General features: G+C 39.6%; 13 protein-coding genes across 16 annotated transcripts; 10 read left to right on the top strand and 3 right to left on the bottom strand.

The window, feature by feature from the left end:
- The first annotated feature begins 1099 nt into the window (after positions 1-1099).
- vill (villin-like) lies at positions 1100-17559 on the top strand. Its single transcript, XM_074693329.1, has 20 exons — positions 1100-1201; positions 6099-6182; positions 6272-6346; positions 6471-6670; positions 6984-7092; positions 7428-7538; positions 8946-9151; positions 9237-9315; positions 9402-9500; positions 9581-9734; positions 9998-10098; positions 10193-10330; positions 10836-10994; positions 12127-12306; positions 12421-12566; positions 12978-13122; positions 14988-15176; positions 15411-15479; positions 15603-15878; positions 17277-17559. Exons 1-20 carry the CDS (start codon positions 1148-1150, stop codon positions 17388-17390), a joined length of 2688 nt encoding a protein of 895 aa, XP_074549430.1. The 5' UTR covers positions 1100-1147; the 3' UTR covers positions 17391-17559.
- A 191-nt stretch (positions 17560-17750) lies between these two features.
- On the bottom strand, positions 17751-35499 carry plcd1a (phospholipase C, delta 1a). Of its 2 annotated transcripts, none has more exons than XM_074693292.1 (15): positions 35341-35499; positions 31328-31486; positions 25210-25438; positions 24756-24885; positions 24443-24671; positions 24141-24342; positions 23904-24048; positions 23662-23814; positions 22874-23020; positions 22633-22789; positions 22417-22533; positions 22133-22311; positions 18946-19081; positions 18708-18857; positions 17751-18580 (listed from the first exon to the last, which is right to left on the bottom strand). In XM_074693292.1, the coding sequence occupies exons 1-15, from the start codon at positions 35369-35371 to the stop codon at positions 18489-18491; spliced, it is 2256 nt and encodes a 751-aa protein (XP_074549393.1). In that variant the 5' UTR covers positions 35372-35499; the 3' UTR covers positions 17751-18488. The 2 variants fall into 2 exon arrangements, with proteins under 2 accessions (XP_074549393.1, XP_074549392.1); XM_074693291.1 differs by lacking the exon at positions 35341-35499 and adding an exon at positions 33755-33945.
- Positions 35500-37724: 2225 nt separating this feature from the next.
- Positions 37725-53270, top strand: dlec1 (DLEC1 cilia and flagella associated protein). Its single transcript, XM_074693032.1, has 39 exons — positions 37725-37798; positions 37902-38090; positions 38170-38310; positions 38392-38548; positions 38636-38749; positions 38840-39024; positions 39170-39384; positions 40726-40810; positions 40910-40997; positions 41250-41423; positions 41510-41646; positions 41753-41845; positions 42826-42916; positions 43015-43177; positions 43260-43452; positions 43550-43626; positions 43797-43959; positions 44043-44139; positions 44253-44383; positions 44466-44618; positions 44718-44848; positions 45005-45155; positions 47057-47173; positions 47275-47396; positions 47503-47688; positions 47767-47834; positions 47906-48057; positions 48182-48297; positions 48384-48454; positions 50256-50707; positions 50778-50876; positions 50974-51096; positions 51200-51294; positions 51457-51547; positions 51657-51854; positions 51931-52092; positions 52176-52326; positions 52794-52896; positions 52994-53270. The coding sequence occupies exons 2-39, from the start codon at positions 38007-38009 to the stop codon at positions 53118-53120; spliced, it is 5256 nt and encodes a 1751-aa protein (XP_074549133.1). The 5' UTR covers positions 37725-37798; positions 37902-38006; the 3' UTR covers positions 53121-53270.
- Positions 53271-57101: 3831 nt separating this feature from the next.
- Positions 57102-103361, top strand: map3k22 (mitogen-activated protein kinase kinase kinase 22). The gene is made up of 18 exons (XM_074693033.1): positions 57102-57479; positions 71484-71567; positions 72196-72240; positions 81775-81884; positions 83358-83395; positions 87296-87395; positions 87644-87760; positions 88177-88291; positions 90768-90895; positions 91258-91331; positions 93253-93314; positions 94494-94565; positions 95031-95195; positions 96884-97032; positions 97141-97272; positions 99641-99770; positions 100917-101094; positions 101368-103361. Exons 2-18 carry the CDS (start codon positions 71549-71551, stop codon positions 101594-101596), a joined length of 1863 nt encoding a protein of 620 aa, XP_074549134.1. The 5' UTR covers positions 57102-57479; positions 71484-71548; the 3' UTR covers positions 101597-103361.
- A 1003-nt stretch (positions 103362-104364) lies between these two features.
- cry-dash (cryptochrome DASH) lies at positions 104365-110407 on the top strand. Its single transcript, XM_074693036.1, has 14 exons — positions 104365-104603; positions 105353-105525; positions 105684-105777; positions 105877-106007; positions 106088-106236; positions 107684-107772; positions 107882-107955; positions 108059-108148; positions 108540-108619; positions 108699-108758; positions 108852-109009; positions 109108-109227; positions 109378-109554; positions 109890-110407. The coding sequence occupies exons 1-14, from the start codon at positions 104541-104543 to the stop codon at positions 109995-109997; spliced, it is 1566 nt and encodes a 521-aa protein (XP_074549137.1). The 5' UTR covers positions 104365-104540; the 3' UTR covers positions 109998-110407.
- A 595-nt stretch (positions 110408-111002) lies between these two features.
- myd88 (MYD88 innate immune signal transduction adaptor) lies at positions 111003-114449 on the top strand. 2 transcript variants are annotated; one of them, XM_074693039.1, is made up of 6 exons: positions 111003-111089; positions 111256-111462; positions 111941-112066; positions 112597-112774; positions 113199-113290; positions 113394-114449. In XM_074693039.1, exons 1-6 carry the CDS (start codon positions 111062-111064, stop codon positions 113546-113548), a joined length of 786 nt encoding a protein of 261 aa, XP_074549140.1. In that variant the 5' UTR covers positions 111003-111061; the 3' UTR covers positions 113549-114449. The 2 variants fall into 2 exon arrangements, with proteins under 2 accessions (XP_074549140.1, XP_074549139.1); XM_074693038.1 differs by having other exon boundaries at positions 111009-111462.
- A 415-nt stretch (positions 114450-114864) lies between these two features.
- On the top strand, positions 114865-172755 carry oxsr1b (oxidative stress responsive kinase 1b). 2 transcript variants are annotated; one of them, XM_074693034.1, is made up of 19 exons: positions 114865-115135; positions 128609-128721; positions 140397-140505; positions 149754-149895; positions 159404-159459; positions 159683-159792; positions 160871-160972; positions 162040-162173; positions 162452-162500; positions 164493-164558; positions 164632-164754; positions 164944-165021; positions 167208-167243; positions 167471-167650; positions 167746-167792; positions 168061-168113; positions 168272-168340; positions 168489-168553; positions 170064-172755. In XM_074693034.1, exons 1-19 carry the CDS (start codon positions 115066-115068, stop codon positions 170136-170138), a joined length of 1677 nt encoding a protein of 558 aa, XP_074549135.1. In that variant the 5' UTR covers positions 114865-115065; the 3' UTR covers positions 170139-172755. The 2 variants fall into 2 exon arrangements, with proteins under 2 accessions (XP_074549135.1, XP_074549136.1); XM_074693035.1 differs by lacking the exon at positions 164944-165021 and having other exon boundaries at positions 114869-115135.
- Positions 172756-177477: 4722 nt separating this feature from the next.
- LOC141807362 (solute carrier family 22 member 13-like) lies at positions 177478-183581 on the top strand. Its single transcript, XM_074693319.1, has 9 exons — positions 177478-177852; positions 178483-178586; positions 181089-181243; positions 181361-181532; positions 181644-181764; positions 181870-181964; positions 182054-182268; positions 183180-183288; positions 183383-183581. Exons 1-9 carry the CDS (start codon positions 177478-177480, stop codon positions 183579-183581), a joined length of 1545 nt encoding a protein of 514 aa, XP_074549420.1.
- Positions 183582-185252: 1671 nt separating this feature from the next.
- Positions 185253-195845, top strand: LOC141807843 (solute carrier family 22 member 13-like). The gene is made up of 9 exons (XM_074694060.1): positions 185253-185627; positions 192772-192875; positions 192949-193103; positions 193584-193755; positions 194672-194792; positions 194873-194967; positions 195045-195259; positions 195424-195532; positions 195647-195845. The coding sequence occupies exons 1-9, from the start codon at positions 185253-185255 to the stop codon at positions 195843-195845; spliced, it is 1545 nt and encodes a 514-aa protein (XP_074550161.1).
- Positions 195846-200434: 4589 nt separating this feature from the next.
- LOC141807363 (solute carrier family 22 member 13-like) lies at positions 200435-206706 on the top strand. Its single transcript, XM_074693321.1, has 9 exons — positions 200435-200809; positions 200916-201019; positions 202398-202552; positions 204013-204184; positions 204298-204418; positions 204491-204585; positions 204689-204903; positions 205016-205124; positions 206508-206706. The coding sequence occupies exons 1-9, from the start codon at positions 200435-200437 to the stop codon at positions 206704-206706; spliced, it is 1545 nt and encodes a 514-aa protein (XP_074549422.1).
- A 777-nt stretch (positions 206707-207483) lies between these two features.
- Positions 207484-210916, top strand: LOC141807364 (solute carrier family 22 member 13-like). The gene is made up of 9 exons (XM_074693322.1): positions 207484-207858; positions 207951-208054; positions 208780-208934; positions 209194-209365; positions 209458-209578; positions 209663-209757; positions 209938-210152; positions 210246-210354; positions 210718-210916. Exons 1-9 carry the CDS (start codon positions 207484-207486, stop codon positions 210914-210916), a joined length of 1545 nt encoding a protein of 514 aa, XP_074549423.1.
- Positions 210917-212785: 1869 nt separating this feature from the next.
- On the bottom strand, positions 212786-224987 carry LOC141807842 (uncharacterized). The gene is made up of 8 exons (XM_074694059.1): positions 224860-224987; positions 224690-224777; positions 224241-224594; positions 223525-223603; positions 220503-220633; positions 219996-220043; positions 214055-214185; positions 212786-212942 (listed from the first exon to the last, which is right to left on the bottom strand). Exons 1-8 carry the CDS (start codon positions 224985-224987, stop codon positions 212786-212788), a joined length of 1116 nt encoding a protein of 371 aa, XP_074550160.1.
- Positions 214500-219273, bottom strand: LOC141807803 (xin actin-binding repeat-containing protein 1-like). The gene is made up of 3 exons (XM_074694016.1): positions 219259-219273; positions 216779-219137; positions 214500-216667 (listed from the first exon to the last, which is right to left on the bottom strand). The coding sequence occupies exons 1-3, from the start codon at positions 219271-219273 to the stop codon at positions 214500-214502; spliced, it is 4542 nt and encodes a 1513-aa protein (XP_074550117.1).
- Positions 224988-234342: the final 9355 nt, after the last annotated feature.

Here is a 234342-nt window from a genome sequence, read left to right as displayed (position 1 = left end):
AAATTTTTGTAACTTGGTAGTTTAGACAATAATAAGATGATGAGTTTGCCCAATCAGAGGCACAGATCAGCCAATTGACAGGCTAGTTTCCTGCTCAAAGCCTGCCCCATTTCCAATATGACCCCTGCCAAAGATTTTCCTCCAAACTCTGTTTCATAAACAGACGAATGGCATCACAGACTACATCCATTTATCCAACAGACTATGGGACAAACTCACTGGAGCACACTGAGAGTTAACTGAGGTTGCAAATAACAGACTCTGTTTGCGCTTTCACTAAAAGGCACTGGCTGGCTGGGTGCTCAAATTACTTTTTCCTTCATCTCAAAAGTATGTCATACTTTTACCTAGGCTTAACCTCTACACTAACAGTGGGCTGCAAAACCATGACAAATCTGTAAATTTCACATTTCTGTGCCTTTCTGTGTTGTTTCCTTTTTTTTAAAGCAGCCTGTTGGTTCTTCACTGCAATGCCTCACACTCAAGTTACAATTTTGTAAATTTTGCAGTGTTACAAATACCTTACCAAAGAAACAGAAACAGGAAATCAAATGTTTAATTTTTTTTAAATAGCTGTATGCAAATGTGTTTATGTGGTGTGAGAGGGACCGTGAACTAGCGTGAACAGATAACCTTGGAGTGCTGAGTGCTTGATTTTTATGGCACTTATTTTTAGCGTTTTGCTCTTTATAAATTCCAAATTCAAATAATTACAAAGAAAGAAACTGGAATGACCTTGGTGTATGTCCAGATAAGAAAAGCTTATTAACAAAAGTGTCAGAAAGTGCATCCAAACAACTTAACCCTGCACTTTATGCAGCTTTATGCTGTATAAGTCATGTTTTGTGCCACTAAATATAGAGTTTGAATTGGAATACACTTTTTTTATCATACTTTCAAAAGAAGACACCACTGACTGATCCTTATGGATACTAACTGGTTAATGAGCAACCAAGAGGCGCTAAGCTTCATGTGATATCTTGATGTGAACTTTTAGCTTCCGCTTACGTAGCAGCCACCTTAACTGCTGCAGTGGATTAGGCATTACAGAGCCTATTGTTCAAGCCTGTTTTTCACCCCCCTTAATTTCCCACTTTTCCCTCAGAAATGCATGGACGAAAATTCTCCACATTGTTGAAATGAGCGTATGTTCATGATGGAGTACAGGACTGGTTGGAAACATGAAAAGCCGTGGGCAAAGGTAAGGAACACTTAAGCTTGATCACTTGGAGCTGTTGGTTAAAGAGAGAAAACCAGGTTGGTTACGTAAGAATGTCTTTCTCAGACTCCTGGCATTGGGATTGTGTGGAGTATGCGAGACAGACGTGTGTGATGGATGTTTGCCTAAACACGGAGGCTGGTGTATGATCCATGCTGTGGCTGCAACCTGAAGCAGCTGGATGTTACAGATTGTTGTTTGCACAGAAGTGTTTGGATTGAGAGAGCAGTGGGGTTTAGACCGGAGGGAACACTTGATCTTTGATCTGTCAGTTTAAAGGTTAATGTAAAAGAAACAATCATAACTGATGTCTCTTGTATCTCAACATCACATCCATCCAACACCCTGTCTGCACAAGCATGTTCTCCTTTTCAGGGATGATACACCACATTAATGCATCTTCACATCTGACAAACAAATGCAAATAAAGCTGCCAATGCCTCCTCTGTGGATAGCACAAAGCCCAGAGCGGCAAACCTTCAAAAATGTCAAGCATCTCTCTGAGAGTGTCTCAGTGAGGAGGCACACAAGGAGCCAGACAGCCTCTGATTCCTCTCCAATGTCACTCCATGCTCATTCAAGTCCAGCTTCTCAATCTGCTAGTTGTAACAGTCGTGAAATGAATAGCTGCCGTGAAGTGGCCCCTGTAATGCCCACTGTGCCGCTGACGGCTCAGTCAGATATAAACACAACACCAGCTGCTTTCTTGAAGCATAATCAGGACCAGGAGTGAGCCCTGAGTTCATCTAAGGTGAGGAATTGATGGTTTCCTCGAGCATCCTGACTCTGTGGGTCGTAACTCCCTTCATCCATCCCTAAAAATAAGCTCCTCAGCTATAACCGTGACAGGGGAACAATGTAAAAAGAGGCGTGTTTGAGGTTGATGCTTTGTAAATATCCAGGCAGGAAATTGCAGGTGTGTTCAAACCTGGGTGTGGAGACAAATACACTCAACCTCACTCTCCATAACGCACTCCAGCTTGCTCACGGGAGGGAAAGGCAGGGACACTTTATTAGGACCAAATCTTACTAATCTAAGACTTTTAAGATTTACACAGGCTTTCATTTAACCAGACGCAACACAAGGTAAGAGATTTTATTCCACGACAGATTATTTCTCTGATGTCTGCTCATCTTTTTCTTTTATTCTCAATAATCACAATTTACACTTTACATCTTCTGTTAACTTACACTTTTATGACCATACTGCAGGAAATAAAAGATTTATCGCAAGCTTCATGGTATATTTTTTCACCTGTACAAGCCCATTATTAAGGGTAGATGGCATTATTGGGATGTACACAAAGCCTAAACAAATCTCATTGTGTCTAAGTCAATGGACACCACAGCTAAATTGATGTGAAACCAGTCTTTCCTGTCACAGTAATGGACACGCTGCTGGTCCTCAATTCGATCTTTTCATGAACTGTTTGTTTAAGTTTTCCTCAAATATTCAGATGAGTATCAGGCGGCACGGCATATTGTTTTTTTTTTTTTCATGAGCAACAAGGAATTGTTTCCACCACATACGGCTTTAACACCTGAGTACGCAGTATGAATAACAGCGTGTTTTGCACAGAAAGTATCAAACTAGTTCGGCATTATTATTACTTATATTTTGTTATTAACTTAAAAATAGATCAGAGGTCATAAAAGATGTCACAAAATTTGTAACTCATTTTTTCTAATGAAGTATTTTCTGGATTGAAAGAATGCCTATTTACTTAAAACTTTACCAAAAAGTTGCCAAAGCCACCCATTGTGTCAAATGTAATACAAGAAATACATCTTTAGCTAAATGTAGCAATTTTTTTATATGTTGGTTTTAAAAAAGGGTTAATAAAAATCTCAGTTTTTGTTGCTCTTTAAACTTTTTTTGCAGGAACATGTGACATTTTGGACACACGATAATATATTCATGTATTTAATTATACCCCAATTAGCTGAAAGCCAAATACCAAATACTGTTTTTTGCTTTGTGACAAAACACATCATATTTTCATTCAAGGGTGGAACACACAATATACAATTTAACAAAGCTTATAGTAGCACATTTTTATTTGTCTACACAGTCCAGAGCAGATGCTTGAGTTTGCTAGCTTTAGCAATTTTTCCAGCGTGGCTAAATAAAGACTTTGTACTTTTTTGTTTCTTTTCTTCTTTTTTTTTCTTTTTTTTTAATAGCATAATTTCCTGTTGAAAATTAAAAATTGGAGAGATGAGTTCATACGATCCAAATCATCTGACCCTTACTGAATAAACTTAGTCCTTGTGCTGCTACGGCCTCACCTATTGTGGTCTGGATACAAGCTAATGATGGCTAACATTTGCTTAACTTAGCAAACTCAAGCTCGATATTGTTATGTTGTCCTATAACCTTGTCTGTTGGTTAATTTTATGACTCTTACGTAACTGTTATACAAAGTTACTACCATCCTACAATTGTTACTTTGGCCACTACGACCATGATTAGGTTGTTTATTGCTTTAAAGCTAATCATAGTGCTGCACCTTTTGATAGCATTAGATATCTTGAAGTTATTACAGCATGACTAAGCCTTTCATGTTGGCCTTCTCACTCCAAATCAAATTTGACTTTGTAACCTAAACCAAGCCCTTAAATATCATTGAAATCTCAACCCTTTTTTAATATTTGCTTTGTATGTGTCACTGCTTCATTATTAAGATGATTTCTACTTAAATACCAAATCCCTGGTAAGATTAGTATAAAGGGTGTGGTAAACACTCAGGAAGAGTACAGCAGACCTCACTGAGCTGACCTCATCTTACACCTCTCGCTCCATCAATCACTGCCTAGCACAACGTTTTTATACCTGTACCTTGGGCAGAGATTAGATTCTGAGGCGCTGTATGAGCTGTGAATTAAAGCTTGGTTATTTCTCTAGAGAGTAACCTCGGCTGCAGCTCCTCCAGCTATTTGACAATCGATTCATGAGCGCGTGGATCCTGTATTTGTATTCATGATATGTTGGCGGCAGCGTGACATCCCCCCTGAGCTAGTTTCCATATGGTGTGTCACCACTAAGCCTATATTCTTGGCTCGGCATTTGCTGCAGCATTTGCTTATCAGGGCTGTTGTTTCTGATATCTCAGTCAAGAGGCTGTTTAAGCGGCGCTGATTGCAGAACTTCAAGGCTGGTGTGACGCCAAGCTGACACTCATTAGGGGGATTAGAGGTATTTTACTGTCAGAGATGCAATCTTCTGAAAGGGTTCACTTGTCATGTCGGATACATCTGTTTCTAGTGAATTGATAGGAAACTCAAAAGGATGAGGGATGAGGAGGAGGAAGAGGCTTTGAAATAAATGTTTGTATACTGAAGTACTTTGGAGGACTTTGAATTTGATGTTTTTTATAAACTATTTGAAGATCTGAAACATAGGGGATACTTATTATAATTGGACCATGACTCACCGTATTCAGATCACCTTGAAATATTGAAATTCTGAACTCTACCCAGAGCTTTTCACACTTCAGGTTCATCAACTCTGTTTTGATTTTCCACAACCCAAATTGCAATTTTGATGCACTTCAGAAGTGTTGTTATCACATCAGCATTTCAGGGGAATAGAAAGACTAGAAACAAACCAAATACTACCATTTTCTCATTTAGTTACACTTAGTATAAAATTATGCAAACAGTCTGGTGGAAACCAAAAAAAAGCACAAAATGAGAGACTTTAGTTCTATGTAGCCTGAATCGGTTAAAAAAAAAAGAAAAAAAAGAACGAAAATTCTAATTTTTGGGAACTAAGATGTTTATTAAAAAATATATGACAATGACAAAATTAGCAAAAAAAAAATTACTATATCATTTTGTTTATGATATATTCTTTTGTACATCTTTGACACATTGGGCAGATTTAGTAACTATTTTTCATGACAACGATGATCTTTGGAACAATTAGTAGCCATTTGAAGATAGCATATAATTTATTAACTATTTCTATTTGGTTATCAAAATGAATTGTGTTTATATTTTTACAAGTATAGTTTACTGCATTACAAAAAATTTAAATGATGATTTAGGAAAAAAATAAAACATGTTATATACCTGGAGTATCAAACATTTTAACATGCTGCAATTAAAATACATTTTTAAAATGAATTACTCAGTAAATATTCATACTTTAAATGCCTATAATACTTTATTTGAAAAAAAAAAAAGAGTTACAATTTAGATGTTATTCTTACCCTACCTTCTTGAAAATTAGGAATATTTTTCCTGAAAAAAAACAAAAGTGTGTGAATAATTTCATGATAGCAGCCATTTTTAAAACGGCCTGTAGTGGAATGATAACTCTCAAGGGGTTAAAATACATGTAACAGGACATAAACTGTTTATCATGTTGACTAGATAGAGGTCTCTGAAACTTATGTAGCAAATATACATATGGTTATAAAGGGTTAGGCCGATTTAAATCAAGCAAACTTCTTATAAACTTAGAAGTTAATGGTTTCCACTGATATAAATTTGAACTCAAAGTTGAAAAAATCCTTATATTTTAGTATTTTGCTATGCTGCATTCTAATGGCCTTCTTTGTTATACTGGCAAAGGTGGGCGTATCTGAAGCAATATATCAACTTTAAAACCATCTTGAGCCATGTTGAAGTCAACAACTTCGCCAATATTAGCAAACTGATTTAATGTCAAACACATTTTCAAAAACTTTTTTTCTCAAATCCAAACTAACTTGGATGAAATCTACTTTTGGTCTTTCACTGCCTTATAATGAGCCTCAAGGATAAATTTACAGACCTCTTTATGTATGCCATACTACTGTATTACATAGTATGACACAAAATCTTGCCTTTTCATACCCTCTTGTGTCTTTTTTTGTGTGTGTGTTTTTTTCAGTTCAGCAGAACGATGAGTGATGACAGTCAAGACGCTTTCAGAAATGTCCACCAAAGGCCAGGCCTGCAGATATGGACAATCAATGTGAGTCAGCCCTGAGACGAGTAGTCAACTCTTGTTTTTGAGCCAGATTTGACTAAAATAAATGTGTCTGTTGCTGTTCTCTTGTTCAGAACTTGCAGATGGTGTCAGTTCCTGCCCAGGGCTTTGGTAACTTCTTTGAAGGGGACTGTTACATCGTTCTCTATGTGAGTTTAATGCTGCCTTCAGGAAGGTTAAACATAAATGAGTGAAGACATGTGATTAATGCATGATTTGTTCCTATGTTTGGAAGTGTGACTGTGTCTCCTTCTGTGTTTTTTTCCACACCAGATAAGTAAGAACAAGGGCTCAGGCAAGTCATCTGACATCCACTACTGGATTGGAAGAGCCTCCTCCCAGGACGAGCAGGGTGCCGCCGCCATCTTTGTCACCCAGCTGGATGAGTATTTGGGTGGGAGCCCAGTTCAGCACAGAGAGGTGCAGGGCAGCGAGTCGCCGAGGTTCAGGAGCTACTTCAGAAACGGCCTCATGTGAGTAAAAGGAAGAGGCTGTTTTGTCAGATGGAAGAGGGATTCTGTCTAAATGAAGAGAGGGAGTCACACTTGTGCTGTAATCTTCCAGGGACATGGCTTACAAGAATAATCCCCTTGCATGGAATCATTGTGACACAAGTAAAACTTGTTTTGTTGAGGCTTAGCAAAGGAAAACAGAGTATTTTCATGCCTGTTTCTTAAATTTGTTACCTTTCGTTATTTTTCCTCCAACGAAATGTGAAACAGAGGTGAATTTTTAAAAGTCTGCTCTTTTATTGCACCTGAACTTTAGTCTCTGATCTCTCAACAGCTACAAGAAAGGGGGAGTGGCTTCAGGCTTCAACCACGTTGACACAAACGCCTACAATGTGTTGAGATTGCTGCACGTCAAAGGGAGAAAGCATGTCACAGCATCCGAGGTATGCAGCCTGGAATAAGAAAGGGCTTTGATGGGGATTAATTCTCTGCTGGTCCTGCAGGGGTGTTCAAGGAGCTGTGACTGAAGGATTAACAGGGCTGGATGGATTGTTTGTAGCAGAAGGTTTTGGCCAAAATCTGCAATATCTGTTGTTGTTAGAAAGACAAACAAGTATGAGTTACACTAGATTAAAAAATGAAGTTAAAATTATTGTAATGTGACAATCAATTCAGTGCATTAAGCAAATTCAGGAACATGGTATCAAAATAATGAGTAAAATGAAATCAATAAATTTAAGTTAACACAAAGTTTTCTATTTGGTGTGTATGTGTGCAGGTGGAGGTGTCATGGAACAGCTTCAACAATGGAGACATATTCCTGCTGGATATAGGAAAAGCCATTGTGCAGTGGAATGGGCCACAAAGCAACAGGCGAGAGAAGCTCAAGGTGAGTCTTTACCCAGGAGTCACTGGAAAAGAGCAGTGTTACTTTGTGGCATGGAAAAGAAAAAAGGCATACAGTGTGCATTTTATCCACCCAAGTGGGAAGTTGTATTTCACCAACCAGGAAGGCACTTTAGCGTGTGTTTGGGCCCCAAAGAGAGCACCTTAGTGTGCCTTTTTCAACAAAAGGGTCATAAGGGATGGCGACTGCCTCCCCCCTCTATATATTTTTTGCCCTGGCTGGTAAAAGAAAGCTGTGTGTCATTGAATTTCTCCTGATTATTAGCAACCGGTGTTAGCTTAAAGCTAGGGTCTGCAGAAATTTCCATTACTTGTTCTTGAACACATCATTCACATTGGGCTTCTCCTCCAACTGACCACACTAAGTAGCCCAGCACCCACGTGCAGCATCACGTTTCTACTTGAGAAACATTCGAGAGCAGTGCAACTGACTTGGCATGTTAGCATAAGCTAATCTCGGGTATCTGACACATACCTGGTTAGTAGGGCTGAACAATTAAGTGATTTTAAACCGACATCACAATGTAATAGAATGCAATTTTCAAATCGCAAAGGCTGTAATTAGGAAAAATAAAGTTTCATGTACACAGACCTGGAGGGAATATAGTAACTTGTACTTGTTTTCCCTTAATACCAGCAAAAGTCAAAAAGGTGTTTTTTTTTCCTGGCAAAAACAACCCTGTGGGCTACAAAGATCCATCCTGTAGATCGTAGAGCCATACCCCTTGGTCACTTTTTTCTGTATGGTTGTTACTCTTACTGACAACTGGAGGTCAGTAAAATTTTACAGTGTTCCTTTTCCTTTTTAATTAAGAAATGCAAAAAAGACTGGTTTAAATGCTAACAGTATATTTTGTTGGTTAATTGTACTATAAAATGACTTAACACTTGTGTTAAGTGAACAATGCAGAAGATAAACCCCCCCCCCAAATTCCAGAAATTGAGTGCAAGTCGAACCAAGCTTCACCCTCGTTTAGAATAAGCTTTATCTGTTTGACGTTTTGTTTCACTTTGGTTGTGTTTGTCTCCCTCTGTGTTACATCCACTATCTTAGCCAATTGGGATAGCTTCTTTAAATCGTTATCGAAAGGCAATGTCACTTGCCCACTGTGATTGGCTGATGTGACCATGCTTGCTCTCTGCCCAGAAACGTCCCAATACAATCAAAACATCAACATACAGGCAGAGGAGGGGATTGAGGCAGACACAGACACTGTATACACAGTAGTGAATATTGAGCAAGATTATTCTTGTATAAGTTGAAATTTTATTTTTTAGTAAAATCCTTGCAGACCCCACCTTTAAAAGCTAAGGGAGATATGATAATGAGAATAGCTCTATAAGTAAGGCATCTCATTTTGCTCTTCTCTTCAACCATCCTTGTTCCCAGGCAGTGTTACTGGCTCAGGACATCCGGGACCGAGAGAGAGGAGGTCGCGCTCAGATTGGAGTTGTGGAGGGAGCAAATGAGCACGACTCCCCGGAGCTCATGAAGGTGATGACAGCGGTGCTAGGTCAGAGAAGTGGGCCGCTGAGGGGCGCAACTCCTGATGATCAACCTGACAGTGTGCAGAAGAACATGGTCAGACTCTACCAGTGAGTACTTTTGATTCATCTGTGCAGCAACACATCTGAAATATTTGGTTGATTTAAAGCAATACTGTTCTGTTTCCTTTTTTAGTGTTTACGAAAGTAGTGGGAATCTCGTGGTTCAAGAAGTGGCCACACAACCTCTGACACAAGACCTGCTGCACTCTTCTGTAACTGTCCTTCGTCCTATACATAATATTTTGTCACAATAGTGGGTAGACCTAGTCTTATTGCTCTTCTTCTCACTTAAAATCAGGACTGTTACATTTTGGACCACAGAGGCTCCAGTGTGATGGTTTGGAAAGGCAGCCGGGCCTCCCAGGTTGAGCGTCGAGAAGCTCTCAACAGGGCAGTGGTGAGTTTCAAGCCAACAAAATTTCAAGTGAAACTGTAACAACTCGTCAGACTCATACAGATACTGTTCTTCTCTACCAGGGCTACATCAAAGCCAAGAACTACCCCTCCAGCACCAGCGTGGAGGTGATGACAGAGGGTGGAGAATCAGCAATGTTCAAGCACTTGTTCAAGTCCTGGAAAGATAAAGGGCAAACTCAGGGTCTTGGTACCACCCACAGCGTGGGAAAGATAGGTAACCTCTATATAACCTCAGATGAATACACACAGGGATCAGTTTGCTTTAAAAGCTTATGTTTAGATACATAAAAACTCTAAGGCTCTAAGTGCACAGTGCCTAATGAGTTCAAATAACAATGGCACCATAAATACACTGACTTTATGAAATAAAATGGGTCATGTAACCATAGAATTAAGGAGCTTTGTGGTGTCTAAGCACTGTTTCAGCACAATTTTCTTCTTTATTGCTAATATTACGCACTCTGGGTCTCTTAACAGCAAAGGTAGAGCAAGTCAAGTTCGACGTGATGCAGCTCCATGCTCGTCCTGAGTTTGCAGCGAAGCAGCGCATGGTGGATGATGGCTCTGGAGATGTTAAGGTGAAGACTGAAAGAAAGGATAGACTTTTAGTCTTCCTGTGTGTATCAAGAGGAAAAATGTTGAAAGTCTTTATTTTTATTTTTTATACATCAGGTGTGGCGTATCGAGAACTTGGAGCTGGCTGAAGTGAATCCGAGCACATACGGACAGTTTTACGGAGGAGACTGCTATCTGGTGCTGTATTCCTACCAAAGATCCCACCAGCAGCAGTACATACTCTACATGTGGCAGGTCAGTGTCAGGCTTTATGCTCTCATGCTGGTAAATATTTCATTCACAAGTTTGTGAATAAAAATTTCAAGAAGCCTCACTCACTGTCGCATTGTAATGACCTTTATACTTACTTTTTCTGAGCACTACTAGTTGTAAATATTTTATAAGATACTTAGACTGATTAAGAATGAACTGATAAGATTTTAATGGTTAAAGGCCAAGGTTACACAGCAATTTCAGTCGTTGAAACTCTCTGACTTTCATTTTATTGGAACATGAAAAATACCTGAAATCACAGAACGAAATGTGATGTAAAAAAAAAAAAAAAACATCTCAATCTTATTCAGCTTTACATAAATTAAGTTATTTATCCTTTTTTGTTGATATTGTCAATGTTAAACCTGGCTGTACTAGCAAACCTGCTAACCTGCTACCTATTGTAATCTGTGAGTTCAGGTTCCTTTAATTCCTCTGAAAATAAATCAGCTCTGTGTTAATCACTCTCTGCCTTGTTTTAAACCAGGGTCGTCACGCCACCAAAGACGAGATCACAGCTTGCGCCTACCAGGCTGTAAACATTGATAACCAGTACAATGGAGCCCCAGTCCAGGTCAGGGTGGTCATGGGAAAGGAGCCTCGCCACTTCATGGCTATTTTCAAAAGCAAACTCATCATCTTTGAGGTGAGCTACTTTGCAAAGAAGATTATGTTTCTGGTTTACTAAATGCTTTAATTCAAAGGTGAAATTTTACAACACTGCTCCCCTCATAAGCATTTATTGATGTTTAGTTAATCCTTAGATAAACATGAGTGTGACTCATTCATGCAGTAACCTGTTATTGAACATTCTAAATAATACTTAACTTAATGTGAATCCACTGATTTCTTAAATTCAGCAATTTGGTTTTGATTAATGCTTTGAATTTGTGTGTTTATTATCACAATCGACTGCTTCTAAACTATCTAATGAGCCAATGTTGACACAGCACAAAGTGAGCACACAACACGATATCTTTTTCAAATTTAGTCAATGATTAATTAAGACAGGTGCTGATTATTTCATGTAAACACAACAGCAGCCGCAATAACAGTTAAGTAAATACAGTCAGCATGTCTATTGATGAATAGCTAGATAACTGTCATTAGCTAGTTTGTAAAAACAAAAAAGAACCTCAAACTATTTATTCAACAACAAACCCACTCCTACCAAAGCAGAAAAGTGATCAGAGACCCAACCAAGTTTCATATTGTTTCTCTCTTAAATAAAAAAATATATTGTTAAAAAAAAATCTATAAAGTAAACACAATTTGTCACAATAGCAAAGATAAACAGTCAAAGTTACTCCAGCAAAATAGTGTAGCGTATTGCTAAAAACAAATAAGCTAGCTCAACTGCTATACCCATAAAACTAAACAGCGGTCATGCTAGCTCGGTGCTAACTCATACAGTGTTTTACCTTTTTCAGGCTAATGGAATGAGCATTGAGGTCGCAGTGACTAAGTAAAAAAAAAAAAAAACCGTCCTATTCCGATATAAGATATTCAACTAGTAGCATCATAGACACACACATACATCAATCAAATTATTGCTAACTTGTGATTTGGTGGTTATAATGAGTCATATATTCAAGTGAAATTAGCTTAACATTAATAACTTGTCATGAGCTCATCAGAATTATAAAGTGTTAGCAGTGTGCATAATGTCTGAGCTGATAATTCATATTTTCAGTGTAAAAGAAGATTTGTGTAGGTATCACTGATTAAAGAAAACAAATGCTTTATTTTATGTTTGCGTGCTCTGTGTACACCTTCAGGGTGGCACAGGTCGACCAGGTGTGGTCAACCCTTCCCGAGGTGCCAGGTTGTTCCAGGTGAGAGGGACTGATGAGCTGAACACAAAGGCCACTGAAGTACCAGCCAGAGCCTCATCTCTTAACACCGGTGATGTTTTCCTGCTGAAGACTGACCGCGTATGCTATCTGTGGTATGGAAAGGTAAAAAAAAAAGAAAAAAAGGTCTCACACGAAATGAATTTTAGAGGATGCAAATTTTATTTTGCATCATCACACAGTTGCGTGTGTGTTTCATGTCTGATTCTGTGTCTGCAGGGCTGCAGCGGGGACGAGAGGGAGATGGGGAGAGCTATGTCTGATGTGCTGTCCAGGCAGGACAAGCAGGTGGTGATGGAAGGCCAGGAGCCAGCTGAATTCTGGATAGCTCTGGGAGGGAAAGCCCCTTATGCCAGTGACAAGAGGTAAACACAGCTGGCAGCAACATCACACCTTTAAATCTGACAATGTTAGGATGTCACTCTGATCTCAAGAGATGTTTCACTTCAGTTTGGATTATCGTTTGCTCAGTGAGTCTTCAGCAGCCAACACTAACCTCTCATGTCAAGATTTGTCATTTTCAGTCTGTATCATAGTAAATGAAGCAACACGTCATATTAAGAATAACCTTTAAACAAGGATTAGTCTAAAAACTGGTCCAAAAATCCTTTTAATCATATTTTGAGACATTAATAAGCTTAATTTTAAATCTGCATGGATTATTTTTACACCAAGGTCAGTTAAGCGTGCCTAATGTCAGAGTCGCCCTGACACACAAACACATAAACAGAGCAGATTACACAGCTGTGATGACAGCAAGCTCTGTGTTGTTTCAGACTACAGAGAGACGAGCCTGCCTACTGCCCACGGCTGTTTGAATGCTCCAATCAGAGCGGCCAGTTTAGGATGACCGAGGTGGATGACTTCACGCAGAGCGACCTGGACGAGGAGGACGTCATGCTGCTGGACGCATGGGAGGAGGTGAGGGGTTACACTTGGTGTATGGCAAGCCCTTTTAACATTTAATAGCTACATTTGACTCTCTGGAATTAACATTATAGATATCAACAACATAATTGTGACTAGTCAAAATTCAATTTTGACTAGTCAAAAATACAGTTGGAGATATCTATAATTCAGTTTTGACTATCCAGAATTACCGTTAAGGATATCAGTTGACAGTTTTTTAGCAGAAGAAATGGCAATTGCGGTCATCGACAAGATATTTAGAAAATGCCATGAAAAAGAACAAATTTATAATAGGGGACTTTGTGGGGAACAAAAGCTACGTTCACTAGAGAGTTGTGCAAGAAATCTACGACGTATTGAACCTTTTTACAGATATCTGCAACATCAATTCGCCTAGTCGAAACTCTGTCTCAAGATATCTGTAATTACATTTTGACTAGTCAAAATAAAAGTTTAAGATATCTCGAATTCAAGATATCTCTAACCACAATTAATTTAAAGATATCTGTAACTTGATTTTAGATATCTGCTACTAAATTATGACTATCCATAAATCTAGTTGCAGATATCTACAATTTCATTCTGACTAGGCATAATCCCTGTTCAAGATATCTATAACGGCATTTTGATTAGTCAAAATGTAATTAAAGATATCTATAAATGCTATTATAGATATCTTTAATGGAAGGGGGTTGAAGATACCTTGATTTGGAATTGTGACTAGCCAGAATGAAATTGTAGATATCTGCAACTAGATTTATGGATAGTCATAATTTAGTTGCAGATATCCACATCTCACATTGTGGCTTTCCATAACTGAATTTAAGATATCTGTAATGAGAAACCCCACACACATGAATGGGGAAAGGGGCGTGATTTGTCCTAGGAGGAATTAAGTTGTTGATATCTGAAATTACAATTGTGGACAGGAATAATGTCATCTTGGATATCTGAAATGTTCAATTTGACTAGGAGGAATTGAATTGCGGATATCTGTATTACATATCCAGACTAGCTATTAAATGTTAAAAGGGCTTGCCATACTCTGTGGTTAATAGCAGAAAATCAGCCTCTAGTTGTATGAGTAATTTTCAGATCATGATCTTCAGGTATTAATTTCTTGATTCTCATATGAAAAACTGTGAAAAACAATATAAATCAATCAAGAAAATGTGCAAAAACTGTAACACCTCAGAATGTTTTAAGCTAATGCTGCTGCTAGTTTGCGCCACGTCAGCACAGACGTTCTTTCAGACATGCTGAAAGAACAGAAACTGTTTGCCAATTCAGCTCAGTCTTTGTAGCCTATGCAGACCACTCAGGCTACGGGCTACACTGAACTAAGATCTGCTTTACTGAAGACTTTCCCACCCTATCATACACCGACAAGTAGCTAGCAGGGTAACTAGCTAAGATAGCTAGCATCATGCCACATAACCACCAAATTAGTTTTAAAGGCATCTGTCTTTTTAACATTTGTATTGCACCCTATGCCACTGAGCTGAAAGAAATACTGATACTTACTAGTTGTTACTTGAGACATTTTTTTGAAGAAAGAACCACATGATGCAAAATGAGAAAAGTTTGGGAAAAAGCCAACCTGTCCCTTTCCAGCCTCTGGAAAAAGGAAACTTGTTGGGTTTTTTTTTTTTTTTTTGCTTTCTTTCAAGCAGGAAACAAACTTTAGGTGCACCTTAATCATCCCAATCCTAACCCTGGACACATAAACCTAACCCTAACCACCCTAACCCAACCCTTACCCTACAAAGTTTGATATTTCCAAATTTAATATCATAATTATAAGAAAAGAAAAAACATGAACCACTTAAAGATTAGGTTTTGTATTTCTTTTTATCCTCTTCTCAAAATTCCCTCAGATATTCCTGTGGGTTGGAATATCCGCCAACCAGTATGAGACCAAGGAGGCGTGGAACAGCGCGCAGGACTACCTGAGGACTCATCCAGCAGGCCGTGACCTTGACACACCCATCATTTTTATCAAACAGGGATACGAACCTCTGACCTTCACTGGCTGGTTCAACGCATGGGACCCACATAAGTGGAGCGTGAGTTTGTTAAACCTTTTTGATCACATGTAGAAGTAGTAGAGCATTGTAAACCAATAGTGTGATTTTATGACTGTGAATTGAGACAAATTTCACATGGGATCTCATTGTTTTACTGATCATTCAGACATGAGAGCATACATATAAATATGGATGAATATCACGAGTAAGTGTTGAAAACTATCCAGTATGGTGACTGATTTTCACTCCTGACTAACTTGATCTTTTGAACAGGGAGGAAACTCCTATGAGGAGATGAAAAAAAAACTGAGCACTGCAGAATCAATCTCACAGATAACTATAGTAAGTGATTAACTCGCACCAATCCTAACACTCAATGACTAGATCTACTAACATAACAAATGGCCCTGAAAATGTCTGAGACATTTCTCTATAAAAGTGTAACAATGTGTGATGTGTCTGCAGGATCTGAACAACACTAACCTTGATAAGAGTCCTTCTGGGATGAGTGGGGGTGGTTACAGGGCACCAGGGGGCCCAATGAGCTCCCCTCCAATGTACAGGTTCCATGGAGGAGATCTGTCCCCCAGACCCTCCACTCCCACCAGCCCATCAGCTTTCAGACCATTTGGCTCAGTGTCTCCCTCTACTGGAGGCTCTGGGATGTACTTTAAGCCTGAGCTCCTCATCAACAAGTCTCCCAGTGAGCTGCCGCAGGGAGTGGACCCCAGCCAGAAAGAGGTGGGTGCAATGTGATGGATCTGCTGCAAGTGACAACAAACACAGAAACTATTGTGTGCTTGGTGTTTATAAAGTGTGGATGCTGCAGGCAGAGATGGAAAAGTGATGACTGGCTTTTAATTGGAAGCTTATAGAGTTCAGATGAAAGTAGACAAGATCTTAATTTCAGCCAGTTTTATAAGGCCACTGTAAAATCTAACTTAGAATCATAACAGGACACACAGATAGACTTCTTTCCCACAAAATTGTCAAAAAGATCTGGAGTAATGAAACAGAATATTTCTGACTATATTGCTTGTTTTCTTGTTTATATCTCATATTTTTTTCTGTATTTTTATTGTTGTTGTTACAGGGAGCTTTAGACTGGAGTCACATCCTATCTATATCACAACAAACTAATAAAGGAAGTGCATGCTCAATTTTTTAACTTATAATGTCAGAATGATATTAAAACAGGCAAGAAATTACCAAGCTAAGACAAAAAAAAGCCTGCAAACAATTGCAAAATAAGAAAAAACAACCGCACACCAATAAAAATATGCCAAAGACATACAGACTTTACAAATAACTCCATCATTACTTCAGACAACTTCAAGACATACAAAGTGCCAGAGATACTCAGATCATCAAAAGGCGAACAACAAAAAACAACTTCAAAGAGAAACATCAGACACCATGTTTTTCATTCTCTTTCTAGTTGTAGTTGTAGAATTTGTGTTGTTTTTCTTTCTGTTTCTTGTATATTTGTTTTTCTCTATTTTGTGGTGTCTGATGTAGAGCATCTTTGGCAAACAGGGGTGGAATTGCTTTTTAATATTCCCGTGGGAATGCAAACAAACACAAAATAACTATAAAAAGATTTTAAAACACAAAGAGATGAAAAAATACAAATAGAAATCAATAAAAACGCACAAAAAGTTTAAAAGTTTAAAGCTTCTACTACTATACTTCAAAAAATGCAATGTACCAGAGATGCTCAGAACAATAGATATTGATACAGAGTTGATCTGACAACAAAGGAACACGAAGCATCAACAAATACAGGATAGATAAACATAACTACTTCAAAGGAAAGCATCAAACACCGTTTTTTGTTTCTTTGTTGTTGTTTTCATCTTTTTGTAGATGCTTTGGATCCTTTGACAGCTGTTTTTACAGTTGTTTTATTGATTTTTGTAGTGTTTTCTGTAGAGTGTCTTATGCAAAGAGGGGTGGAGTCCCTCTTGAAATGCCTGCTTGAGGGCCCCATTGTTGTATAATCTTTCCATGACTTCAAGAATGACTGATTCAGTGGGAGGTGCCAAACGTGTGGTAATAATTATGTTTGTGTAGTATCTCAGAGTGAACAGCAGAGGCCATCCTAACTGTTTTCTGCCACCCTCTGTGTGCTGATTGCAGGACTTCCTGTCTGATGTGGATTTTCAGAACCTGCTCGGTACGACTCACTCCGACTTCCACCGCCTGCCAAAGTGGCGGCAGAACGACTTGAAGAAAAAAGCTGGGTTATTCTGAGAAACACCGTCTGCTGGATTACACAGCCTTTGATAGACCTGACAGTAAAACATGCTGTTGTTCTTTATTTCTTCATTTTACTGGATCATTTTATCAGTTTCTTTTACTTTCTATCAACTTATTCACACAACAACCAAGTTCGAGTAATCAACCAAGTTAAGATGTTAAGACTATCTCATTACTATGATCATGTTTAGTTATACAAGCAAATTAAGTGCACTAGAAATAAATTATTCCAATAGTACTTTATATTTATCTGTTTTTAATTATTTATGTTGATCATAGCATGATTCTCAGCCTAATACTGTCATTTGCATGCTGAATAAAGTATAAACAAAGACAAAACCTTAAGCAGGACTGCTGGTTTTATTTGGGAGCAAGTGCAAATGTTGCAAAAATGACAAGACATACTGAGCTGAAAATAAAGACACTAAAGGTTTTGTTATGTAAAACTGCTGATGGTGATCAGATGACAAAAAGAAGAGAAGAAAATGAAGGTATGGTGAAAAATGAACAGTGTAGTTTGAGTTAAAAGTGTTTTGAAGAGTAACAAAACAGTTACAGATATTCTCTACATTTATCAGAAGACATATAAAAGAAGGTATCAAAGTTTGCTTGAAAAATGAAGAACTAACGTTGTAAATACAATTTATAAGACACCTGAGCTCATAAATGGGGCTTGTTATCGTTTCATACTATTGGATGTGTGCTTGTTGTGCAGCTCTGTTAGAGCAAGCTTTCTTTTTTACCTCAAAGAGAATCCTAAAACATCCAAATACTATTCAGATCTTCAACTAGAAGATAGATTACGCCACAACATTTATATTATTTTTCTCTCAATCACAGCTGTTTAACAACTCATTCACATTCTTTCCTCACTTTCTTAGCTTACACAACATTTACTCAAATTTTCCTTAAAAGAAGCTAAAATTATACAATGACAGGAAACTGTTTCACTGACAGGAGTGAGTCATTCACTGGAGTCTAGGACTTAAAAAAAAAAAACATTTGATCAGTTGTGTTATTTTGTTTAAAACTGGGATAAAAATCCTTTCAGGTCTTCAAAGTTCGGCACTGAGTGTTTCCCCAAACTGGCGTTTATGAAGCATCGATGAGCATGAGATGCACAAACAGTCCGGCTGAGCAGATGACGTCTCCTCTCTTGGTGAGCAGTGGAATGTGGCGATATCCTGGAAATAAGGGAAGTGAGTTTTAGCTTTGGAGACAAACCACTTTCAAAATACATTTAAGAACAGAGCGACTGGTTTTCATGTCCTGCTTTTAGTAATAGTCTTGCTATTTGATGGGCTTTCCTACCGGATTGTACACTGGTGAGCGGCAGACAGTACTGCCCAATGAGATCATTCTGTGATGTTGAGTCATAGTCTTCAACCACAAATCGCACCATGGCCAACTCTGGGACGTGGACGTCAAACTGGAATCTCTCATTCCACATGGGGTTGAAGCCTGCAGGGATCCACTGTTGTAAACTCACGCATGGAACAGCTTGTTTTGTGTCAATAAATGTTTTTTTATTTGTCTGTTTTCCACTCACCATTGTTTTCGATGTAGTGTGTCTCCTTGCTGGCGTTGTCTGCTGGGATGCCATAAATCTCCACTCTCACCAGAGGGTCGACAATGGATTTGTGTTTGTCCTTGTTGATTTTTGGTAGCTGCTGAGCTGAGATCACCTGTTGTGTTGGGTTGACAAAAAAGAGAAACAAATGCAATAGAAGTATGAGGAAAACTTTTACCAACCAATCACTGGTGAACATTAAAGTTTTGTAATTACAAACTAAAATACAAATAAGGCTGTAAAAATGTAGCTCTCCCTATTTTGTTTGTCTAATCCCTTATTTGGTTACATAAACACAACTAGTTCTGCAGCTAGATTGAAGCTGGATGGCTGCCAAACAACATTTCCATGCATTTCAGTGCAACCAGGGAAATTACCGCCTGAAGACAGTTACTTTGGTAGACTGAGAGTTTCGGAGGTACAAATTTGAATATTCCCAGTTTCCCTGCTGTGGGAAACACTAATAGAACGGTTCAAAAACAAACAAAACAAACAAAAATATGACCTGGGTTTATTAAAATTGCAGATCAGTAGAAAATAACACTACCTGTCTACATATTTCCTAAATTATTCTGCCGCCACTGTAGAAATGTACTGTACTGTTGTACTGTTTTATATAAAATTTAACCTCTATTTTGTTAATATTCTTACGATAATGGATGAAATATGCTTAGACCATCTGCTGTAATGCTTATTCACTGCATTTCCAGGTCCCAATGTTTAAGTACTCATGGAACACCCCATCTGGATTACTGTTTGGTTTGAAAGCATCTGTAATGCTAATCCATGCTTAAAGGTCCCATATTACGCAGAAAATCACTTTATTTAGTCTTTTAGTGAAATTAGTGGGTCTTTGGCTTTCCTCCCAGCCCACAAAATGTGATATTTAATGACAAAACCTGTACTTAGTAGTGTTAATGAATATAAAACCCTGACCTAAAACAAGCTGTTTGGATTTTGGGGATTTGCTGACGTCAGCGATTCCCTTTTTTTGACCAATCAGGAGCAAGTCTGACCTGACTGGTCCATTGGAGCAGATATCCCCAAACCCCCCACCCCGCCATTTGAAGAGCCAACACTGCTTTGTTTTTGGCTGTAAACAGCCACGTAGTTCCATGCACAAGCTTCCCATCTCAGAAGAAGACAAGTCTAAGTGGCTAGAGTTTTTATCAAGGAAATGTGCCAGCTACACTCAGTAAAACTCTGCATGTGTGTGCTAGTCACTTCCTGGTCAACTTTGGACAGTCCAACAGAGGGCTAGCGAATACTGGTCCTGAATCAAGGCGCATTACCAACCATCCACCAACAAACCTCGGACCCTGGAAATGTGAGTATTTTAAATGCTGTGTGCTGTGGAGCAGATGTAAGAGCTTTTCCTCAGTGTCCCCCCGGTCTCTGTGTTAGCTTCAGGATGCTAACTTTAGCTGCGGTTAGCCTGTTGTTTTAGCCTGTAATGTTACGGTAAATGAGCTTCGCTGTTTTGTAAACATTGTGCACTTGGAGCTTGTGGCGCCGCTCTCAGTGACGCGGTATCAGCGGTGGCTCATTTACATATGAAGGTCACGCCCACTAAATCAGACTGTTCTGAACAGAGGGGCTATGAGAGCCTGGAAACAATGCTGCTGTGCTTTATTTATTGGCTTTTTGGACCAAAACATGTTACTACCATTTCATGAAGACAACAATGATCCATATTAAACTGCAGACAAGGAGCATAGTATGTAGGGTGACCAAGCGTCCTCTTTTGCCCGGACATGTCCACTTTTTACGTCCTGTCCGGGGTGTCCGGGCGGGTTTAATAAATTCACGAAATTGTCCGGTGTTCACTGATTTTCATAGGACCATTACGCGCGTCCGTAAATTGACCGGCGCTTGCAAACAACACTATGATGGACATCACTTACCGAGAGGCTGCCTTGTGGGCAGGTCTGCTCTGCGCGTGCACACACACGCATAGAGAGTGAGAGGATCAGAGAGAAGGCGAGAGAGAGAGACATAGCCTAGACGGAAAGCGGAGCTGTATTGCACGGAAGATGCCTAAGCGTAAGTGCAGCTTCACAGATGAACTGCAATAAAAAAATTTCCGACATACCGTCCCGATCGGGACAAGTGGGAGGCGGAGTGAAACGTGTGCATAGCTGGCACATATGTCTCAGTGTCCAATAAAGGTGCTGGAGATCTCAAAGCTCACATGGACACCGAAAAACATGACATGACAGGGCATGTTTGGCATTTCATACTGTAAAACACCACAACAGCTACAGGTCCATGGATTGCACCAGTGCCTTGCTAAAAAAAGACATTTCCTGACTCTGACGTTGCTAAAAAGTTTAGTAGTGCTGGCACCAATGCTCGGTACCTGGCAATTGGTACCGGTACTCAACGGTACATATTTTCGGTACTTTTTTGTAGTTATGTGGTAAAAAATTTCAATTTCTTTAACAATATTATATATTTTTTTTTCTATTTAACATATATATCCTTCAGTATATACCCTTGCAATGCTGTGTTCATGTCCATCATGGAAAATCGACTATTCTTTCACTTCCTCACAGTCACAAGGATGTGTTCAGGTACCCAAACGTGGTACCTTTTGATTTTACATGAATCGGTACTCTGTACTTTTGACAGAATTCGGTCGGTACCTTTTGAAGTACCTGATTCGGTACCCATCTCTAGGTGTTATAGCCCCCCATTCTGTTGAAGTCATTCATGAAGCACTCAAAAAAATCCAGTACTGTGGTGTTTCCACAGACGGGAGTAACCACGGGGCAGTGAAAATATTAAGAATATAAGAAGCCTGTCTGAATTTGTGCCTCCAGGCCAGTGCCGTTGTCCTCTTTTTTGGAAATCAAAATATGGTCACCCTAATAGTATGGGACCTATTAAACTCAAAACTGGACCTATTCCTCATCCATGATGTCCTGGTGCCACTCTTTATGATGTGTTGTTGATGTAGCTACAATCTAGTGTCAACACAGTGTTTTATTCTGAAAGTCAACCAGATGTTTTAAATGTATTGTGGTGGAATAGAGACAGAGATCTGGTGGATTAGGGGTACACATTGCTGACTCTGCATGTGAGAATTTCAAAAACTTTTCTATTAAAGATGATTCCATTTGCCACTTTTGAGGTCTTCAACATTTAAACCTGTAAACACACTCACCATGACATGAAAGGTCTTCTTCTGTAACCATGGCCCGTTGGTAAGCGTGTTGGGGTCAAACTGAGAGGACAAACTCCTCTGAAACTCCGGCTTCAGGATGTATCCACAAAAACCATTTGGCAGGAAGCGGCCCTGGTTTATGTGCATTTCCTTGTAGGGGGTCTGGAAGTTTAATGCCACTAAAACCATCACAGAGAAAATGGAAAGAGGTCCTCAGTCTTAATATCAAAACAACACATTGAGTATCCAGGCTTTCTTTATACGCAGACGACAGTGTGATGTACCTATCTGGCAGCCAACATTCCACATGGGCACTGGGTTGTAGTTAGAGGAGTCCGTTCTGGATCCAGCAGGGTAGATCCTGCTCAGCTTGTCCATGTTGTGATGGATGTAGGCAGTAGCTACAAGAACACATCCCAAGATCAACCACTCGGCACATTTGAGCCGCACTTTCAAACTCTTCTTATGAACCATGTCTTCCAGGAGGACGTGAAGCTTACCTGAAGTCTCTGCCAGGTTGAAAGCTTTTCCCTCCTTAAAGGATGACATCTCATAGAACTCCTGCTGCTCCTTGGCGTGTTCGAAGCCGTTGAAATGAACACTTTTGCAGTAGATGACGATGTCTGAGAGTGCTTTGGCTAGTTTGATTTTTGACTTCTGAAAATATGAAATGAAAAATGTCTCAGGGTTTCTTGTACTCACTCATTGATATTTTTAATATTTTATTCAAATTTAACACACCTTTGGTTTTGCTTTTTGGCCATTCTCCTTACAGTCTGCAGCCTCGTCTTCCTCAGAGACAGTATCTTCCTCTATGTTGCTGTTATTGTTGCCAGCACTCAGTTTGTTAAGTCGCTTTCCTTTGATGAGGAACTTGCCTTTCAGCTCCTGCACAGGGACAGTGATTCACAAAATGTCTTGTTGTATTATTATTTTTTAAGGAGTAAGACTGTGATCTTTTGGTCCATCCCCCAAACCCAGCATCTGATGGCTGATGGGAAAATATGGTGAAATGCAATTTGCCTGCAGCCAAATGAGTTAGTTCAGATAATAGTTCAGATAGAGCCACTGCTGTCAAAAATGATAACATATTTGCATATGGTAAGTTATATCTGGCTCTGTTCTAGGAGCTCCCTGTCCTTCCATGTGTCTATGTGGAATCCCCAATCATGTCGTAACGAGTGCACACCTCTCCTCATGTGCATACATAAAAAAAGCCAAGACAAGGAGAGCAGCAGCAGAGACCCCAAAGGTACAAAATAGATTGAGCATCAGTTAAAATACATGCGACACTGATAAAATCAGACACAGCATGAAAAGAAGACTTGGGTCAGAGGTAGAGGTGAAAGTGGGTTTTTGATCAACCACTCAAGAGAAGCCAGTAAAATTACAAAATCAAGTTCTTCTGAAGCTACATTATCAACAGAGAGGAGTACATCACTCTCACTTTCCCCATGAGCCTCAGTAACATAAAGTAAAAGGGAAATGAAAACAATAGGAATAGTGAGCAGAGGTTTGAGGTCACACACCTCAGGCGAGGGGAAGTTTGAAGGCACCGTGTTGCCCAAGGGTTTTGTGACCAAAGCATCACTAAGAATGGAGATCAAGTGATGGGCCATGAGCTTCTGCTGCTCCACCGTGCAGTGGTTCTCCAGAGACAGGATCACAGGGTAGTCTGAAGTCTGTGGAAAACAAAGCGGTAATGAAGCTTAGTCTCCCTAGACTAACATGAACAGAGGATGCAATCATTCAAGAGTGAGATAGTGCATACTTTGAAAGCATAATCTTTGATGGCTTTGATGACGTCTCTGAAGAGCACTTTGGATGTGAGTGTGTAACCATGGTAAATCACAGGCTCACCATTTGGTCCATCCCAACAATCCAGCTCCACACAGCGACAGCTCTTCATCAGAGCTCTGTCAGGAGGGACAACAGTCATGAGGCGACTTCTTCAGGAGCTCTTTCTACATTCCAAACAAAGCTCTCTTTGACGCTATTCAAAACTCACTTTATGTAGGCCTCTGTGCTGCTTGGTCCTTTGAGCTGGTCCTCCATCAGGTAAGTGTTGTGTGAGGAGGAGATGTAATAATGATTGAGGGGCTGGCTCATGTCCTGATATACGTCTCTGTGTGCTGGGTTGAAGATGGAGCCATCCTCGTGGTGCAGGTACATCAGGAACCCATCTTTAGTCATTCGATTCTGCTGCTTCTCTGCAGGACAGAGGACAAACTTACTGAACATGATGCTAAATTTTGGATGTAACCTTCAAAATAAAACTGGAAGAAACTGTAAGAAAAAAAAAAACCCTACCTGTCTCATCCACCTCGTACTTCTCAATCAGCTTGAGCGCGTCCTCCATTGACGCCTGTTCCCGCTGCTCGTTCAACAGGAAGTTCAGCAGATCCCTTGCGCTCATCTGACCGTCTGTTTGAGCATAATTCCCGTAAATCACATCAACCTCCTCCCGTTGCGTCAGCAAGTCATAGAAGTGTTTGATTTCCGAGCCCTCCAAGGAGCCTGAGTTAGACGTGTCACATTTCTGTGACACAATGAGACAATCAATCAACCAAACATCTTTGATTAGGCATTATGCAATGGGCTTGTAATGAATTTGCGTACTAACTCTAAAAATCTCCTCTGCGTACGTGTCGTCCACTTCAACATTGATCTGTCGCAGGAAGTGCTTTAGCTCCTTTAGCGTCATCTGGTTGTCGTCATTCTTGTCTGCTTTCCTCATGCAGTTAATGATCCAGCTGACATCAGGATGTAAGGATTTGCTTCATCCTTATCATAGCCAATTACACAACCACCGACGACAGATTACTGATAGGCCAGGATAACCCCTCACTGGATGGCTCTCTGCCTGTTTTTGCTCTCCATACTTGAAGGCTATTTTTCCTGCACACATGAAGCTCTCTAAAACATGATCCACACTCCAGTTCTATTTGACATTACTTTTACTTCAAAAGTCAGCAATCAAGAAATCAACCCTTCCAAAACTCAAATGCAGACCTCACAGGTCAATAAAAAACTTCATTCATGCAAACACAGTCCCTTGTTAACTTCATCAAGGATACTGCTCACTCTTCTGCTGGCGGTTAAGGTTTCTCATGTTATTGATGATCTTCTCGATGGCATTGACCCACCGTTTGGCGTCGGCCTCGTTGGCTGCCATCAGGTCCAGGTTCTTTTGGCGGCCCTTGAAGATAATGGCGAAGCAGTAGTCTTCGAGACTTGGGTCTGTGTGTTTGCTGAGGCCCTCAGACTGGCGGCCCTTGCGCACTGAATCGATGTCATCAATGGAGACTGTTTGGAGAGAAGAGGTCCAATAAAACTCACAAAAAAGGGCTCTTTATGAAATTACTGAGTCACAAATTGGCTTGAATTGCAAACAGTATCTATGAGCCCATCCTTCTTCCTCAACCAAATGCAATATACTGTTGATAAACAAATAGCCTCAATTATGAAAAATAAGTCTAACATTACATTTATGGTTAAGTTTTTAAAAATACCTTTTGATATATTTTATTTTTTCAAATCATCCTATTTTTTCCTTTTCCTGAAGTTAGGTAGATTCTACGTCTATAGTCTGCTTTGTCATCAGCTGTGCTTATAATATTTCAACAGAATATTTTTGCACAGCCAGGAAGTATCTTGGCTGCCAACAGTGCATATCTTTTTTCAGCAGATCACCACAAACTGTGTCTATTCTCTATCTAGAGGAAAGCTTCTGTGTGGTAGCTTCAGTTCTGTGGCCTTCACTCATTAAAGAAAACAAAATAGACAAAACATGGAAAAAATTAGCCAGTGCAGCAACATTGGGTTATGCCTCAGCCTTTAGCTTCAAAAGGCTAAAAGTTAAAACTAAAACTAGCTAGGACAAGCTAACAAAAACAAATGAAAGCTAAGGCAACAGCAGAGGCAAATGCGAGCAACATTTTTCATGCTGCTTTTATTGATAAGCGTCACTTTACTAACATTAATAGGCAACTAACTAACATAATAATTACATAAATGTAATACTTCCTGTTGTAGTAAGGGATACTAAAAGGTTCAAAATTTGAAATTTCACTGAGCAATTTTATCTTAAATTATAGAGGCCAGTTTCTGACGGTAAAAAAGACACAAAAAAAAATAAAATAAAATAAAATGCCAAACCAAAAAAGTTGTTTTTGGCTTCCAAGTTGATACTTAGTTTTCATAAATTATGAAATACTGAGTCATGATTATCAGGTACTATCTTTTAGTGAGATATTAAGTCATAACTATGAGATACCCAGTGATAATAGAGATACTAAGTCATAGTAATCAGATGCTATCTCATTATTATGAGATACTACGTCATAATTATGACAATAGTGAAACAGTATCTTATTGTTGTGACTTTAAAATACTTTTTTTTTTAATATTTCCTATTTGTTTCAACTGGCAGAAATGAACGTCCATGTCAACTCAACACAGAACAACATAAATAGTTGTTAATGTTTTTCTACAGAAAGGCTTGTGCTGCTGCAGGGTATCTTGGCTTTGTGGCTTTTACACAAGGCAAAACAAAACACATAAAAACATAAAAAATAATTAGCCAGTACGGCTTCTTTAAGGATGTATCCAGGCCCTTGGCTTTAAATTGCACAGCTATTCTTACTTGTTCAGCTAGCTGCTAACTTTGTATTGTTTGCAGGCAGGCAGTAGGTATAAGTGCTACACCAAAAGAGCTTTAAAACCACAGTTCAAAAAAGTGAGAGATTATAAAATTAGCTAGGGCTAGCTGACAAAAACAAGCTAGCTCGAGTATCAGCAGAGACGAAGGTCATGGCTAGCAAAGCCTTCCATGTTACAAGAAGTGGGTATTGTTACTGTTATACCGTAAATACTGTACATACATAAACTAAAACACCTTTAAGGAAAATAAAGGTATTATGAAAATTAGCAACTGCACTGGGCAGTTTTAATGTTTGGTTAGATTCAACTATTTAGTTCATGAGAAATATGAAAGTTAAAACCACTAACCTAACAGCTGGCAATAGATCGTTTTCAAAAACTTGACAGGTAACATTTCAAATTTAGATACAAGTTTAATTTTTATATTTCTAGATATAAAATAGCGAGAACATTTGTTTATTTGGGTTACCAGAGGCTTTTAATGCCCTGTTAATAACACAAAGACGTTTCAGGCATTTTGTGTCAAGAAAATCTGATGTGACTCTTAGGCTACCATTGCTCACTAACTGCACTAAAATGCTCTATTGTGCAACAGATACTTAATAACACAGCCACTCAGACAGTAAGAAGGTCCCTGGTGCTGTTTTCCACCCAATCACTGAGGCCAGCTCTATTGTTGAGCAGCTTAATGTACAGAAAAGCGTCTATGGCCACGCATGATCTAATCACACTAAATGGCACCAACCACCCATGTAACAAAACCCCAAAGACCACAGGCTTAACTTGGAGGCCATATGTTTGACTTCGGTTACAATCACAGTGTTTCTGCCCTTTACATCCCGTCTGCAGAGTCACATAAAGAGCAAGCATTGTCCCTGTGTGAATCAGAGTCCATCGAGAGGCAGGATGGATCTAAAGGTCAGGCTACTTGAAGAGAATAACACACAACAGTGAGTGGGCGGCATGCTGAAAGCACACCCAAGGCTTGGTAGAGCAGCTGAGTAGAGTTCAGGTGAACAAAATACCCAGGAAGCACCAGAACAGGAGACGAGTGTTTGTTTAATCTGAAAATCCTCAGAAAAACACGCCACTGGGGAGGAATTCAGGGGTGTAAATTTGGATCACAGTCAAAGAATTTGATCTGAGGGGCCAAAAACTGCAAAGTCTAAATCATGTCATCCATGTCACGCCAGCATAACTTAAATGCCAGATGAAATTTAACACAATGAGGTTATTGTGCAAAGCTCGTGCTGCTGCTGCCGCTACTAAAACTCATTTCTTAGAGGGAAGGCAACATTTAGCAGTAAACAGGGTGTTCCTCAGTAAGCTGGTTAGCCATGTTAGTATTAAAATATCAGATTGACTTCATGGTTAATGCTTAGCCTAGGATCGAAGAGTAAAATTAGCATCAGATAATAAAAACATTTTTTTGAATGTGGCAAGATAGCAACCCACTAATCTTGATACGAGCACATGAATACAGTTTAGTCAAATTCTGATCTGATAAATGTTACTGCTGTGAGTTTAGATAACTCTAATACCAGTCCAGTTTATTTATGTAACAAACAGCTGAAAAGCAGTCATTTGAGGGAGGATCCCATGAGATCTTTGGGAAAGAATCCAGATTTCTGACCTCATCTCAACCTAATAGTGTATCACCAGCATGTTTAGCTTTGTTTGTGAATGCTTCAATACAGAGATAGCCACAGACTGTGGAGAGAAAAGAGATGATTAACAGAGGTATAGACTGTGGGGCTTTTTTCCTACTCAGACACAGGGTGGAGATGATTTACAGGCACTGAAAACTATTGGAGTATTGACCAGAATGTGAAGTATTAGTACTGTAAACATGAAAAAGTTAGCTTAAAAGTTTTTATCCGAAATCTTGGAGATTCAATCAGGAAACTTTGTTGATAGCCAAGTTTATGAAAATAAGGATCTCTACTCAGCAGTAAAGCATTGAGTATATAGTGACTGTTTTCTAAGACTACAGCCAAAACTAAATGTAAACACAACACCGAGAAATAACACCATCCTCAATCTTAACTTCATCTTATAAATTCAACCTGTTTATGGCAGTACATTGTACCAATTTAGCTCTTTTCAGCTTTTCTTATCTATATTGCGCAGATCAAAAGTCTCTCTACTAGCCAAATGCCCCATCACATTCACTGGTTTGTTCTATAGTTTCCCCAAATTTGGAAGAGAATATTTAGAGCTTGGCTGAGATAGTGAAGTCCAAAAGGGAGACATGTAAGCAGCAAGCATTAGAGAATTGTTAATAGGTTAGATGGATAGATGGATGGACAGATGGATGGGAAATGGAGGGATGATAGATTTAGGTCTTATTGATAATGGATTATTGACAGGTGAATAATGCGTAGATAAAATGAATGAATGGTGTTCAAGAAGGATTCTACAAAATTAAGGGAAAGTGAACAGTCACGTTATTATTATTATTATTATTATTGTTATTATTATTATTATCATTATTATTACGGTCATTATTATCATTATTATTATTATTATTATTATTAACAATGGAGAAGGAATGGAAACTAAGTTTAACTTCCTTTAAAAAAAAAAAAGCTTTATACGGTCTATGAAAAAAGTTCGATTGATGATTTAACAATTTGTTTTTCTTTACATCTTACTTTGATTTCAAATTTGTAAAGTTTCTATGTTCCAATTTCTGTTTGACAAGTTTTTTCTTGCTAACTATTTTCTTTTACATTTTTCTAAATAAAAATTTTAAATCAATCAAGTTTATCAGTAATGCATTACCATTATTATTATCATTATTATTATTATTATTATTGTTGTTTTTATTATCATTATTTAGTATGGTGCTATTGTCTCATACACATTTTTTTTCCATAGAATAATCCAATCAGATCATTGCTAATGTTTGTTGGAGGTTTAAAGGTTTCTTGGGTACTTAATGGAACAAAGGCCTGATTGATCTTTAACAGAGAGACCCTTATAATTTCAGGCAGATGCCAAGCAAACGTCACCTCTTTAGACATCTGATGAAAATAAGCAGCATTTCAAAGTGGTTTATTACATCCCCTGAATAAGCACTTATTTATCTGTTTTGTGTGAGTCTCAGTTTTTGTCGTAAACAGTAAGTTACAAAGAGGTTTCCCTATGGAGGAAGAATCAGTTATTTCTGAAACCATCTGGGAAATCAGGAAATCTTAATGCTTACTGACCCCTATGACCTCTGCGTGTCAAGCATACTTGTTTCTTAAGTTCAAAGGTTTGATCTTAAACACAGTGTTGGCTGAAGTACATGCGGGACTCGGTTTACAGTCACCAAAAAAGCAGTGAAAGGCCAAGGTACCATCACAATAATGGATTGCGCTCTATTAAATATATGTTAATACGTGTATATCTGCATAGACTGTTTTATAACTGCTCTTACTCATCTCTTGTGTATTACTTCTCACTTGTTATATTCTGCAACAAAATAATCCCCCCTCTGAGGATCAATAAAGTTGTATCTTACCTTACATTACTACACTATTTTCTATGCATACATACAGCCTGCTGGTATTGCCGTTTTAATTTCAACCAGACATTTTCAGGGTTTGTCTAGTGGGGTTTTGCTTTGCATCATTTGTGCCACTGGAGCAAATTTACTGTAAATGTAGCTGTTTTTTTTTTTTTTTTCATTTTTGCAGTGCTCTTCAGCAGGGCTTTTCTACTGTTGCATTTGCTTGGCCAGTTTTGCTGGAGTAATGACAGCTAGAATAAAGATCACCATACAGCACAGACACGCATGCAGTGAGTCCCACATTAGAATCATTATAGACGACAGCTTAATTAATTGATACCAAAACTAAACAAATACCAACTAGATTGAAACAATACATGCTCTCCTCCCTTTCATTATGCAAAAGTACTTCAGAGCTGACTGGTAATTGCTTATTGCTAAAGCCCACAGGAAAGTAATAACAGATAGGGCTTATTTCCGGAAACAAGGAAAGAAGGAAACGCCTGCAAACTGGAGGTTTGTCTCTGAGCCTCTGAGCCTCTGACACACGACTGTTCACACCACCGTATCTACTCTCTGTTTGACTATCTGCTGTCTGTATGGGGACTATGAGGCCACTGCTGTCTTCTAGTGTTTGTACAAAGCTGAGGCTGAGGGCAGAGGTTATCAGGCCTGGTAGCTTCAGCAGGATGGAAGAGAATAAAAGCCACCAGAGGCCCAGAGGATGGATTAATACTTTCACATCCAGACAGGGGTCACTGAGACAGAAAAGAGAAGGAAATACTGTCTCACAGGCGCAGAAAACACAAAGTTAAGATTCAAACTAATATTTTCCAGCATTTCTTCCACTGCAGTATTTCCACATGGCGTCTCTGTGTCTTTGTGTTTAGGCTCTATCACAAGAAGCTATCATTAAAATCTGAAGGGTCAGAAGGGAGTTGGATGAACAAGTTGGGATCATTTAAATACATTTTGCTCAGACTCCACTTGTAAAAATGTCCAATCACATGTGTATTCCAGTAGAAAACTGAACTCACAGGTGTGGTTTCTCCTGATTATTTTTTTCGACTCATGCCAAAATGTTTTGCAGTCCTCTTGGAGTTTGAAGTAGCGGGCTTTCTTCCAGGAGTTGGAGCGAACCTTCACCAGCTGCCCACCAACCAGAAGGAAGTGTAAATCTGGATCTCCCTCCAAACCTGCAGAAGCGGCAGCATCAGAGAGAGACAAATAAGTCAAAAACACATCTTATCAACTGTGAGTGAAATTCTGACTCTGCTTCTGGGAGAGGATTCCGAAATTTCTGATACACTTCTTTAAAGAGGGGGTATTGTGCATTTTATAGGCTTGGTATTGTTCGTCTGATATGATTTAATAAAATCAAATTTTTCTCTTATTAGTGTTTTAGAAAACCATATTTCAGCCTCGTCTGATTGACCAGGCCTGGCGGGGAGAGACCTTGGTATTTGAGGCCCGCCCCCTCCTCCGTGTAATGAACCAGCCAGTGCAATGACATTACCCTTTCAGTAAGTCTCATGAAGACATCATAAAGATCTTGTGCTTTTGTTTTAGCAGTTTACAGACAGATTAAGGGATTACAGCTACAAATGAAAATGTGGCAGTTTGAAATTTGTATCACATCGTTTTACAGGGAACGAGCAACAAAGTGGCATTACAAGGACATCTTTAGCCTGAATTGAACTGTATCAGATAGATTTTAGTTTGTACATATTATTTATATGCCCACAAAGGTTACTTATGGAGTTCCACAAGGTTCAGTGCCTGGACCACTTCTCTTCAAAATCTCAAATTGCCATTGCTATGAAGACAAACCAAAGTTATGGGACATGTTACAATTTTTAAACCCTTGATGCATCAAAAGCCATCTTGCCTGACTCTACCTGCTCCTTCTTTGCAACAAAGGCATACAGGTTGTTTTACCCAATCAAAATGCCACTTGGTGTCTTGATCTTTGAAGATTAAGATCCCAACACAAGGAACATTGATCCAACTTCCTCATCCTCTGGGTTTGCATTGACCTTTATACATAAAATCAATGGCATGCCCTTTAAAACACGTACTGTCCCTTTATAAGCAAGTCAGCTGATCAATGAGTGGGTTTGAATCTTTGTGCAGTAAATGTTTCACAACAGATGAGCAGTGCCAGGAGCTTATCATATAGGTGAAGAAATCTGCTGATCATGGATTTCTGGGAAGGGTGTGTGACATGATTCATATTGCGTAGACAACATTGTAGGACGCCGTGATAAGCACAAAGGGGAGTGTTTGCTCTATTTGTTTTCAATCTGTAAATCATAATATTAAATTGTTTCTAATATGCATTACAACTTGACACTAAAAATGACGATGATATATATCCTCCGAGGGTATTTGAGGATAACATTTATAACAACTCAGTGGGGATGTTGTGGGCAGGACCACAACATAACAGACATTTTTTCCTCCATCTCACCACAGACCTACAGAGGCTTCTCTCTGCAGGCAGGGAGGAGGACTCCGGAGTTTGAACACCTCCTCTGCTCAGTCAGGCTTTCAGCTTCTGCTTGTTTAGAATTGGCCTTTCCATGTAATCTACTTTACTGTGAAAGAAGCACCAGCTTTATGTGACTCATAAATGTATTTCAGCGTCATAACTGCTTTAACTATATACATGAATCATACTGTGTCACTGCATTTTGAGGATGTGGATTCCTTCTTTATGTTTTTTGCTAAGTTTTCAGTTTCAGATGCAAACCTTGACCAAGTGTTATCTCAAACTTTTTCTCTATCTGCCATACCATCAACGGTGAGGCAGGCTAGGGCAAGAAAAGTGTAAAAGTCAGGAAAATAACAGGGTGGGATACCCTCAGGGAAGTCGAAAAATATGAAGGCTCAAGCAGAACCTAAACAGGACTTTTTGTCCTTTATATGGGTACACAATGGGTTAGAACACTCCCTTTTGTTTTCATAACAGATGATTTATTGTGTTTCAGTGTCTTTAAATCAAGACCATGCTTTGGCACACTTTCAATCAGCTGATGTTTTTCTAGCTTCTCTCACAAAATGACTAATAAGTCATGAAACACTGCTGCTGCACTCTAAACAGGGGCTTCCCCTTACAAACATTAAGACAGTTCAATGTTCATGCTTTTTTGTTTAACCTCATGCTAAAGACAAATAACTCCGAGGTGTCATCATGGCAACCCAAAATATTCACTGCCTCAGGCAATGAGGAAACTCTATACAAACTGTTTCCTGCTCACCTTCAATACACTGCAAATATACCAACACATAGCAGCAAAGACAGGCGAGTTCTCCTGCAAAGTGTGACTGAATTAGAATACAGAGATTAAGATCTTTTAAAATCCGGGTTGTCAAAACATAACGCGCGCGCGCCTGCATGTGTTGGCACAATAATGAGCGCGAGCGTCACTCTGCTCAGGCACCTTAAAGGGGGGGGCACTTACCCAGGCGTTTTCCGTTCTCCAAAGCAACTTTTTTCAACTGCTCCTGGAAAACTAGCTCTTCGGATTCCGTCCTTTTAGGACATTTATGTAAACACGACATTGTGGAATAAGTTTGAGACGGTGGTTAATCTCAGCTCGGCATGGAAGAGGAGCAGGCACCACGTACACTAGCTCCCCTCTCGTGGGGCGGGTCTAAACTCATCTATGACTCTGTTATGACTGAGGCTGACTGTCCACAGCTGTGCACGCGCTGCTCAGGACATAAAACACTTGGGGGGTGGAAGGTCTCTACAGTTACCTCAGCTGTGGTCATAAAACCTCAGGTCGTTGTTAAAAGAATTTGGATTTTATTGATACATAAAGGACCAAAGATAATAGAGTGAAGAAATTATTCCCTCTCAATGAGATTTTTAACTTAACAAAACAAAGTGAAAGACTTATTATGAGCTTTAATGTTGCATTTTTTATATGTTGCAGTGGGCTTAAGTTTAACATGCTGCAAGTTTAGCATGCACAAGTTTGACATGCAGGATATCAAGCCTACTGTATCATTTCATATCAACCCTTCGATGTACGAAATATGGAAACTAGTGTCAAGATTTTTTTCATTCATTTTAGGGCATGAAAGGAGATGTTTTCGATATTTTTCAAACATTAATTTTTTTGGGAAAGTTAGTCATGTCTACTCCAGTGGACTTCATGTGCCTGGGCTTTCAACATAGAACATTATAGAGCTTAGTGGAAAAAAATAATGAAATTGAATTGTTTTATTATTATTATTATTATTATTATTATTATTATTATTATTATTATTATTATTACTGTTTTTTTAGGTTGATTCCAAATTCCAGTAGTTGTTTCTATACTTAAAAAATGAAACATATTAAATTTTAAATTTCTATATTTTACAGTTGATATTATATTTGAATTTTTTGTTTGTTTGTTTGTTTTTTCATGTTTTTTTATGCCCCCATGAAGAATAAAAACACTCATGGAAAAAAATGACTTTTAAATAGCTATCTACTGCAGTGATCACTATGCACCAGAGGGTTAAAGTTGATTCAAGTCTTGAACATCAGCCTGACATCATGAGATATGAAATAGCACCACCTTATGGAAGATTTGCATAAATATGAAAGATTGATGTGAAACTTATGTAGTTTCAGTCTATAAGACATTTAAACCTTCATTCATTGTTTTGCTACTCTAAAATTACAAGTCGTTTGAAACATATATCACTCATATTTAATCAAAACCTGATGCAAGTTTCTCATTTTAACAAACTACAAGCCGTCTGTGGTGAAAATGACACGTTTAAATTTTTCCTACTCTGTTTGGTGTGATTTCGTTATAGCAACAAGTCAAACCACAACCCCCACTTTGATTATTCAGACCACATATTTGTAAAGTAAAACAAGTCAGCCTGAGGTGTTGTGAAAACACCAACCATGACACGCATGTTGTTGTTTGTCCAATGCATTTACCTTCATCAGAATTTTATTTGGAAGACATTCAAATCATACCAAGGTTAAAAAAACATTCTTCAACAAATGAAACAAAGTGGACTCTGGATGAAACCGACTCACCATGGCTTCCAACTGTGCCGTTGCTCTCCATTGTGATTCCAGTCAAAATATATCACCATTCACTGAGATGAAATCCTCTGTTCAATGTGAACCACTTCAACCATTAAACTTGTTTCCTGGTCCCATGCAGGGAAAAATCCAATCTGTGTCCTCCCCTGAGCCAACTCGCTCAGTGCACAGTCACTGCCAGCCTGTGAGACTCTTATACACTCTGAGTCCACACCCACTGCAACACCGGTCTGACAAGTAAAACATCGTGTTTACTCATGACTTTTCTTTTTAGCTGCCGTAAAGTGGAAACTGCACCTTTTTCAGGATTTCTGCCAACAAAGGCTTAAATTGAACACTTGAACCATATCCAGAGCAAAGATAAGATTAGGTCAAATGTAGCCTCGACATTTTATGCACTAAATCAGTGTTGGAGAGCTTTCTGGCTTCTCAGTTTGTGCTTTGATTTCTTTTGGGTGTTGCCCTTGCCGGGTACAAACCTGCAATTTACAGTGTGTGAGGTGACTTCCTGCCTCACCCCTCTTTACCTTTTCCACTTTAAGGTTAATGTGAACATCATCATGTCATGATGATGTGATTTGGCTGTGCTGCAGCTGCTAAAGACATTTATCTTCAGCCCGTACATTTTTCTGTATGAATTGACACTTTTACTAACAACATGCTGAAATACCAGCTGGTATTTCAGCATGTTGTTGGTAAAAGTGTCAATTCATACAGAAAAATGTACCCGAGGCACATTTCAGCTACATAAGGAGGTGTTGTTTTCTAATGGATGCCATGCTCATCTCTTGTAAACACAGGAATTATCCTCCTGCCTGCCGCTGATAGAAAGCTTTAGGATTGTTTTTTCTTGATGTATGGGAAAACACTTATAGATAGTCATAGTTTAAACATGTTTTTGCACTGGTCGCAACAAGTTCCTGTTCATTGTCAGAATGTGATATGTGAGAGCCCAGACAAATCCCTCTTTGTGCCTCTCAATTATCAGTGTCTGCCAGCCTGTTCAGCCCTGTGAACTCTTGCACTGGAGCAGCTCTGTTTGGCAAACCACGAGGAACAAAATGAACACAACAGTCGCCTCATTGAGAATCCCACTGCAGCAACACATGAGCTTATGGTCGGTGGGAGATTTTGTTGAGGATGTCTTTGGAATTTTCCAAATTGGAGTCACTGATGAGTTTACAGGAGCGGTTTTCCTCTGTTTTGGAGTGACTTTCTGAATACATGTCGCAAAATACCTGTCCTTACAAGCCACACATGCAACAGGGCCAATGCCACACCTTATTCATATGCTAAAGTTACCCTGAATGCAAGAGAGCAAGCAAACTGGGAAACGTGAGGAAAATGGGATTGAGTAAGGGGAATGACTGAGGAAAAAAGGAAACAGGGCAAATGGGGAATAAAAGAATAAGGAATAAGTCTACAAGAGAAACAGAGAACCAAAAAGGGAATAAGTAAATGAGGAACCAAGAAAAAGGAGAAATTGGTGAACAAGGGACAAATGACCCGGGGAAGTTTTGATGTAACAAGGGATAAATTTCAAAGCATTCCGATTGAATGAAATAAGACCACTTAGAAAAAAAAAAGTTCCCTTAAATGTACATGTTTATGTACATAAACAAGAGAGCAACAAAACAAGGTAAGAAGTGAACAAGGAGAAATGTAAATGAGGTAAGGATGTGATAAAGGGATTGGGGGTAAGATAAAGAGTGAGCAAGAGAATAAATTAAGAAACACAGACAAATTAATAGAACAAGGAATTAGTGAATAAGAAAAGAATTTAAAAGGGAACATGAAGCAAAGACAGATGTGAATGAGGGAACAAGGATTCAAGTTACAGAACAATCAAATGATATTTGAGTGTGCTCAACAACAACAAAAAATGAACAAGAGAAAAAAAATAAAAAATGTGAACGACATTCATACAATAATTTAACAAAAGACAGAATGATTGAAAAAGAGGACTTACAAGCTGCAGTTATTGAGACTTAGGCCAGGCTGCTACTTTAGGCATGCTGTTCACTTTATAGGCCAGAAAGTCTAGCTAAAAATGAGTGTCCTTCAATAGAAAATATCATTATATAATGCAGTTTATGTGTTTGCAAGGTTAAAGTTTAAGCACACCCACGAGTTTCACATACTTAACGTTCTTCATTGTGTAGCTATTAACAATTTGCTAGCTTGACACAGAAAAAAAAACTGGAGGACCAAGTTTGACAGTAAACAGCATTAGTAGGGTAAGGATAACTGTGCACTTAATTTTGAATAACAAAGTGTAAAAGAAGGCTGTAAGTCACAATTTAGTATATGTGTTGCGTCTACAGACTGTACAACACGAAGTCAACGAGTGTAACTTTCTGTCTAAGGTGTTGGAGATGATGTAGCAGCTGCAACAGTTGCCATGGCAACTTCGTGCTCACAAACATGGCGGTGACACAAAGACTAGCAGGTAAACTAACTTCAAAACCAACAAGTCATAGAAGGTTAATACCTCGTTAAGTGTCTCTCTAATTTGTATATTTCTGCTTTTACGTCGACTGTGTTTGTTACAGTATCGGCCAACTGAAAATTCTCGTCAGTTCTCCGTTCTAAATCTGACTTAAAGCTAGCTTTTAAGCAACTGAAACGTGCTACGAGAGGTTAACTGCACTAGAGCCATGCTAGCAGAAACACAGACGAGGGAAACGACACGATTTTGCCCACCTGTCGGTAGCCACAGACCTGCGTCAGGAAAGACACAGGTAAAGAACACCTGCATGTTAATAAAATTAAAAAATACACCATTTTAACAGTTTAATACCTCTCTCTTCTGGATATTAGGATATTTCTCATGTGCTAGCAAGCACATTTGAGGACCTGTACTCAAAGCACATCATTGGAAAAGACATTTTGTCCAACTTAATCAAGACAAAGAATGAACGCAGCAGCTACCATGAAAGATATGTGGAAGAGCTCCAACAGGTAACAGCAACATCAACAAAGGACATTTACAGTAAATTAAAACTGTATTGTTGATGATATATTGTTTTCTTAATTCAACAGGCTCATTCTGAATACAACCACTGTATCAAAGAGGCTGACATCCTGGAGAATCATATAATACATGCCAGAGCTCGGGCTGCAGCTTCAGAGAGCCAGACTTATGAGAGAATGAAGGAGGAGATGGGAGAGTTTAATGAGCACCAGAACTTCCTGACAGGTAGAATAGAAATTTTCAATACATTTACTTTGACAATACCTTGGATGATATTCTTAAATTTATGTGTATTGACATCTGTATTTTCAGTGAAATCAGCCTTCCCCTGGTGTGTAGACAACATCCTCCTAAAAATGAACAACCTGATTTCCCCCCAAGACTACTTGCCTTCTGAAAGACCACACTTCAAAGCACCATCACAAAGTATTCAACCTTTTCTTGCACTTGTTTTAAAATTTTACTTTAAATTTCTTGTGTTTGTGTTGAATATTTTACATGTTGTGTTCCTGTCAGTAAAACCTAATCCAGCCAAACCCACCATTGCCTACTCAATGCATGTGACCAAGGAGCCTCAGGATGATGGTTATACTCTGATTCCCAGTCCAGAAAAGGCTGTGATTGAAATGAATGAGTCCAGTAGCAACCTAACATTTGAATCCAGCTCAGATGCCCCAAAGTGGAGCAAATCATATAAAGAGGTAAAAAATCCAGCACCTACACTTTTTAGAGAACTCATAGATAATATAGTGATGCATGACTTAATTTGTTAAAATGAATATTCTTGGGGGAAACAGTGAAGCTAGGTTACATCGTGTACTCCGGCTATTTCTCACTTTGTTTCAGAGGCCAAACCAGACCAAGGCTAAACCAAAGTGGAAGGGTGAACCGAGCGCCAAAGACCGAGAGGCAGGATTGGAAAAACTAAAAAAGCTTCAAGAGCAACGTGGCTTCCTTTACAATCCTCGGTCCCTTCCTCCAAAGGGTGGGGAGTCTCTCGTTCGGCTCAGAACCAAAGTAGGGAGAAAGGAGCACGTGGGGAAAGGCCTGGAGGAGAAAAGGTACCTGAAAGATGCTAGATATAAGAGCTCTTATTATTTAAAAGTGAATGCTTACCATCTTTTGTTTCACACAAATACTGCACACAAAAGGCAGATGTTGACATTTTGTTGACAGTACAATAGGTTAAGATAAGACAATCTCTACACATATCAAATGCAAATATGAGTTCCCAGATAGCTCAGTGCAAAAACAGCACACCTATCAGAGCCAGCAGCTCAGGCACTAGTGTCTATTTGTGTGTTATCAGGAGCTGCACGCACTTTTTGGTGCCTGGAGTAGATATTGCTCATATTTTATAGTATTGTTTGTTATACTTAATTCTGATTGATTTAGTAGCAAAAGTCTGGCTATTGTATTTGAAGCTGACCCTCCATTATGAAGAACTAACACTGAAAGGCACAGCCTGATCCTTCATGTCAAATCAAATCAAGCTTTGAATATAATAATCTGGCAAATTTCACCTCTGCCTGTTGACACTGTGGCAAAAAATGCTAGCTTCCATTAGCATCCAGAGTTAGTAAACAACAAGGAGGGCATTTTTTGAGGAGGGGCAAGGGAGAGAGGGAGTAGAGAGTTTTAGCTAAAGTCTAAAAGAATATTTTCAGCGAAAGAAAGTTGATTTGCATCAATTCACTTATTTCCTTATCATTTTTTCCAACATTTTTTGCTTTTGCTAAGTACATGGTCATGTATTAAGTGGTAAAATGTCAGTGTGAGCCCTCAGTAACACTATTTCAAAGTGTTTCCATGTAAAATTCCTTCTCCCATATTGCTGAATTATCCCTACATGCTCCCTTTACACCCCCCCCCCCCCCCCCCCCCCCTTAAAAAAAAAAAAAAAAAAAACTAGGTTCATCATCAACAAATCAGAACTGAGTGATGTTATATTCGTATAATTTTTGATGGCAAAAACTTCATTTGTAAGTATGCTGTGGTCTCCCTGCTGCTTGGATTATTCATACTGGAACAGGATAATGACAACTCTTACTTTGTTTCACGGATTGCACAGAAATAACCCTGAACATATAGATACATTTTCTAAAATTAAGTTACACAGGTTGAAAACAGGTTCAAGTTTTTTCTACAGTTCAGGTTGAGATGAGAATAAGAGTAGGATAAGAAAACCTGTACCAGCTTCAGTCACACTTTTCGCAGCAGACTTCTATTGAACCAGACACTGTTATCTTGAGCGGATGAAGATGTAAAACCAAGTGAGTTTGCTTTGTGGTTTTAATGTAGTGTAGCTCAGTACCCTGCTCACCACATCCTGTGAGTGTGACGTTAACAAGACCAAACAGAGCAATCAGGTGTTTTTGTGTTTCTTTCTTTTTCTCTAAAAGACCTCCTTATGATCCCGTCCAAGTGTTCCTAGCAGAGCCTTCAGTGGTGGTTTTCACTGACTACAGTGTTGGGCATGTTTATGAGGTATGTAGCTCAAACTGAGGAAAACAACCAAACACTCATCACTTTAACACTTTCCCCCTGAGATGTTTTACAGATGTCACATGTTTTAACTCATTACAGACAACTCTGGAGCTGAAAAACTTGACTTCTGCAAGCCGTCACATTCGCCTCATCCCTCCTACCACTCCGTACTTCTCTATTGGCTTGGGTGAGCTTTTCCCTTTGCTCTGATTGGCCTCTTCAAATGCTTGTAATGATTGTGAGGCAATCAAAATGTCTGGTGCGTGTCAGTGATGAATCAAGCAGGAATGTTGTTTGGTTATGCATCTCAGGAATGTATTCTGTGGTTTTTCTGATCCCTGTGTTGATGTTTTGTGAGAAACACTTCCATCTACTGAAGGGAATAGTAAATTACACCTAAATCAAACTGAGAAAAAAAAAAAATGGTGTGTTTTTGTAGGGAGATTTCCCGGTGAGGGGGGTATTGTTGCACCAGGGATGAGTTGTAAGTACACGGTGCGATTCGCTCCAGACTCTCTTGGTGATTACAAGGACTTCATCGTGGTGGAAACTCAGGCTGAAAACGTGCTTGTGGTGCCCCTCGCAGCCACTAGACCTCCTCCAATTCTCACCTGTGAGTCTCATTGTAACATACTACACCAACACAAGTTGTCATACTCTCCAGTGCTTTGCTGACATATTTTTTTCCTTTTACTGCAGTACCAAAAGTTCTGGACTGCGGTTATTGTCTTGTTGGAGGAGTAAAGTTTGTCGAGTTTTTTTGCCAAAATGTTGGGCTCAGTGCTGGGACTTTCTGTATCATCCCCAAGAACCAGTGGCCGGTCTCGAACCTCAGGGTGAAAATAAAAACTGCACATTCTCTAAGAGAGAGATAGACTTGTTTCCTGTGGATCTATGTCACTAAAAGATCAATCATTTACTTGTTTTCTTTTTTTTTTTTAGTTGATGGAGAAAAGTTTCTTTTCTGAGCAGCCACCGTTTGCGATCAGCCCGTCTGTCTTTGTTCTGCAGCCTGGAGAGACCGCTGTGGTGGAGGTGAGATATGAAGCAACAAATATGTTGATGCAATCCTTTGTAGCTTTGTAGATGCATGAATTACTGCATCAGTACAATATGGCATGGACCCAATCTGCCTGAACTCTGCTAAGGTGTTGCTGAGGCCCAGTTTGCTTTGATAGTGGCTTTTAGCATGTCTGTGTTACTGTGTGTGATGTCTCTCATCCTCCTCTTGACAATACCTCAAAGATTTTTGAAGGGGTTCAGTTCTGTTTAGTTTGCTGGCAATAACCAACATTTTGTAATTTTGGCTGTGTGGGCAGGAGCCAAAGTCTTGCTAGAAAATGAAATCAGTGTTTCTATAAAGCTTGTCAACACAAGGAAGCATGAGGTGCTCTAAAATTCCCTGGTAGATGGCTACATACTCTTTTATTGATCCCCCATAGGGAATTTTTTTGCCACACCAATTCACAGAAAAAGTGCAATAAATGCAATAACAGTAAAAACAGAATAATAATCGAATAAGAATATGAAATTAGAAATTTGAAGAAATATAGAAAAGTAGAAAAATATTGATTTTTATATGTTTACATAAAAAACAAGTACAAGTACAAGATCAGATTTAAAGACTCAGGAAACCTTTGCAGATGTTTCCGGCTAATTGGCTGATCAGAGTATGGCACTGTTAATTTACACCAGTAAATATTCTTACAATATTCTAATTTTATGAGACACTGGATTTAGGGTTTTTAATAACTGTAAGCCATAATCACCCAATTACAAGAAATTATGATGATTGTAATATTTCACTCTATGTGTACTGAATGTGTATAATATATAAGGCTCAGTTTTCAAATCAAATTTCTTTATAAGTCACATGGTTGTCAGCACATGAAATTTCCTTAAATTTTATGTTAAGTTCATGATTTTCACATTTTGAATTTAACTGATCAAATTATTTGTTCCACGATGTTCTTCTTTAAAAAGATGAACCTGTTTGTATGTGTGTGTTTGTCCAGGTGGTTTTCTTCCCCACTGTCGCAGAGAAAATCCGTCAGGTTTTCACCATCGTTTGTGACAACTGCCAGATCAAAGATGTTTCCATTGAAGGTAAATTTAAAGGCGTTAATCCCTCCAGTATCAAATAGAATGTGTTTGTTTTGATGTTTACTTTGTACTGTCTTTTCCATAATGCGTGTTTTTCTCAGGTGAAGGGCAGCTCATTGCGCTTCAGCTTGTGTCTGTGTCCGGGCAGAAGGAGCCTCCTATGTTGGAAGAGCTACACGACCTCACTGCGGAGCACTTTATTCATTTCAGCGTGTGTAACCCTCACTCTGTGCAGGAGAAGAGACTCGTCATTAGAAACAACGTGTAAGCAGCGTGCCATCATGAGTCATTTTCAGTTAATAACACACTGACTTCAGCGTCATTTCTTCTCTCTCTGGGGCTGAAGCCACTTGGAGCTTCCTTACCACTGGCAGATCATGAAGCCAAATCTGCACCCTCTGCTTCCTGGGGAAACCCCAGAGCCCTGCCAGATCCAGTTCCACCCGGCCACAGATGATGTTTTCCAGGTCATCCCTGGGACAGGTGTGTTGGCCTCCTGCCAGGACACAGAGTTTCTGCTCACCTTCTGTCCTAAAGAGGTACACAAGAACCAAAATAATGATAGAAAACAAGAAAGACGTGTTTTGATTCTGGATTTCTGTCGTACATTTATTCGGTTTATTTCTCATCCTTTAGCTGAAGGATTACCACAGTGTGTGCCACTTAGTCCTACGGGACGTTCCCGAGCTGCCCCCAGAGCCCAGTGAAGATGGGTAAAGCTGGATTGGTTTGATTAAAGAGTGTACTGTAAATATTAATTATCTAAAACAAGCCTTTAGTTCAAAGAACTGTGACATCACTTGTTAAGTTTACTAAACACAAGCTCCTTTAGAGTGTCTTTGATCATAATTGTGTGTGTGTGTGTGTGTGTTTGAAACTCTAGTGGTCTTCAGCCTGTGCACTCCAGCTCCAGAGTGAGCAATGTCATCGTAATGGAGATCGAGGTCAAAGGGTCAACAGAGCCGTACCACGTCCTATTGGACCCTTACGCTGTTGTGATACCTGGAGAGATTTTTATCCACACTACCAACCGCAGACAATTCAGGGTCATTTTAATGATTTTCTTCAGAAATTTTAATGTAATTCTAACAAATTCTAACAAATAAATGTGTTTGTTTTTGTATATCAGATGTGGAACCACAGCAAAACATACATCTCTTTCCAGTGGGAGAGAATGAACAGCAGGAACCATACCATGGAAGTAGAGCCCTCTACTGGTAGAATAGGTGCGTTACGGATGGATGTATGGATGGATGTAGATGGATTGAGAAATATCTGTGCACAATAACTCACAAAGCGAACTGATAGAATGATACATCCCTCTTGAATTTCTATCCAGAAGAGAATGAGTGTTTTGATTTCAACCTGATTGTGACCGGAGGGAAACCGGAGAAGGTTGTGACAAGTCTGGTTTGCCACATCGAGCACCATCATGAGCCTGTGACTCTGGATGTTGAAGTCTCTTTCAAGGTGAGGAAGAATAACAATACACATGTAACATGTTAAGTTTGTGGCTGTAATTTGATTTTTTTGTATTCATGTGATTCTGTAGGGTCCTGTGGTGACCATTGACGTGCCCAGTGTGGACTTTGGCCTCATGAAACTTGGAGAGCAGACACAGACCACATTCCTCCTTAACAATATCACTCAGGTGGAGGCAAACTGGACCCTAGGGGAAAAGCTGAACAGTCAGGAAGCTCCACAGGTGTGTATGGTGGGAAAACACAGCTTTGAAGATACTGTACAAAATATCTGACTTGGGCTTGTAGATTTCATGTCAACTTTTGAGATCTGTGTCGTTCAGATCACAGTGGAGCCCAGTAGTGGTGTCCTGCCTCCCTTGGCCTCCTGCAGAGTGGATGTAACATTTGTGCCAAGTTTCTGTCAGCACTTTGAATCTGAGCTGAAACTAACAGTGGAGAATGGAACAGGATGGTAAGGACGCTCAAAACTCCACCACTCCCTCTGCAAGCTTAGGGGCTTAGCAGCTGTTAAGTGGTGTAAAGGGAGCAGCCTTTACATGAACAACAATGTTACCCTGTGACAGTGTCCCACTGAGAACAAGTATCACCACCTGTGTGTTCTTTGCAGTCACCTGTCAGTGCGAGCAGATGTGCAGTCTCCTCAGGTGTGTCTCCTGAACAATCAGCTTCTTCTGTCTGAGCTGTACATCGGAGTTCCTGCAAAAGCGGCCGTCACACTTTTCAATCAGACTCTGCTTCCAGCAGACTTCAAATGGACGGTATGCCGACATCATAATTTCATCTGTGTTTGATTTAAAGTGGGAAGAATGATTGTTAATCCACATCTACAAAAACTGATATCTGAGCAATCTCGTTTCAAGCAAAAACATCTAGACTGGGACTTTAACTTAATATGAGCCCCAGTCAGCTGATGAGACAAGAAACATGTCTTTATTCAAGATATTAAAGACAAAGATGATGCATTTATCGCCTGAAGTAAGTAAAAGAAAACTGCCAATAGGTTGAGAAAATATTGTAACCCCTTTAGCACTTATTATTATTATTATTATTTATTCATTTATTTAATCATTTATTTTTTTTACAGTTTCCAAGCAATTGAAGCGTCACTTTTTTTCTTTGGCTTTAAGATTCTGCCTGTCAAATAGACAACATTTACTAAAAACAAGGTTTTTTTAAAGGGTCTGTGAGGAGTTTATAACTGATCTTGAAAAAGTCTTCCTTCCTGGTATATGCCCGATTGTAACCCACACTTTAAAATGAGTTTATAATCATCAATTTTGTTGTGACACAGGAGCCAAACTGTCAGACAGAAAAAGGACAGAAGAACAGAAGAAAGCTAAACATTACGGACTAAAGGATAAAAATGGGCTAAGCTGTTTGTGATCATTTTAATTCCAACTCATATGCAGCAGTTATTCTGCAGTGATCTGTTCAAACTTGAGAGTCTGTCAGTAATATGAAGAGCCAGGCTACGTTAGCTTTGCTTATTAGATGAGTGCTGGCAGGACATAACCAGGATTCACTAACATTACCAACACGTCCCACCGTGCTGTCAGTAGTGCTAAATATAGACGGCTGCTAAACTATTGTACAAACTTATGATTGCCTGCTGTCACGTTTCAAACCGTAGCGCTACATAACTGTAAATAAATACCTTACCTCTGCATGTTTTATCTGGTAAAATCTGTCCAGGTCTTTAGTCGAATATCTCCCAAAGATCCTCAAGAAGAGGACCCATTTCTCAGTTTAGCATTTATTCTGGTCACAGGAAAGGTTTACAGCTCTGGCCACAAAAGAATCAGCTCTGATATACGGAGCAATACAATTTTATAACAGCCATTGTTACGCCTATTCAGAGGTTGAGTTTAACCAAACACCAGAGAGTAATTGGCCAACAAACATGACTGACACCGCTGTCTCAACCCAGATCTGCGATCTAAGTGTGTGACTGTTGAATCAGAGCACGAAGACAAAGTGAAAGTTTACACAGGGTCAAAGAGACCTCACAGACACACGCTGGAGACAGGCGCTATCTGTCTTTCTGACAGATAAATATACCTCAACCCTGAGACTGTACAAGGACACAACGCAAGACTCGATAAAATGCTGATTTAAGTCAATTATTATGAAAACATTTAACGCTTGAACATTTTTTTTTTTTTTATCTAATCTTCTTTTATTCCCAAAACAAACACACGCCTTGTTAAAAGTCATGTCTTCACAATAGTGTGAGTGAGACTATGGGGCCAGAAGGTGGCGAAGCAGTCTAATTAAAACAGATGCTCTTCTTGGCATCTTAAACAATTACTGACTTAGATTTCAGATTTTGCATTGTGTTTAAGGTTATTTTACTGCAAAAGCTGAAATCTAAGTGAGGGGGGGTGCTAAGAAAATATAAGTTAAGTTTCTTGTATTAAGACATTATTTTTTTATTTCAAGCAACTTGGGCATAATTTTTGTCTTTTAATATTTTAAAATAAGACTTTTTTTGAACATGCCATGTGAATGTGGCTCATATTCAGTCTAATACAATGATTTCTTCTTAAATAAGATATAGAAAACAGCTCAGATTTTATTTTACTGGGTGTTGGGTTGTTGTTAACTAAACAATAATTCTTGGAAAATGTTTTTTGTGATGCCTCTAAATTTCTCTACTTAGTCTCAGCTTCGGGGTAAACAAGCTGATCTGTGCTCAGCCAGTTTTGAGCCCCCTTCTGGTACGTTAGGCCCAAATGCCAGTGTGGACATCACAGTTATCTTTACCACTCATACAGAAGTAAGAATTACTTGTCATCACACAGAAAAAATTCTAAATAATTCACAGCAAAAACAGCAAATGAATTTATCACTTTGTTTTTTGGGGGGCTCATCGTCCAGATGGAGCTGACTGATGTGGCGGCTCTCTGTGAAGTCCAGGAGATGCCCTTTCCTCTTGTTCTCAGCATCATGGTGTCCAAAACCAAGTCACTCAGCGTGTCCTATTCTCTGCCAAGTGTGGGGTATAAAATCTTGTTTTGCATCTATTTAACCAACTGTTACAATAAGTTTATTGACTTCATGAGACCAACATTACATCAAAATATGGCTGCATTTTTTCACTTAAAGGTTTACCCCAGAGGAAGAAAGTCCCTCGTCAGTGTTTCTGGACTTTGGGGATGATGTGGTTTTAAAGAGAGCCGTTACCAAGCAGCTCCTGATAACAAATCAAACAGCCATCTCTGCACCCTTCACTCTAGAGGTTGAATACTTCAACTGCCACAGCTTGACTCCAAGTGTCCAGCCAGGCAAACGGTAAAGAACTCATCCCACTGACCTCACTATTTTATCGAAGAAAGACTGAACTGTGACAAAGCTGTGTTTGAATCTCAGGTTCACGTATGTCAAGAAGCCGCTTCACTCAATTCAGGCAAAGAGAGTGGAGGAAAAAGCTCATGAGGGTAAGCTGTCACTAACAATCCAAACACAGTGAGTCAGTGCTGCAAAGATCCTGACTACTGTTTTATTTCAGACTATGTGAGCAGCCTTCTCGCTCATGGGAAAGGTGCAGCTTTTGTCATCCTGCCAGCCTCTGGGGTGCTGGGACCGTTTGAGAGTCAGACGGTGGATGTCACGGCTCACACTGATATGTGGGGAGAATACAGAGATCACCTCGTATGCAAAGTACGTCTGGGATTTAACAGATGATCAAGGATCAACAGAAAGATCAAGACTCAAAGCATCATTTTCATGCATGCCCTGTTTTCATCTCATGATGGCTGAGTTTTGCTAAATACTTTTTTTGCAGGTGGGAGATCTTGAGCCCACACTCATCCCCATACAGATGACAGTAAAAGGCTGTCCACTCTACTTCCAGATGACAGGCCCACGTCCAGATGACCAGACCAAAGGGCCAACCATACAGTTTGTTACCCACTTTGAATTTCACCACCTCCAGCCAATGTTAAAAGCGTGCTTTTAATCATAAAGCTTTTTGTTTGCATCATCAGGTTTGGATCTCATGTGTCTGGAGGTGACACAGTGTCTCGTTCTCTTCGCATAAACAATCCTAGCATGTTCGGTGAGTATGTTGATTTTATTTAAAAAACAACAGGGGATGCTGATTTATTAAGAAGGATGTTTATGTATGTATGTATGTGACTTTTTTTTACAAATCTCAAAATTAGAGAAAATAACATGGTTTCTTTCCAAAACTAAACCCCTTTGTGCTCCAGTAGAGTAAGAATTTTGTTAGTTTTGAAGAACAGTTTCTAAACCAATGATCAGCCCGCACTTGTGAGGTAAACTCCTGAGATTCAATTTGGATGTACAAAAGTGTGTTACTGATAAAAAGGATCTGTATTTCAATGTTGAAATAATATATTTTGAAAGTTAAAACATGTATTATCACGTTAGTGTGACACACAAACTTATCACATGATAATGCAACAGTTTTCTAGTAATAACAATACAGCCCACTACATATCTCGCTATAAAGTGATTTTATATTTTTCACAATAACATAGATTATTTTAACTTAATAGCTTTCATATCTTAACATGTTTATTATATAGCCTGACAAGGTTTTAGATCTTAACAGGACACAGGTTGAACATACAGTGGGGAAAATAAGTATTTTATATACTGAAGGTTTTTGTAAGTTATCTCACTTAAAAATAAAGGAGAAATCTGTCATTTTTGTTCTAGCTCACTTCAACTATGAGAGAAAGAATCTAAAAAAAAATCCAGAAAAGCAAATTGTATAATTTAAAAATTAAATAATTTTCATTCTAATGCAAAAAAAGGTATTTAATTGGCCCCAGAGTTTATACCGGTAAGTTCTATTTTGGTCTCAACAGACCACATGACATTCTCCCAGGCCTCCCCTGGATCATTCTACTTTTCCATTGTATCAAATACTTATCCAATGCATTAAAATGCAAATTAATTAATTAAAAATATGTGTTTTTTAGATTCTTTCTCTCATGGTTGAAGTGTACCTGGGATAAAAAATTACAAACTTCTCCATTCTTTGTTACTGGGAAAACTTGCAACATCTGCAGTCTCTAAAACACCTCCTTCCCCACCATATATAGTACATTGGTTCTGGCAACATGTTTTAAACCTTAATGCTAAAAAAGAGTATTTTGAAATTGAATTTGAATACATATAAAAAGGTTTCATATTGTGAAACCTTTTTGTTTTAAAATGTAAAAGGTTACACATTTATAATGACATGAAGGTTTTGTGTTTTATTGTAATTGTTTGATTGTGATAACATAAAAGGTATATTTTAATGTGATGACTTCTATTGTTCTGAAGTAAAAAGTTCTGGTTATTGCCCGATCATCTGATTTATTTAGCTTGTGTTTGAATGGGGAAACAGAGCAGATAGCTAAATGGAGTACTGTTGCTCACTAACACTGTTTGGATAAATTCTACTTCATGCTTGGGTGAAGACATGGCAGGATCTTGCTGTTTTTGATCAATGTTGATGATATTTCTGATAAATATGCACCAAGAAGGATAATAAAATTGATGCGACTCTACGGGAGGAAAATTCAGTCCGATTCGAACATTTCTCATTAACTCATTACGTGATCACACAAACAGTTTCTAATGTCAGCAGGTTACAACGTCACAGTTTTTGTCATAATAGAGGGATAATGTGTTGTAATAATGAGAAAAAATATCAGGAAGCTTTTCATGGTAAAACAAAATGCTGATAGAGTTTTTTTTACCTGGTGTGGCAGTGACAAGCCTCTGTAGGGTTTGTAACGTAACTTGGGTGTTGTTTTTATTTTTTATGATGCTTTTTTTCCCAATTAAGCCTCATAGTCTGGCCTCCTTGGTCCTAAAAGTTATCTCGCTTTTGTTTTCAGATATCCGAATGGACTGGGAAACTTACAACATTGATGAGGATGACTGTAAACTAGCAGGACATGATGAAATGTCTCCTGCTGAAGATGATAATGACAAAGAGGCGTTGAAGGGAGAATCAAGCGACCCTGATGAAGATGCTCACAGAAGCTCTGAAGGAACGTCTCCTGTTGAAGATAATGACAAAGAGATGTTAAGGGGAGAATCGAAGGACCCTGATGGAGATGTTCAAGGAAGCTCTGAAGGAACGTCTTCTGTTGAAGATAACAATGACAAAGAGGTGTTGAAGGGAGAATTGAGGGACTCTGATGGAGATGCTCACAGAAGCTCTGAGGGAAAGTCTCCTGCTGAAGATGATAATGACAAAGAAATGTTGAGGGGGGAATCGAGGGACCCTGATGGAGATGTTCAAGTCAGCTCTGAGGGAACAAGTAGTCCAATCCAAAACAACCCTGTGAGTGCTTACATTTAGATGACTTTCAGGACAAATGTGATTCCTTATGAGTTCTATCTATTGATTTCAGGACCAACAGGAAGTGAAAATTCTATGCAAGAATGACTGCGAGGAAGAGGAAGCCATCAACCTCTCAGATTACCCATACTGCATCACTCCTCAGCAAATAGTATGGATTTTAGCCCTATCTTTAAATGCTACAACTGACACACTGCTTTAACCATTTTGATAATTGCTGTTTTTTTCTTTCTGTTCTCTAACTTGAGGTCGTTCCAGCTAAAGGAAGCAGCACGATCCATGTTTCTTTCACTCCTTTGACTCTTTCAGGGTCAGTTAGCGAGTCCAAATGTGTCGGTTTGGCTTTGGGATTCTTGAGTCTTGACTCCGAGGTAACGTCTTTGCGACACAAAACAGCATATTTTTCTTTTAATTCAAGAAAAAGCAGACAAAAGAGAGTTTAAAGTGTCTTATTATTATGTTGTGTGTTTATAGACAGCTGTCTGTGTCCCGGGTAAAGTTATACGAGCTCAAGGTTTGGATTTGGCGCCTGTCAGGGTGGATCTACAAGCAGTCGTAAAACCTGCGCTGTGAGCGATTACAATCACACTATTTATGTTTCCAGAAAAGCTCTCAATGCCTCTGACTCTATTTATGTTTCCTGAATTAAAATGAGCTGAGGTTAGCTTAAAGGAGCTCAGAGGTGGTCTGATTAAGTTGCATATCATCCTCTGGGCTCCCTGTCACTGCAGGCTGTGTGTGCAGATGGAGGAGGATGAGGGGGTGCTGGAGTTCAGAGCCTCAGCTGGTGATTTACTCCGGCTGGGAGAATCAGAGGAGGAGGTCTGTATGGAAAAAAACAACAACACTTATCAACTTTGCTCTGACGCGTTGAAGCTCAAGCATGAAGTATTAACCCCAGAGGTGGTTGTTTTTCTGGTTGTTTCTGTAGCTGGTCGTGCATGAATTTGACACCACACAGACCCTTCGGCTGAAAAACAACTCAGAGATGCCCTTACACTTCAGACTGGGGACTCAGCTGCCATTTTTAGTCCTCAAGTCACAGCCTCGAGGGCGGACCAGCTCCTCCAGCAACCCTCCTACAGGCGACAGTCAGACTCTGGTGCTGCAGCCACAGCAATGCATGCAGGTGAGGTCTGGAAGATTACAACCGTAGACTGAATCTATTTTGTTAATCTTTCACAAAATTTCTACTTCTCGATCAGGTAAAGGTAGCCTTCCACAGCTCCTTGTCCCTCCTGGACCTTGCAGACCAGATAGATGAGGAATACCCACTCGGAGTGACGCTGGTCAGAAGTGAAAGTGGGCTGAGGAAGCTCAGGATCCAGGAAAACCTCTTGATCCACCACAGCAACAACACACTCCAGGTAAGAATCACTGAAATCTACCTGAAAATGTGTGACACTGAAGATGTGTCTAAAAAAGTGAATTTTTTCTCCTGTGATTAAAGACCGTGCCTCTCCGTGCCCACTTGGAACTTGCAACATGGCGCCTATCCACCGACTGCATCGACTTTGGGTTCTGCTATGTGGGGCTAACAAAGACAATAGAAGTTACCGTGTACAGTCATGGAGCCTACACATACTGGAAACTGCATATTGGTAAGTATGGTTAACAGTCTTTCCATGATCGTTTTTTTATCCGCTATGACTCCAAGAATGCAATTAATGCAAGTTACAAACAGGAGAGGACCAAGGATGGAACCCTGGGGTACCCCATACAGTAGCTTTCTAAATTAAAGTGTCAGAATTTTTATGTGAAGCGACAAGACGTGTCATCAGCAAATAACTAAGAATTGCATTATTACAGACTTTGAAGGTCATTTATGCAAGTTAAAAACAGGCGAGGACCAAGGATGGAACCCTGGGGTACCCCATACAGTAGCTTGGCTCAAAGCTCAACATGTAGAAAGGCTATTGAGTCAATCTAACAGCTTCACCAGCCAAAATATGTCATCACTATTTTTTTTAACAATTGGAGCAGATGGATGTGTCGTCCATAAATATATGCATCCCTGTTAATGGAGTTGTGTTTCACTGTGTGTGTATATATTTGGGTTTATGTGCAGAGTCTGATGTGTTCAGAGTGATTCCACACTTTGGACTCCTCAGGTCCAAGGAGCCTCACGTCAGCAGCTGCAGCCAGCGTCTCCAGATCAGCTTCACTCCCAGGTATCAAACCACACACACTGCCATTACAGCTTCTCCTCTGATATTTAAAATATGTCTCAATCTGTGCTTCATCTGTTTGAACATTTTTGTTTTGTAGTGAGGACAGAGAGTACAGGTCCACCGTGGTGATCCAGTCTCCTCTGGTGAAGACGCCTCTCACGCTGCAGCTTCAGGGAGTGGGATCCTTTGAGGATGTGTACATGTCCAACTCAGCCCTGCAGTGATGAGAGTCACACAATCACAACCAGCTGCTTCACTAGTTCTCCTTGAATCAGCTTATTTATTATCATTTTATAGACTTTAAACAGAAAAAAAACAACTGTATCATTTTGTAAAAAAAAAGAGCAATTGGATATCAGAAATTCTCAAAATTGTTGCTGATCTTTCAATAAATATTCTCAATAATATAAAGATAGGACCTTAATTCTGATGATTTTTACAGTATGTATTTGTGAGTGCCTTACTTCATTGAAGCCTGCCGTATCCGCTACATTAGTGTGGTAGCAAAGAGGGTATGAGCTGGTTTTAATCATGCTTTGTTGCACTGCAGCAGGACTCATTAAATCAACACTTGGAACAAAAGAACGCATGGCGAACAGGTTGCAAAAATGTTTCAAAAAAGCTCTTAAAAAAAAAACCGGACATGTATGAATAAATCCTGAGGACTTCCGTCTCAACAGCTGCTGTAATCTTAATATCAACTGACACATTCAGCTGAAGGTCTCCAGTTTATAGGGCCACTCTTAGCAGAAATGTTCAGCAATTTACTGAGAAATAAATTTGGACCCTAGTTCTTGCAGGCTAAAAGTTAGTAGGTAGTTCCTCAAAAAGTTCCCAGTTCCCAGGAAAAGTTCCTGCAGTTGAAAAGCACCTTTAGGTTACATATTACGAGGATTTTCTAGCTAAAGTAAACTAGATGAAGCTATGCCACAGTTTTTCAAACAAATACTGTTAGAAGTTTTGTTATTTATGATCTTTTTAGACTAATGTTTTTGTTTGTTTAATTTTTGAACAGAAATAGGATGAAAACATGAGTCCTCTGGGATTCTTAGCTTTGCCCACAGGAAATCCACAATTCAGTGCAAAGTTTGATCCATACAAAAAAACCCACTTCCTGTCTATTTTTAGTTTTCCCATGGAGCCCACAAGACAGCCCAAGGCCTCATCGATTTCTAACAAGTCGATATCAGCCGTAGATCCCCCCTGAGGGAAAAAAATGGATTTTTCTAGAAGGCTCTTTGAGCGAAGCATAAAGATCAAAAGGAGAGGGATAACTCCAGCACACACTCTTTCTTATTGGAAGCTTGGCCAGGCGCTGCAGGGGAGGAAGAGGCTGGCTCAGTGCACAGAATATGAGGGGAACTCTGGCAGAGCAAAAAGCTTTGACAACCACTGTGTGTGACTTCATTCCTTCACCTGGCTGGAGTTCACTGAGGTTCAGCCATGGTCATTTTTCTATTCATTACTATGAAATTAGCACCTACAAAATGTATCATTCATTTATTCACTTTATCAGATCAAAAATAACGATGATATTTTAGGAACTTGGGGGGTTTTAAAATCTGTTCACGCATTGTTAAAATGAGAGAATCCCTCAAACGTTCTCTAAAATGATGCTGCACACACTCAGCCTGTTAATGCTGCTAACAGCTGCCTGTAGTGTTTGTCTACAGCACAGCTGAGCGCTACAGAAATCTACAAGCACTGCAAATCCACAGAGAGATGCAAATGTCCAATTGATATTCATTGCACTCAGGCAGTCTCACAGAGAGCGAGGGGATGTCTGATCACAATAAAACATAGCTGTGTGGAACTAATCTGAAGAGTGCAATGCTGCCGCCAAGGTCAGAGGAGAAATTTTTATTCCCATAGTCTGCTGTGACATGGAGAGAGGGCATGCAGGACCACATGAGGTTGTAGTTTATATTAGTGACACTAGTCTACAGGTAACATTTTTAAAACAGGATGGTTTGTCCGTCACAATGACATGCTCTTTTAACACAGTGTTGTATCTTTATGATCTGCTTCATTGTCATTGTTCAAGTATCCAAAGATCAGACATTCTCTCATATTAACACTAGATGCTCTTTGTGCTGAGAAATTAAGATAATCTGAAGGTCTTTGTCACATTTCACTCCCTACTCTCAGCCTGTTTCTACTCTATCCACTGTCCTGTCCTCACTGAGTAAAGGCACAAAAAGTTCAAAATGCTAAAAAAAAAAACTTTAAAGAGAGATTTTAAAAGCTTCAGAAGATAAAATAAATATAAAATCAAAAGCTGAAATTTAAGCAATTGGCCATGTCTTTTATTTGTAGAAAAATTGTCTTATTGGATTTAAAACAAGCCTTTTGTTCAAGCAGACTGCGTTCTGCTGCTCAAACTGTGCCAAACTTAACCTGTCTGTTAACAGCAGAGCAACCCAGTGGGATAATGACACAGCAGTCACACATGCGATAATGCTCCAACAATTAGGAGACTTTATTACTGCGTGGAGCACTGAAATCCACTTGCTGAGCAGAACTAAGATTACCTGTGATTAAATAATCTGTCAACCGCTTTGGTACTGAATGTCTCAACAGGAAACGGTCGTCTCATGGACTAACTGTTGCTTTCTCCGCACCAACACCTGATCAGAAGATTTTATAACACAATGAAGCTTAAAGCTCCCGTGAGAAACTTTCTATTTGTGTTGACTTTGGCAACCCTATATAGACAAAATTTCATGCAATCATCACCGCTTTTGTCCTGGGCATGTGTAAGCTTAATAGAGTTACGTGACACCTACCTAAAGACCACCAAAACCACCTGGTATAGAAATTGTCTAAATCGTTGTTGGTGTCTCTTTTTGTTATTGAAAGTTGTAGAAGGCATCACTCTGAATTTTAATCTATTGCTGTGAGGAGGATCTATTTTATTTGGACTGCATCGCCACCTTCTGGCCCGGAGTCTTACGCACACTGTCGTGAAGAGATGACTTTTAACAAGGTGTGTTTGGTTTCACTCTCCTGTTTATCTTTCTTCTGATCTTCTATCCTTTTTCTTTTTGCCTGTCCAGCTCATGTGTCCACCATTCCTACAAAATACACCCAAGAAATCATTTTGAGCAGAGAACACAGATTCCTCTTCTCACTACTAAACTTTGTCAGCCAGCGTGACATTAGCAAAGAGACTTCAACTAAGTAAATCAATTTGATTCTGCTTGACCTGATAAAGAAGCTAAGAAGTAGCATTTAGGAATAATAATAACCCATATTGGTGCTGCTAATCCAATCCCTTCCCTTTATCTTGAAGAGAGACTTTTTCAGGATCACTTCTCCTCAGAGCCACTTTGATTTGTGCAATTACAGTAAAAATCCTGTTTTTTTTCTTAAAATTTTGAGACAAGAATCAGTATTTCAACTTTTACCTCGGCAAACTGAATTTTTTTTTTCCAGTACTCTGAGAGTGAGTCAGAGTTCTAACTTTAATGTTAGTTTTCTGTTATTATAGGAAGTGGGAGAAAAAAAAATTGAAAACCAATATCAGGATTTTTTGTTTGACAGTATCAAAATTGGGATTATTTTTCGAAAAATCATTTCTCCCCTTCAAATTCACATTCCTCATTTCAGTTTCAGCCTTCTAAACTGGATTAAAGAAAATTACCACTTTTTTCCAGCAGAGGGTGAAATGTTTTTCTCTGACTCACGTGATGTGCATTTTATGGGGAAAATATGGCTCCTGATATAGTCTGTAGGCATAATCATCATTAACTTTTTCACATAGTCTGGTGTTAAAAAAGCAAGCTAAAAACACACAACATACAACTAAATATTTTAAATATCAAAGAATCGCAGTTTAAATCAAATCAGCACCCCAAAAATTGTAATAGAATCAAATTGCTAGAATAGCATATCGTCCCAGGACTGGCATTTTATATTACATCATTCATAACTTTAAAATCTCATTTAAAATTTGAAACATCTTTTTTTATTTTAAGTCATAGGTGGGTGAAAGAGTCTGTATTCTGTTGTTGACGCCAACAGCAGCATCACTAGTTTTGTCTATTACCAAACTACTTTTGACAGGGTAGAAAACATGTGCTGTACTTGCACCCGCTGTCCACAGGGGGGCGGTGCTCCCTCCAGTTTGACGCCGCTGCCTTGGAAACGCACCACCGGAGAGCGTCACCACTTCCTGGAGCTCACGTTGCTGCTGACATCAGAGGCGCAGCTCGAGGGAGAAAGTCAGCTCCGTCTCTGTAGTGTTTGTGGAGACAAGCGAAGAGGAGGGCGACGGGGAAAAACTTTCCCCTCAAACACACTCTCAGTTCGGTCCCGTGTGTGAGCGCAGCTCTGGATTTATGCACCCGGGAGAAGAGGACATCTCTGAGCCTGAACCCAGCTAGTGTTTGTGATCTCTGCGGACTGAGCGCAGTTTCCGGATATCAGAACACACTGTTTTGGGGAACATTTTCTGCTCTGCATCTGTTGGGATTTTTCCGCCTCTCCTATCGTTTTTTCCATCAGAACTTACTCTCACCTGATTACTCGTCTTTAAGAATCCTGCAGCCACAACATAAACATGGAGACCCTTAGATAACAAGGTAAGAGTCCAGACTTGATCGTTTCTCCATTGGTCTGTGGTCAGTTATTGAGAGAACTGTGCCTTTAGCCTGTTATTTCCTGTTTATAGCAAATTAAAAGCCAGGAATGTGCTCCTCTAATTCATCACCAGCATGTGCAGCATGTTCACAGCCTTCCTGCAGGCTGAAACTCTGACTTTAAACTCCAACTTGTGAATCAAATGCAAATGTTTTGGAAGAAAATATGAGTTTTGATATCCACTTATACATCAGGAATCCCATTTATGTTGTAAAAGACTAACTTTTGCACAAAGATGCACATTTACTGTGGATAAAGTTTTAAATTGATGATCTGTGTTTGACTCCAGTGTTAAATACTCTTTGCATGTCTGGAGCTGTGTGTGTGTGTGTGATTTCAGGAACTCACTCTCATCCTGTGCTTGCATTCATAGTCTGTATCCTTTTTCCCTCTGCTGTCAGTCTGAGCCTTTGTGATCCACGTTTCCTTGAAAGAAGGACTCTCTCCAGCTCTTATCTTGTCCTAAAAAGTCCTTCACATTTCCTCATCTTCCTTCCATTTCCGTCTCTGCTTTCTAAAACTCCTCAAATCCAAACTGAGGTCTCTGCTGTGTCAAAGTCATGAGGATGCTGCTGAGCCACATCTTGCCACTCACCCCCAGCCATGGCAGACCTCTGAGACAATCCGCCAAATTAGATTTTAATGAGGCCATCGTGTTCATCAAGCCAAATCAGTGTGAACAGCACTCGCAGGAGTCTGAGCAGCAAACTGACGGATGAGTTTATCAGCATATTGGTGTGCCTCCTGTAGGGGGGTCCGAAATAGCCTGAAAGTGCGAGTCAAACTGCCATGTGGAAACCGCCCACAGATATGGTTGGTGTGCCTCAAGCAAAACAATCCATTTGGCAGATAATGGGACACGATCCCACCATTAGAAAGCCAGACAGAGACAGGAGAGATGGTTTTTATTGTGTTTTGATGGGACTAATAAGGAAAAAGGTCTTAAACGAGAGTTAATAGCCCAGTCAGAACAGTTTGTCATGAGCTTAAGTGGAGCTTCAGTTTTAGAGTGAATGATTTTCTGCCTGATGAAAAAGTTTTAGATGTGTGTTATAGAATATTATGATGTGTTGAAGACTTGATTTTGGTTGGTCAAATGAAGGCATGTTATTCCACTAGAGGAGACAGCTGCCTTGAAGAATAGGAAAGAAAAAATGGAGGACACAGAAATAGTCCATATTAAATTAGCTGAGGTATATATTTGATACAACAGGCTGCTTTTTAGCTTTCTATACTTCATTTCATGTGAGTTAATGCAGCGAAGTGGACTGATTTTTGAAGAAGGTGCGCTTCAAAGTTTAGAGTTTATTGTACCGTACTTTTAGAAAAACAGATAACTTCAAACTACACTTGGATGTTGTACATAGTAGAAAGAGACAAGTGGAAACAGAATGACGTTTCGTTTGTACAGGCCTCAGTTTACAGTATACAGATATAGTGCAAAACAGTAAAAAGGAACAGAAGGTAAAGTAAAGTGCAGGTCATGGTAAAAGGTGCCAGCATTTATTCATTTATTTATTTATTAAGGATTAAAAAATGATAAAAGACTCTTAAAACCAGTTTAAAAAGCCAAAAAAAGAAAGCCAAAAAAAAAGCAATAAAAATAAACAGTATGGTGGCCTGTTCAGTATGTTTTGCAGTATGCTGAGGCAGGCTTCTCTGGTTTCTCATTTCAGAAAGCAGAAGTAAACAATGAACATGCTTAGTAACAGGTTCCTTTTACATTTGAAACTATACATTACCTGCGGTACCTGTCAACTGGTATCGGTACTCAAAGGTACCAAGTTTTTGTAGTTTTGTGTTAATGTGGTAATAAATGCTTAATAATGAAATCACAAAGTTTTTCAATTTAAATTTATTTCTCCATAACCTTGCAATGCTGTGTTCAAGTCCCGCATGGAAAATCGCCTACTCTTCCTCTCCCTCACAGGCACAAGGATGCATTCAGGTATTGAAACATGGTACTGTTTGAGTTTTATGTGAATCAGTACTCGGTGGTACAGATGGCATTCAGTTGGTACCTATGAAAGTACCTAATTTGGTACCCATTCGTAATCATGCTTTTTGAAAATAGCTGCTAATTGCATCAACTTCTGTTTTTAAAACAAGTTAGGAAATGGTATTTATGGCATATAATAATTTTACTGTTTCATTTGAAATGTGAATTGCTGCTTTAAATGCTCGAAGTTATCACTGGTGTATTTTTCTATGGTATTTTGCTGTAAATTGTCAGATTGTTCACTGACACTGTAGTATTGGGAACAACTGATGCCCACCCTCCAACACAATAGGTGGCAATAATGAGTATTGACCCCCAACATAGATGAAGACCATCCCCTTTTATGGGCAAAATTTATATGATTAATAACTTAAAAAAACATTTTGCTGTGAAAAAAATCACGCCTTGGTCCTGTTCACCCTGTCAGACTTCAGTTCTCCAACATCAGCCAGTTCAGTATACATTTTCCCTAACGCGCCATGTTTAGTACAGTCTGCCCACACAGGCTCTAATTCCCAGCAGCCCACTTACAAGAACACAGAGCTCATCTATTAACTCTCCTTAGCATCCTGCTGTCAACTCTCCTGACAATCTTCACGCTGGCTTGTTTTTTTGCGAGTCATTAGCTGAGTGTTTCAATCAGAGCGAATGCAGCGTCTCCATCCTCACTGTGAGGAGTGTGAAGTCATGCCTTCAGATTCACAGAAGCCTGAACACTCGCCAGACGCCCACTGACCAGAGGGGCTGGAGGTGAAAGGTCAAGGTGACTCATGCGAGCAGGCTATGTTTCTTCCCTTGAAGGCTTGTTGTTGCTGTTGCTTGGTTACTGGAAAGCCCAACAAGCTTTTTCAGTAGGTGTGATGAAGAGTCATACTGTGTTGTGTTGACACAGCATAATTAGATACTGTATATGACTGTGCAAAGCATGCCAGACAACTGAGAGCCTGCAACATGGACTAGAGATGTGGAGCCAAAAGACACAGGAATTCATTGATTTGTGTGTTGTAGCCTAACATTTTTTGAAATGTATTGTGGGAGTTGTAGGATCCAGCATCCTTATTTTGGGGCTTTTATATATCCTCAAAACAGTTGTTATTTTTTGTGAACCCTCAACATTTTCAAAATCAAAATGAAAATTAAGTAAACATTTTTAAAGAATGACCAATAAAAGGTAAAAACTACAAAATCTTAACTCTTTATCTTGTTATCTCAAGAAGAAAACTTGTCTTGTTTTTGTTATCTTTGCTTCTTTATGAAAAATACAAAGAAATACAGACATGAGCTCTTCTTACCTCAAGCAGAAAGGCAGCTAGGCTAGACATGCCCTCTTCATTCTAATGAAAGCAATCAACGTTCTCATTTAATTGATAGATCACCAGAAATTTATCTTGTTATCTCAGAATACAAATATTTTGTTGCATCTGTGATATCAGATATCTCATATTTGATGATAATATTGCTGTTATGGCTGATAATCGATATTTATCAATATAAATATTGGTAAAAAAAAAAATAGTAATAAAAAATAAAACAATCTAAGATGATCAAATTGTGAACATGCTGAAAACCATGCAAACTGAGGTTTTCAATATCTCCTTTTATTGTCAAACGTGTTTTCCTGATCCACTCTTCTTAGGTGGTTTTGGTGTTTTTCATAGTCATAGAAAACAATATTTTTTGGGTGTTGAAAGATCATTCAAGATGCTCTGAAAATGGCTGGCAGCTAATGAATAAATATCGGCCAACTTTTACACATCGACGGATGCCGATATGTTATGATATATTGTGCATCCCTATTTATTTTCTTGAGACAACAAGATGATGACATTTACCTCCACTGTTGTCAAAACTTGTCATGTGGTAAACAAAGTTAGCTGAGGAGTACAGTGTTAGCTTAATTGCTATGCTGCGACATGTGTGTCATGGCTACAACATCTTACAGCCTTCACTTCTCCTTGCCATTGATCATTTTCACACAGCCCTTGTATGTTGTTGTTGTGTCTTCAGCTTGGTTTATCGTACATGGGCAAAATTTTTCTCTCATATAGAAGTTTCCATCACCTTCTTACTATACAGAGCACTAAAACTAGACTAAAGACTAAAACTATCATAGCTGCTAAAACGAACACTGACCTAAACCAAGGACAAAACCCTTTTAGCTTTTGACTTATGGTTAAACGTTTTGGTGGAGTACAGCATGAGCTCTATAATGGGAGAAATAATGGAAACTGTCTCTTTACGTTCCACTGATCTAGAGATAGGAGAACCAGGCAGAAGAGCAACTGTCCCTGCAGCCCTGATCACATAAATCAGAGCTTTGAACTGGATGGAAAACCTGAAGAACAAACTCCTATGAGCAAGGAACTAAAGAAAACCCTGTTAAACTTTGTCAGATAGAAGAATGAGAGGAAAGAAGATTGTCAAGCCTGATAAGATAAAAAAATCAATGTCTTTGGTTGGATTGTCACTCAGTGGTATCTTGTACAATGTAAAAGTCAGCTGCTGGATTGTAAAGAGGCTGGGAGGAAAGTTGGGACAAAAAAAAGTTGGACGGCTATGTGTTAGATAGAATGTGTTGTAAACACTGTGACAGAGCTTGAGTTTCATGTACAAAGCCGATACTCTGACACAGCACAAATATAGGTGCGCAGGTTGGATAAAGCACGCCCAAATGACGTTACACAGCAGCTGTGAAATTGTGCCAAACTGTATGACAGGCAGATTAATCTGTCAAATTTTATGACTCAAACGAATCACAAAAACTACAACAGTATAATACTTTATGTGAAGAAGCTTGTAAAGGTGAAGGGGGAAAAAATTATCTCCTGAAATGAAGTCTGCAGCAAAGCAAAATTAGAAGACAATGACGGGGTCTCCGGCTGCTTCCCGAAGTCAGTCTGGGTCGCCTTTGTTTATCTCTAAGAATGCCGTGAAGTCCAGCCCACCCCCCCTCTCTCCAGAAACCAAGAGGAAGTTGTCCTGATTGAGCTTTGTCTGCACGGTTTGTCTGGCTGCAAGGACAACACCGTCAGCAGCTCTGCAAGGACAGCCGCGTAGAGAGGAAAACATGGAGGAGAAGTTTGTGCAACCAGTCGGGCATCCTTGATCCAGATCGTATTTGATGTATCCAAATGTGACTACATGGATCAAAAAAAAAAAACAGTGCCTGTTTGTAGTCTGTGCAGGGGAGTTAACTGGAATCGACAGGAGAGGGCTTGAAATTAAATCATGAAATTGCTCTTGGATTTTTCATTGTCACACTCACTCAGCCTCTTGAGAATCAAAATCCCAGAGCAGAGACGCTTTTTACGGACAAACCTTTGGTGGTAAAGCAGAATACTTTTTTGCTTCTCCCTGTGCCACAATTTGTTTGACATTCTGTCACATGAAAACTGGTTTAAGTCCACAAGCTCAAGTCTTTGCATGGCTGCATTTGGGTGGAGAAACACAATGAATGAATGAATGAGCTTGTAATAGCATGTCAGTGCATAATGGAAACAGACAGCTTACTTTATAGACTGTGCTTGGATTCCTCTTGGAGTGGAGAGTACGGGTCTAGTGATTTGTGGCGTGGATATCTTTAAGCTATTTTTAGTGGATGTTGTGCAGCTGATTATAATGGCAGACAGATCTGCTTCTCTGTGAGCTAATAGAGCTTTTCACTAAGGAGGAACGTATGACACTGAAGTGGTGGTACCATGTAGTGAGTGAACAGTGAATCTAACTCCACTGTACATTTACAGTTGTTACAAGAGATGCAAATGTGCAAAGAAAGGAACTGAAATCCAAAAGACGGCTCATTTATTTGAAGAGGTTACATAAAGTTTCCTGTTTTTGTCATGAAGGAAAGAGCTGTTCATCTACGTGTCTGTTTGTGAAACTTCATTTTAACCAAGAAAAAGCTCCTCTGAGACAAAGCAGGGAGAGCTTACGCTTTGATTAATGAGCATGGAGGCCCCACATGGAGTGACATTTTCCTGCCCACACACTCCTACCACCACCCAGAAATCCTCAAGTGTGTCCCTCGGCTTGCTCAGTGTGCATGAGGACATACTGTATTGTTTTACTTCCCAGAATCAACCTTCTGACTCATTTGGTCCCCTGAACAGTTTTGGCAAAAGTTCAGCCGACAGGACACCCCCGCCACTGACCTTTTCAGAGTAAGTCACCTAAATACCCAAGGCTCCGTAATCACCCTTTACTTCCTGTCCATGTTGCAACTTATAAAGTCTACCAGGCATTGTCTGCTCTCCCTATGATGAATTACATGTGACTTCGTCAGAAGTGTAGATGTTTGTTTTTTTCTTGGATACGCTGTTGTACTGTCAGCAATACTGTGGTTTTCAAGTGACGATAACAGTGGGGTTTGCTTGTTTTAGTCATTAATTAATCAAACCATGGAAAAAAAATACCCTGCTGTCTGTCTTTAATTTTTTCTGTATTAAGTTTACAGTTAGAGGCGTCTACTGGTGGCCATAAAACTCTGGTGACATTTGCTTCAATTAGCAGACCGTAATTTGCCCAAATTGTGTTTCTCATTAAAGTGAGCGCTACTGAGGTAAAGATGGTCTCGAAAACATTCTTTAAAAGATTTTTAGTGTTATATTGAGGGAAACAAACTTTCCTATAGTGAAATTTGTGAAGCAACGCTGCCACACCTAAGCTAGCAGCCTGTTAGCCTAGCAAAGCCTAACTTCTGGAGAAAAGTAAAAAGCTAACTTGAATTTGTGTAGATGTAAATAATTTGCCAGTATATTCTCTCTGTCACTTGTTAGTCTTTTTTATGTGCTACCTCTGTACTGCTAAAGTCAAGCTAGAGGCTTGTGCCAGCAATTTTTTAGCTAAGCAAAGCACGACCCCTGCACAGGGGACAAAGGTTAACCTATATCCTGCTAAGCTGTTTAATGTATTGTTTTTATGCTGCTTTAATAAAGCTAGAAGCTAGAGCTAGCAGCCCATCTTGAAGAAGGCAAAAAGCTAACCTGGATTTGCCTGAATGTAAAGAATCTGACAATCAGTGCTCTTATCTCAGTCAGCTAACTTGCTAAATCCTGTTGTTGGTCTATTCTATGTCCTGTCTTAATGATAACTGAAATAAAGATAGAAGCCAGAGCGAAAAAGCTAACTTGGTTTTGTCCAATATTAAGAATCCACTAACTAGTATATTTGTCCCCTTCAACTGAGTCGCTATATCCTCTCTAGCCTTTTCCTGTACTGCCTCCTAAAATAGAGCTAGAAGCCTTTTAGCTTTGCTTAACCTCTGGAAAAAGCTAACCTAGATTTGTCTTAATGTAAAGACTCCACCAACAAGTTTCCATCAGTTTTTAATATATCCTGTCAGTCTATGCCATGTACTGTCTGTATACAACTAAAAAGAAAACCTAAGGAGCTAGCTAGCAGCTTGTTAGCTCAGAGTTACTTCTTAAAACATGAAACAAGCTAACCAGGAGCCATCTGTCTGTAGGTTTAACCCCACCAACTGACTTTTTTAGTGCCTTTTAGACTGTTCAGTACAATACGAGAGAGTAAAACAGGTTTTACATCAGAGGTATAGAGGTGCTAGTATGCAAATTGTTGTTATTATTTTGCTTAACCAAGCTAGCACTCTCCACTGGCTTTACTAAGCTCAGCTAAACAAACAGCCTGTAGCTTTGTGTTTGTTGCGTTGGCATGGAAGTGGTAACATTCTTCTCATCTTACTCTGAGATAGAAGAGGATAAGTTGTTTTCCAGCCCTTTCTTTAAGAGACTTTAACATGTAAACAAACTGGTGTTGTCCTTCAGAGTTTCCTGCTAGTCCTCGGGTTGAAGCAGCCATCTGTGATTCCTCTGAATATGTAGTGATACTTTTTTCTTCCAACCAATCAGAGAAGAATCTGACTTGAACAGTAAAAAAAGGTGTTTTAAAGCAGTGCATGTCCTCATTGATCATAGTCTAATGATAGCTTTTCCTCTCCTGATGTTTGTGAATCTCCTTAAGGGAAATCTATTTTGGCTCTTACAGACACCCTGTGATGTTACAGAGTTTAAAACCTGACCACCAAAATGATAACATCTTTGGGACTCCACTCGAGTGTCGTCAGAAATGAGGTCATACTGCTCAGGCCACCATGCAGCTGGAGAGCAGGCCTTCCCCCGGCTAAGCATCTAGAGAGGGGGGAGTTTCCCTTGGAGATCTACAGCCAGCATCTCTGTTTGCTTGCTTAGAGAGTGATGTAACAGAGCTGAAAGCAGATTCTACGTGCGCATGCATTTACGTGCTTGCCTGCAAAGTCTTGGCTATGATTCCAGCTCAATCTTTCCAATAAAAATAACATTTCAGTTTGTGTTTCGCGGAGCACGGCTCTGCTTTGTCTGGCTTAGACAATTCCCCACAACCCTTGTCAAATCCCATCCTCTGCTGTGCTCTTTTTAATTAACTTCTTCTGTTATTCCAGCACAGTCCTCGCACTGTGACAAAGACGAGGCCCCTGCCAGTGAAACATTGGCCTGAGCTCTGATGTTATCCATATTTGACGAAGAAGTGCGTCACAAGCACTTCTGGATGTAGGTCCATCTCCTGATACAGTAAAGAGACAGTTATCTTTTTCGTTTTTCTTTTTTTTTGTTGGAGGACATTTGGCTTCAGAGCAACAAGGGCGAGCAGCGAGTAGCATTTGATCTGCAACAAGCAGGGCTGTCACATCGCCCGCCTGCCAAGAAGCGTGCCGAGAACTGGGCTGGTGATCTGTGGGCACCAGTCGCCCGCCGTCCTGCTGGGCGGAGGGGCGAAGCAGATGGGCCATCTGGTGACTAGCTGGCACAGCACAGGGGCTGCTCTGTTCCTCTGCGTGCATGTGTGTGTGTGTAGCCACGACAGACCGTGCAGTGTTGTATTAGGAGACCACCTGTCTCGTGACTGCTCATCATCTCTTTCATGTGTGGTCAGCAGCACAGCCTGACGGGGAGATTTCTGGGACAAATCAGACATCTCTTAAATTCACTCCACGCTATCTTAGAACAAAGCTGTATAAACATACAGCCTGTTTTGGGGGTTGACATAAGTTTACCCACATTTACTGCACACATTGTGATGGATTTAGAGCACACTGTTTTCAAAAAGTGGTCACAACTAAAACATTTCTCCCAGGACTTTGTATTTTAGCTTTCCAATCCATCAGCTCTATGATTTGTGCCTGTGACAGCGCTACAGCCTGTTCCCCTTGTTCAAACTCCACTGGCACCCTGTGACTCTTTCCCCTCAGGCTGTAAATTGCTCCAGTGGCTGTCTTTATTGCTTTTATGAAAAGTTTTCTGGCTGACACACACACACACGGAGTGAAAGTATTTGTTTCCCAACAGAGAGGGAGAGAGAGCGGCTGGAGTGTTTTTGTGTGAACTGAATGTTAGGGACACATAGCGTACACAGTGTACAGGCTTTGAGGACACTAAAGAACATGCGACTGGAGACAGTGGGTAGAGAAAAACAAAAGCAGACCATGCTTAAGAGAGAATGATCCCATCTCTGGAGGCGCTTTACCAAAGACTTTGTGTTCCCAGAACAAACAATCATTTTAGGCCTGTACTGTTTTATTGACATGCTTCTAATATTTCTCTGTATATTTCTGCTCACAGACCTGATTTTGAAAGCCAAGTTTCACTTTAACACTCGCATGTTAAGCTTATTCTCCTACCCATCATAACTGAGTTGCCTGACAATACTAGAATTTCCTTTTGGCAACAGGTCTGTTAAAATTCAAACAGCAATGAAACCCATTTTTGATAACTTTGTATAAAAACTGAACTCTCAAAAGTGGCATCATTTAAAACAATTAAAATGGCATGTTTAACAGTTCCAATAATCAGAAAACATTGTCTTATTTTCTGTTTTACTACTTTTATTTCATAAGCAATAAGGGTTGCACAATATTTACCTGGTCATATACATATATAAATATTACATATATTTTGCTTTGTTGTAAGAAGATATGCATGTAAATGTGGCTAACATAGACTGTAAAAAAAAAAAATGGACGTCTGCTTGCTCGGCTCAAAGTGAGGCCTCGACAAAAACTGCTCCCCCTGGTGGCCGGCTGCATTATAGGTTAAAAAATCTGGCTTTCCACTCATTCCAGATGGGCTGTGGTCAAACTTTAAAAAATCAATACTCCTCGTAGAAAGTTTCTCACATCCGATTGTTGTGGTGATTTGAAGATATTATTTGGCTGTCTTGTGTTTAAGTCCTCTTTTTTCTGAAAAGTTTCGTTTTCATTAGTTATACAAGGTTAAAAATGAGACTTTACGTAAGGTTTAATAATGATTGACAGCTGCCGTTCTCATGTATTTTTTTCAGGGATTGTAAAATATGTCATGAGGTAGAGTTAAGAAGAGATTAGACTCTCGAAAGAAAAAAAAAGATTCTTATTTTTGTCACCCAGCTCCACTCAGATTCCCCCCAGAATCCCTCCTCGTCTTTACTGCGCAGACTCTGGCTCTAAACTGCTCAATGGCTGCACCTGTGATGGAGGAATTTTGGCTTCAGAACCATACAATGATAAATGGCGGAGCCACACTGTCCACTCTATATACAGTGTATGGTGGCTACTAAAAACTTTTTAAATGACACTGGTAGGGATGGGTATCAAATTAGGTACTTTTATGGGTACAGACTCTGTTCCATCTGTAGAACAAAGTACTGATTCATGTCAAATCAAACAGTACCATGATTAGGTGCCTAAACGCATCCTTGTGTCTGTAAGGGAGTGGAGTAGTGGGTAATTTTCCATACTGGACATGAACACAGCATTGTCAGTATACAAATCGAGAGAACCATATGTCAAATTGAGATTTATTCATCAAACAAATTAACATTTAACACACTGTTTTGAATTTCAGCATAAATATTTATTGTACCTTACCTTGGATAAATACCTTGAGCCCTTGATGGGACTTCTAGACTCCAGCTCCAGAAATGTGGTCTCAATGGAAATTCTGCAGGCTAGTGAAGAAGTGAATTGATGACAGATCAAATGTGTTTGAAATTGTTTTCACATATCATTCATGGCACACAGTTGAGTTTGCGTTCAGTTGTGTTTCTACCAAGATAATTTTTGAAACCCTCATTGAAGTCGATAAGAAAAAAAAAAGAAGAAAGATTCCAAAATTTCAAGCCAAAAATTAATGACAACAAAATCCTGAAAATTTCCAATATTCCTGAGCTAAAATTCTCATGGATATTTTCAGGAAACTTACCTGAAACTTTACCAGATATTTTTCACTACTATGTAATCTTGCTTGCAGTAGTTTTGGGCCAGTGTTTTGGGCTATCTTGAGATTTTATAAAGCCCAGAAATAACAAAATTTGTATATTTTAAAGCCATGGTATTAACGGTATCACAGCATCCACTATTTTGAGGAACCTATCTCATTATTTACTTTTCTACAGAGATTCATCCAGTACAATGTCCTGTCAGCAGGATAGGAGTGTTTTTTTTTCACATGTATCTCAAACATTTCTCTATCATTACAACTGTGAAACTGAATCTGTAGCCACTGGCAACACAGTCTGTGAATCAGTGTTTTGTGTGTGTAGCAACAAGCGTCACTCTCACTTTGCTCTCACAACTCTCGGCTATGTCAACCTGTAAACCCAGTTTGATAAGTCACATGTTTCTAGAATCTTCTCAGTGTGACGAAAGGGACCTTTTCTACTCCTGTCATGATATATTTCCCTGTGCGGTGTGTCATCTCTTTTTTAGAACGTAGTACAAAAACTATTTAAAAAATGTTGTGACTCCTGGTGTTGGGTCATCTTTCAGAAGAGATTTTTATTTTCAACAATATGTGAAGACTTTTTTCAGTTTCCTGATGATGATGTCACTTACTAAAGATGAACAAATGTCAAAGCATGCATACCAGCTATGCGCAACTCATCTGGGGGGAAGCTGGTGGTTGGCAGAGGCTCCATCTGATTGGTGGGGCAGATGCAGCCCAATAGAGGTGTGAATTCAACTAACCTAAACACAGGCAAAGAGGTAAAGCAAGGGCAGGCTTTTAGCCTCCTGGAAAACAGCAATAACAGTCACAACTGTCTGTCGACTCAGCTGATTCTGCTGATTTATGTCTCTTGACTATCTTAAAAGGAGCATCCCTAAAAAAATCAGCCCTTGTCAGTGAATGTGAATGAACAAATTTTTTGGGATTGTTTAGCTTTTTCAGTCAGTCCAAAGTGGACATTTGAGGAACTGCAGTGTTTTAATGTTCTTTTGCGTTTGCTTCATTACTCAACACTGGAAGGTGCAATATATAGACTTTAGCCAGTGACAAAGACTTGAGTCTAACATGTGAAAGAACACACCCAACATGTCATGGTCTTTTTAGGTTGCCCTGCCAGGTAGATACATAAAGAGGAGGGTATTGTGTTTTTTTTCTTAAGGCTTCTACTGTCCTGCCTGTGCCCCGCCTTTCAGCCACTGTGTGACACATTTCATTTTAGCTGATGTCTTTTGAAGACTTCTTGCTCCACAAACACCCTTCCCTCTGACTGGCTAAACCTCTTGAGGCCTGTAAGGCAAAGAGCTATGGGTAGGCCTTGGTGTTTGAGGCCTGCAACTTCTTATGTGTTATGAACCAGTTAGGTTGTGCTATGACCTCATAATTTCAGCAAATATTGTGAAGTTCAGGTGCAGATCTCATGCTATTTTTAAAATGGAAAGTTTTGATTAGTTTTCAGATTGATTTAGGTTTTTTTATTTATTTTATTTTTTAAGTATGATAGATATAGTAGGATACAGAAATAGAATAGAAAAGATTAGGATATATTTTATTAATCCCAAAAGGGTAATTCAGAACACATGTGGCTTGTTTGGTTTGTGGTCATTGCTTTCTGTTGGGAAGCTAGCAGGCCACTGTAAAAGGTTCAAGTTTAAAGATTCATGTGAACTTTTTCATGTTATTTAGACAAAGATCAGGGTTTGATGCCCAGGTTGTGGACAGAAATGTATTATTTTAGTTATGGCACACAACCTTTTATGCTAAAATTTCTAGAAATTACTAGAAAGACATTGTTTATATCTTTTCTGAAACCTCCAGCTTTCTTTTGGTCAGCTCATAAGCACAACACAAAAACACATTTTCAGTGTATCAATGCACTGCACTGTAGCTATATTTCTAGTTCCTGTTCCTCTTTTGTAAAGCCAACTTTAGAAAAGAGACAATGGCAAATGTGTTTCAAATTTCCATAACATTCTGTATGAGGGCTGTGACAAGTCGCTGTTTTAGAAGTCAGCATTCTGCTAGCTTGTAGTGTGAAATGATGGTATAAATAATGGTGCTCAATATGAGATTCATTTGTGAGGTAACTCAGAAAAGCTAAAGCAAAACTGTCAGAGTTAAAGACTGTAGTGTGCTGCCTCATTATGGGATGTGACAACCAAAACTCAACGCGTGAAATATTCCCCAGCTTTGTCTTTGAAGTACATGGTCTTCACCTGAGGCAGGCATTTAGGCAAACACCCACGCGTGGACTGCTGCCGCGCTGTGGGATCTCATGCGCACCAGTCTCATCCATCATCAAACAGTGAGGAGTTCCTTCACTGCTGCTGGCTTGTTTTTTTCTCCTCAAAGTGCCACTAAAGAGACAACGGGGCATTGACAGGATTCAGATGAATTGAGCTGGCGGCATCAAATGCAGCACTTGGCTGTCATGTTGTTATTTGTCTGCCAGGAGCTGTCAAAAACGGATATGTCAACCTCAAGAGAGCAACCTGGTTAAATAAAGATTTGATAAATAACAGTAGCAGAGACAGTGACTTTGGAAAAAAACCTTTGTGTTGGTTCTACCACCTGCGTCCTGTTTTGTCATTGTTTTTGTGCAATCACAGAAAATATTATGTGCACCGAGCTGAAGGAAAATGGCACAGCTCTTGGATGATGAAACTGTGTTGTTTTTGTTTTTTTTCGGCTCACAGGATGAAATCTTTGCCTGCAAAAAGAAGTTGAGCTCTGCGCTCGAGTTCAACAGGACCACTTCCTGATGATGACAGTAAACATGGGTGAGTAGTACTCGAAAGCAGGGCCCTGTACAGACATACAGAAACTAGCTCAATTGGGGACAAAGCGCAAACATACACACCTCTCACACATCCTCTGGCAGGAACAGTGCAGAGAAAAATAACACATGTACAAGAGCAGGGAAGTGTGAGGAGGCTGTTAACAGCTCCAGATGGCTTGTTTTTGTACATTGTTAAAAAAAATGTTGTTAAACTGGTTTTAATTCTTTGTTCAGCTATGGGAAATTGCGCAGAGGGTAGACAAGTAACTCATTCAAAAACTTAGATTACACAAGACTCCAGTGTTGCTTTTATTTAAATTTACGCCTACTGTGATTGTTACCACACTGCTATTTCTGTGCAAAAACAATCAGCTACATGCATGTACTACTTTCCCCTGTGCATTTCACCTCAAACAATAGTGTTTGGTCATATGGCCATACACAGGTGACCTTTAGCTGTAGGTCCCAAGAAGCACTGGCCAGCGTGACCACTGTAAATAAAGATTTTAATATCTAATTATTTGTTATAGTCTAATAGCACAATTTAAACCCATAGTGCAATGCTTCACATTAAAGCATTCTAGCTTTTTAATTTGAACTTTTGCCAATTAATGTTTTCTTTTTCACAGATGACGGTCTCCAAAATGGACCCGGACAGCACAGGAACTCACAAGGTAAACATCTGTTGTTAAAGATACATAAGAGTACAATAAGCTAGCTAAACTAAGCTTAGCAAAGATGCACAGGCAAATAGTAGCTGGCTCTGTATGGTCCAGAAATTCTGTAAGTGACAATTAGCAATGTAGCTAACCTCTTTCACTATTACCACTTGCTAAATTAGCTAAACTACCTTGTTTAAACGCTCTTAGCCAACAACTAGCTAGCTTTGTACATGTTGCAGTTGTACATAAGGTTTTAAAATAAGATTATTTTACTTACACAGCAAAAAGTTGTGTTTTAGCTTCTATTTTTTTGAGGAGTGTTAGATTTTATCTCAAAAATGAACATTAGCAGGTCCACCACCTAGCCAGCCTCTTTCTGTTTGGTTTGTAACAACAGGCTGATGATTTTATGCTTTTTCTGGTGTTTTCAGGAAAGCAATAAAGCTCTAGAGGTATTTTTGTGTATAGCTTAATTATCACTAGCGTCATGCCCAATATGCAGTATGAACTTTGAAATATCTGTATGTTAACAAGGGAATAAACATATTTCTTTAACTTTAGCCTTCCAAAAATTGGAGGAATTTATTCATTTTTTACTAGTATTAGCATGTCTCTGCTAGCTATTATTTCATGACTACAGTGGTGAGCTGGTCTCAAAACTAGCATTACTTTTTTTGTGAGAATGAGTCAGGGAACTCTTCTTTTTTTGTTTGTTTTTATGGTAGTTTAGCTAGTAGCTCATTCCTCTTACCTTTAGGCTTTTTACTAATCAAGCTAAATGTATAGGTAAGCTAGCTCTATATTTCACGCATGGAAATTAAGATAATAAAAGTACTTCTTTAAAAGTGTAATGCAAGTACTTCTTGGCTATAAATCAAATGGGCTTAGTTCCCCAAGAGTCAAATGACCTCTTCAACATAAACGCAGTGTACACAAAGCCCCTCTTTAGCAGCTTATTATATTTCCATTACTGTATAGTGGAAACATAAGCAAACACAGGCAAAGAGGAGGGAATGTAACAGCCTCTAGATACTCAATGGAAATGTTTGCAGTACAATAAGCTAGCTAAACTAAGCTTAGCAAAGATGCACAGGCAAATAGTAGCTGGCTCTGTATGGTCCAGAAATTCTGTAAGTGACAATTAGCAATGTAGCTAACCTCTTTCACTATTACCACTTGCTAAATTAGCTAAACTACCTTGTTTAAACGCTCTTAGCCAACAACTAGCTAGCTTTGTACATGTTGCAGTTGTACATAAGGTTTTAAAATAAGATTATTTTACTTACACAGCAAAAAGTTGTGTTTTAGCTTCTATTTTTTTGAGGAGTGTTAGATTTTATCTCAAAAATGAACATTAGCAGGTCCACCACCTAGCCAGCCTCTTTCTGTTTGGTTTGTAACAACAGGCTGATGATTTTATGCTTTTTCTGGTGTTTTCAGGAAAGCAATAAAGCTCTAGAGGTATTTTTGTGTATAGCTTAATTATCACTAGCGTCATGCCCAATATGCAGTATGAACTTTGAAATATCTGTATGTTAACAAGGGAATAAACATATTTCTTTAACTTTAGCCTTCCAAAAGTTGGAGGAATTTATTCATTTTTTACTAGTATTAGCATGTCTCTGCTAGCTATTATTTCATGACTACAGTGGTGAGCTGGTCTCAAAACTAGCATTACTTTTTTTGTGAGAATGAGTCAGGGAACTCTTCTTTTTTTGTTTGTTTTTATGGTAAGCTAGCTAGTAGCTCATTCCTCTTACCTTTAGGCTTTTTACTAATCAAGCTAAATGTATACGTAAGCTAGCTCTATATTTCACGCATGGAAATTAAGATAATAAAAGTACTTCTTTAAAAGTGTAATGCAAGTACTTCTTGGTTATAAATCAAATGGGCTTAGTTCCCCAAGAGTCAAATGACCTCTTCAACATAAACGCAGTGTACACAAAGCCCCTCTTTAGCAGCTTATTATATTTCCATTACTGTATAGTGGAAACATAAGCAAACACAGGCAAAGAGGAGGGAATGTAACAGCCTCTAGATACTCAATGGAAATGTTTGCAGACATTCTCCAGTAAAAGGGCTTCCAGCGTGACCCTTGTACAAACATTAATTGCGCCACTATTGTCACACACCCACAATACCCTGCATTACATCAGAATCATTATTCTTAGAGGAAGATTAACAGCGGGAGTTCAGATGTCGCACCCATTAGCGGTTAAATTAGCTGTATCACGGTTTCACCATACACAGGGAGTAAAGACTGGGCCTTCTTTTGCATTGCTGGTGTGTGTATCTAAGGGTGCGTGTGTGTTGTGCGTCAGAGCAAGGCCTGCGCTGCTGCAGAGTGAGGACACGTTTGGCTCCAGCTGCTAATCCTTCTGGATGCCTTTGCCATGATGTGTCTCTCTGCACCAGGAAATCCCCACAATGTCTTCATTCAGATCTCACACACACAGGCACTGACTGGCTGGGCCTTGCACACGCTGTGTTAGTTTGCAAGTTGCAGTCCTGGCCTCTTAAAGACTTTGCTTCGTTTTTCTTTGGCATCTTCAGCTTCAAACTGTCCTAGCTGAGGATTTGAGAAGTAGTTACAGCTACACATGATTAGCTTCTTTTTGTGTAAAACCATCTTGGACTCAAGCTTCAACTTCATTTCACCCACTGCCACTTTCCCAATCCTCAGCTTTAGCCTGAGAAAAAAAGAAAGATGCAGAGCGATGATGCAATCCCCAGCAATCTGCCTCATTGTGTAATGTTGCTCGCTCTGCTCTGCTTCCTGGAATTCCCCCTTTTCTTATTCAAGTCACATTTTACCAAAGTCACAAGAAGAAAAATGAACTTAATGCACCCCAATGTAGACGCAAAGAGTATAAAATCATTTACTATTTTTGGTCACGTTGACATAAGGTTCCTCAAGTTTCTGTTATTGGTTTGTGTGGCTGCTCCTGGCACTGATGTGTGAGCTGGTTGCTCTCCCCTGTGCCGGTGGTTAGCCTTGGCTGCCCTTAGCCTGGCAGCAGCCTCGGACCAGGCCTCAGTGATGTAATAACTTCATTTATAGGTGGCCATCACCACGCAGTTCTCACACTCATTGCCCCCGCCTTCGCCAGCCGGCCGGCCCTCCCACTCTCCCTTCTCCGCTATTACCCATAGGTCACAGCACAGGCTTTATATACACAAATAGAGACCCACACACAGACGCACACATGCAGGACTGTGTTGTTTGTTTTGTATCCGTTGCTGCTGGCGCTCAGGGTAGTCTAGATCTCTGTGGCTGTGGAGGTAGTGATAAAAAAAACTGTTTGACAGAGACAGAGGCAGTGATTATAAAAGAATGAAAACGAGTGGAATGGTCAATTAATTTCTCAAAACGTTCAAAGATGTCAAGTTGCCTCAAATAAAGTTATTGTTAGGTTCTCATTTGGCGTTTTTAGCCTATTCACTAGATTGAAAGTAACAAAAAGTACATCTTTTTATGGACTATTTTGACAATTTAATGTAAAATGACACAACCCATTACGAAATACCATACAGAACAATAAAATCTAATGTAAAATGGTAAGGGGTGGGAATCCCTGATACCATACTAGATATATATACATGTATTTCCCATGATAATGATATTATCCATACAGCAAATTCACATTGATAAACTGAAGAATACAAAATGTTCTTGAAGGTAGACAGGATTAATGTCATTAGTGCACCTTTAAAGTGTCACTGTGTTAGAATGATGTGATTCACTTTAGAATACAATGATAGGGTGTTACAGGATAAGATACCTTACAACAGGCTATGATTATGATACGATTATGATTCAATGACACGATACAGTATAGTATGATAATATATGAAACAATGCTTTATCAAACAATACAATGTAGTTTGATACAACATGTTACATTGCATTTTCATTGTTATTTAATCATGTGTCATGATGCATTCTGAATGAATGAATGACTTCATTTCGTTCATGTAGATCAGGAGTAGCCAACCAGTCAGAGACCAAGAGCCACAAAAACACACACATTAACAAAATGACATGAAATGAAAATCAATACTTTTTCAATTTACAAAGCAAGATTTAATGTGTTTGAATTTGTACTTGGAGCCGTGTCAAAGACAAATTTCTGTTTTTACTGCAGAAGAGACAAAGTTCCATCTATCTATCTATCTATCTATCTATCTATCTATCTATCTATCTATCTATCTATCTATCTATCTATCTATCTATCTATCTATCTATCTATCTATCTATCTATCTATCTATCATCTATCCATCTATCTATCTATCCATCTATCTATCTATCTAAATAGCTGTGAGCACATAAGCGATGAAAATAGTACATGTAGAGAAGAGAAACTGAAACTTAAGTATCAATCTCGTCACCCCAAGGACTTGTTAATACTGATACCAACATTGGTATCTATATATTGACATCTTAGATTGATTGGCACACCACTGCTCATAACAATATATATACGTAAAAAAATATATATTTATACATATATTTTTTTAATGAATGGATCAAAGAGCAGCACACCAAAAGGTAAAGGCCCACATGTGGCTCATGAGCCGCAAGTTGGCCACCCCTGATGTAGATGTAAAGTCAAACAGTGAGTAATACAAATATATGGTTATCAGAAAAAAAAGAAAAAAGAACAAGACAATCACTGATTTAGTTTCTTGGTTTACATGAGCAAAAAGGAGTAGGAAGAAGTATCAACTTATCTAATCCTACTCCTTTAAAATGTGTTATATTAAATTATAGTACTGTCTTTTTTTACAAACATTTTTTAAGCATGTACAATGGATATACAACTTATCATTTATACAGAAAAATACACTCATAGAGATGTCTTCTTTACAAATGTAGTTACCATTCCCTGTAAAATTTTGTTTCGAAAACCACCTAACACCTTGTGATATTTATCCACTGGCGTACTTCTGGAGAATCATCTCTTTATGCCTTTTTTTGAACGAACCTATATTTGAAATTTGTTTAGGTTCTGCACTCAGTCTGTTCCAAAGTTTAACGCCATAATCAGTGTTACAGAAACTTTTAATGTTGTGTACACATATTTCTAAAATTTAGGTTTGCATCTTCCTTTAAATTATAACCACCCTCTCTATCAGGAAACATTTTCTGAATGTTTTTGGCAGCAAATTTCCTCTAGCTTTGTAGAGTAGTTGAGCTGTTTTGTGCTCCACTAAGTCACAACATTTTAGAGCTTTGGATTTAAAAAAGAAGTCATTTGTGAGTGCCTAAAAATCAACATTATGAATAAGTCTGATTGCTCTTTTTTGCAGAATAAGGAGAGGTTGAAGGGAAGTTTTACAATTTATAATTATATTACAATTCAATACAAAACAGAGAGATATGGTACAGTATGAATCGATTCATAATGACACAATACGGCATGATGGGATGTGACAACTGCAAGATATGATACAATACAATACATCACATTAAGAGATTTAAAGATACCATGTGATAATCCAATCTAATCTAACTTTATTTGTTAAGCACTTTAAAACAACCCACAGCTGACTGAAGTGCTATACAGGAGAAAAATAAAAATACATAGCAACTCACGTGAGATAAAAAAGCGGTACATGTAAAATCCTGAATCAATTTAAAAGACATAAAACTGAGGTTTTTATCCGTCAAAGTATTTCACATTGAAAAAAGAAAAAAAAACTTTCCCTTTTTTGTATAAATAGTACAAAGCAGCATGTTTAAATGTGGTCACAGAACTGCTGTGGACAAATTTTCTAACCCTTGTGTCCATGTTTGATTTAAACGTCTATCCATAATTGTCCTGCTGTGGAATAATGTGGTTAAACCAGTTTAGTGTATTGAAGACCAGAGACGGTGACTCAGTTCCTTCCTGTTGGAGAGGAGAGGCCTGCTGTTGCAGTTAGTCATCCACCGCTCCTGACAGCCTATATTTTAATCTGTGAGACCTCGCAGTGAATCTCATGGTTTGTTAAAGCTGTGCTCTGACAGAACATTGTCTGGCTTGTGTGAGACGGCATGCAAGGTTGTTAAAATGTGTAGGTGTTATGTCATTTTTCCTCTACATTGTTCCCTGTGTCTTAAATAAACTGAGGGAGGAAGACACCAGAAGTGACTCAGCCGTCTCACAGTTACCTGGTCTTATCGCAATCGAACATCCCACGCATGAAGTTGTAAACTTGTCGCTGCAGAGAAGAATGTGCTGAAGTTGCACAACCATAGCATGCCACTGCATCAGATAGGAAAAACGATTACTTTTTATCCGTAATTAAGCTTAAGTATCAGTATTTATGATGGGCTTTAGTGTTTTAGCATAATAAAATGTCCAATAGGTGACCATATATTCCAGGAATATGAATCCACCCACTTATGCTCTCTGTGTTTTGACTGTTTGCTCTGTGGGTGGAGATTTGTGGGTGAAACTTGTGTTATCGCTCTGCATTATTTCCCTGCTCCATAAGTGGAAAGGGGGTGTGTCAGTCAGCAGAGAGGAGAGTTCATCATCACTCATTCCACTCTGGCTGCTATATTAGGAATGTCAAACAGGACCTCCACCTCTGCGCCTGGCTGCAGATGTGATTGAAGCTCAGTGTATGTTTGCTGGCTGGCGGTGTCAGGCGATGCTAAAGAGTTGGTGGGGTCTGGCTTTCCTTTGAAAAATAGTTCAAGGATGGAGTAACTTACGGGTAGAGCTGGACTGAGTACACAAGCGATTAAACAGACCCTTTCTAGGTTTAGTTTACTGAATGATGTTGCTGGTTTGATGATGATGTTGTTCGTTTACCTATGGACAGTTTTTGCGTCATGGCTGAATGCTATTTAAAAACTTACATCATTTCTTCTAGAACACATATTTATAAACTTTCAAATATAACATGAACATTTTTCTTTTTTAACCAGACATTGCTGCTTTCTTAACTTTATTTTGATAGTTTTGGTTTAAAACCTGGTGTTATACCTGTGCTCTAGTGGCCAAAGCAGTCATGAGCATGAAATTACTGCGTTAATGTGTCCGCGTTCCTCTGCAGTACCTCTCCAAAACACATGGGGGCAGTGTAGTCTGTATGAGCGTCAGACTGCCTTTTTCCTGGCCCGCTACGATTTCTGCTTGTGTTTTAACATCGAAGCTAATACATGTTGCAGTTTATTGGATAGAAACGATGTAAACATCATCCCATTTCGAAGACCAATCATACAGCTAGCAAGACAAGAGGAGCATAAAGCTACGAGCGTTGGTTTCAGTGTTGAAATAGGGTGACGCAGCCCATGGTGTCATCTGCGCCACTAAGTTGACACAGAAGAATAAACCAGAAAGCAAAAAGAAACTGAATGAAGAAGTTTGTAGGAGCCTGTTTAAGCTCCTAAACAGGCTGAAATGAACTATGAAAGCCTTATATGACCTTAAAAGCGAATGAGACCATCAGAAAACAGTAATCTTATGTTTGATATTTAAAGCGAGTAGCTGCTGTGAGGGGGTAGGTGTCAGAAGAGGTAATTTCAAAGTCATTGTGGGATTATTTAACTGTTTAAAGAAAACAACCTAAGATTTATCGTCACAAAACGTGACTTACACATGTACAGGATGGGAACCATGAAAAAAGAGGCAGCACTTTGCCCACTAGGGGGCATCAAAATTACCACAAACAGAAAGTTCTTCACATGAGTCTTAAAGTTATTATGAAAGAAAATATGGCAACTTGGAAAAACATTACCAAAATACCATTTGAGTGGTGTTTATTGACCTTTAAAGAGCGATCACTTCAGTTTCTTCAGTTGGAATACCAGCAGCATGCTTAATGCGTTTAATATGTACATACATTTCAGCATCAAGACCACCGAAACTGAATGAAATCTGCATCAGTAGATAACCTTCTTTCTGGTGGTCAGTGGAGGGATGATGGGGAAGAAGTCAGTTGGGGAGTTGCTGTGTATGCGTCCCCTGAGTGAACCCTAACGGACTGGCCCCTTGTACCGTGCTGAACAGCTGGCTGTGAGCGCTGTACAGTGGGATCAAGATCAAATAGCACCTCAGTCCCCATCTGCTGCTGGGCTGCCATCACACTTGCTCTGTGAATGACATTCCCACAGGCGTCTCAAACACACAGCTCCTTTTTATTTTGAAAATGCAGTCCTTCCTGCAGGTGCTGTTTGCGTTGCATAGCACACACCTGGCCTGGTTTCCTTATGAACGAGGTGTGTGTGTGTGTGTGTGTGTGTGTGTGTGTGTGTGTGTGTGTGTTTTAATGAATGCACCCGAGGCTCATCTGAGAGGCCGGCAGGAGCCGAGGTCAACGACCTCTTCTTTATATTGTAATCACTGCGCTCAGATAATTGGTGTTATTAAAGTCTCTTGATATGGTAATGCCTGACATCCTCATCTGCATGATTGCCTCCTTTACACACCAGAGTGTGTTTGTGAGCGTGTGCAGCAGTAAGTGCAAAGCAAGTGAGCAGTGGAGAATCATCTGGAGAGGTTTTTTTTTTCTCACCTGTGCAGGTTTTCTGAATGAATTTTAAAGTGTTTAAAGAATGATAGGCTTGTCCCTGCAAGGAGTGAATAATGAATTTGAGACACACTTGACTTTTCCATCAGAGTCAATTAGCTCAGCTCATGTTGAAGCCTGCAGCTACTTTGATTCAGTCAATCTCCAACAGAAGAGAAGAAGATCAATCTGTCTGATTACATGAGACAAAATTACAAGCAAAGAATTAATGTTCCTGAAATCTCTCCATGGATTTAAAATCAAGTGTTTAATACTGGAGCTGAAGGCTACACACACACACTCACACACACACACACACGACTGCATTAGCCTCTGAGACAGCCTTTCGTAGACGCACATGCTGCATAATTAAACACCTTTGCTCTTTCCCAGCTTTGTATGCGGAGTACAGAGTTTGAGATCTGAATAACCACGGTTACAGGGTTAGAATTTTTCACCTTAGTTCTAAAAAAGGAGACAGAAAATTGGTAGTGTGTTTAATCTAATCTTTAATGTATCTTTTTAATCTTAAAGGTAGTGTTATAACTATGAAATGTAGAAACACCATTCAAAGTTCTAATCCTAGACTCAAGCTTCTGAAGCATGGCTCATTCTGATGTTCCATGCTGCTCTGCAATACCCCTCCAAAACACATGAGGGCAGTGTGTTCAGTTTGATAGTCAGTTCTGTCTGTGTTTTTTCACTGCAATTTTAAGTGAACTATATTTTATGAAAACTGATAGTTGTTGCAGTTTATCCTCTAGCAATTGTTACAAGGAAGAATAGGAAAAAGCAACGGAGCAGGTGGGGTCTTAGCTACAGCAGATTTGGCACAGAATTGTATAAACCAAGCTTTTAGCAACCACTACTCCTTCATGACTTTTTAGCGTTAACAAAGTTTGAAATTTTGTAGTGTATTCTAATGTAAAGTGATTTATCCCAGATGTAAGACATCTTACTATTTAGACATCCGCGGATCAATTTCTGTTTTTAAACCCGCAAAAGAGTCAAAGGGATTTCATGTATGATGTGTTTTTTTCCAGACGACGAGGAGGCGCTGAACTCAATCATGAAGGACCTGGCAGCGCTGGGTCGCTGCTACACCCAGCACAACAGCCACAAGCCGAAGAACAGAACCTTACTTTACAAACAGGTATGCACTACCCAAAGAAAGCTGAAAAAGTGGCTGTAAGTTTACTTTTTTTTATTTTTTTCAATTTTTAAATGGAAAATGTTTATATGTACATGTAAAAGAAAAGAATAAACAAAAGGACTGTAGACAAACAGAAAGCCAGAGCATAAAAAATTTAGCAGACAATGCAAAAAATATTCATTTCCATCCCATCTCTGTTTTATTTAATTGATAAATGCTAATGCAGTCAGCTAACCTTTTTTAAAATTATGATAAACTTGCTTTAACGATTCCTATAACATACCATGGACTATTATATTCTAAACCTACAGTTACTCACCTTAGTCCCTGCAATAATCTGCAGATGGATAAGTACATGCTGATCTTACAAAAAGACAGAGGAGATGTGGATTATGCCGTAAAACTTCCCTACATTTCTAAACTTTTGTGACCGCAGTCGCTGTTCCTCCTGACAGACTACACCATAAAGTTTTTACAGCCGCCTTTCAGATCCACAGGGGGCGAGAGTAGTTTTTCGCTGGAGCATCACACTAAAGCTGTCATACACTCGACTCACTTGCAGTTTAATAATCACACACAGCAGAGGCACAGCGGTGTGTTTAGTGATGACTGTCACTCTGGGTTTACACAAAAACCTCAGCGTTGATTCACTTTTAGGGTTTTTTTGTGTAATTCATTTAGTTGGACTGAAAGCTGCTGACTGCCAAAGTCAGGTGAAGGCTGTCTGAAAGGAGCTTATTAAGAGTCTCACTCTACCGCCTTCATGAACAACAGTGTGCTCTATGTCATAAGACTGTGGCAGGGAAATTCAAAGACTATTAATTTTACAGCTGGAAAAATCAGAAAATTACAGTTTTAATAAACTGCTGGTTAGAAATCCAGAGTTTGTAAGGGAATCTATTTCCGACAGCTCATCACTTGATTTTTTTACAGGGTTTCATTCTTCTCATTCACCTTGTCTGTCTTTCTGAGTTGTTTCCTCATGCCGTTGTTTCCTCTCTGGAATGATAATTGGTGGATCCTCTCGATGTTTATGATGAGACATAAACAAACAGTGAAAAGCACAGAGAGTTTTCCGGTTCTATCAGTCGGGACAGTCCCCTGATTTTTAACAAGTGGCGTTCACTGATGTGATGTCAGTGCTTCAGTGTTTGTGTCACTTTATCAGCATGACCTCATGCAGACTTACAGGCTCCTCCAGATTCCTGCTCTCTGGGGTAATGCCATTATAAATAGAAAACCTGCACAGTGTCATGCTGTCCCGAGTCACATCAAAGTATAAATCTGTCTTTGTTTCACAGGATCGAATTCATCAATAGAAACATGTATCGCCTCAATGCCTTCAGTCGCTTAAATTCATTGTCCAGTTATAACTGTCATGTATTCAGAAGCCTTAACCCCACAAACAGCCATGAATCATTTTAACTTTCCACCTCCATAACTCCCCTCTGTTGTTATTTTTCCTCTCAACAGGATTTAAGAGTCAAGCTGGAGCATGAGAGAGAAAAACGGTACGTTGGAACCATTTGTATTGTTGTTTCTACACCCCTGTCCAAGCCTTAAGTCTTCAGTTCGGATCTTTTTTGTTATGCTTTGCCATGCCTGGGATTTTGTGTCAAGGGGAAATCGCTGTTAAGCAGCCAGAGCAGCATAAAGAGAGGGAAAAATTCCAGCTTTGACATTTAGCGGCGGCCTTGTGTTTCAGGCTGGGACGGGACGTTTGAGAAGGGAACAAATAAAAAAAAGAAAGAGGAACAGAGAGTGCCACATTTCAACTCAGTGTCCCATCTTCCAGACACACCCCACATTAACACATCCTCAGTGTTTTCTTGTCCTTTTTCCTTCGTCCTCCGAATCCTTCACCCTCCAGCCTCAGACTCACTCAAGAGGCGAGGCATGGTTACACTCACTCTGTCTGCAGACAGTCTCACAAGTAATGTTTCCACCAAGGTGCCTCACAGTTTGTTTACCAGATTGGAGCGCTATGAAAACCACATTATAAAAGACAGCCCTCTTTAGCGAGTGAGGCTTTATTTGGTGCGGATTGTCGTTTGGTCTAATGCGGTTCCGTCTTTCCTTGTATGGATGCTGCATGAGTCCTTCAAGTCCTCGTCCTTTGGCATTGCATCCTGAGAGAGGTCCAAGTTCACAGACAGACTATGTCCCGATGAAACAACCCAACAGCTTCTTAAAGGGGAGTGACAAACACAGGAGTGTGCTGTGCCAATGGAAAAAAAACATCAGAGACAGACTGACCAGAACATACTAGAATAATTGCCTTGATTCATCAGAACATGGTCCAGATGTTGGTTTTAGTGAAGCTTTGATTAGAAAGAGTGAGAAAGAGAAGGGAAACCGCACCTTCCTCCGGGTGAATATGGTCTCACATTGGCCCTCTCCACGTTTTCACAGCCCTAATTGGCTACCACAGAGGAAGAGACAAGTTTTTCATGTTCCTGTCTCTTTGAGTTTCTGCCTCCCTGTATTTCTCTGTCTTGTTGTCTTCTTTGCTTTCTCACAAGCCCCCCTCACACCACACTCCTTTCCCAGAACTGACTGCTACCTTTTATCGCTTTTTTTTAATTCATCCTGAATTCGCACTCTCACTTTCTTCTCTCCTTTTGTTGTAGTCGTGTTGTTAGTGTGTTATTCTGTTCAAGCTCTGATGCTTTCATTTTGATTTAGATCCTGTGTTGGAAATCAGTAGGATATCCTCAGTTTGTAACCCCAAGGGGTGAAATAATATCACATTGTAGAGTTAGCATGACTAACACATTGATTTATTTACTTGTTTCAGCTAATATCATGCTAACGCTGAGTCATATTAGTTCCAGGGAGTGTTTTGTTTTCTTTCATCTGATTGTTTCAGCTTTCTGGTCTCCAAATTTACACGTTTTTTAAGCTCTCACTGTTCCCAAGGCAGGATGCTATCTTTAAACAAAAAAGCTGTAAAATTTTTTAATTCTTGTGATTTCAAAAACTGTAAGTTGCTGAACACAGAGTAGCATTAAGCTACTAAAAGCTAGCAATTTTCCTGGTAACTGACAGACAGAGAAACAAGAAATTGTGAGGGATTTCTGGCATTAAACTCAGCAGGTTGGCAGAAGTTAGACACCAATTTAAGCTTATGTTGCCCTACAGCAGAATTATTATGATACCTTTATTTGCTAATGTCATATCTTATCATATACGAAAGAGGCCAAAACTATCACTACTTCTGTTTGTTCTTTTTTTTTATTGTGTGCAAGTGTTTTGCTTTAAATGAGCATTTAAGCTAGACAGCTAGCTCTTTTAACAATATCTTTTTGTTGTTGAAAATTTACATAGCATCCAAGCTAGTGAGTTTTACTGCTTCTAGTTAAGTCTTAATGCAAATAACCAAAACTAAGTCACAAAAACACAAACAGGAATCACAAAAGACACCTTTTTTCTTATTTCATTAGTTCATTCTACAGGGAAAAAGTACAAACTATTAGCTTCACTTAAGTTAGCTAGCTATTAGCTTAGATCTGTAGTTCCTGCGGACAGGAGACAAACAATGCCTCTGTTAAAAACAAACACAATATCATACAGCTAGCTACACAATAATCTTTGCATCTGTACAACCTTTTATTTTCACTTTAGTTAGCTAGCTATTAGCTTGTTTAGATCTGTAGTTCCTGCGGACAGGAGACAAACAATGCATCTGTTAAAAACAAGCACAACATACAGATAACTACACAATAATCTTTACATCTGTCAAAATACATTTTGCTGTGAATCAACAGTGCATTATAAACATTTAAAGGTTATTATTTAGATGAAAACAACCTTATTAAACTGAAATGAAAAGCTTATTCCTGAGTCGAGCTAACCCTGCTTACAGAGGCAATTGTGACTGTAAGTTTAGAGTCACGTATTTAATTATTAATTCAATGCTGCCTGTTTTTCTTTATAAAACTGGTTAAATTCTGCTGCTTTTATCAAAAACCTTGATCATATTTCAAGTAACAGTGTTACACAATGGAGTCCGATAGATTACACATGATAGCCCGTCTGAATGGCAGCCACAGTACTGGAGGTATGAGGAGTCCCTGAGTCAGGATAACCGTGTTGTCTGTCCACAATGGAATCTAATTGGGCCGTCCTTCTTTTCATTGGCAAGCGCTGAAGGTTTGGGGCAGGAAATCGGAGCTCTGTGTCTCTCTTTACTCCCCCTCGGCTCTGCTTCAGGGTCTCCTGCCAGATAGTAAAGGAACAGAGCCAGAGATTTTTTTTTTCCTGTGTATTTGATTGTAATTGTGTCCATGAAAGAAAAGGGAGAAAGAAAGAGAGAGTGTGTTGGGATGTGTGAAAGCATTCTTTCTACTCTGCAAATCTATGTTCACATGCTCGCACAGAGGAAGGAAGGCCATATCTCTCTAAGCAGCATCCTCATACCCCCCCTTTTGCCCCCTCTCCACATCCCTCAAGCTCTTTATCAGACACATCATCGGCGAGTATAAACAGAGATGTGGAGCGTTTAGCTCTGCTGCTGCTCGCCTCTGATCTGCAAGCCTCCCTATTCCCAGAATCCTCTCCTCAAATGAGGGAACCAATGAGCAGTCATTAAGATAGGCAGAGCTTTGGCCTCTGATGAGGAAATGATGGGATGAAAACAAGTCTTTTATCAGGATACTATAAAGAGATAGTGGGCTGTGGATTCTTCAAAAGCAGAAAGATAGAAAGAAAGAGCAGAAGAAAACGCCGGAGAGAATCGCTCTCTCTTTCTCTCCCTCCTTTATTTTGTCAGGCTGTCTCCTGTATTTTCTCTCTCACAAGTCTGTAAATATCTCCACGTCTCTGTATCTTTCACTCTGTCACTCTTTAAAAGAGGAGGGAAAGACACACATCCTGCTGCTTTTGCTGCCGCTCCAGATTTTTCTACCCCCCCTCTTTCCTCTCAGGAAGTTTCCCATCTGCCTTTGTGCTGGCTTAGTGGAGAGGCCCAGTGGTGTTGAAACAGTGGCCGATGCACACACTGATTGGGAAGCACACTCATGCATGTAGAGTTTTACAAACACGCACATACTCGTATATACACTCGCTGCAAACACTTGCTGATAAGCTCAAAGTGTGCACACTCGGTCGTACACGTAGGCGTTCAGTAAATGAGACGTTCATATCAATCATGGGGGATGAACTGCCAGTGTGTGTTATCGTTGCATTGATTAATGCTCCTTTAGCAAAAGCGTGCTCCTCTCCTTGACCCACCTGACCTTCTCATTTCTCCCTTGCTGTTATAGAAACAATCATAAATATGTCTTCTTTTACAGTCTTCCAAACTACACTCGTGTTAGAAATCAGCTAAAAAAATCAGGGTTTGTGTCCAAGTCTTGAGCTAAACCTAAAACTATTTTCTTACTGTGACCTTTGACCTCTTTTTGTCCCAGAATCATCCCATTCCAGAGGCCGCTGAAAATCAAGGAGCTACTTCAGAAGGTGACTGAGGCCTTTGGACAGCAGATGGACATGTATTTCATGGAAAAGGAGGTATGATAACAAGAAGTGTATTAAAAAAGTGTCACACCTCCTCACTCTAGTCCAGATATTACGTTTTTGCAACGTGGAATTCATATCGACTTATTTGGAGTTTGTCAGCTTTCTGGCATCTTATTTCATCCTATAAGTTCAAAAGGTTTCACGCTATGTCATGACTACATACATGCTTAACATGACGCCATCATGGAACAATAGGGAATTTAAAGGTCATGTGTTGTATGTTTTCTTGTCCTTTTCAGCTGCTACTACCCATGAAGACCCAGGAAGACCTCGATCAGGCGGTGATGACGTTAGGCTGCAGCACGGGGACCAATGGGCTGCTTAGGATCCTGCTAAAGACACCCAAGAACAACCATGTATGTTTTTCTCAGCATTTCTGAAAGACGTAAAAAATGATACAAAATCTTTTTTTACCTCCATTCTTTAATTTTCTAATGGAAAGTGCAGAACTTACAAAGCAGATTTTTTTCTTTACAGTGTAGAGACATTAATTCACTTGAAATGCAATGAGTCTGTGCGTCGATAAAAGCCAACATTTGCAGGTTAATTACTTGCTGACACTGAATTCAGCTCCATGAAGTCAGTCTTATTTTAAATCTATGTGATCTTTAAATGAAGAAGTCAGACCTACTGTGGCCTGAACCTTCTAACTTAGAGGAAGTATGCCTGTCCAAAAGATGATGTAACTAAACAATGATGTAATCCTATATGCACTTCCTGCACCAAACTCTTTCTCAACTTTGTACTTCTTTTGTACTTTGTTTCTTTATAGTACCTACAGGTGAACAGTAGAGACAAACAGAGCGAGATGAAGTCATCACGGTCACTTGGAGATCTCAAGGGCTCCCTGCTGAAGGGCTCAGAGAGAGTGCGTAAACACTCAACAGGTGAGCTGGCACAGAAATGCTAATTGCAATTGAAGGTTTTTAAAACAGGACTAAGAGCTAAAAAGAAGTTATTTTGTCCAACAACTAAGAAAAGCCAGAAAAAGCAAAAGCCCGGTTAAAACAAAATTCTCCTGATGCAGGATTCTTTTTTCTACCTGCCAGAGCCTCAAGGGTGGGCTGTCAACGTGAATATACAACACAGATAGATGCTGCTGTCAGAGGGACGTGAATAGCAAGATGAGGGGCATGCTTTGTCAGAACGGAAGAATGCAAATTGAAGGTGGAAGTGACAACTTTAACAACCAGTGAGATGTCAAAGCAAGGACAAGTTTCTACTCCCATACCAAGCAGCTCCCTGTCTGCATCTTCACCTTGATAAAGTAGCAGTTAGCACTTAAATTCTGGAGATGCTCCACTAAAAGGGACGACTCTTTGATACTGAGGGCACTGCTGTTCATTGACAGGAAGATAAGAGTTTTTTTTTTGTTATGTGTTAAGATTCCACAGCAAACAGCAGAGCTAGCTTAGCTAGCTTAGAGGAGGTAGAGAAAAAATCAGTTAGCTTGACCATGTCTAACAGATACAAAAATGGCAACAAGAATATTAAAGGGTATTTCTACAGTTTTGCCATCTTTACTCCAATAAAAAAACTTAATAATAAGACCTGGCAAATTGTTTTTTTTTCTGTTGTGAAATGGCTATCTTGGCCACGCTAGGCAAGTGTTTTTCAGGAATCCTGTTAGCATCATGAATTGCTTTGATGTGGCAAAGCAAAATGTTAACTTTTTTAACCATTGCTGAAAAGGGCAAGAGAAAAAGATGGTTACAAGGAAGCTACAGCTGATAGCACCCCCCTATTGTTTCAGCATCTGGAAGGCTAATTTAGCAAATTTGCTGATTTCACAGGATTCATTTTCACTCTTTAAAAGTTAAATTAGAATAATTTTTTTGCTTTAGATGACAGATTTAAAAAAAGTCCTTTTAACTAAATTGAATAGGATAAGAGTATAGCAGGACACTGTCTAACAGTAGCTCAGTATGATTAAAGTAAAAATTATATATCTTTTCTCAAGACAAGACATTAAATATTCCAACTATGGCCAAACTAGCTACTAGCTAGACAGTAAAGCAACAGAGCCAGACATTTTATTTATTGGCTAGCATGACTTGAACAGTATTAGTAACAGTAGTAGCTAGCTAGCCACATGATTTAGCTTTGTAACTTTGAACAAATATAGAACTAATGACTCTTTAAAAAAACTCTACAATTGGTAAAAAGAGCTAGCTTAAAAATTAGGAGACTGGGTCAGGCTTGCTATCTATATGCTTTTTAAAAGCTACAAAGCCAAAGCAAGACGCTTGTTAGCAAAATTTGTAACTGTTAGAGTCAGCTAAGCAGTTCATTGTCTAGCAGTTACAAATCGTGCCAGAAAGCTTAAATGTTGTTAAAGTTTTTTAACAGAGTGATAGAAATCTCTTAAGGCAGGAAAGCAAACATGTCAGACAGTGTCAAACTCTTCCTCAGAAGCCCTTTTTCTTGTCATGTCATGCTCTTTGGCTTGATAACACAGAACAGTTCAGCTCTGTTGTCCCCCCACTTGTTTTGTAACACAGCGTGAAGGTTTATTTTGCTCTCTGAAACACTGAGCCCTCCCTTGCCTCCCATATCGGAGTCTTTTCACACCACTTATATCAGGTCTGTCCAGAAAGGTCAATGTTTCAGCCATCTCTCAACCTCAGACACATGCTGAAACGACCAGCACTCACCACCTCTCTGTCCTATTTGCGTTCCACCACAGCAGCTGAAGTGCTTTATGATAGCTGTCAGCGGCAATCTCTATCACGTAGCCCCAATAACATCAGTGCTGTCATGACGGCAAGTCTTATAAATTGTACAGTCACCCGCCCCTCTCTGTCTCTCTGGATACCCCCGCCAGATGCCAGTCAGTGAGGCTGAGAGAGAGAAGTGGAGGGAGTGGTGGCAGATGAGAGGTGACAGGAGAGCAGTCACAGTGGATGGTTGAGTGAAGATGTGATGTGAGCCTGGGCATCTCAATGTCGCATGACAGCAGAGAAGGATGGAGAGGGCAGAAAGAAAGTGAAGTCAGGAAAAGGGAATTTCAATTAGAAACATAAATGTTTACTTTGCCATGGAACCATTTCTATACATCTTGTAACTGACTGACCACTGTACATTTCTCCAGTATTCAGTCAGACTTTCAGTTCCTACTGTGTCAAGGGCGAGCGCTCAGACTCTGCTGTAGCTCGGGGACAGTTTGTCACAGTAATTGAGGTTAGAGGTGGCAGCAATGTGGTTAAGTAAATCATTTCTTGTAGTCCTGGCACAGTTGAACTTGTACCAATGAATAACACTGTTGCACCTTTTTCTTCCCCATTTTTTCCTCCACTCTTTTTCACTTACCTTTCTCCACCTCTCGACTGTCCCTTTCCTTTGTCTTTTTTTGAACTTTCACAGGTTCCCTGCACACAGGTCGAACGTCCCCGCCTCCTGGCAGCGTCCCTGAGGAGCAGCAACAGATTGCTCGTCAGGGCTCCTACACCAGCATCCACAGTGAAGGGGAGTTCATCCCGGAGACCCATAATGTAAGAGTAAACCTGTTTGTCTCTGGCAGGAATGGGATACAAGAAATTAAACAAGAACATTTTCTGATCCCACTGGCAGATTTTTGACTGTTTCCAAGAAATTCAGGCATCAGTTTTGTCTTTCAATATCTTGAAATAAGACATTTTACTGCACTTGTCAGATGAATGTCACTCATGTTAAGTCTAAAAGCACAATTTTTGCTAAAAATAAGACATGAAGCCTTCCCTAAATTTAAATTTTTGACGTGAAAAGAATGACTTGACAGTTTCAAACACTACTCTATCTGCACTGCTCTGTATTCTGTCCTGCATGGTTGCGTACTCAGTAACCCTCGCTCCCTCTGTGCTTTTACATCTGTCAGATGTTGGATCCTTTCGGGAGCGCAGACAACTCACTGTCGAGTAGCTGTCAATCAATAGATCAAGCACTGGACAGGTGAGTCATTGTGCAGCTTGTGATTTATGACCATTGTTTAAACCTGCAACCTGTGTTAAATATAGTTGTATCATTATAATACCCTTGGATGTGGTCTCGTGTTTTACTAACTAGCACAAAGGATCCAGCAAAAGCTCTTGATAAAGTTTCTTGAGCAGTGTTTATGGTTGGCAGCTCTCCCTGACCCTTCCCGCTCTGTCGCCTATTTGGAAAAAAGGAATCAGGTCACTTTGCTGTTGCCATGGCGACAGAAACTCTTATCTGGACGCCTGGATTCCTCCGTTATCACGAGAGAGACTAACAGAGACTGAGTGGGAGACGTATAAAAAGTGTGGGCAAGAACATGCTGCATGAGAGGAAAAATTGAGCCAGAAAATGAAAAGTGGTGAAAGAATGAGAGTAGAGTGGAAGTGAAGTGGGAGGGGGGAGGTAAAAGGGAGAGGAGAGGGAGAAGACTGAATCTGATTCAAGGGGAAAAGAAAAGAGAGCAAAGAGTTGGAGAGAGCGAGGGAGCAGAACGGAAACAGCTCTACCTGCATGAGGCTTATCTGGGCTCCAGGCTGGAGAACAATGGCAGGAAACAAGTGCATGGAACTTTTCCCTCCATGCGGGCATGTGTGCCCCTTATCCAGGGTCTCGTGGCCCCACGCCGCCCTGCGGTCAACAGAGACGTCACTCTGTTGAGTTGGCGGGGCAGTGCTGGCCTACAGACAGCTGAGGAGGGGAGGCATGATTTACATCAACACATTTAGTGATAGAAGGCTGAGTTCTGCAACTGTTTGTGTGTAGATTCTATTTTAATTGTTGGTAATAATAAATGGATGGATAACCAAGTTTATGTCAACAATAATATTCAGTCGAGTGATTAAAAATCTCATACTTTATCATCTTAATGTCTGTCTTATCATATGAAATGATCTATGTCATATCATATCATATCATAAAATAACATATCATATCATATCATATCCCATCATGTATTGTATCATTTCATATCATATCATAACATTACATATCATATCATATCATATCATATCATATCATATCATATCATATCATATCATATCATATCATATCATATCATATCATATTATATCATATCATATCATAACATATCATTTCATTTCAGTAAAATTTCATGTCACTATCATATAAAAACAATATTATCATGTTATACTGTCTCATATCATGCCATCCTATCATATCACTCTGTGTAACAACTTGTATCAAATTATATATCATATATTGTATCATGTTGTCATGTCTTGTGATATTATGCCATACCCTATACCATTGATTTTATCATCACTTAAAATTGTGCATCATATCATCATAAGTCATACTCTATATTATATCATTTCTCATATACAGGATATCAATTACTCAAACAATCTTTCTCATATGGTGGCAAATCACAAAAAATGTCATATCAAGACAAAAAAAGCTCTACACCTACAAATTTTATATATCATATCATATCTCATATCGTATTATATCATATCATATCATATCATATCATATCATATCATATCATATCATATCATATCATATCATATCATATATGGTATCATATATCATATCATATCATATCATATCATATCATATCATATCATATATCATATATCATATCATGTATTGTATCATATCATATATCGTATCATATATCATGTCATATCATGTCATGTCGTATATAGTATGCTGTCATATCATAGTATATCCTGTTATATGATGTTTGTCTTTTTACTTAACACTGTTAAAAATGATTAATGACTGTAAACTTAGAGTTGTCTGCAGTATTTCTGAAGTTTTAGATCAGCAGATGTAGCCAGACTCCTTTGTGTAGATAAGGAGAAAGTTACCAGATGACATGGCAAACCTTTTCTTATCTCTTTTTTTTCTCCCTCTCCACTCGTCATTCCAGTCCTCCTTTCTCACAGAACAACCGGGACAATAATTACCTGAACCTCAACTATGAATACAAAGGTAAGAGAGGAGGCCTCTGCAGCATGTCTAAAAGCTCTGTTGAGTTAACCGCTGTACAGAGAGATAGAGGAGTTTGTTTATTAGAATCAAGTTTGTGTTTTTATATCTCAGGAGGCAAAGAGGGGGGGTGATAGCATCATCACACCTCTTCTTTTATCTCCCACACTCTGCACTGTGCAGCCTTTGTCCATCTTTTCTCCCTCTCTGTCTCCCCTTTCTGTCTGGATTTTTTCAGACCCCAGTTCCTAAAAGACATCACTCTTTTCCTGTCTTTTATGATCATTTCCTTGCTCTTGATGCCATCCCCCCCTTACTCCTCTCCGTCCCTCGGCTCCTTGTCTGTTCTTCTTCCCCTCAGAACGCAGATCAGATGGAGCAGGATGACAGAGTCTCACTGATTCTCATGAAATCAGCAATCTGACTATGTTTTCCTCCTGCACCCACTGCTGTAAAATGTGTATACATACTGAAAATGTGGGGGCTTCGTATATCTGCAGCTGCACGTATGTTTGCACGTGCACACACGCATAAGCACACGCTCTCCCCTCCCAGAGGTAAAGCTGTGTGGCCCTTCCTGCTGAGGGCTACAGTATTTGTTTACCATTCCCTGTGAGTAGATTTTTCCTCTCTATCCCGCGCTGCCAAACACAAAAAATAACTCCCGTCTCCATGGGATACAGCCACAAAAAAACAGCGTGAGGGGAGGCAGTCATCTGACAGAACAGCTGCTTTCAATTGCAAGTGGCTCCGCTGCTCTCCGTTCAGTGTGTGTGTATGTGTGAGTGTGTGAGAGTCGGCGCTTGCCTGCGTCAGCAGAGCTCCCCACCTGCCTTTAGTTACTGCTCCACTGGGTTCAGAGCTAAAAGGCTAAGCTAGCACACATGAGCTGTTCTGAGTTTTTCTGTCTTGGCTGCAGCAAGGCGATGCAACAACTCTGTTCAGTGTGTGAAAAGCTGTCTTCCATCCCGCTGCGTTTGATTTGACATGCAGAAAGGAGCATGAGAGTGTAGCACTTCTTAGATATGATCAGTTAAAACTCTTTCTCTCCTTATTTTTCTGTTTCTCAGAGCAATTAAACCCACATTACTAAACTTTAAATGTAACTTATCCTCTCAAACATCATCCATTTTAAAATGAGCTTTCTTAACTGACAGCTCTGCCTTGTTGCTTTCTCTCCAGGCCGCCATGGAAAAGGGGGGACTTTCCCTCGCCAGTTCCAGTTGCCAAATCGCAGCAAAGATTACGGAGACCGTAAGATAACAGCACTTACACTTTTATAGCCCTCATAAAACCCTTCATTTTACTGTGAGTGCAGAAAAACATACAAATACTCACAGACACTCCTCCTGATTGCCTTTGTTTGAATCTGTGCATACTTTTGAGCTTCATTCACATCTTGGGCATCATTTTAGGGCAGATTTGGTACATGAAGTTCTGTCTTTCTGTCCAAGGCAGCTGCTAGTAATTGCTTACTCAGAGGCTTACCTTGGCTAGCAATGATTTACGTTTCCCTGTGGTGAACCCGAACTTGTATGAAAACACAGCGCCCCGCTTCCTGTCTGAAGGGAAGTGGGACAGAGTGGCCAGAGCTCACTCTAAGCACAACACCTGTAAGAGTAAAAAACAGTGTGAAACTCACTCACAGGATAAACAAAAGAAAGCCTGTGCGTGCAAAGCCATTAATATGTCCATTCCTCTTAATATGTGTGTTTTCAGGTCGTAGGACACTTCCGCGCAGCTTCATGCCGCAGGAGAACCTGTTTCAGCTGGTTCCTTCCAGCCGCACACGCAGTTATAATGGCGACAGTACGCTGCAGTACAGTGACCTGCGATCGCTGGGCCGCACGGCTGACAAGAGCTGCCAGCGCGGAACGGCAAAGTGTAAGTAGAGCTCTTCAGAAGTCCAAAGATGTCGAAATCGATGTCTATCATATCTGCTAAATGTTGTGAGAACTCTCAATGATATCCATAATAAAGTAAATATATCAATTGAGTGTCTCTGTAGAGATGCTTTTTAATGCAGTTTTCTCCTTCCTTCAATCAAAAGTGTTCACTTTGCTGAAAATAAACCCTTGATTTAGGGATCAGTACTTTTTTTTAAAACTGCAAGGTGGTGCAGTCATGAGCACTTACTGCAAAAACTGATATCTAAGCAACTGTTTAGGTCTAATTTTTAGTAAATGTTGTCAATTAGACCTAATAAGAGCCACATTTACCTGACAAGTCCAGAAAGGTATCGTATTTCAAGATATTTAAAGCAAAAATTAATGCCTGAGTTTTTTGGAAAGAGTAAGAGTGCTTGTTAAGTTTCTTGAATTTAGCTAATACTCTATTGCAAACACAGGCTTTGTACATTTCTCTTACTCCAACTGAAGGGTTTTTACCCCTTAAAAAACTGCCAATTGGTCAGATTTCAGTTTTTACAGTGTGAAATTGTTAAAGAGATACATAAATAGAATACAGCAGCACAACAAACAAGCAAAATGCAATAATAAAATAGAATAATAGTAATAACTGAAAATAAAAAAATTAGCATTTAGGAAAAAATCACACTGTGTACACTGGAACAAATATAAGCACAAGAATAAAACAACATGATAATAAACAATGGATAATAAATGCTGAGATTGAAATTGCAAAATGAGAACAGTCATGTTAAAATAAGAACACTTACATCTCTTTTTTGTCATAAGTTAATTCTCCAAATTGTATTTTTTTCCCTCTTAAAATGGCCTTGATCTTCTAAAGTACGAAATAAAGTTAAACTCTTTTGAAAATGCATCCTCATGGCACTATTAAAAATTAAAATGTTCCTAAAAAGCAAGAAAAATTGATCAACATCTTAAATTAAAGATGCACACGAGTGCAACTTTATTTTTTAAGCAAGATTTGATCAAACATGGTGGGAATGCAAGAGTTTGAATTTGTTATTCCTCCATACGTCAACAAAAAACAAGAATAATCTAGTTTTATTTTCTGTATTCTCACTACAATCAGAGATAGCTTTGCTTAAGCTACTGTTAGCATCTGGTAGATTTCTCCTCTCATCATTTTATCATCCATCATCTATCCGTCCACACTTTGCATTTTCCAGAAACAAACTTTGTCATTGAACAAAACCTCCTCTCAGCAGTCTGTTCACCACGTCTGTCTCCGGTGTTCTTCTCACCCACACACCACCAAACTCACCCACACATAACCACGCTGTCTAACCTGACCGCAGAAACGTCTCTGAGTCTGACTTGTGGAGCTGTTTGGATGCTCTTTTTAGGTTTCGTCGAATCTCTGCCTGCTGAGTGTGGTTTGACTCAGATATCAGGGCTTTCCCCCTCCCCCTCGAGAGGGTCTGCGGTGGGAATTATTTAACGACCCTGTGGTGGATTTGACGTCTGGAATCGTTAAAGTCCCTTCACGAGTTACAGTGGGATTTTGCGGTGGATTTTGACGCACGCTTCAGTGTTCAGTGTTTGCTTGAATCACTATATCACAGTGGATCTGAATGTCTCTGGGGGCCGGCTACAAAATGAATTACTGCTGGCTTTTCATCGTGTGGTGTCTTGTTTCTGCAGCGCCGCGGGCGCCAGTCAACTGGCGACAAGGAAAGCTCCTGGGGCGCGGGGCATTTGGGGAGGTCTACCTCTGTTATGACGCTGACACAGGCCGTGAGCTGGCTGCCAAGCAGGTGCCCTTTGACCCTGATTGTCAAGACACAAGCAAGGTGAGAGGGGGTTTACTAACTCCCTTACTGTATTATTTTAGAGCCATCATTCAGATTTATATTTGATTCAACTGAACTCTTCTTGATTCAAACTCTTTTGTTCTGCAGGAGGTGAACGCTCTGGAGTGTGAGATCCAGCTCCTGAAGAATCTTCGCCATGAGAGGATAGTTCAGTACTACGGTTGTCTTCGGGACCTGGAGCAGAAGAAGCTCACCATTTTTGTGGAGTTCATGCCTGGGGTGTGTATCTTGCAGTGGTAAAGCCACATGTAGCACATCTTAACACATAATGTCTGATAATGTCATGCTGTTGTTTTGGCTGTGCAAACACTTCACCATGAACATTGAATCAAACCCTAAGCAGCTACATCTGCTGAAAAAACAGTCCTGAAACGTCACCAGCTGTCATCAAACATGTCTTATGTGGTTGATGTCAGCAGAACAGCTCACTTTATGAGATCATTTTCTCTCCAAATTAGAGCTTTAATGAGCTGCTGTCGCCTGTGGACCCGTCACTGTGCCTGTTCTCCATATTTCCTTCACTTTGTCTTTTTTTATTCTGAGTGGCGTTGAACAGCTCAGTCCCACATTGTCCTGAACTTGGAAATGTTTATGTTACACTGCCAGGGAGCGGGGAGAGGAGGTGACAAAAGCTGAGCTGGTGTGTGACTGCTCTGCACGACCTCACTGCTGTGGCTGATAACACTGCAGTCGCCCTCGGATGGTGTGGTTTAAAGGGCAAGTGTCCCTCTGAGAGCCAGAGAGCTGCAGAGGTGTCTTGTTGACAGCTCAAAGTGAACACAGAAAGGTTTCGTTTTCACTCTTTTGGTCCAAAAGTGCGTCACAGGTGTTGCTGGATTGGGCCTTTTGCTCTTGAGGAACTGAAAACAGGAAATGAAAGGAAATGCTGGACGTTGAAGGCGTTTGCACTCCTAACGGAGCACATTTCTCTCAGCACAAAGCCTGTTTTCCTACTTGGTTTTGGTGCTTAAAAATTGGCTCGGAGGCTGCTTTTACAACAAAAACCAATAAATCCTCTTCAGCTGGAAATATTATTGCAAGCCTGCAGCAGCTCTCCTTTCAAACCATTGTTGTATCGGACACCAAACTTTTTAATATTGACCGAGCATTTCATTCAAAAGCTGGTTTGACATTTAGTTAACACCAAGTGCCAAAACAAACTTTTCTACAGCTTCCATCAGGTGAAATTTATCACATTGTGTCCCATTTTGAATATTTAAAAAAAAAAAAAATTAAAAAAAAAATGTGTGCTCCTTACCATGTTCTGATTTCACTGAAGGGATCCTTCTACTGTGAAGTGCAGTGAGTGAAGCAATGTGGGCACTTGTAGTCATGTGTTCCAGGGAGAAGTCGTTTAACTTACTTGTTGGGCTTTTGTGAATGTTTTGAATGTTTTTTGGATGGTAGTAAGCGCAGTTAACTTTTGAAAATGGTAATTTTTCATTGTTTAACTTGTTCAGTTGGTTTATTTTACCCCCTCTTGTTATACCATGTATCATATTGCCACGCATGATATTGTATCCTCCTATGGTTATGGTATGTACGGTATGGAATGGAATGGCAATATACCATTCCATAATGTTGGTCCTATCATATCATATCATATCATATCATATCATATCATATCATATCATATCAAATCAAATCAAATCAAATCAAATCAAATCAAATCATATCAAATCATATCATATCATATCATATCATATCATATCATATCATATCATATCATATCATATCATATCATATCATATCATATCATATCATATCATACCATACCATACCATACCAAACCATACCATACCATACCATACCATACCATATCATATCATATCATACCATACCATACCATATCATATCATATCATATCATATATCATATCATATCATATCATATCATATCATATCATATCATATCATATCATATCATATCAAATTGTATTATCTCATTTTGTATCATACCCTCATATTGCATCATATCCTATTTCATTTTTTATCTTATCCTCTTATATTTTACCACCTCATATCATATCATATCATATCATATCATATCATATCATATCATATCATATCATATCATATCATATCATATCATTTGTTTTTTTAAGTTTTGTTATAGCATCATATCATATCATATCATATCATATCATATCATATCATATTGCATCATATCATATCATATCCTCTACTGTTGCATCTTATATCGTATCATTTAGTGTCTAATTGTATCATCTAATTTTTTTATCATATCCTATCATGGACCTTTCTGTATCATATCACGTTATATTGCATTGTAATCTCATTATATTTCATGGTATTATATTTCCTCCTATTCTATTCTAACCAGTCATACTTTATCTAATCATGGCTTATCACATCGCTTTTATCATGTTACACCATATTGTAACTTACAAATTCTTACAAATGTATTGAGTAGAATTATGTTGTGTGTTATTGTATCGTATCACATCATGCCATAACCTAACATGTCACACTGCATCTCATTTTATCTAATTGTACTGTTCTGTGCCATATTGATTTTGGTCGTGTTGTGTTGGTAAATATTTAAACCAGTTTTTCTTCCTGCTCAGGGCTCTATAAAGGACCAGCTAAAAGCCTACGGGGCCCTGACAGAGAAGGTGACACGGAGATACTCCAGACAGATCCTCCAAGGAGTCTCCTACCTGCATAGCAACATGATTGTACACAGAGACATCAAAGGTAAGCGAAACATGCAGCAAGCAAAGGTCAGGGAAGGAGTTTAATTGGATTTGTAACCCACACTTTGAGACATGGATGTGGCAGGATGTGTTAAAAACAGTTTTTCACGGTTCATTTTGCCGTAACTGTTGCTGAAAACGCCACAGATCCATTCATTTTATTCTGGTTGACATGTCCTCGTCTGCCGTGTTCAGAAGGAGCCTGGAAAAAATGTGCTATTTTGAACTCCCCTTTGAGATATATTAGGCTTCATGCTGGTGAAATCAGCCGGGCTAAAAATGTCCGACACCGGATGGAAAGGCTTTAGTTTGGCTGCCCGCTGCTTTGGGAGTCACTGCTTCGCTCAGCCACGGGCCAAGAGAGGGAAATGTACCGTCTGGTGGGGAAAAAAGATAGTCGGTCTCACCGGACACTGGCAGTGAGGGAACACGTGGGTGGGATTTTCCACTTAAAAATGCTCTTCATGTATAAAATATGGTGTGTGTTCATGTCACCACACAAGAGCTCTTCTGTGTGGAGTAAAAAGAGCTGTCAGCACATGCTGGGTTTAGATGCAACTTGGCATAACAGCCATGACACGAGGCTATAAAGTTTCTGTGAGTTGGACATTAAATGGAGCTAAAATGATTTATTGAACTCTCACATCCTCACAAAAAGTACAGGCAGTGGAAACACGAAGAAGTTAAGAGTAAAGGTCACACTTAAGTCTCTCAATCTCCTCTCTGCAGCCCTCCGTTTTCAGTGGGTGTGGGGATTGAGCGGCAAGCAGTGCACATTAGTCACTGATCAAACAAGTGGAGCACTAGGAGGAAATGGGATAGACACAGCTACAAGTCGGAAAATGACTAAAGAAGGAAAAGAGAGGGTGTTGAGGTTCAATCCATGACAAGAAGAAAGCTGATGCAACGTTTTATTTTCTGATTTGTATAATCCAATGAGGCATTCCCCCATTTTTAGACATAAATCTTCTGCTTTTTCCATCATCACAGATGAGTCAAACAAGAGGAAAAATCTACCTTTCCCTGATGTAGACACGCTGGCACGAGCACTTTTCAAAACCACACTGTCGCAGAACATTAACTGAAGGATGCCTTCAGGCCTCAGGAGACACTCATAACTTTGAGCTCTTTTTTTTCACTCCACCAGGTGCTAACATCCTGAGAGACTCATCAGGGAACGTGAAGCTGGGAGACTTTGGAGCCAGCAAACGTATCCAGACCATCTGTATGTCTGGTACTGGAATCAAGTCTGTCACTGGCACCCCCTACTGGATGAGCCCTGAAGTTATAAACGGGGAGGGATATGGTCGCAAAGCTGATGTTTGGTGAGAATAGCATGTGACTGGATTGTAATGAGAGATAAAATCACCTCACGAGCACACTAATCAAGAGGACCAGGTCTTGGCTGTAGTTTTTCTAAATGCACTGTCATTTCAATTGATAAGTTTCCTATTTAAAGAGTTTCCATAGCTCAGCAAAAACTGAAGAATATCCATCATATTCTCTGTTTTTTTTCAAGACTTTGTCCGTCTCTTTTGGATACAAACATGATCTGGACACCACATTGAAATTTGTTTTTGGATCTTGTTCCTTTCTAGGAGTGTTGCCTGCACTGTCGTGGAGATGCTGACCCAGAAACCCCCGTGGGCTGAGTTTGAGGCCATGGCGGCCATTTTCAAGATTGCCACCCAGCCCACAAAGCCTGTGCTTCCAGAAGGCGTGTCTGACTCGTGCAGGGACTTCCTGCGGCAGGTGTTCGTAGAGGAAAAGTGGCGACCCACTGCAGACATTTTGCTCAGCCACCCGTTTGTCCAGGGCATCTTCTGAGGCCCGTGGAACCCCCATCCCTTTCCCCCCTCCTTCGCCTGCGTAGACCTGTGAGTCCCCGGCGCCATCCCTCTTCTCCAGCCCGCCCCGTCCTCAGGGCCCCTACCCCAAAGCCACCAGGGCTCAATCCAGCTTCCCGCCCTGTCGTCTATCACCAGCGTCTGCCTTGTATGGACCCCTCTTTCTCTCACCATCTAGCTCAGCTTGGCTCCACGGAGAGGCCAGGTCGACTGCTGTCAGACCCGCAGAGTCCTCAGGGGCGCTGCGGGGAGGAGACTGACGAGAAAGCACTTAGCAGTCCCACAAGCTGCAGACTGCTGTCCTTAAAAGGGACCAGAGTTAGAAAGCAGACTGGGTCTACTCATTCATTCACTGCCGCAGATCAGTGTTTTGGTTTGGCCAGACACGATGTAATCCTGACCGAGTGGTGACATTGATCACATCTGACAGTACTGTACGTTACTCATCAGCTAGTGTTAGCTGAGAGTGAAAGTAAGATGGTAAAATATTTTTATATGAAAGAGAACAACACACTCATTGTCATCTTAAAGTTTTCTATCCATGCCTAGAAAATGTAAATGTATTTTTGTCAACGCCTTACAATAAGAGTTTGTAAGTAAGAATGTCTTTTTTTAAACATCTTGGAGGGTTGCATTGCCCTGTCTTTATAGCGCTCACAAGCTCATTTAGAAGGAATGTCAACATTGCACTTTTGATACCATGCATTGAAACATTTCCAAAGTGCAGGATAATCAACTGAGGAGATATTTTTCTATTCGAAGCATTTTTTTAGATATAATTTCATAAGAGTTGTGAAAAAAAGACCAAACTTTTGCATCAGTGTGCAATGTCTATGAAGCAATACCAACATTATAGTTGGAGTCTGTGACAACCATTCCAGCTTTGTCATGCAGTGAGCCTCGGGTCCACAGAATAAAAAAAAACATGTAATAAAAAAAACAAAAGTAGCCAAAGAAAAGTTGCAGAAACTTTTAAAAACTTAAGGCTAAAGTCGATGTGCAGTATTAGTCATGTGCGATTGTTTTCGTCACCTCAGAGCCCAATAGCCTTCTCTATGTTATGGCAGCTTCACAGTGCACAGACCAAACCAGATGCATTGATGTTATTAGATTGAAGTAAATGTCTCATTGTTATTGTGATTCCAGTCACCCCATGCCTTTACTTTGCTTCCTACATGATAAGAATGGCTCACTTGACTTCTACGTGACAGCGTGTTGAGCTGGAAAGATGGAGCTAAATGCTGTAAAATGAAGTCTTAATATGAGGAGATTGATGTTAGCAGTGGCTGGCTGTAATGCAGTGGCACTTAGAGGAGTGATCAAATGTTTTGGACCAGTAACAGTGCCTTATCTGAATCTGCTTTTCCACAAATGTTCACTGCCAAAGCAGAAAGCTTCTTAAAAAAAGTGAGCAGCTGTTCAGTAGAGAGAGAGCACACACAGGATTAGCTGAAGTTCTTTTATATAAAAAAAGATTATACTGTAAATACATATTGTTCTGCACTTTTGTATGAAATTTCTTTACATATAAACAAATCTATTTGATGAAAAGAAGTAGCTACGTTATACAGTAGAATGTACTGTGATTTTGACAGGATTATGTATGAATGTCTCTTTGAAAGCTGGCAGGCAGTATGAAAGGCTGGGAGGCTTTCGATTGGGACAGAGATTTTGTCTTAATGACAAAGCCTTGAAACATGAAATGTATCAAGTCATCGATCTTTTGTACATTTAACTTAAATAAATCCAAGGTCTAAGACTATTGTGTGATCTCCTTGTGTTGTATTGTGATTTAATTGGCCGGTGTTTACCATCCATACAGGGTTAATATCTACGGAAGCCTTAAAAGTTGATGATCAAATGCATCCTATGGGATCATTTATCCCACTATCTCCAGGACATGAAGCCATTTTTTAAGTGATAAGATGATTTTTTTTAGAAGATCTACGAATCAGTAGGTTGAGCCCATTTCTGTGCTTCTTTGTGCTTTTCATGAAATAGCAAAAGCACAAAGAAGCACAGAAATAGGCTTCACATAACTCAAACCTGTGGGCAGCATCAGAAAAACAGCTTGACACGCCCTCTTCTGGCTAATGATAATAATCAACCTGTTGATTTGATTTTTGGATCCCTAGAAATGTAATAATTATCCCATTATCTTGAGAAAACAACATTATCATTGGTTTTGTTTTTTTTCCCCATTTATTTATTTTATTAGATAAAAAAAACCTAGTCCAAATCCATAGAAAACAACTTTTTCAAATTAACATTTTTTAATAAAAAAACAAAAAAAGAAACAAAAAACTACCCCCCCCCCCCCAACATTAAATAAACGTTTTTAATCTTGATCTTTCGAGGCTTCCGTAGTCCTGTATATTGCTTTTTCCTGTAAAAGTCATATGTAAAAGTACAAGTATATATATATATATATATATATATATATATATATATATATATATATATATATATATATATATATATATATATATATATATATATGTATTGTATATTGTTCCCTTGCAACGTTTTTCTTACAGACTGGCAAAAAAGTATTCAAAGCGTGTACCACTGACCACTTTGATGATACATGCACAATATCATTGCTCTGAATTACACAAAAAGAAGGTAATGTGAACATTCTTGTTGCCTCAGTCAATATTAATGCATTTGAGATAAATGGTTTAATGTTTCAGCACCAGTTCGAGAGGCATTCCGCTGACAGTCTGTATATAATTATGGATTGAACCACCTGCTAAAAGCAGCGTTACAAAACCTGACGTTTTGTAATGTTTGAAAACGTGACACCAAGTCGGCGCTAGAGGCACTTGAGGACAGAGTCTGACTGGAAGACGCTGCCTTACACCAACGGAGGAGCAACTCGTCTTTGTTAAACGACCAGTGCCTGTGCTATACAGAAGACAACGATGTCTGCCTCTCGCACAGTTATATGTTTACTGGGGAACGACCTGCGGCTTCACGACAACGAGGTAGGGCTGTCAATGCATGGGTCTACATGTAGCCATCATGAAATCAACGTCAAGAAACTCAGATTATCTTTAAAACGCTGAAACAAAACAACCGTTTAAGGTCGTGTACTTGCGTACAGCAGTTGTTTTGGTCCTCGAATTACGCTTCAGGTTTATTAACATCAAACAAGAGCATTTGCCTCTTATATCACGCTAATTTTGTGTGCTAAGAGCATCAAAAATCAAACTTCCTGTACAAGACCTTCACAATTAAAGCACAAGCGAATTAATGACAAAAATAACAGCACAAATTAGGGTCAAATATATACAAGACCCTCCCGTAATCTTCGATTAGTTATTTTACTTAAAGACTTCTAAGAATGTCACCACAAAGGTCAGCTCGTTGACTACATTGCATAATGAAGACATTTGACTTCCGGTTGCAGTGTACAAAATAAAAGCCGGAGTGTTGCAACTTCAACTTTGTCAGAAGAAAAATTCTGATTACTTGCTGTGTTTATAAAAAAAACCACCCATTAAATTCGAGGTTAATATTCCCAAGTCTTAAAAAAAAATATTTTGTTGACAATTCGTGTCTATTAAAAAAAAAAAAAAGTAAACTGGTTTGTTTTTTTCTCCTTGCCATTTTCATTGTTTTGAATGTTTCACGACCAAATGAACTCTTCTGTGTGTGCTGTTTTATGTCTGTTGTAGTTATATTTTAGGAGTTGAAATGATCATTTATGAACCCTGCTTTGTGCATTTTGCAGCTTTTCCATTGGGCTCAAAGAAATGCTGAGTACATAGTACCACTGTACTGCTTTGATCCACGGCATTATGTGGGAACATACAACTATAACCTGCCAAAGACTGGACCTTTCCGCCTTCGCTTCTTACTGGAGAGTGTCAGAGACCTCAGGAACACTTTGCTTAATAAGGGCAGGTAATGATAACTTTGTACACCAACTGGTCCTGCAGGATATGGCTTAACTGTATGTGTCTGCTGTGCCTACACCATGTTCAGCCCTTCAGCTCTCTATTCAAGGAGTATATGGATACTTAAGGTGTAAACGGGAACTTGTTATGTATTTTGTGTAACAGCAACCTGGTGGTGAGACAAGGTAAGCCAGAGGACGTGGTTGCTGACCTCATCAAGCAGCTAGGCTCCGTCAGTACTGTGGCCTTCCAAGAGGAGGTAATTTTATACATTCTTGTCATATTTTAGACACCACTGCATTAAAATGTTGACATGTGACTTGAACGCACATTTTGCTGTCATGCATTCACGCTTTAGGTAACCTCAGAGGAACTGAACGTAGAGAAAAAAGTGAAAGATGTGTGCACAGAAATGAAGGTCAAAGTTCACACCTGCTGGGGCTCTACACTGTACCACCGAGATGACCTGCCTTTTCCCCACACATCCAGGTAAGAAGGGATATGTCCAACCCTCAACAAAGCATCAAAGCATCTTGGAAAACTCATAACATTTCCTCTTTGTTTGTCAGGCTTCCTGATGTTTACACACAGTTCAGGAAGGCTGTGGAAACCCAGAGCCGTGTGAGGCCTTTGTTCCCAACACCTGAGCAGCTGAAGCCTCTCCCTCAAGGGCTGGAGGAGGGAGTTATTCCTACAGCTGAGGACTTAGAGCAGACAGGTGAGTAATCCAAAGAATCTTTTGGATCCCTTACATGAGGAATCTAATGGAAGCAGTCAAGAAAAACTTTAGTCATACAGAAAATCATTCATTCTGGGTTGATAAAGTGTTACTTCTTTTGTATATTTGTAGGTGTTTCCGTATCCTAGTTAATGCATGGAGATCGGACTATCCTACAGACACCCAATAAGGATAGGTTAATGTGTGGAGGGCTGTAAACTCAGCAATGCTGTTTCTAAAATCACCTGGAGTAAAGCCTATGAATGCAGTAGATTTAACACTGCACAAGTTATGCAGGAAAGCAATTGCTTTCTACTCACATGAAAGAGGGAGTATCAAGCTTTTCCATATTTTAAACATTTTAAACATCAAAATAGCAATGCTGTAGAACTCCCGGAGTCTGTCTGTAAACTGCTCAAAACAATCAGCTCTGACCTCAGGCCTCCAGAACGCTGGCCTATCAGAGGGAAGGGGGTCTGGAAAGTGGGGACCTTAAAAAGACAGCAACTAAAATTGACAATGATTACACAGATGCTGAAATAATCACCAGTGTGGCGAAAAGGGGATTTTTTTAGCTGTAAGTTGCAGTTAGCTATTACAGAGGTACCAGAAGGACAGAATAAACCCTGAAAAAAAACACCCTACCCTCTCTTTAAATAAAATAATAGAAAGAATGTCACAATCGGTTGAGCACACTGGTTAAACTGTTTGAGTATGAACCTTACACAAGACACAAATTTCTGAAAAGAGTAGATTTATCAGTAAAAAGAAAATGCAGGATGCCAATAGCTGAAGAAGTTAGTTATTTCTTATATCTTTATATTTTCACAACTATTAAAGCTGTAAAAATAACCGTGTTTTAGGAGTCGAATTGTAGATGAGGGGTTGGAAAATTATGCCTGAACTTTATCCATCTACTTTAAGATTCAATTTTATACTTTCCACCCAAAATATTTAAGTACATGTAAAAGTACATATTTTATAAGCTACTCTAAATAGTACAGGTATGATAAAAAATGCACCATTACAGTTGTTTGGGTAAAAAAAAATCAGCTACTTTCACCCTGCAGGAAGTTTATCTATAACTTTTATTTGGGTGTTTCATTTGTGCATAACTTTTCCATGCCTTGTTTTTCGTGTTTACTTTATGTTCTTATTTAATTGCCTCATTTGTAAAATGTCTTAACATGCTGTTAGAAAATGAGAGGCATAAAACACTAATTTTATGCAGAGCCTTTATTGAGCCAAACTACAGTGCTTGCATTTCAGAAGTCAAAAGGCAAACTGCTGAGCACACATTTCCTCATTAAGCGCCACAGAGCATGCAAGCACGCTGATTTCCACCTATATGATTAAGCTTTTATGACTCTATGTGTCTAAATGTGCATTAGGGAGCAGTTAATGTGTATGAAATGAGACTGATGCTGCTCTTGTTATTTTCTCATAGAGCCTGCGAATGATCCCCGCTCAGCATTCCCCTGCAGCGGCGGAGAGAGTCAGGCTCTGGCTAGACTCAAGCACTATTTCTGGGACACTGTAAGTTTAAAAAAATCCAGCACTTAAGTGAAGTGGGTGCTGTTTGCAAAATGGCATCAAGGTCATTCTGTGGTTGCAATAAATCCTGTTTATGTGTTTTTTTCCCTAGAATAAATTAGCAACCTACAAGGAGACTCGTAACGGCTTGATTGGTGTGGATTATTCCACTAAATTTGCACCCTGGTGAGTGTTATTGTATTATTTACCCTGCTGCTGAACGCCTGCTTGAGTTCAATGCTTCATGTTAGTAATTCATGCAAATGTTGCTCCACTTGCAAACCTGCAGGCTGGCAGGGGGTTGCATTTCACCCAGGTATATTTATCATCAGATCCAGCAGTATGAGAGGGAGAGAACAGCCAATCAAAGCACATACTGGTGAGTCTGGAGTCAGATAAATCTTTCTTGAAAAATCCAGTGTCCAATCCAAAGTTACTGCTGCATAATTTTTACAATTTATAAATTTGTTAGAAACACACAAGTGAACACAATTTACTTGTTATATGTGTGAACTGTGATGACTAGCAGTAAAAACTGTGTGTTCTTCCCGGTGCCCAAATCACTGCTTTACCTGTGCCCTTTTTGTAGTATCCACGTACTGGTTTACCTAAAGTGCCCCTTGTGGTGATTGTGTATGACAAAAAAAACTAACAAAAACAATAGAAGTGTCTCAAAATGTAAATGCACAGTCAAAACATTCTTTGTTCAGAATATGTTCCTGAATAATATATTTGGTGGTCCTTAATAATCCACTTCCTGGTGTCTTCAGGGTCATTTTTGAGCTTCTGTGGAGGGACTACTTTAAGTTTGTGGCTGTCAAATATGGAAACAGGCTCTTTCAAGTGAAAGGTAAGAAAGTGTCAGAGACTTTAACACTCACAGCACTTAATGAATGAAAACAAGCTCACTGTGGATTTTTTAACCCAAGGGCTTCAAGACAAATCAGTGCCATGGAAAACAGACATGAAGCTTTTCAATGCGTGGAAAGGTTTGCATCATTTGTTTCTCAATGTTCACAAGTTACTCTCTTTTAAAATCCGACTGGTGTCTTTAGAGTGTGGTGTATCGTTTGTGATCACAGAGGGAAGAACTGGAGTTCCCTTTGTGGACGCAAATATGAGAGAGCTGGCCATGACGGGCTTCATGTCCAACAGGGGGCGGCAAAATGTTGCAAGTTTCCTCACCAAAGACCTGGGCCTGGACTGGAGGATGGGAGCCGAGTGGTTTGAGTATCTCTTGGTGTGTATAGTTTGAGATAAGACACAGTTTGAAAGGAATGTCTTGTGTTTGTTTTCACCTCATACTCTGATCTAATTATTTTGCATTTTCCTCCAAAGATCGACCATGATGTCTGCAGCAACTATGGCAACTGGCTTTACAGCGCTGGTATAGGAAACGACCCAAGAGAGAACAGAAAGTTCAACATGATCAAGCAAGGCCTTGATTATGACAACAATGTATGTTTGAATATAAGCTGTCTCCTTCCTGTCTTTTCTGACATTGCACAACTGTCTCCCTTAAGTTTGTGATGCTGTCTCATGCTGGTGATGAAACTTGTGCACAATTTAACAAAACCTTCGTCACTGATTGAGTCAACTCTGCTTCAGGGCGACTACGTCCGGCGCTGGGTCCCTGAGCTGCAGGGCATCAGAGGAGCAGACGTGCACACGCCCTGGACCCTCAGCTCCGCTGCACTGTCACACGCACAAGTGTCCCTTGGTGAGACGTACCCCACCCCCATCGTAATTGCGCCCGAGTGGAGCAGACATGTGAACAAGAAGCCGGTGGGTGTTCTGGAAAAGGGGAAGTGGTTAGTGAGATTGTGCAATGGAGTTTTTTGACTTTTCATGCTTCATGAAAAATGCTTGCTTCTGAATCATTTCAAATTTAATGAATGTTAGTGAATGAATATTTATACCACAACAACTCAGGTCTTACTTTGTGACCACTTGAAGGAGTCCCTTAGCTGCTTGTCCCACATGATACCGCATGGTGCATGGATTTTTCTAAATACTTTTTCTCATACCTGATGATTAATTGAGACTTTTTCACTGTCAAAGCTAGTGCTGTTTTTCTGAAAATATTCAAACTAAAGATCTATTCTGTTTTTCTTTTTCAGAGCGGAGCAGGACCCTCACCTAGAGGAAAGAAAGGTCCTTCCCACACTCCAAAACAACATAAAGACAGAGGCATAGATTTCTACTTCTCACGAGGAAAAAACCTGTGATCTCTCTCAAAGTAAACAAACACTGACACTAACTCGTGCCTCAAAGTTGGAATCCCCAGTGATATAACCTTGGACTGTTCCTGTACAATCTGAGAGGCACACTGACATATTGACAGAGGGGATACATGTTTGTTCTAATGCTTAAAAACTTGAAGTAAACCTCTCTTTTTATTTCATCAGTTCATTGGAAAGATCCGCCTAATGAAACACCTTGTATGGTTTCATTTCTGTTTCCTGTTATGCTGCAGCAACACTGAAACCACAATGTGGTTTTAAGATTTTAGGACAAGTTACAATGACACCTCTGCGTATGATTTTTGGGACATTTTTCATGCATTTTCTTCTTATGTTTAAAAGAATATTCTTCTCATTACTTAAGTATTATTTTTGGGACGTTTCTATTTATGTATGTTGTGTATTTTGTAATAAAGGTTCATTTCTAAACTTTTTTGTGTACTTTTAAAAATGAGATTGCATATCTATGGAAGCCCATTTCCTCCATTTAAAAAAAAATAGAAAATAACTTTCACCAATAATAAATAAATGAATAAAAGAGGCAAGTGCCATTTTTTAGCTCCATTTTTTAATACAAATCCCCGTTTATGGGTTTGTGTGTAATATAACTTAGTGTCTCATAATTTCCACTAAGTATCTCATGACTTGGTAACTTTTTAGTTTTTATATTATCATTGTGGGCAAGTGTTATTTTTGCTATTATTTTTTATTTTATTGGGCAATTTCCAATTCTTTTTTGTCCTGGCATAACAAGGCCTCCATAGCCTACTTTACACAACACTGGAAAATCTTACTGGGTTCATTTTAAGTTTTTGAAGGAAGCGAGATTTAGAAAGAAGCTTCCTGGAGAAACGCCAAAGAAGCCAGCTGTGTAACCCTAACATTTTCTTCAAACACAATCATCGAATAAATAGTGAAAAAAACTTTTTTTTTTTTGTCCTCAATGCTTAAAAGGCTCTGACAGTCTGTGGTAATGGCTCATTCGAGTCAGTGGTATCTGTGAGCAGGCAGTCTCCTCCCCCGTGTGACGCAGTTCGCGTGGAGACCTGATGGCGTCACTTCCATGTTTCTTGTCAGGTAAACTAACTTCTTCAAACCACACTTTCTATCATTTCTCTTCTATGTTCCTGACTTTCAAACATGGAGTGCATCGTGAAAACAGACCTGCAGTCGGTCCCTCTCATCGCCCTGAACGTGAGTGTGAGGAATAAGCTGGGACTTTTCTTAAACCCCAAAAATACAGTAGCGGCGGACTGGATGGCTGTTGCGGAGGCCATGGGATACAGCTATCTGGAGATCCAGAACTTCGAAAGGACGAGAAGTCCTACAAAAACTATTCTGGACGACTGGCAGACGAAATCTAAATCAGATGCGACCGTTGGGAAGCTGTTGTCTATACTGACGGAGGTTGAGAGACTTGACATTGTTGAGGATCTCCGTTCTTTGATTGGTAAGTTGTACTCTGTTTCTATTTTACTTCCTTTTAATGCTAACTATATTAATCCACATAAAGCCTTGGGGGACTAATTGAATTGACAGAATTCTGGCTACAAAATAGTGTTGTCAGTAGGGGTAAAGATAATAATAAAAACGCGCTCCATATTTCACTTCCTATTTGACTGATTGCATCGACAACTCATGACTGTTAAATGAGGAAACGGCACTTCACCTCTTAGAGGCATATTTTATTCTGCATAAAATCAGATATAATGACAGTATATAACTGTAATACAACTTATCATCTTCATTAGGTCTGCTGGATTGTGATATTATCATGTATGCAAAGTTTCATATCACACTGCACAGTTTGATACTCTGCAGCTCCTACCCTTATCACTCAATCCACAATTTATCATCCATCCCATTGTATGTAAATTAACTTTTCCCTGTGTGATTGTTGTAATTTGAAACATTTTGCTTTGTTCCAGATGAAGATGTGAGAAAATATTTGGAGAGTCTGAGGAGGACGCCCGAGCCCCCGGTTCAGGTTCGTGAAGTCGACAGCTCTGACCCTCGGCCGTCACCAGATGGGCTTACTCTGGAGGATGAAGAAGGTAAGAATAATTAAATTTCTAAGCTTTTTCATAAATAACATGTATTGCTCAACGATACCTGACGAGAAAGGCATATCCTGTGTGAGTGAGTCAATGTAACCAATCAGAGAAAGGTGTTTAAGAAGGGTGGTAAAATGGAGTTGCTTTCCTCCTAATTCAAGATTCTTAAATTCTGATCTGAAATAATTGTAGTAAAATATGCAATTTAGAAAAAGTTTGAGGCCATTACCTCTTTTTATGTTTACTCTGATCTAAACCATTCTGATTATGTGACTTTTTGGTATGGTCACAATAACAGCAAGTATATTTGCTTAAAGCAAACCCATGGTTGCAGTGGTAGTGTTATTCTGTGCAGAGAGGCAAAAGGACAGGAAGGGCTCCAAATCAATCAATCAGTTCATCAGAAGCTCTTGCCTCACACATGCGTGCACTCCCGCTCACAGTTTTGCTGTTATATTTCTGTTTAACTATGCCTTACTTCTACCCCACTATATAGCTTCATGAGGCTGTGTACACTGTGTTAAATACAGGTGCTCCAGAGTTTTTCGACGCCTTCATATGCTACTGCAAGAGCGACTTCGAATTTGTCCACACGATGATCCAGGAGTTGGAACAGACGGAGTACAAGCTAAAGTTGTGTGTGTTTGATAGGGATGTTCTTCCAGGCTCCTGTGTCTGGACCATCACTAGTGAGCTCATCGAGAAGAGGTAAATTATGTACAAAGGTTAACCATGTTCCAAAGTTAATTTTCCTCATAACTGAACTGCTCCTATAATAAGATGAGATGTCTTCAAGATAAGAGTCATTTGCAACAAAAAAACAAACTATTTGGCATTGGCAGAGAAGATTTGGCAAACTTTTCAGGGGCGTGAACCACAAAGTCAGCTTAAATGTCCTCACTCTCCAAGATAATTTTTTAGTCTGCAGTCTGAGACTTGACGATGTGGATGAAAACAGAAAACAAATCCCCAAAAGTTTCTTATGGCATGTTTGTTTAAACTCGAGAAAGACATCTGAGAATAAGGATGGGAAAACACAGCAGCCCATCAGCCCCTTTTCTGAAAATCTCCCTGTTTTTTTGATCTAGCTGTTTGCAGCACTTCTCACAAGTATATTCTCTACTCTGTCTAGGTGTAAGAGGATGGTGGTGGTGATTTCTGACGAGTACCTTGACAGTGATGCCTGTGACTTCCAGACCAAGTTTGCTCTCAGCCTCTGTCCTGGTAATGACGAGCGTTTGTCAAAGATCTACCTGCTCTATAATAGCAGATGTGCACTCGCACCTCTATAAGCCTAACTTACACTTTTGTTCTTTTGCTGTTTCAGGGGCTAGAAATAAGCGGCTTATCCCAGTGGTGTACAAGCCGATGAAAAAGCAGTTCCCAAGCATTTTACGCTTCCTCACCATATGCGACTACACCAGGCCATGCACACAGACCTGGTTCTGGAAGCGGCTGGCTAGAGCACTTTCACTTCCATAATTGGGCACTGAACCCTGGACTGTATCTGACAGGTGCCTTTTATGTCTGTAAAGGAAATTTTTGAAAATTGCCAAATTTAAAAGTGCACATATGCAGTGTTGTTTATGGACCCCACCCTGCTGGTGTATCAATCTTTTTTGATGGATACATAAAATAATCCTTGCTGTGTCGCCTATGTCGTCCTGAACGAGGAACTCAAGATGTACAAGGAAACCAAATATCAGCAAAGTTCTCACTTAACATTCCAATTTGTATGTCCTTTTTAAATGTGATTCCTTGTATAAAAAAACAAAAACTCTTTATTGGAGGCTACTTATCTATAAATGCTGTATTCTTTTCCGAGCAGGCTACTTCCTTTTTCTGAGTCAACTTCAACAGGAAGATGAAGCTTAAGAGGAAGAGGAAGTGATATTTTCATCATGATACTTTCGCATGTATGATTTTACTGTCTGCTGCCACCTGTCTCACTTGTTTCATAATCACCATGATGCTTAATACCATAACTTTTCATGTGTTTTTTTTAAATAAATTTTTTTGTATCTTGTATTAATGATGTAAATATGATTTCCACGCTGTAAATGTTGATCTTTTATGTTCTTTATCTGTAGTACTATAAATAATCTTGTGTGATACATTTCTCCAGCATGTGTCGCCATTGTGCAATGCATCTCTCTTGATTTTACAATCAACACATTGTCATCCAATCAGAAAGCAGCGAATGTGACCCTGTCCAATCAGAGGGGAGGATGTTCCTGAAGCAACACGCCTCTTTTCAAACAGAAAGAGTAGTATTGTTTACCCCGAGTTCATCCTGTCAGGTACCCCCATCAGCTTATCATATGTGTAAACGTGTTTAATAAAAAATATTTAATTCAGGAGAGACAGTGATGGGTGTGTAATGTGATAATACGAGAAAAATGAAACAAAAACCTTATGTGCTGTATGAGAGGTACAGGAGCCTTTCTAGGACTAACCCGGGGGGGGAGGAGCCAAATAAAGGTCCGCCATTACTGGTGTGGCGGAACTAGATGCTTTGGAGCAGGTTTTTAGCCAAACGTTTATATCTCTACTCAACGGCTCAATTAGTAAAATTCTGAAACACAATTAAAGTTTTCCTGATATTACCAAACGCTTACGAAACTAATATTTTCTTACCAGTCGAGCTTCTGTCGCTGCCTCATAGGCTACGTCTCTTAGCTCAGTCTAATTAGCCACAAGTGCTAACACTAATTTCCCCTCCCCTGACTTCAAACGGATTCCGGTGCACAGCGCGGTCTTGCGTACCACATTCAATATGTCTGCCAGGAGGGTCCACATTTGCTCAGTAGGAATGCGGTAGGCGGGGCTGCTAGGCTAGTGTCAAACTTTGGGAATGACAGGAGTGCTGCAGGATTCGTAAAGAAGGGGAAGTGTCGCCCTTGTTGGTCCTGTTTGGATTACTTTGACTTCTTTCTACGTACAGCCATTGGATTTACCACCTTTCTAGTGATAGCACGGCCGCAGAAGACTCCTCAGCCATGTCGGAGGACCCAAGCTCCCAACCCTGGTCCATCAACAAAGATGATTATGAGCTGCACGAGGTGATTGGTATGTGATCCTTAGCTTGTTAGCTTAACCTATGTTTTCACCGACAGTGTACGACTTTCTGCCGTTAGCTCACCATCAAGGAGTATCACCATAGTTAAGATTAGTTGTGTAGCGTAGCAAGCAGGAGGTATCTTTCTTCTTAGCTAGGTTAAGTTCATCGCGTTTGGCAAGTTGACAATCCCAGTCGGGCGGTGTTGTGACTTAAAGTCGGTATAAGAGCGGTTTCCCCGTCTGCTGGGGCTGTGCTGAAGTCATAAACGAGCGTTAAAACGTTGCTGTCTACCCAGGCTCCGAATATTTTCTGGGTAAAACCTTTTTTCATTCAGGAGTTGGTAGCTCATGTTTACAGCTGGCTCAGTAACGTTTGAAATGAACTCACAAGTGAGGGCGATGTGTTGAATGAAATATTAACAGCTTTATATTCGTAGCAGCCAGAAAAAATCAGACTCAACAGAATTTACGTTTATATATGCAGGGGCGGATCCAGTGGGGCAGCATAGACTGATTGGCCACCCCACATGCCACCCCAAAATCCTTAGTTATGATTGGCTATCTGCCTTGTCGGGGGCGGTACTTGTGTAAAACTTTATTTGAGCTGTGCTGCAACAGGCTGGTAGTAGCTTTCTTAGCATTCCAGTGCAACTAAAATTTTTATGCATTTCACAAAAAAAAAAAAAAAACAGAATCATGGACAGACGGCATCTTCTTCTTCTAGTAAGCCCCATAATTCAAATTTTTTTTGAGGGGGGTTATGTTAACAGTAGGGAAACATGTCCCTGTACAACAAGATACTCCCTTTGCCATCCATTATGAATGCTGGGCAGTTAAGATCATTATAGATAAATGAAGGCAGAAAAATCAATACAAGCAATAAAAGATATGAATAATGTGTCAAAGATTTGAATAGCGTGACTGTGCTGTGGCAGTTTTTAAATGTTGTATACCTTAATGTACTAAATACATATGATACTTGAATGTCAGTGGTCAAAGTGGGTATGATTAGGATATAAGGAAAACATAGCATTATCATGGCTAATGCATAATATGAGGCCCCCAAGGTTAAAACCCACACTACTTGAAGTCATACCGAGTGTGTTAGTGTGTGACTGTGTATTCACACCCGTTTCCAATTAAAATTCACTTGATACATTGAACTTTTTCCAAAATACTCATGTTACCACTGCAGAGTCTGGAGATTATTCTTCATGGTCTGTCCTGTTAGGGTATTGTTTTGGGCAATTTACTGCCTGAATTAATCCAGTTATGTGAGCGCTTTGTGGAAAGGATTATTCAGTGTTATGGGCTTCTATACACCCCTCACAGAAAATAGTAAAAGTAATTTTTTAAAAATACATGAATAACTTTATCATTAATGTTGTGTTTACATAAATCTGGGTGAAGCATACTAATCAGAGTGAGTTTAAGTCTGCTCTAAAAGTGTTTTTTAAAAACATACAGATGACAAATGTTGCCTTTTAGGTACGTTTCTCTATCAAACCCTCCAACTTGACAGGAGTTATGTCACACCTTCTCTGATTCCTGGAGCATTTCTTACAGGTTTGTTTGCCTGAGGAGTGACAGCTTTCACAAGTGAAGTTCTGAAATGTGTCACCCCACAAAAAGCCGACCTCGTCCCACCTTTGACTGACTGTATCAGAAAAAAAAGATGAAAAAGCATGCATGTATCATAAAAGCAAAGTATTGTCCTCCTGAATCAGTCAGTTTTCTTAACCTAAGTTGTGTGAGCTTCCTCTACAGGGATTCAGTGTGTTTATAGAAGGTCCATTCTTCACGCCCTAAATTAACCTTGTTGAGCTTTTTCTTAGCAGACTGAACTTCTGTCAGTTTCTGCATCACTCAGTTTCTTGGAAAATTTGATCTGGGGCACCCCACAAGATACTTCCAGGCAATTTAGCATGTGCACACAGATAAAGACCCTCTTGTACGGCAAACCAGTTCTGTGGCATTTTCTTGTATGTAGTTGTGACACAGATTGTCAGCAGAGGTTTGGGGCTGGTGAAAGTATTTCAAGGTGGAACTACAGCCTAAAGTTAACTGTAAGAGATCATGAAAATAGTTTCAGTAATGAATTTTCTGTAAACTGGAATTAAAAAAAAAAATTCTAGTAACTGATTGAGTTGTGATAAAGGATTAAGAGAAATTAGTGGATCTAAAACACAATTTAACAGTTGTAATGAATAGTCTTCCTGTTGTCTTCGTGTTGACTCGGGATCACACTGAATTTGAGTCACTTCCTGTCACAGTTGTTCTCCGGTCACCATCCTGACATTTGCAGTCAGGAGTTCCCTTGACATGTTGCTCATTTCTGAATCACAGTGAAGAATGAATCTCACTCTGGACAAACTAAGGAGATAAAATCCTCTCTTGGCATCACCAGACCACCGGGGAAACGTCTGAGCCGTAGAGTCAGCAGTGTGGGTCGTGTTTGGAGGGAGTATTCTGAAAAATTGCACAATCATTCAGCCAGGGGGTGGGCTGTGCTGCTGTTTTGGAGTGTGTATTCAGGGAGGTGGGTGGGTAAACACGGATGCAGTTTCAGTTTCTGCAAATTATCAACTTATAACATTCCACTGTTCGTGTAAGAAGGTAAATATAAGTGTACATTTTTAATTTAGATCTTTATCTGACTGCTGTGGTAGGTAACACATTGAATGCCTTTCAATCCTTCCTTGCGCTGGTCTAACTACGTAAAGCTCCTCACTGATTACAAAGTCTGTTTTTATTTTATTTCCTCACAGTCTGTTTATTCTCAGATGCTACACTGACTTATGAAAAAACTTAAATGGATGAAAGAAGTTCTTTTTCTCTGGTTAAATCCAGGGCACAAATTGACATTAACCAGGGGTGGCCAACCTGTTGCTCGCGAGCCGCATGTGGCTCTCTGCCTTTTGGTGTGTGGCTCTTCGATCCATTCATATAAAAATATATGAGTCGTGGTGTGCCAATCAATCTAAACTATATAAATCTATATATGGATGCCAAAGTTGGGATTAGTTGGGATTGATACTTAAGTTTCAGTTTCTCTTCTCTAGTACAAATTTAAACACACAAACACAATAAACCTTGCTTTAAAAATTGGAAATCTATTGATTTCATTTTATGTCATTTTGTTTATGTGTGAGAGGAAGTGTGTTTGTAAGACCACATGTGTGACGTGGCTCTCTGTAGTACCATGGTCATTTTTGTGGCTCTTGGTTCTCTGACTGGTTGGCCACCCCTGACATAAGCTATGAACTACTTCCATGTATGTATGAAGCCAAAGCTAAAGAAAGTGCTCACAACCAAATACTCTGCTGCTTCTCTACCTAAAGAAATAGGGACCATTACAAAAGCTTGAAATTTTCAAGCTTTCACATTTTTGTACATAATAAAGGCACATTAAAAGTGTCATATCTACCTTGTTAATTGGACATGACGGCCAATGTGGCGATGTTTATGGACAATTGAAAATGCAGATGAAAGCCTTGGGCAGAAATGTGTCCATTTTCAGTTGATGTTTATATTTGCTTTAAATTAAAAGTGTAAAACTTGATGGCATATGCAGATCTGTTGGTTTTGGGTTAATTTCCCAACAATCTGAAAATTTAAAGCTTTTTAGACTGTGTTATGAAATAATAAAGCCTCGAGATGTATATCGTGTATTGCGATATAGCATAAAGATATGGAGATATTGGTTTTAGGCCATATCGTTTAGCCCTACTTCATGTGACATTTTCCCACATTTCCTACATGAATTTATTTTATAATTTAATTTTTTTCTTTTTTTATTTACCAAGGTCTGGCTTTAGTGCTGTATAACTGACACAAAGTGACTGGAGCCCCTCTGACAGCTCTTTTGCTAGCAGCAAAACACAACAACAACAACAAGAAAGTGGTACCAGGTACCAGTAAAACTAGTTTTAATTCTGTGAGATTCAGAACCAGAGTAATAACATTTAACTACAGCCTTCTCTCAAGTTCTGTAAAGTCTTTGAGATAGTTAACAACACTGAGGTCAAATGCATTGCCAGGCCATACTAGCATGAGATAAATCTACAGAAAAAGAAGCACTGAGTGCATTCCATTTGTACTCGGAACTGGGAAGTCATGAGTGGGAATTATGTAATATTCGAGTTTAAGCGTTCCAGTTGCCAAGTCAAAAAACTTGTCAGAACAGCAGTATTTCTGTATATAAACACCGAATAATACGTATGGCTAATTTATTGCAAAAAACACTAGTCAGAAATTCTAAAATAAACTGAGTATTACAGGAGCTTAACTACTGTTTAACCCTCAAGTTGGAATTCCTTACTGGGAATTTGGGGGTGGTGAAGATGCTCGGACTCTCCAGTCAGATTCCAACCTTGGGGGGGCGTTCCCATTCGGAACTCTGAAATTCCGACTTCTGAGTACAAATGGAACGCACCAATAGTGACTAGTTGATTAATCGTAGAACAGTTCCTAAAGACTATTGAATCAGTCAACCACCCATGTAAACTATGAAGTTAAAGCGCTAACTAGGAGTATCTACAAAGCATTGTTTTCAATAGCTTATGTTTTGTTTTTTTTTTGATTAATCCATATACTCATTGGTCAATATTGGCTCGATAATATTGGCCAGTAAATATCATTCAGCCACTTCAGTTTAAGTGTTTCTATAAAGTTGAAATTCGATCAGCTTTATTTCAGTCTTCAGCAGCTCTTGCGCCTTAACCTGCCTCTGACCCCTCGCTCTGGCTGAAACTGTTGGGGAGATACTGTATAATCCTTTCAAACACCCCAAAGGGATGTTTTCTGCGGCTCTTCTGCTCAGCTGGAAAGCTTGGTATTATAAGGATGGCCCTGAATACCCAGCATGCCCAGCAAAGCTCATTGTTTTTGCAACTTCCCCAGGGAAAGAGGACGTGTTATTATATGGATCACACCCACTCTATTCACCACCGCTGAGCATCAGATCATACTGGACAGAGCCCATGGCTTACTCTCTCATTCTGGATCAGACCCGTGGATCTTTTGTGTTGGCAAATCTGGACTGGAAACTTTCTGCTCCCAGTGTTTGTATCCAGCAGCAACCGTGTCTCCTCCCTGTTACATATCCTCTCCCACGGATCGTTTTTTACATTCAGGGCTGCGATTAGATCTGAAAACACCCTGAGGCTAGCTGTTCTTTAATTTGATTTCATGTCAAGTTTTTGGTAAAGACTGGAGAATATCCGGGGAACTTCCCTCAAAAAGCTACCAGGACTCTTTGTCATATGTGTGACATTTTACCACTGTAACTTTTGAAAAAGGTGAAATGTCAGCCAGGTATGCAGAGGAAATTTAATAAAAGATGAGTGACGTCAGGCACCAAACTGGCCTGGAGAGGGCAGGAAAGATGAACTGAGAGCAGTTGCTGAGCTACTTCAAGAGGAAGCTGAATCAGGCTAATCTGATAAAACATCAAACCTGTGGGCTCTGTGTAGTCTTTTGTTGTGACTGTCCTGTTTCCACCTTTACCAGGCCTTTCAGTTTTCTTGGCTCCATTTTTTTCGTTAGGTAAATATTGACAGATTATGCAACGTACTGTTTTGTTTGGAGCCTAGATGATGGGATTAACAGCTCTTTAATGAAACCATAAGATTTAAATAGCCTCCTGGTATTTTAATGGTCTTTGAGCCACTTTAATAATTTTAATTAAGTGTAATGCTGTAGCTTTATCTGTATCCTTTGTAAGCCAATTATTTCTCTGGTGCTATTCCTTTGTGTTTCCCCATAATGCGCATTTAATAGGCTTCTTAAAGAAGCTCCTGAATAGAAGGAATGCAAACAAATCACACTCAAAGGTCAAATACTAGAAGAACAAACAAATGTGTTGATGCCAACCCCTAGTTGTGTATTTAGGCTTAAACAGTTAGGTTCACGATGGGGGGAAAGCTGCAGTCTTGCATGTCTCATTCACTCACCACTTCATAGTATCACGCTTATGAGACTCCTCATGCCAAGCTTGAACCTGTTATGAGAAAACATGCTTACAGAAAACACTGACTGCAGATACAAATATCATGATTGTTTTGGCAATGTTTCCCCCACTTTACTATCTGGAGTAGAGCACAACAGGTAGAGCTGTAAGAGTGTGTACATTCAGAATTAACGCATGGGAAGGGAATAAGTCAAGAGATGCCTTAACACAGATAACTGCCAAGAATCTGCAGCTGATGTTAAATAGAAATTGTATAGTGAGCAGGTGTTTATGGAAATTGGGATCCTGACATGGAGAGAAAGATGTCTTAGCCAGGGGGTTTTCTAATTTGAATAAACACCTGTTTATGATACACTTTATAGCTTGTTACCCAGGTACCAGCTGAGTAAGAATGTTGTAGAAATGATTTATTGATTTACAAATGAAAAATTTAGACTGCTTAAAGAAATTGTCCCTCTACTAGCAGGATAAATTCGCATTTAACCGAAAAATTTACCTCATGGTCAAGTTGAAACTTTAGCCTGCTCATTTCTTATCTATATCATTCAAACTGACCTTTTATTGATGATAATAATGCAAGGTGAAAGGGACTTCTCTGGGAAATGTTGACATCTACGTCTTCATTCAGCTCTCTTTCTCTTAGCTTTAAACCCTTAAACATCAGTGAGGCAATGGTAACGCAATTATTAAAACTGCCGCTGATGGAGTTTGCTCATGGCAATCGGTAGCTTAGCGATGCTCTCACCAAGTCAGCTGCTGTTGCCTGGATTGCAGGACAGCTCTACTTTTCCCCCTCAGAGATGATTGGGGCCCAGTAGCTTCTTATGCCATGAATTCACCAGAAGCATCTTTGGTCCAGCTCCTCTCTGTTGAAGACCAGCTCCATGTGGCAACTAGAGTAGGGATACTGAGGAGTACCCGCCCTTCCCTTCTCATTCATGTTGGGCTCTAAAACCACAAACCTGTTGACTCCTGTCCTGGCTCCGCTCATTATGACGGTTTGTCATTATAGTCAAGCTAAATACGATTTGATTTTGACACTCTTGGTTTTATTTTGAAAGTCACTGGGTGTTTTAGTTGGTTACCGTGCACAACTTCCTGTTCGGCATAGTTAGCTCTTTTTTTAATCGATATGTCACAGCTCCATCAAACAGCAAATTTAGGAAGCTTTGGTCCTGCTGGAGCAGGGACACAAGCAGGGACATAGTGGGACCGTGACAAAGCAAATCCAGTGTGAGTTTACATATTGACTTTCAGAAACCTTTCAGATCAGAGAATCCAATGTATTTATTCAGCAACTCGGGACATGATGTTTGAACTGGTGAATTTTTGGCATTTTGATATTGTCTTGCCCTCATATGGTCGATAAAAATGTTAGCAGACTGCAGGCAGTCTCGTCAGTGTGACGGCTGTTGAGCAATGTTGGCAATGCAATAAGACGGAATATTGGTTTCCAAGGTAAGATCAGTACTAGGGGTGCACCAATCACAATTTTCTGGCCAAACACCGATATTAAAAAACCTGACCTGCGGATACTGATTTGGGCCAATAGCAATTTTTTTGTTTGTTTGTTTTTTTTTTAACTGACAGCATCTATCTTCAATGTTCTGATCCTATTTTATTGGAAGTCATTGAAAAATACCCGTGAAACAATACAATCTATATGTTTACTTAACCAATCAAGTGTCATGAGTTTTAGGAATTAGAGCAAAAAGCAACAAAGGCCGGCTGTCAGACTGTGAGGTATATAAGATCATTTTCATATGTAAGGATGGGCCAATCACTGATCCCCCAGAATTAAGAAAATTGGCACTGATGTCTAATAAGTAAATGTCACACATTTATAATCCCATACAATAATTATACATTCAGTTGTCATTTTGCTTCGCAAAGTTAGAAATGTCTGATGTTGCCAAAACATAATTCTCAGTATTATCTGCATATTGAAAAAAAGAGAATTGAATTAACACTACATTCGAATCGGATCAGTATCAGTGATCAGTTTTTAACTTAAAGGCAAAAGTCAGAGCTCATATAAGCAAGAGCAAAATCACCTGAAGCAGAAATTAAATGGTGAAAAAAAATAAAGGAATAAAACATTGAAACAAAGGGAAATCAAAAGACCTAAATACTGAAAACCCAGAATCCTTCAGCCACATCAGTATGCTACATCTCCAGCTGTCACCAAGATCATCTTCATTTGATTTTGTCTAATGTAGTAACTTAATCATCAGATTGAATTTAGCCGCCGATGCTCCCATAAACTTTGAAGTTTTCTCGAAGGTTTATACTCGGAAAGAGCTGACTCACTTTGTGCTTTTGATCAGTTTATGGCTGAATTAATTTACAAAAGAGAGGAAAAAAACACCCCTGTTTGATATGCAGCCATTATATTTGTGCCAGACTGTTAAGCAGATGAGATGTTGGCCCTGGCACTTCTGCTGTGCTGGTTTTTAAGAGGGATGGGAGAGCTTTGTTGAGATGCAGAGGATAGTGGACGCTGATATGACTATGTGTTGGTTAATTCATCAAATCAGATGCTTCTGTGATGAGTGTTTATATCTAACGCTCCACAACTGGAGTCTGTTTGGGAATATGATGACATGGATCGTTCATATCCCCCCCTGTGTGCATTGCAGTGTCATTACTCAGTTTACAGGTTTGGTGAGAGCCTCAAAGGCTTCGTGAAGCTTTGAGTTTAATGCAAAATTGCAGAGGCATGACCAGTGTTGGCAGAAAAACCTTGCGCTAATCTTGGAAGTTGTGCTTTTTTGGTCTAAATAGCTTGTTAAACCCTGATGACCTTTGACCTTGCCTCATGCAAATCAAACAACATCCTCCCCTCACACACACACACACACACACACATACACACACTCTGCTGCTTGCTTGCCCAGGCAGCCACCCCTGACGACTGGCTGTTTGTTTGTGTGGAGGAATTTACACTCCGCAGTGGACAGGGCAACTGGCTCCCTGTGGTCCGGCCAGGGCTGAGCTCTGCCACCACTGGCCTGCCTCCAGAAGTTTGTTTGGTATATCTGCCGCTGGTGCTGGTGCTGGTGGTTTGACGGAGCAAGAGGATATATATTTTTATCCTGTGGAGGTCCTTTAAGTTCAGTGCATTGGTCAGAGATGAGGCAAACATCCTCAGAAGTTTTCATTTGATGGCACTTAAAATGTTTGCTTTGACGTTTGATGCTAAAAGTAACCTTTACTGTTTCCTCTCCTCAGGGTAGGGATGTTACTATACACTCAGCTCAAGATACAACATGATTTTTGAGTTGTGGTCACTTTACTATTTTTTCCCCTCAGTTTGTTACCTTACACAGAGTTAGCTCAAGCTGTAGAGACACTGATAAAACTGTTAAGTACAATGCTTTTTTTGGTCATGCTTATTTTCTGATGCAATTTTTTCTTACTTTTTTTTGTGAACAGATACATCTTCAGTTAAAAAACACACAAAAAGTGCTTAAGGAAAAATGCGAAGAATAAAAAGACATATTACGTGCTTATCATTGTTTTTTATTTCTAATTTTTTTGTTTAATCTAGAAGTGGTGAGCTCCCCAGTTCCGTGGTTCATGTTATAGTGTGTAGTGAAACGACCTTTAAGGGGAAAAAAATCTGGGGAAGCATTATGGACAAAGTCACTTATACTTTCTGCACAAGTCTCTTCTGAATCTCAATGGATAAGAGGGGAAAAAATAAATAAAATGGACAAATACCTTTGATAGAAAGTAGGGCTGCACGATTATCGCAATCGCAATCGCAATGTCAGCACATGCAATTATGTAATCGCAAAAGAGGTTATCGCAATCGCAATCGCAATGTCAGTACATGCAATTCAGATTTTTCTCCATGATAACCAAGCAAGTCAGTAGACTCATCATGACACACCTTTTTTTATTAAATCGCAAGCACAATCGCAATCGCAATATTGTCCACCTAATCGCAAATCGCACCTTTTCCCCAAATCGTGCAGCCCTAATAGAAAGTCTGATGGATACTGAAAGCTATGTGTAAGGTGAAATAAACTGTGCTTCTCCTAATAAAAAGACAACTAAAATAAATATTACGCGCTTATTGCAAACTTTTGCGCTCTCATGGGCAAGAGTGTCACCTGCCATGCCACCTAAATGCTAAAACTACTTCTTCCTTACTGACATACAACCAACTTTCCTTGTATTTTCCTCAAATCGGGCCAGTTTTACCTGCTCCTGAGGAACTGGACTTATGTTTTGTATTGTTCATAAATTAAAGCAATCACATGATCGATATTGGTGTAGCTCCTGCACCACAACAAACCGGAGGTCCTAAAAATTGGTGACGTTCCATTTCTGAATATTGCAAAAACAGTCTCTTAATAGAGTTTGGAATAAAGCTCAAGTGACTCCTCTTCTACCATTTTTGATCAAAGGAAGAAGACAGTCAGGCACTGGTTGGTCAGATGGTAGGCCGTCGCTTGCGTGCAGAAAACTTTCTTGTGATCTTGAAAAGTTTTCTTGTGAGCAAGGGTTGGGTTTGGTCATGTCCATAGACTGTATATAGAACGGACAGCGTGGCTCCGCCATTTACCATTGTACCCTTTTGAAGCCAAACTTCCCCCATCACAGGCGCCATTGGTAGCAATTGCAGCCAGAGTCTGTGCAGAAGAGACTGTGAGGGATTCTGGGAGAATCTGAGTGGAGCAGGGTGACGAAAATAATAATCATTTTTTTTCTCTCGAGAGTCTAATCACTTCTTGACTCTACCTCTCGACATATTCTACAATCCCCGAAAAAAATACACAAGAACGGCAGCTGTCAATCATCGTTGAATGCGGTGTAAAACCTTGTTTATAACGTCTTATAACTAATGAAAACAAAACTTTTCAGAACAAAGAGGACCTGAATACAAATCACCACACTAATTGGATGTGAGAAACATTTCTACAAGGAGTATTTTTTTTTTTTTTAAGTTTGACCATAGCTCATCTGGAATGACTGGAGAGCATTTTTTTAACCTATACTGCAGCCAGCCACCAGGGGGAGCAGTTTTTGTGGAGACCTCACTACGAGCCGAGCAAGATGAAGTCCATTTTTTATTACAGTCCATGGTCGTGTCTTCCAAGGGGCATTGTAAAATATTCAGGAGTTTATAGTAGGGATGCACCGATCCAACTTTTCTGGTTCCGAAACCGATCCGATACCAGTGTTAAATAATAACCTGTGTGTTCTGCTGTGGGGTAAGACTAATAATCTTTTGGGTAAAAGGCAAAAAGTGAATAGATGAAATTACTGAAGCCAGTATTTATTTAAAATCTAAAATGTTTAAAAGTTTACAAGCAAAACAAAGCTTCAGCATGTACAGAAGTTTATATTCAATTTTTACTTTTATACCCTGTAGACTTGTGAAGCAGCAAAAAAGAGTTGGTTAATTTCACACAAAAAGAGTTGGTTGCCTGGATCGGTTCAGTTAAGTTTTGTAAATCATACATGAGCTGTCAGACATAGATTCAACAGGCTTGAAGTTTTCAGAGGCTATTGGCGACAGCATGGATGAGTTGAAGCTCATTATAGCGGTAGACAACTGTTTGTGCTGTAAATACTGCAGAAAACCCTCGGTGTTGTGACCTACGCTGTCTGGAGGTTCTGCTCTGTGCTGCACTGTGAAAACAGAGCTGGACACGGGTCGGGTAAAAGTCCAGTGTTACAGTTACAGGAATGCCTGAGGGGTAGAGCGAGTGGTGTCATCTTTGAAAGAGAGATTGATGAAGTGCATCCTCTTCTACAAAACCTCTTTCTGCTGCTGACATGTTTGTTCACTGTCGTGAACTACAGAGAAGTAGCATAGAATAGAAAATACTTTATTTATCCCTGTGGGGACATTCAGGAGGAGTCACTGCAGCAATCAAGAAAACAAAAGTAAGAAAGTGTATAGAAAGTGCAAAAATGTCCGTAACAAGATAGATGATGTCAGCCTGTCCATCATTCTCCGGTTCAGCCAGTCACTTCTTCAGCAGACTGTTCAGTCTTTCCCTCCCATATCCAAGTTCTTCCAATGTGGCGTCTGTGTCTGGTGTTAGCTCTGTTAGCCATGTCTGTGAATAGCATGATCCTACTCTGCCTTTTGGTATTCTTTCTGCTGCTGGGTTAGCACAGCTAGCTTGTCCATCTTATTGGAGATAGATCTTAGGTTCCCAATAACGATGGAGAAGTAAGGAATGAGTAATGACATAAAACAAGAGAGGTCACAGGCAGATGGCCCAGAGGTGTTTGAAAAAGGATAAAGAAGGGTTTTGTAATATATTTTTTATCAAACCTATTCAAAAAGTTCCTATGTGGAACAGTTTTCAACCATCTTGAGTGACAGTGACAACCCAACTTCTGGGAAATTACAAGAAATTAACAACTTATGGGTTTTATCTCAGAGAAGTTAGCGTGCCGTGTTTCTGTATTAAGTTTTCTCCTGTTTTATAGTCTTCTTCCATCCAGCCGAGTCCTAATTATCTTGGCTGAAAAAGTGAAATAAAAACGGTTACGTCTTCAGGGACAGCTTTACTTTTTAATTAATATCAGGGAGCTACTTTTTTCCCTTTTTAATATCGCTCCTTTTTCAACCTCCACACACCACTGGCTCAATGAAAACTCCAAACAATGAGTACTTTGTTAATATTTGGGCATAGCTAAGATGAGGGAGGTTAGGAAAAGCTTACTGGAACGTCGACCGACTCACCTCTCACTCTCTCACTAGCTGAAGCCTGTTGCCAGAGGAGCGTGCACTCCCAGCTTTGCTCAGCGTCACCTATACACCAGAGATCTTGTGGAAACAGCAGTGTGCATGTGTGTGTGTTTGTACCTTCATGGCGATGAATAAGAGCACTGAGGGGGCAGTGAAGTGAGTGCACACGGAGCAGAAACAAAAGGCATTGCTCTTCTGGAAAAGATTTTCCTGACATTTGTTCAAATAAAGATAGGCCTTGTTTGTTGGATTTTAGCCTTTGAGGTTTCACTGTTTCCTTCAGTGTTACACGGACTCTTAAGAGCATGAAAGAGTTCAAGTGTCAAGGCTCAAAACTTCTTTAAATTGTGTTTTCCAAATGGTTTTTAGATGGCCATCATTTTTAATTTCTGGAAGGGTAAAGTATAGACTGCATTAAAACTCCCCTTGGCATAGTCCTCCATTCAAAACCACCTGATGCTCAGAGTCACTGCCCCAATCAGGCCTGTTTCATCAGGTGGGATTTGGAAAAGCTGATTCATAACTGTTGCACAGACAGTTAAGCTTTTCCGAAAGCAAAAACGGAAAAACTGTCTGAGCAGAGCTGTACTTAACCTCCCTTAAACCCCAGAGGGTTTTAAGTAATGATAAAAGTTTATTATCCCATAGCAGACACTTTCTAATGGAGACAGAGGCTTGACGAGGCACTGGGAAGCCAAAGGATGTGAATAAAAATGGAATTTGTGGACAGACTTTTACTGCCTGGCTGAATCATATGTGGAGTGATCATTTCTTGTTTTGCTGTCTGCTTCAGGGAGTGGGGCCACCGCGGTGGTTCAAGCAGCGTACTGTCTACCACGCAAGGAGAAGGTGGCCATCAAACGCATCAACCTAGAGAAGTGCCAGACCAGCATGGATGAACTCCTGGTAAGACACACATCACTGCAGAGGGAACACACCTCAAGGGGGGAAAAAAACCCTGAAAAAAAAAACGAACTCTTCTGTATTTTTGCTCACTTTGGTGTCAGGCGGTGCTCACTTACTTGGGCTATGATTATTGAAACATTTAATATTCATTACTTTATTATAATAAAGCACTATTGTGAATATTATCTTACTATAAAAAAAGACACACTTTCCTTTTTTTCTACTATTGCGTGATTGTAGTACGGTATTCTTATCAGACTGTGGTCTGGCAGGTGTAGTGTGTCTTAAAGTTGTTTGCTAGCTGCATTAGCCCACAGGAGGAGAAGAATGGCAACCACATCAAAACACAAAGGATGAAGTTAAAGGGGACATATCATGCTTGTTTCTCCTTTTTACTATGTCAGACTAGGATGCCTGCAAAGCATTTCTGCCCTCAGTACAAGTCATTTAGTTCCTTCATTGCCCCACAATAGCGTTCTCAATATCCTTATTTTAGGCCATTCTGAAGATCTTGTTGAAACGCTCTGTTTCGAGAATTACCTCCAGTAACCTCGCAACGTCACAGCCCTTTGCGCTCCGATTGGTTAGTTCTATCAGAGGGGTGGAGGGGGTAGAGCCAGGGGGCGGTCTTTGCAGCATGGCAGTATTTACAAAATCGCCACATTGAATGGAGCAGACCAAGCGAGTTTGCTGTTTGCCAAAACTTCACCGTAAGGCATTGATAGCACTAATAAAATGGCAGAGTGAAGGATACGTCCTTTTGTATTGGACCCTGAGTCAGACCCGGGCGGTTCTGCAGCTCAGGAGGAAGAAAGTCCACCTCGACACAGATCATCTCAGGACGCTTCAGTGTGGTGAGTCAAACCGACTAACTGACATCACAGAGGAGGAGCTGCTTTATCAGATTACTCCAATAAAAAGAGAGGATCCTCGTGTCGTCATGAAGGTTGAAATCTCGCAGCCAAATGTCAATGACCTATTTTCAGAGGCATCAAATCTCGTTCTAGGATATCAGAAAAAATACAATATCTAATTTTTTGAAAATTCAGGGGTGAAAGGTCTTGTTTTTCAAATTTATTATATTATATGTAAGTATTAAATCAGGGATCAGCATGATGTGTCCCCTTCAAAAAGTCTCAGTAGTTGACCCTTCTCTATATAGATGCCAGGGCTCAAAGTGATTTTACCATGAAATGCTCATCCCCACTTGTGACATCACAAGTGAAGTGTTAGACCTGCCTCCTCTCCTGGTATCTCAACTCTTACCTTCAGAACTCCTGTTGTAGCCCAAAATGTAAGGCAATTTGTGTTTGGTAGATATTTTGTTGTTGTTCTTTACACATTCCTAAAGAACGTGTATTTTTAGGATGAGTTTGTGGGTTGCGCCCATAGACTGTAAAAAACATGGACGTAGTCCCCGCGACATCACCCGTTTGTTCCTGATACTGTGAAATGAAGCTAATCTGCAGATGCAGCAACATTGGTTATGATGCCAGTTTTGAGCCTCCTTTCGAGCAGCTACAGGGCGCCCGTCAGTCACATGAGCTGTGCTGTGTCTCTGATTGGACAATCAAACGATCCTAATCACTTACAAACCGCTGAGTGAGAAAAAAATTCACCCACGGTACAGTGTGGGCTGATAGAGAAATCAGCCTTTCAGACGCAGGCTGGTTTTTGAACCAGACTGTTGATATGCTATTTAATACCATAAAGACTTTTTTTTTTATTAGGCTGGGTGTGTACGTGACTCCTGGTCTTTCTGCAGCCAGCCTGAAGCTAATTGTTGGTGAACAGCAACTTTTATCACTTACACCTAGGTTTCATTTTTCTCAACCGGATGTTGCCTCTTAGTTTTGCCCTTGGAGCTGATTCTTCTCTGCCAATGCTAAAACGGAAGTATTTAGTGGATTTTTATGATTTAAGTCTGAGAAAAGAAATCAATTAGAAATTTTACAGTCTACCGTTTTATCTCCAACTCTGTCAACTTCTGTACTCCTTCTACAAAGATCTTGTTAAGATCTTCTGGAGGTCTTGCTCTTGTGCTGCTTTTTGAACCAACCCTTTTAAGCAGTTTAGAGATACATTTAGGAATTGATGCTCTTCTTCCACAGTGTCCTCATCTATATCTAACAAAAAATGTTCCCTGCATCCTTGTTTTGATGTTGCTCCTTTAGCAAAACGCTTTATTCAAATGGGCACAACCTAGGGCTGGACAATTAATCAGATTTTAATCGTGATTTCAAATTTGCCATCTGGCAATCATAAAAACAATATAATCGAAGAAAAACAATTAATATGCCACACAGTGTAGATGTATCCAAGTTCCTGTGCTTCTTAGCTCTTTTGTGTTACATGTGCAGCCACAGCCAGTGTGTGTGACTTATGTGGATCAATAATACTGTATGTGCCACTTGCTGGTTCTTTAAAGTTGTGTTTAAATCAGTACTGAAGTTTTTGAAAAAATGAATAATTGTGTATATTAATCGTGATTTCAATATCACTTAAAATAATCAGGATTCTTATTTTTACCATAATCGCCCAGCCCTAGCACAACCTGTGAAAAAGAGGCTGTTCAGAGCTGATCGAAACCTCAAGTGCTTGAGTCATATAATACTGAATTATGAGGACTTAAAACTGAAGCTATGCGTCTGCTGCAGCACACATCCCAGCTGTGACTTCAGAATTTTCTGAAATAGTCAGAAGAGACTTATTCAGAGGGCCAGACAGATGTCTGCTTCATCACACATTGAATGACAACCATGTTAGTCTTTCTTCAAAAGTCTCTTTCTAATCCACCTCGTAATCACAACCACTCATCTTAGTCTGCACCTTGTTGAACAAGCCCACAAACAAACACTCGCAGGGAAAAGTGCACCTCTGACGTCAGTTTGCCACTGAAATAGCTAATTAACTCAGCAGCTCAGCTGCAGCACATTTAACAGCATGTAAACATACCTGCAAATGTCACCTTGGTCCAGTTGGATGCTGGTCAGGTCCTCTATGCTTCAGCAGCACTAACAACACATAGTCTGTTTGTGACATTTGGTGACGGCGTGAGTTTGTTTATTTTGTCTTTTCCTTGAACGGTGGCACGCTGGCGGCCTGCCAGAAACTGCCAATCAAACGTAGACACGCCCCTTTCCACCAGCTGAGACAAAACTTTTCTTATCTCCCCCATGATCCTTTTTTTACCTATTAACGAACACATTCACTTTATAATGACTTCATACAGGGATGAATCACTGAATGGGATTTTAATTGGACTCCTTTGTGACCCTATTACATTTTATGTGTGATCAAACAAAGCCACTACTGTGCAGTACAAGATCACTCTTAACACTTTGTTCCTGAGGTTCCTGTGTGTGTGTGGGGATGGAGTTAGTTCTACCTCTGCTTTTCATTACTCCTCTCCTTCCAAGACCTCCTCCAGTCGTTCCTGTCACTTCAAACACTGTGCTGCTTCTCTGAAGGAGGGCTCCTCTTACTGCCAGGAAACTATAAGACCCCCATGGGACACCTTCCTGAGGATCATGTTGTGTCTTTATACCCTCAACACATCATTTACCGTGTGTGACATGTGCTAAGCCCCCCTGCACATAGTGATAAACAGGTTCTTATACACAGCTTGTGTTTGTCCTGATAAATTGCACAACATGTGAGCTTTTCTGTCTTTTCTTCTTCGTTTAAACAGAGTGGAAAAGTTCACCCATAAATAAGAATAATTAAAAAAGCAATTAGAGAGAACTCATTGTCGATGGTCTGCAGTATACTATGCTTATCAACTAATGAACAACATGTCCAGAACATTTCAGTTTTTCAACAATATGCATCAAATTAAAGAATGAATAGCCACATAAACTCTGAAAGGATGGATAATATTGTGCATAAGACACCAATTTTGAGGACAAACTGAGTGGCCTGACCTGAGCAACATCTGGAGCTACAAAATTCTGCCATGCAAAAAAACAGCTGCAGTTCCTTGAATGTCCACTGGAAGATGGAAATCCAATTACAGCCAATGTTAAAATCACAGACTTGAAAAACATGAGCTGCGTCTTTTTTCCCCTTGTCTTGTTTGCAGAGGACATAGCTGGAGCATCCTTCCTGGCCCAACATGTCCCATAGTTTATTGCATACAAAATCAAACATCAATCAATCAAATAGGGGCCAGTGCTGTACATCTAGAATGCAGACCGATATCAGATTTTTTCGGTGGGAGTCCGTTTATTTGTGTTTTTGGTCAAGTAAAATATGGCCCCATCTGAGTGCAGAGGAAACTGGCAGAGGAGCAGGGAGGGGATTTTTGGTGTGAGCGCTCTGGGCTTCTGCGGCACAAAAAACACTGCACTAGGGGTAATTTCTGCCCTAAACCTTGTGATAGGACCCAACTTGTTCCACCCCGGAGTATCACTTTAATGGGGATTTCTTTGCTTTTGGAGTCAGCCCCAAGTGGACACTTGAGGGACTGCAGCTTTTGTTTTTGTTCACTTTGGTTTGCTTTTCATTAGATCAACACTGGAAGTTGCTGCTTTGCTAAATGTTTATTTTGACAGCAGAGTACCAGCCTGATGCAAAAAGTTAAGCTGAAAAACATTTTCAGAAACAAAGACCACATCTGTTTTCTTCACTCTGTGGTGAACATGTATACATTTGTGGTAGAAGTGAAAGGACCACTGTGTTTGTAATGTGACTGTTGTTTTCAGGATTACTTTAGAGTAGCATTTAAAGGGATGTGGCCAATTCAACCCAGATTTTTTTAAATAAGTAAAGCTGTAACCCATATGGTTTTTGTAGAATTTAGGGAAACATTGCATGATATCTGTCATTTTCTTCCCCACATTCACCCCCCCTGCATGCCGCAGATGTCAGGTTCTGGTTTGACATGGGGAAATAAGCTGTTGTCATCTTCAGACCAGAAGCGTGATTGATGGATTTTTCCAGATCTCATCTTAAAGCTCTGTTAGAGTTGCCGGTGGGAAATAAATATTATGTAAGCCTGAAGGTGTGCATGAGAGATCAAGGCTAGAGATTACTGGCAGGTTTCTCACTACTCACCAGGAACACTAAACCCAAGAGTAGCCCTTCCCCACCTTTCAACTGCCCCCTCCTCCTGATTTCTGGAGGATGAATCAGGGGAATGTTGCTCCCGGATTCTCAGAGCAGGCGGTCACATGGAATACAGCGAGGTCGGATTTCCTGCCTCAGTCACCCCCCCACCTCCATTTCCACAGCCTGCTGGGTACCCAGTTAAACGGCTAGGAAGCATTAAATTGAACCCAGATTGCTTTTCTGAAAAAGTGGCTGTGTAGGGCGACGCCAGGATGTCTTAAAAAAGTCTGTTTTTTTTTAGTCCTACCTGTGAAATTCTACAATGTCAGAAAAGCGAGAATCTGTCACGTCTCTGTGTCCCCCCCGGCGGAGGTATGTTGTAGTTATTCCTGGAGCAGCAGCTTGATGGACAGGCGCTTTTGAATAACTCGAGGTTGATCAGATGAGGAGGAGGATTGTTTACAATCTGAGTGTGGAGCAGTGGAGTTTAAATATCCTCTAGTATAATTACATAACTTCTACAACAGTAGGCTTTAATTATATGTTGAAATAAATGGGAAATTTTGATTTACAGGGCTGTTTGTGGAGGGTTCACTACACTGTATGAATATTTTTTGGTTTTAGAAAGCCTTGAGAGGTTAAAGACACATTGAGGTTAGTGGATCATATTTCAGTAAGAGCCTCTTTAGTGTGTGTGTGTGTGTGTGTGTGTGTGTGTGTGTGTGTATGCTGCAGTCAGATTGGGTCATACTGAGTGTGTGTTTGAGCCTCTGAGTAACTCACAGTGACGTAACATTGCTCCTATAGTGGCCTCTCTGTGTGTCTGCTGCCACTGTGATTCTGTGGCACCAGTTTGTGACCCAGCACTGTATTCAGTGTGCAACAATAGCTCATTTATTTATTTTTGCTCAGTTTCAAGGTCCTCAGACGCACCAAATACTGCCTTCAATCAGGCCTTGGACAAACACACACTGGCGTGGACTTGTCTATTTCCTGGAGAGGCTTTCCCAGGCTAAACCAGCTCAGGGGGGTCTAGTGTGGAGCTTTGACTTCCCCTGGACGGTAATGCGAATGTACAGACCTATCACATGATGAAAGACATTGGCTCAATTTTTGATTATTAAATGAACAAGTTATATCACTCATCTTACAAAGAATTCTCTATCTTACTGACGTCTTTTGGACAAACAGGAAATGGGTTGACATTTAGAGGACGCTTTTTAAAGCAATGTGATACCCATTAAAAAGAGAAAGGTAGGTCTCATGTTTGGTTCGAAGCCCCCAAAAAATCTGAAAGCTGCATTTGAAAGAATAAAAACAGCTTTTTTAATGCTAATGATATGCAGTTTATGAGTGTAAGACATATGGTCATTATGAAAAATGGAAAGTCAACAATGTCCTACACAGTTCACCTTTAGTGCTACATCTGATGTCATCAGCACCTCGTTTAATGAACCTCAAATTTAATCATAGCTTACTGTACCAGGCTGACGTGAGTGTGTGTGCTGGCAGGGAGGTGTCTCACCTGTGGTTTCAGGTCAGACTGTTTAAATAAAGACTGCTCTCAAAGTCTGAGTTTTTAGAATGATGTCACCCTAACACCCACATACGAACACAAAGACCAAATTAAACACAGGTCTTAAAGATCCTTGCTGGACTGTACGGAATTGTTCTGAGGTATTTGTCAAATTTGCACCACAAGTAACTAGAGCTCCTTGAATTACAAAGCCTTTACCACAGAAATACAAAGACTACTGTGTCCATGGTTGAAATGTGTATTGTATTTTTAGACTTGTGAGATGGCTCTTCTTTGATAAAGACCTCTGTACAATACATGGTTAAAATACATTTTCAGTTTCAGCATTAGAAGTCTTATTAAAACATTAGCTGAACTGGAACTTAAAGACTATGATACTATAGATTGTTTGCAGATAAGTTCAAATTTAACTTTTAGAGGAATGGGTTCATACAACAGTTTTTTAAAGGGGCTGTGAGGAGTTTAAAAGTGGTCTTGAAAAGGCATCCCTTCTAGATATATGCCTGATCGTAAGCCACACTTTAAATTGAGATTATCGGCGTCAATATTGCTGGTTACTGGTTATTTTAAATTGCTACTTCTTGACTTCCAGTTCGAGTCGACCAGGACCAGATTGATTTATGGCATCACTTGTTTGAGTCTTTGAGTCGGTATCACTCTGTACCACAGGGGCTGAGCTGAGTGTTCAAACTTTAGAGTCTATCAATAAAATGTAGATTTGCAGATTTGTTTCGATCGGATCTCCATTTAATTTAAAAACACACGCCTCGCTAAATGTAATTTACGACATTGTGCAGAGACTCTGGGCCACGAGGTGCCGAGGAAGTGCAATCAAAACAGATCCTCCTCATAGCATCTTTGAGGGGTTTGTGAAAGGTTTAATAAAGGTTTACTTAAGAGTTAAAAAAAAAGATTTTGTTTGTTAATGATAAGTAAAAAGTTTATCATGTAAATAAGTTTGATACGAGTGTCACCAAAAGTTTGTGAGTTAATATAAAAGGTAACTTAAGTTAAAAATAATGGTAAGTTAAGGTGTAAAGAACCCTGAATTTAGTCGAAATTGGGGTGGGTCAAGGGTATAACTTAGGGTTACAGATATATTAAAGGTTTAGCTAAAGGTGAGTAAAGCGTACAGAGGAGTAGAATAATTTTGTTGTGTAATAAGGGGTTAGTAAAGCATGTTTAAGTTTTATTTAAAGGTGTTGTAAAGGGTCAGTTATGGGCGTAATACAGGGTTAGTTAAGGGTGTAATAAAAGTTTAGTTATGGATGTAATAAAGTCGTATTATACAGGGTGTAACAAAGAGTTGGGAATGCATGTAATTAAAGTAAAGTTAAGAGTGTAATAAAGTGTTAGCTAATGCTTTGCTACAGATGTAACAGCAATGAGTGTAATAAAGGGTTGGGTGAGAGTGAACCAAACTGCTAGTTATGGGTGTAATGAAGTAGTGTAACTCGGGATACGTAAATATAGCAATAAAATGTCTGGAAAACATTTTATTTAGGTTTTGACAAGGCTGTAATAAAGTTTTGATAGTGACTATTTAAGCTTGTAATGAAGGATATATAGATGGTGTGCTAAAGAGTTGAGGCTAAAATCAAGAGGTTAAAAACGCTATTAAAGGTATGGAGAGAGTGTAATAGCGGTTTTGTTAAAGATGTCATAAATTCTGAATTAAGGGTGTAGGAAGGGTCCAGAACCATTCAGTATTTGCCTTTGACGTCATGCAGAAATACTTCCAAAAGTTGTTTTACACCGGTTTGAATTTGAAGGTAAGAGAGGAAGAGGTCATGTGGATATGTTTTCATGATGAGAACATTTCCCTTGTCTTTGCAGCAGCAGAGCTTTACAGTGACCTAATCTCCCACAACAAAGAGACTCTCTGATTCTCACATTGTCTGCTGGAAAAGATGGGGAAACCTGCCAACTGCCAGGGCACGATATCCTCCCTGATATCCTATTGTTTTTCTTTTCTGGGGTTACCCTGGCCTACAGAGCGGCGGTGACCTGCCTCTTCCACTGTGCAGAGAGCAGAGCAGAGGAGGGGGTTAGCAGCCAGCGGGCGATACCATTATTGTTCTGTCTCAGCCATAGAAAGAATGATGGCAGGGGGACATCCCATGGAGCTCGCCGTCTGGCTCAACAGACTGGAAGTTATGAGAGTGCTTAATAATCAAAAAAGGCGCTAATTTAGAGGGAGGACTGTGTGTGGGCTCACCTGTTGAAATTGTAGCTTGCTCAGGCTCTTTTTTTAACTTTTGACTGACACCTCCTCTTATTGTTGTCCTCCACAGATCTTTCAGCTTTTAAACATGCCTGTACATGTCACAGTCTAATTCTCCTGCTGTACCCACCCCTATTATGACTCAGTTTAGTTCTTAACAACCTTTTGTCTAGTGCTCTCTAAAGGCATTAAGGTGTCACCTGCCTGCTTTAGCTCCCCCTGGCCTGAAGCACTCACTGAAGCTCAATAGTGATGACTCCGCAGCAAAGGCATACTGCTGCTAATGCACGCGGTGTACAGCAGGCATTTATGCTGACAGAACATCAGGCTCTGATTGCTTACTTCTTGACCCCGTAAGCATCTATTGATTGATGCTTTGAACAAATGTTTGCAGCTCGAGTGTTGAGGTTTCTCAGTTGACGGGCTTGTGGTACACCTGTCGTGATGTTGCACTCAGTAGCTATTGCAAACAGCGCTGTTAAATTTTGGAGTTATGATCATTAGTAAGGGAACCTATAATAAGATGTGAAGGTCAATATTGGTTCTACCTCTGTGTTACCAACACAGACAGGGAACAGCTCTTGTTCAATAAAAAGACAGAGAGGACAGAAAACGTTTGCCTGGCTCAATCAAAAGTATGTCTCAATGTGTCTACCCATCTTTTAGCATTTAAATGGTGTTGTCATGGATGACTCATAAGAACTCAGCTTGATTTCAAAATAATGATACATCAAATATTTTATCCAACTGTGCAAAGAGAAACTGTTACAAAACAAGTTTGGTACCATAAAATGGACAACTTGAAATTATTTTCCATTAATCGGCCAATAATTCCTGTTATGTTAAAATATTCTTTTTCATTTACAAAGAAATGTTTGAATAATATCCCTAAAATCAGTCTAGAGGCTGAAACAGTTTCATTTTGTTACATCAATTTAAAAAACTATCACAGCCTTCAAAGAGTCTTAGTTTATAAAGAATTTAACACTAAAATGTTTGGTGCACTGATGTGGGTTAGTCATGAGATGATTCCAAAAGAGAAAAAATTGGATAATTTACGTTTCAACACTTTAACCAATAAAGAAAATAAAAAAACACATTGTTTTTGTTGAATTTAAAGAGAGGTATTTATTATTTTTGTCTTTATTTTGGGGGCTTTTTACCATCTCTGGTACTCTTGTAGTAGCTGTACATAATTTCAAATAAGGGATTTAGAAAGACCCCAATTTTCCTCACAGTGGTATTTTACAAATCCCTTATTCCAGCTTTTATCTGAGCCGCTTTGTTTTAGCAACTGTCTCTTTAAGGCTCCTTGCTCCTCGAGCCCCCTTCCCTCTGATTGGTCTGCCCTTTGGAAGCCTGTTGGGGACAGAACTTATGCTGCGCTCCATTTGTACTCTGAACTGGAAAGTCGGGAAGTGAGAGTGATGTCATCTCTGAGTTCAGCGTTTCCCGTTGCCAAGACGGAAAAACAGCAGTATTTCTATAAAGATTGAATAATACTATATATAAGGCTGATTTATTGCGACATTCACTAGTCAGAAATTCTGAAATAAAAAGAATATAACAGGAGCTTAATTACTGTTTACCCCCGAACTCGGAATTTCCTACTAGGAACTCTGGGTTGGTGTGGGTGCTCCGACTTACAAGTCGGAAATTCCAACCTCGGGGGGCGTTCCAGCTGGGTGCTCCCGCTCGGTGCTCCCACTCGGAACTTGGAAATTCAGGCTTTCGAGTACAAATAGAACGCAGTGTATGGTGTGTGAGGTCTGCTCCTCCAACATGTCAAAAACCAGTTCAGAGATCCATATGTGATGACCTCATCATTTTTGCAGGTTAAATCTCATGAAGATCATGTTCTTTTTTTGTAATGGTCTGTTTTGAGCAGTTAAAAGTCAGATTCAGGGATTTGTACAACATTTGAATATAAAGTTGTTTCTCCATGTTTGGTATGAACACCCAGCATTGTTACTGTATCCATGTTTAAAACATAGTAAAACATAAAACTGCCACCTAAAGATAACGCCATCCAAGTTCCTTTTTCTTACAGGAATATTTATCCACCCAAAGACAAATGAGATTTGGGTCCCTGGCACAGTTATTTTGAGTTTAATTGACTTAAGGCACACATTTCCAGTGTTATACTGGAAATATGCACAATTACAGCATCAAGCACAGTGTTAGAAAGGGTCAAAAGGAGCTTGTTATGGGTTCAGTCATATGTCCAGCATTCAGGAGCAAAACCTCCCGACTCAGAAGTCAGCTACACTCTCTCTTCCCTCGGAAGCTCGTCTATCCTCAGATGACTTTTAGGACCGGTGCTGATGTGATGAGTTGGACTCCTGTGCCAGCATTACCTCAGCTCCCCTGCTTCTCAAATACACACACACACACACACACAAACACACACAGAGGGAGCTTTACAGCTGCATAAAGAGCTGAGCACCGGCTGTTTTTTCGCTCCTGCACAGATATGCATTACATTGAACCAGTCTGTTTCTTCTCTGACGTCATTAAGATCTTAAGCATCACACCAAACATCAGGACAAGCTGCTGCATCAAATGAATGAAACTGCGTTTATTGTGACAGTGCTCAGTTTATTTCCTCCAGGGTTTTCTCATACCTCTCTGTGGGAAGCAGAAGAGACGAGTCAGCAGCTTGGATGAAAACTCGATGAAGGCAGATTACGCCTTCACATTGCTACCACAGTTATTACACACCATAAAACTGGAGTGGAGTGGAGCTAATAAAAGTTACCAAAACAAATTTGAAAAAAATTGAATTTCATGTATAAAGGCTAATAAACCGCTTGTATTGAAGTTATCTGATGTTTTGACTCCTGCGTTTCTATTTTCCTCTAACAGAAAGAGATTCAAGCCATGAGCCAGTGCCATCACCCCAACATCGTATCTTACTACACCTCGTTTGTAGTGAAAGATGAGCTGTGGTTGGTCATGAAGCTGCTCAGTGGTGGTAAGTGCACTTGTTTTGTCCTAGATTTCACCCTGCCCATCACTTTGAACAAGGATGGGCAAAGACATCACCCCTTTCATGCCTGGTTTAAAGACAGTGCAGCTTTGAGGGTCCAGTTTTCAAGAACAGAAGTTGTATCAGGTGGTCCAGATTTTTCCCCCCAAGGGGATGAAAGATCGGCAGCAGGAAGATCCTGGCTACTTGCTCCTGATGTTAACTGTGATTGTAGGGAATGTGACAGCACTGATCCTCATTGTGTCCCATGCGAGCTGCAGCTCTTTCCGGGCTTTAAGTGAGTGCAGCGCAGGAGCTAATGACAGGGCAGAGGTAATAACAGCCCCGCAGGCCGGCTTCATGGCACCCATGTGGCAGCGCTGCAATTAACTAGTGAGAGGAGCATGAAGAGGAAGGAGGCCACCGCGGAGAGAAAGACCTCAAAATCCAAGGATTTCATCTGCTTCTGATTGTTTTGTTCGTTTGAGAAACAGTAAGCTGGAGTATGTAAGAGTCTTTGTTCTGGTGGATCAGGCTGCAAGGGAGAAGAGTTTTTCCTGCAGACGTGGGGAGTCCTGAACACAAACAGCTTGTTGACATTTTGATAAGAAGAAGCAATGGGCTCCTTTCACTCAATGATGGAAGTAATGTTTTTTTCTTTGCAAAATGCAAAAATTGCCTCTCACTCATCTTCATCCCGCTGTCAGTCTCACATGCTGAATTATACGAGCGCTAGTGTACACAGATCCATCCACACACCAAACATTTACACTCTCTTTCCACACTCCCCCGTTCCTCTCAGCCCTTCTGTGTAAACAGCGTACCACTGTAACGGATAGTGCCCAGGTGGCATGCCAGGCTCCCTCGGATACACTTGAGACATGAGCTACTTGGCAGCCGCTTTGCAGCTGGGCCGGGGGGCACGGTGCCCGCCAAGCGACGCTCGAGCCGGCAGCCAGCCGCACAGCAGGAGCAGACACCACTCAAGATGGCCTCCCTCGTTCCCCTTATCCCCGTTAAACAGAGGCCCTTGATGTTGAGTTTTATTGTGCGGTGTAATTAAATGATGGCCGTGGCGTCGTCTGCCATGGAGACAGGCTTTAAATGAGGTCAGGTTTATAGACCATCGCGCCACAGGGCAGAGCACACCCACTCTGAGAAGAGAAGACTCCTGCCTGCTCCTCTGGCTTCATGAAGCAAAGTCAGAGCCTCCACCCTCCAAGTCCAGCCCGCTCCGTCTTCAGCTCTTCAAATACTGATTTCAACTCATGTCACAAAAGCCTGACATGTTTTCATACCACAGTCTTTGTCTGCAGGGGCCTAAATGGTGAAGTAACAAAGTACATTCCTAAAGGGTCTGTCCTCACAAAGAAAAATGCTGTTAGACTACATTGTTCTAGATCACAAAAAAAAAACATCCAGAGGCTGACGGCTCATGCATCCCACTTAGCACCATACACACTTTACGCCACATAAAGTGCTTAAAGAGCTTAAAAGAAGAAAACGCAAATTAGATCACTAATGGCTTAATGGTTGAAACGTCTTTCACCTGACACCACAAGTTGACAATGTCCTCTCGAAGGAATGCAACAGTAAGTCAGCATTGTTGATTCAAATCAGTGACAGAAAATTGCTGATTAATTCAAGTTAAGTCGTTCAAGCTTTCATGCTGCAAAGATGCATAATTCCTGCCTAATCTGAGGCAGTTCTTTTTGTAGCAGTTCTTACTCATCGTGGCACGTGGCGAGTGAATGAGCATTTTCAAAGAGATAGCATGTTGGACGTCTCTCTTTTAAACGTAAGTTGTGGTAGTCAACTCACGGTCCTCAGTTACTCAGTGTCTCACCTTAAAACCTTTATCTTTTCTTTTCCTCACATCTTTTACTGCTTCCTACCACTTCACATAGGAGCAACTTTAACCATATTACCGTGGTTATCATTCTACACGCTGAAACACAACAAAACTATTCTACATGGTCTCTTGTATTGTTTAAAGCAAAGACAAACAATGGGTTTGATAAAGAATTTTGAAGCTCATGTTTGTATTTCAGTCAGACTAGAGCTCCCTTAAATGGACGGTTTGATGTTTCCCTATATATTAAACACAAATATAATGTTTTAATTTAATTTCTTTATTGAAGAGTGCAAATTTATAAAAAGATACATTTCAATCTTCTCAATATTACTGCTGCTACATCAAAGAAAAATTAATTTGGGTAAGGACTAAATGTTCAATTTGTGTGAGGTCTTACTTCCATGACGACATACTCGTTACAGCTACAACAAGTTTGAGTGCTGTGATTAAAACTGTTTAAGGCGTGAAGGATCTTTTGGGCTTTGTAAGGCTAAACAACAGAGTTTAAGTAGCCGTGCACTTCACTATCTTATTAATTCAGTCTTAAGATAAATAACTGATGTCGACTTCACTGTCAACATTTGCTGCACTCACCATCCAGTAAATGAACTCTGGTGTTAAAAACATCAATTTAAAGTAAGAAATAGAGAAGAGAAGGTGAGGGACTGAAAATGTTATTCACACAGTGTGACTCTAACTTTGGCTGTTTGAAGAGAGGGCATGGTGACATTCACCGCACACTTGCAATTACTGATGTTCTCCCATGATAAGCAAGTTCCGGTGTACTGATCTTGCTGGCAGATCTTTTCTTGGCAGCACTATGAGTAAAACACTCCAGGACTTAAGAAAATTTACAACTGTCACTGCTTTACTTCTATATTTTATTTACCTGCCCTTGTCGCGCATGCAATAACTAACCCTAACCTTATGACTGGGTTCTAATTGATATGACAACCTGCCCATAAAATCAGCATACCTTCATCTCCCACTGTTCTCCACACTGCACCTCAAAGGATAGGCTTATGCCGCTGAAACATCTCATCACTCACTTTAAGACCCTGATGTCAGTTTATGTAATGTAGCTAATTCACCCAAGAAGGCTACTATATTAGATTTACATGTAACCCCTAAACCCTTAACATCACTGGATTAGAAGTTCAGAGACTACCTTAGGTAAGAGTCTTACAGTCATCTTTGATCCTGTTGAACTTTGGCACCTGTGAACTTTCAGGATTAGTTATTAGCAAGTCAGCGGTAGAATGTTTTAAGTATTTAGCTTTACATCCTACGTCCTGGTACAGTTGTTCATTGCAGACTCCCAAGCATGTGTTGTTTCTGTATCCTGCCAAACCTTCAGAGCTCAGTGCTCAGGTAGGTACTCAAAGCTTTTCAGGAATTTCCTGTTCTGACTGTGACATGTGAACAACTGTTTCATTAAGAACGTCACATAACCCGTCGCCGGCTGAATTTACATCAGAGAGACGTCCACTGAACCCACTGGGACAGAATATGAGTCATGCCAAAGCAAGCAGAGGAATGTGTTCCCAGGAGATTAGAGCGCAGTCTTTCTCCGACCCACAATCACGGCTGTGGAGCTCAATCGAAATGCCACTCAGAGTGAATTCCAGCTTAAGGCAGATTGTTATTGACGGTTTGGATTTAGCATATGAAAAGACTTTGTCAAGTTTGCAGCCAGTGGATTTGTCACATCATGATGTGGCCTTCAGTTATTGCCAGAACGCTGACGGGGAGCTTTGATTGTGGCTCCAGGTTCACAGAACAAAGACAATAGTATCTCAACGTACCAAATCACCCCTGTTCTCTTTGTATATTATTGTTCTTGTCCTGCAGAAAATTACGCAGCAATGAGAAGTTTTTCTTGAGGTTTCTTTGAGCCTGAGCCAGCAATTTTTTTTTTTTTTACCTTTCGTCTGATCCACCTATGTCTCCCTTGTGCCTCGCCCTCCCTCTACCCTTCCAACTTCGCTTGGCATTCCCCATCGGCCTTTTGCACACTTGGCACCAGCTCATACATCTTTCGTCCAGTGCTCCCCCCGCCTCATCCTTGCTTTTAACTCTCTTCTCATCGTCTCCCTGAGTCCCTTGCTCTGACCAGCAAAAAGGAAAATCTGTAAAACCGATGTTGTTGGATGGAGTGAAGCCCAGAAGAGTTGTGTTACACCTTTACAGTTTTTTGTTTACAATCCCCAGAAAGACTGTGGGATTCAGTTAATCCAGTATGAAATGATGATTTGCCATTTCCCTGAGTTTGTGTGCACTCTACAGCCTACATCAGTGTCAAGATCTAATTGATTCCCTGTGATTTGTCTTTCTCTGGGGGGTTTGGACAGGCACTTTTCAAACCGGGCCAACAGGTGGAATTTGTCTTTGAAGTCATAGTGTTTTCCCATGCAAAATGATCTTCTGATTGTTAGGCTGTCAGAATGAGTCAGACGAGTGAAACCGCCTAATGAAGCATGAAGAGTTCAATCAAATGCATTTCAAAGAGGCTGACAAGGCTGGCATTTAGTGATCTACCAAAGCTTACATTACATTCTGTGTGAGTGTGTGTGTGTGTGTGTGTGTGTGTGTGTGTGTGTGTGTGTGTGTGTGTGTGTGTGTGTGTGTGTGTGTGTGTTTGCTTCAAAATTCGGATAGTGCTTTTGTTTTCCCTGCCGTGCCAATTCTGTCACTTGGCTTAAGTGTAAGACAATTGGGGATGCCCCTTGGACTTAAATATACCACTTTTTGGTGAAGTTGATGCTAACGTCCTGTTAACTTTAGCCTTTAATTATGCTTTCTGCTTGTATAGTAGAGATGTTGGTTTGTATTGTTTCACCTGGAAAAGGTCAATACTTCGGCAGATGCCAAGTTGTAGCATCCAGTCAGTGCAATGGCTGATACACCCCAAAACCCAAATGAGTTAGAACAGGCATGGGAAAACTACGGCCCGGGGGCCACATGCGGCTCGTTAAACGTTTTAATCCGGCCCACCGAACTTGAAAAAATGAAATGAATAAACCTTGTTAATGTTTTATTTTCCCTGCAATTCTGATGTTTTCCCACTAGATGGCACACTGTAGAGACATTGGCTTTGTTAAGGTGAAGCGTAGGCCTATTACTCCACGTTTGCACTTTACCCTCTGACCCATCAGCTCTTCTGTAAAGATGAACGGACCTAAGACCTAAGTAAAGTGGACAAAACAAAAGTCATTGAAACACATGGAAGTGCACATATGCGCGCAGACAAGATGGAGTGGATCGTCAGCATTTACTTATATTTAAAAAAAAGCTCAGGAACATGTCTGTATTTACTTTCAATGTGAGTTATTTGTCTAATTTTTATATAGAGACATTCACATTCAATATCAAAATATCACACAAACAATTTTGACACAATCTTTTATTATTTTTTTGTTTTTTCATTTTTAAAACCAGGACAGAAAAACTGTGTTTTTCTGATTTCCTGTAATTCCGTTCTTCAGTTTTGGTTTTAAAACAGAAAAACAAAAAAACAAGTCAATTTTTTCGTTTTCTTTTTTTAAATTTTGTTTTGAAACAGAATAACGAAAGAACAAACCATACACAGATTAAAAATCTCATTATAATTCCATTTTCTCATATTCTAATTTTAATTTCAAAACAGCGAAAAATAGACCATTATTTGTTTTCTGATTTTTCTATTTGAAAACGAAAAATTGAATAACAAGTCGTTATCCGTTTTCCGATTTTGGATTCTAAAACGGATATGGAATGAGCGAATGATACCCTGATAGTTACCAAAGCACTCCATCCATCTGCTCCTGGTCCGGCCCCTTTGTCAAATGTTAGAACCCATTGTGGCCCATGAATCAAAAAGTTTGCCCACCCCTGAGTTAGCATCTATATAACCTATATTGGTGACACCTCTGGCACCCGTCAACAGCACTACTGGTAATGGTATCAGAGCATTAATCGTTTGATTCATTTATTATCTGTATTCAGAGAGAACTGGGTAGTTGATAGAGAAGGAAACAGAGTGTGAGTTGGTAGTCACATGCAGGAAAAGGACTGGGCCACTACCTCACTGAAGGACTAGCTTTACTGAGGGTGCGACCAAACCACTAGTCCATAGTGGCACCCCTATAAAAGCAATTCTATCCTTAAAAATCTCCTTTTATTTCCTAAAAGAAAGAGCTTGATGTCATGGGAAATTAACTACTCAGAATTGATCCCAATCTAATTTCTACAAATTTAAGTCTCTAGACTCATAAATGGCTTAGCTTAGCTGACTACCCATCATAGCTCACCTGGACCTATCATAATTTAAACATATTTCCCCTTCTGCTCCACTTTGGTTTCCAGTAAAGCTATTGTTTTTCTGGGATAAAGACTCTGTTTCCCATGAGCACTTGCTGCCCCAAGTTATGAGGACGTGAGTCTTACCAGATGTGCGTTTGTTTTGAAGCAAAAGAATGGAGAGCAGATCTTATTTTTAATTCACTTTCTTTTTTCAGAAACAAAGCAAAGAGATTATTTATTTATAATCAGTTACATCTCATTATTGTTTGAACTTTGTAAACTCAGGTTGTACCAGGCTATATTTAGCACTACACTTTTTACAAAAGCTTAAAATAAACTCCTCCTGTGTCAAAAACTGAACCTTTTCACCTTAGCCGAGCCATGAAAAAGTTCACCACAAAGTCCAGAAAAGATGGAACCCATTTTTTTTTGTCATTTACATGAGTTATGGTTTAGGTGCCAATAAAACACATTTCTCATATGCATTCATAAAAAATATCCAGAAAAATTCAGGACACATCAACCTGGACAAGAAGTTATATCATCCAGTCAGTTTCACAATAAAACACCATATATCAACTCCCAACTGTTTATTGGATTGTTAAAAAAAAACACAGAATAGATCTTTTGATATCAAACACATTTAAACCCACTTAAAACTGTATAGCTATGCAGCATGCTCACTAATGGTAAGAGCACAGAAATAACAGAATAATTCAACCTCTTGAAAGCCACTGTAACCTACTGTTTGTGTGATATTACTCTTATCCAACGCCGTCATATGGAGGAAACCTCCCTGTGTGAATTGAACCTGTCAAAGGCGGATGGAGTCCATCTTTGTATGAAGGACATGACATAAAAAGGACACTGCAGTACTCACCTAGTGATATTTACAGCATATATCCCTGATGACAGGTGACATAGAGCCTGACACTTGTGGAAATTCTACTAGAAAGGAAGATTTTGGGGTTTTGGACAGATTAAGTCAAGGTGTTTTCAGTCATAACTTAAGCTGAGTTACATTTTTCAGACTCTTTAATGAACTCGTAGCCGAAAAGATTGTAAAGATATGGTAACTGTTCTTTAATGATGTATAAATGGTGTAACTTTTCATCTTCCGCAGAGTTTGCAGGTCTAAGGTCCCTCTCATTAGTGACTTCTTCACTTTCTCGAGTGATTACGCTTTAATTTGCTGCTTCATTAAGGCTTGTATTAGGCTACATCTCCCCTCACTTAGAAGTGACTGTACTCACTCACTCACACTCCCTCTGGTGACACCTTCCTCATCACCTGTCACTTCTTGTCACTTCTCTTCCTCCTTAAAGCCATTTTCGACGGGCAGCTGAACATCATACTGAGTACAGAGGCAGGGAACCATGCAGAGAGAACAGAGGAGGAAAAGAGTCAGGCAGGCTGCCTTTTCTCAATGAGCTTCAAAGAACTGTCACATCACAGACGTGAAGCTGCTCTCTTTTTTGCAATACACTCACATATACACACGCGTGCTATCTCACACACCCAGATACACATCTATCTGCTGTTACTGCCTATTTTCATCCGTCCTCTCTTTGAACACATCCATCTCTTTTCCTCGTAGCTGAATCACAATTTCTGTCGTGCACAGTCACTGCACGACGAACCCGTTGAACCCACCGTCTTTCCCCCCCTCTCTCTCTTCTTTACGCTGCCTCACCGCTCTGTCTCTGTGTGTCTGAAACTCTGCGCAGTAACAGTCTACTCTCAGGTGGCCAGTCAGCACCAGTTCCTCTGGGTAAATGCGGTGCTTGACGGAGCACTGAAGTGATTTAGGAAATAGATTTCTCGTTGAAACACAGTTAATTTGATAAAATGTCACAGATAGTGTTCTGGTATCTTGGAAGACCAGCTTATTGTGTGTGTATGTGTGTGTGAGATGGACAGTACAGCAGCTCGTGTTTGTGAATCACTGCAGCACAATGCAGCTTGTCAGGACAGTGTCACTCTTTTTGCTTCCCCGCCACGTCTCCATTGACCAGCGTCGCCCAATTTTCTGTCACACCGAATGCAAATACTGAAACCCCTTTCCAAAGAGATGTCCTTTATTCTATTGGAACTGCTACCACAAAAGAAATCATACACTGACAGCAGTCTGACTTTTCATCCGGAGCGCTCCTTTTATTCCACAGGAGCCGGGGACGAGGGAGACGGGGTGACCTGCCGGGTCAGTGAGCAAAGGAACATTAGTTCCCCATTCAGCCCGGGCAGCTGAAGACAAAACAGCAGTTTGACTTATAACCCCAAATGTCAACATGCACACGAATCTTTCACGCAGATTTTGTGCCATTTAGACGCCCCGTAGCACAATTCACACTTGTAAAACTTGGTTTTGAAACTACAGAGAGACAGATATAATGATGATGTCGGTGAAGTAAAAAAAAAAAAAAAACACCTCTTCTGAACAGGAAAAATGTTCTGACTGTGACAGATGCCTTTGTGATTTTAACCCTGCGCTTTAAATGCCAAATGTGAACTCAAAAACCAAATGAAATTCCTCAAGCTCAAAACATCCGAGTGACAATTAATTTGAAGTCCAAAAAATCATCAAAAATTCAACGCTTGCAGCTGTTTATCCACCACGACAGATAATTTTTTTCTTTAAACACAGAGTAAAAATTAATTCTTCGAGGCACTTGTAATTAATGTTTTGTTTTGTTTTGCTCAACCACTGGATGTATTTTTGCCTTGGCTTAATTTAAAGGTCATAATAATGTTTACGCCAAGGGGATTTTGTCCTAACGCAGCCAATCATTTGTTTACTCCTTCCATAAAATTCGTCTCACTGGAAGTAGAAAAAACTGTCTTGTGTGTACCCACAATCTAATTTAACCAAACACTATTGGATTATAAACAAATGATCACGACTGATAGCCTGCCAATCCAGCGGAAGTATGTGTTTTCATAAATAAGGTTTGGTTTAGAGGAGGCTAAGCCAGTCATTTGAGGCAGCCTGAGGAGGCTTTCTCAGAGATACAGATCATCATTTAGGACCAGACACAGATGATTTGTTTCATGAAGATGTCCAACACTGGATAGTTTTCATTTTTCTCAGGCTTTGACAGTCGTTGTCGTTCTCTTCCAGGCTCTGTGCTGGACGTGATCAAGCACATCATCTCGCGAGGCGAACACAAGACAGGCGTCCTGGACGAGGCCAGCATAGCTACGGTGTTGAAAGACGTCCTGGAGGGCCTGGAGTACCTACACAAGAACGGACAGATCCACAGGTAACAAGCCTCACAGCCCTTCACCTCTGGAGCTGTAATAAAGCTGACACAAGACTTTCCATTACACCTAAACAGCTTTATTAGACTTCACCTTGAGGGTTTATGGGGCTGAAATACGAATCGCTGCCCCTAACTTTTGTCTCGCTGTTACTTTCCTCAAGTCATCATACAAATATTTTATGTTCACCATAACTTTGTGGGACATTGTGTTTTTGTTGTGTAGTAATTTCTACTGTTTATGAGCAGACATTTTTATGTGAGGACAGCAATATCAACACTCTGCATTTTGCTTCCTGCATCAGTTTCTTCTTAATCAGAGAAGCGAATGGTCTTTCATGGCTTCTGTGATTTAATGCATGGAGGTGATTGATTATTTTTTATCAGACTGAACAGATGACTGTCAGGAGTGTTATTGTTATCTGTAAGGCAGAATACTTCCTCCGCTGAAGCAGCAAAAGTGGTCTCATTTTCGTGTTTTGCTTTGTTTTTGCTTTTTTGGTCAGTTACAGGTGTTTTTGATGAAACCAGCCTATGTTATACTGTTGATTACTAAAGAACAGAAAAGGGTAGAAACAACCTTTTCATTATGAAGAGATTATGCTTTTTCTGTTAGCAGTTTTTTGTGTTAAGATAGTAATATTACAAAATATTCTGTGGGTCTTGAAAGATGGGTCAAAATACTCTAAAACAGCTAGCAGCTAATAAGTTAATGGGCCCAATAGTAGCACTTACAACAAACTCTGAATTTTCTTGAATTAGATGGTCACACTTAGATCATATTACAAAGGCAAAGGCTTTGCCCACAGCCTTTACAGCAGCTTGGTCCATAGTCTTGACGGCAGCTCAGTTCACAGCCCCAACATTAGCTCACCCCCTGTAGCAGCTTGGTCTACAGCTTACAACTGTTTAGCTCACAGCCTCCACAGCAGCTTGCTTAAAATGCCCAACAGCAGCTCAGCACACAGCCCCTCCACTAGCTAAGCCAATAGCCTCTGCAGCAATTTTACTCACAGCCCCTCCTGAAGCTCAGTTAACAGACCCGACTGAAGCTCAGTCCATTTCCCTTTATAGCAGTGTGGTCCATAGCCTTTGCTGCAGCTCAGCCCACAGCCCTGACGCTGGCTCAGCCTCTGCAGCTCAGGTCATAGCTATGGAAGTAGCTCAGCCTCTGCAGCTCCATCCAACAGCTCAGCTCAAAGCCTCCACAGCAGCAAAGTTAACATGCCCAACATTAGCTAAATAAACAGGCCCCTTGCAAATAGCCTCTGCAGTATCATGGCTTTGCTCACAGCCTCTGTGGCAGCTCAGTTAACAGACCCAACTGTAGATCAGTTGACTGTAGCCATTACCCTTTAGAGCAGCATGGTCAATGTCTTTACTGCAGCTCAACCCGTAGAGCTGATGTTAGCTGAGTCTCTGCAGCTACTTGGCCCACAGCTCTCTACAGCAGCTCAGCTCACAGTCTCTGTAGCAGCACCAACATTGGGTCAGCCAGTAAAAACTTACATCAGCTCAGCCCACAGCTTAGTGAACAGCCTGTGCAGCGGCTCAACACACAACCCCTGCAGTATCTTTACCCAAAACCCTTTTGACAGCTCAGCTCACTGCCCCCTACTAATTTGTGTAGGAGCAAACACGGTGTTTGATGTGAAAATGCTGTGGCACTTAATCCCATTTTAATTGGGTGATCTATTAGCCTGTTTTTAAGGTGTAAAAGTGTGTGTCAGATAAATTTACCTCAAAGTAGCAGAGTTTAAACTTCCTTGGAAATCCATAAGTCGATAACCTCTTCCGTCCTGATAATCTTTCAGTCACTTTTATGCATTAGTGGAATGTGTCAATGACAGATTTGCATACCACAGGAAATCTGATCTTAAAGGCTCTCTTCTAAGCCAGTTCAAGAGCTGGCTAAGTCCCTACACTTCAGCTGTTACAGTGTACCGGCTCGACACATTCACTTAATAAGTCTTCACCTTCTGTTTCGTCTCAACTCTCCTACTGGCACACACACAGGCCATGACAGGCAATGTATGTAAATAATGAATCAATTTTCAGCGTGGTTAAGTGCTCAGCAGCTTTCAGAGAAGAACTGTGAGGAGAAACTTAGAGCAGGGGTCGATCGCAAGCTTTGACCATTTGTTGGGTTGATAGATTACGTTTTCCAGTTGTGAAGATGAAGCTTCGGCTCACCAGACTGCGGGATGGAAAGCTGCTTTCAACTCAGGAAAATTAAAGAAGACTTGTAAAGAATTAGTGTAGACACTTTTTAAATTAAGGTTTTAATTAAAAGGAAAATTCACCGCAGTATACCTACCCAAACTGCAGCATTTGAGTGTCCTATTCCAGCAGTCTGACACGGTTATCGGTCAGAGCCACAGAGGGGGAAATGTTTTTCCTGAGTACTCTGTGCTAGGTCTAAGTAGACATTAGGGATTCATTAACAGATCATTCATTCATCTGTTCTGTTCACCCCGAGCTCTGAGCTTTTACGGCTGGAAAAGAAAATCTGAGGTATAACCCCATGGCTGGAAATCACCGACATGCTGAGAGCAGAGAGGCCACGGTCATTTGATCAGTGTCTGCTGATGTAAATGCTCGCATATGGCCTAGCGTGTTGGTCCTGTGTAAGCTGGATCATATGAGTTGGAGCCTCGGGGCAAGGGTGACTGAGAGAGTCAAGGGGTGAGGCTTGACAAGAAGGAGAAAGAGAGAAAGCGTCACATGATATGTTCCATCCAGCTCAAAACGGCAGAAAAAGCAATTAGAGTGTTGCGGTCGGGGCCGCGTAGCCTCGACCAGAGGCATTTACCATAAGACAGTGAAGTGCTCCACCTCCACCTTAACACTCAGCAGCTTGAAGAGTCTGGTTCAAGGGTGTCACTTATTCTCTAACTCCAGCAGCAGGTAGACATGACGCACACAAAGAAAGAAGAAATTCATTCTGGTAGAATCTCAAAAAAATCTGTCTTAAAGCCTCTGACTTGGTATATTCCTCTCCGGAAGGATGACCAACGTCATGGTAATTCCAGTTCAGCCAGTAAGCGATGAATTACTTCCAGCTAAGACTTCTTTTGCCATGCTGCATTTTTCAGAGTCCTCAAATGACTTGAGTAGTAGCCATGGGTTTAGATCAAAAGCTTTGTCTCTTCAGATATGAACATGCAAAGAAAACCCTATCATATCTTGGTTCATTACATTCCAAGATGAAGAATATCTTTGTGTATTTAGTCTCAGTTTTCTGTAAATTATCAATTATGCTGCCTTTCAACAGCATAAGTCATGGTCTAAATTTGGTCCAAGGGTAGTTCATCTTCCCCCTGAAGAGCCCCTGCTCAAGGGGCTGGGATGCAACAATCCAACCCTCGTACTGTATGTTGGTCTACTGACCCAAAGAGCTAGATTTGGATATGTGCAGTGGCCTGATCCTTGGGGCTATAGTTAAAGCCAAAATTTGCCAAATCATTTATCTTAAGCTCGTCCTCATATTAATAAACAAGAGTTTGTAAAATAAATACTGGTATCGGAACAAATCAGTATGGGGATTGGTTGTTGTCAAAGCATCCTTTGTTTGGAGAGTAACCCTGTAAACTAGCAACTTTCAGCTGAATGTTTCAGTGGAAATCAAGTTTGCAAGAGCTTTGAGACACAAGAGGAATCCTCAAGAATACATCCCAGTTTAGATTTTTAATACAATGGCAGAGAATTATTAAAAGATGATCTTCAGTCATTTGAGAAGATTGGACCCATTTGAAAGTCACCAGTTAATAGGGTCACCATTTAAACCATAACACCCCTTTGATCTTTTCCATGGCACTTAAATCTATATTCTTTCTTTATATTATGTATTTCAGGCATTTAGAGTCCGCTTTGTTGATGGTTGTCTTCTTCGATGTGCTAATTAAATGAATCCATATGCAGCGCAATAAAGGACAATCGGATACCTCCACATGTCACTGGCCTGTTAAGCATATTCTTCTTCTTTGGTGAAAACGCCGATAACAATGGGCTACAGGAACAACTCAGTTCCTTGAAGAGAAGTTCCTAGCCCTAAAAGTTCCTTGTACTTCTGGATGAAATTCATCTTTATTCAGAGGCTATACTCCAGGTTACTTCAGCGGTATGACCCCCCAAAAAGAAAGTACTCCCTTGCAATTGATGGGTGTTAACTTTTTCTAAATAACATCTAAATGTAAGCTCAGCCAGATTTTTAAAATGTTGTTTAAGTTAGAGGTTGAAGAGTGATCACATCTGATGCTGACGGAGTTTCACGAGAGAGTGGAGTTGTTCTTTAACACCGATGGACGTCAGGATGCTTATCACCATGGACTGTGTCACGCTTGCTACTACTCAATGGACATCAGAACACTGAAAAACCAAGCCCCTAAAGTACAGATTCTGCATTTCTACATGGAAACAGAGAGTAGTTTTTAAGGTAAACATCACATAGCTCCCAAGACAGCCATGATCTAACTGTTGTGGGCAGCTCTTTCCCCCGCTCCTCTCTAAAAGCTCTCATGCCTTTGAGAGCTCATGGGAGGGTTCTGCTTGCAAATAACTCAGTCTGCTGTTTTAGTAATAACCAGGTTATGGCTGTGGTTATGCTGCCTCCAGGACCAGAGAGTCTCATGCCGGGAATGAAAACCAAATTTACCAAACAGACATTTGGAAAAAAGAGATGAGAATTAAAAAGCCAAGCCAAGGGAGGACGATTTTGTGGTTAAAAAGGGCACCGTTAAAAGAAGGGAGGTAAGTCATCTTCATTGGAGACAAAGAGGGTGTCCCATAAACTATCTTTTACAGCCCTGTTAGAGGCACTATGAGCCTGGCACCAGGATGTGACGTAACAGGACACGACCTGATAGAGCTGCAAGGTGCAGGGCTGCCAGATGAAAGAGATAAATCTTCTTGACAGTTTCATACCTCAGCTGTTCCCACCTGGCTATCATTTCAGTAGGTCATAAATAAGACGAGATCAAACAAATCTTTTTCATTTTCATTATCTCTTGGATGCAAACTATTTCCTTCATCACTAACAAGTAAGTCTTAACTCAAGCCCACATAATATTGTAGCATACAGCTGTACGACTTGTAGGAGTTGGGACCTAAACTGCAGGTTTTCCTCTTCGCAACAGTATTTCTTTGAACTTGCATGGTGCATTGTGTCGCCACCTCCTCCTCCCTCCTCCTCTTCCTCTCCTGTGAATGTTAATGACTGTCTGCACTCTGCAGCCTTTTCTCAGAGCATTACAATCTGCTGCAGTGAACCATAGCCTCTGTGGTTGTTGAATGAGTGGTGGAGGGATGCAATTACATCTCCTTGATCGCTCTGTGTGAGTAATGCAGCGTCATGAGGTCGTCTTTTATCATATCAGGGCTTATTGAATCAAACACTTGCCCTAAAATGTCATGGTCATGTTGTTCTGACATGATTTTATTCATTTGAAGACATTGATGATGTCACTGGAAGAAACACACTTATAGTGTTTCATTTCTTAAGTAGCAACAGCACTTTTTGTTTTAAGACCTTGATTTACAAAAGAATTATCAATGAGCCCTTAGTGTTTTGAATTTGCCAAGCTGTTTAATTTAGCTTTTAAGTCAAATAACTTCTTCGTCCAACATCGGCAAAGACCAAGCAGCAGCCTCTGGTCCAAAAATATGAGGCCTATACAAAAGTAGGGCTGCAACTGACGATTATTGTAGTAATCGATTACTCTGATGACTGTAATTATGATTAATCGATGAATCAGAAAAAAAAAGATGAGAATGCATAATAGTTAAATTCCCAAAACCAAGCATGCGTTGTTTTTTTGAGTTGATGACTATTGTGTCCTTAATGATATATACAAAGAAACAACATATCTGAAAATAGTTTAAGCTGACCAGATGCTAAATCTGAAGAATATAACAAATAACATGCATGTTTTGACACTTAAAGAATCAACAGTATGGGCAAAATAACAAAAATATATTGTTATGTCATGAAATTAAGAACTTATTGGGCCAAAAAGGCAAATAAATAAAAATGTGCCTTCACTCTTTTCACCTGCAGGTCAAACAGTACACCCCCTCTGCCCTACCTCTATCTGTAGCAGCTAACGCTAACGCTAATGCTAACATTATTTAATGACTCCAACCCCTCGTGGTTTTCAAACAGGGTGACGGTTGAATAAGAAGACTAAACGAGTCTTAAAAGACATTTTATGCATTTCACAACTTATGAAAGGAGTGTATGTGAGATTTTGTAGATATTGCCTCGCAGTTGAGCTTCCCGGCTCGTCATTGATGAGCCCAACATGTTTATGAGGTCATTTTTTATCTATGGCTCTGCCATTATTCCCGTGTTTACTTGTTTCCCTCACCTGCTGGCTTGGCTTCTTCCCCGCCACGCTGATTGGTTTACATCTGGCGCATACAGCCCCACAGCCCAGCTAAACTAACACAGTAATGACGCAGCACAGTGCATCGATAATGGTAAAACGTTGTTGACGCTTCTTCTAATCTATTTTTAAAGATTTTCTTGATTCGTCGTTGCAGCCCCATACGAAAGTGTTAAAAGCTGAAGTTTTTGCAAGCTGCAGAAACAACACAAATGACTACTCACTGAGCTAAAAAAAATAAATAAAGCCAAACTAAACCTATCTACAGCCTGGTTCAAGAAAATGTTTTTGGTCTGAATAAAGTTTTTAATATCAATAGCACAATTTTTTTTGAACTCATTATTTTTTGTAAGTTACTACACGTACAAATTTTGCCCATATGAGACCAAGGCCCAATATATGTGTCTGCGAAGATGCTAAAGACTACAAATGCTATCAAAAACAAATGGATGACATCATGAACACCACAACCATGTGTTTATGTGTATTATACATAATACATAATGTTTAAACAGAAAGACATTTAAACAAACCAACATTTTTGGAAAAAACCCCAAAGTTCTTGTAACAAGTATTGCCTGCAGAGGCATAGGCAGAAGCAGAATGCTTATCTAGGCTTAGTCTATGTGTTTAACAAAATTAACAAAATTAAGCTTCCAAAAAAAAAAAAAACATTAGAGAAAATCAACATTATCAACATCGTCACATTATCAACTCTTATAATTAAAAAAAAATAACTTTACAAACCATTTTTATAAAACTATAACATGAAATACAAGTTTATACGTTTATATTTGCATTACTCCGCAATTTAACCCCAACAACAGAAACACATCTCCTTTTTATACCTTTCTTAGCTTTTTGACTTGAAAATACCTCTTAAATCATACTGGATCTCTCAAATTGTAAAGAACTTTTGCACAGCACCTGGAAGTGGATTAAGTTTTGGGAGTAAACATTATGAGCATTATTTTGTTATAAAACAAATAAGAAAATTTCATAAAATGTGAATTCAGAAATGAAGGGTCAGTGTGAGCGTAATAATCTGTTTTATTGATAATGCGTACAGCTCTTTTTTGTAAAACAACAATTGAAGTTATAATTGTTTTATATGTAGATATTTTAGTTTATGTTAAAGTCATAGAGGCAGGATTTAGCCTGACACCTCTGCTTCCTTTCTTTTTTATTTTGCCTTGAATGGTGGCTGGCCTATCCTGAGCCTTCCGTCCTTCAGTGAGAAATGGCACAATGATAATATAAAAGCAACAGAAGACACAGTCTGACTCAGAGGCAGAGGGGTTGTATTTTGGGATACTACCAGACTTGCCTTTCAGCTTCAGGTGGTGAACTTGGCACCTCCCCTTGAATCCTTAAAAAGCAACATCTTAAATTACCCCACAGTAAATCATCCATGGTTGTACGTAGGCGGAGGTTAAAGCGTGTTTTTGATTAAGAAGAAGCAGCGAGTGTTAGAAACTGGATGAAACCGTGACCTGATATCACCTCGGTGCTATGTCAGGGCAGCGGAGCGATGACGGGATGGAGCCAGAGAGCCGCAGAGGACAGCCGTCTGTTCCACGGCCTGCATTTCTAAAAAGCCACGAGCTACGGCTGTCATGTTGCTTTTACATCAACACTTTCCCTTCATCTGCATCATCCCCAGTGTGACGGTTGCATAATTAAACTCGTCTAGACATAAATGCACATCAGAGTTTTGCTACATGAAGTATGCAGGCTACCTTTTCTTAGCTGCTAACTTAAAATAACACTGTTTCGAAGACACAATACAACCATCTTACACAGGATCTGGATAGTTTATCATCCCAGGCCCTGGAGTGGGGATTCCCCATCTTTACTGTCAGACGGCCAATTGGTTTTAATATGTCACACATGCTGCATTCCTTCCCTCTGTGGCTCACTATCTGCCACTCCCTGCTCTTGTCACTACAGTCTGTGTTAAATTCTCTGCCGCTGTCTTAGTAAAAGAGGGCTCTAAATGAAGCAATAAAGATCTTAACGGTTACCTGTAAAGTCTGTAAACGGCACAACAACAACTTGAAGCTACAGAAAAGAGGTTGCTCAGGCCCAACTGTGGAGTCCATAAAAAATGGGGCCTCAGGAAGAGTTGAGGAAGCCTGGTTGTGGACTTTTTCGTGATCTAGGGAGTTAGTATGCATCGGTGGATTCAACCAGCTGTCTCTGCAGCTTTTTCACGTTCATTTAAAGTCAAAATTCACTCATTTATACCCTTGGTTAAGTCTTTCTTGGAAGGTGTGTCCAGTACTCCAAAGACAGCTCTATTTTTACTCTCATTGAGAACATCATCTCTAGTGGAGTGATGCAGCTACAAGCATTTCACTCCTCTGCCCCCCTCTGGGAATGAAGCGAACTGCACCACAAATGAGACCGCATCTCCCCCCTGAAGCATTTCTCTGTCTGTCAGCACAGTTCCTAAATTTGATTTCAGGCAGTTTGTGAAGAATACATTTGGTAACAAAGATAAATTAAATGCCGCGATGCTCTGAAAATCTACATCCGCTTCATGGAAACCCTTTGCATCCCCACTGACACTCCTCGCTTTCTGTGTCACCCAAACCCTTGACTTTATCTCTTACAGTCTGTTGCTATGACAACCCTGTCTGGATGGTGAGTTGGCAGTATTCATTCAGTGAGTCAGTCTGGGCTTCTTTTTTTTTTTTCTTTTTTTGGGAGCTGAGAGTAAGTGAGCATGGGCTCAGACAGGCAGTCAGACATCTCTCTCTGCTGAATCCTCTTATCACCACCAGGGGAGGCTGAGCAGGGATGAACAAATTAACCGCAGCCTTTATGCTCTGTGTGTGTGTGAGTGTGTGTGTGTGTGTGTCAATAAAGTCAAAAGAAAAACTGAAACAGCAAAGTGGTAACAACATAAAATCTTTAAAGCCCTCCTCCCACACCCAGACGAGTGAGACCTGACAAGCTATTAACAAGTGAAGAATAAGATATTGAACCACAGTTTTTGCCAATTAACACTTCTATTTTTTCTCTGGCTGTACGTGTTTCTCTTACCCCATCAGTCACCTCCTCTCAAACCGTGTTCTGTAAAAAGTAAATGTCTTAAAACCATTTTAATGTCTCATCTTTCCCAGGGATCTTAAGGCTGGAAACATTCTCCTCGGGGAGGACGGCTCAGTGCAAATTGCAGGTATTTTGCTTTAAGGCAACATCATTTTTCTACACCTGTCACTTCTGCTCCAGATGAAGTGTAAAGAAGTATTTGTGTGATGCAACCCGATTCCCCTCTCCTAGACTTCGGTTCAGTAAATCTCAGCGCTGCACTGAAGTAGAATCCTATAACAAAAAGTTCATTGATGCATAGTTCTTTGTATGTTTCACTAACTCTTCCTCTCCTCTCTTTGATCCTTCAGACTTCGGCGTCAGTGCCTTTCTATCCACAGGTGGTGACATCACTCGAAATAAAGTACGCAAGACGTTTGTGGGAACGCCGTGTTGGATGGCCCCGGAGGTCATGGAGCAGGTTGGTCATCTTTAGCCTAAAACAAAACTACAACAAAAACTCAGGTGATCTGAAACTTATCACCTCTTTTATGACTCCAGGGTGTCCGCGGGGTCTTAAAAAGTACTAAAAGTTGATAAATCAATTTTGGGAAAATTAAGGGCCTCAAAAAGTATTAAAAAGTCTTGATTGTGGTTTTATGAGGTATTAAGTTTCATAGATATTCAAGCTTTGACCCAAAAAATATCCATGAATATTTATTTTCCTCCTTGCAACTGTCCCCTGATTGGGACGTGAAACCATCAGCCAATAAAGTTCTAAAATAGAATAGAATAGAAAATAATAGAATAGAGTTACTCTATTAGTCCCAAACTGAAAAATTGTTGCGTAAACAGCGGAAATAGATGGAGTCAGTAGAAAAATACAAAAATAAAAAAGAATAAAACAACAAAAAAAACATAAAGACTCTAGTTACAAAAAATACAACAATAATGATTGTGAGCGGTATAAACACAAGCTATAAATTAACGTCATTTCTAGTTTCATAAAGAGAAGTTAAACACAACATTAAAGCAAATCACACAATCTCCGGCACATGTCCTAAATTTTAAAAACGATTAAATAATTTCTCATTTTCTACAGCAAGTTGGCCTTGAATAACTGCTGTTTCTTGTTGTAGGAGTGTTGATAAACCTGCCTTTAGTTTCATTTGTTCTTTCAAGCTTTATTCCTCCTTAGCTTACAGCATTTCTGTAAAAATGTAAACTACAACTGTTAAAAAGTCGATGCCAACAACAACTGAAAGTTGCGATAAAGTCTTAAAACTTTTTTAAAGGTTTTTGAAAAAGTCTTAAAAAGGTATTGAAATCAAACTCAGGATTTTAGCATATACCCTGGACTCAGTACAGAGATACCACATGTAACACTCTGATGCCTGAACTTGCAGAACTGTGAAAGTTAAACCATCATGACCTGAGGAGGATCAATTTTTAAATTAAAATAAAAAAATGTTATACCCAAAATTTCTGTTTTGGAGTCTTAAGAAGATGAACTTGTTTCTCAAAGATAATGACACAGTTTGTGATTGTTTTTGTTACAGGTCAGGGGTTACGATTTCAAAGCAGACATTTGGAGCTTTGGGATCACAGCCATTGAGCTCGCAACAGGAGCAGCACCTTATCACAAATACCCACCAATGAAGGTACTCTCAAGGCAATATTTTGATTCCACTTCAGTGTTGCTGCCCCCACTTTGTAACACTCGCCCCTCCTGGAAGTCAAGTCAAAATTTTTCATATAGCGCCAGATCACAGCAGAAGTAATTTAGAGTTACATCTCACATAGGTCAGGTCTATACCTTGTTCTTTCACTTAACAGACTAAATATCCTAATTTTATTAATCTAATTTACATAATTGGATGTCATTTGTCTGTACATCATTGCCTTCATATTTCTCTTCCTGCACTCTGTATTGCGTGCAGCGAAGTTCTGCCCCAGTGTGTTCACGGAAACACAAACATACGCGCGCACACATACAGATAAGAACTCTGTTTGGCCGGCAGAAAGCCGGGAAAAATCTCCCAATGCCTTTTTCTGTGAAGATGTAACACTGGCTGTACCTAGGGAAAACACTGCACTTAATTTTGTTTTTTTAAAATATACTAAAATACTTATTGCTTTGTTCGTTTTTGAGTTTGTTTTTTGTTTCTTTGTTTGCATTGGATTCTATTGAGAAATTTTGGAAAATCTTTTTACAGCAATTCATAGGGACATTTGTGTGTTGAACTTATCAGCATTCTGATTTACTCATCAGAAAATTTTATAATTTTCTGTTACTTTTGTTTATTTTTGATTGTTTTTTAACTGTGTTTTTTTGTCAACAGTTTTCAAAAACTATTGAAAACTTGATTGTTAAGAAATGTGAAACTCTTTCTTCCAGCGAATTATTTATTGACAAAAATAATTTATTTATACTTTTCTCAGAAAGCTCCCTGAATATTTTTGGAAATTGAGTGTGATTTAAAAAATGGTTAACCAAGGAGTCTGGACATTTTAGGATACTTTCTTTAAGGATTTTTTCAAATAAAAGTTAATCTTTGTAGTTACAGATTTCAGTATTTTTTTTATTTTAAAACTTCAAAAACAGTTCAAAATGTAAGTTTTGGGAACTCTGAAATGTTTTTTTTCCAGCAAGTTTCGTTAAGTTTGATTTAAAAGTTTCCCAAAGTCTTGGAAACTTTGTAAATTTCTGGTTATTTCTTTTCTTTAGGTCTTGATGCTGACCCTGCAGAATGACCCACCGTCACTTGAGACCGGCATCACAGACAAGGAGATGGTAAAGAAATACGGCAAATCCTTCAGGAAGATGGTCTCCATGTGTCTACAGAAGGACCCAGAGAAAAGGTATGATTGCAGTGCAGTCACTGAAATTATATGGCACATTTGAATGTCTCTGAACACGAAAACTTTGCAGTGGCTCCCGGTAGAAATGCTACATTGAAGGTTTTATTATTTTTCCCCACCATATGTGATATTTTCAGTCACAGAGACCCAATTTACTGTCACTGGAAATCATTTACACAGCTTAGCACATGTTTACATGTTTCACTGCATTCCTAAATCATCTGCTTGAAAAAAAACGTATGAACAGTGTCTTTCATATTCACTCTGCTGTTTTTCAGGCCAACATCCTCGGAGCTGTTAAAGCATAAATTCTTTCAGAAAGCAAAGGTGGGTGTGTAAGCTATGAGTCAGCATCCTCCCTGTTTCACTAGTTAGGCTGGTTGATGTGTAAAGGTCTGAGCCAGCAGAAGTGGTTGGATCTCATTGGCCTCAGTTTAGCCTCTGTTTAAGATTTAGCTGATGACTGTTTTCTGTAAGTTTTCTCTGCAAAGGTGGGTTCAGAGTAAGAATGAAATCAAAGACAGCAGACTTCAAATGAACTAAAATGTCTTTTTGTGTGAGTCAGTCTACCTCACACTTAACTTGTCCATGTGTGACCCCGGCAGAGGCCGATGCTGCATTCCTATTGTTATTGACCATGTGGGGCTGTTTCTAACAAAAGCAGGGGTGAGCAGTGTAACTCCAGCCTCTGGCTGCATGCTGCCTGAGAAACAGGGACAACTAAAGAGCTGGCTCAGCAGGTCACACCCCAAAAACAACCTGGGTGCTTTTTGGGCATGATCCTGTACAAGTGGAAGAACTGTAGTACTCATTCTGATCAGCAGAGGGGGGGATTTGTCTTTGTTTTAGTAGATGGATTCTCCTGTATTAGATAGGTTTTAACCTGTTAGCTTCCAAGTGAGAATTGGATTTTCTATTTGTTATTTTATTTATAACATTTAGCACTTTTGTGTTCACCACAAGAGGCTAGTTAAAAAAAAAAAAAAAGTCCCTAAAGGTTCTGTTTTTTGGGGGGTTGTTTTAAAGTATTTGAAGCTAGATCTAACGTCTAATCAAGCAAAACTAAGATGAATGAAATTGAAAAAAATATTTAGAGATATTTGATAGCCATGTCAGCTTGACCTCAGTTACCTTGGCTGTTGCTCTTGAAGTCAGCCAGGAGCACTTGTTTTGGTGACCCAAGAGAGACAATCAGATAACATGCACTGAAATCTAACTAAGTGTTGTCCTATTTTTAGTAAAATTGTATCATTAGATTTAATATGAGCCACAGTCACCTGATATTAAAAGAGAGCTTGCACCTAAATTGCTTGTAAAAAGTGCAAATCTGCCAATGGGGAACGAAAATTTTAAAGGAAAAAGAAAATAAATCTGAGCTTTTGCAGCGTGTATCGTATGGCTGACTTAAGATAATTCAAAGTTAAAGGGCCCTGAGGAGTTTGAAAGTGATCTTGAAAAATGCTCCCTTCTAGATATATGCTTGAATGTAATCCACACTTAAAAATGAGATATTGATGGTTACAGGTTATTTTAAATTTCTACTTCTTAGCTTACAGTTTGGGTCCACCAGGACCGGATTAATCTACGGCACGTCTAGGTCTCTATGACAACACCACCCCGGCTGACAGAGATAAAACACAGAGATCTTTGTATTTCTCCGCTAAAAACGATTTCCATGATTAATTTAGTAGTGATGGTGGACACAGGAGCCTAACTGTCAGACAGAAAAAGGACAGAAGAGGAGAAGAAAGCTAAATGGGAGAGTAATACAGGAGCTAAAATGTTTGTGATTATGTCCATTGCAACCCACATGCAGCAGTGATTCTGCAGTTGTCTGTTCAAAATTGAGAGTCTGTCAATAAACCAATGTCTTAGGGCACCAGACTGACAGCTGCGATTAATATAAATGGCTGCTAAACTACTTACAAGCTAACCGTGTTTACTTGTATTCACATTAGCCGACAGATACGTCGGAGCACCAGGCTAACATTCTTCAAAGTCTGCTTGATGTCACGTTTCCAACCGTAGTGCTACGTAACGTTACTGATAAATACCTTACCCCTGGGCGTCGTATCCAGTAAAAAGTTGTCTCAAACAAAAAAGAATTGTTTTGATACGGTCTTCATTTAATTCCAAAACAAACACGCGCCTCACTAAAAGTCATTTACGACAGTGTGCAGAGACTACGGGCCACAAGGTGGTGAAGGAGTGCAATCAAAACAGATCCTCCTTGCAGCAGCTTTAAACAACTGTTAACAGTTTTGTGTGTTTGTTGGAAGTTTTCTGCTTGGCTCTGATTTTTCTCTCCTCTTGTGACAGACCCACGAGTATTTACATGAGAAGTTACTCCAGAGGGCACCCACAATAGGAGAGAGGTCGAAAAGGGTAAGAGGCCAAAGCCTAAAATTTAAACTGAGCTTTATTTCTTATAAGAGTCTAAATGTGTCTGTGTTTTCAGGTACGTCGAGTGCCGGGTTCCAGCGGTCGTCTGCATAAAACAGAAGACGGCGAATGGGAGTGGAGTGACGACGAGCTAGATGAAGAAAGTGAAGAGGGCAAACTAGCTGTTGCTGCCTTAAGGGTGAGAAAAACACGCAGGTTGTTTTCCTCTGAATGCATCCTGTAGTTAAACTTCCCGTCCTGTCTTTTTACCCTGAACACATTTTCATTGTCACTGTCATGTCTGTGCATCAGCATGTTTTTATTCCTTCTCCATTGTCTCTCCACTGAGTCTCCCGTGTCTGTGTGTGTGTTCTGTCTGATGGCCAAGGAGCAGCAGGTGAAGCCTGTTAGCGCCACCAGGCGACAAGTGCGCTTCTCCCTCCCACTCGAGCTGCCTGCGTCCAGGGTTGTTCACTTGACAACACGATACAGATGGCATTCTCCTAACAAGGAAGGACTCTCTGTTAGCGAGGGATTATGTGATCACATGAAAAGAAAAGGAGGGAGGAGAAGCTTTTTTTTAACAAGTGAAAGCTGTAGACAAGCGACAGTTTTCTCTTCCTTAAGTTTATCTTTACAATCACAGATCAGAAGTCATCTTAACTTTAGCTTCAATAAGACTTTAAGGGTCTGTTGTCAGAGTGATAAACTCTGTTTTATCAGAGTAGAATCTACACACAGACAATCCCTTATCTCCTAGATAAATTTTTATTGAATGTTGTGTAACTTAAAACAACAATCTAGTCACCGCACTGTGTTGTGTAATTGGAAATGTGCACTCATAACACAAATCTGTTCATCCTTGAGATCACAGGCGAGTAGAATTTGACCCAAAGTTTTCTCAATGAATGGGTCTCAGAAATGTGCAATCCTATTGTTAGTAACCACAACGCCATGTCCACTAGAAGCTAACACAATTCAATTCAATTAATAACACAATTGTGTTCATACACAAACGTGGGAATGTTTTGTGTTTACCTGCTTAATAATGCACAAATTTAGTAGAGTCAAAGATTGGGGTAGCTGAACACATTTTCTATCAATTTTCTTTAATATTTTCCAAGCAGTCATACATCGTCTCAGTCTCTTGCTGCTGATTGGCTATTGTGGCATGAAGAACTTGCTCCAGGTTTTTCAACTCTTGCTAGTAGAGCATTGAATGCTCCATTTGCGTGTTTAATTTACTTCATTCGAGCAGAAACTTTACAGAGACTTTACATGTTATTTACTGGAGCCAAGAACTTCATTTAGGTTTCATATGGACATGACACATTTCAAAGCGTTAAGGTACAGAGAGGATTAAAGTTGGGACAGCAGTGATCTCCTTAAAGGAAGCATCCTTTAGTCAAAAACATGAGAGGTCCATTCCTGGAAGCCATCTGTATTTCTTTTCTCTTTCTCTTAAATCGCTTATTATTTCTACTGACCAAATCACACCTCATCAATTAAATGAAGTTACTCATTAAATCTTTGAGTCTAAGAATTCAAACTGTGAAAAAACTCTGCTTCTTTGTCGCTGCTTTACGGGCTACTTGAGACAAACTGAACTTCAGGAAGTAGTTGCTCCTTTCACATGGTATGCTCTAGCGTCACGTCAAAGATAACAAAATTTAGTGTTTGAGTATAAATGTGTAATGTGTAAAGTCTGCAGAAGAAAAAAAGTGTCAATTTACAAGTAATAAAGACTTAGTTTTAGTTGTAGTTACATGCCATGGTTCTATTATGAAAAGAGGTATACTACAGAAAACTAAAATGTAGAACATGGAGGATCTTGGGACATTATTCTCTCGTTCTTGAAAAGTTAAATGCAGGCTAACCATGGACTAAGTTTAAGAGCACTTCATTCTCATAATATTACATCTCTATTCCCCAAATTTCAGCTTTAATCTCCATGTTTGTCTTCAATGGCATGGCCGAGTACTTGAATCACCGTTGACCAATGTGAAACCATTAAAGCCAGGACTCAGTCATCAGTTACCACAGTGTCCTTAAAAGAGGATATCTGTAGTTTTATCTGGTGACTGGACACTACATTGCTTCAGTTTGTCTTCATCTCAGCCTATGAGTGTTTGCTTGAACGTTTTACGCTTTTATTTGTTCTGCAGATTGAAAGATTGCTGTGACCATGTAACAGTTTGACTTTCCTCTCGATTTTGTAATCACTCTTTTTGCATCTTTCTGCTTTTAAATCTAATACAAAAAGGTCAGTTAAGCAACAGGTGTTTCTACTCGTTCACAACTTTATTACACAGCTGTAACACAGCTACTACTTGGCTATTACATAGTTATTACGCAGGTATAATTCTGTTATTATGTAATTATACAGGGGTACCACAGAGGGTGTGGTTTTCATGTAATATGTGATTGAATCAGCTTTTTTAGTGCTGTCATAGACCACCATGGTATCTCTTTTCTCACCATTTGTTTCACAATATAAACTAAAAGGACAGATATATGAGTAAAGTGAAAGAATGAGCTGTCCTGCTTTCTGTGTGGTCTTTGCACCCACACCGCTGTTTTTGCTTCGCTAACGCCATCCATCAGATACAAACCTCTTTCTGGTAACTGACATTTTTTATGGTCTGTTTTTAGTCTCCAAGAGTGAAGGAAGGATCCCAGAACTCAGAGGTGAGTTTCAAACTATTCTTCAAACATAACTTACTTGATAAAGTCACAGGGTTCCTACACAGTCCTTAAAATCTAGTTTAGAAGAAAAGTTAGGGCTTTTAACTTTGAAAACCTAAAGAAGTTGTGAGACTCTCCAGGTACCGTCACAAACCCAGAGTGAGGAGTTATACTGAGTTATGTTTGTGTCATAAAAGCAGCACCTATGTGAACAAATGATCTTCTTTCAGGTTTTCCAGACTCCTGAGCCTTTAAGTAGTCAACACCCACCAGCTGCCACAGCTCCGGCAGAACTACCTCAGGCTGCTCTCCAGGTTCCACTGCAGCCAACACCAGCCAACACTCAGTCCTCTGCCCAGGCTGTGTCTCCCACACCGGGTGCACCTGCTGCTGCTGCTGCCCCCACACAGGTCATACAATGTTTTGAGAAAGCCTCTCAGTTGTTGTGTCCTTGTTATACTGAGAATTATCCTTTAAAACTCAACTGTTATTCTTCTTCTTTCAGGCTCCAGGGGACATGAAGGCTCCTATTAGCTTGGTATTAAGGTTAAGGTATGATTTTCTCCATTTATATCTAGCATGATCCAAAAATCTTAGGGTTCTTTGACGTATGTGGCTCATTAAATGTTTGTTTTCGTAGTTTGATTATTGATTAGAAAAACAGAGTTAAGTGGAAACTACAGAAACTGTGGAATAAAGTGGCAGTAGAAGTTGTTCAAAAACCTCTTGGATCCATCTGTACATTGCTAATTTCAGTCCTTTTCACTAAAGAATGACAACATAACCCCCTCTGGTTTTCTCCTTTTCATTATCTCCTCAGAAATTCAAAGAAGGAGCTTAATGACATCCGCTTTGAATTCATGCCGGGAAGAGGTGAGTAATATTTCACTCTTTCAAACTTCTTTTCTCTGAGTAGCCAAAAAAATGTCCTGAGTTTAAGTTTTGGCTGCAGATAAAACATTTGGGGTAATAAGTAAAGGGCAGTAAAGGAAAGTGAAGATTCGACAATCCTCTCTGCTGTTGTTTTGCAGACACAGCAGACGGCGTGTCACAGGAGCTGGTGTCAGCAGGTCTAGTGGACGGGAGAGACTTAGTAATTGGTCAGTGATCAAATGTTTGTCTGCTTCCACAGAAAATATCACTTCCTCCTCCTCATCCTTTGAAAAGTTACTGCTAAAAAAATCACATTGTCTCTTGGTTCTCTGTTTCTGAATACACGTTAACATTTTGAATCATCTGTCTTTTCAGTTGCTGCAAATTTGCAGAAAATAGTTGATGGACCTCATGCCAATAAAAATGTCACTTTCAAACTGGTGAGTTCACCTTCAGACATTAAAAAAATCTTTGATATGCATCTCTGAATCTAAATAGGCAGATCAGCTTAGAGAAGAAATCAGAGGAAGAATAATAACTTATTACATGAAACCTGACAAGTACATTTTCCTTACCCCATTTCTTGTTTTTCTTACGGCTGTGATTTTTACTGGTATCAAGCGGTTCGGGGGGTCATTTTTGTGTTTTGGCATCTTAACATAAGATTTTTTTTGTAGATGTGGCAGGGGCTCATTGCTATTCAAATAAGACAATTTTAACTAAAAATAAGACACAATGATTAGATTTTATTTTTTTTGTGATCGATTATTTATTAGTTATTTTTTCTAATAGCTTTAGCCATATAAACACAACATAAATCGTGATACTTTTTGACAACAAGGCATGAATGTTTTGCAGCAGTTGTGTCTGACAAATAATATTTTCTATCTTAGTAAAGTGCAATCTAGCTGTAGAGAGTTCCAGCTGGGCAATATCTCTGTAAGAGTGGAGCCATTCCCTCACAGACAGTGTGTGTGGCTGCTTCCAACAAAAAGCTACCATTTTTTTTGCAGCTGTAATCCCAACCAACAAAAGTCGTTTCTCAGTAATGGTTTGTGCTAATGACAAAGTGTCATTGAGCAACAACAGACGTTGTGAGTGAGGGACCATTCTTCCAAGGATATTGGATAAGGTGTCCGAAACAGTTATATTTTTATAGAAGAAATGGACATTATGTCTGGTTGAATCCCCATACCTGATTGGAACAATGTTTAACCAACACAAGCATGTGGATGTTGACCAAAAAGAGGATCAAAGGCTGGTGGTGCTAACTCTGCTAACTTAAGCTATACTTCTACCCACGAACTGTACAATCCCTAGTTTAGATCTCATTATGTAAATATTTTTTCTTCTTCTAAAGATATTTTCTGGCTTTTTATGGCTTTGTGTAGCGAAGGCAGGACAGTGCATAGAGCAGGAAACAGGGTGGGGATGGGAATGACGTTTAGAAAAGGGGACCACAGGTTGGATTCTAATCGTCAGGCCACACCGGTGTCTTGGCCATCCTTTCTTTAGACTTTCATCTGAGTGTTTTCTTACCCTTTCACTCACTGCTCAATCTGAAAGGAAAATAAGTTGCTTCAGAATTTGACTTGCAAATGTCCAGACAGCAGTCACATCCCAAAAGTGTTTTGGAGCCAAAAGATTATTTCTTACAGTAAATCAACCAAAATGAATGTGCTCTGCTTCCCTATTTTCACAATAAAATACAAGAAGATACTTGAACTGTTGCTCAAAAGAAATATCACTCCCACAGTTATGCTGTTGTACTGAGCATCCTCAGGGCCGTGCCAATCTTTAGCCACTTGTTTTGCATCCTTGCATCAAACCGTGGTAATATCAGTTATTACATTGCTTAAAAAATGGGTATGATTGTTTCACTTCATATTGTTATGAATCTTCATGTATGTCTCTTACATTTCTTTAAAAACTCTTCTTATTTCTCCACAGGCTTCTGGAATAGAGGGATCTGAAATTCCAGATGACGTCAAACTGATGGGCTTTGCTCAGCTCACCATTAGTTAAACTGTTGTTCTACCTGGGACCGTGACTTGCCTAAAAAATGTGAAAATTAAAAAAAAAAATAGTTTATTGCATATTTTCTTTCTATGGCTGTAAAGAAACCACTACTGCCAAAGAAAACAGTACCGTTTTGTCATCCATAGGATCATTCGAGCGTCGCCTCTTTGAACGGTTGGTTGGCTGAAGTATCAGAGTGAACAGTATCAGAATCCATCAAAACAAGTTTACAGCGTTTATGTAGAAGGATGCAAGTATGTTCAGACAGTTTCCATCCTGGTCTCCCTCGTTCTGTTATTGTTTCTCTCTAATATGTGATGCATTTGCACAATCCAAACTAACGCCCTTGAATCCTGATAAATGTAACAATGCCTTATATTCATCGGAACTACTGAATGCACGTTTTTTGGGACGTCCCCAATTACCATATGGAGCATTATGTTATCTGATATGCACACGTGGTGTCAGGCGCTTATGTCAAACTTTTTGTGTACTTCGAGAGAGGTAAAGGTGCAGTTACTGAGGAAGTAAGAATTCAAAATAAGACACTTTATTGAAATCATTTCATTGTCTATAAAAGAATAGGCCATGAGCGTGAAAACCAAATGCTAGCATGTTTCACTTTCTTACTCTCCTGAAATATATTGGACACTTATCCCTTTGCCTATTTGTTAACACGGTCCTAGATTTATTGCTCATTGTAAACATCGGTATCACTAAAAGATTGAAGGTATTCGTGGGTTACAACCCAAGAAAACTACAATTCCCATGAGCATCTTAAAGCTCCTTGGAAGATGCTTAAGTTTTTATGAAACAGGTTTAAATTAAGTTTCAATATGACCCACAAAAGCAAACAAGACACTGTGTTCTCTATAACTTTTATTGGAAACATTCACACTGAATGGTAGATTTCCAAGTTTAAAAAAGCAGGATGAGATATTTTTCAGAAACATGTTGTACAGGACAAAGGGGGTGCCAAAATTGACCACAGGAGGCGCCAAAATTGACACAGTTCTCCACAGGAGTTCTGGTGAAAACCAAACATTCTTCTGGCTAAACCTTAAGGCTTAGTTTGAAGGGAGTCTGTTGGCAGATTGGAAAGTCAGCAAAAGCCGCAAAGTTACATAAAAGTTTGGTAGCGGCTGAAACCGCGTGTCATGTTAGCAGAAATGTCTGTTGGTATCAGTTTGTGTCTGTTAAGAGTCTAGTTCTTAAAAAAAAAGAAACTTAAGTGCATTTTTGTTTATGTGGATGAAACATAAGTACTTGATTTAATTTCTGATATGTAAATAATAACATCTGGCTTTGATTTGTTTTTATACTCTGTGTTTCACTCTTGGCCTTTTTTCTGTCCTATGACACAATTGTGGGTTGTAGCATTGTGTGAAGGAAAAATGACGACACTGCAAATTTAGCTTTGAATTCCCTTATTTCAATGGCCATGCTGACACTTCTTCAGTGTTTGTGCATGGCGCTTATTTACCTTTACACGTGAAGCTTTTCACTTTTTGCCTTCAAAAAGGTTGATTCTAGTTTAAAGCAGCTGTACTGCTGCATTGTTAAAGTCTGTCCACCTCAATTTTCACCAAATTTTGAGCCAAGAAACTGAAAACTTGTCTCTATCTCTTCCAAGTAGAGGCTGTTTACAGAAGTTATGTACCCCACATCATACTGAAGTCATACAGCTGCTTTATCACGCGTTAATAGTTATTTTCAAACAGCAAAAGTTTATATTATACGTTCTCCTGTTTCGAAGAGCTTGTCTCTGATTGTAGATGTTTTGAAAGATAAAAAAATGTCTTGCCTCGGATTCAAATATAACGCCTCTGAATATTTGTGTGCATTAAGACACGTTATTAAAGAATGTCAACAACAATGGCAGCAGGATGCTCATCTAACATTTTAGCGAGGTTTTACTGTTGAATCTAGTCATGTGATGGTATAAGACTCTGCCAGATGCCAAACTGATTTTTTTGCAGAGAAATGTCAAAAGGAAATCGTTGTTTATGAAACTTTACACTAGCCTTAATTGAAATTGACCAACTGTGTATTTTTTTTCTTTTTTTGACATAACCTCAAATTTTCAGATATCCTGTCTTTAAAATGTGCTTCTTGTGAAACGTTGCAACACCTGAGCTGAACACTTCAGGTGTTTCCTCAAACAGGAGCAGCAAAGTCAGCAACCCAACGTTAGCTTCAGTTATTGGTGCCATTTTCCTGGTTCGGTCTGCAACTGACTGCAGACGAGGACAGGATACATTTGTATGAGCCCTGAAAGAATGCGTGTGTGAATGTGTGTGTGTTTGTGTGTGTTGCATAGATTGAGCCCGGCTTCTTAAAGAGTTAATATCTAACGGCTTTATTCTCATCCTCTCTTCAGCAGTCTCTCTCTTGCTCTCTCTGTCCGGCTTACATGTAGTCTAACAAAGCTGTAGCAACTGAACAGATGACCGGCAAAAACACTTTTGTCCAGGCAATAACTCATCAAGGCTGTAAAATATTTGAATCCTCCTCCTGTTCTCAGTTCTTTAAGTTTTAGTCTTTCATTTGCTCTATTTTTGATCGTTCTGGAGTTCAAAGCATGTTTCTCTTGATTATTTTTAATCAATAAAGGATGAGCATATCAGACAAGTCCTACTTCTGAGTTTTTGTGTATATTATGATATTTCTATAATTTCCTGTCTTGACAGAGTTGTGGATGGAGTTGTCAACATGTGGCAAAGAGCCACATGATTGAACAGCTACTCAAAACTGACACACCTGACCTGATTTTCTGAATAAGTTGATCCTATAGTCCAGAATTAAGCTGATGCTAGTTTCTCATTATTCTGTCCTTCTATAAACTTATTTTTTTCAGTTTATTACAATTACTTCACTGTTGCACATTGATGGCTATGCTTCTTTATATCTTCATCGGCTTCTTTAGAATCGGTGTTACCTTCAGGTAAGACGGCAGTTGTACGTTTATAGCCATGAAATAAGAGAAAGTCCTGATGTCTGTGTTCTGCTTTATAAACATCCGGGGTATCTCCTGTAATTTATAAATTAAGCCAGAGACTGAAAATAGACAGTCCTGTCAATGATTAAAACTAGTTCATCAATGATTAAAACTAGTTAATCAAAGTGACATGTATCTGTACTTCATTTTTTATTTATTTATTTATTTTTACCTTTTTTTTTTTTTTTTTTTTTTGGTAGTTTGGGGCTTTTCATGTCTTTATTCAGAGAGGACAAGGCTGTAGAATGGGCAGGAAATAGAGTGAGAGTGGGCCATGACTATAATATTCTCACGTATCTGTCCAAGTAGAAATATCCGATTTTCAAATTGACCCTAAACGCAACATAATAACCACTTGAACTGAAGCGGGAAAAAAATCACCCCTAACATTGGGCCCGTTGCTAACGCCGTCAAACAAAGTCGTTTCTGTCAGTGACTTAAAAGAAAGGTTGGTGTCAGGCACGGAGGTTTTTTTGGGAGAAGTGGGATTACGAGTTTTTATATCAAATTTAAGGGGAAATACCACTGTTATGCTGCATTATTCAGCTAACGTGTGGAGCAGTTTGCTAAGTATCAGGGAGATGAGCGGGCACAACGAGCTGCACAGCCAAACACAGAGATGTCAATGTGTTTTGTACAGTATCGAAATGTATTCCAGAAAGGAGGCAAATCAAAGAACAGATTCAGATTTTGTGATGTCCATCTTCAGGCCATGTCACCTCCCTTGGAGCAAACGTGGCCCAGCTGTCTGAGAAGAAGCCTCTCATGTATCTGGCAGCAATCATTCGTCAAGAAAAAACAAATATGACAGTGAAATAGGTTATGTTTTGACACAGTTGTTCCAAAACTTGAACAACTCAGGTAATATGAGTTTAAGACCCCTGACATAGACTGTAAAATATATGGATGTAGACTCAGTGACGTCACTTATTTGTTTCTGATATAGGGTTTAGAAACTTGGTGTTACATGTGGCCATGTTGTAAGCTCCTGTCTTAGTACTTTGAGATAAAGAGGCGAGCGTTTAGCCTAACAGCTACAGTCTGTCAGTCAGGTGAGCTGTGCCTCTCTTAACATCATCTAAACTGTTGAGCTTTAAAAAAATTCTGCCCTTGTACATTGTATGCTGGTAAAGAAATGAGTTATAGAAAGAAACTGAAGTCGATTTTTTGTACCAGGCTTTAAAGATGCTGAATTGATGCACTTAATAAATATTATTTATACAGCGCTTTTCAGAAACTCAACTTTAGCATCTTCTTTTCTCACAGACCAACAACTCGAGGGCTGGCCTCATGTGCGATATAATGGCTTGTTCATACACTATAGCTACATGTATCCTCAAAAGAAAACTCACATTTCTGCACATTTCCAGGTCATTGCTGTAGCCTTCGCTGTTGGTCCATGTAGCCCTGTTCCAACGTGCATCTCCACCAGAATGTAAGTACACACTGTTATGATGTGAACCTCAAGCCCTGGGATTGGTTTATTGGGCAACATAGCATTATCTGTAGTTATAACAGTTTGGGAATCTTTGTACACATAGTATTATCATATTACAACAACATCATCATCTAGCAACTCCTCTTTGAAACTCTTTGTGACTCTTTGACTTGGAGTCACTATAGGCTCAGGTTCAAAACTCTTGATCTGTTGATCCCCAAAAATGCACCAGATCAGTGTGTGTCCTCACTATTTACTTAGGCTTAAAGATGAAACATTTATCAAGATAAACCTATGGAAGAGAAAATTCACAAGTGGTTTGTAGTTTCTCAGTGAGCTTCGAAAAAGCTTTCAACCAGTTAGGCGTTACATCAAAAATAGAATATTTTATCATACGATAGTTTTCAATAACTACAAGTATTTCATTCATGTTATTTCCATGTTTGCTTGATGTGGAGGTCAAGCCAATGCTTTAAGCCAGTGATTCTCATAATGGGGTCCCAGGACCCCCAGGGGTCCGTGAACCATAGCTTGGGGGGTCAGTGGAATAATTAAAAAATGATTGTAAAGGTGTGCTACATCACTGAAAAAGCATAAAAACAAACAGGGATCTCTTGCACCAATAAAATCAGCTATTTACTCTACTCTGCCCAATTTAGTTTTGTGTCAATAGATCAATTCTGATATGATTGTAATATGTCTATCACTTCATAGTTTGCAACAATGGAAAAACTAAACAAAACACTTTGGAACCAACATTTACTCATATTTACAAAATAAATTACTTGTCATGGGTAAATGTAGCCTAATTCTATCATTTCAAAGTACAAAACAGTACATTAGAATAGGATAGAATAGAATAGAATAGAACAGAATAGAACTTTATTGTCATTGTAACAAGTACAACGAAATTGAAGTCACAGCAGCAATCAAGAAAACAAAATTAAGAAAGTGTATAAAAAGTGCAAAAAGGTCCATGAGAAAATAGATGATGACAGCTTGTCCATCATTGTCCAGTTCAGCCAGCCTCCACCTCCACAGGGTCCAGGACTGAGCTTCTTCAGTCATGCTCCATCTCTGTCTCCTGCATCCCGTCCGCCCACAGCAGGCGAAGCTCCCCCGCCGGTGTCCAATGTCAGCTTCGTTAGCCATATCTGTGAATAGCATGATGCTACTCTGCCCTCTGGTAGTCCTTCTTTTGCCGGGTTAGCACAGCTAGCTCTTCTATCTTATTGGAGATCGATCTTACGTCCCCAATAACAGTGCATGGAAGGACAGGTCCATGTCGTCACTTCTTAGCTCATACCTGAGAACCAGCACATCGTCCTCACATCCTTCTCCTCACCTTGTGGGAAGACATCAGGCCTTGCACCACTTAGCATTGACATGTTACAGGCTGCTAACAGCTGAGTTCACATGTAAACAATGCAGCCTTGGTTACATGCAGGATCTCCAGACAAACACAGGAGAAAAAGTAGTAAAAATATCACTGAAGCCACAAAAAGTTTGGTGTCCATGACCAACAAACGAGCCACACAAAACAATGATCCTTATTATTTGATAGTACCAAAACATGCTAATCTATATTATGATAATGAGGGGGTCCTTGGAAAAAATGTCTCACCTGAAAGAGGTCCTTGGTCTAAAAAAAAGTCTAAGAACCCCGGCTTTCAGCCACTGAGGTGCCACACCTGGCAATAATTGACACACTGCTATTTGCTGCTCCTTCTTGATAAATGAAGCAAACATTCAGCCTGTCTAATACAATTACAGAAGGTTTCTTCATCCTTCTGCAGCACCATGCTGCCTCCGAGTACAGTGGTCAGAAAACTGTTAAACCTTTCCGGGAGAACACAACTGCCACACCAACAAGGTTTGACCCTTTTAAGGAATCCCACCCAGAATTGAACAAATAAAAATGAAAACAACCGATCCATAATCTGCTCCTACACTTGACATAAAGAAAAGAAAAAAATAAAATGAAATTAGAAAACGGCTAAATTAGTATCCATGAAGTTCAAAACAATTAAAAAGATGTGTCATAAATAAGATAAGAATGTAATAACTGAGCAGAGTCTTCGTGATAGTCGTCCTGGCTTATTTAATTAGGAAAAGATGACATCAAACATTAATTCAACAAATTCATCACACTGTCGTCCAAAATAGGCTTCTTTATGTCAAAGCCAAATGAGCTGAACTGTGTGCAGCACAAACAAACACGGTTATCTGATCATATGTAACTTGTGCGTGGCGTCATCCTCAGTGCCATTGGCCTGAAACAGAAAAAGACTAATGGTAACCTACATTGCACAAACAGGGGAAGGTAAAGGCCACCGGTCTGTCATTTTTTAAAATTCTGATGGATTCCTCCATTAGAGATCATAAATAAGGTCAGACAGTGTGTTTGTTATCTCAGGAGGATGACAGGTGGAATGTAAAAATAAAAACATCCCCAAAACTGCTGATTCTTCATTGTAGTTATTTTTATTCTGTTTCAACAGGAGCATACAGTATAAAAAAAACACTAAACAGGATTTCTCAAAAGCTGCCCTCTTTTTCTCAGGGCTCTTTGTACCCCTCTACCCTCCTGCTCTCACTCCTTTCCAAACACAAAGATAAAGTTAATGAAGGTCTCAATCTTATTTAGGTTTGTGTGAGGACAAAAGGATGGACCATATAACCTGACAGCTGACTAACAGCTGGACTTTAGCCTGGGAGATTCTTACATCAAATTTTAATGCTCCGGTAGTCTGTTTGTTAGCGGGTTGTAAAAGCACCGTGATTGTCAGTTTACTTATTAACTAGCCGCTCAGCAGTCACGTTGACTGGTTGTTGTGGTGGTTGGGAATCGTTTTAAAGCCAGACCTTTTGGTTTCTAAGCTGCACTTGAAGTTCATCCAGGTACCAAAATGACCGACTTCAGGCAGATCCTGAAGGAGATCGGAGAGTTTGGGCTGTTCCAGAAAAGTCTGGTGGCTGTGCTATGCATCCCCATGTTTTTTGTGGCTTTCGATGTGATCTGTCAGGTGTTCACAGGCCTGAACTTCCCACATCACTGCAACACCGACTGGATCCTGAAGCAAGGGCCGAACCTGACAGAGGAGAGGCAGATGAATCTCACTCTGCCTGTGAACACGAATGGGAAGTATGAAAGTTGTATAATGTTCACACCTGTGGATTGGGATCTGGAAACAATTGAAGCATATGGCCTCAACACAACGACCAAATGCACTGACGGATGGGACTATGATGCACCGGCAAATGCCTCCAGCCTTGTCACAGAGGTAAGAGAGACTTTTTTATCCATTTATTACAGTGACCAAATTGATCTTACATAACAAAAAAAATAAATGTTGCTCAGTTTTTCAAAATGGATGTGAAGCGTATGGAGGATATTGTGTTCTGTCTCATAGTTTAGCATCTTTTCTGTGCAATGTATAAGCTTCTGATTTTGGTTTGGTGCCTCCTCAGCAACTGTTTTCCCCAAAGCCTATCATGGCTACAGCATATGCACCTGTTTAATGCTAAACCATAATTTTTATCCTTTTTGATTAAAACAAGTCACAAATACCTCTCACCAGTGATGGAATCAAAAAAGAAGACTATATAACTCCAAAATTTAAAAAGGAAAGTGACACTCACAAAAAATCGCACAATACTAGAACTACCAAACATTACAATGATAGGATGATGAAAAGCTTCAATTGTTATTTGGATCCACTAGGTGGCACACAACCACCAGTAGATGCATCAGCTTGTTGGATTTGAGGACCTAAAAAAATGGGAAACAGTTTGAGACATCCAGCTTTGTTTTTCAGCCCACTTGGTTTTAACTTTTACAGACATTTAGTAATGTAAGAACTTATTTTGTTACCTTCTGTAGGTATATTTTTACCATCCTTTTATGTTGTCAGTTTAACCTGGTGTGTGACAGAAGCAGTTTGATTGAAGCATCACAGTCCATCTACATGGCAGGTCTTCTGGTTGGAGCGCTGGTGTTGGGGCAGATGGCTGACAGGTAAACACAAATAATTGTTCTCCTTGTACTTAATATCTTCATTTAATGTGTTGTATCAGAATCATAGCAGAGTTTTAGTAAACTGTTGACCTGTTCTGGCCTCTAAAATTTTGTATGTAAGACTTCAATTCAGAGCTTTTTCTACTGTAAGAAATATATCTAAAGTAGTAAACATTGATTTATGTTGTGACTATCCTCCCACTCCAAACACTCCATCAGTCAACTGCCATACACAGATTGGCATTATATAGAATATAACAGTTTATGCATGGACTTTATACATTTAGAAAGTTGTTTATGGGTGAAGAACATTTTATTTTCTACCTTAGCGAAGTTAATAAAGTAGTAGACCACTAACACTAACCTGATTTAAACTTGTTGTACCCTTAAACAGGGGAAACCACTATGCAGTAGGGGTGGGTGTATCGATCTAAATATCGATACCAAGATGAGTATTGGTATCGGATCGATACTAGCCTGATGAGATCGGTACTGCAGTTTCTCTTATGTTGTCCAGTAATTTACTTTACTTTTCACCATCTGCCGCTTGTCTGTGCAAATGGGAGGGAACTTTTTGTTATTTGGCACTTGCAATTTTTTTTTCCTAAACAATTGTGTTGGTAGAATAATTATTATATAATAATAATATAATAATTATTACTTTTTAACCGTTAAAATGTTGTTCTATTGTTGTGGTCAGTTAAAAAACACATTTATATTGCTTAAAATCTTTATGCTGTGTTTTACCATAATCATAATCACAAAATTATTCAATGATCATTACATTTCATATAAAAAGTATCGGTATCAGTTTGGGCGATACTAGCCCCCCGTTTACTTGGTTCCAAAATTCCCGCTATCGTCCACCCCCACTATGCAGCTACAGTCATCTGTATTAAGATATAATATCATATATTGTTAACTCTAAACCAATTTATTTCATATTTTTAATGACAAATGTGCCCAGGAAAGAGAAAAAAACAACCTCACATGACCAGTCCTCCAATGTTAGATTGTTGGCAATGACAGAATGGTTCAGGGTCTGGATTCAATGTTTTTCTATGATACAAGTAGAAAAGGCCTAATGCTGTTACAGTACTTGACTAAATAGTATTACTAACTTTCCTCTTTAAATATGGTGTGTTTTGTACTCACTACTAATAAGGAAAAAAAGTATGAAAATAACACAGAAGCAAGTAGCTTTAGCAATCACTGCCAGAATTTAGTGAGAAAGCAGAGCGTAAAATCTCCAAGGCATTATCAACACATCACTGCACAAACTGTTTACACAAAAACAACAAATGTATAACAGTCAGTATTCTTTCCATGTACTGTTACTAACTATGCTTTATTAATTATGTTTATGAATAAAGAATTACACCACACCTTGTGGAAAAAAAAAAAACTGGAATGCCTGCAATAAGAGAAAGGAAATGAAATAGATTAGTCTTGTCTTACACAAACAACAGGTCATGTAACGATCACAAGTAAACATACAGTATGTCTGCCACCTTGATAGTGGCAGGTCTGTTCAAGGCAAACAACTAAGAAACTGAAAATTTTCTGCTTATAAAGCATTGACATTGACTGTTAAATCTTTGTAATGGAACACTCCATTTAAACCAAAAGTAGGTAAATAGTTAACAGTCTGTAAGTCAAATTTGTCAGATTAAAAGATTTGAAAAATCAGAGAGCAGAGTCTTGTTTCTTTTCTTTGAAGTCATAAATATCTTGTATGACAAAAAAATGTTACTGTCACCGCAGCATTTAAGAAAACAAAAGTAAGAAAGAGTATAGAAAGTGCGGGAGGTTGAAGGAATGTAGCAAAAAACCCAACTCACAATTCAATATAATTTCCGACACTGGAACTGCAGTACAAAGTGTGTCCTTTTCTTAAAGGGCAAGTGAAATTATTTTTTATCTCGACTAACAGAAAGTAATTTTGATTAAAAAAAAAATCTTACATCGGAATAACTAAAGATAATACAAATAAATAAAGTCCTTTCAAATTATCTCAGTTTGCGTATGTTCCTAGTTTAGAATTAACATCATTTTATTTTTAAGGAAAAACAGCCCTCTGCTGTTTAAACAGGGCATCGCAATTTATTTTTTTATCTCAGCTGATTTGAATCCTCACACATTTGTATCAATTATTAACGGTCTTGCGATGCATCATTACATCCCTAGGAGGTTTCCATTTGGGGAAAAACAAGCAGAACAGATTTTTTCTTTTTGCCTTCCCATATGGCAACTATTATATCAGTATTAAAAGCACTATAATTAGTTTCATGCACATTCACAAGGCGCATGGACAGAACATTGAAAGTTAATCCACTCCAAAATACCTGATGACTTGTTGGTGTGCGCATTTCTGGAGGAGTGATAATGTGTAGCAACTCCTATTTAGAGATGGTTATGTTCTGTTGCGGTTTAGATTGAAACTTTTTTAAAAATTATGATTACAGCGCAGTAACTAACTTACTTCTACTCTCCTCTGTATAGGTTTGGTCGACGCTTTGTAGTTCTCCTCTCACACTTTCTCCTTCTGGTGTTTGGAGTCGGGGCTGGCTTCTCACCCAACATCTACGTCTATATGGTGCTCAAGTTTTGTGGCGGCATTGCGATTTCAGGCATTGTTGCTAATGCTTTTGTGATAGGTAGGCAAAATGTAGAAATTTTTGATTTTCGTATTGTAAAGGATCATGGAATTACATTTTATTTTTACTTTTTATGGTTAGTTTTATGCCATTCCTGTCTGTATTGTTGATTCAAAGGTGGAGAATGGAGTGATTCTTCCAAGTTTGCCTTCTGCACCATTATTTGTCATTCCTTTTTCCCTATCGGACTAATGGTGTTGGCTGGGATTGCTTACTTTGTCCGCAACTGGAGGATCCTTCAGTTTGTTCTCTTCAGCCCTCTTGTTGTTGTTGTGGGAATCTTGTACTGGTTAGTAACCTTTCAGGGAATCATAAGGTTCTAGGTGTGTATCTGTAGTTTTAGCTATAGACCACATTGTTCTAAAGGTTTGGATGGAAATACCTTTTATATTCCATTAAGGGTTCTTCCAGAGTCAGCCCGCTGGCTCATCACCCAGGGAAAGAAGAAGGAAGCCATAAAAGAGGTACGAAGGGCAGCAAAGATAAATGGAAGGAAGATTTCGGAAGAACTGCTGGATAAGGTAAAGTGCATCAAACATATTTTTGCTCCAAACAAACAAAAACTGTAAAAGTCTGACATACATGTACAATAATAACTCTATTCCTATTCCTATTCCTTTATTCAGATGGACTTTGAGGATACATGCAAAAAAGGAACCATACTGGATATCTTCAGATTATCGTATCTAAGAAGACGTGCTTTTGTTATGAGCTTTGTCTGGCGAGTATTTATTTCATCAGCATCAGTTAACGATCTACATTTATATCTTTGTTGCTGAACTGAAGATGTCTCTTCATCTCTGTTAACAGGTTTGGGACAAGTCTAATGTACTATGGACTGAGCCTGAATGTTGGAAATTTTGGTCTGGATATCTACCTGACACAGTTCATCTTTGGTTTAGTAGAAATTCCTGCTCGTTTGGGCAGTTTGCCTCTTATCCAGCGCTTGGGAAGGAAAAAGGGTCAAGCAGGGGTCTTGTTTTTTGGAGGTGCTGCTTGTCTTGTGATTCTTGCAATTCCAAAAGGTAATTTGTTGTGTGATATGAGTAATGTTACAAGGTCAATACACAACATTTCAGAGAGCACAATAATTATAAAAAAACTCATTAGAAGAAATACATAAAACATTTCAGAAATCACATCATTGATGAAATATAAGAATATAGCTTCACAAATCAAAGAAAGGAAGGACTTTATGCTTTGTTTCTGATTGGACAAAACCCAGCTCTTGTATACCACTGTAAAGCATGCATTCGTTAATGAGATATATGTTCTGGAAAATTCCCAAACAAAAGTCAATGAAAGATTTCAGAATATACCAAAAGATTCAAGAAATACCCTGAACTTTCCAAAATATTCCAAATGCAAGTGACCAATGATCTACACTCATCTGGAGAGGCCTTATTTATTTATTTATTTATTTATTTTATTTTATTTTATTTATTTATTGAATTAATTTATTTATTCATTTATTTTATTTTATTGTATTTTTTTACTAAAGCTAAAAAAATATTTTCTAGAATTATGATCAAAGTTTCTCCAAAGTTTGTGGTTTATTCTTGGTATGACTTAAAATTTCTAGACTTTATGAAAAAAATAAATCAATAAATAATGATCCCAAAATCTAAAAAGTCACAGAAATGGAGACATAATTGCTTTGAGAAATTTTGGTTCGTATGTTTTTCAAATAAAGTTTACAGTGGGTTTTATAAAAATCTTAAAGAATTTCCAAACAAAGGTCTTTGAAAACTTAGCCAAAAAAGTTTCTAAAAAATTATTCTTTTTTTTTTTCCCTCTATGATGTTGTGTTTTGATTTCTTACCAGTATTCTCTTACTTTTAACACCCAGAAACATCCTCTCACCCAAAACAGACACAAATATTGATCTTATGTAAAACACCACTGTGTCTTTTCCTGTCTTCTGTTTCATTATCAGGTCAGCCTGAAGCGGTCACAGTCATAGCAGTACTTGGAAAATTTGCTGCAACATCTAGTTTCTCTATCGTCTATGTTTATACAGCTGAGTTGTATCCTACCACTCTTAGGTAAGTCAAGTGTGAAGATAAAAACCAACTGTCAGCTCATCTTTTCTACTCTTACACTCAGCGTGATTTCTGGTTCTCCTGTCTGTGCTGGCAGGCAGAACGGTGTGGGTCTGAACTCCATGTTTGCCCGTGTAGCAGGCATCCTGGCTCCACTGATCAAACTTCTTACTGTGTACCATTACACCATCCCTATGCTGATTTACGGCATCATACCCATTATTGCTGCAGGGTGTTGTGTTTTACTACCAGAAACCCTCAATGTTGAACTCAAAGACCATCCTGAACTCACGTAAGTTTGTGAACCGTTTACTCCACTACACGAATATTAGAGCTTTTCTATTTGATCATTTTCTGATTTTTTTATTTACAGGAATTCAGAGACGGATGTTAAGATGGAATCCTCTTCAGATGAAGAAATAATAGGGGAGGGGACTAGATTCTGAATTGTGTGTGTGTGTGTGTGTGTGTGTGTGTGTGTGTGTGTGTGTGTGTGTGTGTGTGTGTGTGTGTGTGTGTGTGTGTGGTTTTCAGAAACAGTTGTTTATCTGCTCTTAAGTTATTGATATTGTTATTAGTTATCAGTGGTACACATCTAATGTGAAATCATGTTTATGTTGTTTTTTTTCAATGCAGTCAGTTTGACTCTAACTGAAATTTGTACGATTTGATTAAATTGTGTCTTCGTAAATATACTGTGAACTTGAGTTTTTGAAGCTTACATTTTAGCAAAAAGCAGCACGAGATCTTCACAAGACTTACTGAAATTATATCGTTATTATATCGTTATTGCATTAGGAACTGGAGGAGCGGGCCTCAAACATCAAGGTCTGCCCATAGCTGGCCAATCAGAGGGATGGGGGTTTGTTAAGCAGTGGGGATGAACTGATCTAGCTTTTCTGGTCCCAATACCAATGCCAATACCTGGGCTTTGGGTATCGATTGATACCAGTGTTAAATAATAGACTGCATGCTCTACTGTGGGATGACTAATAACAAAAATGAGTTTGGAATTACTGAAGTTAATATTTATTTGAACTACAAGTGTTTCAATGTTTAAAAGCAGTTTGGTTAAAAAAAATGCTTCAGAATTCACAGGAATGACTGTTTGATTGTAAAATTTTATACCTTGTAGACTAAATCATAATTTAGTTTTGTCAAGTTTGGACCGATCCTTTCCCACCGATACCCAATCCAGCTTTGAGGGGCTGGATCTGCACGGATACCCGATACCAGGTTTGGATCGGTGCATCCCTATTGAGTAGGGAGCCTTAAAGAGACAGCAATTGAGGCAAGCGTTTCATACAATGGCTGAAATGTGTTTTTTAAAACAACAGTGTAAGGCGGAAAAAGTTTTTTTTTTAGCTGCTATAGCGGCACCAGACGGACAGTAAAAGCCATAGAAATCATGATAGTCCCTCTGTAAGCAATCTACATCAAGTCACATGAGTTGTTTTTTAGCTGTTAATAAGAACAACTGTACATTGATGAAAAAAATAAAACAGTGAGTAACTTGAAAACAAAATGGAGTGAGAAAATGACCGAGTCTTAACATGTTGAATGATACGCATAAGATGCAGCAGCAGATTACAGGTGAAGGGTCCCAGTCCCTTGAAAAGATCTTGTTGCACTGTCTTGACCTGATTCAATAAAATAGAGCAACCTCTCAGTTATAACTTTGTAATTAATGTTTGTAATAAGTGATACAATTTGCATAAAGGTTAAGTTACAAAGGAGGACAATGGCATGATGCCATAGACCCAGGTGAACTTCAACCAGAGGGATCACAACAAGTCACACTTTAAGAGTTTGGTCTGCAGTTCCCATAAGCACCGTCATGATCCAACAACCATTAACCTGCTGTTAACACCTGCACACTGTACATGTATGTCATTCATGGCTGAACATTGCTCAATATCAGACTTTCCCCGTCTGTGAGCACGTTCTGAGCACATTCCAAGACGAATATGAGCGACTTCAGGCAGATCCTGAAAGAGATTGGAGAGTTTGGATTGTTCCAGAAACGTCTGGTGGCTGCGTTATGTATCTCCACTGTTTTTGTGAGCTTTGACGTGATATGTCAGGTGTTCACAGGCCTGAACTTCACACATCACTGCAACACCGACTGGATCCTGAAGCAAGGGCCGAACCTGACAAAGGAGAGATGGAGGAATCTCACCCTGCCTGTGAACAAGGACGGGAAGTATGAAAGCTGCAGGATGTTCACACCTGTGGATTGGGATCTGGAAACCATTGAAGCGTATGGGATTAATGCTACGACTTCATGCACGGCTGGGTGGGTTTATGATGCACCTATAGGTACTACCAGCATTTTTACACAGGTAAGATATTCACTCAGAAAGAGAACTGTCAGTAAGGAGAGAAGTATCACCTCTACAGAAGATAGTGGAGCAGCTAACTGCTAATTTTGGCCAGAATCTTGCATTTTATGATAAAAGCGTGAAAATTGGCATGAGCACTCTTAATGGCTCACTTGACAAGAAAATCCACAGAGAGAGAGAGAGAAATTTAAAGATGGCGGCCATTTTTCAAGATGTCAAACACCTTAGTGCAGCAGTTTAGTAAAGTAATGGTTTCTATGGTCATATAAGCATAAGAATTGGCATAAACAGTCTCAGTGGGTCACTTGGCAATAAGCCACCTACAGTTACTGGAAATTTCAAGATGGCAGCCATTTTTCAAGATGGACGACACCTTAGTGGAGCAGTTGAGGGCCATTTTCTCATAAAAATGTAAGTGTTTTTTATTGAGGATGTTTTGATGTCATTTTATTTTGGACTATGCTAAAGAACATCTTTTAACGCATCAAAATACAATTGTGTTGATCATAGATTAGAAAAGAGTGTATATCTGCACTACCAGGGCACACTGGTGATATATCACTGCTGTTAAACTCAGAATGGGGTTCAATGTCAGCTAACTGAAAGTTAGTATCCCAAATACTGTCTAATTTACCCCAAAACAGTTAGATAGCCGCACCTGAATAGACAGGTTGTGCCAGCGCAGGAGAGCCGAGCCAAGGTTAATGGGGTTTTCGTTAACCGGATGGTGTACAGATCAGACGGGTTTTAAATGGCATTGGATGAACGATCGGACTAAGTGTAGGGTTAAGGCATGAACTTGGTTGTATCCCATACATCAAAGTGCTTGATAAAATAGGTGGTAAAAGGGTAATCCCTTGGCCTAAGACATGGCAGATGCCATCGTAACAGTGGACAAAAAAAACTGGGACAGATGTTTCATTTGTCTGCAGGTCACCAAGGAAAAACTAATTCAGCCAGGCAGAGAGCGAATCTTACTAGTTATGATACCTTTGCAAGAAATGTCCCATTATTTCATGAGATCAATGCTCTATGTCTTATTTAGTCCAACCGGACTAGATGAAGGTGATGACATAAAATAGGTGTTGGCCATCTTGAAAAATGGCTGCCATCTTGAAATTTCCAGTGACTGTGGGTGGCTTATTGTCAAGTGACCCACTGAGACTGCTCATGCCAATTCTTAAGCTCATATCACCAAATAAACCATTATTTTACTAAACTGCTGCACTAGGGTGTCGGCCATCTTGAAAAATTGCCGCCATCTTGAAATTTCCGGTAACTGTAGGTGGCTTATTGTCAAGTGACCCACTGAGACTGCTCATGCCAATTCTTTAGCTTATATCACCAAATAAACCATAATTTTACTAAACTGCTGCACTAAGGTGTCAGCCATCTTAAAAAATGGCTGCCATCTTGAAATTTCAATTGGCTCTGTGGATTTTCTTGTCAAGTGAGCCATGAAGAGTGCTAATGCCAATTTTCACGCTTTTATCATAAAAAATGCAAGATTGTAGCACTTATCTGCTCTGCTGTAAAGTCACATATACAGCCAGCCATAAAAACCATGGAGCCCCAAAAGATTCATAATTAATTAAATAAATTAATAAAACATTACGGAATATGTTTTTTCTTTGATATTTAAATATTATATTAAATATTCCATAATAATTATATAAACAATTTTATACTTACTTTAAATTTTTCTTTATTATTTTCAAGCTTTTATAAAAAAAAAGAAAAACATTTTTTACAAAGTCAGTTTATTTTTCATAATGTCCCTTTCCACAATAGCCTTTTTATTTCACAATGTTGTTTTTCAGCATAATGACTCAAGTGTCTGAGGAGGTAGCAGGTGTCTGCTACAGTCACTGTGCTGTGAGGAAAAAGAGAATCAGATCATATTTCCCATGATGCTTTGCTCTCCCCTGTGTACAAAATCCACTCGCTCATATTCTTCCACTCTGATCCAATCTTTGTCTCCTTCTTTCCTTTCCTCCTTCCTTACCAACTCACCTACTTTTTCTCTTTTTTCTTTCTAAGTTTATTTTTCTCTTTCCTTTTATCATCCTTTTTTCCTTAAACTCCTTCTTTCCTTTTTTCTCACCTTATTACCTTAAACACTACCAAAAAAAAAAAAGGTCACACCTCTTATATTTGTTACATTAATATTTCACCAAGACCTCAAATTGATGATGGTATTTATTTTTGTTGTTTTTTTTATTTTTTATTTTTTTTTCGCGGGAGAAAACCACCCACAGAGAAATTCCTGACAGACAGAAACCAGCTGGGCTGTGTCTGTCCGGACTTCACACGTGTCTTTGTGTGCGTGTGTGTGTTGGATTCAGGCTTCAGGAGGTCTCTGCGTCCTCCTCCATCAGGCGGCAGCATCGGGGAGTCATGAACCTCTTGAACCTCTTCCACAGAGTCCGCCTAACTGGTCTTTCAGGGACTGGGTCTGAGCCATCGACCTCTTGAGCTGAAAGAGGGGGCTCCTCCTCTTTCTCCTGCAAGGCCTCTTCCTCATGCAGGACCTCCTCTACTGTTATGACCTGCTCTTCCTCCTGCTGGGCCTCCTCTTCCTCCTGCTGGGACTCCTCTTGGACTGTGGGAGTCTTCGGCAGGTTTTCACTGGAATTAGGTTCTTTTAGTTTTTGTCTGAACTTCTCCAGCAATTCCTGGAGGAGTTCTGCCTTCAACCTTTGCAGGTCTTTCTGTTGCCTGAGCTCCTCCGGCTCTTCTTGGAGGTGGTCTGCTATCAGGCTGGGCTGGTCTTCCTGCTGTTTGAGCTGCTCTAGCTGTTCCTGGAGGTTGTCTGCCTTCAAGGGGGACTGGTCTTCCAACTCTCTGAGCTCCTCCGGCTCTTCTTGGAGGTGGTCTCCCTTAAGGCTGGGCTGGTCTTTCTGCTGTTTGAGCTGCTCTAGCTGTTCCTGGAGGTTGTCTGCCTTCAGCCTGAGCAGGTCTTTCTCCTCCCTGAGCTTTTTCTGGAGCTGCTCGGCCTTCAGCCTCTCCTGTTGCTGCTCCTCTTTCAGATCCTTCACCTCTAGCTCAAAGTAGTTCCCCCTGACCCTTTGCTTCTCCTTCTGGTGCTCCAGCCAGAGGGTGTCTCTCTTCAGACCGTTGATTTTTTCTTCCAGCTCGAGAACAAACTTATTGTTTTCCTCGGCCTCGCGCTCCATTCGCCTCAGCTTTTTCCCCCGTACTTTGTACTCGGCAGTCAGGAACACCACCTGCTTCTGCAGATTCCCAATTTCAGCCTTCAGAGTCTGTTCCAGCTCTGACTCCACTTTTTTGACCTTCCTGAGCTCCTCCAGCTCTCCCTGCAGGCTCTCTGCCTTCAGCCTGTGCTGCTCTTTCTCCTCCTTCAGGTCATCCAGCTCCTCCTGGAGGCTCTCTGCCTTCAGCTTGTGCTGTTTTTTCTCCTCTTTCAGCTTTTGCAGTTCTTGCTGGAAGTGGTCGGAGCTCAGCCTTTGCTGCTCCTTCTCTTTGAGCAGTTTCTGCAGCTCTTTCTGGAGGTGCTCGGCCCACAGCACTTTCTGCTCTTTCTCTTTCATCACCTTCTGCAGGCCTGCCTGAAAGTGGTCGGCCCTCAGCTTGTGCTGCTGCCTAGCACAGTGGACCTCCTGTATCTTCTGCCACAGAAGGAGGACGTCCTCCTTCTTGGTCTTCAATTGAGCTTCTATGCTGAGACAGTTCTTGTTCTTTTCCTCAGCTTGGAGCTTTATTCTCCTCAGCTTCCCTCTGTGTCTGGGGTCTTTTCTCAGGACCTCTTTCCTCAGGACCCCCAGCTCCGACAGCAGGTTCTTGTTCTCAACTTTCAGAGTCTCGTTTTTCTCAGATTCCTCTGAATTTTTCTGTCGAAGCTCATCCAGCTCTCTTTGGAGGCTTTCTGCTCTCAGCAGGAGCTGCTCCTTCTCCTTTTTGAGCTCCTCGACCTCGTGTTTGGGGCTCAGAGCCAGCTGCTGGTCTCCAGTGTTTGCCATCTCTTCTTTGTGTTTGAGCTTTTTTGAATCTCAACGTGTCTCTCTGAGGGTGATTAATGATATATGAGTGTTTGTGGCTTATCACTCAGGTCTGATGCTTATCGTGAGCTCAGAATTCTGAAACATCCCTTCCCCAGTGTCTCTGTGACATCACAGTCACTCTGATATTTGAATGTAAACAAAGAGGCTGCCTCAGAGCAGACATTCAGAGACAATCCCAATTCTTCCCTTTGTTTTACCTTATCAATTTTCCCCTCCCCCAGTCCTCTGTTTGAGGGACAGCCAATCTGGTTCAGATAAATGAAGCCTATGCAAAGTGCTAAAAGTTGCAGGATCCACTTGAGGCTGGAAGAATAGAATAGAATAGAATAGAAAATACTTTATTTATCCCCATGGGGAAATTCAGGAGTCACAGCAGCATTTAAGAAAACAAAAGTAAGAAAGTGTAAAAAGTGCAAAAAGGTCCACAAGAAAATAGATGACGACAGCCTGTTCACCACCCTCCAGCCCAGCCAGTCTCAACCTCCACAGGGTCCAGGACTGAGCCTCCCCAGCAGTCTATTCAGTCTCTGTCTCCTGGATCCTGTCTGCTCACAGCAAGCCAAGCTCCTACAATGTGGCGTCCGATGTCAGCTCCGTTAGCCACGTCCGTGAACAGCCCGTTGCCACTTTGCCCTTCGGCAGCCCCTCTGCCGCTGGGCTTGCACGGCTAGCTTGTCCATCCCACCGGAGATAGATCCCACGTTCCCAACAACAATGGATGGAAGGACAGGTCCATGTCGTTGAACCAACACGTCGTCCTCACCTCCTCCTCCACACCTTGAGGGAAATCATCAAGCCTTACTAGTTAGCATTGACGTGCTACAGGCTGCTAACAGCTAATTTCACATGTAAACAATGCAGCCATGGATACATGTAGGATCTCCAGACAAACACAGGAGAAAAAGTAGTGAAAATATCGCTGAAGCCACAAAAAGTGAACAACAATGAAGCATACAAAGTAATGATTCCCTCCAAATACAAAGATGACGAAAAAGAGATGAAAAAAACCCTACAAGAAACGGACAAAGAAGAGAGAGCTGCTGCAACAGGCAGCTACTTGGGCAGCGCCTAGCAAGCAGCTGCCTGTAATAGTGGAGCGGCTAACTGCTTATTTTGGCCAGAATCTTGCATTTTATGATAAAAGCGTGAAAATTGGCATAAACTCTCTATATGGCTCACTTGAGAAGAAAATCCACAGAGCCAATTGAAATTTAAAGATGGCGGCCATTTTTCAAGATGTCCGACACCTTAGTGTAGCAGTTTAGTAAAATAATGGTTTATTTGGTCATATAAGCATAAGAATTGGCATAAACAGTCTCAGTGGGTCACTTGACACTGAGTCACTTACAGTTACTAGAAAATTTCATCACATTTCTATGAGAAAATGGACCTTAACTGCTGCACTAGGGTGTCGGCTGTCTTGAAAAATGGCTGCCATCTTGAAATTTCCAGTAACTGTAGGTGGCTTATTGTCAAGTGACCCACTGAGACTGCTCATGCCAATTCTTAAGCTCATATCACCAAATAAACCATTATTTTGCTGAACTACTGCACTAAGGTGTCAGCCATCTTGAAAAATGGCTGCCATCTTTAAATTTCAATTGGCCCTGTGGATTTTCTTGTCAAGTGAGCCATGAAGAGTGTTCATACCAATTTTCACGCTTTTATCATAAAATGCAAGATTGTAGCACTTATCTGCTCTGCTAAGATAAAAATATACAAATGTAGCTCTGGTGAAATCGTCGTTGAGTTTTCTCTCAGAGAAAAGCTCAGAGGGTAGGCTGAAGCAAAAAAGTTCAGATTCCTATAAACAAATTAGCTTTAAGGTAAGAAAACACACAGGTGCCGGCTTTGAGTTTTCTTTTAAACAGCTACTGGCTGCCTGCTAGTCACATTAACTGAGCTGTGTCTGTGATTGGACAATCAAACGATCCTGATAACTTCTAAACTGCTGAGTTAGGGGAAAAAAAATCACCCACCGTACAGTGTGTGTGTTGATAGATAAAGCAGCGTGTCAGACCCAAGCTTTGTTTTGAAACAGGCGGAAAATGTGCTTTTTAAAGCCCTCAAAGTCTGTTGTTGTTTTTTTGTCTGGGTGTGTATGTGACTTTTTTTAATGTCTAATATTTAATGTAAAATAAAACTTTTTAGAAAAAAGAGGACTTGATCACAACCCAGCCCAATAATATTTCTCACATGACCACAGCATACAGATGTGACTAACATTTCTACGAGCTGTATTTTTTTTTTTTTTTAAGTTTGACCACATCTTATCTAAAATGGCTAGGGAGCTGGATTTTTTGACCTATACTGCAGCCAGTCACCAGGGGGGGGCAGTTTTTATGGCAACCACACTTTGAGCAGAGCAAGATGACACTTTTTTTTCTTTTACAGTCTATGGTTCCACATCGCCAAATTGCACTACGAGATCATCAATCAACATCAGTCGTGCATTCTTGTTTACACCCAGGAAGTATAGCCTGATAGTATTATGGCAGTAGCAATTAGCAGGAGTTACAACCTCTAGCTAGTAGCAGATGCACACAATCTGAGCTGCAGCTTCAACACAACAAGCAGCCAGCATTTTGGTCCTGTAATAATAAACATATCCAGGGTTTGATTAACCAACTAGTTGTTGTAGTGCCAACCAAGAGAAACCTTTGGTCTTAAAAATAAGACACTTGTAGAAACAGCAGACTGCTGAGAGGTGGGTACCCTGAAGCAGTCTGCAAAGAGGTTTAAGGCCCGCCTCTTGACCTTAGGTTAGGCTGAATCAAGCTTTTTCAATATGACAGGCACCAACAATGGGCTTCAAAACTGTATCAGAAACAAACAGGTGATTTCACAAACACTACATCAATATGTTATACAGTTGATGGTGCCAACTAGCATGTGATTTTTAATCATTTAGTCAACAAAACAAGTAGATCCCTACAAATAGCTACAACTTGCCTAACCTTTGCACCATACTATGGATTCTTTAATAAAGGTTTGAGAAAGATTAAGAATTAGCACAATTTTATTATTACGATAAATGCTAAGGTGGTGATAATCTAAAATTACTGCTGAGACATGCAGATTTGACTTACTCAACCTCTTTTCACCACCTCACCTGTTCTCAGTTTGACCTGGTCTGTGAGAGGAACGGCTTCATCGAGGCATCTCAGTCCATCTACATGGGAGGTCTTCTGGTTGGAGCACCTCTGACTGGACAGATGGCCGACAGGTACATTCATGTTATGGATGTTTTAACCTTTAATCAGGGTAAAACCAAATCAACTGTATTTTTTTCTTGGTAGGTTTGGTCGACGCTTTGTGGTCCTGCTTTCGGTCTTTATTCTGCTCTTGTTTGGTGTTGGAGCCGGATTCTCTCCCAATGTCTACATTTACATGGTGCTTAAATTTGTTGGTGGCATCGCTATTTCAGGCATTGTTGGTAATGCATTTGTCATAGGTAGGTTTATCAATCAAATTTATCTGCCTATATTGAAAATTAAAGGTAAGGTCTGCAAGATTTTCCATCTCCTACTGGCCTCTATATATGTGTGTCAGTGTCTGTATCTGGCTCAACCAATCTCCTGTCTATATGCTAATCTTATGGTTGTTTTGAGATGTTTTTGGGCAGAGAGTAGACATGGCTACTACCACCAATCACCGTGCGCACGTGACTGTGTGTTGACAATATCGAGTAGAAAAAGCTACTCTGAGTGGCTACGATAGTGGACATAGCATGGAGAAAGAAAATCACAACCAAAGTGAAACAAAATGCCAAACAGATTACATAGCTTTGATCAGAGGCAGTGGGTGTGTGCTGCCGCTGGCACTGATCCAAGGAGAAAAATTCTTGCAGACCCTACCTTTAAAGAAAATCTGGTAAAAGAATGTTCAATATTGTAGAAACTATGCCGTTCATCTTTCTTACTCTGTTCTTAAGGTGGGGAGTGGAGTGGATCCTCCAAGTTTGCTTTATGTTCCGTTCTATGCAAGTCTTTCTTCCCCATTGGGCTGATGGTGTTGGCTGGTGTTGCTTATTTCATCCGTGACTGGAGGATCCTGCAGTTTGTGCTCTTCAGCCCTCTTGTTATTGTTCTGGGACTCTATTACTGGTCAGTAGCCACACAACACATCTCAGTTTTGATAGTAGTACTCCTTATAATAGGTAGAAATAGAATAGAATAGAATAGAAAATACTTTATTTATCCCCGAGGGGAAATTCAGGAGTCACCGCAGCATTTAAGAAAACAAAAGTAAGAAAGAGTATAGAAAATGCAAAAAGGTCCATAAGAAAATAGATGACGACATCCCGTCCACCACTCGTCCACCACCCTCCAGCCCAGCCAGTCTCCACCTCCACAGGGTCCAGGACTGAGCCTCCCCAGCAGTCTGTTCAGTCTCTGTCTCCTGGATCCTGTCTGCTCACCGCAGGCAAAGCTCCTCCAATATGGGGCAGGCATCCGATGTCAGCTCCGTCAGCCATGTCCGTTGACAGCACGATGCCGCTGGGTTAGCACAGCTAGCTCGTCCATCCCCCGGGGCTAGATCCCACGTTCCCAACAACGATGGATGGAAGGACAGGTCCACGTCGTCACCTCCCAGCTCACACTGAGAACCAGCACATCGTCCTCTCCTCCTCCTCCTCCTCAGCTCGAGGGAAGTCATCAAGCCCTACACTAGTTAGCATTGACATGCTACAGGCTGCTTTCAGCTAATTTTGCATGTAAACAATGCAGCCATGGTTACATGTAGGATCTCCAGAAAAACACAGGAGAAAAGTAGTAAAAAAATATCGCCGAAGCCACAAAAAGTTTGGTGTCCGTGACCAACAATGAACCATACAAAGTGATGATCCACTCCAAAAACAAAGATGACGAAAAAGAGACGAAAAAAATACAAGAAACGAACAAAGACGAGAGAGCTGCTGCAACAGGCAGCTACTTGGGCAGCGCCTAGCAACGGTATCATCAAGTGGTGTGGATGAAATAAAAATACAGCTTGCTTTGTAATAGATCTTTTGTCAATCAGGATTCTTCCAGAGTCAGCTCGCTGGCTCATCACCCAGGGAAGGAAGGAGGAGGCCATAAAGGAGGTCCTGAGGGCTGCAAAGGTAAACGGGAAGAAGGTCCCAGAGGATCTGCTGGATAAGGTGAACTTTAACGAATATGCCAAGTAGGACAAGTCAAGATGTTAAGAAATACAGAATAATAACCATCCTATTGTGTTTAGCTGGAGGTTGAGGATACATTCAAAAGAGGAGGCATGTTGGACATCTTTAGAATACCATATTTAAGAAAGCGTACGCTCTTCATGAGCTTTGTTTGGTAAGTGCTCATGTTTTATGTCACCACATATCAGATTGATTACTGCACAGTTTTAACATGCTTGAATCTGTCAACAGGTTTGGAACCAATCTGATCTACGATGGGCTGAGCCTCAACGTTGGCAATTTTGGTCTTGATATCTACCTCACACAGCTCGTTTTTGGTTTGGTGGAGTTTCCAGGGCGGCTTGGCTGTTTGCCTCTTATCCAGCGTTTTGGGAGGAAAACATGTCTAGCTGCACTTCTGCTTTTTGGCGGTGCTGCTTGTCTTGTGGTACTAGCTATCCCAAGAGGTAACTTGTTATGAATCCCCTGTTTATAAAAGATAATGCCTCTTTGTAATGTACAAAAGCAAACCAGACAAGACTGTATAAATTCTATAAATGCCTAAATCTTGTTAAAAACCAAAGCTAACCCAAGACATGTTTTATGATCCTCGAACTCATTCTCTGCTCAGATTATCCTGTTGCAGTAACAGTCATAGCTGTACTGGGAAAATTTGCCTCCACTGCCAGTTTCACTATCATCTTTGTTTATACTGCAGAACTGTACCCCACCACTCTGAGGTATCGTTCTTTCTGGCAATTAGGCAAATTCAATGAATTTGTTGTTTACTTCTAAATGGTTGAATTGGCCATGATTCTTGTTGTTACATGCTGAGTGGTTTCTTGTGCTCTTAGGCAAAACGGCGTTGGTTTGAACTCCATGTTTGCTCGTGTTGGGGGGATGCTCGCGCCACTGATCAGACTCACAGCTTTATACCATGACACCCTCCCCATGCTGATTTATGGTATCATCACCATTGCTGCAGGATGCGTCTGTCTTCTGCTACCTGAAACACTCAACGCTGAACTCCAAGATCACCCTGAAGTCATGTAAGTTGACAGAGTCTTCTAAAACATACACATATATCTTGACGAATGAACATAATTTGAAAATATTAATAAAAAATGAAACTAATAAAGTGTATTTGTTCAGCACACAGGGGGTAAAATTTCAAGCATTTTTATGGCTTAGAGTTACTAAAATTCAAATTCAGTATCCTAAAAAAAGTGGTATTTTGTGACAAAGTTAGATTCTATGAACCAATAATGTCACACTCTTTTCAGCTAGTTAACCTTAAACATACCCTCCCACAGTCCCTTCTGCATGTGTGTGTTGGTTGGTATGTAACATCTGAAGGGCAAAGGTTTCTTGCTGGATGATCTCTTAGTCTGGTTTGGTCTATGACACAGTTGTGAAAAAGAATTGGACATTTGCTCAATGGTCCAAGGTTCTCTTTTCAGATTAAAAAAAAATGGCACCTGCCCACAGCGCCAAAAGACTCACATCTGGGTCAAATAGAAAAGATTTGGATAGAAAATACTTTATTTATCCCAGAGGGGAAATTCAGGAGGAGTCACAGCAGCAATCAAGAATTCAAAAGTAAAAAAGTGTATGGAAAGTGCAAAAATGTCCATAAGAAAATAGATGAAGACAGCTCATCCATCATTGACCAGTCAGCCAGCCTCCACCTCCACAGGGTCCAGGACTGAGCTTCTTCAGCAGTCTGTTCAGTCTCTGTCTCCTGTATTCTATCTGCTCACAGCAGGTGACGTTCTTCCAATGTGGCGTTCATGTCCAGTGTTAGCTCCATTAGCCATGTCTGTGAATAGCATGATGCTACTCTCCCCTCTGGTATTCCCTCTGTTGCTGGGTTAGCATGTCTAGCTTGTCCATCTTATTGGAGATAGATCTTACATTCCCAATAACGATGGACGGAAGGACAGGTCCATGTCGTCACTTCTTAGCTCACACCTGAGAACCAGCACGTTGTCCTCACCTTGTGGGGGAACATTAGGCCTTGCACCTCTTAGCATTGACATGCTACAGGCTGCTAACAGCTGATTTCACATGTAAACAATGTGGCCATGGTTACATGTAGGATCTCCAGAAAAACACAGGAGCAAAAATATTTAAAAAATATCACTGAAGTCAAACCACTTTGGTGTCCATGACCAACAAATGAATCATACAAAGTAATGATCCACTCCAAATGCAAAAAATGACAAAAAAGGGATTAAAAAAAAGTTTCAAGAAACAGACAAGGAAGTGAGAGCTGCTGCAGCAGGCAGCCACAACCAACCAGCAACCTGTGCTTCCATAACACCTCAGGAGAGCCACAGGCTGATTGCCACCATGTCACAGTGCATTGATGCTGTAATTTATTCAGAGTCTTAACCAAGTATTGAGTGCATATAAATAAACATACTTGAACATACTTTTCAGAAAGCCAACATTGCTGTGTTCAAGACACTTTTTATTGGTCTTGTGTAATATTTCAACTCTACACAGTTCTCAATTTTGGGTGTTCATTAGCCTTAAGCCATAATCATCAATATTAAAAGAATTGATTATTGAATATTCGATTCAGTCTGTACTGCACTTTTATAATATCTGAGTTTCACTTTTTGAATTGAACTACCAAAGTAAATAAATTTCATTATATTCTTGAGAGGCATCTGTATTTTCCAACTAGTCTAAAGAAAACTGAAGCAATGTGAATGTGCTTTCTTTTTTAACAGAGAACCTGAAACAGGATCCCTTCCACTGGTGGAGAAAAATCTGAAAAGTGAACAAATATTTTTTACAACAACAATAACCGTAGCAGCAGCAGAACAACACACATAAAGAAGCTCAGCTGAGAAAGAAGAGTGTGACCAAAGAGAGAAGATTTTTTTCAGCAATTGGAACATCAGGAAATAGAAACGTTTCTTACAGTTATTTTCTTCAATAACAACAGAACTTTTTCCTTCTTTTTGTTGTGTAGTATTATGATACTTTTGAAACAAATCAAAACCCATTTCCTTTTAGCTCCACTCCGCTTTTTTCAAAGGTGGGTTTTACACTTGTGAAGCTACAGTGAAAAATGTTCAGATGATTTGGACACTCATTGGGACATCTTGCAAAAAAGTGATTCAAATAAAAGACTGTTTGACTCATGCTAATTTTGACATTTGAGAGTCATGTAGAGCCTTTATTTTCAGTTTAGTCCATTCAGAATAGTCACCTGAGCTTATGTCTTGGAATTAATCCCTAATACTTTATGCCCTCTTCACCAAACCTTCAAAGTTCTCAACCTTCAAGTGTTGTGACAATATAATGTTTAATCTCCTTACTGTTTATTATAGTTACAAAAACTAACCAAGTAATGAAAATGAAAAGTAAAAGAAAATGTTTTTTCTTTTGAAAAACTGAAATCAAATAAAAACAAGCTTTACCCCCCAAAATGGTAACTAAATTATTGTGAGTTTAAAAACTGACTGAAATAAACTTAAATTGAAGATAAAATGTCTTTTGTTTTTGTGCTTTTATTCAGTGTGATAATCTACTTTGCAAGACAGCAAGGTTATTAGAGTTATATGTTTTACACTTCTACATATTCTGTGTATCTATATAAACGTCGTAAAACAAGTTCTGAATAGGTTGAGAAAATCACATTTCAAGTTCTTCTAGTTTTAATTGTTATTGTTGTCATATTATATGTTAATATTCATAGTTTTTGTGAAATAATGTAGCCTTTACCTCATTGCCTGTAAAAACATTGGAAAAACACTGCAACTCACTTGACAGTAAAATGATGTATGTCTCAAATGCACTTTGATCATGGCAAAAGATACAGGAACAAAATGAAGCCTGAAACACTTTTTCCCCCTCAGCACGCTGTGCAGTCAACTAAAGGCTGTAACTTTTGGAGGTGCGTGCAGAGCCAGACAGGCACACACAGGATGCTCACTTCACTTCAGAAGGCAAGTTTATTTTTATAGCTTGTTTTGGCAGCAAGGCCAGTCAAAGTGCTTTACAGACATACAAAAATATACACTGAAAAGTCAGCTAAACATATTGAAAAAAAATAAATAAAAAAGCAACAAATAAGATAAAATGACAAAAGAGAAGGTTAAAACATATTTTAAGATATAAGCACCAAAGAATAGAATATATTCAATATATTCAATAAAGCATAGATTCAAATGATTTGTTAAAATATTCTAATAATGGAGCAGTTTTACCAGGTCCTGTTGCCACATTTGTCCTTTAATCCTGGATCCATTCTTTCAGTGACAGTAGGCTGACTTTGTAACTGCCTGTATGTGTTTGTTAAAATTCAAGTCTGAGTCCATGATCTCACTCAGATTTCTGGCTTGGTCAGTGGTTTAAAACTTTTACATCAGAAGCTGCTCACTGACTTTCAATCAGAATCAGAATCAAAAACACTTTACTGATTCCCTGGGGAAATGCCTCTTTTTTTCTACAGCTACTCTCATTCAAAAAGCATTAGAAATAAAGCAAGTACAAAATATAAACACAAGTTTCACAATAAAAATTTTAGACTTTGTCAGTCATCTTGGAAGAATACACCATGCAAAAATAAATGCAGAAAAATGTTTTCACTGTGCCATCAGTTGGTGAAGTACTCCCCGGGGCCTCTTTTTCTAGACCAGCAGTTACTGTCGTCTCCAACAGCTACAGGACAAAAGGGCACTTTTGGCATCAGGGGGCAAAGGAGCAGGTTCTCCAGCACCAAACCCCCACCCTCTGCACATCCCAGACTGTAAGAAGTTGCCAGAACTCCACACTTCTTAACTAACTTTTTGACCATGCGCTAACTGAGCTTATGTCAAGGTAAGAAAAAACACCAGGCCCTTTCTCTTTAAAGAGGAGTTAATCCCTGACCAGACAGCAAGCTAGAGCACGAGGCAAACGTACTGCAGACAACACTGATGCAGAACTTTTTTTGTATCATGAGGATGATTGTTATCTGTCTTCCTAATTATTATATGATAATATCACATCATAATTATGTGACTTAAACTTAACTGGAAAACCCACTTCAAAAAATAGTTAGAACTCAATTGAAATTGAAAACAAAAATTTTAAACATTAAACACTAAAGAAAAATGCAAAACTATGTTGACCTTGCTCCTTACTACTCTATCACACTTGTGTCATGCTTTTTTTTATTTTCCTTAAGGATCAGTATCAAGTATATCATCAAGATACTTCACAAATAAAACAGCGCTTATGACAGCGAAGTGACGTGTTCTTGTTTTTTTCTTTTCTTCTAAGCCATTAAACTTTCAAAGATACCCAGTGTTTTTTGCTGAGAAGTGACCCCTCTAAGATATCTGTCGACTTGATAAGGCAGAGGTTGTTACAACAGGTTTTTAGTACCCTCCTAAAGTCTCTTCTGTGTGTGTGGGTTGAAAGGTACACACAATGCCATCCAGGATGGTCACGTTTCTTGAGATAGGTGTGAATGTCTAGGTTGTCTTGACATGAAACGTAGCTCCTGAATGTGCTGATAGAGGGTTTATCCCTAGAGAAGGGTTACATATTAATTGGCCTGCAGAGATAAACACACTTGAAGCTGCTGTCCATAACTCACACAGCACTCTGAAGAGGAGCTTCTGCAGACCTAACATACCAATATGAGCACTTTTGGGAAAATCCTGGAGGAGGTTGGGGAGTTTGGTTTGTTTCAGAAACGCTTACTTGCTATGCTATGCGTTGCAAGCTTTTTTGTTGCTTTTGACGTGATTGGTCAGGTATTCATAGGCATGGGTTTTGAACATAACTGTAACACTGACTGGATCTTGGAGCGAGGGCCCAACCTGACAGAAGAGAGACAGAGAAATCTCACCCTGCCTGTGAACAAGGATGGGAAGTTTGAGAGCTGCAAAATGTTCACACCTGTGGATTGGGATTTGGAAACCATTGAAGCATATGGGATTAACAGCACAACTTCATGCATACATGGGTGGGACTACCAGGCACCCCCAGGTTCTTCCAGTTTTGTGACAGAGGTGAGCACTGACAATCAGAGAGGCCCTTTAAAAATGTTGCCTTGACCATTCTTTATTTTTCTGTACAGTATTTGATTTCTGAATTAATGCAGTCTTTGATCTTTAGTTTGATCTGGTTTGCGAGAGGAGTGGCCTGCTTGAGGCATCGCAGTCTATTTACATGGCAGGTTATATTATCGGAGCTTTTACATATGGTGCCATTTCTGACAGGTAAGTTACAGTTGCTACCCCTGTCCACTTATTTTTTTGATTAAAGAATTAAAGGGATATTTCAGATTGCATGGAGTGGGGTTGTATAGGTGCCTTCAAATGAGGTCATGTTTTTGTTTCTTAGGAAATGCATTTTATCATACTTTCAACTTCATAATTTTACTGACAGCTTCCAGTTCCTTAGTTCTTACCAGAGATTATGTTAAGATATTTTATTTTATTTTATTTTATTTTATTTTATTTTATTTTATTTTATTCATTTTATTCATTTTATTGTGTTTTATTTTGTTTTATTTATTTTTTTTAATTTATTGAATTTTATTTCATTCTTTTATAAATAAAAATCGATAAAAAGAAAAAACAAAAGATCCCTAAAACTGAATGAAAAGGAGCAGAAAGAAGAAAAACTCTTATTGTATTTGCCCCCTCTAAAATAGACAAATTTTGGAGCAGCCATATTAGAAATGGGGCAGGCTTTGAGTCTCTACGCTAACAGCTATAGGGTGCCGTCAGTCATGTGAGCTGAGCTGTGCCTCCTTTGGGCAACCTCACTATCATAATATCCTCTTAACTGCCAAGTTAGAAAAATATTAACCCCCCATACAGTGTGTGCAGATAGTGAAATAAGCGATTCAGACAGTAGTTTTTTGTATTGGGCTTTAAATAAGTTTATTTCTGCTGTGAAAACAGCATTTTTGGCTTGATTTCTTTGCAAGCAAGCCTCAAAACACTTGAGAAACAGCAGATTCTAGCACAACCACACTGTCTCATATTTCTAGACCAGAGGTTGCCGCTTGGTCCTGACAAATTTGATGATGTTCTCAGGGCAACCAATGGAAACAAGCTTTACATGAATACATTACATTATAATGTAACCGTCAGTTTCTGTAGTTAGAAGAGCTAAATTAGCTAGCATTTAAAGCAGTGTAGCTGGTACAATGTAACCTAATTAGCAGTAATAACAATTAATAACTTTAGGATTTCTACATAAAACGGAAGGAAAAAGAAACATTTGAGATTTCAGTGCCCATACTGCCATTAGCTTACAAAAGTACAGCTGCTGGTTGAAGTAGCATGCAAGCTAGCCTATATATGTCTGTAGAGAAGGCCAAATCTGATGCATATTTAAGCTAATTTTATGAAATTCTGAAGTGCGAACGCCTCTTAAGTTGTTTTTAGCATTTTACTTTGCCATCTGAAAGTTTGTCTGTTGCACTATGGTGTTTGAGCGGGCAGCAGATGTTCTCTTCAGCCTGAAGTGATAGGCAAACTCAGTGATAGTTTAAAAACGTATTCTGTTGTGAAGAAGCAGTGACATATCCAGGGAGATAAATTTACATCATGTCAAAATAGACAGCTAATTCCTCTTTGTTTGTAGGTTTGGGCGACGCTTCGCAGTCCTGCTCTCACTGTCTGTTGTGATGACGTTTGGGACAGCTGTGGCTTTTTCTCCAAACATTTATGTTCTCTTGGCCTTAAAGTTTTTCTGTGGGACTTCGGGAGGTGTCATCATAATGAACACAACGGTGCTGGGTAAGTTCACTGCCTGTGACAAACATCTTTCAGGCTACAGCCTTAAAGCTAAAGGCTAGCCACTTGGTTTAGTAAGCTAACTTAGCAGTTAGCAGGATTTTGAACATTTTGTCATATTAGAGATTTCAGTACATTCTGAGGTGCTGTCAACCACAAAGACTGTGGAGAATTAAAAAAGGAAAAAGATTAGTTCATCCACTTTCTAAAAAGTTTTAAAAGGCTATTGATTAGTATTTAGCATTTATTTTATAGCAGGACGATTAAATAACCTTTCCACTGTACTGAAAGATAATTGTGTGCACTAAATTGTGTGTTTTGGCTATGCGCTACCCAAGTAGCTGCCTGTTGCAGCAGCTCTCTCGTCTTTGTCCGTTTCTTGTAATTTTTTCGTCTCTTTTTCGTCATCTTTGTATTTGGAGTGGATCATCACTTTGTATGGTTCATTGTCGGTCACGGACACCAAACTTTTTGTGGCTTCTGCGGTTTTTTTACTACTTTTCTCCTGTGTTTGTCTGGAGATCCTACATGTAACCATGGCTGCATTGTTTACATGCGAAATTAGCTGTTAGCAGCCTGTAGCATGTCAATGCTAACTAGTGTAGGGCTTGATGATTTCCCTCGAGCTGAGGAGGAGGCGGTGAGGATGACGTGCTGGTTCTCGGATGTGAGCTGGGAGGTGACGACGTGGACCTGTCCTTCCATCCATTGTTGTTGGGAACGTGGGATCTCGCTCCGGGGGATGGATGAGCTAGCTGTGCTAATCCAGCGGCATCGTGCTGTTCACGGACGTGGCTGACGGAGCAGACATCGGACGCCACGACACATCGGAGGAGCTTCGCCTGCTGTTAGCAGACAGGATCCAGGAGACAGAGACTGAACAGACTGCTGGGAAGGCTCAGTCCTGGACCCTGTGGAGGTGGAGACTGGCTGGGCTGGAGAGTGGTGGATGAGTGGTGGACGGGATGTCGTCATCTAATTTCTTATGGACATTTTTGCACTTTCTATACTCTTTCTTACTTTTGTTTCCTTAAATGCTGCGGTGACTCCTGAATTTCCCCTCGGGGATACATAAAGTATTTTCCATTCTATTCTATTCTATTCTAAAAATGTTCCTCGTCAGTAGGGTTAATCTTTTTTATGTTTGAAAGTATTTATCTTCCATGGCTTCATCCCTGCTCATAAATGTAAACATTTTAAGGGTATAACATAAAAAATTGTATATATATATATATATATATATATATATATATATATATATATATATATATATATATATATATATATATATATATATATATATATATATAAATTTGAATTTTACCAAAAAAATGTTTTGAGAGATGAATTTGTTAAACTATATTGAAAACATGTAAGTGTGAAGCTGCAGGCTTGATTCTGTTCATACTGAAAATGTTACAAAAACATCAAAATCTAACATCTTTTTTTTTTTGGTCTGATAGCTGTTGAATGGACTGGTCCCTCAAAGAATGCCATCTTCACAGAGATCATTATCATAGTCTTTTCCGTTGGACTGATGGTCATGTCTGGGATTGCCTATTTGATCCCAGACTGGAGGACCTTACAGCTGGTGTTCTGCTGCCCTATCATCCTCTTCCTTGTATTCTTATACTGGTCAGTGACTTTTGAGTTAAAAGAGTTTGATCTTTGTTTCTCTCTGATCATATTTAAAGAAAAGACCAAAATCCGACTTCATGCTCTGTGTTTTTTAACCTGTCTTTGAAAAGGTTTCTTCCAGAGTCAGCCCGTTGGCTTTTGACCCATGGCAGAAAGGAAGAAGCGCAAAAAGTGCTTGAGGGTGTAGCCAGGATGAACAAGAGTAAGGTACCATATGATATGCTAAACAAGGTGAGCATCAAACACACTGGATTCACAAATCAAGAAATAAAAGAGACTGAAACTGTCACTTTACTTGTTTAGGTAGACCTGAAGGCAAATACCAAAAGTAGGAGCACCTTGGACATCTTTCGAATACCATACTTAAGAAAGCGAACCATCATAATGGGTTTTAACTGGTATGTTGTCTTTAGCGGATGTTATTCTAAAGGACACTTAAACATGAGAAAAGACTTTTACTTGTGTTTTCAACCTAACTAATCTCTCCATTGTTGACATCAGGTTCGCAGCATCTCTTCTTTATTATGGACTGAGCCTGAATGTTGGGAGTTTTGGCCTGAATATCTATCTTACACAGTTCATCTTTGGTTTGGTGGAAATTCCTGCAAACCTGGGCTCTTTGGTGCTGATTCAGCGCTTTGGACGGAGGATATGTCAATCCTGCTTCTCGATTTTTGGGGGTGTTGCTTGCCTTGTGATCCTTACTATCCCAGACAGTATGTATATATATAAAAAATGGATGTTTGGGAATTTTTTGAAAACATTAAGTTTTGATTGCTTAACATTTACTTAGACATATGTTTTAATAATGAATGTTTCACCCATCAGATCTTCCTGTGGTGGTGACAGTTACAGCTGTGATAGGGAAAATGGCTGCCACGACTGCATTCGGCACAGTTTATGTTTACACTCCAGAGTTATACCCAACAGTTTTAAGGTAATACAATGCTCCTGCTATCAATGATTTATGTATTTATACTATCTGTTTGACACTAAAACCCTTTGAGGATTTCATTTTACTGAATTTAATGCTTTTTCTGGCTGATCTTACTACAGTTGTAAAAATACTGATCTAAAATGACAGAGACTGACATGGAAGACCCAAAATGCAGGCCTCTATAACAAGAGCTTTTTATTTATGAGAGTAAAAAAAAGCAAAAAGTATCCAAACAAATTCTACATTGATGTGCTGGAACCAAATCAAACACGGTACAAAAAAAAAAAAAAATCTTAGCTGAGCTGGCGAAACACTGGGTAAATGTAACTTAAACTCACAGCTAGAGCTGATAACTAAAAATTAGAAAACACACGAGGCAAGGACTTGGGATACAAGGAAAAGTTGAGATACAAACAAACAGATTTGACAAGATGATCTGATTCAGACTTTTATGCAGGAGGTAATGATACAGGTGGAGACAATGAAGAATGTGCATGGCAATCATAAAGACGGGAAAACCCCAGGGAAGGAGGTCAAGTGACCAAAAATGAGAGGAGAGATTTTACTGCATAATAAAACCAAACATAAGAAACATAAAAGATGAGACTGATGTTGGAGGTTCTAACTTAACATAACTGCAGTGGCGGCTGCTGGTCAGTCAAGGAGGGGAAGCTCATTTTTTTACAGCCTATATCATAAATTTGTTTATTTATTTAAACGTAAAATAAACTCAGCGTCTGACTGTGTCAAAGCGCTGAGACGCTGCAGGGATGAATGAGAAGGAGGTTGAGCCAGTTACCTGTGATAGGTAGCTGATTCTGAACAAAAGATAAAGGAATTCTAGTCTTGTCAATAAAATGTACGCACAGCAGCACATATCACCACTTTTTTGGGGGGACATTTTAGGGGAAGCTGAGCTTCCCTTGCAGTCTTAGAGCAATCGCCACTGCATAACTGAGACATGGCATTAAATACTCCGGTTTTTTGGCAAGTGGTAGAAACCTAGCATTGAGTTATGTGTAAACTTTGTAAAACCCTCCAGAAACTTGAATTGTGGGCATTTGATTAGGTGGCATTAGGTCAGCTTTGATATGACAACAGGTAAAAATGATGCAGATGGAAGTAACACGTTTAAAGAAGAGGTTGTTATGCTTTCCCATATTTTAAATGTGGTTATGAAGTAATGATGCTGGATGTTCATACCAAAAGTGCAGAAAATCCCAAGTATAAGTATGTATTTATAGTGCCAACGTTTAACAATGCTCTACTGGATTGAAAGCCCTGGTAGGTCGAATTTGGCCCCCGAGCCCTCAGTTGAGGTTCATTGCCTTAAAAGTTTTCATATCTTAAAGAATCTGCTCGGTCCACTGTGTTTTCTTTCAGGCAGAATGGTGTTGGTCTAAACTCCATGTGTGCTCGAGTGGCAGGCTTCCTTGCACCCCTCGTCAGACTCCTGGACGTCTTTCATCACACCATCCCCTTTTTGATCTATGGTATTCTACCTATTTTTGCTGGGGGTTTCTGTTTCCTACTGCCTGAAACACTCAATGTTCAACTTCAGGATCATGCCGAGGACACGTGAGTATCAGTGTTGACTTTAAAAAGCATGTTAAGTTCAAATAAAGTTACTTTAATTAGTTTTAATAATTTTGCTGAATAACTTTTTGTTTTGTTTAATTTTTAGAGATGCTGAGGATGAGCACAAAGGAAGAGGATACGGAACTGAACAAGTTATTGAGGAGCACAAACTGTAATTTGAAATGAGATAGGGTCTGATACATGGACACAAACATATCTGTTTAATAAAGAAACTGCTCTTGATCCTGAATATGCTGGTATCTCCATTAAAGAAGTTCAAACGTAGCCCAACACATGACCTGCTGGCAAAACACCTCTAAATAATTAATGAACTGCTGGTTCTCTAATTGGAGCCACAATCATTCTGGGTAGGATGACACTACGGAAGTCCAAAAGGGCAAATCTGATGAGTGTTTTATTTTATGGTCAGGTCTCTACTGGCTTAATGTTGAAAGATTTTCTGTTTCTGAAAGGTGCAAGACAGAAACACTCAAACTGAAGCAAGTTTACCTTGTATTTATTTATATTTGCTATTACGTAAATACAAATTTTATTGATGTTTTGAAACTTTTACAACCCATACAAGATCAAAAATGACTGTTGTAATGGCTGTGTAACAGATAAGGTCATATAAGCTTCCATTATCATATCACATCTTAGTATACAACTGGATTAATGTTTAATTTGCCATCTGAGCTATTGGATTATCTGAAAGCTGGGCTCATTCATACCACAAACACAGCACTCTGAAGAGGAGCTTCTGCAGACCTAACATACCAATATGAGCAACTTTGGACAGATCCTGGAGGAGGTTGGGGAGTTTGGTTTGTTTCAGAAACGCTTACTCGCTGCTCTATGCATGCCAAGCATATTTGTTGCTTTTGACGTGATTGGTCAGGTATTCACAGGCATGAGTTTTGAACATAACTGTAACACTGACTGGATCTTGGAGCGAGGGTTTAACCTGACAGAAGAGAGACAGAGAAATCTCACCCTGCCTGTGAACAAGGATGGGAAGTTTGAGAGCTGCAAAATGTTCACACCTGTGGATTGGGATTTGGAAACCATTGAAGCATATGGGATTAACAGCACAACTTCATGCATACATGGATGGGACTACCAGGCACCCCCAGGTTCTTCCAGTATTATGACAGAGGTGAGCACTGACAATCAAAGAGGCCCTCTGCAAAACCTTTGGACAGTCTATAATTCTTCTGATCCTGAGTCAATGAACCTCCTTATTTTCAGTTTGATCTGGTTTGCGAGCGGAGTGGCCTGATTGAAGCATCACAGTCTATTTACATGGCAGGTTATATGATTGGAGCTTTGACATATGGTGCCATTTCTGACAGGTATGTAACAGTCACTACTGCTGTCCACTACAAGTGTGATTTTTAGATTAGGGAATTAAAGAGATATTACTGTTTCTTTGAAGTGGGGTTGTGATGTTGCCCTCAGATGAGGTCTTGATTTTCTCTTTATAAGAAGTGACCTCTTATTATGTTGACATCAGAAGTCCAATTTTTTTCAGACTGCTTTCAATTCACTAGTTCTGACATGACAACGTTAAATAGAGGAGCCCAGGGAACTAATTGTAGTTAGAGGAGCTAAATTATCCAACATTGGCAAGAGCATTGTTGGTGCCAGGTAGAATAATAGATAAATAGTTATTTATGATTTTTGCATTTCTACATAACAAGCAGGGCAAATGCTAGTCAGTGTCCATGTTGCCATTTTTGTGAGATGGTAAAACTGCCGATAGAAGTAGCATGCAAGCTAGCCTACATTTTTCTGCAGAAAAGACCAAGTCTGTGCATTTTTAAGCTCCTGAAAATATGACTTAGGTCCAGAAAAGAGTATCTTTCTAAAAATTTTGAGTCTAAAAAACATGTCATGGCAAATTTTTTCGTTAGCTTCTTGCTAACAGAAAACAAAATCAGTCACTTCATATTGCAAACCAATGAAGGGAAAACTACTCAGCTATACTATTTTTTTTGATGACGATGAATAATTTAAAAGGAAAAGTAGATATGTCCCCCTTTACCCATTTAAAACAAGCTTTTCTCATATTTTTTAGGTTTGGACGGCGCTTTGCAGTCCTGCTCTCACTCTCTGTTGTTCTGACGTTTGGTGTGGGACTGGCTTTTTCACCAAACATTTATGTTCTCTTGGTCTTAAAATTTTTCTGTGGGACTTCAGGAGGTGTCATGGTGATGAACACATCTGTACTGGGTAGGTACAACATTTTGTGATAGATGTCTTTCAGTCAGAACGCTGCTTGGATAAGTAAGCTAACCATCAAAACCCCTTAGCACGATTTTACACTCTTCAGTGAAGTAGCTTACTCCTCATGTAGCTAGCTACAAACAGATAAAGTGCGTTATTCTATAAAAAAAGTAAAGCCCCTCAGAAGCAAAACGAAAACTAGAGGAGCATTCTTATCACAGAATGATTAAGAAAAGAAATGTGCAATCCTTTTTTTGTCTTTTAGCGTTGGAATGGACAGGCCCCTCAAAGGCTGCTGTTTGCACAGTGCTGCTCATAATAATCTATGGTGTTGGACTGATGTTATTGTCTGGCCTTGCGTATTTGATCCCAAACTGGAGGATCCTGCAGCTGGTCCTCTCCAGCCCTGTTCTCCCTGTTCTGGTTTTCTTATACTGGTGAGCAGGGTTTCTTTTTTATTTCAACTGTATTGTCCAAAAAAACGTAAACAGGTCAGTTTTCTAGTTTTCTTTTGCCTGTCTGTTCGAAGGTTTCTTCCAGAGTCAGCACGCTGGTTTTTGGCCCATGGCCGGAAGGAGGAAGCACGAAAAGTGCTAGAGAGAGCCGCCAGGGTGAACAAGACGCCAGTGCCAGACAAGCTGATAAATCAGGTGATCTACATCAAACAAACTTTAGAGTCAACCAAATGTAACTTGAATTTTAGGACACTTACATTTTTTTTTTTACTTGTTAAGGTGGATATGAAAGTTTCAGCCAAAAAAGGAAACATGTTTTACATCTTTCGGATACCATACTTGAGAAAACATACCATCATAATGGGCTTTAACTGGTATGTTGACTCGGTTATTTTGCATTGAGCAATAACAGAAAAACATTTGTTTAAAGCAAATTTGTCTGATTTCATGATAATAAGATCATAAAAACCTGATCCAATAGAAAATAACTTCATTACTGTTTATTTTTTGTAGTGTAAATCAAACTGAACCAATCTCTTTTTCTCTGATACAAGGTTTGCAACAAGTCTTCTTTACTACGGACTGAGTCTAAATGTTGGAGGTTTTGGCTTGAATATCTACTTAACGCAGTTCATCTTTGGTATTGTGGAAATTCCTGCCAATCTGGGCTCTTTGGTGTTAATTCAGCACTTTGGAAGGAGAGTGTGTCAATCCTGCTTCTTGCTTTTTGGGGGTACGGCTTGTCTTTTGACCCTCGCTATTCCAAAAGGTAGCCAAAAAGGATGAAGGTATTTGTACAAACTGTAACTTTGTTTTCAGTAGTATCGTTTTTGTCTGACATAGTATTTGTTACATCCTTTAGATCTTCCCGTGGTGGTAACAGTCATAGCCGTTCTGGGGAAAATGGCTGCAACTACTTCGTTCAGCACAGCCTACGTTTACACCGCTGAGTTATACCCAACAGTTGTAAGGTAAGGTAATGCTTGGTCCGGGATTACCAGAAACTACTTAAGACAGGCTTCATAATTCTGCTTCAGGAACAATGAGGTGACATCACAAAGACTAACTCTGCTTATTTAAGGTTTTATTGAACGTTTGGTCATTTTTATTAAGGAGCAAGTCACCCAAGGGTACCTCGGCAATACTCAGGAAGTAATTGAGTGTGACCTCTTCAGCTAATGTTTTAAGGGCCCGTTTTTCAAATTTGGTCCAGGAATTGAACTCTTCTGTATCCAACCTAATGACTGGCTTGCTGAAACCGTCATTGTTGATGATCTAGGCAGATGAAGATACCCTCAGTAGGAAACGTATCAGTTTACTGTGTGTTCTTACAGGCATAACGGTGTCGGTCTAAACTCCATGTGTGCTCGAATGGGGGGCATCCTTGCACCGCTTGTCAGACTCCTGGATACCTTCCATCAAATCATCCCCATGCTCATATACGGCCTCATCCCGATTGCTGCTGGGGGTTTCTGTTGGCTCTTACCTGAAACTCTAAATGTCCATCTGCAGGACCATGCTGAGGACACGTGAGTATGAATGCTAAATTTAGCAAATTAACAAACTGCATAATGGAAATAAAATGAGATGATCTTTTTTGTGCTTATTTTCAGAGATGCAGTGAATGAATCTGGACAAAATGAAGAGCACAAATTTTGATTAGCCCTGAAGTCATATTCAGAAAGTTCGGTTAATTTTTGTCGGTTAACAATTTTATATTTGAAGTGAAGTGAAGGTGTAAATTTGTGACAACAAAGTCAGTGATTTAAGAAAATAAAACAATAATATTACAAGAATAATTGTGTAAATTTACAAAGTGGCTAGCCCCTTATCATTAAACTTTCAGTCAGAAGTAGTAACCTGGCATCTTGGGAAGTTATAACTCACTTTAGGTTTCATGAATAGCTAAGTACTTTATCTCTTAGCTTATCAACACCACATTGTTGTAAGTTGTAAGATTATGCAAGAAAGTTTTCTACAGAGGAGCATCCAGTTTTTATTCTCCTGATATTAATACTTTAATTCCAAACTTTTAATTTCTCTTGTTGCTCAATAATACAGCCTTTATTTTCCATTGCAGGACACAGAAACCATGATAAAACTGAATTAAGGGGCTAACATATTTACGTTTAATGTGTTAAATCATTTTTTTTAATTGAATTTATTGTTGTCAACATGTTTTTTTTTTTATTTGATGTTACTTTTAACATCCTTTTAGTTTAACTCTGTTCTTGACCAGACATCAAATTTATTTAGTTACCATTATTTAGTCACTTTCATTATATGGACATTATAACAACTTTTTTTTTTGGAGAGACAATTTATGTATATACTTTTGACTGATTTTTTTTTTAACAGCATACCTGTACTACTTTCCGTGTAACTGATTAAACCTGCTTTGTCTTTGAGTCCACTGTTTGTTGTTTTCATTGAATACGAGACAAAATAAGAACATTTGTTGCCTTATGAACCCTTCAGTGGTAGAAAAAAAAGACCATCAGCATAATGATAAACTGTTTCCATATTTTTAATGTTTGATGTGACTGCCCAGGAGACATGTCATCAGCTTTGTTTTTTTACATTTCAAAGGCAAAGTAGTTAAAAACTTGAAAAAGAAAGAAAGAGAGAAATTATTAATTATAAAAATAAAAATCACACATGTACAGGAAGGAGAGTGGGCTTGCCCTTTTTTACACAAAGAACTTCCTCACAGGAGTTTTTTAGAAGCTTAGGTTGACATTTTCTTGTTGAATACTAGTTAGTGACCAAAAAAGCTGAAGATAATTTAATCATGAATTAAAGAAGAGGCAAAAGTGTTAAATGCATTTGTGGAGAAGATTCAGAAATCTGAAGAAGGAGGCTTCAAGAAATTAACTAGATACACAGTGAGTAAAAAAATATATAAAAAAGCCCACAGCCCCCTCTCCTGGTTGTATTTAGGGAAGACATGATGGCTGTACTAAGAGGCTTTGGAATTCGTCAAACTTCTTGAGAAGCAAACAAAAACTTTTTTTAGAATGTCATTTACAGACACATCCATCTAAAAAGGCTAAATAACCTTGTAAAATTCACTGACTGAAAGAGACAATATCATATGTAATCGCGTCACAGTTCTTCATTTCCTGTTGATGATTTAAGTACACAGATTTCCGCTTTCATTAATTACCAATCAATGTATGCTTAGTTTTATGATTCAAACAGGGGTAGTATTTTTTATGGTGACTCAAACACATCTTCAAGAAGAGTTTTCATGTCGTCAAAGTCACCATGAGCTGAGGAGTAAAACAGAAAATAACTTAATAAAAGTAAGAAAAGTGGATGAGTTAGAAAGACCATGATATCATAAATAAAGTGTTACATTTTTGTGTTGTCTTCTGGTACTTACATTGTCAGATTTGATGATTATGCCTCAGACTCATCATCAGTGTTCTTGAGAAGCCATCTGTTCTTGTGCTGAGCATGTCCAAAGCCTTCATCATAATTCCCTTTTCTTCTGAACAGTTGTTTGTAGTGAAATATGCAATAGAATTCCCCATATAGTGGTGCATAATTCTGCATGCTATAAGTGAGAACAGTTATTCAGATAAATTTTAAATTAAGTACTGTAATCACTCAAATTAAATTTAAATTAATCATTTGTGATTCCTTTTACAAGAGTCAAAATTGCAACCTGGACAGTTGCTCAAGTAAAAAAAAAAAAGGCTACTGTTATGCATCATAAATCATTTGAACAAACATGTAAATCGGAATATATCTGTCCAATAGAAATTGGGCTGTATTGAATGACCTGAATGTGTGATTTTCTCCCAAATTAGTTTAAATCTTTTTTTTTTTTTTTTTTTTTTTGCCATACTGATTCACCAAGGTGGCTTTTAGCAGAGCCCTCAATGAAATCCAATTCACATATTTTATTTAGTTATTTATTTATTTATTTTTGATTAATTCATTACCAAAATTATTCTTGGGGAAGAAAAAAAAACACCTTTTTGATTTGTAATGGTTCTTGAAGGGTTAAATCAAAGAAGTCAGTCTGTCAGCCTATCACAATATTTCACCTCCGCTGTTGCTGGGCAAAAAACGCTTCTTGCTATGTGATTGGTGGTTCGGCACATTTTTCTAATGACAGACAAAGTTGACCAATCATATTTCTCCAGGGTGGTTTGTTGACGTTATAACGCCGATAAGCCCCGCCCATGGTCTAGCGTACCACAGCCACATGCTAGTTAATGAGTTACGAGACAAGACCTTCGCTTGAGCAAGTTTTTAGCGGGCATTCAAACTATGGTGCAGACAGGTGTATTTGGTCACACGTGGCAGGTAAGAGAGGATAAGCTGTCATAAATTTTACCTCCCAGTACTCAATGAAATGTAACGCTCTTGAAGTTCCATTAATAGTTGAATTGTTTCTGTGAAAAGGTCATGTTTAGCTTTCAAAATTAGCTCATTGATTTACAATTGAAAAATGATTCTTCCCGTGCTGTTTTCTGACATTAAGCAGTCAGAACGTCTTAATGTTTGCTGCACAGCTAATCCTAGCATATGTAACTTTTGCGGTACCAAAAGGAGAGGTATTGGGCTGTCACATTTTTTGGCTAGCACAAAATCACAAATGAATCATTGGAGTGATAAATCAAAGTTGATTCTTTTGCAAAAAATTATTAAATATCTCACCTTAATATTTTCTTGCACTGTTTACAGCAGAAGCAGGTTTTGTGAAAAATGTGTTTGTCTGTGGTAACTTTTTCCATTGGATAAACAGGCTTTGAACAGGCTGAACACATCTCCTGACAACTGGGCAGAAACTGAAAACACACACACAGACTGAGCTTGGTCAAAGTGATTTTTTTCTATTGAAATCAATAAGCATTATATGACAATAAACGCAAAATGAAAAAATTAAATTCATAACCAATTTCAGATCAAGAACTTAAAGAAACCAGACTAAAAAACTTCAAACATCAATGAAATTTCAAACACACAAAAACTTATGAATAGTAATAAAAAATTCAAACATCAATTAACTGCATATTTTATATTAAAAAACAACAGTCTCATAAAGAATAACAAAAATGCTAACTGTAAGCTAGCAGTGATTCACTCCACATACTGAATGATTTTAACGTTTCTGATTGATAGGCAACAGAACTTCAGGGTACGTGGTGACCTGATATGTTGCCGGAGTATCCACAGTGAGACCTGAGGTTGTTGTAGTTTCTGGTTGAGTAGTGACTACAGTGGAAGTTTTAGAGGAGTAAAACCTGTTTCCTAAGCTATCAGTCCTCTCATAGTTCTCTGTAACTGTTTTGGTTCCTAGAATCCCCTCAGAGGCAGCCTGCACATCGACCACACTGAGCTCTTGTTTAGGATTACGTTTGTCCTGAGAGGACTGCTTTTGGCCTCCTTTTCTGGGGTCCTTTTTCCTGTTTTGTGCAGGGCTGTTGCATTTAAGGGTTTTTGTAGTCCGGTATTTCCCTTTGGTTACAGGGCTGTGCTGACATGCAGGGCAGATAGTAGCACCTTGTGGAGGCCCATCCTCTTTATCTGTCTTTCTTGCAGCTGACTGGATGGAGATGTAAGCTGGTGAAGTTGGAGGACTCACTCGTTTTGAAGATGATGCAACACCTGAAAGCTGGTCATCTTGCTGAGCTGTGTTTCTTAGTGCTGCAGGGCTGCTTTTTGTTGGCTGTGATTCTTTTCTACTTGACCCAATGCTTATTTTTCTAATATTACCAGAGGATGGAGACCCTTGCACTGCCCCCATTGACTCTTTGAACAAGCTTGATAAACCAGCAATATCAGAGTCTGATTTCAAAGTAGAGACAGAGTACAGAGCCTTCTTTATGGTCTCTTCTATGTCCATAAGTCTAGATAAAGTCTGTTCTTTCAGGTTCATGATTTCCTCACTGGCTCGCTCAAGATCTCCAAAAACATGTGCCACTGAGGACTTACCATCTGTGTTGTCTCTTGATGGCAAGAGCCTTTCCTCTTTGTGTTCTACATTTTCCTTTTGCTTTTTCTTTTTGTCTGAGTGAACAACCCAGTCAGGAACATTCTCAAAAACTCCTCTCAGTGAAGCCACATCAACCCCGCTTGTGTCTTCCTCAATTTCTTCCACACGACTGAGAATGCACTTCAGTTCCTCCTGTTTCCTCAAGTTATCAAAGATCTCCATGGCTGTCGAGATGTTTCCTCTCATGATCTCATCCATATGAACTGAGAGCCGCTGTCTGCGCTGGTCCTCTGTTTCAGTCCGTCCTCTTTTTTCCCTTATCTCCACTTTGTTTTCCTGGTCATTCCCATACTTGTCCTTGCTGTCCGCAGCTTGTCCGCAGGCATTTAGGCTACTCTGTTGTGGATCAATAATGTTTTTTTGGGGTTCCTTAACCGTGTGTATGTTTACTGAGGAGTTATCATTTCTAGAAATTAGTTGAGCGTTTTTATTTCCAGACTGGGCTATTTTAACTCTTTTGGGCTTTACAGGAGCACTCTTCACTGTAATTGCTTTTTTACTTTCAAATTTTTGACATGCCTTATGAAAATCTACATGACTTTCATCTGTTTCACCCATGTTGTCTTTATGTGAGACATCCTGGGGACTTGTGGTGTTTGTCTCCTGTTGTTGAATGACAGAATTAACTTCATTTCCCAGACGACCCTCTGATGGAAGTCCTGAGTTTTCATCGTCACTTGTTTTGATCTGGCTTTGCTGATGATCCTGCTTTGTTGAAACTGATGTAAACACCAGTGGTTGGGAAGCTGTTGCTATTGGTTGTATAGAGTTTGATTCGACTGTCTCTGGAATCTCAGTGTTGGCGAATTGAATATCTCTAGGTTTTTTTCTCAAATGCTCAGGTTTAGGTGGAATTACTGGCTTGTGACTTGTTGGCTTTCTGCTTTTTTCTGAGCCAGCACTCAGCGATGGGTCAGTAGGTGTTTCATTTTGACTTAGAGGCTCCAGATTTTCTGTTGTTACTTGTCTTTTTGTAACATCTTGTTTCACTGGCTCTTGAATCGGCTCAGGATCAGTCACAGGTGAAAGAAACTTCTTGTTAGTCTTTTGAACAGACTCCCCATCCCCTGATTGTGGTTGCCCTTTATGAGGTTTGGATGAGCGTCTGTATATCATAGCCGCTCTGAAATCTCCTTGAGTGACATTGATGTTGGATCTTCCCAAGGAGTCTAAAGCGGCTTTGAGTTTGCCCTCAAAAACAACTTCCTCACCATCTTGCTGTGGAGCTGACGTTTCTGAGCAATAATTTTGAAGTCCTGGGGGTTCTGACTTCTCTTCAGAGGAGATGTTAAAAGAAACTGGAGCTTCATCAAACCTTGGGTCCAGGCATGGTTTCTCATTTTGTTCCTCATTTCCTGCTTCTGTTCTTGACAGATTGGCATGGCCAGCCGAGATAACTACCTCCTTGGAAGATCCTTGATCAAGGAACTTCTGTTTTTCTTGCGATGACTGATGTAAGGACTTGGCCTCAATTGTGGCTACTTGGAGGCTATGAATTGCTGCTTGGAGATCAGTAATTTCATCATTGTCATCTACCACCTCAACCAATTCTGCCTGGTGGACCATGTCACCACCTTGTGCCTTAAGAAGTACAGATGATCCTTGCGGCAAGTCATATGGCTCTTTTACTTGATCATGAGGAGGTACCCTGGTATTGCATTTTAAAGGGAACTGGTCTTTTCCATGTGACACGTGATGACCTGTGATTGTAGAGCAAACAGACTTAGTACTATTCTCATAAAGATATCTGTTTTGCTTTGGTTGGACTGGCCCTCCATCTTTGGAGAACATGTTTTTCAGTTTTTTAACATCTACTGGGACCCATTCAGAAGTACCCTCCTCTTCCTGATCATCTCTTTGTTCATGATGAAACTCTGTCTCAGTCTGTCCAGCCAAATTCTGATTTGAAGGAACTTCTTGATCTTCCTGTGCTGGCTCATCTTGAAGTGATTTCAAATACTCCAGATCACCCTTTTCTATACAACTCTTGAACAGTTTAACATTCCCCTTAACAACAACATCAGGCCTTGTTAATCCTCCGCAGCTTAGGTCATCAGAATTTCCAAGAAGGCCTTTAATAGCTGATTTGACAAAGCTTCTTTGTGGTTCCTGGTTGTCTACTCTCCCAACATCCTCCCTTTCTAGTTCTTGATTATCACCATCAGTGGCTTGCGGAGGACAGTACCTTTTAACATCATCCTTGTCAAAGAACTTGTAAAGGGAGTAAACGAAGACCTCAGCACTTCCTTTGACATCCTCCTGGAATATCACTCCTTTCCTCAGGGAGTTGTCTTGATTGAGAATATCCTCAACAACTTGAACTACATTAGCAGTTTTGAACTCTGTGTCTTGGTGGGTAGTGTAGTGACCCTTGTGCAAAGGTACTTTCACTGCTGTAACCTCCATACTTCCATTACTATTCTCCTTGAGGTACGTGATTTGAGGCTTTAGATTTGCCCTTGGTAGCAACTGGAGTATGAAGTTTTGTGCACCACCTTCACCCACCTCATCATATTTAATCTCTGGACCCTCCTCTGATACAGTAAATTTGGCTTTTTTAGCCAACATTGTCTCATTAACCTCAATGATTGAGCCGCCTGAATGGATGACATCAACATGATAGAGGGAACTGAGGGTTTCCTTAATATTTTCTACCATAGTTTCAATTTCATCTTGGTTCTGGTGCCTAATTTGGTGAAATGGCAGTGATTCAAACACATGAGTTCTGTTCTTTACATTAGCTATTGGGTATTTCAGAGCTTCTGTGCTGTCTTCTGCGACTCTTTGGAATTTGGTTGTATCTGTATGCAAGTTCTCTCTTTCTATGTTGGTTGGGATGAATGGGTTGTTCTGGAAAAGAGCTGCACTTGTCTTGATTATTTCGTCAAACTTCTCTGGATCAGGAGGGCTTGTCTGCTCATCGTCAAAAGTGTTTTCATCATAAGAAAACTGTTCCATACCAGACGGCTGATGGCTTTGACCACGGATATGAGAAGTTTGGACTTGTGGATGAATCTGGTCTTCCAAATCATCTCTTTTGGAACATGCAAGTTGCTGCTCTTGTTTTTGGAGTGGTCTCGTTTCATCACCAGAAATGGAAACTTTACTCTGGTACTTCTTGTCTGGCTTCAGTATAGATGTGTTCACTGCAGATGGGTTCTCAAACTTCCTTCTGGTAGCTTGTACGTCTATCCTTGTCATCTCCTCTTCTCCCTCCTTCATATTCTCCTGGCTTGAGCCAAGCATTTCGCCATCCTGGTCGATCCCTTGAACACTTTTGTTCTCACCATGCTCCTCCGGCACAGCTGGTGTTTTGTTGACATCGCCGCTTCCCACAGTCCACTCTGCCATGTGCATTTTGTGGGAGCAAGGAGATACTCTGTTACTCAAGGCACAGTTCTCAAATAACAAGCGTCTTGAAAGGACCTCTCCTTCGTATCCAGTTTCACCAGCTGTTCCCCCAAACTCTGCACCCAAAACCTCAGCCAGTTCCTCATCCACAACTTTATCCAATTTTTTCAGCTCAGGGTGAGTGTGCTTCAGGAGTCTTCTCAGCTCACATTTCTGCTGTTGTTTGTACAACTCTTCTTTTGTTAGATAGGATGGCATGGACTTTTGTGAATGCGTGCCAAAGCTGTCCTCTGGTCCTGGTGGGAGTCTGGCTGAGGAAGCTGGTGGCAGGTCAGCTTTCCTCTGATGGGGTTCTTCAGCCATCTTTGATGAACAAAGTAACCTCAGTGAATTCTCAATAACGAGATATTTCCAGCAAAACTCATGCTTCAGACTGTAATGCCTCAAATACACAAGATACGTCTGCAGTCTGACTCTGTTCTGTTGCGTGTTGACTGTGTTTGTCAACTCACACCGACGGCTTGCTCATTTTGACAAGCTGCATGACTGACAGACAGCTGTAATTGCAAGATGAAGAAGTACCTTCAGACTCAATTGATAAGCCTCTCTTTATTCATATTGGGCTGTAAAACCTCAAACCTGTGGACTCCTGGTCTGGCTCCACTCATTATGTCCATTAAGTCACTGAGTGTTTTTAGGTAGTTTCCGGTTTTTAGGTAGTTTCCGATCTTCCCTACACTGAATTCATGCGTCACAGCTCTGCATCTGGCAAAAATAAGATGGTTGCGTCTTAGCTGTAACATGACGGACCAGCCACGCAGACATACTGCAATGGAAAGGTTCCAGTGAAGGTCAACACATTGGCTTGAATGGATACGAACTGCAGACGCATCTGGTGTATTTCAGCCGGGAAGGCATGCTTGCAGCTTCAGGAGTGGTTAGTTACCTTCCAAAACATGGCTGATGGTTTGTGTCCACATGCTGGGGTCAGTGGGTTAGCTTAACTCCAGACCAACATGCAATGCAACTCACAATGATGAACATAACATGAGAGAAAGTGGAATGGCATGGCGTGGCACATGTTTACATTTCTTTCTTTTGAGAAAAAATGCGCATCCTTGAGAAATGAAGCGTTTAGTTTCTGACATTTCTGACATATTACATTTTAAAAGACTTTCTTATTGTGGCAACACAGATCCATCGCACACCACCATGCACACAACACAACACAACACAACAGTCCTACCCTACCTTGGATTGTTTTGCTTTTTTCCCAGGTTCAGATGATTTTTCTTGTGCCTATGCAAAAAAAACAAAAAAAAAAAACAAAACAATTCCATTTGGTCAAGTTAACACACACATTGACCTTAGTTTGCAGATTTGGCTTTGGGCCATCAACAAGTTAGGTGGAATTTATTGTTCTCAAAAGAAGTCTTATTTCAAGATGTTAAAAGAAAACAATGAAACAGAAGTGTTTGGATAGAGTTTAAAAAATGTGCCAAAGGGATGAGAAAAATACAAGAAACATTTTTTTTGTCAATAGATCTGTCTTTTGATATCTTGATTTGATACATTTGCTGGACTTGTCAGGTGAATTTAGCTCATGTTAAGCCTAATGAGACTATTTATAACCAAAAGAAAGTAAAATACCTTGCTCTGTTTTCAGTTTTTGTTGTGTATTCTACAAGCCTTCCACTTATTTTCCTTGTACAGTGTTTCAATACATTTGAGCCACACTCAGTGCGTACTGATGTTTACCTGTTGTTGTAAGCTGCGATTTGATTCCCGAGGTGCCACCTTGGACTGATAGAGTGCAGACATTGCTTTGACAGAGACGCTCAGTTTCTCCTTGTTGTCTCTGAAATCTGCAAGTGACCTCCTCTTTTCGTCTGCAGAGACATTAGAGGGATCAAAATTTTAATGATCACTTTCTGTATGACAGATTACATCGTGAAGAACATAAAAACAACAGAGTTCTCTTTGTTGTCAATGTCCTCATATGCTTATGTCAATGCAAGGTCCAGGACATTGCACATTTTTTACAGAGTGTCTTCATATTTACTGCAAGATTAACAGAATAAAATTAATTTTAATTGTGGACTTGTATATTTAAATTTGTCACAAAATTGTAAGGTAGAACATTTTGTGACACACTGGAAACAACACTCTGAAAGCTCATTTTAGACAGCTGCCATGTGGTCGAGCTATAAATGAACCACTTGTAGTGGAGAGGCACAGATACCTGACTCCACTGACACAAATACTGAGAGCTAAAAGAACAGTCATGTTACGCATTTGACTAAGTATAGAAGAGCAGAAGTAAATATGTCAGAAAAAACACCCAAAAGCTGTTTTTACAAAATTAGCGATTGCTGTGACATCCAGGATCAGAGCTACTGACAACAAACCTGTTATAATTGGGGGACTTTGTTGCAAAATTTGAGTCAACATCTCTTGATGCTGGTGGGCATAATAATGTTGAACATCAGACATGAATTGCAGAATTCTTCAGTATAGCTAATCACCCAGCTTCATGGGTTAAAAAGAGTAAACACACTTCATGATTAAGTGGAAGCCTTGTAACGTCCCAACACTTTTTGTTCTCACATAGTCTGACCAGATTCTACATTTACACCATTTATAGCAAATCTGATTCTGTACTCACAGATGACGATCAGTTCCCACCTTTTACCAATCTTCCTGTCCTCTTATGTTCTTTCTGAGTTCGTGGATGTGTTTTGGTCATTGTCCATGTTCCTCTGTGCCTAGTACTGGAGCCTCAGTTGCTCCCTCCCTCACAGTCAATTCTGTCCTAGTGACAGCTGACCCCATAACCCTCCTGAACTTATTCTGGACTTGCCGCAAGTCCTGCTATTTTTGTCCTGTTCTGGTGTAGCCAATAGTCAGACTCGGCTTCTTGCACAGTCACTGTGTACTGAAACTTATCTCCATGTCACCCCACCCTTTTCAGTCACACCGTCACCAGCTTTGACTTGAGCCAAAGACCTAAAGATGGCTTTTCAAGGATGGTTAGCAGATGGATAGTAATAATGTTAAACTATTAAAACTAATGTAGACAAACTAAAGACAATTTAAAACATGGATACCCAGTGGTTTTCTAAAGTGTAGTTTTTGAAGTCATTGATAACTGGTTGATGCCATGTTTCAAATGCTAACTCAACTTAACTTTGGTTGATCTGGTTTGGAGTAAAAAGGCAGAGTTAAGGTGAGACATTAGCCCCTTAGGAAACAGCTTCAGTGCCAGCCATCTTCAAAGAAACATGCACAAAAAAAATCCTCATCCTGTTTTTTTCTCTAAGTGGGAAAGAGCTGGAAACAGGGTAGGAGTGGGGAGTGAAATGTGGTAAATATGCTTCAGGGCTAGCCTTGTAGGGTGCTTGACAAAATAGGCCCACTGGGCCATGCAGGTTTTTTTTTTTTTTTTTTGAAGAATTCTTTTTATTAAATTTTTTTAGATAACAAACAGAAAAAAACAGTCCAGTCCACAAAGTATTTGCTTGGTTGGTCCATGATACTACATACAGCATTCATCCGAGAGCACGCAAGACAAAAGACAAAAATAGAATGCGATCAAGTACTGTTGTATAGAAACTATACAATCCAAAATGCATTCTGACAGTTAATCTGAGTTTGAAGTGCACTGAATTTTCAAGAGTTCCAAAATTCTTTTCCACTGTGACATAAACAGGTGCATTTTTCTGTTAATACAGTACCTCAACCGCTCCAATGAGAGTTTTAATACAAGACGATGATGCTTTTGTTTGCCCATAATAGTTCTTTCTAGCATCTGAAAATCACCTAAAGGAATAAGGGTGCCCATTTTTGTTTGCACTTAATGCCTGACTTGTGAGTACTTAAAATTGTCTTTGGATGATATTTTATATTGAGTTCTTAAGGGTTCAAATGTTTTAAAATGCCCGTTATCCCATAGATCATAGACTCTTTTAATACCTGTTTCTTGTCATGTCTTAAAATAAGTCTTTTTTGAACCAGGCTATAAAATTTATTTCAAGATCATCTTTTTTGAATGGCTTTTTAATGGTTTCCAGTGCTTCTGCAGCCAGCAGGGCAAATAGCCTCTCTCAAATTGCCCTTTTTAAAAAGTCTTTTAAAGACACACTTGTTCATTTTGGCTTTTGGTGCAGTCCACTTATATTCTTACTTTTTATGCCTATATTGTTATTTTATGTTTTTATACGTTCTATTCTTTTAATGTTTTTATTCGTTTTATGGCTTTGATTTTTATTTTTTTATTGTTTCTGCCTTTTTACTGTTAAAGCACTTTGGTAGGCCACTGGCTGTTGTAAATGTGCTATATAAATAAAGCTGACATTGACATTGGCATAAAATATTTATACCCAAAGGCTTTTTCACCAGTAATGGCAACCATGACAAATTTGATCACAACTGTAGTCCAGAGTGTACTTCCTCTTCCCATCAACTGCTCTTTGTACTCTTTCTCAGTATTATGATTTAATTAGCAGATTGTTTTATTATGTAGTTTATTACAAGGCTGTTTGCTTGATGTGTTTAATGGAGAGCTCTTATGGTAAAATCAAAATTATTTTATTAAACAATAAAGAAGCTTTCATCTATCTGCCGATAACCAATCATAAAGAGACACTCAGATGACTTTTTATGACAAGTTGAATTACATAACCTGTACATCCTGGCTTTATAAGGTAAGAATACCATGTCATCAGGTTGGTGGTGAATTACTCACAGTAGATAGTTTCAATAGATGTTTTCTGCAACTCACCAGCTTGAGAGGCAGCAAGTTTTTCAAAATCGATGCCACCGATGGTTTTTCTTCTTTCCAAGCGGGTATGATTGGCCACCTAGAGAGAAAGAAGGAACTGTGATGGCTGTCCAGTGACACAATAAAAAGACTGTTAAAAAAAAAAGGAGTAAGCTATGGTAAAAATGTAAAATCTAAATTAACGGAAAAACGGAATCCTGCTCTTGTGTGTCAGGCTTAATATTGTCTCGACAATTGCTTTAAATAATTTATAGATCAAAAAAGAGTGTTGTTTTTTTTACACTGGTGTTTTCAAAACCTTTTTTCCCAGTCTCTGTTTTAAACACTTTGTTTTAGCTGCTGTCTCTTTAAGGCTTCCCACTCCACAAACCCCCTGCCCTCTGATTGGTCAGCCCTGAGGAGGCAGAGCTATGCACAGACATTGAGATCGACCACCTAACACATCAGGAATTAAGTGGGAGATCCTTGTGTTATGACCTTTCATGCTTCTTTTCCTTTTTTTTTTTTTTTTTTTCCTTTTATTTATTTTTTTGTTAAAGTGGATCATTTTGAGCAATTAACAGACAGATACAGCGATTTCTACACATGAATATGTAGCACATTTAGCCTGCATATCCAGCTTTGTTACTTTTATTCATGTTTAAGATATGGAAAAACAGAACACACCCCTCTTTAAGTCTGTTGAAGCCTTGATCTAAAAACAGGGAGGCATTTACCTTTCGGGTCACGTGATCTTTTTCATCGGTTTTCGTATCATCAGCTTGAACATCAGGGGGACTTTTGGCCTTTTGTTCCTCCACAGGCTTCTTTACCTCTTCCATCCCTCCGTTCATCACCGGCGTGCTCTCTGCTGCTTTGTACGCTGGAGTGAAACTTGTGGCTCTGAAGCTGCTCTTTGAATTATTTTGTGTGGCAGCCTTCGACTCAAAGAGAGCCTTCAGGGTCCCAATGGATGCAGTGGTTTTTTGAAGACTCCCCATTGACTTACTTCGGATCAAATTGGTCTTGGCTCGAGTCCGTTCCCTTTCTTCATTTCTTAGCATCAGAGTCTCCAGTTTAGACGGTGATGTCTAGAAATGAGAGGCATGGGAAAATATTTGATTGAAGCTGTGTGGCTTGGTTTTGATAAGTTGTTTGAGCATCACAATATGAAGCTAGAGGTTACCTCTGTGATTATCTGCTTCAGCTTTGTTTCAGCTTTATTTACTGTAGTTTCTTGAGTAGAGGTGCTCACAACCACTGTTGTTTGATACCTGTTGCATACATAAATCATGTGGATCATGCACTAATTTGCAACTTTTTTTGTTTCCACAGCTGCAGATGGATTAAATCTACCTGGAAACAAGCTGAGACACGCTTGTCGTCCTGCTCTTCAGCCCTGCCTCTGTCCAGATGGGTTTATCACATGACGACTGGACGCTCTTCAGTGACTGGGCACGCCTCAGGTTGTTTTCCCACTCCATGTCCAATCACCTCACAGCAGCACAAAGTTTACAAATAAGCATTTTTGACATCTTATATGCATGCCTCATAACCAAAAGCATTGAAGAGTGAGTCTGTCAAGGTTCAGTAGATGCTGAATCTCTTTATTCCTTACACCTGTTAGTAAGTCATGTTGTAGCTTCCGTTGAACAACTGCTACTGTACATATAACCTCCTGATTAAGCTGAAAGTTTATGGCTAACCCACAGAAATGTCATGTTATATCATACTATGCCAACAGCAATGCACAGCACTATGTGACAAACTTGAACCGTGGAACAGAGTTAAACAGCAAAGAAAGAGTGCAAAAACACAAAAATAAACACAAAATGTATATTTCTTAGTAGAGTAGGTGTGTTACCTTTCAGATCAGCCGGTGTCTGTGCACTTCCGCAGCATCACAAGACTCACACACGGTGTGAAACGTCTGAGAGCAAAGTCCTTTTTCTTCCTCATTACCACTGAGTGTGTGAAATGATTCATCAAAACGTCCAGGGCAGCAAATCTGCTTAAAAGAACTTTTAAATCTCATGAAAGCAGATGTGTTTACCTGAAATGTGGAAGCTAATGTTGGTAAATAAAAAAAAAAAATCACTAGATATTGAATGTTTTCTCTGCTACATGACTTTTCAGGAGAACTGGACCAATCTGCTAATAATAATTAATCAACTAATTCTGAGGTCATGTTTGGTAAAGAAAAGTATAGATACTAAGATCAACCAATAAATATAATCTTATGAAATATGTGTGTCCCCATTTTGAGTTTGAAAACATACTGATTAACGAAGATCACCAGGTTAAAGATTTACAAATTTACAATGCAATAAAACCGCGTATGAGAGAATTTATGACATATTACATGATTAGAGTGTGTAGAGCATCCAAACAGATTCATTTATTCATTCATATGAAACACTTAAAAAGCATTTATTTGTAGTTTTGAAATCAGTTTGAACGCACAAAGAGGAAAAATAGTTTGTTCATTGTAACACATGCACATTTCTTCAGTGTTAACATCTGTTGTGTTGGAAGCATTTTTTTCGAGTCTGGTTTGTAAATTTTGAAAAGCATTAGTTGCCAGTAGAAGAAGATGAGGTTTGAAATTTTCCCATATTTCTAACATGGATGTAAATACTCAACATGTCCAAATTTACAAACATACATTCAAAGAAGAAAAAGCAATAAAATATGAAAAAATAAAAGGATGAGCTTTTCATTGCACTTGCTAAAATGATGACATCATCACATAAGGACAAAGGTTCCACTAACAGGCCTCCAGAGGGCTGGCCAATCAGGGGAAAGGGGGTTTGTGGAGACTGGTTCCTTAAGGTGACAGCAGCTAATTTGAAATAAGGGTTTTCTAAAGCAATGTTTCTTGAATTGTTCAGACCAATGACTGCTTATCCCCACGTAAAAACTCACAGACCACCAGGTTAGAAAGCCCCAAAACAACAGCTCAGATAGCCGAGTGATATATTAACCCAGATCATAAATGTTGCAACTCACATCATATATATGACAATGTTTTCAACCAATTCCTCCCAAATCATTCTTTTCTAATGTTCCATAAAAAACTCAATCGACTCAAGGTTATGGCAGACCATTGGGGGGCGCTAGCAGGCCACAGTTCAGAAACACTGTTCTAAAACACCAGTTTAAGATTGAATGGGATTTTTTGAGCTGTAAATCGTGTAAAGCTACTACAGGGGGACTAAAGAGACAGAGTAAAGACTATAATCAGCTCAACACCCACCCTTTAAGGTGCAGCGTGTAGAAACAGGAACATGTAGTGATATGTAGCCATCAACATTTATTCTAAGTTGTTAAGAGAAAACTGAACCGGATGAAAATGAATTATTTCTACCTAAAAAAATGGATTTTTACAGATATAAATTTTGAGACCTTTATTCAAAAATGTTAATATTTTAGAAAATGTGATACAAAGAGCCAGAAAATGCTCTTTTATGATGTGACTCGCATCCCTCTGAATATAGTCTAAAAACAGAAGGACCATCAAAAATACTTTCAGGTGCTTCTTCAACATGATCTTGGTTCTTAAATTAGATTTCACTGGCCCAGACAGCTTGTGAGGAACAAGTGTTTGGAAGTTCGTCTCCACCCAGGAATTCCAGGACCCGCTGACCCTCAGGGATCAAGTGAGAGCAGCAGGAAGCTTTAATCCCTCGACACCAACACTGACCTCAACCACAATCCCCCTGGCACATGCTGCTGCCTCGCCTCTGCTGCTGCCCTTTCTTGAGAGTGATTTATGAAACCTAGTTTAAAGGTCTGTTACAATGATTATAATCCACTCCTCAGATTGAGATGCCTGATTTGGCAGGCACATACCAGCAGTATAAAGCTTTTTTTCTGCACAGATTGGGTCTGGCTAATCATGAGACTTTATCTGGAAAAGTTATCTATTTACCATGTCAGCTTTTAAATGCTTCTTAACACCGCTGTTTGGCTGGTAACTATGACTGTGCTCATGAAACAAACTCTCAGCTATTGTTCCACTAAAGAAGAAGTTAAGCAACATAAAACTACCAATAACTACAAAGATGAAGCTTAAGACACAGCACACTTAATCTGGCACAAGGCATGATGGGAAACAAGGCGTGATGAGCTACAGTTTGTCAAAGTGCATGTGAACACACAGCTGCTCCTTCCTTGTTTGTAATGTTACTTCATTTATGATAACCATGCTCTCTTGTGGTGAAGTTGAGTTACTGCACTATTTGTAAGAAACCCTGGACTTTTAAGGCAGAAGCAGCACTTTGACACCGATCTACACCAATTATTAAAATGATTTTATGACAAAGACTGAACCAATTTTTGCATCTATTCCAGAAAATATGCTCAGGCCTCATTTCAAGTAGAAGTTTTTATATTGAGCAACTGAAAAATGATAAAAGATCAATTCTTTATAAATCAGAAAAATTATAATCCTCATAAACTGGAACTTTAGAGTGCAGTGAGCTGGTTTTGCCACTGGGTGGCAGCAAAACAAGCACAACCTCATGCTAACGTAATTCCCCTAAAAGCACTTTCTTATAATGATAAAAATACAAGATGCGCTTTTTTGGTTGTGGTAACTAGTAACAGTTAATTAATAAGTTAGTTTACAGATATTATTTAAATTCTAGGCAGGAGATAAGATAAACATAAATCAAGAATGATTAAAAACACTATTTCAAATGGTTTAAGTCAGTGTACCCAATATTAAAACAACCATGGTTAACAGATATTTACATCACTATGTGTTACGCTTTTAAAAGGGACATATCATGCTGATCCCTGATTTAATACTTACATATAATATAATAAATTTGAAAACAAGACCTTTCACCCCCTGAATTTTCAAAAAAATTAGGTATTTTATTTTTTTCTGATATTCTAGAACAAGATTTGATGCCTCTGACAATAGGTCATTGCCAGTTAGCCGCGAGATTTTGACTGTTGACGACACGAGGTATCTTTCTTTTTATTAGAGTAATCTGATAAAGCAGCTCCTCTGTGATGTCAGTTAGTCACACAACCGCCACCGAGGGATACACCCACCAAGAGCCGAGTATAAACGTATAAACTCTACATGTTACAGTACTGGTTTGACTCACCACACTGAAGCGTCCTGAGATGATCTGTGTCCAGGTGGATTTTCTTCCTCCTGAGCTGCAGAACCATCCAGGTCTGACTCGGGGTCCAATACAAAAGGACGTATCCTACACTCTGCCATTTTATTAGTGCTATCAATGCCTTACAGTGAAGTTTTGGCAAACAGCAAACTCGCTAGGTCTGCTCCATTCAATGTGGCGATTTTGTAAATACTGCCATGCTGCAAAAACCGCTCCCCTGGCTCTACCCCCTCTGCCACTCTGATAGAACTGACCAATCAGAGCACAAAGGGCTGTGACGTTGTGAGGTTACTGGAGGTCATTCTCGAAACAGAGCGTTTCAACGAGATCTTCAGAATGGCCTAAAATGAGGATATTGAGAACGCTATTGTGGGGCAATGAAGGAACTAAATGACTTGTACTGAGGGCAGAAATGCTTTACGGGTATCCTAGTCTGGCAAAGTGAAAAGGAGAAACAAGCATGATATGTCCCCTTTAAGTTAAAGAAGGGGTGCCATATATTACACAATTTAAAGATGGATATAAAGTAACAATGACGGGTGTCAGTACAAAACATAAGCAGTCTTCAAACCACCACATATTCATATGTTGTAAAAATCTCAATCTGTCAGTAAACCTCTCAAAATGGGCTGTTAAAAGTAGTATGAGACCTTAACCAGATCTTCATGAGACTTGCTTAAATGACGAGGTCATCAAAAGGATAAGGATCTCCTCACTGAGTCATCACAGGTTGAAGGGGTGGGCCTCAAACACCAAGGTCAGAGTATATCTCCTCTCCTGACAGGCCTCTAGAGGGTTGTCCAATCAGAAGAAAGGGGGTTTGTGTAGTGGGAGCCTTAAAGAGACAGTGACTAAGACAAAGTGTGTCAGATGAACACTGATATTTAGGATTTTTTTTAAAAACAGAATGAATGTCAAGCAATACAGGGTGATGGAGGGAGAATAAAGTTAAACCCTCTTTAATGACTTGATTTTGCTTGAGTGTGTATGACTGTATATTTCTTTTAGAAAGTAGTTAGTTATCTTAACTTAAATGATAATTTCCTTCAATGTGGTCACATTGTTTTTAATCTGGGTTTCCCCTCTATTTTTTCACACTTGTAAAATGCAGCAAAGCTCTGAGACAATGGAAGCCTTTGTCGGCACACACAATTCATACTCCCTCTCTTAAGTCTTGTTCCCTGTTAATCAGTCTCCAGACAAAGAGAGAGCAACAGCAGCAGCAGCAGAAGCACACACCCCTGGGGCAAAAAGGAAAAAAAAAGGAGAGATTCAGCCTAGCTGTCTCCCCCCCTCCTCCTTTTCTGCTCCTCCTCTGACTACAAGCCTCATCCCTCCCTTCAAAAAGCCCACTCCTGTGTCTGTCTCTGAGGCGCTGTGGAGATCAAAGGGAATATGCAATGGTGCCGCCTTTGACTGTGAACTGTGTGGTGTTATTAGGGGAAGTTTACTGGCCTGGTCTATGTTTGAACACACATGCTTGCATGCTTGCTTGCACCAGCCAGCTGTTTTAAAGCGAAAGGGGGAAAGATCTGCGGCTTTTTGCAGGAACTTTTAAATACCTGCTGATTATAATGCGTGACAAACTCGGAGACGCTTGTGTGCTTTCTGTGAGAAACATACATGGGTAAAAACAGCCGTGAGAAGGCCTTACGTTCTGGCATTCTTTTTCTATACATCTCTCCACCTGGGGGCGGTAGAGACTGGGGAAACCCTGCGCCCTGCATTGTCTCACACAGCAGGGTTATATGGGAACACTACAGTGGGGCTTTTCAAGGCCAAACTGGGTTACTTCAGTGCGCTGAAATAACCCAGAATGTATAGCCGAGAGTAGACAGAGCAGATAGTGGAGGAAGATAAGGTCAGAGCTGTTTAATAATGTTGCTCCAGTAAGCACACATAAGCAAAAAGCCACCCCAGACGTTAAAATCAATCTATATACTCAAGACTAATCCGTCTCAAGTATCAGAGACAGTTTCTGTTACCTCATGTAACCCGGCTGCTTTTTCCCCCAGAACTTCTCATTTTCATGCAGCAGCGTTATCTGCAGCAGACAGGAACAGTCTGACATCTTCAGAGGTTTGGAGCTTGTGATTCTCGTGTGATGATCCTGCTCTGTGTGAGTGACAAATACACACCACACATGTCCGGCAGTCATGAGTTGTGCTTGGATGGTTAGTACGCATGATTATGGCACAAAGGTTAGGCACAGTGTGTGTGTATGTGTGTGTGTGTGTGTGTGTGTGTGTGTGTGTGTGTGTGTGTGTGTGTGTGTGTGTGTGTGTGTGTGTGTGTGTGTGTGACTCAGCACTACAGTGTGTATGCATGTGATTCATGCTGCTGCTACTAGTAATACTGCCTAATATGTAATTGAAGTAATCTTGTTGTTCATTGAAACCCTTTCAAGAAAAACACTTGTCACCTGTGTGGAAAAACATGTTTATTTTCATTCAGAGCATCTGAACCACATGTAATTGTTTTAAACATCAAATAATCTCACTTACGCGCTTTTTCTAACCAGTTTGGTCGTTTTTAAGCCTGCTAAAGTCATCCTTCAGATTATTTTTGGCACATGTAGGAGTTTCTTATTTATTCATCAGTCATCTCTCGGCCAGCTCACTTTGATGCCAAGATGAAGGCCAATTAGTTAGAGATGTCCCATCTGTAGTTGAGAGTCAGACCACCCTGTGAGAGGCAAAAGCATACAAGATAACTAGAGGAAGTGAAATGTGATGTACTATCATTGCTTTCACTTTTAAATATGTGAGGAGCTTCAACTATTTATTTGCTCTCTGACAGTCTGACTGTAATACACTGAGAATCTTGGATTGAAGAAACAGAAAAGAAGTGTCACTATCTACATTCGGGGAATCACGTTTTTTTCTGTCTTAGCTGTTTTAACATATTTTATGCATTATTGTAGAAATTAAAACAAAAAAGGGATTAAATCTGTCATAAAACCACGCAAACAGAAAATGTTTGATCTGTTTTCTACATTTCTATGTTGCCACAAGATCCCCGAGGTCACTAAGCCAGGATTATGTGCACAAAGGTAGACTAATTTTCTACCACTCAGCTGTATTAGAAATCTTAAGCCCTTTATGTGGGATCTGAATACTGGTCTAAGATACCTCTTGCAGCTGGCTGGAAAGTTTTGGGGACAGATGGTTTGATTCTGATTGGTTAACACTCTAAAATCTGCTGTTTCTCGAGTGTCCGCTTGAGGCTGGCTCTGGAAGTACCAGAAGTCGCATAAAAACCAAGCCAAAAAAACAGTTTTCAAAGCTGAAATTAACCTATTTACAGCGTGGTTCAGAAAACATCTCCTGTCTGAATCGCTAACTTTACTATGTGCACACACAGTAGGGGGGGTGAATTTTTTTTAACTCGACAGTTGGGAGGATATTAAGATTGCAAACTTGCCCAATCAGAGGCACGCCTCAGGTCATGTGACCGACAGGCGCCCTATAGCTGTATGCAAAGCTCTTGACACTACCAATATGGCCGCGATAGCTGATTTACTTCATTTTCTTAATTTCCTCTTCATTTTCCATCCAGAAACAGACAGGTGACGTCAGGGAGACTACATATATGTTTTATACAATCTATAAACGCCTATACACCTCAGAGTCCCCCCAAATCCAGAATTGTGGATGTTAAACATGTTTCGTATTTACGGTTGCTGGTTGGTCTTTCTCCAATAGAATACCTTCAATAACTGAACCAGCTACAAAAAAAAAATATTTGCATCTCATGTTTCGAGTTACAAAACTTACGTATGTTATGTACATTAGTGAAGTTACATATCCAAAGCAAGTTATGGGATTCACATATGTTATGTTTATTACTGAAGTAACTTCTGTTACGCAAGTTCTACAAGTTACACATGGTATGGAAGTTACTTTTGTTACACACGTAACTGAAGTTATATATGTAATACAAGTTTTGTAAGTTACATATGTAATGCATGTTACAGAGTTTAAGTATATTACATACAATTTAGAAGTTACATATGTTATGCAAGTTGAATATGTAATGTATGCTACCAAATGTGCATGTGTACCTTAAATAACAGAAGTTACATTTGCAATGCAAGTTTTGCAGGTTACATATAATGTGCGCTGTGGAAGTTACATATACAGCGCAAGTAACAGAAGTTACTATGTTACATGCATGATGGAAGTTTCACATGTTAAGCAAGTTATGGAAGTTACATATGTAACCTAAATTATAGAAGATACATGTTATGAATAGGGGTGTAACGGTACATGTATCCGTGCCGAACCGCTCCATAAGGCCCTTGGGTTCGGTACAGTGCTGTATACGAACGAGTACAGTAAGTTTATGTTAGCCGCTGCACATGGCTCTTTAATATTCACGTGAGTACTCGTCTATGATTGGCTGAGCAGGGAAGGCATTTTAATATTCATGAGGAATGTGGTCTGTGATTCGTGCTTTGCGATCATGTGCATATCATGTGGACGTGGCGTCTCACAGTGAGCCAATCAGAAGATGAATATCACAGGAGCTTGTGTCAGAATTGTGCATCATGGCTGCTGCTAACGACCAACCGGAGCTTGAAGAGCCTCCCTCCTCGCTGTATAATTGCAAGTTTTTGGTTTAATAACCATTCCAAACAAGCAAATGGTTTTGCGTTGTTCCATACTGTACCGAAAATGTACCGAACCGTGACCCTAAAACCAAGGTAGGTACCGAACCGTGATTTTTGTGTACCGTTACACCCCTAGTTCTGACGCTACAGAAGTAACATCTTACACAAGTTACAGAGGTTACACATGTTACATATGTTGTGGAAGTTTGCGATATCACTCAAGTTACATATGTGAATATATTACAGTTATGTGAGCTACATGTGGTGCGTAAGCTACGGAAGTTTCATTTGTTATGTACGTTATATAATTTACATACTGTATGTTATGTAAGTTATGTGACGTTCATGTGTTGTGCTCATTAAGTTTTTGAGGAGGCGCATAGGCTCCAGCATTTATGCAGAATTTAAAAATGCTGCTTAAGTGGTTTTAGATCTTTAGAGATAACTAAAACAAACTCATTGACACAAGAAAATAAAGCACTTAAAGTCTATGGATGAGGCCCCTTCTATATTTGAATTAATGCAACATGCTTTCATGTTTCTTCATCAAAATCGTGCAGTCTGAACAAGCTACAGTCCTGCAAATGATCAGAGTATCTACACACACAACTTTTGTCAGTTATTAGTGGACTGACAGATTCGTCGAAACATGCATTCCCTGAGCGTTTGTCTCCTTGTGCCATTTTTGATCTTAAAACAAATGTTAAGTGAATGAATCCAAAGCCCAAAAGTAACGGATGAAGTTCCCTGAGTGTTCTGCCAAACGGGAAAATATGGAGGATGAATTGAAAGATTTATCTTCAAAAAACTTTTTTTCCCCACTGCTGAAGTTGCATAAATGGAAGGACTAGTTTGCTTCATGCTGATATTTAGGCTGTTACATAAGCTTAAAAAACGAGTAAGCGCTATTCCACCTGTCAGCCAACAACGGTGGATGATAATCATAGTTATTATGTTTATGATGTTGACGACATCTTGGAGAAAATAGGTCACAATGGTGAGAAGTGTGACAGGAGAATGGGAATATGTGCTCCAAAAGCTATAAAAGCATGTTTTCTTTTCTCGACGGTTTGTTTTCATTGCTAAAGA

Source organism: Halichoeres trimaculatus, unplaced genomic scaffold (assembly GCF_033239565.1).
Source record: "Halichoeres trimaculatus isolate MK-OKI-2021-1 unplaced genomic scaffold, fHalTri1.1 fHalTri1_scaffold_18, whole genome shotgun sequence".
Lineage (NCBI taxonomy): Eukaryota > Metazoa > Chordata > Actinopteri > Labriformes > Labridae > Halichoeres > Halichoeres trimaculatus.
This window is presented reverse-complemented; position numbering and strand designations above follow the sequence as displayed.

Bases quoted from the DNA above. Each gene is read 5' to 3' on its own strand.
- vill (XM_074693329.1), top strand. From the start codon at position 1,148: ATGTTCATGATGGAGTACAGGACTGGTTGGAAACATGAAAAGCCGTGG. The intron at 6,671-6,983 runs GTGAGTAAAAGG...ATCTCTCAACAG, and splicing joins TACTTCAGAAACGGCCTCAT to CTACAAGAAAGGGGGAGTGG. The intron at 13,123-14,987 runs GTGAGGGGTTAC...AAATTCCCTCAG, and splicing joins TGCTGGACGCATGGGAGGAG to ATATTCCTGTGGGTTGGAAT.
- plcd1a (XM_074693291.1), bottom strand. From the start codon at position 33,854: ATGTCGTGTTTACATAAATGTCCTAAAAGGACGGAATCCGAAGAGCTA. The intron at 23,815-23,903 runs GTATGCACTATC...TGTTTTCCACAG, and splicing joins TCAAAGATTATGCTTTCAAA to ACTTCAGACTACCCTGTGAT. The intron at 18,858-18,945 runs GTGAGTGGAAAA...GGATCCCTGCAG, and splicing joins ACACTACATCGAAAACAATG to GCTTCAACCCCATGTGGAAT.
- dlec1 (XM_074693032.1), top strand. From the start codon at position 38,007: ATGCTAGCAGAAACACAGACGAGGGAAACGACACGATTTTGCCCACCT. The intron at 39,385-40,725 runs GTACCTGAAAGA...TTTCTCTAAAAG, and splicing joins AAAGGCCTGGAGGAGAAAAG to ACCTCCTTATGATCCCGTCC. The intron at 52,327-52,793 runs GTAAGTATGGTT...GTTTATGTGCAG, and splicing joins ATACTGGAAACTGCATATTG to AGTCTGATGTGTTCAGAGTG.
- map3k22 (XM_074693033.1), top strand. The intron at 95,196-96,883 runs GTAAGTAGAGCT...TTGTTTCTGCAG, and splicing joins CCAGCGCGGAACGGCAAAGT to CGCCGCGGGCGCCAGTCAAC. The intron at 97,033-97,140 runs GTGAGAGGGGGT...TTTGTTCTGCAG, and splicing joins ATTGTCAAGACACAAGCAAG to GAGGTGAACGCTCTGGAGTG.
- cry-dash (XM_074693036.1), top strand. From the start codon at position 104,541: ATGTCTGCCTCTCGCACAGTTATATGTTTACTGGGGAACGACCTGCGG. The intron at 105,778-105,876 runs GTAATTTTATAC...TTCACGCTTTAG, and splicing joins CTGTGGCCTTCCAAGAGGAG to GTAACCTCAGAGGAACTGAA. The intron at 107,773-107,881 runs GTAAGTTTAAAA...TTTTTTCCCTAG, and splicing joins AGCACTATTTCTGGGACACT to AATAAATTAGCAACCTACAA.
- myd88 (XM_074693038.1), top strand. From the start codon at position 111,153: ATGGAGTGCATCGTGAAAACAGACCTGCAGTCGGTCCCTCTCATCGCC. The intron at 112,775-113,198 runs GTAAATTATGTA...TACTCTGTCTAG, and splicing joins AGTGAGCTCATCGAGAAGAG to GTGTAAGAGGATGGTGGTGG. The intron at 113,291-113,393 runs GTAATGACGAGC...TTGCTGTTTCAG, and splicing joins TGCTCTCAGCCTCTGTCCTG to GGGCTAGAAATAAGCGGCTT.
- oxsr1b (XM_074693034.1), top strand. From the start codon at position 115,066: ATGTCGGAGGACCCAAGCTCCCAACCCTGGTCCATCAACAAAGATGAT. The intron at 164,755-164,943 runs GTGAGAAAAACA...CTGATGGCCAAG, and splicing joins TAGCTGTTGCTGCCTTAAGG to GAGCAGCAGGTGAAGCCTGT. The intron at 167,651-167,745 runs GTCATACAATGT...TTCTTCTTTCAG, and splicing joins CTGCTGCTGCCCCCACACAG to GCTCCAGGGGACATGAAGGC.
- LOC141807362 (XM_074693319.1), top strand. From the start codon at position 177,478: ATGACCGACTTCAGGCAGATCCTGAAGGAGATCGGAGAGTTTGGGCTG. The intron at 181,244-181,360 runs GTAGGCAAAATG...GTTGATTCAAAG, and splicing joins TGCTAATGCTTTTGTGATAG to GTGGAGAATGGAGTGATTCT. The intron at 181,765-181,869 runs GTAAAGTGCATC...TCCTTTATTCAG, and splicing joins CGGAAGAACTGCTGGATAAG to ATGGACTTTGAGGATACATG.
- LOC141807843 (XM_074694060.1), top strand. From the start codon at position 185,253: ATGAGCGACTTCAGGCAGATCCTGAAAGAGATTGGAGAGTTTGGATTG. The intron at 192,876-192,948 runs GTACATTCATGT...TTTTCTTGGTAG, and splicing joins ACTGGACAGATGGCCGACAG to GTTTGGTCGACGCTTTGTGG. The intron at 195,533-195,646 runs GTATCGTTCTTT...TTGTGCTCTTAG, and splicing joins CTGTACCCCACCACTCTGAG to GCAAAACGGCGTTGGTTTGA.
- LOC141807363 (XM_074693321.1), top strand. From the start codon at position 200,435: ATGAGCACTTTTGGGAAAATCCTGGAGGAGGTTGGGGAGTTTGGTTTG. The intron at 201,020-202,397 runs GTAAGTTACAGT...CTTTGTTTGTAG, and splicing joins TATGGTGCCATTTCTGACAG to GTTTGGGCGACGCTTCGCAG. The intron at 204,586-204,688 runs GTATGTTGTCTT...TGTTGACATCAG, and splicing joins ATCATAATGGGTTTTAACTG to GTTCGCAGCATCTCTTCTTT.
- LOC141807364 (XM_074693322.1), top strand. From the start codon at position 207,484: ATGAGCAACTTTGGACAGATCCTGGAGGAGGTTGGGGAGTTTGGTTTG. The intron at 208,935-209,193 runs GTAGGTACAACA...TTTGTCTTTTAG, and splicing joins GATGAACACATCTGTACTGG to CGTTGGAATGGACAGGCCCC. The intron at 209,366-209,457 runs GTGAGCAGGGTT...GTCTGTTCGAAG, and splicing joins GTTCTGGTTTTCTTATACTG to GTTTCTTCCAGAGTCAGCAC.
- LOC141807803 (XM_074694016.1), bottom strand. The intron at 216,668-216,778 runs GCCATGCCAATC...TCTCCTCTGAAG, and splicing joins GGAGGTAGTTATCTCGGCTG to AGAAGTCAGAACCCCCAGGA.
- LOC141807842 (XM_074694059.1), bottom strand. From the start codon at position 224,987: ATGGAGTGGGAAAACAACCTGAGGCGTGCCCAGTCACTGAAGAGCGTC. The intron at 223,604-224,240 runs GTAAATGCCTCC...CTTTCTCTCTAG, and splicing joins AAGATCACGTGACCCGAAAG to GTGGCCAATCATACCCGCTT. The intron at 220,634-223,524 runs GTGAGTTGCAGA...ATGTCTCTGCAG, and splicing joins ACTTGCTGCCTCTCAAGCTG to ACGAAAAGAGGAGGTCACTT.